This window comes from Anastrepha obliqua, chromosome 2 (genome assembly GCF_027943255.1).
Source record: "Anastrepha obliqua isolate idAnaObli1 chromosome 2, idAnaObli1_1.0, whole genome shotgun sequence".
In the NCBI taxonomy this organism is placed as follows: Eukaryota; Metazoa; Arthropoda; class Insecta; order Diptera; family Tephritidae; genus Anastrepha; species Anastrepha obliqua.
The window spans coordinates 130,407,122-130,695,479 of NC_072893.1; the positions used below are offsets into that span (position 1 = coordinate 130,407,122).

At 37.4% G+C, this 288,358-nt stretch overlaps 13 protein-coding genes and 1 pseudogene across 19 annotated transcripts in view; 5 read left to right on the top strand and 9 right to left on the bottom strand.

The window, feature by feature from the left end:
* Window positions 1–217: 217 nt before the first annotated feature.
* Window positions 218–1,641, bottom strand: LOC129239336 (2-methoxy-6-polyprenyl-1,4-benzoquinol methylase, mitochondrial). The gene is made up of 3 exons (XM_054874773.1): window positions 1,324–1,641; window positions 843–1,261; window positions 218–740 (listed from the first exon to the last, which is right to left on the bottom strand). The coding sequence occupies exons 1-3, from the start codon at window positions 1,568–1,570 to the stop codon at window positions 435–437; spliced, it is 972 nt and encodes a 323-aa protein (XP_054730748.1). The 5' UTR covers window positions 1,571–1,641; the 3' UTR covers window positions 218–434.
* A 7,403-nt stretch (window positions 1,642–9,044) lies between these two features.
* Window positions 9,045–56,142, bottom strand: LOC129237290 (protein strawberry notch). 2 transcript variants are annotated; one of them, XM_054871940.1, is made up of 16 exons: window positions 55,992–56,142; window positions 44,391–44,499; window positions 20,682–20,918; window positions 17,193–17,606; window positions 15,164–15,402; window positions 14,986–15,088; window positions 14,713–14,922; window positions 14,464–14,639; window positions 13,981–14,387; window positions 13,773–13,926; window positions 13,416–13,696; window positions 12,778–13,346; window positions 11,681–12,709; window positions 11,468–11,606; window positions 10,970–11,330; window positions 9,045–10,247 (listed from the first exon to the last, which is right to left on the bottom strand). In XM_054871940.1, the coding sequence occupies exons 1-16, from the start codon at window positions 55,992–55,994 to the stop codon at window positions 10,014–10,016; spliced, it is 4,665 nt and encodes a 1,554-aa protein (XP_054727915.1). In that variant the 5' UTR covers window positions 55,995–56,142; the 3' UTR covers window positions 9,045–10,013. The 2 variants fall into 2 exon arrangements, with proteins under 2 accessions (XP_054727915.1, XP_054727917.1); XM_054871942.1 differs by lacking the exon at window positions 17,193–17,606.
* Window positions 56,143–60,421: 4,279 nt separating this feature from the next.
* Window positions 60,422–112,451, bottom strand: LOC129236877 (ceramide synthase). Of its 3 annotated transcripts, XM_054871150.1 has the most exons (7): window positions 112,266–112,451; window positions 111,211–111,820; window positions 109,138–109,557; window positions 63,522–63,996; window positions 63,211–63,438; window positions 62,932–63,030; window positions 60,422–61,709 (listed from the first exon to the last, which is right to left on the bottom strand). In XM_054871150.1, exons 3-7 carry the CDS (start codon window positions 109,425–109,427, stop codon window positions 61,548–61,550), a joined length of 1,254 nt encoding a protein of 417 aa, XP_054727125.1. In that variant the 5' UTR covers window positions 109,428–109,557; window positions 111,211–111,820; window positions 112,266–112,451; the 3' UTR covers window positions 60,422–61,547. The 3 variants fall into 3 exon arrangements, with proteins under 3 accessions (XP_054727125.1, XP_054727124.1, XP_054727126.1); XM_054871149.1 differs by lacking the exon at window positions 111,211–111,820; XM_054871151.1 differs by lacking the exons at window positions 109,138–109,557; window positions 111,211–111,820; window positions 112,266–112,451 and adding an exon at window positions 102,548–102,730.
* On the top strand, window positions 75,888–77,752 carry LOC129236876 (uncharacterized). The gene has a single exon (XM_054871148.1). The coding sequence runs from the start codon at window positions 76,018–76,020 to the stop codon at window positions 77,611–77,613; it is 1,596 nt and encodes a 531-aa protein (XP_054727123.1). The 5' UTR covers window positions 75,888–76,017; the 3' UTR covers window positions 77,614–77,752.
* On the top strand, window positions 77,847–83,770 carry LOC129236874 (titin homolog). Its single transcript, XM_054871146.1, has one exon. The coding sequence runs from the start codon at window positions 78,131–78,133 to the stop codon at window positions 83,558–83,560; it is 5,430 nt and encodes a 1,809-aa protein (XP_054727121.1). The 5' UTR covers window positions 77,847–78,130; the 3' UTR covers window positions 83,561–83,770.
* Window positions 87,284–92,722, top strand: LOC129236875 (uncharacterized). The gene has a single exon (XM_054871147.1). It carries the CDS (start codon window positions 87,456–87,458, stop codon window positions 92,466–92,468), a length of 5,013 nt encoding a protein of 1,670 aa, XP_054727122.1. The 5' UTR covers window positions 87,284–87,455; the 3' UTR covers window positions 92,469–92,722.
* A 2,075-nt stretch (window positions 112,452–114,526) lies between the features above and the next one.
* On the bottom strand, window positions 114,527–125,484 carry LOC129236879 (alkaline phosphatase). The gene is made up of 5 exons (XM_054871152.1): window positions 125,129–125,484; window positions 116,385–116,908; window positions 115,497–116,317; window positions 115,029–115,330; window positions 114,527–114,961 (listed from the first exon to the last, which is right to left on the bottom strand). Exons 2-5 carry the CDS (start codon window positions 116,853–116,855, stop codon window positions 114,828–114,830), a joined length of 1,728 nt encoding a protein of 575 aa, XP_054727127.1. The 5' UTR covers window positions 116,856–116,908; window positions 125,129–125,484; the 3' UTR covers window positions 114,527–114,827.
* Window positions 125,485–127,710: 2,226 nt separating this feature from the next.
* On the bottom strand, window positions 127,711–154,657 carry LOC129238703 (eukaryotic translation initiation factor 5). Of its 4 annotated transcripts, XM_054873822.1 has the most exons (7): window positions 154,525–154,657; window positions 153,676–153,864; window positions 153,342–153,583; window positions 136,587–136,683; window positions 131,059–132,714; window positions 129,560–130,033; window positions 127,711–129,465 (listed from the first exon to the last, which is right to left on the bottom strand). In XM_054873822.1, the coding sequence occupies exons 5-7, from the start codon at window positions 131,269–131,271 to the stop codon at window positions 128,764–128,766; spliced, it is 1,389 nt and encodes a 462-aa protein (XP_054729797.1). In that variant the 5' UTR covers window positions 131,272–132,714; window positions 136,587–136,683; window positions 153,342–153,583; window positions 153,676–153,864; window positions 154,525–154,657; the 3' UTR covers window positions 127,711–128,763. The 4 variants fall into 4 exon arrangements, with proteins under 4 accessions (XP_054729797.1, XP_054729796.1, XP_054729798.1 ...); XM_054873821.1 differs by having other exon boundaries at window positions 153,342–153,864; XM_054873823.1 differs by lacking the exon at window positions 154,525–154,657 and adding an exon at window positions 154,049–154,181 and having other exon boundaries at window positions 153,342–153,864.
* A 5,686-nt stretch (window positions 154,658–160,343) lies between these two features.
* Window positions 160,344–160,529, top strand: LOC129239891 (U2 spliceosomal RNA; annotated as a pseudogene).
* A 27,830-nt stretch (window positions 160,530–188,359) lies between these two features.
* Window positions 188,360–192,379, bottom strand: LOC129238704 (uncharacterized). Its single transcript, XM_054873826.1, has 2 exons — window positions 191,411–192,379; window positions 188,360–188,447 (listed from the first exon to the last, which is right to left on the bottom strand). The coding sequence occupies exon 1, from the start codon at window positions 192,340–192,342 to the stop codon at window positions 191,569–191,571; it is 774 nt and encodes a 257-aa protein (XP_054729801.1). The 5' UTR covers window positions 192,343–192,379; the 3' UTR covers window positions 188,360–188,447; window positions 191,411–191,568.
* Window positions 192,380–201,686: 9,307 nt separating this feature from the next.
* On the top strand, window positions 201,687–203,785 carry LOC129238430 (E3 SUMO-protein ligase ZBED1-like). Its single transcript, XM_054873455.1, has 3 exons — window positions 201,687–201,863; window positions 201,943–202,996; window positions 203,775–203,785. Exons 1-3 carry the CDS (start codon window positions 201,687–201,689, stop codon window positions 203,783–203,785), a joined length of 1,242 nt encoding a protein of 413 aa, XP_054729430.1.
* A 13,636-nt stretch (window positions 203,786–217,421) lies between these two features.
* LOC129239650 (ecdysone-induced protein 74EF-like) lies at window positions 217,422–220,347 on the bottom strand. Its single transcript, XM_054875315.1, has one exon. It carries the CDS (start codon window positions 220,345–220,347, stop codon window positions 219,031–219,033), a length of 1,317 nt encoding a protein of 438 aa, XP_054731290.1. The 3' UTR covers window positions 217,422–219,030.
* Window positions 220,348–220,350: 3 nt separating this feature from the next.
* Window positions 220,351–237,126, bottom strand: LOC129239649 (uncharacterized). Its single transcript, XM_054875314.1, has 5 exons — window positions 234,419–237,126; window positions 234,188–234,247; window positions 224,740–224,933; window positions 220,645–222,315; window positions 220,351–220,504 (listed from the first exon to the last, which is right to left on the bottom strand). The coding sequence occupies exons 1-5, from the start codon at window positions 235,805–235,807 to the stop codon at window positions 220,351–220,353; spliced, it is 3,468 nt and encodes a 1,155-aa protein (XP_054731289.1). The 5' UTR covers window positions 235,808–237,126.
* Window positions 237,127–287,300: 50,174 nt separating this feature from the next.
* LOC129239508 (uncharacterized) overlaps window positions 287,301–288,358 on the bottom strand; it is a 1,190-nt gene continuing 132 nt past the window's right edge. The window contains exons 1-6 of the mRNA XM_054875028.1: window positions 288,250–288,358; window positions 288,125–288,187; window positions 288,029–288,061; window positions 287,795–287,964; window positions 287,575–287,725; window positions 287,301–287,410 (exon numbers count right to left, since the gene is read on the bottom strand). The exon at window positions 288,250–288,358 is cut by the window's right edge and continues 132 nt beyond it. Of these exons, the coding sequence (XP_054731003.1) occupies window positions 287,301–287,410; window positions 287,575–287,725; window positions 287,795–287,964; window positions 288,029–288,061; window positions 288,125–288,187; window positions 288,250–288,295 (573 nt within the window). The 5' untranslated portion in view covers window positions 288,296–288,358. The remainder of the gene's footprint in view (window positions 287,411–287,574; window positions 287,726–287,794; window positions 287,965–288,028; window positions 288,062–288,124; window positions 288,188–288,249) is intronic.

Sequence of the window (288,358 nt, forward strand, 5' to 3'; positions counted from 1 at the left end):
GTCTAAACAATTAGCAGACGTGCTCTGATTTAAAATCATAATTACTTGTTGCAAACCTGTCATACATAAATTTGTATTTACCATTGGATTTAATAAAAATGTTTGACGCTTAGAAATTGCAAAATATACACTCGCTCAACACAATAACTATCTGCCTTTACCATTTTTTGCTCGGTTTTGCATACTCTGACAGTTTAAAATTCAAACGATGATTACATTCAGTTTCAAAGGCATGTTATTATTAAATACAGGCATGGGAAAGTTTCGGCGTAGAGATCGCTCGATTTTTTTGACATTATTAAAATATATTTATTTGGCCAAACATCATTTGATTCGTAAATTTGCTGTTTTTATTCACTACTAATGCAATGTTTTTTCCTTTTTTTTTGACTTATTTATGTATTATGTGTGAAAATTAAATCTATGAATAAATACTATCGCAACTTTATGCCCGAGTGTATGCTCACCACGCCAAAAGTTAGATTCGTATAATATACCATATCAAAGCCGGCCTCTTCGATCAGTCGCTTAAACTCTTCTTGCCTCGGAAACTGCCTAATACTCTCCACCAGGTACTGATAGGGTTTCCATTGTCCCGCCAAAATTTGTCCCATTGGCGGTATTACTTGAAAGGAATATAGATCGTACAGCCGCTGCATTACATCATTCGTTAGATGGCTGAATTCCAAGCACATAAAACGGCCACCAGGCTGCAAGACACGATATGCCTCACTCAATACCTACAGGGGGAAAAGAAAGTTAATTACTCAATCTAACACTCTAGTCAGTTCAAATACTGTATTGCAGCTTGCACTGCAAATAGCATTCCTCCCCCTACCTACCTTGTCAATGTGCGTGCAATTGCGTATGCCAAAGGCGATTGTGTAGGCCGTGTAGCTGTTATCGGCAAATGGTAGCTGCTCTGCATCAGCTTGTTGCCAATCCATCGTAAAGTTTGGCAGATTCTTTATGCTGGGCAAATAAAGTTTGGCCCGCTCCTTACCTACGTCCAACATGTGCTGATTTATGTCCGCGATTGTTATATGGCTTGAGCGATTACCTATATTTTTTAGCTTGAGTAGTTGGTTGACATAACGAAAAGCAATGTCTCCTGTGCCGCCTGCCATGTCCAAAAGGCGTGTGCCGTGCAATGGAAACATATGATGCATAAATGTATCCTTCCAAATGCGGTGTATGCCAAAGGACATGGCATCATTCATAATATCATAAGAGCTCGCTACATCTTCGAAAACTTTGTGCACTACAACAAGAATACGATTTTTTCCTGTAGTTTTAACAACAAAATCTTTGTAGAGCCCTTACCTTTTTGTTCCTTCTCACTTTCTTTCACCTTTTGGTATCCGAAATGTGTGGTGCGTTCTTCGTTGCTGGTCTGCGTAGAATCAGGTCGGATATTCTTATCCCCGCTAAAATTTGTCGTTGGGCCAGCCGCTGCCTCTGTACTTTTTTGACGCAGTTGCGTTAAGAATTTCTGGCAGTTTGCATTAATTGCTCCATATTTTATGGAATTGCATATAAAATTTAATTGAAAGTTCCGCATAATACTCATATTTGTGTTACGTCCACTTTATATAAAAAAAAAACAAAATAATGTTTACGTGAGCCTACGTGCATTGAACAGCTGAGCACAGGCGCACACATACAAAAAAAATGTATGACTTATAAATGCGCACAGGGTGTTTTCTGTTATCGGTGTCACAAAATTAAGCTAGTGGTAGCACGGTAAGCACGGAAGCTTTTTGGTAGTTTTCCGTTCAATTGCAGGGAAATCTTCAAATTAGACAACTTAGCTTATGGCATTAACAATTATTAAATATTATGAGTTTTAGGTGATTTATAACATTACTGAGAAATAAGTGCACTCGGGATTAGAAAATTTAACAAATTAGGGAATAGCGAATATGCTTGTTGTTCGAATTAATTGTGAAATGCGAAAAAGGTGTCGCTAAAGGAAAAGCAAAGATGATTGGCCGGCTTCATTTCAGCTGGTGTTTTTGGTTTACTTTTTCAGTATTTTCATTTCCAAAAACTAGTAGTAAATAGTTCAGTAGTTGACGCAATGACTCCAACGAACCAACATGCGCGTATTCTGTGTTAATTTTTTTCCATATCATCACCTCTATGGAGTGAAGCCAGAAACAAGAACCTGGTGCTCGGATGCGATGCCAACGCGAGGCATGTGTTGTGGGGAAGCTCCGAGACAAACGACCGAGGTGAGTCTTTATATAATTTTATTATTAATACTAACTTATCGGTATGTAACAGGGGTAAAACTCCCACATTCACCTTTCCTAGTACGGAGTACTTCAGAGATTGGGAGGAAGTGATTGATGTTACTCTTCTTCTTCTTAATTGGCGCGATAACCGCTTACGCGATTTTGGCCGAGATTAACAAAGCGCGCCAGTTGTTTCTTTCTCGTGCTAACCGGCGCCAATTGGACACACCAAGTGAAGCCAAGTCCTTCTCCACCTGATCTTTCCAACGCAGAGGAGGCCTTCCTCTTCCTCTGCTACCACCAGCTGGTACCGCATCGAATACTTTCAGAGCCGGAGCGTTTGTTTCCATTCGCACGACATGACCCAGCCAACGTAGCCGCTGGATCTTTATTCGCTGCGCTATGCCTATGTCGTCGTAAAGCTCATACAGCTCATCGTTCCATCGTCTGCGATATTCGCCGTTGCCAACGTGCAAAGGTCCAAAAATCTTACACAGAATCTTTCTCTCGAACACTCCAAGCGTCGCTTCATCGGATGTTGTCATCGTCCAAGCTTCTGCACCATACGTTAGGACGGGCATGATGAGAGTCGTGTAGAGTGTTAATTTTGTTCGTCGAGAGAGGACTTTACTGCTCAATTGCCTACTTAGTCCAAAGTAGCACTTGTTGGCAAGAGAGATTCTACGTTGGATTTCAAGGCTGACATTGTTATCGGTGTTAATGCTGGTTCCTAAATACACGAAGTCTTTTACAACCTCAAAATTATAACTGTCAACAGTGACGTGGGTGCCGATACGCGAGTGCGCCGACTGTTTGTTTGAAGATAGGAGGTACTTCGTTTTGTCCTCGTTCACCACCAAACCCATTCGCTTTGCCTCTTTATCCAGTTTGGAGAAGGCAGAACTAACAGCGCGGTTGTTAAGGCCAATGATGTGAATATCATCGGCATACGCCAGCAATTGTACGCTCTTATAAAAAATTGTGCCTGAGCGATTAAGTTCTGCGGCTCGTACGATGCTCTCCAACATCAGGTTAAAGAAGTCACACGACAGCGAGTCACCCTGTCTGAAACCTCGTTTGGTATCAAACGGCTCGGAGAGGTCCTTCCCAATTCTGACGGCGCTGCTGGTGTTGAGCAACGTCATCTTACATAGCCGTATTAGTTTTGCGGGGATACCAAATTCAGACATCGCGGCATACAGGTAACTCCTTTCCGTACTGTGGAATGCAACTTTGAAGTCGACGAAAAATGGTGTGTGTCGATTCTCCTTTCGTGGCTCTTTTCCAAGATTTGGCGTATTGTGAATAGTTGGTCGATGGTAGACTTTCCAGGTCTGAAGCCATACTGATAAGGTCCAATCAGTTGGTTGACGGTGGGCTTCAGCCTTTTACACAATACGCTCGCTAGAACCTTATAGGCGATATTTAGAAGACTAATCCCGCGGTAATTGGCACAAATTGCAGGATCGCCCTTCTTATGGATTGGGCAGAGCACACTTAAATTCCAATCGGCAGGCATGCTTTCATCCGACCATATTTTGCTTAGAAGCTGATGCATGCACCTTACCAGCTCCTCGCCGCCATGTTTGAATAGCTCTTCACATTCTCTTTGACATGCGCAGCTGTCACCGTTTAACAGGTTCGAGAAGTGTTCCCTCCATAATTTAAGATTGCTCTGTACGTCAGTCACCAGATCGCCGTCTTTGTTCTTACAGGACAACGCCCCGGTCTTAAAACCTTCTGTAAGCCGCCGAACTTTCTGGTAAAATTTTCGGGCGTTGTTCCTATTGGCCAGCATCTCAAGCTCCTCGCACTCACGTATTTCGGCCTCTCGTTTCTTCTGTCGGATAATACGTCTCTCTTCCTTTTTTAGCTCTCTGTAGCGATCCCACATGGCTCGCGTTGCGCCCGATCGCAGCGTGGCTCTATAGGCGGCATCTTTTCTTTCGGCGGCAGCATGACATTCCTCGTCGTACCAATTGTTTTTTCGGGCTCGCCGGAATCCGATTTCTTCTTCGGCGGCGGTACGTAGAGAACGAGAAATGTTGCTCCATTGCTCGCGCATGCCGGTGTGTTGGGCAGTGCTCTCCGAGAGCAGGAGTGAGAGTCGAGTGGCGAATCTTCTGGCTGTCTGTTGCGATTGCAGCTTTTCGATGTCGAACATTCTTTGCGTAGGTAGATGTACGTTTTTTGCTGCACAGAGGCGTGTGCGCAGTTTGGCTGCAACAAGGTAATGATCCGAGTCGATGTTGGGTCCTCGGATCGTACGTACATCTAATACACTAGAAGCGTGTCTTCCATCTATCACAACATGATCGATCTGGTTTCGCGTTTTTCGATCTGGAGACAGCCAGGTAGCTTGGTGAATCTTCTTATGCTGGAATCTGATGCTACAGACTACCATGTTTCGGGCCCCGGCGAAGTCGATCAGCCTCTGTCCGTTACCGGATGTTTCGTTGTGCAAGCTGAATTTTCCGACTGTGGGACCAAAAATTCCCTCCTTGCCCGCCCTGGCGTTGAAGTCGCCAAGCACGATTTTTATGTCGTGGCGGGGGCAGCGCTCATAGGAACGTTCCAAGCGCTCATAGAAAGAATCCTTGGTCGCATCGTCCTTCTCTTCCGTCGGGGCGTGGGCGCAAATTAGCGATATGTTAAAAAAACGGGCTTTGATGCGGATTGTTGCGAGACGCTCGTCCACCGGAGTGAACGACAGTACTTGGCGACGAAGTCTCTCTCCCACAACAAATCCGACACCGAATTTGCGCTCCTTTACATGGCAGCTGTAGTAGACGTCGCAAGGTCCTATGTTTTTCTTACCTTGCCCCGTCCATCGCATCTCTTGGATGGCAGTGATGTCAGCCTTTACTCTCACGAGGGCATCAACCAGCCGGGCAGAGGCACCTTCCCCATTAAGGGACCGGACATTCCAGGTGCATGCCCTCAAATCGTATTCCTTATTTCGTTTGCAGGGGTCGTCATCAGTGTTGGAAGTTCTCATCCGAGGCTTTGTTGCTGTTTTCATTGGGGGGGGCTTTTTAAGTGGCGGGTCCCAAACCCAGCGCACTACCAGCTATGCTGGGATGCTTCGCCTTCTCACTTTAGCTCACTCCCGAACGGGTGTTCGGAAGCTAACCAGAGGATACGTGGGCTAATCCCGGACGTTGTGAGCTGCTTGAACCATATGTAGAAGAATCGTCCTGGCCACTCCCAAGTGAATGGCGATCAGTAACTTTCCCCACTTGCGTGGACTTCTACACATGGAGCCATCCTCCATTGGTTACTCTACTGTCTGAAAATAGCTCAGTAAGGGTAGATAATTGGAGGGTATCCAATAAAAGGTCCTTTTCTGATCATAGTTGGATCCTGTACGATTTGGATCTTAAGGTAGATCAATCCCTACCGTATTAAAATCCTTTACGAACCAACGGGAAGAGGTTCAAAAATGTAGTAAACAAGAGGATAGGACAGACTCCTATCCCTCAAATCAACTCTCACGGAAAACCTTGAGAGTAGGGTCATAACACTGGAAAAGGCATTTAGTACAGCCTACAAAACGTCCTACCCCATAAAATTTAGCAAAAAAAACTCACCTTTCTTTCCAAAGACCACTCAATGGCTTCTTGGGTCAAGAAACCTGATGGAGCTTGGACTGCTACAGCAGAAGAATCGCTAGAGCTTCTGCTAAACACGCATTTTCCGGGATGCAGTGCTTACGAAAGTGAGAGGGGAAACATTAGGCGGAGCCAATATAATCCACAGCATCTTGCAAATGAAATTATTACCAAAGAAAAAGTTGCATGGGCAATCAAATCTTTCTCACCCTTTAAATCTCCGGGGCCAGATGGGATCATTCCAAAGATGTTACAGGAAACCTTGGACTGTATCCTACCATGGCTAGAGGAAATTTTTAAAGCGTGTTTAAACTTAGGCCATATTCCAGATAGCTGGAAACTAGTCAAGGTCGTCTTCATACCAAAAGTAGGTAGAAGAGGACATGAATCAGCGAAGGACTTCAGGCCAATCAGTCTTTTGTCTTTTCTGTTAAACACTTTTGAAAGACTTTTGGATACGCACCGCAGAAGCTCTTTGGAGAGCTCTGGTATATCAACTGCACAACACGCATACCTTAAAGGCAAATCTACGGAGACAGCGCTTCACGAGGTAATCGGAACAATAGAGGGCTCTCTAGAGAGCAAACAAATGGCGGCATTCTTGGATATCGAAGGCGCCTTTAACAATGTTAGCACAGATGCCATCCAACGGGCGTTGATAGACCTGGAGGTGGACAGTTGCATCAGTAACTGGGTCATCTCCATGCTAGAAACCAGGATCATCAAAGCTAATATGGGTAATATCAACATAACCAAGAAGGTCCACGGGGGCACTCCACAAGGGGGAGTATTATGATGATGTGGTGGTTATGGTGTCAGGACTGTGTCCAAATACGATCAGTGGGATCATCCAAAGGGCGTTAGGCGAGCTTAACTTTTGGGCCACAGGATGTGGGCTAAGTTTAAACCCGCGTAAAACAGAACTTATGCTCTTTACCACCAGATACAAGGTACCAACTTTTACCCTACCAAATATCAACGGACAAACTCTGTCTTTATCAACCAGTGCAAAGTACTTAGGGGTAATTTTGGACTCCAAACTTAGCTGGAAGTTAAACGTCAAAGAACGGGTAAGGAAAGCAGAAATTGTACGCTTGGAAGAAGATGGGGTCTTCAACCTAAGCACACATTATGGCTGTATAAGGCGGTTATACGACCCATTGTATCGTATGGTTCGGTAGTTTGGTGGAAAGCTCTAGGGAGAGAGTACAATACCAAATTACTCGGCAGAATACAAAGATCAGCCTGTGCAATAACGGTCGGTGCAATTAGATCATGTCCTAGAGAGGCTCTCAATGCACTGACACACGTTATTCCAATAGATCTACATATAAAGAAGACGGCAACCATGAGTGCATTTAGGTTAAATGAAGCGGGTCGCTGAAAAGGAAAAACTTATGGTCACGCTAGTCTGTTATCGCGACAAACTCAGTTAACCTCGGTGAGGACTGACTACATCGTCCCGATGGTAACGTTCAATAGGAATTTTGCCACACTCTTTCCATCTAAAAAAGAATGGAATAGGGGATTCTCTCTAAACAACTTCGATACCACAGTCTATACAGATGGCAGTAAAATGGATTGTGGTGTTGGAGCTGGTATATATTCTCATAGACTTGGAATTGAAAAATTTGTGCGTCTCCCTAATACCAGCAGCGTCTTCCAAGCGGAAGTACTAGCAATTGGGGAAGCCTGTAGGTTACTAATCGCAGATTTCTCTTTTAAGGGCAATATCGCTATTCTTTCGGATAGCCAAGCCGCAATCCAGGCGCTGGACGCGACTATAACAACCTCTAAAGTGGTGGAGCAAAGTGGGAATAGTCTCACCAACTTGAGTGAAAACCATAGAGTAACCTTAATTTGGGTTCCGGGACACCGGAACATAGAAGGTAACGAAAAAGCTGATGAACTGGCAAGAGGGGGATCTGCCATGAATAGCGCTCTTGCAGTACCAGTATTCACTCCACTAGGTGCGGTCAAGAATGCAATTTCCCTAAAATACCTTCGAATTGCAGATTGTAGATGGAGAGACCAGACGAAATGCAAAATCAGCAGAACGTTATGGCCCACCTACAACTTCAAGCAATCGTCGACATTAATAAACATGAAACGACGGGACACCTGTAGACTTACGGCAGTCATAACTGGCTTCTGGTCTATCGGAGAACAAGCCGCCAAAATGGGCATCCCTCACAACATATACTGTCATAGTTGTAAACAACCGGAGAAAAAAGAAACAATCTTCCATTTCCTCTGTGAATGCCCTGCCCTATGGAAGGACAGAATGTTAACCCTGGACAAACTGCTGTTCGAGAGTCTCAAGCAACTGTCTGGCGTAGACGTCAACAACCTAATAAGGTTCCTAAACCGCACAGACTGGATATAGTCCTGCTGCAAATAACTGTTAAACAATTTGGTAACGAGGATGTGGCAACAAAATGGTGCGGAAGCTCCAGTTGGATTCTGGATGAATCACCACTCTAACCAACCCACCAACCAACTCTATGGACGTGGCAGCCGGAGTTACTCGCACAATTTCGTTTTTCACCAAAGCTGAAGGCCAAATTTGTTAAAAATTAAGAAAAAAAGCAATTTTATGTCGGAAAATTATACCAAATAAATGTTAATTAACAATATATAATATTTTGTTTGAATGCTTCCAACTTTGATTGTACCTAAAAGTATTTACTAAAAAAAACTTTGTTTAATCTTACACTTCATCCAACGCTGTTATAGTTGCTCGATCCCTTCCGAATAATAAGATTTGTTCAAGTTTAAAAAATAGCCATTCGTTTGAAATTCTCAAACGACCCTCATAGCTTAAGAGCCAGCAAAATTTTATTAATTCCGTTCTGCAAGTGCGTTAACGAACTTTTATACAACACTTTCATAATTTACGCATTTAATGCATTGTTTAACTGTAGCTAAGCCTTAGCAGGATTTATGGCTCGATGAAAATAAGTTATAATGAAAACAGGTAGACGGCAACGAGCTTTTGAAAGAGTAGATCATTCTAAAGCAGCCCAACAGCGAAAACTGAAAAGAGTTGGCGTTAATTCCCAAGCATTTAACGAGCTTGTACGCGTTGTTAGGCTTTCTATATGAAATTAGAGGTGAACTCATTGGCCCTAAAAACTCTACTTCAAATGCATCACAACTTTGCATTGGTTCTCATATTAATATTATATTTGCATTTATTTGTTTATAGTTTGTTTTATTATTGTTTATAAGCAATAATTTCTGATATATGTAGGTATGTATTATATATTAAATTGTAGTTTGTAATTGTAATGTTTATAGTTTAAAATTAAATACATAATATATTACAACAAAAAAAGTCCATTGATAAGCGTTTTCATTTGTATGAATGATAGAATCATTTTTCTTTGCAAAAAACTTGGCTTTTGCAAATTCACTGCTTCCACGAAGTGAATTTGCGTTAAACATAAGGAGTTTTTATAATAATAATAGTAATAATAAAAGTTACGTTAGGCATCTATTTAAATACGATACTAAAGGCTAAGTAGATGCGCCTGCATACCCTTCGCAAGGGCCACGGCGCACGCGGAAATACACATTTACATATACTCGCACTATTTTATATATAATAATAAGTATGCATTGCAAACAGGACCGTACAGACGAACATTTTTGCACGCACATGGCTGGATATGCACTGGATGCAGCTGGTTTTATCCGATTTGCAATTTTTCTTTACTTATTTTTCGTTTGTTTTCTATTTGCTTTGCATACATTTGTATGTAGGCATGTTTTTCTTTAATTTATAATAACATTTACAATGTAGAAGTAATGCCATGTCACGCCCATCACAAGATTGTGATGTAAATATGCAATTACTTGGACGTAGGTTGTTGTTGTTAAATAACTAAGTGGTTTTGCTGCAGTTGCGCTGACGCCGCATTATAACTAAAAATTACATTCTATTCACTACGCACTAAATGGCTCAGGAAACATAAATAGAAAACATAAATGGAAAAAAGGTTATTATTTCCTTTTTTATACTTTGATAAATGACTTAAGCCTTTTGCGCTTCATTGGATTGGCCGTGTTTGTGGGTTTTCTCTTCTTTTCCACTTCTTTTTCTGATATCTTTATGATTTTGCCTCCACGTATATGTCTTTGTTAATATTTCGTTCACTACAACTTAGAATTTGATTTCCTCAATTCGCTCTGCATCGGATTTGAGATCTTGCAGCAGCAGCTCGTGACACGATTTCGGTATAAGCGTACCGACAATTTTCTCACCTTCGGTGGTTTTCATTCGTATTACTTGCATTTTGTTGTTGGCATTGCGCATGGCTAACACCTGCTCAACGCGCGTCCAAACGGAAAGCACCGACCCGGCTAGCACATAATACAGACGCTGACGCAGACCAACCTGGAAAATGAGAAAGGAGTTTTAAAATTGATTTTGGCACGATTTGATCTTTTTTATTTGGAAATATTTTTCTTTTCGCATGTAAATAAACACAATTAAGGGATGCGACCAAACTCTTCCATTGGGTGGTTGAAATACGCCTTCGTTCGCACGATATTCGTAAGACCGAAAGTTATTTTTTTTAATTATTTGTACACTTGCATAGGCGACGAAGGCCTTCGGCTGAAAATTTAGTTTAAAATGCCATAATAGAACGAAAAATATTTTTAAATTCATAAACGGCAGGAGTAAATTGAAAAGAAATTATAAAAAAAAAATGCAAACCCAAAAAATGCAATTGAGACAGACCGTTATCTGGCTCTCAGCGAATTTGACAAAATCGGCTGAGGAAATAGGGGTCACGAACCGGTTTGTTTACGAAAAAACTAAGATTGTGTTAGTGATATACAAAAAAAAAAACACTCAACTCAATATCACTTCGTGGACGTCTGAACAACGCCTGGTTGGATGAGTGTGTGAAATGATCGTACAGAATTCGCCAGCTGAATCCCTCGTGATGTGGCAGCCGAAGTTACCCTCACAATTTTCTTTTTCACCGCAGTTATTGGCCAAACCTTGCCAGTCTATCACCCTCGATACAAATCACCGTTAAAAAAATGCCTGAAAACCTAACCGCTTTCCTACGCTTCCGCTAACTATTAGTTGACTGTTTCACCACTCACCTCACACTCATTGCCTAAGTTGACGTTGCGACAATTGCCATTCCAGTAGGCGTGCGAACATGTGTTCACCGATGCATCGTATTGCTGCGTCCAGTGCGGTTCTGCCTCCTCGCTGGGCACCTTCTTGTACTTCTTCTCCAGCTCCGTCAACGATTCGTGGCGCACTTGCAGCCCAGTGTTGGGACGATATATCTGGAACATCATATCTTTCTTGCTCATCCCCTTCTCCTTTTTCTTGCTGTTGGATTGCTGTTGCGTTTGTGGCGCTTCAATTTCAACAGCCAAAATAGCAGTGCGTTTACCGTTGCGCACCTGATGCGACACATAGAAGCCCTCATACTCGCTGATCAAATCAGCATATCTGCAAATTGAAAATAGCAATTAAAAAATGTACAAAATTTGAGGATATAAAAAATTTCAGTTTTTCGAATTGCATTGTATCCTTTGCAGTGGAGTCCGTGGACGCTGCGTTGGCCGGTATACGTTACTACTACTCACTTGTCAATTGCTTCTTGCCAGATCATGCCGCGTTCAACCCGCACCGTATGCAGCTCGGCTGGTGCTTTGCCGGTGGCGTGTTTACGTATGAAGCGGACAAGTTTAATGCGCGTTACATTCTCACCAGCAGCGCCCAAATCTATGCGAATGTGCAGAAAAAGAATATCAAATAGAAAATATTTACACTACAAAACGAGTTGCACTTCAAATCACCTAAGATGCCCAAATCAAAGCGACCACCGCGTTTCGCCTGATTTATTATGGCCGTCAGCGTGTCGGTGAAGTACTTAAATAATCTGTTCTGCAGCTCCACTGGCATGCCGAGTATGCGATTCAAGAATTTCGAAATATTGTTGTACTCCTTGTCTAAACTCAAAACGCCCGGATTTGTTTCACTATTCACTATAATGCCCACGCCCACTAGCGCGCCAGCGATGTCCTTGAAGAAATCGCCCTTGTAGTCGACGGGTGGTGGCACCAGAGGCGATTCATAACCCATAATCGTTTTCATTACGGTCTCTAGGGCCGTGCGTCCGTATTTGTTATCGATATTGAATTGTGATAAGTCGCGGGTCTCGGTGGCCCTACGATCGCCATGTGTTAGCGCGCCAAGCGATTCCAAACGCTTCGCCACAGTCGAGGCGAAACGACGCTCACCTGCCAAATCGGAAATGAGGAATATGTACTCGGGTGCATTCACTTGATTGGAGCGATGCGTGCGTCCGAACTGCTGTATAGCGCGATCGGCGGACCAGGGTAGTTCCAGCGTGATGTGTACGCGTCGTCGTTGATTGCGTACGCGGCGATCGCTCTGCAGAGAAATACCGCTGGACGCCGCTTCCGATATGATGGCGACATCTTTCTCACCGGCCATAAAGCGCTGCTTTTCGGTGATGTTGAGTGTCTCCAGCGGTACATCTTGTTCGGAGCGCGACTCATACTGTATGGAACCATCGTCTGACTGCACTACTCTCCCCTTGCGGCCTGTCATCTCTGCGACGTTATCGGGGCCGCCTAGCTCATCGATCAGCTGGTCGAGTGTGTTCGGTGGGAGGCGATCGCCAAGGCGTTCAATTTTACGCAACAACTCCTCCTTCATGCTGCAAGCGCGCTCAATAGCGTCTTTGGGCGGTGGACCATAGTTGAGCTTAATGCCATTGACACCGACTTGCGTAACGGTGCCTTTCAATTCTTGCTTCTTCTGCAGCAAATTTTGAATGCGGTCCTGTGTGCTTACCGGACCTAAAGCAAAGTTACAAAAAATACGAATTAAATTCGCACAAATCTCTGCAAACCGCATTTCATCAAACCTTTGCGTTTAGGCGCTACCACATTGGCAGTCGTAATAGCACCATTGCCTGCTGCATTGACGGCGCCAGCTACACCTGTGTTTACACTGTTGTTGCAGGCAGTTGACTCTTTCGGTTTTACCTTCTTCTTGGCCTTTTTCTTCGATCGCGCCACCCAGGGGTCATTATCACTATCCGAACCGCTAAAGAATGGATTGAAGTCGGAGGATTCGCAGCTGTCTGAATGTGCGGCTGCATCCGATTCTTCAGACTCGGAGTTGGACCTTTTGTAATCACTGTCTTCTGATTCATTCTGGGAATCATCGTCTGAATCGTTCCAGGAATTTTTGCGCGATTTCTTTGTACGTGACTCTTGGCGCGATAGCTTACGCTTACTGCCCGCTGTGCTGGATGATGAGGAGCAGGGTTCGTCTTTGATGCTGGCCTCGCGTTTGGCAGTTACCTCTTCAAGTATGCTTTGCAGTGGTGACTTTTTTCTTTCGGAATAACTACCTAGACCGAGTATGCGATTGATTCGATTACGATCGGGTGCGGGAAAGTGCTTCTCCACCAATGATTGAAAAACGCCCCTGGAGGAAAACAAGAACAGTTGCAATACATACTGAGTTCATTTGTTTTTAATTTTTTTGATTTCTCACTTTGCCGTAGACACGAAATCAGTCAGTTCTCCATCATCTCTCTCCAGTTGCTCGAGCGTACGCGCTTCGCCCGTCGATTGCAGACCAATGACAACGCATTTGCCATATTTAATGGCTTCGCGCGCCACTTGCACCGCATGATTCACCTTCGCCGCGATGCAGAGATATTTGAAGAAACGTTGATGTGAAGACCAAAACTGGCCCCACATCGTCTTCTTCATGCGGCTCTCAGCGTCAATCAGTTCGGCGGCTTCGGTGAATTTCTGCATGGCTTCGACCCACTGTGAATTGGAATAAAAAAAAAATATATTATTACTGTAAATTTCGCACACAACAAACGCACGCATGCGCACTTACCAACTCAACCGATTGATCGTAGACCTTGCGGAACTCTTTGGACAATGCCACCTCCTCAATTTTGAATGTCACACCGTGGAAACTAAGTTGGCGGGCTATGTACATGCCTCGCAGCTTCATATCCATAGCAACAATTTCCATAGCACCAACGCCCCTGCAAATAAAAAGTAATGTTTCAGCTGTTTGAGGGAAAAAGTCACTCACTTACCGCTTCTCAACCGCCATAATGAAATCATTAAAGTTCGGGAATGCCGTGCCCTGACCCCACAAGCCCAAGCGCACCATATACGCCATATTCTTGGGCTCCGAAGCTCCTGTAGCCGAAGCATAGACGACGCGCGCCTTTGGCAATTTATTTTGTAGCTCCAAAACCGTTTGGCCAGTTTTGGTGGGTTTGCCCGAACCAACGGGACACAAATTCTTAGCCTTGTGGCACTCATCAAAAATTATAAGTCCATCAAAGTCTTCGCCACACCATTGCAGCAGCTGCTTTAAGCGTGATTTATATTTGCCAGTCTTATTGTTAGATTCACCAATGAGCGCGGAATAAGTGCTAAAGATAACGCCACGCTTGCAGTTATTATTCACATCCGACGAGATCTTGGCATACTTGAACTGATTGCGGCGAGACAAGAATAGGAGTAAACGATTAATGGTAGGCAGTTGCAATAAAATTTCAAGACTTGCTTACTTTATTCAGCGCGTGCACTTCGATTTTGCTCGCGCCGATATCCGACAAATCCCGTTCAGCATCATATTTTAAGTCATTGGATACGGAAATCCAGAGCGCCTTCTTGCGACCCTTCAAATAGTTCTCGTAGATTATACCAGCAATGGTACGACCTTTGCCAACACCAGCGCCATCGCCTGCAGGCAGAGCCAAAAAAATAAGGTACTATATGTAAGTATTGCCGAGCAAAGTAAATAAGTGCGAGCTCACCAATTAGAAAGCCTGCGCGTGTGCCATCTTGCAACATATGATCGTGCGCCTGCGAAGCGTATGTAATGGATTCCAGCTGCAAAGCGCTCAAATAGCCGTTGTTAATGGTCTCTGGTGGAATGGAGAGTTTAAAATAAACATCACAGGGCTCGACGGAAGATAGTGAGGCAGTTTCCACCACTGGATCGGGATGCTTTTTACCAAATTTTACTAAAATTGGGAATAAAAATATTTAAAATGTGAATTCAGTCAATTTTGCCACGCGCAACTCACATTTGGCTGGCCAATATTCGGCATAAGTCTCGGCTACGCCCATTTCCTCATAATCGACTTCCTCTTCCTCAGGTGGCGCGGCGGTGACGGTCGCCGGCGCCATCTGTAAAGCAAGTTAAGGAAAAAATTATAATTTTTAAAAGCCTGATTTTTAATTAATTTCATTTCTTAGTATTACCTTCATTGGCTGCATGAAGAGCTGCGACAGCAGATGATTTGGTATGCCGCTGGTGAGAAAGGAAGGATTTGCCGCGACCAAAGCTTGGATCTTTTGCATGATCAGTGCATTCGTTTTTGCTGGTGGCGTCGCCGCTGCGCCTGGTGCACTGCCGCCACCAGCAACGGCGCCACTCATAGCGTTGGATGCCATACTGGTTGCGGTGGACGGCGCTGAATCGAAGCCAAGGCCCATGCTCACTAGAGAAAGGGGAAATAATGGAGATACGAAAATGGGTGAAAGATGGTGTGCGGACAGGGTGAATAATTAATTTTAGTAGCTAAATAACAGCTTCCTGAAATGTAGGTACTTATATAAAAATTGTGAGATAGTAAAAGGCAAATTATATATAAACTTTCGAAAAAAAATAGTCTAGGGCTTGTTCGAGGTGCAATCACAAGCGCAAAGTAACGGGTTCAATGTAGAATCCTGGCAACTTTGGCAAAAGTATGGTGTTTTAAACTGCAATTACTGGTGCCGTACCTTAGCCATAACCGTAACCATAGCCATCAGCTGTTCTGATCCGCGATATGGGCCTCTCTGTAAACGATTATGGGTGCAGCACCATAACGCCGTAACCATGACCGTAGCCGTATGTATCTATTGAATTTTGGGTTTTCCCTCGTAACCAAGCAGCTGTGAAATACTTTACATTTGTTTTGATATTTGCGATAAAAATTTGAGTATTAGGAATGAACGACGAAATTTAATTGACTTGGTGAAAAATTATTCGTATTTTCATGACGAAATGCAAATATTGTCATAAATTCTACTTCAATATCAGCTGTTTATGGTTACGACATGACTAATCGACAAATGCTGTAATGTTGCGGCTACTGTTATAGTTACGGTACCACTAATTGCAGTTTAAACTGTCAAAAATTCGGTCATTGTTGAATGAATAAATTGTTTTCATGACTGCTTCATTTTCTGCTTTTTCATTTCCAATAGTTAATTGCCGTCAATATCAAAATTATCAAGAAAAATATTTATGTACATTACTTTTTTTACGTAGTCACCTTCCCACGTCTATACAAAGCAAGCGCCGAACATCATGAAGTATCAGGTTAACTTTTGCAACAGGGTTGCCAACTTCTATAAGTGCTGCAATTCTGTCGATTTTATTACGTGCCTCGAACAAGCCCATAATTTGGAAATTAAAACAGAATGGGCTGACGTAGGTTTCAAAAGAATTATTGTTGTTTTTTGTTATTAGTAGTGTTAATGGTGAGTTATATTTAGTTGTAAAATGTAATGCTGGGTAGATTTGAAAATGTTTCATTGTCATTTATTTTAATTTTTTTTTTTTTCTTAAATTCGCTAATCATCAAAAGAGCACTTTAGTGTAAAAAATAATTGAAAAATATGGAAATTAACCAGAAAATACTACAGGTAGGTTTTAGTGGTGTTATTATAGTTTTTTATTGTTAGCAGTGTAAATGGGTTTAAAATTTTTTTTAGATTTTGTTTGTTAAACTATTATTTTTTCTTTTTAATTTGCTAATTATTAAAACAGCGATTTGGTATAAAAAAGATTAAAAAATCTGAAATTTAACCAGAAAATACAGTTGGTAGGTTTCAGTGGTATTGTTGTTTTTTATTGTTAGCAGTGTAAGTGGTGAGTAATACGAGTAGTTAGTAAGGTGTGGTGGGAGGAGTGGGTTTTAAACATTTTTAATTTTTATTTATATTTATTGTTTGCTATTCATTAAAAAAAGAGCATCTTGGCATTGTGTTACTTTTGTCTGCAAATGAAAATATGCAAAATGTTTATTGCCAATCCGAGCAAAATTCAATTTTTCCAAACAAATTTTATTTTTCAAAAAGCACATAAAAATACTTTTACGCTACTCATATGGTTCATATTTTTCAAAAAAAATAGTTTTATCTTCTTTCTATGCATATCTACATATGTATGTATGTGGTAGTACATCTTAACTAGCAGTTGAGGTAGAAAAACGTTGTTTGTTACCAACATTACTCGACTTACTCTGCGCCAATAAAGACGCTGCCATATTCAGATTCGAATTTGTTTGATAGTAATTGCCTCCACCGCCCAATACACCTGCACCACCGGCTGCAGCTGCCAAGGCAGCTGTGTTGGTGGTGAGCGTGGCGCTGGGCAGAGTGGTGAGGCCAGCCCCACCGAGGCCAGCACCAGCCGCCAACAGAGCGCTCAAGCCACCGACGCTCCCAAGACCGCCGGGGCCAACGCCGATGCTACTACCACCTCCACCACCGCCGCCATTGGCGCCAGCGCCGCCGGCCACAGCAAAACCGGCCATATTCATAAGCTGACTGGCGCTGAATGGCAGTGAGGGCAATCCTGGGTAGCCTGCGGCCGCTGCGGCTGCGGCTGCAGCAGCGGCAGCAGAACTGCTTGGATAGGTGGACATTCCGATAGCTTGATATTAGTGAAAATTCGTTCGACAAGTTGATTGATGGATTATTTGATTGAACGTTTGCAAGTTTAGTTGATGATTAGATTAATTGTGATTATAGTTAATTAGTTTGTTAGTTGTTCGGTCGATTGATTAATTAATTGATTGCAGGCGTGTAAGAGAAACAAAAAAACGAAAAAATCCATTATACACTAGTTACACAGAAGAGGTTAGCATAGTTTGAGGGTGTATATTTACAATAATGTAAATTTACAATTATATTGTGAAATTACAATATTGCAAAATTACAATATTTAAAAAATTACAAATAGTAAAATTACTTAATGGTAAAATTGTCGCATTGTAAAATATTTATACTATAAAATCATACGCGATGGAGCCAATCACAACTATTGGTACAATTTTTCTATGGTAAAATTACTGCATACATATATAAGTAATGTAGTAAAATTACTATATAATGCAAATGCAGAATTATAGAAAAATGTACTGCAAAACTACTATATTGTAAAATTACAATCGTGAAAAAATATGAAAAATTAAATAAAGTGTAGTATTACTAAATATACAGTCAACGCCAAAAGAAAGCGTACACCACATGTTGATAAGTTTTGACTATTTATTTATTTATATTTTAATTTCAAGGTTTTTTTTTTTAAATATAGTTCAGCAAAAACCATATAAAGTTCGATACTCGAACTTTGTATAAAATTAAAACAAAACGGCATAATTTCAAACTTTTTACGCAGATTTTTAAGAAAATTTTCTGATAAACAGTTTTATAGATCATTGGATTTTGGTATAATAAAGTGCAAGTTGCAAGTACATCAAAAAACACACTGCTTTTTGAGAATTTTTTGTCGCGGTCTTGTGATCTTCCCCCATTCAACGTCTGATCCACATTTTTTATATGGAAGAAAATACGCAACAATTTTTGAACCACTTAAAACTTTCACTCGCATAATTCAATGATCTATAAAACTGCATACCCGAAATTTGTCTAAAAATTTTGAATTAAAAGTTGCTTTATATGGATTTTGTTGTAGCATCAACTACAGTGAAATTCCCCATTACGGACAGTCCTTATAACCGGACAGCTCCAATAACCGGACAAATTTTGGGCACACAGGTTTTGCATTCATTTTTTCATACAAATATCATCCTAATAAACGGACTCTCTAATAACCGGACGCGGACAAAGTATTTCAAACCATTTTCATAAAAAAATTTCTCATAAACGGACAAAATTCAAAAATATCACAAACAAGCTTTGTTGTTCATTATAAAAATGAAATAGGTGATTCCCCTTTTAACATGTATGCACACATTCAAGCCCTGTGTTTTAAATTAAGAGTAGTTTTCCATTCAGTTCAAAGTTCGTAATAATATGGCGCCGAAAAAGAAGGTACTTTCTATTAAAGAAAAAAATTGAAATTATTAATGTTTTCGAAAAAGATAAATTATCAGTACGTGGAATTGACAAAAGGTAAAGTATAATGAGCCCAAAAATTTAATGGTAGGTACACGTTTCTTTTGCTTTGAAAGGTTCAATATTGGCAAAACACAAGCTGCTGAAATCAATAAAAATAAAGAAAAAATTCGTTCTAAATGGGAGTCTGGAGTTAATGTTCATCAAAAGCGAAGCTTTCTTAAAGAAGGCGGCTCTGAAATAGACAAGATGTGTTTTAATTGGTTCGCTAAGGCTAGAAGTCAAAACATTCCGATTTCTGGTCGCATTTTGAAAGCAAAGGCAATGGAAATTACAGGCAAACTGGGAGTACCTAATTTTAATGCTTCAGATGGATGGTTAAACAAATGGCGAATAAGGAATAATGTTGCTTTCAAATGCGTATCTGGTGAAGCTGCAGATTTAAACCAGGATGGAGTCGAACAGTTTAGGACAAAACTGCCATCTCTGTTGACCGGTTACAAGCCTCAAGACATTTACAACGCAGACGAAAGTGGGCTTTTTTTCGTGTCTTACCTGACAAAACCCTCGCTCTTTAATCGGAAAAATGCGTGAGCAGTTAATACTAAAGTATGCAAATATTCTTTACTTCCAAAAATTTCTTTGTGTGGTATATATTTTGTGACTTCATCCCTTATAAGCGGACATCTCCCATAGCCGGACAAAAACACTGCGACGGTGAGTGTCCGGTTATAAGGAATTTCACTGTATACTCTTATAAAAAATAATTTAAATTAAAATATAAATGAATAAGTATATAGTCAAATCTTATCAATATATGGTGTATACTTTCCTTTGCAGTTGACTGTATGTTAAAATTACAAAATAGTAAAATAGTCATTGATGTTTTCAAATTCCGATGATGTAAAATTGCGATATTGCAAAATAACTTGATTGTAAAATTACTTTATAGCGAAATTACAATATTGCAAAACTACAATACCATGAAAGTACTAATTGTAGTAAGTTTACAATGAGCAAAAATTGCTATATAGTAAGATAGTAATTATACAATAGCAAAATTTCTGCGCGGTAAAATCGTAGCATTGTAGGATTGTTACATTGTGGAATTACTTCGATCGGAACTGGTGATAAAATTAATGTGTGGTGGAATTACTAGTGTAATTACTACGTGATACAATTATTGTAATCTCGCACACTTATAAAATTTAGTAGTTGTAGTTTACGTTTAATTTTCAATTTCGCATTTTACAATAGTGTAACTTTACTATGGTGTAAAACTACTATGGCGAAATCAATCAAAGGTGGAGTAATTCCACATTTACATAATTCGAATAGTGTAAAATTATTATGTGGCAAAATTACAATATTGCAAAACTACTATGCGTCGGAAGTACTGCTAGTAAATATACCACCCAAATAGCACAATAATATTACTAAATCAGCAAACTGCGATATTGTAAAATTGCTGTAATACAAATTTCCTCTGTTTTAAAGTAAATACACCACCAAACTGTAACTGTAAACACGCGCAATAAGTGTTAACTGCATTTTTTGTTGTTGTTGATTTACATGATTTTTCTCAAATTACTCTACTAAAAATTCATATTCCTCATAACAGCAACAAATCACTTGCACGATGTCTTACCTGCCGGTGCTGCAGCACTCTTCTTCGGCATATTGTTGTTGTTTAACACTGAAATGCCGCCCGTTGTTGTTTTTGTTGTTGCTGTAGTGGTAATGCGGTTTGTACGCGTTTGATTAGATGTTAATAATGAATTATTATTATTGCTAATATTATTGTTGTTGTTGCTGCCGATACTGTTTCCTTTGTGTACGCTGTTTTTAGCGTAAATAACTGCCGTTTGTAGATCACGACCACCGCCTGAAAAAGAAAACGAAACAATTCAAATGCAAATTATCGAATATGATTTTCTTGGAAGTTTGTGCTACAAATTAACAAATGAATACATTTTATAAAGAAAGTGTAAAAATGGAGGAGTTACGACATCGAAGGTAGACGCATCTTTTATATACATATATTTTTAACCCTAGAAGGGTACGGTTAAATTGTAGGCGCTTATAGGTACCGATGAGTAAATTTTACTCACTTCAGAACTTTTACGTTATTATCTGATTTATTTTGTAAAATAGTAGTTTTAAATGAAAAAAATTTAAAGCCAACATATAATATAAGTGTAATTTTTTATTATAATATGTAAAATAAGCAAAAATAATACTTTATTATTGATTTTTAACAATTATGAATACATAAAAGTTGTTTTTCAAGCACATTCAGGGCACTTTTTTGTGCATGTTCACCGCAAATAGCTAATCCACAATAGCAATAAGTGGTGGGGTACCTACGTTTGGCATAAGTACAAAAATTACAGTACTTTCTTGGCCCCTTTTGGTATTCTCCGGCACTATGGGCCTCTTGGCTTGCGCCTACAATATTCTGAATGGATTTTTCCAACGCCATCTTTTACTTTGAAATCTTTCCGTTAACTCCTTGGCTTTTGCCCACGGCTACACATGTTGTGCGCGTAAATGATGTATGCGTTTATTGCAGTTATGTTCATCATATTTTGGAAAAATGCTAGAGGCCACCTTCTGGTTTTCCTGCCATGGTTAATGTTTTGGCACATCTGGTCAAAACTGTCAACTCTTCCTTTTGTTGAGTTGTACACATGCACTATTTCTGGTTTTCCAGTGGTGTCATGAATACTACCCAATATTTTTTGAGGGAGTTTTTTGACCTAGCGCAGCAACAGGTTCCTTACTCCAAATAAAATTTCCATCTTTTCCGATCAGATGTGCCAACATTCTGTAATAATTGTAATTACCTCTTCTGTTTCACGAATTTCTTGGGCAGCTGATCTTTTTTCTTTCTTCTCCCCTCAATAAGTTTCTGTTTTTTACGTTTGCTGCTTCCAGGTGTTTCCTCCCTTTCTTACTTTTCAGCTTCTTCTGCATTTATGATTCCATGTATCAAATTTTCTTCGACATCAATTAATTCTTCCGGTTCTCGTTGATATTCCGGATCTGCAACACTGTCCCAAGAATCCTCATCAAAGTTACAAAGCACCAACTCCAAATTGTCTTCTTCCTCAGATTCTAGTTCAAGTATTGCATCCAAAATATTTTGTCCTGAAAGCCTGCGACCTGCCATTTGTATGCTCTGTAGTTTTCTTTACGGTAACATAATACAAAACATAAACATAATTGTCATAATTCAGCACAAAATATATTTTTTAGACACGTAGTAAGTTACTGATAAATAAATTTGACTCACACAATTTAGTACGTAAAGGGTACCGATGAGTAAATTTTACTCACTAACTTTTTTTAAATTGTCCATGAGTGCGATAAATCAAACAACACCATTCAATGCTTGCGGCAGCCGACTAATGACAGAGTGGGCCAAGCACTGCTAGTGGCTTGACTTTCAGCGTGGCCAACCTGCAGATTTACGAACAAATCTATTCCTTATGTGAGTAAATTTTACTCACAGTACCCTTCTAGGGTTAAAGCAATTTGTTGCATAATTCTGTTAACGAGACTCAAATCAAAATGTTAAATTATATAGAAAAAACTATTGGCCATATAAGCTGAAAACTCATTGATCTAAGCCATGAATAGAAAGAGTTAGCAAAATAAAGACCAAACTAGCATTCGTGAGTATCTGTGAATGATTCTCCCTGCCAATACTCAACTCAGACTTCTCTGGACCAACACATAAACTTTTCTGAATACTCAAATACCAAAACAACCGATAAATTCCTGAATCGGTGACCTCTTAGCCTACTTCAAGAGTTTTACTTCTTACTGAGGTATTTATTTAAATACATCAACAGATGTGTGAAATCCTTTCGTGTGTACATACTTGAAACCCCCCACTTATGCTCAAGGCATATTTGAAAGACCTGGTCCCAAACTAAAAGAACTCTGGGTGAGAAATTAGTGTACCAATGTTGCATATAAAATAAGAGATGGCAGTGATCGGAAAGTCATTCTGGTGGATGCTCAGAAGAGTAACCAGAATATGGCGAAGAGACTTCAGAGGAGTGGGCCGGGTCATAATAGTGATTTTTTTACGAAAAAACTGAGACTGTGCTGGAGATAAATGAAAAAAATTAACACAATCTGCGCTCATGTTGCTTCGTAGCCATCTGAACGACTGATTGGACAAGTGAAATGAGCGGGTCCCCAGTGACGTTACTCGCTCAATTGCGTTTTTCATCATAGCTGAAGACCAAACCTGGTAATCTATCATCCTTGATACCAGAATGATTTTTTTTTAGGAGGACAGAAGCTTTCAGGAGTGCCTAAAGAATTTTTAGTACAAATAATTGGTATGTCACTGGAAAGAACTCGCTGAGGATTACGAGCGAGCTCGATTACAGAATAGCCTCATAGTTATGGAGAATATTATTGAATGTCTGAACCACTGCATAGCATCATTACAAGTAAGATATCTTCTCCATGCCATTCTGGCGGATTTGCATTATCAAATTTTTAACGGATTGAATTAACCCTCCGTTGGGCACCCAGGTGTGGCCAGACTGGTTTTTTTGACGTTGGACGTGAATCCAACATATTTCTATTATAGCTAACGATTTTAGCTGCCAGATAATTTTTTACAAAGGATCCTCGAACAGGACGAAAGAACGGAATGTTTAATGATACGCAGGATGCAGTTTGTCATGAGAATTAATGGAATGTAAAGCTTTTGACAAAGTGAATACAGCAAAAATGGCTAAAATCTTTTTTGTACTTAATTTCGTTACTTAATTTAATTGTTTTATTTTATTAATAATATTAATATTTATTTTGTTATTTGCTTTCAAAAGTTTTCTTGATTGCATATTGCATGCGGTTTTATGTATTTTAAATCAGATGAACGCAGCTGCAGGAAATTTTGACAATCAGCTGTTAGATATCTTATAGATTCGTCTTAACTTTTTCTGGACTTCTTAAAAAAACCATTCCACTCTTTGTTTCGCTACTCGTCAAGTAAAAGCAAACAAAAAATCAAAACGCCAACAACACTTATTTTTACATTCTCTTTTTTCTAGTTTACTCGCTCCCATCAAATCATATGATTGCCCCCATGAGCTACTTTGTGGTGGCGCACTTATTTACATTTTCATGCCGTCTATTTAGCTTTTTTCTTTCATTCAGCAAACAAACCAAAACCAACACAATCAAATACCGGCATTTTTAGTTGCGTTGGCTCGCATTTGCGCTCTCATTCGTGTCTTTTTTGTTTGTTTTTCTATTTCAGCTTATTTTTTCTATTCGTTGTTTCGCTACTAATAAGGCAACGTTTTGTTGGCTGGTCAGTGTTGTTGGCAGCCGCGTGCGCGCCATAAACGAAGTAGAAGTAGAAATACAAACAAAACTACAGATAGCAAAAAGAGGCGGTAATAATGAGCGAGAAATAAAACTTTGACTTTTTTGCGAGTACTTTCCGTGCGTTGACTGCTCTTTTTTAAGTGGGTTGCTTTTCTTTTGTGAGTGCATGGGTGTGTGTGTTGCATATCTAAGCAACAAGTTTCAAATACAAAAATCAAAAGAAAATCAGAAATTAAAAAATGTGCTAGTTGATTGTGAAGCAAATGAAAATGTATAAAATTCTTTGTTGTGAGGGTTGGCCGCGTTCTCTTACTAATTTTTTTTGTTCGCTCTAAAAGTTTTATAGGAACACGTTGCTTTGGTATGTAGCTGGTAGGAAATTGGTTGTAAATGCAATTTTGTATACATACATACACACATACACATGAAAATGGGAATTTTTTAATGTTTTAGGTACAGAAACTCTTATCGCCTTTTCCGATAACTTCTTTGTCCACAATTATTTTTTTTAATTTTTTTTATTTCTTCATTTAAGCTATTAAGTGAAAAAAAAATACTTTTGAAGTTTCGAAATCTGCTGGCGTAAAGTTAACAAATTAATTATTGAGCTATTTTAATTTTTTATTTTGTATAACCCAAAATTAAATTTAAATTGATATTGCATCGACAGAACCACATCGACCCGGATTTATATCCGTCCGAGATTGTCATTTCAGCAGCGAACCCCCCAAAAAATGTTGATGCTGTTACAACACCGCTGGAATATTTGATAACATGGAAAACAGAGCACTCAGTCGACGATTGATTTCGTTTTTTAAGTCGCGTTAGCCTAGTGTGAACTGTAGGTTGGGTGTCAATTTCAAGGCTACTCATAGTGACTTTGCTATCGCAGAAACCATTCTATTTTTTGAGAATGGTAACACAAATGACATGTCAAATGGGTTCATAATTTACTTAAAGATTTGACATTTACGAAATGGGACGCTATACGCTTGAACAAAATTTGGAAATATTGAAAACCTATTTCCAAAGTGGAGAGTCTTCTTCTTCTTTTCTGATGAAACTCATTTTCAAATCGGTGGCTACGTCAATAAGCAAAATTGTCGGATTTGGGGCTCAGAAAATCCACGCGTTACTGTAGAGAAGCAAATGCATCCACAACGAGTCACTGGTTGGTGCGGTTTTTGGTCTGGCGGCATCATCGGACCATTTTTTTTTTAAATGAGCGAGGAGCCGCGGTTACAGTAAATGGCGAGCGTTACCGTGACATACTCAACGAGTTGTTTCCAAAAATTGAAGAGGATGACATGGACGACATTTGGTTTCAACAGGACGGTGCAACTTGTCACATTGCCAAAGTTACACTCGAACTTTCGGCTACCGTTTTTGAAAACCGAATAATCATCCGAAATTCCGATATCAATTGGCCGCCTCGGAGCTGTGATTTAAGCCCGTTGGACTATTTTTTGTGGGGAGTCGTTAAGGACAAATACTATGCAAACCATCCAGAGGCGATTGATGCTTTAAAACACGAAATCAAAATTGCCATTCATGAAATTGGAGCCCAAACAATCGAAAATGTGCTTAAAAATTGGGTTGATCGAATGGCCTACTGTAAAGCCAGTCGTGGCAGTCATTTGAACGATATTATTTTTCATTCATAAATGACAATGTTCAATCTTCAAAATAAAAAAAAAAGTTTGAAAAAATATTGATCAGTTTTTTTTATAACCGATTCAAAAAGCAAATTTTACACGGCCCACCCTATACTTGGTGAAGATGACGAGTCTTTGCTCAGTTCTCCTTCTGACTCAATTCTGGCACACTATTTTTACAACTATACTATTTTATACGCTCCATTGGATTTTGTAGCAATTTCTATGCACGTTACTGTAGCTGTAAGAACGTGTGAGTACACACTGAACGTCCCTGGCCCGACCCACGGCACAAATTCTTTGTTTGCTTCGATAATTCTTAAGAAAAGCGCTATAAAGAGTTAATAAGCAACTCAAAGAAAAGCAAAATAATATAAATAACTTGAAACAAAAAATAATAATAATAACATGCTTGGACGAAAGTCATGCTGTGACATAATTCTCAGCAGCTCTCACTACGCAGACGATACCGCGTGTATCCGCTCTAGTCGATTCCCAAGGAAACCAATTCAATGTTTTTTAAGTTGACATAGAAATGGCGCCATCAACATGATTTCTGTTGATGTTATTTCTACACAGAGTTTGTTTGTTAAATGAGTGGTGGGCAGTGTTGCCAGATGTTGAAAAAAAGAAAATTAAAAAAAAGGAAATTTCAAAAAAAACTAAAAGGAAATTTTCAAAAAGAAAACAGTATTTTTGACAAAACAAAATTATAAACTCCGAAATACAGAGATTTTTTTAGAAAGCTGGGATATTTTAATCTTGTTAAACATAAAAAAACATAATTTATTTAAAACATTAAATACAACATAAACAGTTTCAATTATACTTAATTTTCTAAAGGGGGATTTATAAATGAGATCAAATTTTGTTTTAATCAAATTCAGTTTAATAAATTTTCGTAAATTTTTGATAACTTTTTAATACCTCAAATTCAGTAGAACGCGAAGCATTTTTTTGAAGAAATTTTTTGTTCTTAAATACCAGAGAATGCTGGAACTTCTAATTTATATTTTATTCCAATTAATAATACATTTTTATTGTAATTAAAAAATAATATTAATAATTTAATTAAATTTATTCTGAAATTCCGAAAAAAACACTGTAATTTGGACTATGAGGTAATTTAACAAACTGCGAGCTCCTCATAAAAAACCATTTGCCTTTCAGAGTCGGTTTAAAACTGTAGGTCCCTCCATTTTTGAAACAACATCAAGACGCACACCACAAATGGGAGGAGGATCCTGGCCAAACATCCAATAAAGGGTGTAAGAGCCCTTAATTAATAATTTAAATATATATAAATAAACTTGTGCAAAAAATATAATTCACAGTTAAAACTATGAATCTGGCAACTTTGGTGGTGAGTCAAGTTATAGCACGTGGTCAACCAACAGGTTTTTTGCACATTTTTATTTTGATTTCGCTTCCTCTTCTTTGCGCGCTTAAGCTACTCCTTCTATGCCACAAAATTTCATTTTAATTTGCGAAGACGAAAAACACAAAAACTAATAACTAACAAAAAAAAAAACAGACTGGCATTCACATGTGCGCCACTTGACTGTTAAGAAAAAGAACAAAAACCCTATAAAATTTTGCAAATCAAAATTCACACAAGTTTCGGCGTCAATAGTATGACGCTCTATTCGTGTTTGTGTTAGAGTGTGCGTTTGCGTGCGTAATGTTAAAAAGCACTGCAGGAAACAGTTGAACAAATTTGAGATTTCTCACTCAGCACAAGTACGATTATGCCAATTGGGTGCAGTGACAGCGTAAGAGATCATGAGGGGGAGAAATTGCCCCTTCGCACAGCCACTATTCTCAGTGAGTGATAAAACACACTTCCGAGCGTAATCAAAAAACGAAAAAAACAACAAAAACAAAAGCAAACAATTACGACAGCATTAGTGAGGTAATGCACGTGGTTCTCAAAAATAAACACTGGCGATTTGCCACCAAAAAGATACTTTCGGCTACATAGAGCCAGAGTGGGCATACAGCAAATTACTATTGGATGATGATAAGTAAAGTAAATAATAAGTAAAAGACCAAGGGAAAGGAATCGAAATAGGTTTAGTAAATTTTCTACAAAAAATTGATTTTTTATACAAAAACACGTGAAAGCGGAAACTTGCTTTCAAAAGTAAAGCACTAAATTTTCTATTCACCCAACGCGGGCAAAGCTAATCTGTTACCAAGTGAAATCCACTTCAAAACTTGCCCAAACAGCGGCAGAGACTATCATTAAGACAAAATGAGGAACACATAAAAAAAAAATAATGTAAAGTATGCATTTTTGGGAGGTAAAGGATTAAAAAATTTAATAAAAAAACGCAAGTGACAGAAAAATAGATTATTTTTAATCGGTAGATAGATTTAGTATTAATAATAGAAAATTATATGGTCACGACACCATGGGAGCTTTAATGATTGTAAATATGTCGCACTAGAACACCAATTATAGACTACTTTTTCAAGATGCTGAGAGTGCATTTGAAGCGCTTGGTTTTCGTAAAGCAAACTTCAAATTCCACAAAAAATAGGTAATCAAGTAACCTAGAAACCAGGTTTGCAGATTTTATTTCGTTAGATAACTTTATCACTGAACGTTAATCGCAATAAATAGTCGGTTTCCCAGGTAGCATGGCATTTAGCACCAACCTGCTGAGATTCAATGTTTTCGATGACATTTTCTGGCAATTTTGTGCATACAAAATTATTTTAAATTGTTCCACACCCTTTGCCGCACATGGTGACAATTTGATACTGTAGCAATACTGAATAAACAGGGCAAGGCATGCCAGCTCAACTGTCGTCACACTAAAATTTCGCTACCTTGAAAATAGCTCTTAAAAAACACACTGGGAAATAAAAGCCTTGAAAAAAGATTAACATCTTAAATGAAACATTTCTTTCCATTATAGCTCTTCTGGCCACATTTATAAACACTTATAAAAAGAAACAGGAAAATTAGTTGAGCAAATACAAATTTTTTTGAAAATTACGTCACAAAGCACTGAGTAACAAAAGTTGAAAGAACTATGCGCGTTGAACGAGTTCAGAGTCGGCGAAAGACTCATTAGATTTGTGGGTTAACGCACCATGACCTTTTTGCTTTTATCAAGCTGAAAATAACAACTGTTAATTGAAAAACAGAAAACAAAAAATACAGTTAAACGACCGTTCAACGCAGTAATTACCTCGCCACAATGCGTGATAGGCAATTAGAAGAACTCGAAACGAGTGCCCAGCTTGCAGCGAATGACCCAAAACAGACATAAATTGTTTTAAACTGTTTGTTTTAGTTTAGATAAGAAATCAAAAAGATCCAAGAAAAAAGCTTCATTATTCTGCTTTTCGTTGCCGCTCAACTATACCGAACATTTGACCAATACAGCCAATCATTAGGATCCAATGAGGCCTATACTGTTCAGAAAGTTGTGAGTTAGCTACAACAGTACAACAAATACATTCTTAGTTTTCCTGCAAGAGAGCAATGGACAACTCGGTAAAAACTTTCTGTAGCGACGACTCCAAGACTGTAAACGCCACTGATACTGGAACAACTTAACTGATTTGGTTTTTATGATAACGATTTCTGAATCGAAAATATTTGTAATACAAAGTTGGCGTGCACACAAGATCAGGGTCTGCACACCTTTTTCAAAAATAGTCCAGTAAAGTAAATTGAGGGTGAATTTCGGTGCAAGGTGGAATGAGCTTGATCTTGTGTGGATGCCGCGATACTGTGTTGCGATTCTTTCGAGCGTCCAATGGAGTCGAAGCCAATTTTAGGGGCAAGCATAGCGGAAATAGGCGGGTAAATCAAATTTATCATTAACAAAGCTCATGAGAGCCATTGGCGCGGTACTGACACCTAGGAAACAACCAAGTGTTTCTCGAAAAAAAAAAATATTAACCAATATTTACTTTATTTTTTATTATCAGAAGTTACGGAAGTTAGTAAAAACGTAAGTGTAAATATTTGTATAGAAAGAGCCGTGATGACCGGTTGGCTATCTGAAAATATAACCCAATTCTAGGCTAAGATTTACAAAGGCGCAAGTGAATACTGTCAGTACAAATATCCGGTTTCCCAATTTACTCTTTATGAAGAAGATACTCAAATCAAGAATAGGGATATGTCAGATACATACAGGACATTTTTGACCCACCTGCGTACCTTTGCACCAAATTTGATTATTTAAAGCCAAACTGAACGTCTAGAATAATTTCTTGAACCTTTTGGACTTGGATTTGAACCAGGAGCTTTTTAGTAAAGTTGTTTTTTAATTAAACTAAGTAAATTCTTTCAGGACTTTCTCCAGAACGTTGACGTGGTAAATCAATGCTAATGCAGCGCCTTCAGGGATTTTACTTGCTTGTGGGTTTATTCAGACATTTCGAAAGGAAATTCGCCGAGCTTTGACACAAACTTTCACACAAGAATTTTGAACTTATTTGAACCCAGTGGTGTTGAGACAAGTATAGAATTTAGGTACTTATTATTTTCCGGAGTAAGTGTAAGTTGTAAGATTTTAAACTAAAACACGACAAGAAGACAAAAACATACACAAAAGAAAGTAGTGAGCAAATGAACTGAGTCATAAAAAAGAGAACAAAAGGATAAATGAATGCAACTCAATTATACAAACAAGCATTTCTATTCACTAGTTCGAAACATTTATTGAGAGGAATGATGAAAATGCAATAAGAAACAAACAACAATAGTGAACACACAATAAACTGAGAAAAATGATAAACAAAGCGCAGCTGAATTGCATTACTTCACGCTAATGGGCATAACTGTGCTGATTGTAGAATATACACATGGGCCTACGTTCAATTAACACCCTTGGAATATTCGGAATTTATAACTTTGACAAGGTTCACTGAATTAAATTCGGGTATAACTGATACCGAAGGGACTTGGTGTTGTTTTTTTTGCTGGTGAGGAGAAATGGATTTATGCCTACGACATTTTTTTTTGAGTCCTTGGAGCACCGCATTCTCCCTCAAATGGCTCTGCCTCACCTTGTAAACAAAATTGAAATTCCCTCCTTCAAAAATTGAAGTTTCTTAAGTAAGTGCTGCAAGGAAGGTTTTTAGAAACCTTTAAGTATCGTATTTTCCAAGTATGATAGATTACCTGGTTTGGCCAATATACTATGGGGGAAAACAAAATTGACGAGCAACAACTAGGCTACCGCAACTTCTGGCCGCTCATTTCCAACGTACTCACACACTCGTCTAATCAGTCGCTTTTCAGACGCTAACGAAGCAACATGGGCGAAGGTTGTGTTGATTTTTTTATATATCACCAGCACAAGCTCAGTTTTTTCGTAAGCAAACCGCTGGCATGACTACGGTGACATCTGATTTTGGCCACACCTTCTGAAGTCTTTTCCTCAAATGTCTTGTGCACTATTGCGTACACCTTTGTCAGCTACTTGCCGGACTTCTCTTCCAATTTGTGACGGGCATCTTGACGTTCTTCCCCGAGTGAAAAGACCGACAGCTTTACACCGCCTCCGAACGGCAGATATTTTTACGAGGAGTTTTTTCACGGCAGAAATACACTTAGAGGCTTGCTATAACCTGCAGAGAGGTGTCCGCTATTAGAAAAAACCTTTGGCCTCATTTGGTGTTTCATACACATACTCGGTTTAGAACCCAGACCCTACCGAATAGTAGTCACGCTCCAGCTCATTCGGCTACGGCGAACTTTTCTAGTTACCAAAATTCAAATTCCCTCTTTTCGCTAAAGAAATTGATGGACATACCTCAAGTAACTAATTTCAAATGTATAGAGGATTAAGTCAACTGCAGCCGCTGTTTCATGCATGTACTATACACGTATTTGTATGGTATTATTTGAGAAGGTTTACTGTGAGGGCAACAAAATTATATTTTGTTAAATAATTTTCTTCATATTTTATTAATCAATTTCGGAGACCGCCATTTGACAACTTGGAGTAATATTCTTTAGGTGTGTAATCTAGAATTCTCTCGATTGAATGGAACGGCGATTTCAATTAGTGTATTACAGGCCGCGCACATATACACACGCACACATGCATAAAAACATACATACATAAGTGTTGCTTGTTAATTATGTACAATTAAATGTATGTATGCAGCCTAGCCTGTCTATTCATGCGTCATACGTACCATAATTCAACTTTGACCCAAGCAATTGGGGATTAAAGTTGCATATCTTGTAAGGCGCAAATAAGTAGACAAATATTCAGCGAATGTTACTCGCCACACAACTACGTACATATGTACTCGCATATGTGCATGCACACAAAACTGCATTCTATATAGATATATATGTATGTGTATGTATATGTATATGTTATATTGATATTTGAAATGCATATGCTGCTTGGCCGAAGCGAATGTTAGCGTAGATGGGTTGCCTTTGAAATGTAAATAATTAGCAAATGTTTATCCCGTCACTGTATATCAAAGCAATGCGTATACGAATAACCAGTCATGCACATACGCACCTACCTACACACTTGCCATATGTGCAATAATTTCGATAATAATTCAAATACAGCGACTTGTTTATCTTGATTATTAATTAGAAGACGAATAGTCGGTGTGGACCGTGGCGCGGCGAGCGTGTGGGTTTGGGCGAAGACAAACTTCATTTGCTTCTAGGATAATTATGTGCACATACATGCACGCACACTAACCCAAGGAAATTCAAGGATAAACAGACAAAGACTGGCCAAGCAAACCGCACGGTTGTCAGGCATAAGCAGCGGATCTCACTAAGAAGGCCATGGGGGGCAGCAGGTGCAGGCAGCATAACACCGCAGTCAGTGTGAAAGCGAGGGGGATCTATTATATGTCCGTATTTACATAGTCCCAGCTACTTGTTTTCCTACACAACATACACTGCCGCACAACATAAACAAGCGAAAGCCCGCAAACCCGTGAGCTTTACGGGCACCAACCAAGAGGTATTTGTTGTTAGGCGGTTGTAGGGCAGTGGCGGTTGGCCAGCGTCTAATGTAAATATTTTTGCTTGCTAAGATGCATAGAAATGCCCTGTAGCGACTACTGCAGTACACAAGTGTTTTAAACGGGCCACTACCGAGCGACTGACTACAACATTTGATAGATCAATGCGGAAGAAATTAATAAGTTCAAAAAGCTCAGGATATCCGTTTCGAAAAGTTAGTTTTTTTGTGTACTTGTCAAGAAACCTCGCAAAATAAAGACGCTCTGTACAGTTGGCAAAGTGTTAATCGAGCTGGTGAGCTCTGCCGCACTTACCACAAAGGACGCCCCTCATAGATGAAAGTTACTGCGAATGGCCACCAGAGTTCAACTCAGTTAAAATTCATGCATTTCAAAATAATTTTTTACGAAGGGTATTCCGGAAAGCGCCAAACGATGGAAACGCTGTCTTCTTAACTTCGGAAGTGCAGTAAAATGTGCTAGGGTGTTGATTTCCTTAAGAACAATTTTAAGAAATAATGATAGTCCACCGAAGATGGGATAACATATTAAAACGGGCGTCAGGTAGTCAAAACTTATGACCAATAAAAAAGTCGAAATGGAACACCCACCTTCCCCAACCTGTCCTTATAGCCTAAACGCATGTCGAAGAAAGTTCAATAGCTTGAAAGCTTTGCTGCTTGTTCAATAATCCACAAAGTAATAATGATTTAAAGTCAATCCTCTAACTTTTTCTAACAAACTAAGACCATGCACGGGAAATGTCGACGGGTTTCTGTATCAGGTTTTGCAGCTCCTTCAATCTCCTACAAAGGAATACTAATTTGAGGTCAAGCCTCTAAAGTTTCTTTCCAACCTAACCCTATTTAGAAGAAAGTTCAATAGTTTCCGGTATCACGAGGGCAATATTTTTAGGAGGTAAAAGTAGTAGAGCCCCCAGAAGAGCGATGTTTTTGACGGTGAGCTCGAACAGTCACTTGTGCAGGTGTCGACGCATTCTCGAGCTAGCACACCATCAAGCGTCTAAAATTAAAATGGTGTAAGACTTGTCTCCAAAGCTAAACAGTTTCTCTAGCGGAGTATTGACTGCAGCATTTCCCGCATTGGCCACAAAACTGCTCGCACGGCAGTACTGTCACTCAAATGTCAAACCCATTCCTCCGTCAAGTATGGTCTGTCCAAATTTAAGCGCAAGTTACAAGACACCGTCGAACTCAGAAATGGGCACATACCCAAAACTGCGGCAGGAAGAAGGAAAACGGGTTTGACGCATCTTAGCAATTGCATTTTGCATATTGCCATCTTATTGTGCAAATTTGACGCTTTTAGCCTTGGGATTACAACATATTGATAAACAAGCAAATATCTGGTTATCGAGCGGGCATTCATGAACAGGGGAAACAAGCCACGCCCATCCATACCACCACCGCCATTTTGCCAGTGCAATCACATAAGCAAATAACAGTTGCCTACCACTGCTCGCTCAAGATGTTGCAGCGAATTACAAGCACAAGTGCTACATGAAATTTAAAACACCTCACCCCCCACCCTCACTTCTACAAAACTATCAGTGCATCGCCAACGCTCCTGCACTCAGCCGCGCTCAGCACCTACAAACTTGCACGCCGGTTGTTTCGTCTTCGAAGTAATTGCATTAGGCTTTTGTTATGCAATTAGCATAAGCAGAAGTATAAGCGTGTGTCGACGTACTTATGTGCGTATGAGTTGTTGTAGTTAAGTACACTTATACGAGCGGAAACTTACCAGCGGCCTGCATGCAAGCCACATTCAACCAAAGCACCCACAAACAGAAACGACAATGTCTGAAATTTCACCATCTCACCCAACTCTCCTACTTCGTTTGTGCCTCGCTTACTGTTCTTGCCCTTTCCTTCTCTCCTTGCCATGGTAATATCTGCGGCTGACGCCAATGCATTTGCTGCTGAAGACATTATAAACATAATTATAATTATTTGATATAGCTCACTCTGCCCCCTACCGATGCACACAAAACGTTCAGCCATCAGCCGTTGGGGCAAGCAAATGTAAGTGGTTTCTGTGCAATGCTACATTCTGAATTCCATATTTGAATAGTTGGTTGTCATGCTGAAACTATGCAAGCGATGAATTATTGACGATTTTTAGTTCCCAATTATTGCCAAATAAGGCAATGATTGCAACTGGAGAGGTGGAGAGAGAGAGAGAGAGAGTATGAGTTTGCAGTGCTGTTGGCGAACGGCGATAAGCTGTGGTCAGTGGGTGGAAGAGTTAAATGCAATGCACACTAATAAGCATACCTCATAATCGGAAAGAAAACCAACTTACAATTCGCAAAGCTTTATAATTATCTTTAAGTACTTTTCAGTTCCTCAGCCGAGGAAGATAGTAACTGCCAAAAAGCTTAAGTTAGAACTCCACATTAAATTTCCGCGGCGGTTTATACAGCAGGCAAATCTTACAGCTGAATAAAGCGCTGAACGTCATAGCGTGTGGCACGCTTGGTATGGAGTGTTAGCTTCAGGAATTTGAGAAACAACCAATTTGTTGGGGTGCTACGGACTTCCAAAATTGGTGAAACTCCCAACAAACCGGACAAGTCCTCAAGGTCGACTTTACGTCCAGTTAACCAATTGTGGACTAGCGCATAAATGGCTCGAGTATTATTTTTACCAATCAACTGAAACCTTGCTGTGAGCCCTTTTTCCACAACCAAGACCAAAGCTACCTGGAGCTTAATTTGCTGAGATTTTTCTGACATTTGAATTTAGTGATTCTAATTTGAAGGTGGAAGCAAACATAACCTTTGCAATGAATGAATGAAATTGAGGTTTGCACTGCGCTCTCATGGTCTTTTGTGCCCTCTACTCATCACAGTACTCCATTGAAACCCAGTTCCTTAATATACCTAAGATAGAGCTGAGTTGGGTTGAATGTACTATATAGGCCTTTCTTCTGACTGTCAACCGAAATGTGTTAACCTTCTCCATATTCAAGAAAAAGGTGTGTGGAAGCATCCGGGGACTGGTCGCAGATATCCTGTACAGATGACTACGCCATGAACCCAGCTCTTCGCGTCTCAATTTCTCCTTGATGGTGTGTTGTACCATAACAGTGCTCGGGTCATATTATTAACGAGGCCGAGGCCTATCTAGCAAATGCATCCGCTATTTCGTTCCCAGTTGTACAAGTTTTACCACTTCTAATAGAACATCCAGACTCAGTTCAAGGGAACTTTGGACTTTCCCAGTTATACTTCGAAGAGTCACATTAATTAAGTTTAGAGCCTAAGATTGCGGGCATACCCCAGCATGTGAAAAGTGATCGCGTTTGTTACGCCTTTTTTCGTTAGCCCTATTTTCACACCCACCTATTTCAAGACGGATTTTGGACACAGCTGTCCTTTTTTTGTCTCAGGAAGACTCACAGTCAAGAAAAGATAATTGAGCAACTAATTTTAGGACGTTAAGTACCTCTGTAACAGCCACGAGATCTTTTGGGGCCTAATATGAAAAAACTTGGCTGAAGAAACGCTTTGGACCTTAAAGCACACTGTTTTGGTTAGAGGATAACGTACACATAGTCATAGGGAAGATGGTTAAGCTTCCAATGCAGCATTTTGTACTCTGAAAAATTAACTGCAGAGACGCTTTGGACCCAAATATACGCTTTCTTGGACACATAAGACGGCTCACAGTTAAGAAAAGATTATTATATAACCTGTTTTGAGGGATTCGCGCCTCTACCATAACAACAACAAGAGTTTTTTTTCGTATATTAGAAAGCGAGCTTTATAAAATCAGTGCAGACTACAGCTGAAATGACTTACAGACTTCGAAGCACCTCTCCTGTAATTCGATCAGATATAGGCAATTTTGCTTGCGAGTGAAAGGGGGAAATGTCTTTTTTCGCTTAAAAGAGAACAAACCACATATGTAGGCATCTCCAATTCAACACAGCTCAATCCCAATGACACAAATGTAAATTTGATTAACAAATCATTAGAAATACAAATGTTGAACACACATCCTTTCGCAAAGAAAGAGCTTAAGTCAAATTCAAGTCACACAAATAAACTAAAGCCTTAAAAAGATTACAAACTAAAATTTGCTCAATTCTCACAATGAATATATATACAAAGATATGTGATGTGAGCTTGGAATGCCTAGCACAAGATATCAACTGTCTTGTCACCTGTTCTAAAATAATGAAATACTGAAATACCGAAATACTTAAACGATACGCAAATTGGTAAACAGGATATTACACGCAATACAACAACGATTACCAAAGCAAAACAATGGGCAATCCGGTGGCAAACAAGTGTAGCAAATTAAGATAAATTGGAAAACATTTCAAATAAGTGCTTGTACTGTCCACATAAGTACAAATGAGTGTGTCCATACATGGATATTAACATACAGGCTGAAGGAGCAGCAAAATACTTACGAAAGGACGAGAGTAATGCAACAAATTGCAAGGATTACAAGTGCAAGTCTATTAAGTAAGCAAGGAGTAGGTCATGCTCGTTGCCCAGCTTGCGGAAGAATGCAAGAATGCAGCCGGCAAGGATATGTCGTAAGGAGATGCAAGCAGCCACAAGACAAGCCGACATAGGCTGCAGCCAGGGTGCATACGAATCGACTGACAGTTTAAGAAATTGGTAAAATTTTCTATTCAGACAGACAGCAGTCACTTAGGTCAGCTTAAGTGCTCCAGTAATGCATGGCGCATACATACGTACATATGTGTGCATGTGTACTACATACAAATATTTTTTGTGGCCTAGAATTTGCATTTAAAATGCCTGCAAGTGTTTTATATTTACATTTCTTACAGTTGAGTGGCTTAAGTACATTTTGTGGCCAATTTGGGTAAGGTGTTGGCAGAGTGTTTATGTGTGTGCGTGTGTGAGAAGAAAAGACAGTTAAAGGCTAGCTGATGGAGTAGGTAGTTAATTGCTTTAGGAAAATCCTTCAATGAAAGCGAAAATGAAAGTGTTTTTTGCTTGAGCGTGTGTTTGTTGTATTTCTACACATTTCGTGACAAGAGTGTGTGATGTGGACTGGCACAGTGATTGTGGAATGAAAGGAAAAGTGTCGTTGAGTGCGGTTGATATGGTAATTATTTTCGTTAAAGGTATAAAGGAATTAGTTAGTGGTTGGAGAGATTTTAAATTGATGTTTATTTTAACACTTAATTTACTAAGAATATCTGCCGGAGAGCAATTGAAGGAGAGTTTGAATATGTGACGGATAGTGTTTTTACGAATTACTACAGTAAATTGTGGAATAAAAGTTTAAGGACTCAAAGGATATTTAAATAAATCTATGGAAGCTGATCATCAAGGGCCAAATAGCTGAACAAATCACGTTCAGAATTTCTGCTTCTCTCCATCTTATAAAATAAAGTCCTGAAATATGTATGTGTGCTAAAACCTATGCACAAAATGTTACGATTCGCACAGAGGTTTTTGTATTTTGAAGCTAGTCTCTCCCGGAAGGACATAAAATGGATAAATTTACAAAAGAGGAATGTCTTTAAGACAAAATATATTTAAAAGCCACAACTTATTTGCAAACTGTAACAAATCAAAAGTGGCGCAACCGATTACAGTACTTTTTTTTTGCTATAAAGTTTTGAAATGTTTACTATCAAACTGCGTTCATCAAACTTATTTATTATTTCCTAATATAGACGCAACGCGAATTGTTAGAGCATACCAGCGCTAGTCATGCTGAACAGGCGTGTAATAATTTCCTAAAACTAACATACAGATACTGGTTTCCACTCCAATTATGAACCCTACAGTGTTACTGTGAATCTTGTACCTGTGTATCTTTAAGAACTAATAAGCTTCTGCATGCCCACTCCTCACTTAAGAGGAGTCCATCTAAAAAAGGGGATGTCGCTTATTTTTACACAGACCTGAACAGTTTGAGATGAAGTGAGAGAAATCGTTTATTCCTCCTCAGTGTTTTTACAGCTTTTGCGAGATCTTTGAAAGGAGCTCTGGTCATTCTTTGGATCGTCTGTCATCAAGCTATGCCGTGTTAGAATTTTGTTGACATTGGATAATAAACGCAACGGTTACCCTCTTCCAAGGAACGAATCCCGCATGACGCACGAATCATTTTTGTTTTGGCGCTGAGCCGTGAAAAGCAATAGTTTGTTAAGCACCGAGATCTTTAACTGTTCAGCTACAAAAAAAATGTATCAACTGAATCAAAATTTAGAGATAATATCACTCTGTGTTCTTAACAGAAAAATGTGTCCAATTGAAAGCTCAAATCTTGTTTTTCAGTTATATTTTCTATATTCAGAATATTATTCTGAATATTATCGGAAATGAGATTTCATTTTGCCCAAATAACACTTAAAATCGGATTATTGTATTGTGGTCCCAGCTTATCTAAGTAGTACTCGGCAAGTGGCGGACCTCATAGGCATGTTTTCTCAGCAATAGCCTACTTAGTGTTGAACTCAATTGAGCTGGAGTCTGTTCTGTTGAGTCGTCTCTTATAAAGATCGAAAACAGTCCTGCGAAAGTTTAGATGCGCACCTCAAATCAGTCGAGAGTTCTTACTGCAGATTAACATCCCTCAAAGCTCTCCGCAAAGCTTCATCCACTAACTATCGTGAAAACTAATACTTCAGCTGGGATGTTTCTTTTTTCAACGTAGATAGACTTCTGTGCAGAGTGTAATTCTGAAGGGAATGTGAGTTTTGGGAATCCGCGCTCAATGTAATTTTTACTGACATATAACAAGGCTTTTTGTAAGACTTTTAAAAGCAGAATTTACTATCCGCATATCCGAAAGTGATGCCTAATATATTGCAAAAGACAAAATATTCTAGACGAGTACAACTTTAAAACTGGTTAGCTTTTCCGGTTAAGCGTAGTTTGTGCTAGCGCTAATCTTCAATAATGCATCTCTAGAAGATTTGTACAGCAGTTGGATTCACTGGCCTAGCCCACAACCTGTCATACATTTCACCTTGATGCACTTCTCTCAACCTTAAAGCAATTATATTTTGAATTCGACAAATTTATTAATCTCAACTTGCTCAAATCAGCCACAAAATCGGAAACTACTTTTGAGGAGCCACCACCGAGTGCACTACAACTAAGTAGCAAAGCTCGCCCCACACTCTTAACACACACACACACACCTATGAATTCATACAACGCTACCCCCCTCTCCCAGCATACCAACAATCACTGAGCAATCAAGATTAAACGCCAAACAAGTGGGAAGGGGTGTTGAGTGTTGAGTGAAGACAAACAAGGACGCTTAAAACGAACTAATATGCTAAACTTCCTGGACGAAGGCTGAAGGTTGGCAAAGCGCGAGTCAATGGGTGAGCTATGCACCTTAATTATAATGCAAACGGGGGAACTGGAACGGTAGCAATAACAAACTAGCTGCAGGTGTGCAAATGTTCCAAATGACAAGCCTACTCAGTCACTTGCAGCGATGCACTTGTGTGTGTCCTTGCATTATGTAATCACAGGTAGAACGTCGAAATTCCACTAATTTCCAATAGCAAATGCAATCAAACAAATATATGCACGCAAACACACGCCTATACATCCACACGTATGCATATATGTGTATATACATAGGCAATCGACTCCATATGAACAGGCTGCTCGGCAGGCTGTGCGTGCGCGTATTGCGGAATTGTGATGAAGAGGAGCAGCGAGGAAGGCGTTCTCCCATTGGTGGAATGAGCAATGCCTTGACCAATAACGATGGCTATAGCAACAGCAACAAAGTTAGTTAGCCCGGGATAGCAGTTCGATGGACATCTGCGTTAATGCAAAACAATACATGCCCACATACGAGTATGTATGTGTGTGTACGCATGCACACAACCATGTAGACACCACCTACAGAAGTGCACCGAATTTGGGTACGAATTGCAAGTGGAAGGCAAAAATATTGATAGCCGAAAGAGTGAGCGAGAGGGGTTAGTTGAGAGCTGGGTGCGTCAAAGGTAGGCAATTGCAATGAACTGAGTATCAGAAGTGCTCGTAAATGCATTTGCAGACCAAGTAATAAATGGAAACTCAGTGACAAAAAACTACAATATAATCCAGAAAGTTGGTGGCTTTGTATATTTTATGAGTGTTACATGCGTCCATCCATCTTGCGAGCAAACTACATTTTAATTAACTTTAGTTAGCTGAAGCTCAAAGACACTTAAGCTTAAGTTCAATAGTAATTGGCAGGCATGTCGATCAGTTTCAAGTGTTGGAATACACAAAAATTTTCCAAAAGTGAAGGACTCTCCACATTCTCTTGATTGGATAGTCAAAGTACAGAGCGTTTAAAGCTTCCGGCCTTAGCGAGCCTAGTCACAGCTCTCATCCTACAGGACCGCATACGCTGATGTGTCTTGTTAGGATATTCGCATAACCCTAATACCTGGGATAGAATAAGTATCTCATGGTTACCCAAACAGCTGCACGATGGTTTGCAATGCCGAGTTAGTTTTCAGGTGGATATAGGACGGGCAAGAGACTGTAAAGCAGTTTGACTGTTTTTTCTGTTTATTTATCCACAGGAACTCTAAGGCGTAGACTTTGATTTTAAGAAATGCGTATATTTTGACTTGGAAGAGTAAGACAAAATTGTGAAGAGTAAACTAAAGCAAATCACCAGCAGCTACGACACAGGTCACGACAGTCGGTTTTACCCTAACGACATTTTTCCGAATATTTTTCTTCTCCATAAATTTTTAGTTGGTCCGATCCATAGAAGCCCTCTAGTATTGCTGTGTATTCGCGTAGAGGTATCCCCTTTTTTCTCTCACCCTTTCTTCCTTTTTCCTCACACTGGACCACCTTCTGGGTTAGCCTTACCTCTAAACGTAAAGATCTCTTCGATATTTCACCTCACTGTCAGCTTTACTATTTTTAAACCTTTCTAGGTACTCCGGAGTTTTACTCAGCTCCACCTCTTATTTTGCCCCCCAATCTTCAGAGAAAGAGAGAGAGAAGCAAATGATAGATAAAACCCCAGTTCAATCTTTTAGAATGGCAGATGGCAGAAGAAAGTGGTAGTAGTCTATGGCGAAAATAATTCTGTAATAAAGTTAACCAATAGCGCCACAAAATAAGCCACACATTTTTGAAATAAACACATTTAAAATGAATACCCAGCATCCCCGATTAACAGCCGCGTACAATGCGAACCTATTGTATATGGGTAACCAATCGCTCGGCCAGGAATGCAAAATGTCAAACTAACACAAAACCTTACCGAAAGGCTGAGCAATTGATGCAAATAAGAGCTGCAACATCAGGCTAACACCCACTGATAATAGAGTGCATGTGGTTGTGTGGACAGGACACAATGGAGGCAACTATTCCGGGCACACAATTTTGACGACACGAAAATATAATACGTATACCTATACAAACGCAGTCAACAGCACGAGCAAAGCGAAAGAATTTCGAGAACGCCACAGCAAGGCACTATGGCTTAAGTATGGAAGAGACAAGTCCTACAGCGGTGCGTAATGACAACCAAATGTGGAAAGGGGCATACGAAAACTTTCGACTTTGAAAGTTTTTGTATTTGCCAGAAAGTTGAGCGCTGTTGCCCCGAAACTAACCATTAAAGTAACCGTTCAACCAACCAGCTGGCATACACAACTTGCTTCCCAACAAATTGAACCACTACCCACAGAATGGTTATAACCTCCCTTATATATGCCAACAACAACAGCAACTACAACCATATCCTCATACTGCATTCATTGCGTTTTAGTGCCCATCTTCGCTTCAATGAAACTGCTATGTGCTATTCATAGCACACTTTTTTGGGAAATACCCTGGAAGTGGGTGTGGGAAATTCATCCTGCCCTGCATTGTTCTCGTTGTTGTTTTCATAGTGATAGGGTTGTTGATGGTGTTGGTGATTAAATTCGTGAATGTAGTTTGCATGAAAATTTTAAATAAAGCTGCTGTGGCTACTGACTACTGGGGCTGCTTTCAATGGGTGGTTGGCGGTTGGTTGCTTGTTGGCATAAATAAGTTAACTGCTTGGGTTTTACAGATAAATATTTGGGTTGATATGTGTGTAGTTGAATTTCTATGTGTGTGTGTGTGTGAGTGTGAATTTGTATATGTGTGCCTGCCCGTGGCAAATGGGTATCCTTGGCGAATTTAAAGAATTTAATTTGGAAATGAAGTGCAGATGAAGGTGGAGAGTCACTTTGGCAGCAATGAAAAGTAAAGTTCTCGCTCGAAATTGTTTCTAACGGGTAGGCTAAGTGGAGGGAAAAGTAACCGACGGCGAGATTTTGCAACTTTTGAAAATAGAAGAAAATTCAGGCGAGACACATTTTCTAGTGTTTAATGTGGAAGTTGTTCGACGTAAACGACTATGTTGCGGGCAGACAGCAGCTCGATAATAGGAGGTCTCAGGGATTCAACTCAGACTGCGTGCATTGTAGATAACTTTGATAGCAGACGCGATAATAAGACCATGAAAACTAAAAACGATCACAAAGATCATGAAAGCTAGCGAGACTCACCAGCTGTCTACCCAGAGTCGTCTTCTTCAGGGAAAGGAAGCAAAGGCATCTTACTTATATGTGTCTCAATCCAGAAACATACCTCTCTGGCAAGTTGAGCAAATATATTGGAAAGCCCCTGCATATCTGTTCAGTCAAATATTATCGGAGGGAATACTTGTAGAAACGAGCAAAATGTATGTAGAGTCTGAGATGCAAAGTAGCTACCCAGCAGTCTATTGTCAGTAAACCTGAACTATTAGGGAGCACATGCGCTGGCAAAAGAAGTGGGTGTGCAGAAGCAGATGGTGATTATCGAATTTTTCATAAATCAGTTGAGAATAGCAGGAGTGCGCTTTAAAAATTTAGGTTAATTGCTTGACCAAATTAAGTTGGGTTCGGTAAAATCTATGTGGATAGAAGATAGAAGACTTATACTCCTCCTTTCAAACATAATTGAACATTATGGATAAGGCATTGAAAACTCCAGGAGCAGGCATATCACTCTAATTGGGATTCTTCTAAAACCAAAGAAGCCGAACACACCAACTGCCTGACTAGTGAAGAAGCATTTCTAATTCGGAGCGACTGCAGGCTCGTACATCGAATTAGAAAGTAGTAATGTGCTTCCACCATATAAAAAACCTATCTATCTAAGTGTTTGGAGAATACTGCTAGACTGACAGTCCTTAGCGGGATACAAATCCGGGTCGTTCCAGTAACGTACAACGACTGTCATAGAAGCGCTATTGCTTGTAGCTTCAAGCTCATAATTCCTCCAGCATTATGCCAGAACTAAAACCAAGTATTCAAAACTCTTGCTGATTAATTTTGTAGCTACTCACCTGGTACTTCTATTTTATCTGGATCTTCATCGTCATCAAAATCGGAGCAAGAATCATCATCATCTAAATCGACGTCGTCGTTAAAGTCGATGGACTTTTTCAAAGAAGCCTGTAAGTAAAAATAATAGTAAAACAGTTACTTATAAAATATACAGCATTGCTACAACAACAACATGACAAATTTGTCGCATTAACCGGTTATCGCCTTAAAGTCTAATAAAAGAGGTTGTAAACTCAAAAGTACTGCTTTGCGCTCGATGAAGTGAGGTGGGAGAAACTTTTTGGTTACTTGTTTAGCAGAAAAGGCAGATGATGCAATTAAGGGGGTCGGACAAAGATTATTCACTGGTTACAAGTCGCTCCCACCCTGACTTGATAGATCGCTTTGGCATAGAATGCATTAATTGCTTTGAGAGCTATGAGAGAGTTTGAGCACATTTTTTCACTCTTTTTCAGACTGGGAATGAATCAGTTACGAAAAAAATTGCATCCTCGGCCTTCAGGAATTTGGGTAGAAAGGACCTCTTAGGATTTAGAAGGTTTATTTAGTATGTGGAATAGTAATACTTAGAAGTACTTCATCAGAACACAAAAGATTTCTGTAGACCCTATTGTTCCACGTTTCCTCTAGATCTGTATTGCAACTATTCAACTACATACTGAGGCTACTGGCAGGTAAAATAGAAGCAATAAGTTCAAGAAGAGCTTCTACGAGACTTTTTTTATTTTGCTTTTTCGCAGGAGGACTGCAGTTGTCTTGTCCTGCTTTGTCTGCTAAAGAACTATGGTTATACGGAGACAATTTCTTCTCAGTTTTTTAATATTCAATTTACAAATTGGGTTGGAAATCGACGAATTTTGGATTGCCAGCCCATATACCATAGATAAACACACTCAACTAAGCCGGCTTGCGCTGGAAAAGTGGCAATGGTAGTGTAAAATCTTGCTATGTATTTCTTATCATTTCCAGAATTCCTTGCTTTACGCATTCTGAGCCTTAGTGTTGCCTGATTTCAAACTAAAACCTGCTTCAAACACTTAATACAGAACCATGTCACAAAAAACGCTGCTTAACTTTAAATCTCCAACCCCTTGACCACTTCACAAAGATGTCCCCAAAGGATACTACATTCTTTGCATGCATGTAAGTGCGTGTGTGTATTTTCCAGCAAACGTTACCACCTCAAAAATCGATAGTAAAGTGCCACACACGCTAATACGCGCTCGGAGCAAGGCAGCATATTGAGGCGCGGATCGAAATTTTCAAAAATAATTTATAAACTTTCAAGTAGTAGATACACTTCAAATGAAGACACAAAAACTCACAGGATAACTGCTTTTCAGCACACCTCTTATTGACCACAATGAACTGCTTCTACACTGAGTCAAGCTCTAAGGAGTTTAACTGGCACTTCAGATTTTTGGGAGCACAAAAGTAACGTCTACACTGTACCTAACGTACTCATCAACTGGCACTTGGAATATGTACGACCGGGTCACATACTCTCGACAAGTTTAACAAAATTTCATTTCGAAGCGTACAAAACCCATAAACGATATTTGTTGTAATTGCTGTGGCACAGGAACAAAACGCTTGCAACAAAACAACACAGAAAATCGCATACAGTAGCGGCACAGCGCAAAAGCGAGCGAGGAACGAGTCGAACGAGCGTAGCAACCCTTTCGTCATGATATGTATGTACATATATATGTATGTGTATATGTACTCCGACAACAACAAACGTAGCAGGTGGCTAACGCACAAGACAAAAACAAAACCGATGTTGGAGCTTATATGTAGCACAGCATAATAGAGGATGCCATGAGCCGGCAAGGATACGAGGTAATTGGTATGTATGCATGTGTGCAAGTAAGTACAAGTGTGTGTTCTGGCTTTCAAAGTGGGTAGGAAGCGGATGGGTAGAGAGCGTTGGATTTATGGTGGCAAACAAATGAACGGACGGTAGGCATATGAATAGTTGAAAATAGTTGCAAAACAGCGAGACAACTGACTGGGGCACATACTTCAATTAGCGGGCAATATCCGATGGTACATATGTAACGGATGTTTTTATTGGAGGCATAAAACCTTGTATTTTAAACTAGCGAGTGTCTGCGTCTTCGAATGCGCGATATTTTTCTTATGAGAAGAAAATGCGCACCACCTCGGTCAAAAAATGGTCAAAAATCAACGCGAATTTCGAGCTGCCACTTTGTGGCTAAAAAGTTTGAAATTTCAAGGTTTTCTTTAATATTTTTTATAAATTTGATACAAAGTTTAAGGCTTTGAATAAAATGGTTTTTGATATAAAACTAATATATTATAAACTTATAAGCTTCTTAAAAGTCTGACTTATTTGCTTGCAATTTCTATGACATTTAGGTCCCTTTCCCACGCTTCCTACTATATAATATTTCCGGTTCCTTAAACACATTTTGTTGCTCCGACTGCCCGTGTAACCTTTCACATTTCTCACCACAAAAACAGGTAATGGGCAAGTTTAGATTTCTTCATTGCCGACATTTCAGTGTTATTAGTTTAGATGAAACTGCATTGGAACTCGTCCTAAGCCTCTCTGCTTTTTGTGCACCATTTTATTTTTTAATACGAAATCAAACAGAATCGCACATTTTTGGGCAATTTTACAACAGCTAATTTTGCCACATAAACTTATCAATATATCAATGCATCTAAAAAAGGCACCCATTACTTACTTGCTACCATCAACAACGCCAACACAAATACACATGCGAACACCAGCAAACACTAGCAAAACTACACAACTTTAACGAAGAGGGCAATGGCTACTAGCCGCAATGGCAACAATCGTTAGAGTCGTGTAGAATTTGCCGAGCAGAACGCGCTACAGAGAGTTGGAAGCGAAACAGAAGATGTGCATAGCAAGCAGAAACATGCACGAGACGAGGAGTCGAGTGCGCTGGGCACCTGTAATCAGAACACTACCAGCCTCACTACAGCATTTCGTAGGCACAAAAACTATGACAGCGGACGCAACGCAGTCCACGGTTGAAGCATGAAATACACTGCATACAGCTTATAAATGTGTTTCCACTAGTGCCACTCACACTGCCAAGAGCACACTCTCATACCTTCGAAGCACCCAACCAACACTTGCTCACGTTGGTGGACTATTTTTGTTTGTTTGCCTTTTTCGGGAGTACCTACGCATGGTAGCCTCCCTAAATGTTTGATAAATAAACGGATAAATATGTGAATATGTTTGCTTGAATATAAATTTGTATAAAAAGTTGTGTATAAGTGTACCGACGTATTTGAAGCGTTTCGAGGCTCATAATCTCATTCGGGGCGCACATACAAAAATCCAGTCGAGAACTGAGGCCTTCCGTAACCCATTCCAAGCTTAGCTCCAGTCTCTGATAAGCGGACGCATATATGGTTGTAACTGCATTTGAATATGGCGTCAAAACCCTGCTGTAGGATTCTTTTCTACTCAGTTCAAATACTCTTGTTTTGAGTGTGTAAAGTTTGACAGAATTGGATTTTATTATAACAGAACACGAACTGAGATTTTGTTGCTTATTGTTCTTAAGGCCCAAACGAATGAAGAAGAAATGGATAGCGAAAATAGGATAAATGGTTGTTAGTTTGACATACTTTTCGACTGACTTTCCAGACCCCTTACTTATAAATGAAGGTATACACTTCGACCTTAGGATCTATTGTGCCCTCCACCCTCCACAATACCTCCACAAGACCCAGTTCGCTCAATAATCCTAAGATAGTACGAGCTGTGCTGAGCGAATTTTCCTCTTTTCCGGTCGTTTAAGACCCTCTAATACACTCTGAAAATATTTTGAGGGTCATATATCTTTTTCAACTTGCGAAACCCGGATAGGTACAGGTGCAGGCACAAGTACTCTCTGTATTTTAAACAACTCTGAAAATTTTCATATTCAATTATTTACTCTTTCCAGTTAATTGTTCAAGTTTTAAAATTTTTAAATTCGGGTTTTTCGACTTTGTAATTAAGTGAAAATTAATTAGATTTTTACGATTTTTCTAGTTACAGTACAATCGGGGTTGAATGAACTCCGACCTAAATTTTTCGGTACTGGGTAGAGTGAACGAACATTAAGAACTGAGTGAAATGCATGTAAACGGCGTCAGAAGCTGCTACAGCCTGGCAAAGCTATCTAGTGCAAAAATTGTAAAACTTGTTAATTCAATGTTTTACTTTTTGTCGTTACGTGTTAATTAAATTTTTTTTAAATTTCTAAATTCAATTTTTACACATAACTGCAGTTCATTAAAATTTTGTTCCTCTTTCTAGCTATCAATTGTCGATTAAAAAACTAAAAAAAAATTAAATTCGACAAGCATATTAACTTTTCAAATTCGAGTTTCTAGTCTTTCTAATCATGTAATTGTAAATTTAAAAATTTTAAAGTTTTCAATTCCAGATGTTATCCGCTCTAAATTTGCTATTAGTTGCGATCAAATTTCTCCTTTCCGTCTTTAAAAATGTATGTCCATTTCACGCCCTTCAAAAAAAAATTCACAAACAAAAGAAATAGAAAAAAAGTATCATCTAGCCACAGATGCTCTCCACTCTAAGCAATACGCATCAAAGCCTAACTCCACTAATGCCATAAAAACCACTTTCACTCATGAAAAAAAGGAAAAAGAGAAAACAACCATTACACACTGCTCCTGCTGTTTAAGGGCCATAACTAAACAAACCCAAATAAAGCCAAAAACGAACGACCTTGCAATAAGAAGGCAGCAATCAAAACAATATATACAATATACCAAAAACACAAAAAACCACAAAAAATGGTGCGAAAAAACACAAAAGCATCGCTATTTCTCCACCAAGTGTCCTGCGCCCTACATTTAAATGCTCTAATACGTGCCTATGCACTGCTGTGTGTGTGTGCAAGGGAAAAATTACCAGGACACGCAGTTATTCCCAATTTTACTTGCTTCTGTATAGATTACGAACAGAAAAATAAAAACAAAAAATGCGTTGAAGAAGAAGACCGAACACAAATTTACATGGAGGAGCAGAGGGAGGAAAAAAACAATATAAAAAAAAAATGCTACAAAACAAGGCGAAAAATGTAGCACATGCCATGGAAAAAATGCGAGCAAAACAAAAACGGTAAAAATCAACACATGTTCACAGCTACAAATTGTACACTGCAAAAAAAATGCGCCAAATAAGAAATGCAAGTGAAAAAAAGTCAACAAACTTGGGTATACATACGCATTTCGTGCACGAAAAAATTCACTGTACATGCACTTGTATTTTCTGCTCATTTTACATATCCCTTTGTGTATACATTCGCAGGAAACAGGGCCGGGTCGTTGGCATGATGAGGGTGGTGCGCATGCGCATGCGCCGCAAAAACCATGTTGTTTTCTTACGTAAGTATGTACATATGAATATAGTTATAGCCGTGCGTCGGAGGAAAAGCGGGAACAGGCTAAAAGTTCAGGCAGCAGATATATGGTAGGTAAGCAATTTTAGCAGGGGCGGGTGGCACTTTCTCACGGTTTCATAATTACCTACATACTTGCATTATGCATGCGTACTCGTATGTGTACAATAAGAAGCAAATATGTCCATGCATGTGTAGCGCGAGCAGTGAAGCTCTCTGAAGCAGGGCATTGGCTATAAATCCCATGTTACTATCACGAATTTGTTTATAAATTGAAATTTAGCAAAAAAAAATTATGAAAATTCTAAACTTTAAATACCCACAGATGCACATATAGGCATGCACAACGAAGAAGACGATAATAATAACATTCTGAGAAATAAAAATATCATGGAAATTAAATGCGCATTAGCGAAAAGCCCAGTTACAAATATAACTCCTATATAAACCAGGCCTGAAACCGTTCAATGTTTTCGCATGAGAAACAAATTTTTAAAGCAGGTATACATTTCTGGATTTAAACTGATGGAGAAATATAAAATTTAGCTTCAGCCACCACGTGTTATTTTTCGTTATTTTACGTAATAGACTAAGAGCCCGCGACGCCCAGACCTTCGTTAAATTATAAAAGTTGGAAATTTTTCTATATACGTCTCCTATACAGGTATAAGCAAACCCAGATTATTAAACCAGGGTCGCGGTGGCTTTGGCAGGTAACAGGTAGTAAAGGTGAGTAAAATTGAGTCTCAAATTTGTAATAGTATAAAGCTTAGTTTTTATACATTTCAACTTACAATCATATCAGAAACTGCCTCGTCCATTGGCGGACACTTAGGGCGGTAACAACCCCTCCCCAGACACCCTAACATTCTAATTATTTATAAATCTACTTTCGTCATAGTATAAAATCTAATTTTTATATATGTTATTCAGAGATCTATAAAAATAATGTTTTCACAATCCCCAGACAGTTTCGATGGTTCCCCTATCTTCCCAGACATAATGAAGTCCACTCCAGGCGTGAGCGCGATGAATATATATGTACGTTGGCGCGAGTGAAATAGTGCGATCTGTTCTCTAAATTTATCAAGAAAATTCATTATATACATTTATTATATTTTATTTATATTATATACATTATAACAGCAGAAAAATTTTCATATTAACAAATTATTAAATCAACAATACAATAATGCAATTTTTATTGAGTCAAGTGGAGATCTACGAAAGTTGTAAATATCAATCGAAAATTTTTTCTAGTATTGTGCAGAAAAAAATACGAAAAATCGACAGCTGATGGTAAAATTCTAGAAGTTTAAAGTTAAGAAGATAAATTTGTATGCATGTTAGTTTTACTGTAAGGAGAGAGAATAATTTAGATCGTAATTGAACCAATCGAAAAATATTTCAATTATATTTATAATTATAGCCATTACAATACAAAGTAAAAATATAATGTGTCAAACATTATTATTAAATCAAAAAAAATATTTAATCAACTTCATCGTCCTCGTCGGTATCTCGATTATCTTCATCATCGCTACTCCATTCTGCGGATTTGTCCTCATGAATGTCATCGTCTTCATCAGCTTCTGTAATAATTAAAGCAAGTTAGAATAATTATGAATGGTTGATAATTTCTTCACAAACAGTGAACATTATAACATACCTGACAAAGTTTGTAGAGAATCACTGACATAAGTAGGTAGCTGATCTCCTTCAAACCATTTAAAATGGTATTGATCATTTTCCAGTACCCAGCCATTATTTTCAGGTTTATGTGAAGTAGGTTTTCTTAAGTGAGCATTGTTCCAAATCGTACAAATATAATTAGCTCGTAAAAAATGCTGTAGTAGCTCATTTTCACAAGGTGGTAAACTGCTAGCATCAAAGTTTCTCAATTTTTTTCGATTGAAAGCCTCATTAATGTCGGAAACTTTGTATGAGTCTATAAACATCTGAACTCGAGCAGAATTGACATCAATTGCATTCCGAACATTATATACACTGCATATATATTTCTGAATACTATTGAAAATGTTCTTCTGTTCACTGCTGTCCTCTATTATCTTATTTTCGCCGAACTTTATAAAAGCTTTTTGGAATTCATCGTTTTTTTTTAATAGTTTGTAAGGTCTTAGTTTTCCCTTTCTAAATAATGCCGGATTGTAATCGCACCCTCTTATTGCGTGGAAACCAGGCAAGCTTCGGCAAATGGATTCTCCTAACTGGGCGTGTATCTTTGTTAGATTCACGTACCTCACATTGTTTCCAGTACCCGTCAGCATCCAAATGGTCGAATCATTTTTCAAGCGATGTAAATGAGCAAGCATTATAGCGGCAATATCAGTGTCAACAGTTCGAATTACTATATTTGCTTCAAAGTTGTAATTACAGATATGAAATATAATTTTGGTATCAGCTTCCTCATGTTCCGGGCATGACAATTCTTCATTAATACCTGATAAAACTTTCCGGGAATCATTAACAATGAAAGAATGACATTTTCTAAAGTTTATGTGAATTAAAGTGTTACCAATAAATGGTGCCATTTCATCAGTAGCCCAATGTAAAATAAAAAAGTTTACAAGAGCTTCTTTAAAGTTGGAATTTTTTAACTCCTTTGTAAAATTACTTGGTACTTTTTGGTCAGGTGAAGTTATAATGTAGTCTAATTGTGCTGATTCAGACCGTGGAGAATGCTCATAATCTTTGATTGAGGGTGTAAAGTATTGGTCAAAAATTACATCAACTCTCAACGCCTTTAATTGTGTAACCATTTTCAACAGTTGCGTTGAAATTCCTCCAAATAGTTTCGGGACATTTTTCATTGTATGCAATAGAAAGAAACCATCAATAATTAAAACATCAATATGACGTGGAGAATCATGTTGTACCTCCTTCTCCAAGCACTTCATCAGAGCGGCTTTATCCGTTTTACAAATTGCGCCATCTAAGTGGCACATTGACAATGACCGACGTAATTGGGTAGGATAAAATCTTAGATATATCAACATTGTAATCCATAGATATACCCAGCATTCGCCCAAATAAATCTCGTTGGATTTTCGCTTCTTGAATTTTACCACCTACTTGAATTTTCTTTTTTTTCTCATAATCCTTGGTAAAATTATTGATAGGCACTTTTTTTATAGCACTCTCAAATCTTTTGATATCCAATTGACACTCAGAAATAAATGTTTGGAGATTTTGTTGCGAGTTCGGTAGTGAACTCAGGTACTATCGGTGTATCTGGAGATAAATTGTCTACACTAATCGACTCTTTGTTTACTCTTTTTTTCTTTTTTAAATCTGCAGGCTCCGAATTGTAGTACTGTTTATTAACGCCTGTGAATGTTTTATGGCATTCCCGGTGATAACCTCCATCTGTATATTCATCAGGCAAAATAACATTCGCATATTTAAGGTTGTGTTTTTTTCTGACTTTCAAAACAGTGCGGCACTTCTTTAATGTCTCTTCAGAAAGCAATATTAATTTCCCCTCACTTTTCTTACAAATAAAACAACTTAATTTGTTTTTTTCCGGTTCCTCCGTTTCCATGACAACACTTTATCACAACTAGACCACTTATTTTATAATAAATTTTGCAAATAAATTATTAAACGCTTGCTGTACGTATAACAGTTCACACTACATAATATACAATACGGAGTATTATACAGAGTATAAGACAGCTGATGCGCAGAAAAAGATCGCCGTAGACCAATCGCGCTATTTCACTCGCACCAACGTACATATATATTCATCGCGCTCACGCCTGGAGTGGACTTCATTATGTCTGGGAAGATTGGGGAACCATCGAAACTGTCTGGGGATTGTGAAAACATTATTTTTATAGATCTCTGAATAACATATATAAAAATTAGATTTTATACTATGACGAAAGTAGATTTATAAATAATTAGAATGTTAGGGTGTCTGGGGAGGGGTTGTTACCGCCCTAAGTGTCCGCCAATGGACGAGGCAGTTTCTGATATGATTGTAAGTTGAAATGTATAAAAACTAAGCTTTATACTATTACAAATTTGAGACTCAATTTTACTCACCTTTACTACCTGTTACCTGCCAAAGCCACCGCGACCCAGGTTTAATAATCTGGGTTTGCTTATACCTGTATAGGAGACGTATATAGAAAAATTTCCAACTTTTATAATTTAACGAAGGTCTGGGCGTCGCGGGCTCTCACTCTATAAGTAAAAAGTGGTCTTTCTTTTATATGTACCTGTCACATCTTATTTTTTACATGTAAATTTAATTACTTCTTCGTCGAATCAATGACAACATATTTGATTTTAAACCGAGATTGGAACAACTATATAAAAAAAATGTTGGGTCCTTTTTGGGTCCTGCTTTAAAATTTGTAATTTAAATTGTAAAAATGTGAATAATAATAAACCTTCAAATGTAGAAAGAGGGTAGCGTTCTGGCATCAAAATAAGCCAAGCGTAATTTACGTGAAGCCGTTTACGGACACCATTAACATAAGTGCCTATTGTGTGTGACAGTTTACAATTGCTTTCGCTTACACTTCTTCGTATTTTTGTTTATATATTTTCTGACGTCACGACCCCTTGGGAAAGAACCATTTCTTATTGTAGAATTCTCAATGTTGTTGTAGTTGTTGCTGCAGCATAAACATTTCCCATACATGGACCGAGAATGCCCCTGGAGTGACTGTCCGTAGCCAGATATAAATACGGGTCGTTCCGGTAACGTAGAACCGACTGTCATGGGAACTTGCGCTTTGGCTATCGTTATTTTTCCAACTACCCTTTCTGCAGCATTCTCCGATAATGTATTGTTGCAAGAACAGCAAAGACAAAATAATACTGTAAATTCTCATCAATTTTGTACTACGGGTTTCCAAACACAATATAATAAGCGAGAAATTTGAACAAAGATTCGCCGATTCTTTGTTGTGGAAAAGTCAATTCACTGTTGAAAGGTCAAAACTTATTCTGATAACGAATTTTTCTAAATAATAGTAGAACAGAACTTTCTAATTTCAGAATATAATAACTCATTCTCGAAGATTTTTGAAAAGCAATGACACTAAACTATCTTTTAAACTTCTTAGTCTATTTACCTTTCCAAAGTTAAGTGTCAAATAAAAAGACCATTAAAGATATTTAAAGTTTCTTTTATAAAATAGGAATGTATATTTATAATCAACGAATTGTTTTCTGTACAAAGAATTCTTTAGGGACCTCCCAAAATAAAATACTGAGCCACGAGATACTACAATTAAAAGATAGTCCACTATTCGACTCCACTAAGAAAAAATTTGGCACTTTGCGCTTCTGGGCAACGCTCTTGCAAATAATAATATAAGAAAATTTTGTAGCAAATACTAATAACAGATATTTTTTAACATAATCTACAGAAAATGTAGATGTGCCGTAATCAACTCAATTCCCACAAAATTTCAATTCAAACAAACACAACCCTGTGTTACGACACTGGCCACCATACTAATCAGCTGGCCAGCATTTTGCGTGCAGACACGTGCCAAAAAGAGATGACTACACCAACAATGAGAAGCACGAGATGAATCGTGCAAAGAATTACAAATAGAACACAATAGATGAAAACAACGAAGACAAGCGATTTGATGAAACGACGACATGACAACGTGCAAAGGGAAAAAACAAAAACGAATGTCTTCACAACGAAAATGCAAATAATCATTGTAAGTAATAGTTGATTTTCAGCTTACAGATTTCATGCAATCGCACACTATGACCACGCTAAAAGCATATTAGAACATTTTGGTTATGCACACAATACAACAATACGAAATTGTGCAAAAAACGCGCACGCATAAAATACTTGAACGCGTTCTCAACATTTCACATAATTACGACATAAGTTAGCAGGCGCTGTGACAACAGGCAGTCAAATCTGCCAAGCAATAAGTTCCATGATGTGCCAAAATCTTTTCCAGCAAATCAACACAATATACAAAATACGCTGTAAGTTTAGAGGCGCTCGACACACAAAACTAAAACTACATAAACCACATTGAGGCGTAATAACGCGATTACTTGGAGTGCCTGGGCAGCGCAGCACCCGCTATATAATAGAACAGCGTGTGCTTTGTGATAAATATTTTTCATACACGTCAACCACACAACACTTCTTTTCTTTTTACTCACCATTTCTGTTAATAAGCGACTTTAACGGACACGAAATTGCACTCAGCTTTTATAATTATTTTATTTTTTCACAACACTACCCGGAAATTATACTCGTAAGCGAGGTATCGCGCTACTCACACAGTTCGCACAAATTTATCCGTACTTTACGAGATTCCGAATTCAACTGAATTGCAGAGTTGCCGTGCACAGCACGTTGCGCTTCCATTTGCAGTCGTGTTGCCACTTCCAAGAATAAATTATTATAATGTTCCACAAAGTGGTTATCGGTGTGCGACTTCGGAATGAAATGCAAATACAATCCATTTTTGTGGAACCCAATTTATTTACTTTTCACTAACATCTCGCTCACGTTTGCAAACGGAAAAGGAAATGTCGAGTTGCAATTTATTGAAGAGCTTCAGGATAATTAAATTGTATGTTTTAAAGAAAGGAGTTAATGCAGGCTAGCTTCGATAAATTTTGAAGGCAAATAAAGCTCAAATAAAGAAGCTACAATCCGGAGGACTTAATTTCCTTCCGCACAGACGAGGATGTAATGGAATAGAAGTATTCGCGTTGAAAGCTAAGCAGTTGGTAAAGTGGTTAATGAATTTTCAATAGTCCTTCCTATTGAGATAACGAGTGGAGGCCTATTTACGATCTCAATATGAACTGGCTATCTTTGGTTGGCTTCAACTAAACCTTGTCAAGGGTGCTGGGGTACAAGAAGTCGGTTTTGGATGCACCGATTAAACAGAAAACTATAAAAGAACTTTTTTAAAGCCGACAGTCGGGTCTACGTTACCGGGACGAAACGGATACAAAATGTCAGAATTCAAAAATGCATTCCTCACTGAAAACATCACCTAATGGTTTTAATTTAGTTAATATGCCCGTTACAATTTATGGATTGTAATTACAGCGATATAAAGAACTGACTTTCTTACCTGGTACCAAGGCGCATTCATTAAAGGTGTGGCACTAGACCAACAACATTGTTCTGTACGTTTGATTGTCAAACCAAAGTATTGAGAAACTAAAGAACAAATAATGAATTTCCCTTGTTTCATTCTGGGCTGAGAACCACATGGCGAAAGAAAAAAAAATAACTCAGCTGGTTTACCAACACCAGTTTTAATAGATTCGCCTTGCCTGGTACTACTTAACTTAAATGGTTTTACAAGAAGCGCATTTTCACTTACCTTACCTTAGTTTCGGAACTAACAAATTCATCTCTGTCAAGCAGTTGAGAAAACAAAAGAGTTAAAGAGCACCTTAAAGATAGGCATAGTCGATGAGGTGAAGTGCCTTTATTGGTTAGGTGAGAAAATGGCCGCACTAAGTTTATAATTTCATTTATTTTTATTTTTTACTTTAATTTTACTATTTGCAAAACATATATGTAAATACGTGTTAAACATGTGTTGAATTTTACTGTTGCGTTTTTGTTTTCGAACATCTTATCACAACTTTGGTGCCCGATTTCATACCTAACTACCAGAGGCCGTTCCATATGGGATAAATTGAATACGAAAGAATTGTGACTTGATGTCGGATGGCGCGCATCTACAGCTTTTATAACCATTTTATAGTACGTATCAGCAAATGTGGCAATCACTCCAGGGATCTCGAATTTGTTATAAAAATGTAAATAAGACCGCCGATATTCACATTGCGTCCTTCCAAACAGGATCCACTTTGGACACTGTGTCTTTGAGTTAATTAGCATTTCTTTTAAAATTTAAGATACCGTTTTATTCTTTTAATTCTGACTTTGTATATGCAAAGAATTGGTGTGGTCTCATGGAAGACGTTGCTCTACTTTCTCATGACTTTTCAAGTTGTTTTTAAAATGTAAAACGCTCAGTTAACTCAAAGCTTCAATACAAATTTAATTGCAAATTTCTGTTTTATGACAATCTGCTGTTTCGAATTAAACTTCGAACCTCATTGAAATCACACAAGGCAAATCTATTAAAGATGGTATTGGTAAATCAGCTAATTTTTGTTTTCTTTTCTTTCGCCGTATCCATGTGGCTGTCGGTTCAGAATGAAACAAGGCGAATTCATTATTTGTGTTCCAGTTTCCCAATGCTTTGCCAATCAAACGTACAGAACATTGTTGTTGGTCTACTGCAACCACCTTTAATGAATGCGCCTTGAAATCGCTTGAAGTTTATCACATCTCAAACTAATCTGTGCGATTTGCAATTTCGATTTCGGCATAAAATTACGAGATTTTTTCGCAAATGCCCGATGGATAGATGTTGATATGGAAAATTTGATATTATTGGCTAATTTTTTGGTTTCTATAATATTTCATTTGTAACAAAACTTGGTGTTATACCTAGAAACCAACCTTTCATTCCTCCTATACTGGCAATGTAAAAACAAAATACTCGCACAGTACATATATTACACTGTGCGACAGTGATTTTATGTATACTTTTATGGAGACCTAGTACAACTTGTAGGTATAGTAAAACTAAGAAAAATGGTATAGGAGAAATTTCCAATACACCCCCAAAATCTCGTTTTATGGCCATAAAACCGATTTTCAATAGTTTGATGTGAAGAATCACTCCTAACTTCGCCAATTTCCATCCGATTCCGAATTTGTTTTTTTAGTTCGAAAGAACAAAAACAAGCCTTTTTGACAGTGTGTTGACAATTTTTCTGAAATGACAACTGACGAGATTGTAGGCGGAAGTATTTGGAATTTTTTGATTTTTTCTCTATTTTTTCAACTTTGACATAATTTTTACGATATTATCCGATATTGAGGATTTTTTTTAGTACACTACTGTTATAGTAAATTTAATTTTGCGTCGAATGAGCTATATTTGACTGTAATTGAATCAAAACTAATAGAGTTGTGTGAGTTTTAAGATTTTATTTTATTTTTTTACTAATTTGGTATGTAGGCATCGAAGCATGAAAATGATAACAAGTGTCATTATAAACATATAATATTTATTGGAGTATTGTGCAGTGCAGCACTGTACGGTATGGTACGGTGCGGTACGGTGCAGTACACAACGAAACTGGTTCCAAACTTAAAAATGCATTGGAAACGACCCTTTGGAGTTTAGTATGGTTCGGTACATTTGTCATTCTCTTCATCAGTTTTGAATACTTCTCTGTAAAAAATTCGATCATCATCATTCATCTGAAGTCGTCATCAACTAAATTCCATTGTTTAAATCGAGAAGCGAGCGTTTCAGATTGTCTTCCCGATGGAAGTAAATCACGAGAAAGATCCTGAAAATCTGAATTTGATACAATGTGTCGTTTTGAAGACTTATAACCAGACGGAAAGTACTCTTCATCATCAGGTTTATTGTTATCAGTTTGATCATCATCATCAATGAGTTGAACTTCCTTCAGTTCCTGCAGTTGAGTCAATCATATCGTCCAAGACCACGGGGTTCTTAACAGTTGCAACATCAGCATACTTTATGTGCTTTCGAGCTTTATAATGATGACCGTTTACGTCCGTTTTATAAAAATAACAATCATCTGGTTTATGATAAGGCTGATGATGCCACATCATCGGAGAATAATGAGAAATTCGACTTTTCTGGCAACGTTTTGATTTATATCTCTTGAATTTCAATGAAACAAACAATAAAACTTTAACGTTTTAATAAGGTTAAATTATAATAACAAACTTCTTTTGTTAATCAATGTACAGTGTGAACTTTGCTACACTTGGGAGCTTTTTCATATTATATTTCTATTGAAAAAAAGTGTGTGATAATATGTCAGATATTTCCGTAAGTTTTAACCAGTTCTGTTGTATGTAGTACAGTACATATATACTCCAATAAACATGACGTATCTATAATAACGCATCAAAACCCTTCCTTATTCCCATTTAGCGTAAGTTATACCTACATACCAAATTAGTAAAAAAAAAATAAAATCTTAAAACTCTCACAACTCTATTAATTTTAATTCAATTACAGTCAAATATAGCTCATTCGACGCAAAGTTGAATTTACTATAACAGTAGTCTACTAAAAAAAATCCTCAATATCGGATAATATCGTAAAAATTATGTCAAAGTTGAAAAAATAGAGAAAAAATCAAAAAATTCCAAATACTTCCGCCTACAGTCTCGTCAGTTGTCATTTCAGAAAAATTGTCAACACACTGTCAAAAAGGCTTGTTTTTGTTCTTTCGAACTAAAAAAACAAATTCGGAATTGGATGGAAATTGGCGAAGTTAGGAGTGATTCTTCACATCAACCTACTGAAAATCGGTTTTATGGCCATAAAATGAGATTTTGGGGGTGTATTGGAAATTTCTCCTATACCATTTTGTTTAGTTTTTCATAGCCACAAGTTGTGCTAGGTCTCCATAAAAGTATATTTAATTTTTTTTTGTCACACAGTGTTATTTTATTTTCCTCTGCATTTCTGCACAAAAACGTAAAACACATATAATTGGGTATCTGCTTTCTGGCTGGCGTACATTTATGTTTATTTGTATATTTTTCACAACACTAAAACGTTTTATACAGCTAAAATGCATCACTATAAAGTACAGCAAAATGCGAGACATTGAATGTTTTATCTCATATCAATTATTTTCGTTTAGCCTTTTGTGTTTTTCTACATGTTTTGCTCAAGCTCGTTAAATGCTAATAAACTGCACTTATATTTTTGTTTCTGTTTCTGTTTTTTTAATACACATCTATTATATGTACATACATATGTTTTCTATGTGGGCAAGTCATACATACAAATTTAATTATATATAATCAATACTTATAATTTCTAATTTTTTTATAAGTAAAGGAACTCAAGAAGAAAATTATTTACCATAGAAAAATTAGTTGTACTGCATTCACTAAAATTTTACAAGTTAGCTGACTTAATTAAAGTATTATTAGATAATAATAGCTATTTGTTCGTTTTTTATACATTTATAAATATATATGTATGCTGCACTGCAGTAGCTATTCCTTGGATAACATTTATCGATTTAAAGTAACATTTATATTAAAAAATGATTATGTATGTAATGCTAAAATAATTAGCTTTTGTATATGCACAGCTACACAAATACACCTATACATATACAGCAATAAGTAAATAGAAATGCGTCAAGAAGACAATCAACTTCAACAATCAAATTAAATATTAAATATTCAATGTTGAAAAGTCACAGTTCATAGTTCATTAATTTGACGGTGTTTAAATCAATTAATATATAATATTAACCTCACTTATAATGTTAGTTTGTGGCTTTTAGAGCAGAGTTAGAAGACCATTGAAATGCATAAGTTAATTCAAAGTAATTTGTTACTTACAACTCAGTTTTATCAAAAAATTGTGCCGTACATTGTATGTATGTATAAGTATAAGTTAATTAATCACAAATTAAAATTGTACAAACTTAATTTAATAACAACAAAGCAGCTTATTGGTAAACATACAGACGAATAAGGAATGTTCTTCGCCAATTTACTGCAGTAGCCTCGAGAGGACTAACTGCCGTTTGCTGCCAATAAAATTCTGCCGTTTGCATATCTATCTAATTTTTATCATTTCTATGAAATGTCAGTAATTAGTCTCGGGTTGACGGCATGTCGGCTGCGCTGTGGACCTCGGCATTGCAAATTTGGCTAAAATCGTGTTCAGCGTTTGGTGTTACTGGTGACAAATTGTTGTTTTTCGACTGCCTGAGTTTTTTAGTGGCTGGTGCCTTTTGTTTAGGCGGTAATAAAACCTGAAATATTAAATATATACGAATATACAAAGAATAGAAAAAATAAAATTTTAATATAGGCCTCTTCTATTCGCCATTTCCCCGCTCGCTATCTCTATGCTCGATTAACTTGACGAAAAAATTGCATGCGAAAGCAACAACAAAGTTATCGAGTAAGATTCGCCGCTAGCGAATATGGCTATAGCTCACTTCGCCGCACTGCCTTACCAACACATGTAACTTAAGGCAGCTCTCTTCTTGCCTTGCCGACATATTTATGCGCCACTTGCTAAGTCTAGGCCTCTTGCCTTATATTATATAAATATGAGTCATACCGTTATCGCAAACCTATTTGACTACTTATAGATGGTTGGTAATTATAATTTTTTCCCCCCATTTGGTACAATAATTACCACAAAGAAGGAAATATGTCTGTTGAAAATTTTGGAAAAACGAGACGTCTGTGAGGATTATTTTATGCAGTTACAACATTTGATTTTCGTCCTTGCCTCCCGCAATATATGGGTTAACCCGAGCAAAAACACAAACAAACATGAATTTCTTAATCAATTTGGGATCGAGGTAATTTTCAATAGATTTTTACTCATAAAAGAAAATTGCAGACTTCTACTAATTCAAATATCTTAAAGAAACTGGCTACTACATTTTAGCCTTGGTGTGAGGTCCCTATTACTATTTTATTTATTTAGAGCAAGGCGAATTCATTCAGGCGGGTAGCACTAGAGCAGCTGATTTTTAAATTTTGTGCCTTGATTGTCAGACTTGCCACTTTGACCTAACTGTACGAAACTGAGTGGAATGTCTGTGTGTCTTTGCATCTTCTGTTAAAAAACGGTCCTTCCGCCCATTATCTCAAAGATTTAAGACGAATACACATTTTCACAATTAGACTATTTTTATAATTATAATTTTTTTTCTACTTTTTTTATATAAGCAGGGCATTAAAAATCATGTCGCCATAGGTTAAAAATACGATTGGCAGCGGCCGCTCTTAGCATTCTGTACAACTAAAAACTTAAGTGTGGCAACCACACACTATAATTACGAAATCGCTGTGTTGCTTCCGAAGCAAATTCATAGAAGGTGACTTCGGTAGAGCAGCAACAGCATTAAATGTAGCTTATTGGTTTGAATTGAAAAAATACCAATGATAATGATAATAAACAATGCTCGCAAGCAACGCCCGGCTCATTTAGAATTAAAAGCACCGACTTTCACTTACCTTCAATGCACCTTTGACCATCAAGAAGAACCAATAAAGCTGTGGCAGGAAGAGTATCATAATACTGATAATACAGCCGGTTGGCAAAGTGGTCAGCGCCTGCGAAAAGCAAAGGAAAATTTTATATACTCAAGTACATTTCGAGATATGGTAATGAGCTTCTGCGTCTTTTTTGAGCGCGCAATAGTTACATTTGTCTCAAAAAGAAATCGATTAGCTCAAGTCTTATAAGTGCTTTAAAGGCACTTTGTTGTTAAACATATATTAAACAATTTTTACCTGCCACAAGCTCGCATTTATAGCCACGCTGTAACGGTACATAACATATGGCCACATAAAGACGCGAAACACGAAAAATGTGCCCAACATTAACAGTCCGTTGATGATGTAAGCGCGCGAATCTTTCAAACGCATGGTGCTCAATATGCTGCGCATGGAAACAAATGGCGTCGAAAATTCCATCATGAACATGTAACTATAGATGCAGTGGCCACCACCGCGTATGTACTGTGCCAAAAATAAATAAAAATCAAAAAATGTCGAATTAACATACGCACTTATACAGAAAATACTTCACATCACACACTCACCGTCACAACCAGCAAACCAAAGGTGCCAATGAAAACATGATGGATCATCATGACCGGATGCGTTATCACATATTTGATGAAATCCCATTTGCCATCCTTCGGTATTTGCACACATTCGCCATCATAGTCATAGATATCATCATTTTCGCGTTGCTGAGGAGCCACACGTACCGGTGAATCATCACCACTGTCACCACAGCCACCAGATGCAATGCCATTGCCAACATTGACGCCATTCGATGAAGTCGCACCTGTGGTGGCCGCATTCAACCGCATCAGTTTCAATTTATCTGCGATTTTCTGTGTATGCACCTTGTACATGGACCAAATGTCGTACATAAAGTAAGCGGTGCCAAACCAGCCATATGCTTCCATCAAGAAATGTGAGGCATACACGAACGACTTGCTGCACGTCGATTTGCATACAATGAAGCCGACAAGAAATGAAAATGTTGCCTGTACGGCGGAAACGATTCTGCAATGGGAAAGCAAAATAACAACAAATTTGGAAAGTCATTTATACAAATTACAGTTACATAGAAAAATTGTATTTTTTATTGTTATTCTTGTAGCGCAGAGGCACAATAAGAAAAATTATTGAATAATTAGGGCATAATTAAACGGGCAGATCTTAGAAAAAGTTTTGGTTCTGACAGCTGGCCACTGACAGTTTTAGCTGCCAGTTACAGATCTGTTATGTTTAGTGTATTTTTTGCCATTTCGGGATGCCATTTCCATCACAAAATGAAAAAATGTTTATCATGTTCGGACGTGTTAACACCTCGCTCTCGAGTGCAACCTCCTTAAAGTGGTAAATCTTTAATTTAAAAAATCTTTAGTTCGCGAAATAGACGCTTTAAGGTGCTAAACACAACTTAGTATTGTTATTAAAAACAGAAACACAACAACATAAGTGAAATAAACAATATAAAAAATATATAAAAACAACGATATAAACAAAATTAGAATGCCAGTAGAGCGCACTCCACCCCGTGAACGGAGTATACCGCTATCTACCGCGCAAACAACAAATTCAAGTCAGTGCTCAATTTACTCTGATAAAACAGAAATAGAAATAAGAGAAACTATGGCTAAAATAAGAGAATCAACAATTCCGCTATCGTGGAGTGATCAATGTAAAACACCAATAGCGTTAACGGCTAATCACCATCACGTGGAGAATCCGGTAATAAAGACTACCTTGGCGCCCTACAACTATCCGCAAGAGACAGCAGTAACATCATGCACGACAGCAACAGGTACTCACTACTCCATTATAACTACAACAGCAACAGCTCTAAGCTCAACAACAACAACAACTTCATCCACTTCTGCTAAACCAACCCACGCACCTTCAACTCCCATTCAAACCGCAACACGCAGTGCTGAATGTAGCGCACCAACTACACTGATCGCATCGTCATCAACAGCAACGCACAATACAAGAATGCAAATGCAAAATGAAAAAAAAGACTTTGTGCAATCACAGTTAAAAAGAAACCGAGATAAACAATCACCAAACAAACTCGAACCCTCAAACAATAACAAAAAAAAAAGAACAAAATGCAAACCTCTACACAAACAACTCTACAAGAGTATTGGTTAGGCAACCCAGCCTCATCAAATAGGTTCGATATCTTGGATGTAGATAACGGACCAAATATCAATGAGCCAGAAAGCAACCCAGCAGAAAAAGACCCAGGTACGCAGCGTGCACAAAAACCACCACCAATATATGTACAACATGTAGAAAATGTGTGTACCCTAACAAATGCATTGAATTCCCTGCCAAATAATAAATTTGAAATAAAAGTTCTTAGCCGAAACGAAATTAAAATCCAACCGAAAGAAACAACACATTACACAAAAATAATAGACTTACTAAAACAAAAAAAAACAAAATTTTATACATTTAGACCAAAAGAGCAACAAGGGTTTAGAGTATTTTTACGACAGATGCATCACTCGACTCCTATCGAAGACATAAAAAATGAACTTTTTGCACTAGGTCATGAAACAACAAATATTCACAACGTACAAATTAAAAACGCTTCGGGTATAAAACAACCTCTGTCACTATTTTCAATTGAACTAAAATTAAATGAAAACAATAAAGACATATACAGTATAACTCATCTACTCCACTGTAAAATTAGTTTTGAGCCACCACGTCAAAAAAGAACAATTCCTCAATGTACAAACTGTCAGAGATACGGACATACAAAAAACTACTGTATGGTAGATCCAGTCTGCGTTAAATGTGCTGGTAAACACAAGACAAATATGTGTAAAATTAAGAACAAAGCGGAAACAGACCAAATTAAATGTGCTCATTGTGGCGAAAACCATACAGCTAATTATAGAGGCTGCGAAATCTACAAAAAACTCCAAGTACAAAGATATCCGACACTACGCAAAAAAGAAATTCACGCCGCACAAGAACAAGGCAATAATGAACATCACCAGGAAAATCTCGGCACTAATATAAATCAAACCCTTATACCAGGCGTTCTTATGCACAAGCAGCATCAACGAAAACATTAACAACATTTAACAACTCTAATAGTACCACATCAAGTATAGATGATTTAACTGAACTTAAAACTATGATGAAACAATTGATAACACAAATGGCCACCATGATGAACATTGTAACCATACTGGTATCGAAGCTAGATGGTCGCACTAAGTAAAATAAAAATAGCAATTTGGAACGCAAACGGACTTACGCGCCACGAACTAGAACTCAAGACTTTTATTCTAGACAAAGCAATTGATATTATGCTAATATCCGAGACTCATGCAACTCATAAAACTTTCGTAAATATACCCAATTACAACATACACTACACAAATCACCCAGATAACAAGGCTCACGGAGGAACTGCAATAATCATCAAAAAAACAATTAAATACCACGAACTTGATGGTTATAGAAAAAATAACATACAAGCAACGACAGTTTCAATAAATAGCTCAAATGGACCAATAACAATATCAGCAGTATACTGTCCGCCAAAATTCAATAACACAAAAGATCAATACCTGGAATATTTAAACGGACTAGGAAGTCGATATATCGCTGGAGGTGACTACAATGCAAAAAACTCTATTTGGGGATCAAGGTTAACAACTTCGAAAGGCCGAAAATTACTAGACGCTATAAGAGAAAATAATGCACACTTCATAAGCACCGGAGAGCCGACGTACTGGCCTACAGATATCAGAAAACAACCAGATTTAATTGATTTATGTATTGTTAAAAATATTCCACAATCCCATATCACCATTAAGTCATGTTTGGAGCTATCATCGGATCATTCCCCACTTCTAATGACAATTCTTGGATCTCTACACCAACAAACTTTTAGAGGACTATATAATAATAAAACAGACTGGAATTATTTCCGACAAAGTGTGGAAGCACAATTGACTATAAATATTTCATTGAAAACGGAAAACGAGATTGACTCAGCAATAGCTTTTTTCAACGATTCCATCATCAAAGCCCTCACCCTTTCGACACCAAATATAAAAATTCAACAAAAAGAGTCTATTCCAATACATATCAAACAAAAAATTCAACAAAAAAGGAAACTCCGTAAAAAGTGGCAAATTACTAAACATCCCGAAGATAAGGCAAAACTTAACAAATCAACAACCGAATTAAAAACATTATTAAAACAACACCAGGATAAAAAGCTTGAGAATTACATACAAAACTTGGGGGCCACGGCAGTTAACAATTATTCCCTATGGAAAGCAACTAAAAACTTAGTCAAAGCAGTTCCACATAAACCTCCCATCAAAACACATCACGGAACTTGGGCAAAGACCAATAAAGAGAAGGCAAACACACTAGCTGAACACTTTAAAACAATATTCTCAAACGAAAAAGACAACCAGCACATTGAACAAAATGTAAATACGAGTAACCCAGAAAAGAGAATGAAAATGACAACCTCAGCAGAAATCAGATATCATTTGAAAAATCTGAACAGTAAAAAAGCACCGGGCTTCGATCTAATAAATGGTAAAATACTAAAAGAATTACCTGATGTAGCAATTACATATATACGACAAATTTTCAACAGCATATTAAGGACACAATGCTTCCCACGCCTCTGGAAAGTTGCACAAATAACGGCAATCCCCAAACCAGGTAAAAGTGCATCAGAAATGACATCATATCGCCCTATCAGTCTCTTGCCCATTCTTTCAAAAGTGTTTGAAAAAATACTCTTTGCCAGATTAGACAAAATTCTGATAGAAAAAAATATAATACCAAGCCATCAATTTGGATTTAGACGACAGCATTCAACTGTGCAACAAGTCCACAGAGTTATAAACAAAATATTAAATGATATGGAAAATAAAAGGTTTTGCATAGCTGTCTACCTGGATATTGCAAAAGCTTTTGACAGGGTTTGGCATAAAGGACTACTACATAAGCTCAGCCAAATATTACCACGGAATCACTTCACCATTCTCAAAAGTTATCTGGAAAACCGACATTTCTTTATAAAGTTCGAAGACGAATGCTCAAGCATGATGCAAATGACAGCAGGTGTACCCCAAGGTAGTGTCCTAGGGCCTCTATTGTACCTGATATTTACAGCAGATATACCGATACCAACCACAAAAAATTGCATGATAGCCACATTCGCGGATGACACGGTTTTAATGGCATCGGATAAGATAGAAAAAAACGCGACTGACATTCTTCAACAAACAATAAATAACACCGTATCATGGTTCGATAATTGGGGAATAGAAGTCAACAAAGATAAAACGGTACAAGTAATATATACAAACAGAAAGCCTAAGAAACATAAATTAACAATAAAAAACAATGAAATAAAAATCCTTCCTAGTGCAAAGTACCTTGGCATAACTATAGATGAAAAACTAAATTGGAAACGACATATACAAAACAAACGAAATGAAATCAAAAACAAGTTCAGACAATTATATTGGCTGTTGGCTAAAAATTCAAAACTAAGCCTTAACAACAAAGTAGTGATATATAAATCTATAATCTCACCCATTTGGAAATATGGTATTGAAATCTGGGGCACAGCAAAAAAAAACCAATATCAAAATAATTCAAAGGACGCAATCTAAAATACTTCGAACAATAACAAAAGCAGGCTGGTATATACCAAACGACGTGATCCACAGCGACCTCAATATCGACACAATAGATGACACAATTAGAAAATATAGCATCAAGCATATAAAACGACTAACAATTCATCAAAATGAACAAATGCGCAAACTACCACAATCGGAGAAAGCGGGAAAACGAAGATTAAAACGATTAACTCCAACAGAACTCACAATTTAACAAAACAACAAAGAAAAACAAAAATAATAATAATAAATTATAATAATAAATAATAGTAATAATTAATAATAATAATAACTATAACACAGAAAATAATATAATGTAGCATAATCTGAAGCAAAATTGAATGTTTATCTAGCATTGGTTAGAGAACAAAGAATTCCAATACTACTTTAAAAATAATTACTTATTGTTAAAATTTAACAGATTGTAATTTAAAAAGGGAAATAATAAAAAAAAAAAAAAAAAAAAAAAAATTTCAAAGAATGCCTAAGCAGACAGACTAACCCACAGACTATTTCGCTACCTATATTCACCACGCAAACAAAAAACTGGTTCAAAAAGGAAGCAAATTTGAAAATGTTGGCTCTTTACCTGTTGATGTCAACTACGTGAGTTTAGGTAGCGAAAGAGTTGGTGCTCTATTTGCTCAGTCTAAGACGTGCTCCGGCACTAATAAAGTACCTGTGCAGATAAGAACCTGCAATCTTGATATATTTCGCTGATAAAACCCGGGGCAGGAAATTTCACCACTTAAGGAAAAATAGTATATTTTTGGTACACTTTTCTGGAAAACTTTTTCCGTAATGCGATTTGCTCCTCATTTATTCGATTATAAATATAAAGAATTATAATATTTAATCAAAGAGTTACAGGGTATGCACCTATACACACATTTTCCTGTTTTTTAGTCTTTTTATTTCTGATTTTAGCACTGAAGGCCTTCGTAACCAGTGTACTAATTAATGCTAATTAAGTTAGGGTTATATTGTATGTATCCCCTATAAATAATAATTTTTGATTTTCCTACTTTTATATTCATGAGGAACCTTTAAAAAACGTAGCAGTTTGTCTGATATTTTGAACAATTAAATAAGTAAAGGCTATGTCAGTATGGCAACCCTTGATTCAATGAGCAATCTTGTAGTGTGGAGACTTTAAATCTTCCATCAATTTTCAAAGAGTTCATTTTCAGACATTTTTGGCCTTTGCTCATTTCGGGCTTCTCACATGTTCACCTCAAAATTTGTCACTTTCATATGAAAATTTGTGTAAATTACACGTTTCGCATTGCGTTTTAATTCGGAAAACTATTAAAAAAATTAAAAAAATTGAGAAAATCGCCACCACTAAGTGTACCAAAATTAAATGTTTCGGTCTTCAACGTGCGAATATTAATTGATTATTATGAGTTTCGGCAATTTCGGTAATACCAACTGCTATCGTTATTTGACGTCGCAAATTTTAGCAGCTTCACGTTGTGGTAACTACTATGGCCCTGATCTCTTCACGAACAAAAACCAGCCCACTTACAATAAATACCAAGCTCAACAGCAGCGTTTACAACTGCAACAACAACAAGCCGAGCAAGATTATTTATGTCCCTCAAGCTATGCCGCCTTTCTGAACAGTATCAGCGCCAATGGCTTACCAGATGCTGTCAACCAGTCCATGCGTTTGAACCAACAAATGGGACTGCAGCAGCAGCTGGGCCCCAACAACACGCACTGTCGCACCGATTGTAATAAGATCACTGACCGTATCTGGACCGCCGCGAAGAAGTCAAGTATCTATGTGCCGGATACTGCTACTTCGTGGTATGAGTGCCAGCGTGAACAGAATAGTAATGGTGCGAATTTAGCGGAGAAATGTAAAATGTTTGGCATCTCGTCGCGGGAACCGTCCGACCCAAATCAATTTTTGCGGTTGGCGCGGCCCATACGAGAATCTCAGCAACGCCGCTTGAATCCTAAACGCTTTAAACGAATCTCGCCTGAATTCCTGAGCTTGCTGGAAGAGCACGAGAATGCCATATTGGCGCGCAATCGTTTGTACGGGGTAGATTTGAGGGCACACCGGCAATCATTTCATCCGGTTCAACAGAATGATAAAATATACTCTAATATGACGGCGGTGGATAAAAAGACACCGAGGCCAAAAAAAAACAGGCCGACGAAAACAACTGCGACGGAACGACGAGGACTTATTCAAACAATAAGTGACTCATGCTTTGCAAGCCCCTCGAAAGATAAGGATAAACACAATAGGAAATTTAATGATGAGTATGAAGACGGTGAGGTCTATCGATCAGCCGGTGGGCAAGACTTGGCGCCAGACAAAAAAAAAACTCCAGTGAAACGTCACGCATAATAATTCGGACAAGGCATAAAGCCGATGCAAGAGTTGCTGTAATATTTGTACCGAAAAAATACTATCAATGGGCAGGTGTTCAAGGAATAAATAGCAGGGCGGAAGCCAAACATCAAAACAAAGTTCAAGAAAAAGAAAGTACTAAAACGAAGTTGAAAATTCATCACACAAGTCGATCAGTTTTTAAAGAACTCTTCGGTGAAAATAGCGACCAGAAAGAGCTGACATCCATTTGGGAGAAGAAGGACAAAACACGCATGGCAGATTCAGAAGTTTTTCCACAAACGGAAAACATGAAGGCATATGCCGAAATCGAACCTCGCCTTGAAAAGCACAAGAAGAAGCAGCTGGATTATGATGGAACTTCGCAGCCCCAAAAAATCGCTAACCAACGAAACCAAACTCAATTTTCGGACGCACATCCGCGTGTACAAGCAAATAAAGGCATTTTTGAGCGCACATCAGTTGATATACAAAAAATGCAAGAAGAAAAAGCACCATCATTGGTATCATTAAAAAAACTCTATAAGAACTATCGAAAGACACAACCAAGAATATATGCCGTAAACCGACGAAGCTCAAAGGACACTTCGAAGAAAGAGGTAACGGAATGGTTTCCAATAATGGCGCCATGCAGCATAGCATTTCGAGGTTGTGACAAGGAAAAAGCTATAGAAGAGAGGAAAAAGAAACAGCACGAAGAAGAGGAACAGAACGTATTAGCTGAGGCAATACAAAAACGCAAATATGATGAGGAAGAACTCAGAGCAGTCGGAAAGCTAAAGCGCGAAGAACAGAAGCTGCGTAAACGAAGACAAGAAAAGAATAAAAAAATGCAGAATCAACTGAAAAAGAAACGCGAAAGATCCGTTAAGCAGCGCGAAAAAGAAGGATTAAAGCGAGTAATATTGGTGAAAAAGGGGCAAAAGCAGACACAAAAAGCGATTAAAAAATGCCAAGAACTGGAGCATAAAGAGCAACTGAAGCATGCACGAGATGTCTATATAAAAGAACAAGAGGAGGAAGAGGGACAAGAGGAAAGTAAATCTCTTCGGCGACACATTTGTAAACCACTTTTCAACTTTATCGACACAGAAACAACAAACGCAAAAGAAAACAATAGCTTCATATCCTATAGCAGCTCGTTCGCACGTATCATTAAAGCGTCAATTAAGAAACCCAAATACAAGTACGGTAAACTCGAAAATGTGCCACCATGTCGTAAGTTATGCTGTGAAGATTCCACCACTTGGCTGGGCGTAAACGGTACTTATCCACCAGAAGGGACTAAAAACTTAATTTCAAAACGAATACAACCGCTCTATCTCCACCATTTCAAAAAATTTTATGAAGAATCATCAAAACCAAACAAACCCACAAAACCTGAATCGACAACGAGTAAAGTCTCGCTACGAAATAAAGAACAGCCCGCTTCAGCAACTGAGCCAACTGGAAATGAAACACCAAAAACAAACCAAACTTTAATAGCGAGCAACGGTAGATCCATCGCAACTGCAGCTCAGAAGCGGTCTGATAAGCAAAACAAGCTTGTTTTGGGATTAGCTTACAACCTGCGTAAGCAAAAGAAACAACTCAAGTCGGTCAACAAACGCGCACAACTAACAGCTGAAGGGCGGATAAAGCAAAATTATAAAAATTGTGAGCATGACACATTCACAATTCTAAGATGCTTTGGATCACCCGGACAAGAACGGCTGTCTGATATTCCTGAAGAGGAGCGAGTCGACTTAATAACCTCGAAGGCTACAAGCACGAGGTCAGAATCCGCGAAGCAACTAACACCTTCCCCAATACCCCGTCACTCGGCCTATGAATTGTCAAAAGAGCCGAGCACATCTGCACTGGAGGAAATCTTAGTTCACATCAAAAAAGAATTGAAGCGGCGCAGGTCAAGCAAATACGAACTTCCCGACATTACCAATAGCCAAGAGAAGATTACAAAAAGTACAAAGAGCTACAACTAAAACTAGCCCCACAAGGCAAGTGCCACGAAATGCGCCTAAGATAGCGAAAAGTTGCATAGAAATGATTAGAACGCCCGAATTTATACTTGGCCAACAGAATCGTAGGATCACCTTTGTATATACCACGAGCGCCAGCAAGCTTGAACTATATGAAACATCGACAGATGAGACATCGCCACTTAGGACACATTTTCCTGCCTAGACAAAATGCAAGAAACAGAGAAACGCCACCTAGGACACATTTTCCTGGCTATACAAAATGCAAGAAACAGAGAAACGCCGCCATAAAAGCTTTGCGTAGTCGATGAGCCAAGGTTGAATTTTTTAACGAAATAAAATTCTGCAGACATACAACTTGTATAGTAGTAATGCAAGTGTGTGTGTGCAGAAATATTTTTATGTTAAGCAAGCGTGTGTGAGTGGAGTCTTGCGAGAATTTTCCATCTACGTGTTCATATAATTGATTTAGCTCATTTCTGTGTGTCCGCTAATGTGTAGTTATTTTGTACCAATAAATAATCACTGAAACTGAAAAATGTAGTGTAATTCCAAGTAATTTTAGCCAAGCGAAATGACTTTTTGCATATTAAAGGATTGCTCAAAAGGTTTGGGATTTAGTATCTACGAATTGATATTGGATTAACTGAGCCAGTGCCAGATCCCTCTGACGATGAGACCAGTGCCAGATCCCTCTGATCAGGAGGGCAAGTCAACTGTCCAGCCGAACTAGGCATAAATGGAAATCCGCTGCAAAGCGACGGAAAGGGTGAGGCTGACATATCAGTTGCTGGATTTTAGTTAATAGACACCAATAAACATTGAATTGCCCTGCCCAAATCAGAAACGCCACTATAGGATACTCAGATCAACTTATGCGCTCAGTCGCAAAACGACGAAGAAGGCTATCATCACCTCCGTAGCGTGTTGCGATGTTGATCAAATTCAAAGCAATGATGTTGAGCTGCTTTACTGGATTCCGGAAAGCCAAACTATTAAGGGGTTATATACATACCTTGTGTTTTTCAAAAAAATCAAAATAAATTTTATTTCTTTATCGTAAAGTACAATCCCTTGAGAACATTTTCCAAAAATTTCATAGAGATCTGAGCAATAGATCGAAAGTTACAGCGTTTTAAATTGTGCGTCGTCACAACGTAACGTAACTAAACTTGAAACTTTAAACGCGATTATCTCAAAAACGTGTTTTTCCAAAAATGCTTTTGCGGTGGACGCGATTGCAAAAAAAGTATTCAACCGATTTTTATAATTTTTTTTTTAAATTGTTCGTAATTGATGTCGCCTCTTAGTGAACGATCAACTTTTTATGTATAAATTTTTATTTTGCAGATATGAATTTTTTAATGCCAATTTTAGGACTGTAGAAGTGGAGTTTTTTAAAAACATGTTCCTATTTTCACAAAAATCAAAATATTTAATATATTGATCATTCACTAAGAAGATATAACCCTATACTAATGAAATCTTTTCGATTTTTTGATTTCAGTTGACTTGGTGGACTTGAATCGCGTCCACCGCAAGCCTCTTCCAAAAAAAGGGTCTTGGGGGAAAACGCCATAACTCCGCCATTTTTAAATATTTTTACACAAACAAAGCCTTTTTTTTCTTTAAACATTGTAATATCCAATAATAAAAACTTTTATACAATAAAATTATTGCTACATATCTTTAAAAAAAACCCAACTTTCGCTAATTTCACCGGACCACAAGGTATATAACCCCTTAAGCAGAAATTGAGCGTTCTTACGGAGCTCCGTGAAAGAATAAGGAAAAACGACCCGAATTAAGAATGGACAAGTAATAGGTTCTCCACCACCACATTCTGCTTTGTCTGTCAGGAGTATTAGATCTCCCACTATATAATCTGGATCTGGCGCTGTACGATATTATATTACATGTTTTCTAAGCTGAATGAATCTCAATTTTAAGGGATAGAATTGAGCCCATTGAAGCTGTTAAAAAGAAAGTGGCACGAGTCTTGAAGGAACCTGAACATTGTCATATTGAAAAAGTCTTCTATTTTTTTCTAATCAGCTGGGAAACAGTGACTGGATTAAAAAAAAATTACTTTTTATGCCTAGGTACCAGATTATCTCCAACTAACAGCAATTTTATTGAGGCGTAAGAAGATCTGTTTATCGGTTTTAACCTGAACCTACATTACAGCCAGACGCAGACACTAATGATGGTCCATTCGCATGACCTTCACCCGCAAATGTGTAAAACATGTTAAGTGCCTGTACAATCTTTTGGAGAGGCTAAGAGATCTTCTGTGAAGAATTCCAAAGTATTGCCGAGATTGTTCTCGAAATCCTTTCTCTCGGGTCCCACTAATTTCATAGGTTTTCTGCATTTGCAAAATGGATGGTGGACTATAACTGGAAGGGACACACTTGTTCTGCTTCTTGAGCTCCACAGAATTCACAAACATTTTCAAATCTCTCTAATTTAGCTGGAGCCGAAGCGATATGACCCTCTAAACCTGTAACATCTGGCTGGTGCGCTTATCAGTTGCCTTTCACCGAGTTCCCAAAAGTGTTACGAAGTAAGGAATACTGTCTGATACACATTTCGCTAGATAGTCTTTATTACTCTCAGGCGACGGTTCAGTCCAGTCGTACTATTCACTACCAAAATCCACAAAACATTGAGGGAGTCATCAAGGAGCTTTCGTCATCATGTAAATAGTTTTGAAAGTTTTCTACCACAAATGCTGTGAACAAATATTTTTAAGTATACTTTTCCGGAATAGCTTAGCTATATTGTGATCCGAGTCTAATAGTACACCAAAAACTTATTCAAGTCGATACTAGATTCATAACTCATTGAACGCACGCAATCTAGAACGTGATATATTTTTATCACATGATTTTTGGTAAATCTATTACATTGTCAAAAATTTTGAAATTGAGATTTTTTTACTAATTAAATCGAAAAAAAACGAATAAATGATATTAGAAGAAAAATTTCGGTAAGACCAATATACCACACAACAATGGAAGATGGTGTTATTCCGAACGTGCAACCGCAACCAGAACAAGCAGATAACGCTCCAATTCCGCTTAGAATATGCAACAAACAGGTTTGCAAACGTCAATTTGCACCTGCTTCGAAGGCATACAGAAAGAAACCTATAAATAGACCAAGCCAAGAAAGAAAACTATCGGCACTAAACAGGAAGAGCCGAAATAAAACACAAATCAGAGATGTGCCATCTTACATACGAACAGAAATGGAGATTTTGAAACATCTGAGACATGTAAACTACAACTTGAAGGTACTACTCAAACCAAAATGCCACTGTAACCAAATCCCACGAGATCGCACGAGAATTGTGGCTAAACCCAACTATGAGACGAAGCGGCTAAGCAGAAACAGAATCCTGGTTAAGCAACAAAAGAATGGCGCAGCATCGAAGAGCGACACCGCCTCCAAGCGCAATGCATTCAATACTGACATCACGAATAGTGGCTCAGCAAATAAGGAACAACACCCTCAACCTAATGCAAAATTTAAGATAAGTCATAAATGTAGTTGTAATAAAAAGTGTGACGTATCCGCGCCGCAAACACCAACCGATGCACCAACAAAGTGTCAGCGCACGCTTCATCGTTTCATATTGCATTTTAAGCCCAAACGTGAATGTGACAAGTGCAAGGCTGCAGATGGCATCACCAAAGCACACAACGAGAGCAAACTAAGTAAAGAAGGCGATGCAAAAACTGAACATCAAAAATGTGGGCCTCATAGATCTAAAAAACATTTGCCAACGCTAATGAGACGAGATACAACGAGCAGAGTTGGACAGCAAAAACAAGACAAGAAGCCGGTGCAAAATGAACGAACGCTAAAACAAAAGATGCTAGGACCCTGCTTGAAATGCGCTGGAAAAAAGAGCGAGCCAATGCGAAAGGTAGAAGAGAAAAACATGCCGAAGAAAGAAGCAAAAACTACTGAAAATCACGCGAAAGCAGAGAAGTCAAACAAAGAAACCGTCGACGTTTCAACCATTGAAAGAACTCAGGAAGTAGAATTGACAAAAACGCAACAGCCAACGAAGGCGAGTGAAAGAAAGGTACCTGTGGCTGAGAAATGGCAAAAATATTTGAATTTGTTTAATCCGCGTAAGAAACAACCACAACAAGAAGAAGAAGTGGAGCGGAAAAGAGATCAAAGTGAGGAATTTAGGTTGAAAAGAGCTAAGGAAGAAAAAAGCAACTATGAAGCACGGCACGGTATACTTAGCACCTTGAACTTGTTTCCAAAACCTACTCATAGAGACATAAAGTACCTAGAAAACCTCAAGGCATATAAGAAAAACGAACCGAAACCGGAGCGCAGAACAGTGTACGCTGAGACTAAACCGTGCAATATAAAAAACCCAACCGATACACCAAGCACATCCTCACTTGAAGAGTTTTTTCGGAGGGTTTCAGAACGGATGGTGCGCGAACAAAAAGAAGCCGACACCCGCAGACCACCGCGTAGAAAAAAACACATTACAAGTAATACTTTGTATCGTAGAAGAGGTCAACATCTAAGAGGACAACAGGTTCAGTACCAGCCACGGAGTATAAGCGGCAAAAGTTGAGATTGGGAGATGGCGCATTTTAAAGTTAATACTTTACTATAGAATAATCTACCTATACTAATATACTGGTGATCTACTACTAAACTCAATTTAATGATTATGATTAAAAATTGCTAAATGCTTAGAGACTCGATCTAAATCGAAAAGTGGAGAGTTCGACCAATGAAAAACAAATTGAATTCCACACTATGGCATTTATTTATCGAAATTTTATTTATCAAGCAATATCTTGTCACTTTTTCAAATTTTCTTCACTTTTCAACACAGCAAAAATGTTTATTTAATAATTTTCATTCATATATATTCCAAATTTCAAAGTTTTGGTGATTGTAAGCACATTGCAAAAACAGAAGCAGCAATCGCTACCCAAAATTGGAATGACCAGCAATGTCTATGTAATTGAAAAATAAAACAACAAAAAAAGCGGAATAAAAATTTAACTGATTTGTGGGAAACCAGTGGCCAAGCACTTTGAGGAATTCCTCAAGCCAATTTCTTATATGCGTGTTCACATAAAATGGCCGCAAAGTCAAAGCCAGAGCCAAATCGCAAGCCGAATCTGAAGCGCGATGGTACGCATGGCAAGCGAAAGGAAAAGGAGGTGCGCGAACTATGGATCAATCCGAATGCGATCGAAATGGGTGAATCGCAGATGGACATATGCGCTTTTGACTGTGAATGCCAATTGCCGCGTAATCAAAATGTGCAACAGGAACTCCAGCGACTAGCGAGAGTTTACTCCCAAATAGAAACAGCACCGGAAGACGAAGATGAAGACAGTGACGAGGAGCCAAAAAGTCAGGGCTTTTTGTGTTTTAAGCCAAAAAAATCTCAATCTAAATTATCAAAAAGTCAGCAAAAAGAGAAGGCGGAAAAAGAACAACACAAACGTGAAAAGTCGAGCTATGACAGATCAAAAGAGAAAGAAGAGGCAGCGAAGAAAGATAGTGAAAGGAAAAGCCGCAGTCGACAGCCCGTACAAATTTGCAAATTCCAAACGCGTGAAGAAGTCAAGCGTTTTAAAGAGCTTAAATCAATTTATTCCACAAAACCAAAGCGTAGGTCCTCAACTACTGACAATCAGCAAAAGAAACTGAAAAAACCGGACAAACGCATGGACCATGAACCAAGCAAACGCCCCCGCAGCTCTAGTGATGATTCCGTACATAACCCTAAGCATAAGCAACACACTTCACGCAAGGAAAGAGCTCGGAGGGTCCAACAAACGCAATCATGCGCCAGCAATAACAGTGACTATCCGCAGAGGCGTTCTTATTCCCGTTTGAGTGAGGAAGAAAAGCAAAGACACAAGAAAAAATCGGAAAAATCTGGTGTGGGGTGTTGCGGTTCACGCAAAAAATCCCACGTTGACAAACAACGTCGGGAATATGAAGCTTACAAGCCCACCAACCAGCAGACCTCCAACCACCAGGCTGCCAGTGCGAGAACGTCAACGTTGCCTATTTGTCCACTTACGCGCGACGAAATTGAATTGCTTGAAACATTGAAAGCAACATATGCTCGTGAGGTAAATAAACGCGAAACAGAAAACAGAGCAGATCCACTAACAACGGAGGATACCGGTTGTTGTTCAAAATCTAAAAAAAAACGCCAATCAGACGATGACTCATATTATTCATTACATAGCCAATATCCTATAGATCCAAACGGGCCATATGGCTGCAGATGTCCAAAAAACTATTCCCTAACCTTTGAGCAAAAGTATCCAACTAGAGAGTATCCGTCTACAATTTTTTCACATGATCAGGAATGTAGTGAAAGAGAAGAGAAATACAGAATGTATACACCCAGGAAAATGAAATCAGCTGAAGAAAATGTAATACGCAAAACGGAGCCAAAAAATGGAAAAGGTAAATCGGAAAGTTCTATATGCACATGTGACAGAAATAGAAAATATAGTAAGGAACCAAAACATGAAACCTTGCCAGAAGATTCTGATTCAGAAAAACCCGCGATATGCTCATGCTTTAATACCCCAAAGAGAAAATCTAAGAGAGATAAAAGACCTAGCCAAGTAGAAGAGAAAAGCCAAACGAGAAAACCTACACCTTTAATGGGAGATGCTGAAACAAGTAAAAGGAAAAACTCTGATAAGTCAAAGAAAGGTGATGAGTCTAAGAAACCAGATAAGAAAGCCCATAAGCAATCTTCCACTACTTCATGTTGTCCGATAAGCAAACAGAATAAATCAAAGAAGGAAGGTGATATGAAAGAGAAATCCACAAAGACCGAAAAAGATGAAAAAATTCATAAGAAATCATCCGATACATCTTGTTGCTCGAGAAGTAAAAAGGATAAACGAAAGAAAGAAGCTGATATCAAAGAGAAACCCACAAAGACCGAAAAAAGGGAAAAAATCAATAAGAAATCATCCGATACGTCATGTTGCCCGAGAAGCAAAAAGGATAAGCCAAAGAAAGAAGATGGTATGAAAGAGAAGCCCAGAAAGAGCAAAAGTGAAGAAAAAGTGCAAAAGAAATTATCTGATACGTCATGTTGCCCAAGAAGTAAAAAGGAGAAACCAAGGAAAGAAGCTGATACGAAAGAGAAGCCCAGAAAGAGCAAAAGTGAAGAAAAAGTGCATAAGAAATCATCCGATACGTCATGTTGCCCGAGAAGTAAAAAGGAGAAACCAAGGAAAGAAGCTGATAGGAAAGAGAAGCCCAGAAAGAGCAAAAGTGAAGAAAAAGTGCAAAAGAAATCATCTGATACGTCTTGTTGCCCGAGAAGTAAAAAGGAGAAACCAAAGAAAGAAGCTGATATCAAAGAGAAACCCACACAGACCGAAAAAAGGGAAAAAATCAATAAGAAATCATCCGATACGTCGTGTTGCCCGAGAAGTAAAAAGGATAAGCCAAAGAAAGAAGATGGTATGAAAGAGAAACCCAGAAAGAGCAAAAGTGAAGAAAAAGTGCAAAAGAAATTATCTGATACGTCATGTTGCCCAAGAAGTAAAAAGGAGAAACCAAGGAAAGAAGCTGATACGAAAGAGAAGCCCAGAAAGAGCAAAAGTGAAGAAAAAGTGCATAAGAAATCATCCGATACGTCATGTTGCCCGAGAAATAAAAACGATAAGCCAAAGAAAGAAGATGGTATGAAAGAGAAGCCCAGAAAGAGCATAAATGAAGAAACAGTGCAAAAGAAATCATCCGATACGTCTTGTTGCCCGAGAAGTAAAAAGGAGAAACCAAAGAAAGAAGCTGATATCAAAGAGAAACCCACACAGACCGAAAAAAGGGAAAAAATCAATAAGAAATCATCCGATACGTCGTGTTGCCCGAGAAGTAAAAAGGATAAGCCAAAGAAAGAAGATGGTATGAAAGAGAAACCCAGAAAGAGCAAAAGTGAAGAAAAAGTGCAAAAGAAATTATCTGATACGTCATGTTGCCCAAGAAGTAAAAAGGAGAAACCAAGGAAAGAAGCTGATACGAAAGAGAAGCCCAGAAAGAGCAAAAGTGAAGAAAAAGTGCATAAGAAATCATCCGATACGTCATGTTGCCCGAGAAATAAAAACGATAAGCCAAAGAAAGAAGATGGTATGAAAGAGAAGCCCAGAAAGAGCATAAATGAAGAAACAGTGCAAAAGAAATCATCCGATACGTCTTGTTGCTCGAGAAGTAAAAAGGAGAAACCAACGAAAGAAGCTGATATCAAAGAGAAACCCACAAAGACCGAAAAAAGGGAAAAAATCAATAAGAAATCATCCGATACGTCGTGTTGCCCGAGAAATAAAAACGGTAAGCCAAAGAAAGAAGATGGTACGAAAGAAAAGCCCAGAAAGAGCAAAAGTGAAGAAAAAGTGCATAAGAAATCATCCGATACGTCATGTTGCTCGAGAAGTAAAAAGGAGACGCCAAAGAAAGAAGCTGATATTAAAGAGAAACCCACAAAGACCGAAAAAGAGGAAAAAATTCATAAGAAATCATCCGATACGTCTTGTTGCCCAAGAAGTAAAAAGGAGAAACCAAAGAAAGAAGTTGGTATGAAAGAGAAGCCCAGAAAGAGCAAAAGTAAAGAAAAAGTGCAAAAGAAATCATCCGATACGTCTTGTTGCCCGAGAAGTAAAAAGGAGACGCCAAAGAAAGAAGCTGATATTAAAGAGAAACCCACAAAGACCGAAAAAGAGGAAAAAATTCATAAGAAATCATCCGATACGTCTTGTTGCCCAAGAAGTAAAAAGGAGAAACCAAAGAAAGAAGTTGGTATGAAAGAGAAGCCCAGAAAGAGCAAAAGTGAAGAAAAAGTGCAAAAGAAATCATCCGATACGTCTTGTTGCCCGAGAAGTAAAAAGGAGAAACCCACGAAAGAAGATGGCATGAAAGAGAAGCCCAGAAAGAGCAAAGGTGAAGAAAAAGTGCAAAAGAAATCATCCGATACGTCTTGTTTCTTGAGAAGTAAAAAGGATAAACCAAAGAAGGAAGCTGATATGAAAGAGAAATCCACAAAGACCGAAAAAGATGAAAAAATTCATAAGAAATCATCCGATACGCCTTGTTGCTCGAGAAGTAAAACGGAGAAACCAAAGAAAGAAGCTGATATTAAAGAGAAACCCACAAAGACCGAAAAAGAGGAAAAAATTCATAAGAAATCATCCGATACGTCTTGTTGCCCGAGAAGTAAAAAGGATAAACCAAAAAAAGAAGATGGTATGAAAGAGAAGCCCCCAATGAACAGAAGTCAAGAAAAGGTGAAACCACAGGAAAAAGATGATTCTAAAACGAAACGCTCGAAGATTAAAAGCGAAGATCCACAAAGGAAGTCATCTCAGACAACTTATTTTGGAAGTAGTAAAAAGGACCAATCAAAAAAATTGGATGGTTCTGAAAGAAAAATATCTAAATCTAAAAGCAGAGAAAAGGCTGAAAAGACCTCACCCAAAACAACTTGCACGTGTTGCGGAGGAGGAGAAAAAGAGAAACCAAACATTGATACCAGTGACAAGAAGACACCAAAATCAACCACCCCAACTAAGGGACGACCAATAAATCGTGAGCAAAAGATGCAAACGAACCCGAAACCGACACGAGTTGCTTCAAAAAAAAGCTCTCAAACGTATTTTTGTCCGTGTTGTGAATTATCTGACGAAAGAGTTAAATCGCCAACCAGAGCTCATGACAAGAGGGCAAAACCAAATATGCCAGCTTCTAAAAAGAAACATTCTGACTCATCTTTTTGTTCGTGTTGTACGAGCGCTGATACACGACAAAAATCTAAAGATAAGCAAATTGAACTATCGCAACAAAAAGAGAAGGATAATAGGAGGGGAAAAGAATGGCAGCAAGCAGAGTGTGGTCAAGATATGAAACCGCCCAATTTTTCATACTGCGACGCGCTCTATAATGAACTGGAAAATTTAGTTATGCAAAAAGAACAATGCCCGAAACAAAAGCCACCAAGTAGCACGAGCAAGGAATCGGAAAAAAGGGATAACGGCTATTGTCGTGATTGCTGTGGAGGAAACAGTTCGAAAAACAAAGAGACAAAATCCAAGTCAAGTGCAAAATCGAAGAGTAAAGAGAAGCATCAAATCCACAGCAATACTAAGGAAGCTGAACCAAGGTGCAGCGAAGCAAAAAACAGATACCAGAATTGGCAAAGGAAAGCGCAGGAGGTCTACAGGTATATGTCTAAAGACAATGCACACCACAAAGGCAAGACGAAAACACAAAATGGCACAACTACTCTTAGTGAACCTCCACCCCTTGCACCATGCTATGCCACCAGTGACTCAAAAATCCAAAAATCATATGTGGCTGAATATGTCCTGGGCAAGAAATACCAACGAAGCCGGTCCCTAGCGCAAGTCAGAAGAGTAAAGTACGATGTCATCTTGGGAAGCAGCGCAAAGAAGAAATGTTACAAAAATCCTGACCAAGCGCCGAATTCGAGTTATTTTTATGGGTATGGTGTAGATTGCAAAAATTAACAAATTTAAATGCATTTTATATGTGACTACAATGGCATGCAAATGCGGGCAGTTGCACGTAAAATGCGTTTTTATTGTTAAATTTACCAATTATTACTAGTAATCCATGCAAGTAACATTTAAGTGTAAGTAGGAAGTTCACATAGAAAACAAATTTGTTTGTGCAATTTTTTAATGTGGCTGCAGTTTTTAATATATTGAACACATTTTCTTATAAATCAGTTTTTTTTTTTACTGTTATGTATAACGCAAAATAAAGATATAAACACAACACTCCAAGGTGGTGCTCATACTTATTGTTGAAAGCGAGGGCTCTACCAGCGGGTTAAAGGGATTGTCTAAAAAATTACCTTTCATGCGCTGCGTGTGGGTTAAAAGTCTACAATTCTGTTTATTTGGCACACAATTCTAAAAAAATTTATAAAAAGTGATTTCCAAACTAAACAGGACTTTGTAAAAATAGAAAGAGTTACTGCCGTACAAAACGTAATTGTGGAAATATCATTTGAAATGAAATTTGATCATAAGTTTGTAATGAAAGCGAAATAAAGCCCGCACGAGGCCCGAAAGTAGTTCAGGAAAATCTACTTCTAAACAAGAAGCATTTTAGAACTATTTCTAGGAAAAATCATGTGGAAAACAGGCATGATTTCATGCTGCCAAGTGCAACTGGATTATTATTCAAGTGCTTTGTGGCAAAAACATGAATTCGCCTTGACACCAGATGGCGAGATAGAAGTCGCTAGAAGCAGAGATGCACGCGCAATAAAGTGATTCAATAAAGCTGCCATTAAATTGTTGCCAATTAAAGCAATCCAAACTTTTATTCAGCAATCCAGTGATCGAACTCAGAGGAATCATTGTTACACATTTCGTTTGGATGAGGGGCCTTCAATTTTAAGCGGACTTTTTCATGGCAGAAATAAAATCGGAGATTTGTCTTTGCCTGCCTAAGGGCGTCCACCATTAGAAAAAACTGTTTCTATTATTTAGTGTCGCATGCACGGATTGTGGTAGACAATACTTTTTGTTTCCGTCTTCAGCAAAAGCAAATAATTGTTTGGTTGCCCGATTCCTGAGCATGTAATGTATTGAATGCGGCGTGGATTAATGCTCCGCTAGAGTACAATTGACACACCGACTTTGAGAGGCAATATCTGCCGTGGCACACCAGGAAGATTATGAATCGTTAGTTCAAGTACAGAGCCAACTATCCACCCAAAGTGCAAATATAAAGCTTAGCAAATTTCATCGTAGTCAGATGGACGCTATGGCAGCGTATAAGGTATGAACAAAGAAGAAAAGACTTCCTTCGACTTAAAACCACAGCAATTTGCACGACTTAAGAGCTTGTCGGAAAGTATTTTAGAACTTCGCTCGGAATATCTACATCGATGTCGGGCCAAGCCCATAGAAAAAACCTAAAATTTTTTTATTTCCCGAAAAGAGCATTAGCCCAGCCATCCACAGAAACACGCCGCATAGCCCGACAATGAGAGTCTGTAATGAATGACGGTCTTTTACTCTTACTTTGGAATGTACCTTGTAAAACGACTGTCATACATTAAAAGAATTGATGAAAAAAGAAAACAAAAATACACATATTTAAACGCAAAATTACAAATGTGAATTATGGAAAGAAAGCTCTCGTCTGAGTCTCATAATAAAGGACAGGTACAAGCCGATGTGGAGGGCAAGCGAAAGCGCCATAAGGGTGGCACGCAACCGACATCAGATCATTCCAATAAAGATGCAGATATTAGCATGGAAACAGCCATTTATAAATTAGATAGTAAAAATAAGATCGTTTTGGAACCAGCCGATAACAAGAATACGGATGCAGAGTTCCTCAAGTACGTCCGAAATCGCGTTGAACAAAATGCAGAAAGCATTAATGCAAATAAAGGCGATCGAACGAAATACGACGCGCCCATGCAATACAGTAGCGATGCAAAATATGACCTTAAAAAAAATACGCAAAATGAAACTTTGTCTGCGAAGGAACAAACTATGCCAAATGAGGGCGTCGCCGTCGCATATGATGAAGATCAAATGTTGAAAAGTCTACAAATCATTTTCCAAAAGCTATGTGCGTTGAGTAACAACGGTGAGGCTAGAGTGGAAATCGCTGTGCAACAAATGGACAGTAAGCGAAATTCAGTATACAGTAATGCCACTGCACCAATTTCGTATCAATACCCAATGAGCGCAGCACCGCAAGGCAACTACAACTACATGCAGCGCACTGTACCAGAAACAGCGACACCTAGAATTTCCTATCAATATGCAGCACAACAACAAAGCACAACACCCCGTGCTTCTATACCAGTTGCTTCTACATCACGTGCTTCTGCGCAGATCTACCACAGATTTACCGATCCTAAAGCTCAGCTTTACCAAGCTATGCCAAATGAGCAAGTTATATTCGGCGATGAAGAGCAAATGTTGAAAAGTCTACAAATCATTTTCCAAAAGCTATACGAGATGAGTAACAACGGTGAGGCCAGAGTGGAAATCGCTGTGCAACAAAGTGACGGTTATCGAAATTCAACATACAGCAACGCATCTACATCTAAAACTTCCTATCGATATTCAGCACAGTCATCTGCCTCACAACAACAAAGTACAACACTCCAGGATTCTACACCACGTGCTTCTTTGCAGATCTACTACAGAATTACCGATTCTAGACGTCCCACGTTAGATTTCTCGGGACCGTTTGAAACACGTGTACTGGGAAAACAATTTGATGTCGCTACGGAAGAGCGACCACCAAGCGCCAATGAAGACCTTATAAGGCAGTGGGTTGGCGCCGAACAGAACTTTGAAGCCATGGAACAGCGACCATCAAGCGCCAATGAAGACATTATAAGGCAGTCAGTTGGCGCCGAACAGAACTTTGAAGCTATGGAACAACGACCATCAAGCGCCAATGATGACGTTATAATGCAGTCCGTTGACGCCGAACAGAACTTTGAAGCTATGGAACAGCGATCATCAAGCGCCAATTATGACGTAATAATGCAGTCCGCTGACGCCGAACAGAACTTTGAAGCTATGGAACAACGACCATCAAACTTCAATGAAGATATTGTAAGAGAGTCGGTTGGCGCCGAACACGAGTTGGAAGCTATAGAAATGCAACAGAGTCAGCAATATGAGTACACTAATCAGGTAACTCAAGAACAAGCACAGGAGCAGTGCTATTACGATGACCAACAACATTTGCATGCAAATGAACTCAACAATTTAGCGTATAAAGAGCATTATCCCACAGGATTCAACAGACAGCGTGCACTACTCCTTCCACCATCACAAGCGCCAGGTTATGTGCAGTGTGTCGCAGTACAGCCAAATGCCATGGCACAGCACGAAGATGCAAACTTATGCGAGCAGCAATGCAATCAAAGCCATCAAATATGTCAATTACCACCAATGGCGTTTAGAGTAGTGCCATGTGCAGGTAGAGGCGCGCCAGAACCTAAACCGAGTCCGTCATATCCCTTATATCCGTATGGGGCTAAGAATGGTCTACAAGACATATCACCCGAAAACGTTCGGAATGAAAATGGCCGTTGTTGTTGTAGGACGCCGGCAGCCACGCTATCGAACAACGAAAGCTACGAGTATATCTTGATGTGCGTCAAAAAGAATAACCAACATTGTCCAACTTGAGCAGTAAGCGGAATTACTAGAAAACTATTTAAGCGAGAATAATTTAAAACTACCTTCCGGCACATAAAATATCGTCACCTTGTCCGTTGAAAATTGCTTCCGTTCCGCCCACAAGATTCAGCATAGTCAAAAGTCAGAAAATTATTTTGAAATAAAGTCAAAATAAAATTAAATAAAGAGAAAATTACATATTTCAAACGTAAAATTATAAAAGTGACCAATGGCGACCAGACGCGTGCCGGCGGACGAGAGTAGAGGCAATCAAAATACGCGCGCACGCACATCGCTTTATACTGACGGTTTTGTTGAAGCCAACGAGCAGAGTTATGAAAGCGCCGATTCGGCACGTGGTGAGCATACGCAACGTGCGGCGGAAAGATATAAAAATAATAAGAGCAAAACAAGAGGAAAATATTATGAGGATGATGCTGGTGCAAGTGAAGGGGAGGATTTTTCAAGAGTGCAAAACAAGAAGCAAGCAAGCAGAAGCCACGAAAAGGGCAAGCATTGTGTTAGGACTGAACGAAGCTGTGAACCGGGATATGCCAAAGGTAGTAACAGTGCTACAGAAACTGAAATGGGAACCGATGCAGCAGCTATTACGACGTGCAGCTATAAAAGTAGGCAGCGACGAAAATTTAACCTAGAGAGATTACTTGATGATGTGGTGTGCAATTCAGACTACGTAAGCGATCCGAAATACAACCGCAATGCGGTGGGCGGAAACAGATATGTGACCGTCTCAGATGACTACAAGCCACTACTTCTCACCGATTCAGAAGAATGTAAACATAAACGAAGTACCGCAAGACGAACGCGATCAGCGTCACCACCGCCAACCCCTCAAACGCTAGAGAAAGTGCGGCCTATGCATACACGGCTACCCCTTGCCTCAGCGACTCAAGAATATGTACCGAAGCAAGTCGTGCAAATTGGCGTATATGCGCCACTTCCAACACTACTGGCGCCGGCCACATATTCCACGTTAAATTCATTCGTGCCGTACAATAGGCAAGGACCATATGCAGCCCAACCAGCACGTCAAATCATATTACCTACTATACAAGCGTTGGGATACGTGGAACAAAATAATGTACAGGATTATGCGCTTCCCGAACCACCACCACAAGTGGATAACGTCATAACAAACGACAACCTCGTTAGTGTAACTTATACAGCTCCACAGCCAACCCATTTGAACCAGGAAAACGGCGAGCTCAAAAGCTCTCAAAACTCGAACGAACGGCCAATGCTGAATACGAACGTATTAACGGATTCCAGTACGAGACCCATTGGGAATAATCGGGCTGTCGATCTAGAGGAAGATATTAGTATACGAGCACATATACAAAATTTTAATTATACAATCAACAGTGGGCGAGCCAACGAGAGGATTTCGAACGGCAGAGATAAAACGGACGACGAAGATAAAGCAAATGGGTATGAAAACACAAACGATAAAGACAAAAATTATGGAGAGGCTGACATTAATTGGGAAAATAAACCGCGGAAAGTTGAAAGACCGAGCATGAGAACAACGCACGGGGAAGAAGAAAGGAATAGGCATGAAAAGACGTACGAAACCAAAGAGCTACATAGCGAAAATGAGAGCAATAGAAAGAAGTTTGCTTCAAGAAAAGACGACAGCCAGCCAGATACGTTAGATGAGAGCCAAAGTGGAGGAGAGACGAGTAGATGCTCTATACGCGAATGTAAACGAAAAAAACGAAAAAGGAAGAATAATAAATGTTCTGAAAAACATCGCTCCCTTAGCAAAAAAAGAAGGCATTATCGAAAGGAGTCCAAAAGAGAGAGCTCACAATCTCCGAATCATCCCAGATATAGTGAAATGGGCAAGCGATACAAATATTATGAACACCACACAACTACGGGGAGCGAGAGTGACGACGAATTGGATTGCAGTTTTAGTAGAACATCATGTAAAGCGATTAAGAAGTGTTGTAGTCGTAGGCTGGCGATTTGTCGAACAGCAAGGGCTGCAGCAGGCACACAAAGGGACCAGTGTTGCGATTACGAGCAAAAGACGCCCGTTGCAAAAGTCAACCAATTGGATAATGATATTCAAAAAAGTATAATTGAGTGTTTAGCAAATGCCGACCAAAAGGCTGTACGTAAAATTATAGAATTGAATAGGGATAAGAAGCGGTGCAAAGTTTGTACCTGCGGCATAGTTGGAGATAACGGCACACCGGTAATGAAAAACGATATGATAATACTTAAATTTGAAGAAGACGATTCATTGGCAGCACAGCAGAGGCTGTACACCCGACCTAGAAGTTTAGACAAGGCGACGAATTGCAAATGCGAGGTTACAGATGCCGAGTCAGAAATCGTTAGAGAGCTGATCACAAAGAAACAGCTGCATGAGAAAACACGGAGGTACTTGGCTCAGTACACCAATAGCTCAAGTGATTGTTTGACGAACTACGTATGTGAGGATGAGCAAGAAGTTGAGCCCGAATTTATGCAGGATTTACTAAGAAAGCAGCGCAGAGAAAGAAATGCACAAAACAATAGTGAAGATTACGTACGTGAACACCTAGCAAATGTGAAATGCCTAAAAGATACTTTCCCAGCTACGCAAGAACCAGAAATAGTTCACATGGATTCAATCGAAACAGTAGCCAAATTAAGAAATAAAAGTTATGTAGAGAGTGAGAGCAGGTGTGCCTGCACGCCAAAGAAAGATTTGGAAATAACTCAAATGAGACTGCTACCAATAAAAAGAAACACCGGAATAAGCGAGAAATCTGAGACGCGCTCGGGCCATTACACCCACACGAGCTCTGAGAGAATGTTTAGCTGTAAGCCGAGCAAAGAGGAGTTGGAGGCACAAGGAGCTACGTATGTGAATAGTAAGAGAATTAAGGATCGAGAAATGAGAGCAAGCTACGAGGAGAGTATTGTAAATTACACTTGTCAGCCCAGCAAAAATGCATTCGGTGTACGAAGAACAAAGCCAGTGACGAGCAAGAGAGCTACTCTGTCGCCTAGAGACAGTTCCGATGATATTATTTCCAGCGGATCACGAGTAGACAAACAAAATGAAGTGGCAGAACGAAATAACTCTAACAGAAATGAGATCGAAGCACCACAAGCGAATTCCGCGAAGAGCAAGTGGGCTATGGATAGAGAAGTAAACGGCAGCTACGTGGAGGAACTAAGCAGAAACGTACGTGGAGATAAAACACACGAACATCAAAAAATTACACCCAAATCCTATCTAGGCAGTGCGCCACAACAGCCTCTTTTCACCGACTTTAAACCCAGAGCTTGTAGGGCAAACTGCGCTTGTATCGAAACGAGTAGATCCACATCCGAATTTTGCATGGAGAATGTAGCGAATTACATAAGGGATTACAAAACGAAAGCAACAAGAATTATTCCAAAAAAAGCAAATACCGAAAGGATACCACACACAACCCGCCATACTAATGAAGGAATCCAAAGATGTAATACAGATTGCGTATGTAAGGAAATAGATGAATCGGACTCGGATGAAAATCTAGTCAGATATGCTAGTGATTGCGACGAAAACATTATGGAGCGGCGAACGTCGACTGGCGACAATACAAAAGCTACTAAGAAATCAACGGCTAACTGCACACTAAGCACTAATCCCGAATCAAATAAAAACTCAGAAAGGAAAATGCATAATAGCATACCCAAAGCAAAATTAAGTTCAAATTCAAGCGTGGAGCAACGAAGAGCCGCACTGTGTGCTGAACTCACACTGAACGAGCTACTACCAGAGCACTCATTGAGAACACTACTCACCAAACTCTCCAGCCCAAATGGCAAACTTTTCTACATAGACGATCGACATTCAGTACCTGCAGAGAACATGCGAATATTTGCGCTGGATGAGAGTAAGTTGTTGAATTTAAAAGAAGTTGGCAATGGAAAAGTGAGTCCCACAATGTTTATGTCGCAATCAATAAGAATGGCTGGCAAAGAAGTAGACGGGACACCGAATATCGGCTTTCAGCCGCTGTTGGTTCACAAAAAGAGGCGGCTAAAGGTATGGAATAGCGCACCGTCCTTGACCACAAGCCAAGTGCAAATAGCCACAGGAAACAGTAAAACCAATTTTCAACGCCCGCACAACACTGAGCATCTAACAAATATAAATGACAGCGCTTTACACACCATCACAAGATCTACCATGCAAGTAGCTAAGGAAGCACGTCTGCCACTCCCCGACACAAGTCACTCTTCGGGTTGTTCGGACCAACCGAAACCAATGTCAAAGAGTGAAAGTTCTGAGGTGCGCTCAAATACACGACCTATCATAAGTCAAGTGAGTGACTCGAACCACCGAATCACGCGACTTTGGCCCGAACAGTCTGCTGTGCAACAAACAAATCGCGAGAAGGAGCTTGCCGAAAACAAATCAACGTATGGCGACACTGATAGGCGACAGCTAAAGAAAGCGAAACATGTAAGGCAACAGCTAGCAATGGAAACGAATGTGAAATCACAGTCCCATGTTGAATTTGGCATAGCAAATAACGACAAATTTGGTCATAAAACTGCGCGCTCTCCGCCGGAAAGCAGCACATACATGGCGTTTAAAGACGACGCGAGCGTGGCAAACACTGGGCACAAGAAGAAACGCAGCAGTTTGCCCATACAGAATGCGCCTTTAGATAAAGTCAATATACTTGCACCAGCAAATCGTCGTCGCCGCGCAAAAGAGTCGAGTGCGTCAAACGAAAGTGATGCCTCTCAGCAACAAAGTAAACAGAGAAATTCGCTAAGAAGAGTGAAAACTAGAAAGACCAGCACCGAAAAACGTTTAAAAACGCCCTCAGAGCACAGCATAAAGTACGTCAAACGTCTACATAGTCCAACAACGAGTCTGTCAGAAATATTCAATAAGAATAAGCAACGCGTTACGCGTTCTAGCATTTCGGATGATGAACAGATGGATTCAGATATGGATTATATATCAGTGCAATATGAGAGCAGTGACAGCGATCTTCAATATCGGGTTGATTTGGAAAGAAAGAAGGAATTATGGAGAAAAGGCACAGTACGAGAAGCGATTGAGGTTGAAGAGGAGACTGAACGCGCAAGAAACCTGCAACGCACAACGCTTACAGGCGAATGCTTGGAACGCGCTATTCACTATCCGACAGGCGTGTGGAATGAAGAGCGCAGGCAGCTTAATTTGAAGCGAAATAGCGCTGGAATATTTGGGCCTTTTTGATGTATATCTATTTTTTCTTTTCGAATAATATTGTCGTTCTGCATAAGCTAGATGATTGTTATTGTTATGTGAGAAATGTAGTACGAGGAAGTTGAAATTTGGAAGTAGAACCAAACCAAAATTAATTTGTGTGAAGAAAATTGAAATTTGTTGTACTTGCCCACATAACAATAAAAATGGCTAGCCGATTAACCATTCCACATATTTGTAATTATGCGTTTGAAAATGTACAATAAAAATTTTTTTTACTCGTACCCAGTGTGCTTTACATCACCTGACCGATTGCATTCTTAAATTGCGCGGTCCATATTAGGTGACGCTGATGTTTCCACCTTTCCACCTGGAAGAACAGCTACTAGCCACGCAGAGGAACCTTCCCCATTAAGGAACCGGACATTCCTGGTACATTTTCACAAATCTTAGGTCTAGTAACGATTGCCCTGCGTGCTATTAAAAGTGGGTACCTCACCCAAGGTTCTGCGTTATTTTTCTTTGGTAGTTGTTTTTTTTTTTGGGCGAAACCCTTCTGCTTGGTGTGGACATCCTCAAAAGGGAGTGTTACTGTTTATGGAAGTTTTTTAGGGATCGCATAACCAGATCCTGAGGTAAGGTTGTGTCTTCATCATTAGAACTGTAAAACAAAGGAAAACGTTAGTTCACAGAATTTAAAACTGATAATGCAACCGAACGACCTGGGTTTCTACCCAGCGAATTCACTTAAGGGGTAACACCACTGTAGAAATTTCAAAAAATTGATTTTTTTTTATAAGCTTCAAAAATTCTTTGAACCTTTTAAAATACAGAACAAAAAGTTTTATACGTTACCGAAGTTTATTTCATAAATATTTTAAGCTTTTAACCAAGCGTTAGTGACTGCTACCTAACGACTTCTCCAAATTTCCAAACTTTAAACGCGTTTTTCTCAAAACACGTTTTCTGAAATTGGCACGCAGCATAACTCAAACAATTTTAAATATTTTTAATCAGGTTTTTCACTACGTCTGTATAATAACCTTCTTAAGAGAAGAGCGTAGGGGATTTTCGATAGATTAATTTAAACGATTGTTACAATTATTTAAGTGCCGTTTTTTTAGTCCAAAATAGAGTTTTTTCCTTCAAATGCTTGCTAATTCCACAAAAATAAATATTTTTTAAATCCCCTACATGTTTCTCTAGCTATTCTTATCTAAATTAAGAAAAAAAATGTTTCTTTGTTCCAGATTAAAATTTGCACCCTCTGTGCTGCGTGCCGCGGAGCTCCTTCAAGAGAAACCACATTACAAAAATGTCTCCAATGCCGCCATTTTGTAAAATTTTTCGATCAAACTTTGTAGTTTTGTATTTTAGTATATAAGTAATAACTTCCCAAATCAGAGTGATTGTTTTCCCTTTCCTTCTATACAAAAAAATTCTTTAAAAATCGTGTTTATTTTACGCGTGTACAGTGGTGTTACCCCTTAAGGCGAGGTGTATGCGACCGCCAGATACAGCGCTTGCCTTTTGGAAGTTTTTCACACATAGAAAACTAGTCAAGCTGTGATATTCGCCTATAAAATAATTTTTTGAAATCGTATCCTGCTTGGACTTTATGACTAGGCTCTTGCACAGCAGCTATCAGCAGCAAAGTCTGCCCTATATCGACCATTCCCATAAAAGTTATGCAACTCAGAGTTGACTTGGTATGAGCCAACAAGCCATTTGGGTTCATCTCTGACCTCTGCCTGGAAGTCCATTTGACTTACAGCCTCCCTATCAACAAAAATTCACTCGAGCTTCTTCTTCTTCTTAATTGTTCTTAATTGGCGCGATAACCGCTTACGCGATTTTGGCCGAGTTCAACAAAGCGCGCCAGTCGTTTCTTTCTCGGGCTAACCGGCGCCAATTGGACACACCAAGTGAAGCCAAGTCCTTCTCCACCTGATCTTTCCAACGCAGAGGAGGCCTTCCTCTTCCTCTACTACCACCAGCTGGTACCGTATGGAATACTTTCAGAGCCGGAGCGTTTGTATCTATTCGGACGACATGACCCAGCCAACGTAGCCGCTGGATCTTTCTTTATTCGCTGCGCTATGTCTATGCCATCGTAAAGCTCATACAGCTCATCGTTCCATCGCCTGCGATATTCGCCGTTGCCAACGTACAAAGGTCCAAAAATCTTACGCAGAATCTTTCTCTCAAACACTCCAAGCGTCGCTTCATCGGATGTTGTCATCGTCCAAGCTTCTGCGCCATACGTTAGGACGGGCATGATGAGAGTCTTGTAGAGTGTTAGTTTTGTTCGTCGAGAGAGGACTTTACTGCTCAGTTGCCTACTTAGTCCAAAGTAGCACTTGTTGGCAAAAGAGATTTTACGTTGGATTTTAAGGCCGACATTGTTATCGGTGTTAATGCTGGTTCCTAAATAAACGAAGTCTGTTACAAACTAGAATTATAACTGTCTACAGTGACGTGGGTGCCGATACTCGAGTGCGCCGACTGTTTGTTTGATGACAGGAGGTACTTCGTTTTGTCCTCGTTCACCACCAGACTCATTCGCTTTACCTCTTTATCCAGTTTGGAGAAGGCAGAACTAACAGCGTGGTTGTTAAGGCCGATGATGTCGATATCATCGGCATACGCCAACAATTGTACGCTCTTATAAAAAATTGTGCCTGAGCGATTAAGTTCTGCGGCTCGTACGATCCTCTCCAACATCAGGTTAAAGAAGTCACACGACAGGGAGTCACCCTGTCTGAAACCTCGTTTGGTATCAAATGGCTCGGAGAGGTCCTTCCCAATTCTGACGGCGCTGCTGGTGTTGAGCAACGTCATCTTGCATAGCCGTATTAGTTTTGCGGGGATACCAAATTCAGACATCGCGGCATACAGGAAACCTATTTTCATACTATCGAATGCAACTTTGAAGTCGACGAAAAGATGGTGTGTGTCGATTCTTTTCCAAGATTTGGCGTATTGTGAATGTCGATGGTAGACTTTCCAGGTCGGTGAGCTTCAACTTTTCACACAATACGCTTGCTAGAACCTTATAGGCGATATTTAGAAGACTTATCCCGCGGTAATTGGCACAGATTGCAAGATCGCTCTTCTTATGGATTGGGCAGAGCACACTTAAATTCGAATCGGCAGGCATGCTTTCATCCGACCATATTTTGCTTAGAAGCTGATGCATGCACCTTACCAGCTCATCGCCGCCATGTTTGAATAGCTCAGCCGGCAGTCCGTCGGCGCCCGCGGCTTTGTTGTTCTTTAGACGCGTTATCACTATTCTCACCTCGTCATGGTCGGGTAACGGAACGACAATTCCGTGTGTACCGGACTTGAAGAAAATGTGATTAAAATATTTAAAAGAAGGCATAATTGATTAGTGGACTGGATTTTGATTACTTAGGAAGTCCAAGTTCGATTACTTACACTCAGGCCTTAATTTATCGCTTTGCAGAAACTTAATCCTTACGCATACACTGTTAAAACTGCTTTAACGGCACTAACTTTTGAAAAAACTTACAAAAAAAAACTTGCTATTTTCATTTTATTAACGCATTTTGTTCTCATAAAAAAATTTGTAATCGAAATCGTTGTGGGCAATTCCTTTCCGAAAATGGAGTACATGCCTGTTTTCGGTGGAGCTTATCGCAACCGGTGCAATCAAAAAGGATCTGAACTCAATCCTATTAATGGGAGTGCGTCTTGGCGTGACAGCAATAAGCTGCAGAAGGCGCCGTCTATACTCGAACTGGAATCATACCGTAACGCCAGCACTGCCATTTATTTGCCACAAAATCTGAGCTCTGGAAATATGTTTATACGTGAACAAACAACCAAGGTCTTGCCAGTATTCATGCTACCACACTCGAGTCTAGCGAAGAAGAAAACTCAACCCCGCCGAAAAACGAGACTTTTCGTTTAAACAGTTGAAAATTGGAAAACCAACGGATGGTAGCCACACAGTAAAGCGGTCAAATTAGCAGTATAACTTTGAGGTTGTAGTATAACCCTTAACTTTTTGGTTGAAAATTAATATAAATTTGCTAAAACCGCTTTGAAAAACAAGCACTGGTGAGATGACTGTGTTATGAGAGCCTAATAAAAAGCAAATACATAATGTAACTTAGTTCTTAGTTCTTCCTTAAATCTTAAAATACTGAAGGAGCTAATAGCTAACACAAAAATGGTTTTCAGGAGGATCTGCAGCCCTTCGAATAGCATAGCGTTTAGCCTGTGAACAAAAAAGATCTCGCTCCGTGGATGTCAACTCCAACTCTGCGGCTTCTATAAAAGGATCAAATTTGCAAACTTACTATTAAAATACTAAATTATAGCTTTGAATTTCTTTGTCGAAGAAACCTTAATCGTCTAGCTGCCAAACCCGGACATTTACAGAGAAAGTACTCAACAGTCTCCTTCTCTGAAAAGTTCCCACAGCTTCTGTAATGGGGATTAAATGGTAAACCTGGCTTTCCTGCGTGTGTGGTGATGTTCCAACGATCGGTAAACACAACTACGAGTTTGGAAATTGGATGGCCAGGAGTCCCCAGAACTATTCGCGTCCTGCGTCTATTGTACTGGGACCAAAAGCTTTTCGAAACAGCACACGAAAAAATTGATCTCCATCTATCCTGCGCTTTTCTGAGAAATAAGTTGTGCAATTTCTCTTTAACAACAGTCAAGGGGATGCCAATGCCTGTGTAGGAGATCTCTAGGACTAAGCTCATCAGCAAATTATTTCCCTCTATGTTCATATGTCCTGGAACCCAGATCAGAGAAATGTTACCTGCACACCCAAAAGATTTGATATCCTCCTTAAAGGAGTTGGCCAGTTTGGATCTGCACCATGGCGTCGTCAGTGCCTTGAACGCAGCTGGACTATCAGAAAAGATATTAATATCTCTCTCGTTCCCACGTTCCCTAAGCATTCTTCATGCCTGCAGGATCACAAAGACTGGTGGCTGAAAGTAATAGCAGTATGCAAAGAGTATAAAATTTCCCACAAATTTTTGACGAAAGCTGCTGGACAGCGTAAAATCAACTATCCTGGAACGGCGGATCATTGCATGTGATTTAGTATCAGCAGATAGTGATCGCGATTCCTTTTTCGTAGCATTTCTCGAAAATATGGCAAAGATCGGCACAGAATCCCAGTTTTTTCTCTCTCTCTCCCAGAGTCTCGCATAGAAATATTAGGAAACTAATAGGGCATTTTTCGCAGGTCAGAAGAATTCGTATGCGTTCGCGATTTGTATTTTAAACAAGAAATAAATATTTACAAATTCATAAAAAATTATATTCTCGCGAGTTTTATTTGAGTGACATCAGAATTTTCCATCTAATTTAAAAAATTTTGGATTCAAAGCTGTTGAAATAAAAGAGGCTCATAATTATATATAAAGTTGTCAAAAAAGTCTTGCGGTATTTTTATTGAATTTTCAATTTTTCATAAAATTGGTTATAATAATGCGATTTAAGTCGTTTTCTTCGATGACGAGTTCCCAACGAGATGCCAACTTCATAATGCCCCTCTTATAGAAGCTCGCTTCCCTATTGTCAAAAAACTCGGAGAACCAATTTTCACAGGACTCTCTTGAGGACAACTTCCGACTACCAAGCTCGTTCGCCATGGACAGAAATAGGTGGTAATCACTTGGTGCGAGATCCGGACTATACGGTGGATGCAAAAAAACCTCCCATCCGAGCTCCCGGAGCTTCTGGCGCGTCACCAAAGATGTGTGTGGCCTGGCGTTGTCCTGATGGAAGACAATTCGGCCTCTGTTGATCAAAGATGGCCTCTTCTGCATGAGTGCTGCATTCAAGCGGTCCAGTTGTTGGCAGTATAGGTCCGAATTGAGCGTTTGGCCATAGAGGAGCAGCTCATAGTGGATGATTCCCTGCCAATCCCACCAAACACACAGAAGAACCTTCCTGGCCGTCAATCCAGGCTTGGCCACCGTCTGGGCAGCTTCACCGCTTTTCGACCACGACCGTTTGCGCTTCACGTTGTCGTAAGTGACCCACTTTTCATCGCCAGTCACCATCGGCTTCAAAAATGGGTCGATTTTGTTGCGATTCAGAAGCGATTCGCATGCATCCATACGGGCAAAAATGTTTTCTTGCGTCAAGTCGTGTGGCACCCATACATCGAGCTTCTTTTTGAATCCAAGCTTCTTCAGATGGTTTATAACGGTTTGATGACTCATGCCCAGCTCTTGGCCGATGCTACGGCTGCTACTATGCCGGTCTCTTTCGATCAATACAGCGATTTTATCGCAATTTTGGCGACAGGCTTTCCGGACCGTGGCGCATCTTCGATCACCTCTGCACCAGAACGAAAACGTTGAAACCATCGTTGTCCGGTGGAAATGGAAACTGTATCGGGTCCATAAACTGCACAAATTTTATTGGCAGCAGGAGATGCATTTTTGCCTTTATCGTAGTAGTACTGTAAAATATGCCGTATTTTCTCTTTATTTTGCTCCATGTTTGCGACGCTACAACTCACGAACGACTAAAAGCAAACAACAATTAATCAAACACGTGTTAGCACGTGAAAATAGCTTTTCAAAAAGCTCTAGCGTGAACCGATGCGACGAATACAACTAGAACTACGCGCTTGCAAAGACAAGCTTGCGGAAATACCGCAAGACTTTTTTGCCAACCTTATATATATAATTGGCGCGTACACCCTTTTTGGGTGTTTGGCCGAGCTCCTCCTCTTATTTGTGGCGTGCGTTTTGATGTTGTTCCACAAATGGAGGGACCTACAGTTTCAAGCCGACTCCGAACGGCAGATATATTTTATGAGGAGCTTTTTCATGACAGAAATACACTCGGAGCTTTGCCATTGCCTGCCGAGGGGCGACCGCTATTAGAAAAATGTTTTTCTTAATTTGGTGTTTCACCGAGAGTCGAACCAACGTTCTCTCTGTGAATTCCGAATGGTAATCACGCACCAACCCATTCGGCTACGGCGGCCGCATAATTAGCATTGCCACAAATAGCGATCGAAGGACCAAAACCCCAGAATCTAGATACATGCTTTCCTACATTTTTTGCTACCAAAAAAAAGTATTACGAGTAGCCAAATATTTTTTTTCTTTGAGTCAATCGGTTTCAACGTTTACAGAATAATGACTTCTCTATTCCGGCACATAATTTACAAAATTTTACAATAAAAATAAATAAAATGCCAAATTCGCCTATTTATAGGGGCATACTACACGATAAAGATGAAATATCCCCCCACAATAAAATTGCAACACCTATCGAGCATGTTTGCAATGATAGCGAACCGGTAAGGCTCAAAGATGTTTGTCAAGTGCGTAAGCTCGGCGATCAGCAGCAACGTCCCGGTAGTGAATATGACAGCCACAACTACCTATGGTCGGTGAAGGTACAGAGCGACACCAACCCCTATGCGCGCGCCCAAGTTAAGAAGGAGCAAGCCGCCAACACATTACTAGGCTTACAAAAGACGGTATTCGAAAAGATGCGCAATGACTACCAAAAATATCGCTGCCAAGTGAACATGCCGACGAAGCGACCAAACAGCGGCCATATGCGTATGAAGTGGATACTGAAACCTCGGAAACTCGTAAATAATTCTTCACAAGAGAGTAATTTGGACAATTTAAAAGTTAGCAGCGGAAAGAAAGTTAGAAAAAGACGCAATTCCTGCTCAGCGACGCCATCTGGCATTCAAAAATCAGACCTACAGGATGGAACAACGGCGCGCAGACGCAGGCCCTCGATGTCATACCAATTACAAGAAACGTTGAAGAAAAACAAAAAGAATTTATTGAAAGTAAAACGACGCAAAGCTGCCGGTCGTACAAAAAGCGGTGCAGGGCAACCGAAAGTGAAAGCCAAGGCATTGCCTAAGACGGTTGTCGTTAAACAACAACTTACCGATACTTCAACAAAAGCTAAATATTTTCAAGGGTTGCCAATGGAGCAGGACGAATTGAGGGTGGCGAAGAAGCATACGCTGCAGGCTACAAAGTTCGTAGCTAGTTCGAGAGAACCTAACCACGTTCTGCAACCCAAATACCTGCCAACGGGGCTGGATCCCTTGCAACTTGTTTTGCCAATATCGCCACAGCGAGTCCCTCCAGCAGTCGCTACGTCAACCTGTTCTATGACAGATAAGAACAGCAGCAGCAGTCTTGCCAGCACGTCGCTCAGCACAGAATTTGGTAATGGTTTTAGTGGAGGTAGAGAAAAGGAAACACATAATCGACTTAAGCAATCATTCGCTAAACAAGCACGTCCGCTCACCTACCGCCATCAGCAAATTGCGAATCAAGCAAATACTTCGGTTGTGCTTGCGATTACGCCATTGGAAAAGATACCCACGGGTACTCCGAGAAAACCAGACAGATCCATCAGAGTACGAGTACAGCATGGAGGTAGGATTGGCAAAAGCAAATTGTATCGGCTCTACCGTATTTTGCGCGCTCGCGGCAAACGTAAGCGATTTCGAGATAAACCGTTGGTGAAAAAACGCAAGGGCTCCAAAATGATGAGCATACATAGCGCCGACAGCTCTTTACTACTCGAACCCAGCAAAGAAATAGAGACAACAACGATAAGTAACAAAAATGATAAAGACAGGTTGAAGCAATTTCTAAAAGAATATGAAATGACAAAATCAATGAATTTCGTAAAGAACAAATCAATACAAAAACCGCAAATACTGAAGCAAACAAAGAGCGAGAAATCATACGCGAATGATATGGGGAGTGAACAACCGGATTTCGTTGTATCTTTTCACATGCCAATTACGCTGCGTACACTAATACAGAGACGCCCACGCACAAAACGTCACGCCACACCGAAGTTAATCCACACCGGTCACTAAGGATAAGGAATCAGAAGGAATTAGTTTGCAAAAGATCAACGACGCGTCTTAAGTGCTTGGACGACAGCAGGCAGGTCTGTAGGAAAAAATTATGTACACCCCCTTTAGAAACTAAGTCGATTTCTTAGCTATTTATGATTTTAAAAAATTGTTGGTAAAGGATTTTAGGCTTATAATAAATAAAGTTCAATTGGCTATAAAACTTGCGGGTCTCATATGCTGCTAATTGCTCGCTTTCGTAGTTCAGCAATGATACCGAAAACCAGTGTTTGAACAGTCGATTCTAGGTTACTGGAACGCCTCAGATTTATATCCGGTCAAGGACTGTCACCCCAGTAGCAATCCCTGTAGATGGGGTTGTTTATGCCGCTATAACAACAACATTAACTAGTGTTCTAAGGTTTCCCATGTTTGCAGTGCAAGGAACCTTAAGACGCACAGTTCCACCCGCGCACCGATAATTTTGCTCGCGACATTGACCAAGGAGCTTGAGCTGAAGCTTGGTATTAGTGCTGTTGATAGATACATGGACAATTTAATCCACAAGTCATTAATGCCAAAATAATTTATTTTCTTTTTTTTATAATTATTTTTATTTTATTCTTTCTATTATGTTTTTTATTTTGCTTTTATTTAATTTTATGTTAATTTTTTCATTTTCTAATTTTGGTTGGAAAATACATTTTTTTTATTTATTGTAATTTTATTTTATTTAATTTTTATTATTAAATTAATTATTAATTTTATTTTATTGAATTATTTCAAAATATTGTATATTAATATATATATATAAATTTTACTATATTTTATTATATTTTTTAATTCCTTTTTATTTACTTTAAATTTTTTATTATATTTTTTTTTACAATTTGTTATTTTTTATTAATTTTACAATTTTTTTCGTTATTTATTTATCTCTTTATTTAATTTTTTTTTTTTCATTTTGTACTTCCTTGAACATTCATATTTTTCTAAGTTTTTACATTTCATTTAATTTTATTTACAATCTTGAATTTTATTTATTTTTTATATGTTCTTTTTATATATATTCTTTTATTTAATTAATTTTTCATTTCTCTTTTTCTTTTATGTTGTTCCATTTGATAGTTTTTGTTTCAAACTGTTTTAATTTTAATATTCACTGTAGGTATGCAAACAGATTTTCTAAATTTAAAACCGGAATAATTTCCAACTCTCATTCGTTTTTTCTAAATTACTACAGGCATACATTGGTTCGCTGGCTGGCGCTTGTTGGTCGAACACTTGACAGCGTTGAATTTGCAAGCCCCTTTTCACATTTGTAGTCTTTGGAAATATTTGCATTGATTAAAAGTGCACTTTTATTAAGTAGCGAAAACGCTAAAATCTGAAATACCCCAATAACTGCAGCTAAACAAATATGTAAGTAAATGCGCTTGGAATAAATCTATGGAAGACTGAGAAAACCAAATAACAAAAACACGACCGAACAATTAAACGAAGCGCATAAAACTCGTACAGCAAATAAAACTAAAAGAAAAGCAAAAACAAAAAAAATTATTGTACCTATAACAAATAGATGATCAGAAAAAAAGGTAAAGCAAAATATTGACCTCTCATGTAAATGAATTTCATTTGCACATATACACACACATATGAACGTAAATAAATACACAGACATACATACATACATATATGGCTAGTATGCACGCATATTCGTGCTTAGAAATAACGTTTCCACATTTAATGCGCAAATTTAAAACATAGCTTGCTATTCCTTCAACACTCCTTTAAATGAAAATCGATTTTCCTTATCGGGTGTGAATTTGACCCTCACAAGTCAAACGCAATGGGATTTCCACTCTCAGAAACGCGACCATAGTATTTCACAAAAACTGTCAGTGACTATTAACTGTAAAATATTGGAGAGCACGTACATGCATATATATATCAGTATACAGATGTATGTATGTATGCAGTACAGGGTGAAAAAGAATACAATCGTTAACTATTCCTGCCTCCGAATTCGCTAGAAGTGCATTAGCAAAACACTATACCATTTGATTTTCGAAAAGTATATTTGTAACTAAAAAGATAATAACTTCTATAACGCCTATTCCATCTATCTTCTGGAAAAATTCAATTATATTATCCATTTGTACATTTGTAAGTATCGGTTATTTTACAGCCACTCGCACTATCTATTACTAACAAGTTTGCTTGAGTATGTGCACACACATATGTACATATTTGTATATCTACGTATTTAATTATTATTTTGTGGTCTGATAATGAAATGAGTTATAAAAAAAAACCAAATAAATAATTATTCAATGAATGCGCCAACAACTTTAATAGCAACCAAACTAGCGGACACCTAGTAAACACATCGTATATTTAAACTTTTAATGGCTGTCTGTTGGTGACTCGATTTATATTAATATTAATAATAAATATATTGATAGCTCACAGTTAGTCGCGTTGGCGATCAACACATTTCACAGCAATTAAATTGTTAATCTTCCACATGTCAGAAATTTAGCTGCATAGCTTATGGCGAATAAACTAAAATTAAACAGTATTGGAGCAAATAATAAAAGCCACCTACATTATAATATTTATTTTTATTTTTTATTTATTTAATTTAATTAAAGATTTTAGCTTAAGATTTGATTTAATTTCAGACCTTATTTGTAGGATATTTGCCCCCGCCTATTAATAATTCTTAATTCTGACTATGTATATTAAAACATTTATTGGGAAGTTGAAATTCGAAATAGCCAATAAGGATCGGTTTTCCAGTCCTAGTTGAGCGCCAAAAAAAAATATTCAAAAATTCACCACAGCCAAAATTGCACTGCAAAACTCCTAAGAGAGAACTACTCCCTTCAGTATGTAGGAAAAAAAAAAATCTAAGACAAGCACCTATTTTTAGAGGTTATTTGGCTCCCAGAGTTTTAAGGAATCAACTGATTGGCTAACGTCACTTGAGGTGTGTTTATAAAAAAACTTAGATTGTGTTGGTGGTATAGGGAAAACATTAACCAATGACACTTCGTTGCTCATTGAACAACGACTGATTGGATGATGTGAGGTGATCATGCAGAATTCGGCTGCCCATTTCCCAAGTGACGTGGTAGCCAAAGTTCCCCTTGCAGTTTTCTTTTTCACCATAGTTAAAGAGCAAACCGTGTAAATCTATCATCCTTGAGTATAGGCATGACTTTTTTTAAGTTTGCCAACATTATAACGTCTTTCACATAAAATCGCTATTGTGCTCCAGTTGGCCTTTGTTCTTTTATCAATTTCTTAAGATGTTTTCTAACCGCTTCAAACTTTCCAAAACTTTTACCCCGCAAAATAAGTTTATACTTTTTTTATATTCATGGGCAACCGTTATATTCACAAACGACGACGAAAGGAATATATTAGTAATAGAAAACAGCAGTCGCGTCTATGCTAGTGGAAGATTGATAGATTTCAATTCGCCCAAGAATTACAACTCCGGCAAATTTTCCCAAAAGCTGGACGCACCTTAAGACCTTGTTTAGATCCCGGCATTCATTTACGAACATCCTAAGCAACCAAGTGCTCAGCACAGCCGTTCCACCGACAGTCAGTTAACGTTACCGGGACGACACGGATTTATATGCAGCCAAGGATTGTCACTTTAGCAGCATTCACTAAAATAAAAAGTTGTATACTGCTACAACAGCAAAAACACAAGCAACACAAACAATTGTTCGTCTTTTTTAAGGTTTCTTTATTACAGTTATGCAATATTTCAAATATTTTTATTACAATTTCTAGCGCATTGTTTGATTTGAGAAGTTCTGAAAGAGTCAATGGCCACTTATATAGTAAGTAATAAAACTACTTTTTAATACGGAAATATGACCGCGTCGAGTTCATCTTTGTATGTACAGCGTCTCAGTTTCATAGAAAAAATATCTGATTTGCTTTAGTATTAGCAAAAGATTGCAATAGGTAGATAGGGACCCCTAATCAGCCCACATCTGGTCGAAAATCAAAAGTAGAAATTTACTTATTGCCGAACCATCTCGATTTGGAAAAAGTCTGGGTGCCACGAAACTATAGTATTTACCTCTTCTTAAAATCTAACTGTTATGTTATAACTGAAAATGGTAGGTCACTTTAGTTGTACAATTTTTTATCGAAGAAGGATTTTATATATATATATAATTGTCGCGTACACCCTTTTTGGCTGTTTGGCCGAGCTGCTCCTCCTATTTGTGGCGTGCGTTTTGATGTTGTTCCACAAATGGAGGGACCTACAGTTTTAAGCCGACTCCGAACGGCAGATATTTTTATGAGGAGCTTTTTCATGGCAGAAATACACTCGGAGCTTTGCCATTGCCTGCCGAGGGGCAACCGCTATTAGAAAAATGTTTTTCTTAATTTGGTGTTTCACCGAGATTCGAACCTCCGTTTTTCTCTGTGAATTCCGAATGGTAGACACGCACCAACCCATTCGGCTACGGCGGCCGCCTAGGAAGTATTACACCATTCGTCTAAATTTATCAAGCCATTGAAAACAATTCGAAATGCTTCTTTTCCTACTTTCTTTAGCAAAAAACGGCAGGTATACATATATAGAATTTAACAAACTACTTAAAACATTTTTCTATCCGTGATAACGTCTTATAATTCGATTTAGCCGGCTGCACGCACGAAAAAATGTGTCATTATCTTGCTCAATCGCCGTTATCTTGCTCATTCGTCATTATCTTGCTCAATCGTCGTTACCTTGCTTGAACTACAAGCGAGAGCGCGGAACGAACGACAAAGAGCACAATCGGCCTCACGTTCGGCAACGTTCGACATCTGGCTCTCTCCTACTTGAGTGAGCATATATGTATATATGTATGTGTATGTATGTATATGCGCATTTGTATATAAATTCACATATTTGTATTTGCATATGCCTTCTTCCTGTGTGCATGGTAATGAACCATTTCTCTGTTGAGAAAAGTAGGAAATGAAAGGGAGTGATTCGAGTGTAAAGTGTCTTGAAAAAGGCAAATCGATGATGTTGCCTCTTAGTGTTGTTGACTTATTAACGTTTGATGCACAATCGAAATTGAACATATCTTTCATGAATTTGATAAATGTTTCGTCATTTTTCACGTTTGTATAAATGTAACTGGACCTATTCCATTGCGATTCCATTTACCTCCTCCTCTATATCCATACAAAATATTTATCAAACAAATAAAATTAAAATTTTGTTTTGAAAATTGCAACCATTACATCAGTATTTTCTTATGACGTTGTCACGTTAAACTATCGTCAGTAAACCGACTTTACAGACAACCTCTTTTTCAAAAATACTTGCATCAGTTAAGAAAATACGAAATTGGCTCCATTATTTTTCCCATCACTGTAACAACAAGCACTACACATGTTAATACATCTACAGTGGCTCAATAAAGAACTCGGACAAACCTTAGTTAAAACTTTGTATAAAAAACACTGCTAAAGTAAAAGCAATTTGAAACAATATATTTCGATTTCTAAATGCTTTATTTATATAATTTAAGAAATAACAAAAACATAAGTTAAGTCGTGTACACTTCTTTTACAATAACAAAAAACTTTCAAAATGAGGGGAATTCACGCCAAAAAAGAACTCGGACATCTGGCATCACTTCGTAATTTCTGACAGTTTAAATGGGGGAATCCCATTTTTTAAATTATATATAGTTAATTGAGGAACGATCGACAGTTTTGGAAGTAAATTGTGTCAAGAAAATTGTGTCAAGTACGCATTTTCTTTTTTGTAAAATGAGTCGACAACGTAGCCAAACTTCGGTGGAAGTGCGAAAAATAATTATTGAGCACCATAAAAATGGAAAAACCATGCGTGAAATCGGCAAACTTGTAAATCGAGCGATCAACTGTATGTGACACCATAAAACGCTTTAAAGAAACAAAATCTGTAGAAAACAAAGTGAAAACACGACGGCCAAAGCTTTTTACGGACGCTAACGAGCGGTGGATAGTAAACCAAATCAGAGCAAATCCTCATTTAAGTTCTCCAAAACTTACAACACAAGTTAAAGAACATCTTGAAATTGACTGCAATCCAGAAACTTTGCGATTAGTTCTAAGAAAAAACAACCTCAATGGCAGAGTCGCAAGAAAAAAAAAACCCCTACATTAGTAAGGAAAATAAAAACAAACAAATTAATTTTGCAAAAACCTATAAAATAAGGACATTGAATTCTGGAAAGATGTGATATTTTGCGACGAAAGCAAATACAACATATTCAGATCAGATGGGCAGTCGTATGTATGGAGGAAGCCAAATGAGGAGCTGAAAGAGAAAAACCTGCGTGCCACTGTTAAACACGGTGGCGGTTCAGTGATGGTTTGGGGATGTATGTCCGCCTCCGGACCCGGAAATCTTTGTTTTATTGATGGCATAATGGATCACAAGCAATATCTTTCAATTTTAAAAAGAAATTTAATTCAAAGTGCTGAAAAATTGGGTATAAAGGAACAATTTTATTTTTACCAAGACAATGACCCCAAGCATAAGGCGCTTGATGTTCGCTTGTGGTTGATGTATAACTGCCCGAAAGTGCTCGAAACTCCACCACAGTCCCCTGATATAAAAATTATTGAGCATTTATGGGCGCATTTGGAGAATAAACTCAAAAATCACAAAATTTCAAACAAAAAGGACCTCGAAGCTGCTCTTAAGGACGAATGGGCTAAAATTGATCCTTCCGTTTGCAGAAATTTGGTGGAGCCAATTGCGAAAAGACTAAATGCTGTTATTAAATCCAAAGGGTTTCCCACAAAACATTAATTTTTACTTTTATTGGCTTTTAAAGTAAAATTAATTTCCATGTCCGAGTTCTTTTTTGGCGTGAATTCTCCTCATTTTAAAAGTTTTTTGTTATTGTAAAAGAAGTGCACACGACTTATCTTATGTTTTTGCTATTTCTTAAATTATATAAATAAAGCATTTAGACATCGAAAAATATTGTTTCAAATTGCCTTTATTTTAGCAGTGTTTTTTATACAAAGTTTTAACTAAGGTTTGTCCGAGTTCTTTATTGAGCCACTGTATATATATATGTGGCAGAAATTCGCTGGTAATTATCGATTTGTAATCAAGATAACAAATTAGATTTGTACAAATCGAAATATCAATAAGTGAGGTTGTGCGGATTTATAGTTCGTTTTATTTTCATAATAAAAAGCCACTCTGAAAGCCATAAAAATTGGTAAATGAATATAATAGACATGGATACGTAGATACATGGATGATAAATAATGGTATCTCAGGTATTAAATAAGGCTTGTCAAGCAGTAAATTGAGTAAATATTATTGGAAAATTAAGAGAGTTAAATAAAACCTAAAAATAATTTTAGTGATTACTTAGGATTACAGCTCAGCCCAGCCAGCTCACCAAAACAAAAGTGAAAAGGCGGGAATACAAATTAATTGACTTTCTCCACTTTTATTACTTTAAACAGAACTCATTTAATTTTGAGGTTATTGCTGAGAAATGTGAGAAGAATGCACCCGTTCAACGGAATAAAATTTAAAATTTCAAAAGGTATGCAAGAAAACTGGATTTTAGTATTTCCCCCATTAACATTTAATTAGAATTCTATTGTATCAAATTCTTAACTATTCATATAATGAATAAAATTATTAATTTATACATTTCGGTAACATGGAATTCAGCAGCTCTAATAGTCGGATGCAATACTTATTGAATGGTGTATAATAATTATTAAGATTATTTTATAAAATCGCAGCACACTTAATTCAAATGTGATTTATATACAAAAAACACTCACTTGTTGGTAATTTCCATAACATCTGACATCATGAGGCGATATTTTTTACGAAACTGCAGGCCATGTTTCGTATTCAGCAGGTACTTGTGGCAGAAATCTGTCAACGACACGAAGTAGATGAAACCCAACGAGGTAAGGAAGAGGCCACGTTGCAGCGAAATTCGATCTGTAATGTTCGGTATCTGCAGCAGGCTGCCACAAGCCAAACTCATCGAGCCAATGGAGCAGGCCAAGGACATGTAACAACGGCTGCCACGTAGGCGCTGTTGCAGGACCGTACTAGCGCCCATATTTTGTGCTTGTTTTTGCTTTTGTGTTTGCTATGAAGTCTCGCTTGTGCGTTGTCGTCAAAGTTGGAAGTCCAGAGTGTTTTTTCTGAAGTGCTTTGGCTGTTTAACGACTAATACTGGGGTGGCGTAACTGAAAAGATGGAGGAAAATTATACATTTTGCAACTATAACGGTAGTTTTATATAGCAGTTGTTAAAGTTCATAATAGGTTTCTTTGATTTAAACCTGAAACAAGTTTTCGCAAAAAAAAATTTTTTGGCACAAAAAAAACAAAAAAAAAATACTAGCGTGGTTTGAGTTCTGCAGGATAACTTCAAAATCCCACTTTTCATATTATTTGTTGCACGCTTTCACTGCTGAGGCTATAGAAATCTACTCTTTTTTCTCCACACTTTTGCCTCTTCTACTTTGCTCTTATTTTGTTTATTTTTATTTGACAATTGAGCTAATAACAGTGAAATAATAATAAAAATAAAAGAAGAAGTCGCTTCAATGATAGAGCAACTGATAAGGCTTTTGAAATGCGCTGACGACGTGGAGCATTCCACTTCGTGAACGTGATTTCTTTCTTTCTAAAATATTCAATAAAAGAATAAAATTAACAAAGGGCAAAGGTCGAAACTAAAAAAAATCTTGATATATGCACATATTTACAGCTGTACAAAAGATATGACATTTCATTAACATTTCAAATGTGCTGGTAACTCATACAAGTGTATATGTACATACAAACGAATTGTAATTTGATGAGTTCAATTGTAATATGCAAATAAAAAGTGGTGATGTACAGTCAAAAAACATTTACATACATCTGATGCTGTTTTATTGCCCATAAAAATCTCGGTTTAAAGGCTTTTAAGCTAATAAGTTAAAAAAACTATCTATTCGCGTTTTCAGCAATAAGTAGACTAGTGCCTCTTGGCTTAGCTACGCCATGTCGCCCTTCAAACCCTCAGGCGCCACTTGCATATTCGCACACACACACGCATACACTTAATCGCCTATTTGCACTTGCATTTAGCAAAGAAATCTTCAAAAAGACGAAAGCATTTGAAATGTGCAGCAGAATGACGCCGTAGAGTAGAAATCGTAGGCATTCTGACACCAAGCTACTACACGCTGCCACTCATACATACGTTTGTGGCTTTAGCAAAAAGAGAGGCCAAAAATAAGTCAAACTAAAAACAGCACAGGCACGAGCGACTCGAAGTGGCAATGGCCTCCAACTATGTGGAATTGGGTCAGAAAATGGCAGTGTGCATTAATGCTTTTACAATAAATGAGAAAGTAAAGAGTCCTAATGGCATTTCTCCTAAATTCGTTTGATATTCCAGAGGCATACATATCCACAAATCATGATTTTTTAGTATGCGAGTATAATTTGCCAGAGCAGTGAACACTTTCTCAACTTCATAGTTTTACATTTAAAAAACTGCGTTAGCGGAGCCACTTATGACACAATTTTTGTGCTCAAATTAAAATCAATCTACAAACCAATTTTTGGTACACGCTTTATGGCGATGACTGCTCATGTGTGAGACATCACATACAACATACACAGGCTGCTTTACATAAACATACAAACATATTTCTATTTCCAACAACATGCATGGCATGATGTAAGAATCGCTTTATTTGCTTAAATTGCTTTCAATCGCTATTCCAGCCTCAAGCCAAAAGTGGTTTAGAACTGTTTGTGGAGCAGCGCATAAGCAGGCACTGGTCAGCACTTTAATTGGGTGTTTTGCTATGGTAATTTACAATTGACAATTGAAATTACTACCTTTTTTATTGCGCTTTTCTTCCACCTACGTGGGAGTGCCGCAGAGCTCTAATCAACGGTAACTCAATCCGAATCGCACATGAACTGCCTGAATTGTGTTACATTGCACTTTTTAACACTGCACTAGTGCAACTGATTGCGAACCAGACGGGCATGCCTACTTGATAGCTGTTTACATTTGGTCATATGATTGGTGGAGCAGATAATAGCTCGCAACGCGTATAAACAAAAAGCTGTTATTGCCGATTTTAACTTGTTTGCTTGTCTCGTATTTGATAAACTGCCGCGGCTAAGCAAACACGCGCTGTGACATTTGCACTTTTACTCACTTTTTTTTGTAAGAAATAGCACACAAAAGCGTGGGTGTTAAAACCTAAGTTGTTGGTTTTCAAAACAATGCGCGTGTGTCACATGTTATGCAAGAGCATCTGTTGTCTGTTGTACATTTTGGAGATATACATATGTACATATATATGGCGCAGTCACTCAAAAGGAACACTACTTCATTTACTGTGCAACGTTAACGTTTGTTTTCGCTATGTACATGTGATGATTGGATGTTAATTGTATGGTGTTGATAATGATAATGAACTTGATGACGCTGGCCAGCCTAGAAAAAGAAACAGCATTATTCACACTCTGCTATAAATTTTTGTAATATAAAGAGACAAATAAATACAAATGCCTTGTTGGCCAGTTGTAACGCCCAACACTTTTTATTTTTTTGTCTCTAAGCACTTGAATCTTTGCAGCTCTGCGCTAGTCACCACTCCAGTTTATTGTAGTTTACACTTGTAAATTCTATTACGTTACACCGGTGCCGCCTACTCTCCTCCCCGCTTGCTATTTGCTTATTACCAGAGCTGTAATGCATCATTGCACTACAATATGCAGCAACAAATTTAATTACCCATATGTTGGCGTATTTTAATTATTTATTATGCTTTTTTTGCGCAATTTATTTAATCCATACAAAAGGTGGCCTATTTTTCCAATTTAGGCTATTTATACTCGTTTAGTAAACCCAGCAGTTTCATGCAAATATTTGCAATCACCTCTATTATAGTTTCTCGTTCGTCTTGCTTCAGTGCCTCTTGCACCAGGTGGGAAAATTAATTTTCTATTAGTTATTATTTATTGAAAACCGCAAGAATTTTTCTATAAAACACTACCAGCCGAGAAATATTGTAACTAATCGCATGTTAAAAACCAATCGCACTGAGTTAAAATAAATAATCAACGGGCGAGCAAGCAGTGCGTTTAAGTATTGCCCATTTGCCAAATTGCGCTAATGAAATTAAAGATTAGATTTTTAATGTTCTGTAATGGCCATCGGGTGGGGCACAATTTCAAGCAATAGTATCTTGCTACCAGGAATTATTTAAATATATTTTCTTATATAATAAATTTAGTAAAGATAATAACGCAGTAAATAAATATCTTATTTATTCCCCCCGTTACAAAGGAGGGTAGGCAGCATTGTTTCGCCAACAGCTGATTGCAATTTTGGAATCGACAGTATTACCACTTCAACGTTATTTTAGTAGACTTTACTAATGGGCAGTGTTCATGGTCCATACCACTGTGCTTTGAATAAATTAAAAAAATTTTAATGTATGTAAATTCATGTATGCTTAAGGGGTTAGGCCACTCTAGGATTTTCAAAATATCGAAATTTTTTTTTTTTGCTTAAAAGATGCTTTAAACTCTTTAGAATATAAAACAAAAAGTCCTATGCGTGAAAAAAATGTTTATCTCTAATATTTCGCACTTTTGCGCGAGCGCCTCTGACGTCTCTGAACCGACTATTCAAATTTAAAACGTGTTTATCTCAAAACGTGATTTTTCAAAACGGCAAGCAGCATAACACAAACAATTTTTAATATTTTCACTTGTAATTGTACAAGGATCTTTAGAACATTATTCCGCACTGAAATACGTACGGATTTTTTTATTAATTAATTAGAAAAATTTTTATAAACAATTAACGGTTCCATTTTAGACGAAAAATTCTACTTTTGACTTCAAACATCTGCAAAATACACAAATTTCAATATTTCTAAAATCCCGTACGTATTTCTACAGCTATACTCACGTCGATTGAGAAGAATGTTTTTAATTTGGTTTAGGTGGACATTTACGTCAGTTGTACTGCTTGCCGTGAAGTGCCTTTTTCGCAGGGCGCGTTCAGAGATTCACTCCAAAGGCGCCATTTTGTAATATTTTTCAATAAAAATATTTGTAATTACACTTAAATACATGCTTAATAATATACTTAAAAAGTTTTTTCCTGGCACCTTTCTTTCAATGTAAAAAAAATCCTTAAAAAACTGCTTTTTTACAGTAGCTAGAGTGGCGTAACCCCTTAAGGCATTTTTTCTGCTTTCTTAGAAGTTACACCTGTAAATGTAGATATCTCCAATTTTAGAACCTAAAACACCCGCATGGGTCATATATTATCATAGATAATAGTTTAAACGTAATACAATGCGTTTGTGCGTGACACATCGTCAATTGGTTCTGAATTTATTCATGACCGACCATTGAAAAGAATTGATTTAATCAAAAGAAGCTATTACGACATGCAAGGCCTTTCTAAGCCGTAATCGGATTCACTAGGAACAATAGGCTCATACAATTGTTGCTGCAGCAGCTTGAGCACTCTGCTTACAGGTTTGGGAAGTGCTAGAGGAGTGACAGCCCTTGGCCGGATATAAATGCAGTTCGTTGCGGTAACTTAGAACCGACTGTCATAGGAAAAAAAGTTAGCTTACAGAGCTCAGCTAGATTAGAGATATTATAGACCAAGCACTTGGAAACAAAGGAACCAAACACCTCTTCGGTTATTCTACAATTCTATTCTATTCTATTCAGCAAAAGCAGATCTTGGGTTTTCTCGGACGTAAAGAGAACTCAGAACTTCTTGGAGAACTCAGCTCGTGATGATGTACACACATAAAGCGAATTTAACGGGGAAAGTACTATTTAAATAATAGACCATTTTGTTTATTCTTTGAATGAAACTTCCAAACCTAAACCAGAAGGGTCAAGAAGTTCTTTTAGTTTAAATTTCTTGTCAACACTCCACTCAGTAAGTTGTGTCGAGATGAAGTTGGAACCAAATAGCTTTAACTTTCTCGACCCTAATCGAGCCCACCATGCTGAACGAAACACTCAGTAATCTAATACTGCTATCTTCTCTTCGAAACTCTTCTTAGAACAAAATTTTACTTCAGAAAAAGAGCAACTACGTTTTTACATTTTTATTTTACCTTTCTAGGTATTTTTCTTTTTGGAAATTGTAATACTATTAATTTAACATAAAAATAACAGTGGCATATCACAATAAATAAATAACGGGTTATTAAACTAATTTACAAATCTACATACATATCTATATATTCATATATTCTCGCACACTTAGAGTAATTACTATTCAATTTGCGTTTAAAAATGTTAGTTACTCCGTGTCTAATCAATTACTAAAAATTTAAGTAGAATTACGGTTATACGAGTACGCATTGTTTATTTAAATTCATTAGCATTCGCTCGTTCGCATGTCCTTATCAGCTTGTATATGAGCATCAACCCAACAATTAAGCTAATTTTATCTTATACTATAACGGCATCAGATCCGCCAATGACTCAGCAATTGTGCTATCGCGGAAGCGCCCGATACGGAGGGCATACGAAATGACGTGCGCCACATAGCTGTTTTCGTGCACGCCGTGGAACAAATACGCCATGGCGCCTGAAAGAAAAACAACAAGATTTTCAAAATTTGGCGCTTTAACTTGGATTTTTGAATGCAATCCTACCCATGGCATGTATGGTGACATCGGAGCCGCCATGCAAATTTTCGTCGGTGTTTATGGCCGCCTGTTGCGTGTATTCCCACGCCGTAGTATCCTTGGCGGATGGATCTTCGCGCCGGCCATTCGCATCAGGTTGGAAACCCTTGTAGCTGGTGCCATAGGTCAGTGTTGTATAAGGTGTGCCCTCGGTCTTTGAGTTCGAGGCAATGCCCAATATGTCAGCACCCCTTTCCGGATGTCCATTTATAGTCAAACTATGAGAATGATCAGCGGTTACGATGATTAGGGTTTCGTCCATTTGGTGACTGTAAATGGAGAAAGGAATTCGGTTTAATGAGTGATCCAGAAATAAAAACGCTTGAGGTACTGAACGGGCATATGCTCGTTATTTCTTATGCTTTCGCGCGCTTTACTACCTTCAAGCGTAACGCCAAAACTTGTACCTATCTGCGTTCTAACGCTTACACCTACCCCATCTCTTGCACCGCTGCCTCGACGGCCTCATTCAATGCCAACGTCTCTGATAGCGCACGCCTGGCGGTGCCGCGATGATGCGCCTGATCAATCATGCCACCCTCAACGACTAGCAGAAAGCCCTTATCTTTACTCTTAAGCACTTCGAGCGCCTTTACGGTCATGTTGCGCAACGATGGCATGCCCGCGTCGCTGCGATCGCGCTCGTGATCATATTTTAAGTGACCGTTTGCGAAGACGCCCAGCACATAGTCGACCGAGTCACCGTTCAGCGAGTTGAGTTCGCCATTGTTTTGCACCACTGCATAGCGTTCACCGGCTTGTTGCTTGTGCGTTTTCCAGTCCCTGATTAAATTGCGTCCGTCTTTTGAAATACACGCCCAAGTGTCTATTGGATCTGCAGCGTTTTCCGTCACATTGGAGACCAGCATTTGGCGGCCGCCACCCATGATCACATTTATTTTTCGACCCGTTTCGTCCTCCACCAATTGTCTCGCTATATCCCTGCAGCCCTCTTGCTGCGCTTCCGCTGACATTGTCGCCTCGCATTCCCAACGCCGATCTGGGATATGCGCATACAAAGCGGCCGGTGTCGCGTGCGTTATGCGTGTCGTCGTCACTAAACCTGTTTTTATGCCATCCACCTGCGCCCATTTCAATATGGTCTGCACATGGTGTGTGGGGTCCAATGAAGCGCTGCAATTTTTTAGCGGGACGCTGGAGTCGACACCACCAGTTTCATAGTTGACCTTGACGCCACCAAAAAGAGCCGTCGCGGTTGAAAATGAATCCGGCACCTGTTTGTCGGCACAATACGTCTGTAAGGAGCATAAAAATGGTAGTGAAAATGTAAAACAGACACCAAAACTGCCAGCATTGTCTCACCTTTAGTAAGCCCATGTGGGGAAAGCGTTCCCAACTCAATAGGCCTTCCTCTTTGAAACCGTAAATACGCGTCGCTGTCACCGTATTCGGGCCCATGCCATCGCCCACAAAGAGTATAACATTTTTGGCACGTCGCCGATTAATCTCGCGACTCAACGCAATCTTCAACTCTTCAATGCCCTTCTCGTACCACACTTGCTGTTCTTGTGGCAGTTTTACATTCCAGAAGGGTATATCCTCGCCATCAGATACGTCGCTAGCCATTTCGTAATGCACCAAAAAGCCGATGCACATAATCGTGAAAAGTACGCTGGAAAAAGTTACGGTAACGATGAAAATTTTCGACTTGAACACATTGGGTTTGGGCGGATTGGGCTCCTCGAGCGAATTCGTGAAAGCATGACTCGAGTCTAGGCTGTCCATTTGTACCTCGATACCATCGTGTGAGTTGGGTAACTTAGTCACATCCATGCCGATGGCAGTTATTCTGTGGCGGAGATGGAAGATGGAGCTTTAGTTGACGTCTGCAAACCAAAAGAAGAAATGAAAAATTAGTTGAATAAATCTATAATCTGTAATGATTGTTGCGCAGTTTATTCAAACGCTAAGACTGTGGGCATTCAAAAGTCTGCTAAAACCCCTTAGCTAAATTTTTCTTCCTACAAACTTAATCAGCCACTACGATAGCTTCAAGTGTTTTTGCTTTGTGAAGCTGTAAATTTCTTATCAGTAAATACGTTTAAAATATTTACTTATTTATATATTACCTTTGAAGTTTTTAATCTTTATGATGCCGCGAGCTTAATTTTAGTACGGAAATTGAGACACAAAGATAATTTATTGATAACAAGTTTCGGACCATAAAATCCAGGTGAGCAATGCATAAGCCAGTTGTCTTTAACTCAGTTTGTTCTCAGATAATCTGTCTTCGGAAAAGATATTTATCGTCGGGACTTTTTCAAATCTACAACACTTAGATATGAACCACTTACTACATTAATTGGCTGAGCTGATGAACGTTCTTTGCTCTTGCTAAAACGAATGGAATTTTCATCGGAATGGCTTTTACAATTGTCGTCCTTTTATAAATATAGTTATAGCTATCGACTCTCAGATGGAGCTTTAGAAACAGTCAGGAAACATTTGTTGTTGTTTTAGTAGTTCACTAAATCCTGCCAGTGCAGCGTAGTCACCGATCATCTTCGTCTAACTAATCCAATAGTAGGCCCAGGAAACTTGTGGTTTCGATGGGATGTGTCTCAAGGGAGAGGTGTGTTATGTAAGTGATTTCAAAGAGGCATGTGAATAGATGGTTATTGTCGCATGGGACACCTCCAATTATCGGGTATATGTTGAGTGTGTCACGGTCAATTCTGGATAGGTAGGAGTTTAACCTACTGCAATATCCTGAACGCAATTGTACCAAGATAACGCGGGTCTCACGAGGCAGCTGAAGCTCTTCGTCTGCAATGGGTGGTTGTTGGACTCCGATAATGGCATTCGGGGGTCGGGAGTTTAAAAAGCTGGTGAGAGTCTGCCGCTGAATGTCGTTTAATTTCTGTCTATATACAGTCGGATCCAGTAGTTGCAGTCGTGTTTGGTCCTGGATCTCGTCGATATACTCGAAGAGATGCCTGCTGACTCGCCTGAGAGATGGCTCAGGTTTTAGCAAATATTCCTGCTGTAACACTCAAGTAGCAATTGCTTGCTCAGCATTTGAACGGGAGCATAGAAGCCTTATTTCGAAGGCGTAACGTGGCTGTCCGGATAGTAGTATTGTGACAGGTCTGGAGCTTTGTCCACTGCGAATTACTAGTACCGGGCGACCAGACGGGCGCAGCGTAATTTAGTACCGACCGGCCAATTCCTTTAAATGTCGCCAGCAACATTTCTTTGTCTTTGTCCCAAGTTCTGCCCCATGGCAGTCAGTTTTACATACCGGAATGGCTCGAGTTTTTCCCGGCCAAGGGCTGCCGCCCCAGTAAACTAGGACTATCTAGTGCGCCGAACCTCACCCCTCGTTTATTGTCACTCGAGTTACTCCTTGCAGCAAGACTGATCCCATTACTTCTCCTTAGCGCTGAGATTGAGCCTAACCTAAGACCTAAAGTGTATTTCTGCCGCGTTTGGCAAAGACGGCCCTACCCAAGCTGCCACCTTAAAACCTGCTCAGCCTTAAGACATACTGTGGCCAAACTGGCCCTCACAGCCTCTACCTCGCGTAATGCACTGGTGCAATCTTCTAGCACCACCACTACGGTTTCTCGGTTTCTCCCTCCCATCTACACCCCCCACTGCATACAGGTGCAATGAATGACTTTTAAATAAGCAATCAGGCAAAACTCGAAATGCGCCACATTTATCGATAGCGAATATTAGATAACCAACAGCAGCTGATCGAGATTTGTTAATTGATAAAAACCGGCAATTAGTTATCTGATTAAAGTAATGTGTGTTATATATATATATTTCTATATGTGCATACTTATTGGTTGATTAATAAATAAATAAATTTGCGATTATAATAGCCGCATGTCAACTGCTCTTAATTACTCACAACTACCCAATTGCCTTTAATAGGCGTTACTGTTTTTCAAGTTATCTGCACATCTACTAAAATTTATAAATTATCAATTGGTGTTTGGAACTTGTCTCACTATTGACTATAGAAACCTACTCGCCAAACAATAAAGAACCATTCAGCAATATTTATTTTATTGTATATTTACGCACGCTGCATACCGTCACCGTCGCCATCTCTACCATAACAGTGCGTTGACATTGTGAAGTGGAGCATATCGTTTTTTGCATAGCACGTGATTCTTTCAATTTTCCATCGAAGTAATAAAATTTGCTATATTTTAAGACTTCCGTCAAAATATTTCGGAAAATGTTAAGATTTAAGTCTACAAATCTCATTATTTATTCCATTGATTTTAGACATTTTTATGCAGGCCTTTTAAGCTCAAGCTCTTCTATCATCTGAGGTTATTCGCTTGGAAAAAATATTAAAAAAAAATTAGTTTTGCTTATAAAATGCTCGATTTTTGAAGGTGCTGTCAAATCGCTCCAGCTCACGCAAATCTTAATATTCTTTCGATATACATTATACTATTATGCATTTGTATGAGTGACAGAGAACGTTAATGTATAGAGAAGTCTCACGAGCTACGAATAGTGTGAATTGTCAAAAATGAAATCTGACCGCGAAAACTTTTTCACCTCGCTCAACTCGACAGCGGGGAACTTCTTAACAGAGTTGATTACAGGCAATTATGTACAAGCAGAGAATGTTAATGCAATGAGAAGGAGCAAATGTTAAAAGAGCTTTTTTCGAGTTCTAATTTATAGATTCATAATAAGGTCATTTCAAATTCAACTTTCCTGAAGAGGTCGGAATTGCAGATATTTACCACGCGAGTGATGCGAGTGGAGGGTTTCTATATTTACTTACCACGCTAGGCCAAGAATTCAGATATTTTCTGCGTTTACCATACTACTGAGGACGTTCATAAGATTTTTCGGCACACTACTAAGGAAATCGAAGCGAATAAATTTGCGATTAAGAAGGCCGCGCGGTAGTTAGTTTGTGGTGCAGAAGCTAAAGTCGGCGGAGTTATTCGTTTTGTGTTTTTGCACGTATTTAATTCAGGTTCAAGTCCTGAAGTCATATTTTTTTCTTGCACATTTTTTTTTTACAATTCAAACCAGGAAAGTTTGGTAAAATTTTTGAGTTTATTTTAATTAAAATTTCTTTAAAATACTGTTTTTTGTATTTTATAAATGGAAATTTCTTTTCGGTATAAAATAGTTCATACTGGATATGACCTGATTTTTATATAAATCAATCAAAACAGAAAATATGTACATATGTCTATAATCTATTTCATCAAATCCAAATTATATTGATGAGAAAATATCATTCTAATATCCGTCCAGAAAGCCAAACGCGCATACACAGATGCATATGCATATAATTACGCATACAAACTTTCAACTAACGCAGAATATGTACATATAAAACTGCGAATCGAATAAATGAGTGATTTAGAAAAGATCATTAATAATTGTAGATTAGCGCAATCGTGAAAGACGTGCATTAACATTCTCTGGTACAAGTATAGTACATAGGCTCTGCTCAGTGTGATTGATACTTCTCTATACATTAACGTTCTCTGCAAGTGAGTTTCAAATTATTCGCGCTGTAAATTCCAAAGTGATTTCCCTCTCAATAAACCAATTATTGTGTTCATTTATTAAATATATATTTTATTAAAATACTAGCTTGAACCCGCAGCCCCGCTTGCGTAGGAGTAGTTTTGAGGGATTTAGGATATGTATATAAAAGAATTACAAACAATAATTTCATAGAAAATAATTTTTTATTAATAACCATAATATTACAATACCCGGCATCCGTTGCTATGCCTTGAAAACAACCAATCAGAAAAATATCGAGCAAAATTATTAATTAATTTAATTTTCTATCTCAAACCGTTTTTGAACTTTGCATTTGGGTCATAGTTGGACAGCTTATGCGGATTATGAAGTCTAGAGTGTACTATAAATAGTGGGAAATAGGAAAAACTAAGAGTTTTTAGAATGAATTTTAGCAAATATTCGATTATTAGTGACGAATGAGAGTAGTGGCGCGGCCTGGGGACTGTGGGATGGGAGTTCCATCATAAAAACAGGCCTATAACCTTCATTGGGTGAAAATATAAATGTATACAAATTTTTACGTCATTTGGTGTTGTCGTTTCGTTTCACTTTTATAGTATAGATAATAAAAAAAAATTAATTCTTTTAAAATTTATTTAAAATTTACATAAAAAAAACTTTCTTTTAAAATTTATTTAATTTTTTTTTTAAATCTTAATTCTTTTAAAATTTTTTTTTTAAGTTTTTTAAATTAATTTTTTTTTTTTAATTTTTTCAAATTTTTTTTTTTTATATTCTGTTTTTAATTTTTTTCTCAATTTTTTTTTCTCAACTTTTCTTTGTAGTTCATTTTGGAACATATGTCTTATAAATCAAAGTTTCTTTGTACAAAATTTATAAAAGTTCGACAAATTTTGCTCGAAATTTCAAGCTATTAAATCAGAATTTTATAAAAAAATATGAGTCCAAAGATGCATAACCACTAAATTTTACTTTAATAAAGTGAAAGTTTCAAATGGCTCAAAATTCTCGTTGATAATTGTCGTTTGATAATTTTTTTCCTGACGATATTGCAAATTTTCTCCACATAAAAAATTTCGTGCATTCGTTATATGGAGAAAATATACTAATAAATGAAGTAGGCACGCCCAACTTTATTATTATTTTTATTTTCGTTATTATTGTAGCCTAATATTTTTAGTAATTTGTAGAGAACGACCGAACTTCGGCTTCAGATTCGTTTTCGGTTTCGGCTATTTTCGGTAACAAAATTTCAGTTCCGCTTCGGCCAAAGAAGAGCCGAGCGTTTCTGTAAGCTTTTTTTGATAAATTTTTTTTATCAAGTTTTAGGTTTTGTAAAATTTGTGGAATACTAGTAACAAAACCCACATTTTTTTAATTTATTAATTTCTTTGAAATTTCATTTGCTCATCGATCGGGTGAGCTGTAAGTTAGCTCTGTAACGGTCGAAACGTCGATAATCTAATGTTTTTACATTGCAATATCTAAGATGGATAAAGTTAATCATTCAATTTTGTTTTTGAATTACTTTTTTACCATTTTTTTTTGTTAAAAAAATAACTGATTATTTATTACTTCAGCCCTTTAAAATTTTCGGTTCGGTTCGTCCTTAAAATTCGATGTTCGGTCGTTCTCTAATAATTAGTAATATTTTTACGAGCCCAAAATTTGTTTATCATTGAAGTGTAACAATAGGCAAAGCGGTAGAAATAACACTACTGAAGCCTGATGAGGATACTTCATTACATCAAATTATTAGACTACTATCAGGCTTCAACTGTGGGAAAATCGCCACTTCTCCTCATTAGGCTTTATAGGTGTAGTGACATCCGCAGCAGCAACTTTAACAATTATTCTTCTTCTTTTTTCAACATAAATTAAATATTTATAACATTTTTATTTTCGTGATTGCATGATTGTTTGAGCAATTGCCTTTTGGTAGCCAAATGTAACAATTTTTTTATAATTTTTACCAAAGTGCGTTGTTATTTTGTCAACTTTACACATTGCTCGTTATTTATTATTTTTTTAATATCAAAACTCGACTAACCTTTGTGCGGGTTTAACAGATTTCAACTAAAATAAGCATACACACAAATTTGTGAAGAAATTTTTTGTTTAAATGTATGTGTCTATATGTATTACTGCTAATGAGATAATAACACTAGCCGCTTAATAGCCTCAACAATTATATACATATATATATATATAATTGGCGCGTACACCCTTTTTGGGTGTTTCGCCGAGCTCCTCCTCCTATTTGTGGTGTGCGTCTTGATGTTGTCCCACAAATGGAGGGACCTACAGTTTGAAGCCGACTCCGAACGGCAGATATTTTTATGAGGAGCTTTTTCATGGCAGAAATATACTCGGAGCTTTGCCATTGCCTGCCGAGGGGCGGCCGCTATTAGAAAAACGTTTTTATTAATTTTTGGTTTCACCGAGATTCGAACTAACGTTCTCTCTGTGAATTCCGAATGGTAATCACACACCAACCTATTCGGCTACGGCCGCCTCAACAATTGGTTATAGTAAAAAACAAATTTTTAGATTGGTTAAATTAATCTAGTTAAATTTATTTTTAAAAAGAAATCAAATCTGCCATTAAGAGTTTTTTTAGACTATTTTGTGCTTATTCAAATTAAGTTATAAAAGCCTCGATTGGTTGTGTATTTTAAAATAAATCATAAAAATGAATATTCATTTAGGTATGTGTTTAGGTTAGTTTATGGTTATTTAACTTAAATTGAAAAACTCCAATATACTGATTCTTAAAAATAAACGCAGCTGGCGCCATCTAAGTGTGAATTCCGGTTTGATAGAAATAAACGACCGACCCATGGTGGTGTTCCATTGACGATGGGCGAGAGTGAGGTGTAGCGCACTAGACAGTGCTATTGGGTCGGGAAAAACCCGAGTCATTTTGCTACATTCAACCGACCTTCAATCCTTAGGAACGTTACCAGAAAGACCCAGATTTATATCCTGCCAATATCGGTCACTTTAGCAGCAATTCAAAATTTTATGGGGAATTTTTCATGCCATTACTCGTACAAAAGCAATATCCGACTTATCACAGAGTCACAAAGTAGATTTATACAATTCATATTTGGAATGAAAATATTACACAAATTCGCAAAAGTGGAAAATGCGAAATGCGCGATGTACTCAAAATACCTTGCGTCGGCAACATTTTTAATGTTTGTTCTAATGAAAAAGAGTGCTGCAGGATTACCAAATCGATTTATTTCCTAAAACTTTAACAAACAAATAATTTATTGCGGCTTATTTCGTTCTCGGTAATAAGATAGAGTATTCGTTCGCGCGGACTATTCCGCTCTTGGTGAAAAGAGAATTTTGGTTCGCTTTGAAATTTGGGCCATGGAAATATTTATTCACCTATTAAGTATAATAATGTTATAATTAGTTTTTTAAAGTAAGTATTATTGTCAATGATCTTGTGTAGAATTTCACGAAGATAATTTTTGTGGGTCATTTTAATCCCCTAGCTACCCTCTCTACAGATCAATTTGATCTTTTTTTAAGAAAGACCCAAAAAGTCCTTCGAAATGGGTAAATTTAGCACAAGATGTTCTACGAAAATATTTATTAAAAAATGGATAGTTTTATTACTTGAAAATGTAAGCAAAGTTGAATTCTTTACTATCTGATAATATTTATATGATTTATAAACAATAATAAAAAAAGTGGCACATTTTCAGAAATAAATCCAAGCCTGTAAATAGTCAATCAGGTACATACTTATTTAGAACAATTAAGAAAGCAATTAAACAGCAAACACACATTATAGCAAGGAAGGGAAAATAAGAAATATGTAAGTAAAAATATACCTACACGCATATGTATGTGTGTGTATGTATGTAATTAGAGATAACTGAGCAGATTTAATGATAAAAATGTATTTGCAATAAATATTTATATTATGGAAGCAAAAACAAAACACAAAAACGTTAAAGTATGAAATTCGTTAAAGGCCTTTGGATGGCAGTGGATTTTATGCGGCGCTTTACAAATCCGGTGCGCTACCCACTTGTGGTTTTTTGCTGGGAACACATTTCTTGTTGCTGTTGTACCTGCATAAATATTCCCAATGCATGTGTGGGCACTGTTGCTGGAGCGGCAGTCCTTGGCCCGATATAAATCCGGATCGTGCCGGTAACGTAGAACCGACTGACGTGGACAGACTTTGAAAGGTTGCAAAAAATCGTCACTGTACGATTTCGAGTGACACTGGAGATATATAATATATACAAAAAGGTTGCTGTTCCACGCGAATCATAACCATACGAAGGGTGAGGTCCCTTAATATACATGCACGTACGTACATATGTATGTGGAAAGCTTAAAGCATTTGCTTTCAACTTTGACACACATATGAAAATTTACAGAAATAAAGAATAACCAAAGTAGTGAAGAAAGATGCACATTTTTACTTTGAATTACTTCCGTGTTTTAGCTCTTCCTATGCCAGCAAAATTTTGGTTAATTTTTCATACTTGACTATTCCTCCACCGGCAAATGCAGTATTTTTTAGATCTCACCTTGCTGCTGCTGCTATCGCCGGCCCGTTTGCTGAGTTGTTGGCAGCACGTTTTCAGCTAATTTACTTAAAAATTCTAGTTTTTTCTTCCGTATTTGGTACAAGTTTAAGATTTTGATTGCACTTCACCTAATTATTTCACTTCCTTTCGTCTGTACGTTTTTTTGTTTTCTGTTAAAACATTTTAATTTATTCCATACTTTCTGGTTCTTGTACACTCAGCACGACTCACAAATCAAACACCTTCTTGTTCACATGTGTTGGTATTTCGAATAATTTTGTTCTTTTCAATTTATTGAGTATTCTGCTCCACCAAATACCGAAGATAATAAAACGCACAAGCATACCGTCACATCGCCGCGCTCCAACTGAGCCGCTTAAATTCTCAGCATCTCATATAAAACAGCAAATGATTCTAATTAAAGCATAAAATCGAAACAATAAGCAAACTAGCTGGCACAACAACAACAAAGCAAAAGAAAACTTTACTGCTTCTCCACGTTTTGTTTTGTTGTATATGGTTTGATTGTTCTCTACACGCGCTCGTTCAGCATTTTAGAGCAGCTGGCGCAGGTCGTGATGGAGCTCATATAAAAATTGTTCTATCTTCTGCATAGTATTCGTGAGCGAACTAAAGCTTTCTCTCGCAAGAGCACAGCAGAGTTGGTGAAGCAGAAAAAACTGAGCGGTGGCGACGTGGTATTTCAAATTACTCACAATCAGTGCAGGATAAATTTTGTGGAGGTGTACGTTGAGAGCGAGTATTAAATGTTACTGCCTATCCCAAGGCGCAATTTCTACTGAAATCAGTGGGGCTCAGCTAGTTTTGTGAATTTCACAATGCAAAGGTTAAAATTTATAGGTTGGCACGCACGACTGTGTCTATATACATACATAGTTTTAATTGCAGATTTTTAAATAGTAAAATGAAATAGCAGCAGCTGCTTTCTCCAGCATTTTCCAACAGCATAGCGCTTCAATAAAGCATTTGCACCTGGTCCTGTTTTTCGCTAGCAATTTTAATTCGATAAGATCCATTGTATTGCGAGCGATAAGTGTTAATTAGCAGTGGTCGATGTGAGGTTAATATTTCGTTCAAGTTGAAACACATTCGGCAAAGTAGTTTTTAAGCCACTGAGAAGACCTGCTCTACCTGGACGAGTTAAATCATTTTTTGTTAAATATTTCAACCTGGCTGGCAGCCTAGATCAGTCTCTGAGAGCCCCCGCTCTACCTGAATGAGTTAAATACAATTTTTTTTTTAATATTTCGTTTTCAGCTTCACCTAGCAATCATCCTTGATCGCCACCTAAAATCGAAAGCCCCTTCAAGTAAAGGGACGTGGACAGATATAACTTTGTTTTGAGTCCCAAAAAAAAGTGTTTTTCTGAAACTTGCCATTTTGGAAGTGCGTACTGCGTTTTTTTTTTTTTTTGAAGATATACACAGTACTTTTTCAGATAATTCACCATATATATATTACAATAAAAGTTAGCAAACCCCGGTTACTACAAAAAATTGTACTTCTTCCCAGGAATACCTCGAGAAACATCTACTTTAACCAACGCGTATTTTTTTTTGTTTCAGCTAATTCTGTTGTGAGTTACGATGCGCTTCGCAAAACAACTTTTTTTTTAACGCGCCACCGGAGATCCACTATAACTCGTCCAATTTTTAATACTTCGCAGTAAAAATTTAGTAAATTATTGTTCAAATGTTGCACTATTCTATGAAGATTTACTGAATAAGCTAACCAAAAAAATTCTTTCAACTGCTTAAGTTTAAGTTTTCAAGTTTCCAATTGCTTTTCATAGTAAGGTCTCCGAAAGATCTGACTTTGTCCGAGTTATAGTCGCAGTTTTAGCTACACAAGAGACTGTTGTTGTTGGTGTAACAGCAGTTTTGGAGATAACTGCTGAGCTAACAGTCCTGGACCGGAGATATACATAACTGAGCGTCGTTTCGACCTACGTACGGCACTGAAGGTTCTGCTAATTTCTATTCGTAACTGCAAAAAAAGTTTCTTTTTATATTTTTGGAACAGCAGCTGACTATTTTCTTACTATATTATACTTTCGAACTATGATCTTCTCAACGATGAAACTATTTGATTAAACAAATTTCTTACTAAAATAAGCATTAAATTTTACATTTTTAAATATTCTTTTTATTAAGATTCGTTGACATTTTGTATGTTGCTTGGGATCAGTTTTTAAAAAATATTTTATTTGGATACGAATGCTTATATATATGTACATACATGCACACAATTGCAGTATAGCTACATATAACATACATAATAGTAGTACAAGAATTTTTACAATTAATTCTTAATTTTTACATGGTTCTTTTTCTTTGTTTGCATTAAGTGGCTTATCTGTGTGTACTGGAAAAGTAGGAAATAATAAAATTTAGAAAAAAAATGTAATTATGCGAGTTTGTCATTTGTTTTTATTTTTTATAAAACCATATTCCGCGCTGCACGTGTGCCACAAAAAATGCTTCTTTCGGTCAGTTTGCCCTCCGCCTATTTTAGCCTATGGCTACTCCAGCCTTTTCTTGTGTTCGAGTGAATACCATTCATTTATTTATTCATAGAATTTTTTTGTATTTTTATTTTCATAATTTTTTTTTTACATTTTTACTTGCATAATAAATTTTAAAATTTACGACAGTTCTTTGAAAAACGCAAAAGCCCTGCTACTGCACTCTTTTCCTTGTTAGGTTGAACAGTTTCGATTCCAAGTTGTTGTTGTTCTGCTGCTGTAGCAGTTCATCCAGCCCTGCTGGTACGGTTTAATCACCGGCCGTCAACGCATTCTAAGTATTTTTGTATGCTTTAACTACCTGCAACAGCTTATCTATTTCTGTCCGGATATTTTTCGGAAAAGTGAGCACTAAGCGTTCCTATCGCGTGGAAAGCGTAGAGACAGAACAATATTGGAAATTTGTGTGTTTAGAGTTGACATATTAACCTACTATTCAAAAATATTTTGGTTTACAGTTATTTATATAAATTTACTGAGCTTGTGAATGATTTTTTTTTTAATTTTTTGTTTCGTTTTGTTGGTTTGATTGTGTGTGTGCAAAATCGAAGCTATGTCGTTTTTCTGCCGTTACAAATAAGTATAAATGTTATAAACGCAAAAAAGCATAAATTAAAAAAAAAAAACAAATTCATAAATCAAAAAATAATAATCCAAGATCAATTAGAAAAATAAGCAAACGAAAATGTTTGCAGCAGTTAAGTGTTGTATTGTAATGAAAAGCAAGGGCCGCTTGAGCCACTTTCTAAACCTTGACTCCGCGAAAAAGCATTACGCCAGGTAATGGAATAAATAAGAGCAATTAAAAATGCAAGGTGGCGTATGAGTAGCAACGTGATAAGAACACACAAGACATACGCACGCACATACACTACACAAAACTTAGTAGCGGGAGCGCATGAAAGCTAAAAAATCTGAATTTCAAAAAACAAAAAAAATTCATGAAAAGACATTTTAAAAACTGCATTTGCGTTAACGAAAAACGAAGAAAGTTTTTTTTTCTGCTGCTGCGCCGCTACACTTCGAACTGCGCACAAATGTTGTTGTTGTTATTATTTTCTTGTTTGCTATTTCTTTCTTATCGCCCTTTTTAGATGTCATCAATGTCGATTTCTTCACCCTCATCATCGTCGTCGACAATCTTCTTGGCCGCAGTAGCTACAGCGGCAGCCTTCAAAGGCTCTACACGTGCACGATCATTATACTCAATCTCTACATCGGAATCATTCTCATCCTCCTCAGAGGATTCCTCTTCCTCGGCCTCCTTGAGCCATTGTATGAAGGGTTTGGCTTTTTCGTGTATCTCCGTGGCTACATCCTTCGAAACGTATTTCTTGCTAACCTTCTGCGACCACTCCAATATGGACTTCTCCTCAAGTATGTCCGAATCGTAAAATAGCTTGAAGATACCAGCTACCTTGGGCATCAATTTGGCCGAATGCAAAGCGATTATCTGTTCCAAACCGCCGATAAGATAACGTTGAGCTTTGGGATTATTGTGTGTGAAGCGCAGCAAGAGAATACGATTTTTGCGCACCTCTTGCGTTATGTTGTCGGAGAAGAGCAGTTCGGCTAGAACAAGCGTAGCCTTGTGCACTATATCCAAACGTTCCGCTTCGATCATCAACTCCTTGTGTACGGCTACCGAGTCGAGTTCACCAGCATCACGCTTCTTTTTCACCAGCTCATAAAAGATGTCAATGCGCTCCTTTTCGGTCTTGTCGTAATCATCAGAAATGGTCATACCCTTGGCTCCGTCGGTAAGGTCTTGCAAGCGAGCGCGAATGGCTTCCTGTGTAATAGACGAGAATGAAAAGTTATAGGCAAAAATAAAAGCATGAGTATTCCACATGAGCAACTTTCATGGTTTGCACAACCCCACTAACCTTCGACACATCAACACTCCAGTTAGCATCGTCATCATCATCATCACCATTTTTCTCCGGTATGGCAGCACTTATTTCGGCCTCAGTTTGACTGGCCTGGTTGCCGCTACCGCCATCCGATTCACCACCCGAATTGCTAGCACCCTTTTCACCACCTTCTACACCATTCTCGCCATTCTTCTTTTGGCCACGTTTCGAGCGCTTGCCCTCGGTCAGTGAAGAGCCTTGTGCGGCCGGATTCACTGTCGGCGGATTCTTCAAAATGAAAGTGTTCACCTTGTGGTTGACTTTTAAGAGTCCATGGAAGCCGCAAGCTTTGCATGCTTGCGAAATGGTTTGATTCTTAGCTGAAACGGTTAAATCGGTCTCAGGATTATCGCATTCTGGACACAAGACGAATTTGCGTATGAAGCCATCGAGTAAATCCTGCAATTTGCAGGCATCGTGCGATCCATTCACAATAAAACGTTCATTCTGCAAAATTATGGATGATTAGTGTTTGTAAGGATATAAAAACAGTGACAAGAAATAAGATTAAAAATTTAGTCATATTTATTTGAATCTATTTTGATTGACCTCATCTAATTGAACCAAAAACGTATATTTTTATAGGTTATCTAAACTAAGCGAATATAGTTTAATCTATTACAATCTGGCATAATCTAATATCATCAGTTCTCATCTTATAATACGTTCACATATGCATTAATCTCCTATAAATCTACTTGTTCACATATGGTAGATTACCTGCAAAATTGACAATCAGCTGTCAATACTGCTTTGAGAGGTTTTTCTTCATAGAAATTATTTTGGTGCAATATTTCGGTGTTTTGGTTTCTTTAATTATTATTAAAGATATGAAGAAAATATTATACAAGGAGAAGGAATATCTAATTTAATTGCGCAATTGGCTGCTAATAATAAACAGTTGGAGAAAATCCGTATGCGAAGTTTACTCAGATTGCAAAAAATTATGACAGCAATGCACATGGGATATTCTGTATTACATTTTATAATAAGTAATAAGAGGACAAAACGTTTATGGACACACGCTTTTTTCTGTAAAATGAATCCATAATTAATAATATTTAACACAAATTTTATTAGAATTATGTTTACAGACCTATTTTCTTTGCCGGCATCCATTTCATTTAGTTTTTATTTTGATATTTCTCCTTACATTCGTAATAATAATTATCGATAACACAGAAAACACAGGGTTCTATGTCCAAAAGTATGATTATTATCTACGATTATTTTATAATCTCAGATTTTGTATGGGAAATCGCGCTTTTTAATTACGGATTTTGAGTTAAGCGCGAAAAAGTAGATCATCTACTCATATGTGAACATATTATTATATAGTTTTGTTTTTCACTTCCATCTATACCAAATTCAACTAGTTGGCCGAATATTTTAGTCTAAATATAACTAAGTTTAAGATCATCTATTCTAAAAAGTGTAACCCAATTTCTACGTATATTTCCCAAAGCTCTCACCTTATAGTCGAATTGGGTTTGAGCGCCCAATTCGCAGCCAAAATACTTGGTCGGATAGGTGGCCGGGCGTCCAATGGCGCGTGCCACTTCAGCCATATTGACAATTACGGTCTTAATACCGTTACCTTTGCCCTCGACCTTAGCCTGCAAACGTGGCATTTTGTAGCGATAGAAAATGTCGGTGACATTACGATTCACATTGACGGAACCCATTTTTGCCTTTTTCTTTTACTATCCGTCTCCTTAAGTGTCAAAATGAGCTGTTTGTGGTTTTTATTATTAATGGTTTTTATGATTTAAAATTGATGATTGTTGTTGGTGGCCTTTGATTTGAGTTTTCTTGTTTTTGCGTATAGAAGAATTGTAAATGTTCAGAGTTGGTAATAATAAATCGCGCCACGTGTTGTGCGTAGATTTGGCAATATTCTTTTAAACTGGAACGTCGGCGAAAACGCTTAGCTTTTGCTTTCGACGCGGTGTTTTTGTTTTATTTTATTTTTATGGGATCTTTAATTTGCGGCTCACACTTTGCTGTCTTGTGTGACTTTTGTTTTTACTGCTGTTGCTGCTGCTGCTACCGATCTAGTTGTAGCTTTCATATAAAAATCAGAATGGATGAATCGACGCTACAGATTCAGCTGAGAAATTTTGCTTTTGATTTCTGCTTTAGCGATATTTCCGACAACACTCGCATACGATACGGCGGCACTTCGTTTAGCTGCTTTCGTTTTCGAGCCAACGTTGCTTGCTTTTACATTCAGCTTCAACCTCAACAAGGTGACCAATTGATAGCACTGAACATCAGTAAATTAGCTGCTGATCCTACGGCAGCTGTACCGACTCCTGCTGCTCCAATTATGGTAGTGGCTGCGGCGTACACTTGCTGTTCGTTGTATGCAGTCGCTTCGACGTCGTAGAACCGAAACGCCCTCCAAGACGATGCCGAAGACGTTAGGGGACTTAAATTTTTATTTTTTGATTTATTGTACTTCTTTATTGATAAATTCATGAAGTTCGTTTTTCTTATTACTTTAATTGGCGCTTTGTATTTGTTATTAATTATGACAGTAGCTTTGGTGCTTCCTCTTGGTGCTATTTTGCTGCTGCTACGGCGATTTTTACGATATCCGCTGCGGGTGCTTTGCTCCACTATTTATAGGTTTTTTATTATTGCTGTGATTTGTTGTTTAACGGCTGTTGTTTTTGTTGTTGTTTGTGTATGGACTCTACTTCAATTTTCAATCAAAACTCAATTCGCTATTACAAATAGCCCGATTATTTTACAGTACTTGACTGTTGATATTGATTTTTGATGTGGTTGTTTTTCTTATTCTGCTTAACGGTTCTCCAGCTTTTTTTTTAAATTTATGCAATTTTCACCCCACTTTTATGATTGAAAGTGAATTTTTGGGCTTTTTTTAATATATTTGTGGATTTTTTTGGGTATCTTATGAAAGATGTTTTTTTAAGTTTTTTTTTTTTACATTTATCAGTTTTAGTGCTATATGTTTGTTGCTGCTAGATATCTGGATTACAATTATAGTTTATAAATATTTGGAAAAATTGGAAAACGTGGTGCCTAATGATGTGCGATTGGCTCACGTTTCTCTAAAAGGTTGCAGTTTCCGATGTCTATTACTGGAAAATTTTGAAGTCCTGCAAAAGGGAGAAAGAAGAAGAGTGAGTGAAGGGTAAATGAGTGAGATGTAAGTTTTATAAAATGTAGCTTTGAAATTATAAACATGCATAATAAGAGGCCGAAATACGTGAGTGCGAAGAGCTTGAGATGCTGGCCAACAGGAACAACGCCCGAAAATTCTACCAGAAAGTTCGGCGGCTTACAGAAGGTTTTAAGACCGGGGCATTTTCCTGCAAGAACAAAGACGGCGAACTGGTGACTGACGTACAGAGCAATCTTAAATTATGGAGGGAACACTTCTCGAACCTGTTAAACAGTGACAGCTGCGCATGTCACAGAGAATGTGAAGATCCCGATACCCCAATCGTTGACGACGGAATTGTCGTTCCGCTACCCGACCATGACGAGGTGAGAATAGCAATATCACGGCTAAAGAACAACAAAGTCGCAGGCGCCGACAGACTGCCGGCTGAGCTATTCAAACATAGCGGCGAGGAGCTGGTAAGGTGCATGCATCAGCTTCTATGCAAAATATGGTCGGATGAAAGCATGCCTGCCGATTGGAATTTAAGTGTGCTGTGCCCAATCCATAAGAAGGGTGATCCAGCAATCTGTGCCAATTACCGCGGTATTAGTCTTCTAAATATCGCATATAAGGTTCTAGCGAGCGTATTGTGTGAAACCCCACCGTCAACCAACTGATTGGACTTTATCAGTGTGGCTTTAGACCTGGAAAGTCTACCATCGACATTCACAATACGCCAAATCTTGGAAAAGACCCACGAAAGGAGAATCGACACACACCATCTTTTCGTCGATTTCAAAGCTGCATTCGACAGTACGGAAAGGAGTTACTTGTATGCCGCGATGTCTGAATTTGGTATCCCCACAAAACTAATACGCCTATGCAAGATGACGTTGCTCAACACCAGCAGCGCCGTCAGAATTGGGAAGGACCTCTCCGTTTCCACGACAGTCGGTTCTACGTTACCGAAACGACCCGGATTTATATCCGGCCAAGGACTGTCACTCCAGCAGCATTCACCGTATATAAGTATGGGGAATGTTTATGCTGCTACAACAACAACAACCTCTCCGAGCCGTTTGATACCAAACGAGGTTTCAGACAGGGTGACTCCCTGTCGTGTGACTTCTTTAACCTGCTGTTGGAGAGCATCGTACGAGCCGCAGAACTTAATCGCTCAGGCACAATATTTTATAAGGCGTATAATTGTTGGCGTATGCCGATGATATCGATATCATCGGCCTTAACAACCACGCTGTTAGTTCTGCCTTCTCCAAACTGGATAAAGAGGCAAAGCGAATGGGTTTGGTGGTGAACGAGGACAAAACGAAGTACCTCCTGTCTTCAAACAAACAGTCGGCGCACTCGCGTATCGGCACCCACGTCACTGTAGACAGTTATAATTCTAGTTTGTAACAGACTTCGTTTATTTAGGAACCAGCATTAACACCGATAACAATGTCAGCCTTGAAATCCAACGTAGAATCTCTTTTGCCAACAAGTGCTACTTTGGACTAAGTAGGCAACTGAGCAGTAAAGTCCTCTCTCGACGAACAAAACTAAGACTTTACAAGACTCTCATCATGCCCGTCCTAACGTATGGCGCAGAAGCTTGGACAATGACAACATTCGATGAAGCGACGCTTGGAGTGTTTGAGAGAAAGATTCTGCGTAAGATTTTTGGACCTTTGCACGTTGGCAACGGCGAATATCGCAGACGATGGAACGATGAGCTGTATGAGCTTTACGACGACATAGACATAGCGCAGCGAATAAAGATCCAGCGGCTACGTTGGCTGGGTCATGTCGTCCGAATGGATACAAACGCTCCGGCTTTGAAAGTATTCGATGCGGTACCAACTGGTGTAGCAGAGGAAGGCCTCCTCTGCGTTGGAAAGATCAGGTGGAGAAGGACTTGGCTTCACTTGGTGTGTCTCATTGGCGCCGGCTAGCACGAGAAAGAAACGACTGGCGCGCTTTGTTAAACCCGGCCAAAAACGCGTAGGCGGTTATCGCGCCAATTAAGAAGAAGATAATAATTTCATAGTTCAACCTAACCTAACCGATATTAAGTTAAATAACATAAAACAAAATTAAAATGATTAGCTTCAGTTTAATAACATGGAAAATAAGTAAAATAAAATATCAAAATATTCAAATCAAATTAGTAAAACAAAATAAAATATTTAAATAGCATAAGAAAATGAAATAAAAATTAAGACTTAATTTTTTCCATCTTGTACCCAAAATTATAAAAATAATTACTAAAAAAAATTTGGTAAACAATTTAAAACAAATAAAGCCTAGTTTACAGAGAGACAAGAATTGCGGACGCTTTTAATGCGAAGTGGAGAGGTTGAGGGTAAGAGAAACAGCAATATTCTAGTAGAGTTGCCAAGAAATTAAAAAAAAATGTATGTAGCAGAAAGTAAAAAATATATACACAAATAAGGATTAGTTTACTGGAGTTAGGCGCTGCACGATTTACAAATTTGTTTTGCTTTCAACTCAAAGTGGGAAATCCAGAGTGGCAGAGACGGTAAAACCAGCTAAATGAAACCAAGTTTCAATAAACGATTCAGTTTCAATAGGAAATCAAGAGAAATCTGTAGTGGATTATTTAGTCCTCTCTGATTCACAGCTAACGTCAAAAGGTGGATGTCCACGGAAAAAATTAGTACAAAATAACTTTTACCAGCAGTCAGAGGATGGGTATCTAATAAATTTACCCTAAGCGATATCGTGGCGAAAGAAATCATAAATCAACTCTTTAGGTTGACTCTTTTAACCGTTTCTACGACAGTCGGTTCTACGTTACCGGAAAGAAACGGATTTATATCCGGCCAATAAATGCCACTCCTGCAGCATTCCTGTAACATTTATGGAGATTGTTTATGCTGTCACAACAACAACCATGAGTTTAGTAAAAAGAGCAAGCAGTGATAGAAAACAACTCCCTTTTCAGTCTCAGCAAGCAAATAAGCGATGTAAAAAATTACATAAAGGGCTAGAAGCACTATAACTTCAAAAGTATTCCACAAAATATGCCTTATGCTATTACAACACCATGTAAATTTAAAACTTCACATGAAATGTACTCGTATCTTTTAATTTCTTCTCATCTAAACCACAAGCAGTTGAGGAATTAAAATGAAATACTGCACAACATTTCCCAGTAGTGTGGGCTTGATGCATCTACATATTACTACAATATATTCAAGGCATGCAGGCCAATAGCGCAAACATCAAAGTGGAATACCTATATATTTACCAACATGTAGCTGTAAAGCCCTCTTTGATATGCGGACATAAATTAAAAATCTTCTGAAATGCATGCTACAGCACAGAAAACAGGCAGTTGATGTGGCGCACACCTAACGTGGAGGTCACCCACAGCTGGGGGCAAGAACACGCTGGACGAACGCGCAAGGAGACCTGCTGTTTTCGCACCAGCACCATGGCGCTGAGGATAATGGATTGTTGTGCTATTGATGACAGCAACCAACGAGTAAAGCATGCGCTCACACATAAAATGTGTGCAAAAACAATATATAGTATATAGTATGCCGATTAAACAGAAAATTTTTCGCATTTCATATTGATTATTTTCGCGTGCTTGATTTAGCCTGGATGTTGTCATACGAATTTCTGCGCGTGATAGAGCCGGTTGAAAGAGCAAAATGTGAGTATGGCGTATTGTGCGCGATTTCTATTTATATGACGCTAGTAGGGCTGGGTCATATGAAAATGATACAGAAAGGGGCGTAACTTTTGTGACCATTAAATTGCGCGCCGACGTGTATAAAATAGAAAAGTATGTAAATTTATGAATTACGGCTGGTGAAAAGCGTTCAAAAAACTTACCTATGACTTAAGTATCGCCTATGTGAATTCATGCACGAACTAACCGACTTGCTCCGTTGAGGTGGAGTTGGCGGCGCTCCTTTGAATACTGGTGTTTCTGTAAATAAGGGTTGAAATATATAAATCTCTTGCAAAATAGGTGAAATGCATGGAAAATTATTAGCTATGCATAATTTATTTAATAAACTCGTGTACTGCATTCATAGTCAACTAAAGCTGCTACTTTTGACACCCAAATTCAGTCAAATGGCAGGCAGTCCGCTGTCATTTACATAGGTAATTCTTTATTAGTAGGCTTTTCATTTAACTGTCGGTAGACCTTGTCAACTTTTCACGTCAGTAGGCAAAGCGAACAAGCTAATAGTATTTTTCTTGCACACATACACATATGTACATACATACAAACATGCATGTGTATTTATTAAATTCTAAACTTTTAAAATTTTATCCAGCCACGCCAAAACCTTGACCAAAAGTAAAAGTAAACACCGTTGAGCAACTTCTATTGACTTTTTTCACCTGTTACTAAAATTAAGCACAAAGAAAAAATTGTAGAAGTCAAGCACAAGGCTCGCTCATTGCTTATTCATCGTCTGGTAAGCGCGCTGTTAATGGTATATACATATGTGCCCGAATAAAATGCCCTCAACGTGTAAAAGCAGGCTGTAATGTCGGCACCTTAGTCACAGTTAGCTAGAAACGTATATGAAAGCTATCAACAGCATTTCCACTCAATGGCTGTCACAGCTCCCTGGCGATTTGTGCGCCAACTGTTTGACTTTGCACTCACACCAAGCACACGCTTCAATGCTTAAATTATTCACAAAATTCAAAGCCTACTGTTAGGCGCATAAGAAATAGTGTATATTTGCATAGCAGTAGACACTAATTTTTCTTTTTTGTAATTAAAAGGACGCGTGAAACAGGACATCAAATACTCTGCAAATGGAATTTGTAGAAATAAAATAGTGTGGAAAATAGTTGTGAAAAAAAAGTGTAGTTCTACACAGAAGTTTGTCTTGCGTCGAGACAAGGTAAATAAGTTCGTGCATAGAGTTAAAAAGGGGTAAAGAGACGCCATAACTTGTGTACAACAAGTGTTTAGGGGAGCGTTTTTGGCATGTTTTGCTTTGCCACGTGGCAGAATAGTGGATGGTTGGTGGAAGCCCGGCAGATTGGGCGATGGGTTGGTTGGTAGCAGCGGTCAAGGCCATTGCGGCAAACAGCAGCTCTAAAAAGAGAAGCATAAATACGAAATGGAAATAGAAAGGTAATTAAAATAAAAGAAATGCAAAGTATTCGAAGAAGGTGAGCGCAGGAAGCGGCAAGTCGGGTGGAGGGACTGAAAGAAAGTTTTCGCTTCGTGGAAAAATTGCAAATACAAAAATTTCATGCAGAATATAAATATATCTTAGTTTGAAAGAACAAGAATTCGTAATTGAAAATATGCATACATGCAAGCTGGCGTAAAATTAATCACACTATCGAAAGATTTATAATTTTTGCAAATGGCGTCGTGGTAAACAAACAGACAAACAATGGAGCTGTTTATGCAAAATCAAAATATTTTTGTTAGTAAAACATAATTGGATGATTAATTCTGCGCCATCTTGCATGTGGTTGGTGTAGGGTTAATTCCGCCAAAAACACCGTAAGTTAAGATATGACAATTAAATCCATAAACGAATTTTGTGTAGAAATTCTCGAAATATGATGCCATAAGATCACTAATTTTTTTCATCAGAAAACACAATGTTAGGAAATTCGCCACGTTCGTGCAGGCGCAACAACTCCTTTGCTCTTTCGCACCGAACTTTTTTTTGCTTGGGTGAAAGATCGTGTGCTTTTTGGACCTTGAGCTCATTTTTCAATATGCGTCGAAGCTGTCTTGCGATATTATCAGTTCTTTGGCCATTTTTCTTCCACTTCGACGTGGATTTCGTTCAAGTTGAGCCTTCACTTTCCGAACCATTTCTGGTGTTGTTGCGGTTTTTCTTGGTCCACCTCCATAGTGCTTTGCAATGCTATCAGTATCGTTTTATAGTGCGATACACAAACATTTTATTCACTTTGAGGTGACTGAGCTCACGAACATTGGCTGGTTGTGATTTTCTAGCCAAATATAACGCAATCACACTATTACGTTTGAATTCCATCACAGAAAAAAAATTTCAACAAAACTGAGACGCAAATGCTTTTGATGGCTTATAAACAATATATTGAACTGTCATTAGAACAATTTTGACGTTGATGTCATACGCTGTTTTACAGATACAAGCAGTGTGAAGTTGGTAACACTTCATATCGTTCACCCTGTATGAGTATATTTCGAATAATTTAATTCATATATTAGGTGCGCAATTAAGTTCTCGTTTTTGTTTTTTTATGAAAATTCAACTTTATTCTGAAAAAATGGTTACAAGTGAATCATTGTAGCCAGCCCATCGCTGGCTACTACTTCTTCCCATCTTTCTGGTAGATCTCATATACCGTCACGGATCAAGCCGTGGTCAGCTAGACCATGTGCCATCGATAGGAACAGGAGATGATCGGACGGCGCAATATCTGGAGAATATGTGGGGTGGGATTTCCCATTTCAGGTAGGTTTTAACGGGTTTGGCAACGTGAGGCCGAGCGTTGTCATGCTGTAGAATCACTTTTTCACGCCCTACGCATGACCGGGCAGTCCACATGATTTTATTTTCTTTGGATTGCTGTAATGAATTCCAATGTTTCCATTCTTCATCACCCGTCACGATGCGATGAAGAAAACCCTTCCTTTTTTGCCTTTGGATCAGTTGTTCATAGGCGAAAAAAAGACGTTCAACATCCCTTGGTTTTAACTTATAAGGAACCCAAGTCCCCTGTTTCTGAATCATTCCCAAAGCATGCAATCGCTTGAAAATGGATTGGCGGGTAACTCCTAATACTGAAGCAAGCTCTTCTTGCGTTTGGCACGGATCCTCATTAAGCAATGCCTCCAATTCAGCGTCTTCGAAGGTTTTTGGCCTTCCTTCACGCGGATGGTCGTCAACATTAAAATCACCGTCTTTGAAGCGACGGAATCGATCTCGGCTCGTTGTTTCACTCAAAGCAGCATCTCCATAAATTATTTTAGCTCTCGATGCGCTTCAGTCGCCGTATTTTTTCGAATGAAAGGGGACAATCAACACTTTCCGCAAATGATGATTATTCGGCACAAAATCAGACATTTTCACAAAACCAAATAATACCAAAGTAAAATCACTAAAGTGTCGAAGCAGTTTGTTTACCATATAAATAAGCTTGGTTTATGATGTTTAGGTTATGTTAGAATCGACTAGCACACACTGCTGGCGGCATCTATTGACAAACAGTGGCAACTTAGTTGCGCACCTAATATTTTAACTAGTTCCCCATATTTTCTACGCTTTTTGGTGGGGTTTTCAATGTTTCCAATTTTCAAATAGAAATTTTGAAATCAGAATCGTTTAAGCATCAATTGCGTGTTTGTAAGTGTTAGAATAATAATTTCGCAACCTACTGAGAATTTTCACGCACCTACAAAGCGAGTCTACGCAAGATGATATATTATCAATAGAACAGCTGATTTATACGCCTTGGTACACAAATGTCAAAAATGTGTTTTGTTCACATATCGTTCGCCTTATGAAATTTTCAAGTTTATTTCTCTCGTAAAATTAGAAGATGCAAGGAAGCCATGGTATTCTGAGTTTTGGTTAGTAAGGTCAAAATTAGCTGAAATTTGGAAAATTTGCGCATTCATGCTTCTGCCATGTAAATGTTTGAATAATAATTTTAAAACCGGCTATTTTCAACCACCTGCTGCTATATTTCTAATTCTAACTATATTCTGATAAATATATGTACATTTCAAGAGCGCAGAATTTCACCAATATATTTCAAAATTTCCGAGTCTCCAATTCTTTAAATAACAATTTATCAAATTGTTTCGAATTGCGATATATGAATTCCAAAATACATAATCTTCAACCATTTATTGTACATATTTTTAAACTTTCAAATCACTTTCGAAATTTCCTAAATTCGAAAATCTATTTCGAAAATTTCGAACATTTTTTACGAGATTTAAATAACGTTTTCGATATATACATTTTGAAATATTTTTATTAACGATATTAAAATTAATACATGAAAGATATTGTACTAAAAATTTATATTTTTTGGCTCAAATATTCGTAACTGATTATGAAATATATCGTTAGAGTACCGTTATTTAAATTTCTCATAATTTTTAATAAAAATTTAAATTTACTGCATATATGTGAATGTGTACCTGAACATTATATTACTTAGGAAACGTTAAATTCTATCTCAATTTATCGGAAAAACAAATAATCCAGCGCAGACCAATACCAACCCCGAATTCGCAGGACTGAGCGAGCAAAACCAACTGGAATAATCTCGAATGTGCAATTCAATGCGAAAGTACTTATTAAAAGCATATGCACGTACAGACATACCTCCACACGCACATGGATTAGTAGTGCGTGTAATGGCGCTGATGCCGGACGAGGGCCAAGCGAGGAGGCGAACGAGAAAACGCTCGGATACGACTCATGAAATGGAAACCCTGAGAATGCGAATGCAGCAAAGATAATGAAGCGATTCAACTGCAAGTTCAACAAAAACCAAAAACAAATGAAAAAATAAAAGGTAAAATTGCCAACTTTGCATGAAAATTTTAACAGCTAACAATAACAACAAAGCAAAATTAAGCAGCTGAGTCACGAAGAAGTCGACAATGCGGGTGAGGAATCCTTTCAAGTGAAGATATGTACATAAGCTAGTAAATTGATTGCAAATTAAAATTCGAGACGAACAAAAAAAAATTGCAAACAAATAAAGGAAAACAAAGCGCAGATGATTTAAAGATATTTTCGAAACAAAACGAAGAGTAAAACCCATGAAGGGAGACAGTGCATACGAGGTGGGTGCATCAGTCGCATTGAAACGTGTACAGGAGTGGCGCTTGAACCAAACACCAGCTACAACAAACAACAACAACGACATAGACAATGGCAGCAGCCAAGTACCAACGAAAAGTGCCAGCAAAGCAGAAAATTGTCAAGGGGTAAAGTGACTAAGGTGTGAATATGGCTGACGTGTTTAAGGCGGCAGGAGGGACGTTGAATGTGCTTGAACGAAAAATTATATAGCATTCGATAATCTACAATGCACTCAACGCATCGAACATCGTTTTGCACTATTCAATGGTTTACTTGTCCTGTTGGAAAAATTTAAGCTGGCGAGAGAGATTTCTAATTCACAACTAAACTTAGCTTCAAGTATTTTCAATTTCGAATAATAATGTAGATATCCGAAATTTCGAATTCTTCAATTTTCGAATATTAATTTCGAAATCTCGAAATTTCATATAAAACCTTTGATTTCTAAAACATAAATTTCAAATTTCTAGAAGCGGATCTAAATTGTACAAATTTTATGTGCTAAAATTTTCGAACATGAATTTTGAGTTTTTCTCATCTTGGAACACTTAATATTCGGAACTCGAAATCGTACGATTTTAATCGGGAGATTCGCAAAATATTTTTTAATATTTAATTTTTTTAAGTTTTTGAACTAAAAAACTCTTACAGACTACTATTTGTAATACAAGTAATACATTTTTTAATTGGAAACTGCTAGAAATACATCATTTACGTCAAAGCAATTTAGTGCCAAAGTTTAGTCTTTTTTTTAAATATCCGAAATAAATTTTCTTAAATCGCACTGAATTCAAATCGTACGATTTGCGTATTCTAGACCTTCCGAGTACGAAAGTGAGACTGCTCAAGCTAGGACCATTAAAAATAGTTCTTATGGTTTTTCCGGATTCCTCTAATATTAGGGTAAGTGGTATTTTGTGTGTCAGATTCGCGAATTGGATTACTTAAGCTTGAAATTTTGCCTTTTGTCAAATTAAGTTACAATCGAGATTTATGTAGTATATCTTGAATCAATCACTAGAAATCCCAAAACTCTTTCTAAATATTCCTTTAATTGATGCATTTATTGAAGAGCAAGATGGATATATTTTTTTAGCTTGTTTTCTACATTTTTTCGACTACTAAACTCTGAAATAAGTAGATATGTACTTTTAAAATTTAGACTCTTTACTCTGACTTACTGCTTTTATATGTGCAGAGGGCGTTAAAGGCCACTGATGACACCCACAAACCGCACACCATATGACGATGTTGCTCGCTGAACGGCTGACGCAGCGCACACGCAAACAACAACAATATATGTACAAGAATATACTACAATAAAAAATCACACGAAAATTATGCAGCCAATGGAGAAAATCGTAAAAATTGTATTTGTCACTTTTAATTACTTAATGTTTCAAAAATTTCAACGCTCTATTTTTCTGGCATTAAGGTCTGCTTTTAGGCGTACGAGTAGCCAGCAACTGTTTTCGGCTGTAGCACGCTTCTAGACGAGTGTGGAACGAAAATGAATGTATGCAGATCTTTTCGGGCGTGCAATAAAACAAGAAAACCCAAATCGTTCTGCCGCACGCGCAGTAATAAACTCACACACACACGCGCGACCACGAGATTTTTATATTTGCTTTTTGTTTTTTTTTTTTTTAATTTTTTATATTTTGCTACTTATACTATTCAATCGCTTGCTGCTTTGTTTCTATATAAATGTAGTTTGTTTGTTTGGCTTGGCTGCTGTATGCACACACACACATACACGCACACACCAACCACAAACTGAACGCTGGCCTGGCAGCGTAGCAAAAGTTGATGCTTCCAATTCGATTTCGTCTTTCCGGTTGCACTATTGACCTGCGTCCTTTTGCTGCCACCGCTACTGCTATTTTCCAAATACTACAGTTTACTATGTGTATATCACTTTTTGTAGTTGTTTAACGATACAAACCGACGACATTTACTTATGCATTAATTTAAAAAAATTTTTTTTCAAAACAAATTATATTCCAATTTCAATGAATATTTGATTTTGTATGAAATTTTCTTGTCGCTCTAGTGGCAAATCGAACTGGAGGAAAATTTTTTGGAATTTTTTGCTAGCGAGTAAATTAAGCGATTTTGTTGTAATTTAATTCTATTTAATTAGAGAAATTTCTTTCTATCAATTATTTTTAAGCTTTACGCTGATTCGCTTTTAGCTATTTGGTGGAAAATTTACATCCAGACAGCAAGACAATTAAAAAACGACTGAACACGAAGTTACAACTCGAAAGCGTCGACTCTTCCAGAGCCATAGTTGGTTAAATGCGAGAATTGGCTATGTATGAGTGTGAAATGTATGTGTGTGTTGAGCTGGTCTAGTCGTTCGGCATGTCTACCTCAAGTGCAATAATCCTGTACGTATGAGTGTTCTCAAATTACCGTAATATGGCTGGGCTCTAGTGAGCGAACAGCGGCTGGCAGCAATTTGTGTACACGCACATAGATCAATGCATCTGGGAGCGTGTGCAAGGGTGAAGTACAGAAACAAAAATTATACCGGACTGCAGCAAAATAACTTTCTAAATGTTAAAAAAAAAAACCAAGGAGAACACTTCAAAGTTCGGTGGACTAAAGAATACAACGTCTCGCAAAACGTAGCAGAATTTAGAAACAAACTTGAGAATAAATTTTATTAAAGAAACACTCTTTATAAAATTTTTGAGAATATATGTATGTACATACATACATAATTCATATTTATATACCATTTTTGCTAGTTAAAATAATTAAAATTAAAAAATTTGTTGCACCACAAGATATTGAGATTTACTTTGCAGTGTTGCTCAAACTGTCGAGTGCTAACAACACTCTTTTAAACAGCTTATTGTGAAATCTGAGCGCAGCGCAGACGCAATTCGCGGTTAGTAGGAAAAACAGCTGCAAGCATCGAGAAAATCCCTAAATATGCACACACACATGCAAGCACCCAGATACCCACAAAGCCATTGTATGGACCAATGTGAAAATGAATATAAAATCCAAGTTTAATAAGTAAAAAAAAAACAATTTTATTAAATTAAATAAATTGAATCGAATGGACTACAAAAACTAAAAAATATTATATATTATAATAAAAAATATTTATTCAATGAAAAATAAAAGCAAACGTACCATTTAAATTTTTTTTTCAAAATATACTACAATAAAGCTGATAGCCGCATGGACACGGCGAAAGAAAAAAAAACAAATCAGCTTATTGCTAAAAAAAACATATAGGTTACGTCTTCTACCCAAAGAGGCATCGCATTTATTCGAGAAGCAACTGCGACGATGTCTCTCACAAGACAGTCGGTTCTACATTACCGGAACGACACGGATTTATATCCGGCCAAGAAGAACTAAGGACATAACTCTAACTAAGGTCACTGTGGATTGCGCAGCCATCTGCGTCCAGTGACACCTGTTGTTTCTTCGACCAATCTTCGGTAACTCCAACGAATGTGATGTCATAGCAATAAGCATCTCAATCAATTACGGCCAGAACATACGCTCAGCCCAAACCATCTCCATATTAGGTTGAGAAAGAGAGAGTTGGATTTGAATGAAGAACTGTCGTCTTTGCATTTCTGATGACGTCCTTTTGCCTTTTCCAGATTTTTTTATGAATTTTTTATTCGTTTTCACAGCTTTTTTGCTCACAAATGTACAAATTAATCTCCCGTGGTGGCAGGTGTGTCGTGAGCAAACCCACAAAAACAACAAAGTAAAGCAAATAAGAAAAAATTATCTAATAAAAAAGGCATAATTGAAGGTGCATAATTTATTTTCCTTACATTAGGTTGAGGTTAATAAAGTTTCGTACAATAAATGCAAAACAAAAGCAAAAAAAAAAGAATTAAAAAGTGCCTCAGTATATTAAAAAGGGAAAGCAAACGACACAACAGAAGGACAACTCAAAGCAGCCTGAAACGGTGTTGAAGGAGTGTTGAGGACACTAACGCGACGCCTTATTGATTTAACAAGTGTGCGAAGCGCAATTATGACTTAACAAAACATAATTAGGTACGTGGAAAAACAACGAAAGACTACAAGGAAGCGCGAAAAGAAAATAAGTGTGGCAAGACAAATAAAACACTAAAGATAATAAAAGGATGAAGGGGCAGAAGTTCAAGTAATTAGTTTTACAAGTATCGGCGGTCTTCATCAGATCCGAATTTGGCTTGGAAAACAAAGAATGTGGAAAATTAGAAAAATAGAAAAAATATCAAAGTAAAATTAAGTTGTAATTAAGGCTATTTAGCAGGAAATTAGCAAGTGAGGTCGACTAGAAGGCAAATAAAATTGATGAAGTTTGTCAAGAACAAATACTGTAAAATGAAAAATTAGAAAAGTACCAATTAACGTAAACGGCTGCAGGAAAATGGTAGACTAAGTGACTAGGTAGATTTTCCAGACCATAGTGCTCCCGAGATGTCTCATTTTATCGAATGTTATACTTAAAAATGTGTATTAAGCTTTCTCTGGTTTTGGTGCGAGAAATCCCGAAGACATTCTGTCACATTTATTTATTAATGTTCATATTTGAGGTCCATGGTAGTACCGAACCACACTTCTATAAGGAAATGACATACAGAGAGTACCCCTGCTGCTTAATTCTCATTGTACAAATAACCTTGAATAGATTGTGAAATTTAATTCGGTAAAAAAAAAATGTCATGGCAAAACAATAAAAATTCCCAAGAAATGTCGACGGACACTCGATGCTTTCATCAAAATATATCATTGTTTGGAGTGTGCATACAAATTCTAAAAATAAAATAGACATGTTGCGGAATTATTTGGTTTTTTGCAACCTTGAACTAGCAAAGACAGTGCGATCAACTAAAGAAAAACTAAAAATTTTAAAAACTTCATACAATATAAAATAGAAAGATTAAAAATATGAACATACGTACTATAGTGTGTATGAACGTATCGATAGGTATACATACAGGGTGGCTGATGAAAGCCGCTACCAAAAAAAAATTGAATAACTTTTTTTCTTTTTAAGTTATCTGTTTCATTTTTGTTTTAATTTGCAGATTAATCTTTAGAATTTATTAAAATGGATAACTGGGACACGCAAACAAGAATTTGGATAGTCCGCCGCTATCACGCACTGGAGTCCGTAGTTTTGGTACAGAGAGTACAGGCGGATGTTTGGCGGCGATCCCCCGAGCAAATGGACCATAATGAGACTGGTGAATAATTTTGCTGAGCAAGGAACAGTCGCAAGAAGGCCTTATCATCGAAACCCACCAGTTCGGACGGAGGAAACGATCGCTGCTGTAGCTGCAGCTATACAAAGCAATCCAAGGGTTTCAACACGAAGCTTATCTGCTCAACTTGGTGTCAGCCGACAGTCTTTGCAAACAATAATGCACAAAGATTTAGACTTATTTCCCTACAAAATTCAAATGGTTAACAAACTGAATGCAGCAGACTTGCCGATTCGCTTGGAATTTTGCCAGAAGATCCTGCAAATGGTGGAAGACCAAAACATGTTAGACTGCCTTTTCATGTCTGATGAGGCCCATTTCGATTTAAACGGCAATGTGAACAAACAAAATTGTCGAATATGGAGTACTTCTAACCCACAGATACTCCACGAGACGGAATTGCATCCTCTTCGCGTGACAGTGTGGTGTGCGGTTTCTTCACGCTGTATTGTCGGGCCTTATTTTTTTGAAGAAAATGGTCACACCGTTACGGTTACTGGAGACCGTTATTTGAAAATGCTGAAAGAATTTTTCTATCCAGAACTACGCCGAAAGAGAATTCCTTTCAACTCTGTGTGGTTTCAACAAGATGGGGCAACGTCTCACATAGCCCAGACTGTTATGACAGAGTTGCGACGAAAATTTGCCAATAAACTGATTTCAAGAAGCTCCGAATTTCGTTGGCCCCCCAGGTCGCCTGACCTTACTGCACCTGACTTTTTCTTGTGGGGTTTATGTAAACAAGAAGTTTATAAAACAAAGCCAACAAATTTGGATGAACTAAAACAATCCATTCGGGCAACAATTGCGGCTATTCCTGTCGCAACTCTCAAAGCAGCAATGAACAACTTTTTACTAAGATGCCGCACTTGTGTCAACGAGCATGGGGGGCATTTAAATTCAATTATTTTTAAAACTAGTTAAGCTACATTTAATAAAATTTAATGACCTTCAACTTGAAAAAAAAAATAAATGAATTCCATACACTAAAAAAAAAGTTATTTGAGTTTCTTAATGTAGCGAAATTCATCAGCCACCCTGTATAAATAAAAGGCCTTTCAATAGTGACGTCTAGATGACAGTAAAGATTAATTCCTAGGCGGCACCTTTTTGTGTCATCTTTAACATTTGCCAGGTAGACAGATCGACAATTTTACACAATAGAACCACATGTTAAAGATATTGAAACTTATTGTGAAAATGGTCGATCTTTGGGAACAACATATCCCAAAATTTATGGAAAATTTTTGGTGAAAATAATCGTTCGAATGAGTCGGCAATTCAAAGGTTGATGAAAAAATTCCACGAAACTTGTTCTGTTGAATATAGAAAAAGGCAGGTAGACTGGCAGACCAAAAACTGGGCGTTCTGCTGAGAATTTTGCTGCTGTGACGCAATGTGTTACTGAACAAACTTCAACATTTTTCACATATAATTTCTAAGAACCGTATTTTGAATAAAAATAATGAGACCTGAAAGGCGCGTCTTTTAAAACAAAGAAAGAAAGTAAACAGCAAAAAGATGATGTTTTTAGTAAACCAAATTTGCACATTAAAATGTATTGAGACTGCAGATTGACTTATTTCAAGTCCCAAACAATATTTCGCTTGACCCATATCTTTGATCTCAAATTCCTGCAAGAGCTGCTTCTTTACGTATTCAATGCATTTCAAACTTTTCGCTGAAACTAATAAATCGTCGACGTACACCAATAACAAGCAAAACTCATCACAGATTATACCAGAAAACAAACAGGGTTCATTTTTCAATGGCTCCAATCCCATTTCAGATAGCTTTGTTCGAAGTTTAATATACCACTGGCGACCAGATTGCTTGAGGCCATATAAAGCCTTATTAAGCTTACACGCGTTACCACCATTATGTAAATTCGTGAGCATATTTCCAGCACATATACTAATAGGACAATTATCGCTCCGTTTTGACACAATACGCTTCAGTATCTCAGGTAACATGTCCGGAACCTTCATGAATACGTCTTCATCTAAAGGGCCATGGAGATAAGCTGTAACGACATCAAATTGCCAAATTTTAAAGTTAAAATGAATGGCCAATGCCAACATCAGTCGGACTGTCTCCAACCTCGCAACAGGAGCAAACGTCTCATTGTAATTCACACGGTATTTTTGACTATAACCCTTCGCTACAAGTCGTGCTTTACGCCGCTCAATTTTTCCTTCGTTTCCATACTTGTTAGTAAGCACAAATCGACAGCCAATAATGTTTTTGTTATCGCCGGTCTTCACGATCTTAAAGGTGTCATTTTTGAGAATACTAATAACTTCACTTTCAATAGCATCTTTCCATTCATCACGATCGGGACCTTTCAAAGCACTTCGAGTTTCAATTTCGGCTATTCCAGTAAATACGTCATCACTAAGTTCGTCAGCCTGAACATCTGGAGGATCGGAATCTTGTGAGGCTTCTTCTAAATTTCGAGAATGGAATAACTTTCGTGGACGCCCTCTATACCCGCGGAGGAGTCGTGGTCTTCCAGGTGCCCTATTTCCAACCTGTTTAATATCATTCACAGGGGTAACATTTTTCACAGAATCACCTTCAGTATTTGCTGAATTATCTCCCTGCATCTTCGGAGGAGAAAATTCAACGATCCCTCGCTCATAATTCAAGTTATTTCTTCTTTTGGAATCGCCTTTCCTCGGTTTTACTCAGTACGCGCAATTGAAATTATGTCAGCAGAATTATTTTGGGTAACTGGGCTCATAACCTATTGAGATTGCAGTTGATTTATTTGAATAATTTAATTTGGAAATTTATAAGTTGATATTGATGCGGTCACAGAAACAGGAAGAATAAAAAAATAGAAACAGAAAATGAATAATGATAGATGACACGCATAGTGTTGCCAGAAATAACTTGAACAAAATGTATTACAGCGGTGGTGAAATAATTTTCTAATTTCCCAAAAATTAAACTAGTATGGCAGTTAAATAACGGTTTACAGTTATTCGATTAACTTTGTGGAGAATTTTTTGGGAAGGGTGTTATCTGAAACTTAAATAGCAGAAATATTGAATATTAAATTACAAATAGAAATATCGATGAATGCTCTCTTGAAATATCCTTCTTAAGTCCGCATTCACTTCATTTACATACATATGTACATACATATATTACATCCCAGTACTATGTAGAACACGTGTCAATTAACTTCTGAGTAATTTAACTTATATAAACATTATTTTTGATTTAAACAAGCGCACATACAAATGCACACCACATTATACATATTTCGCGATTTTGTACCACTCTATTCAGTCATTAAATGCATTTACTCATGAGCGATTATGTAGTGCAAAAGAAAAGTGAGAGTGTAATTACAATAAAATATTGGGAGTAATAGAACAAAATATTAAAAAGCGCATGCAAACATTTTACTAATAGGAATAGGAAAAAATAGGAATTATTTGTGATTTTTATTTTTTTAAGGAAATAATAAAAAAAATTAAACATGAGAAAAAGAAGTTCGAACAACATTCTTTGGCGTACCCTAGGCAGGGCAAGTTTACTGGGGCGGCAGCCCTTGGTCGGAAAAAAAACCGAGCCATTCCGGTAACGTAGAACCGGCTACCATGGGAATGACATTCTGTCATGAAACTTACTTGCATTTAAAAAAAAAATCAGCACAAAAGCGTATCTGTTTAAAGTGAAACACAATTTTTGTTTGCCTAGTTTTTGCCAAATTTTATTTTAGCTCACATTAGCAACTTGATTCTGAAACATTCTTTGCTGATTATTCCAACGAAGGCACACGCATTTTAAAATTTTTTGCTTATCAGCTCTGATGTATTTATTCAGCAATATTTTTTTGTCTTTGCTCGCATTTTCCCTACCTAAGCAAATCGATCGAATTCCATTTTTTTTTTATTTTTTGTTTTGCGATACTAAGAGCAAATAAATAATAAATGAAAGTGCTGAAGAAAAAGGTGCATAAGTTTGCGTAATACAAACTTTGCTAAAGCATAAAAGAGTTTACAAGCACATCGCGCAGTCAAAAGCAGGCTGTCGGAGCTTTAAAGCAATACATATGTATATTTACTTTTACTTGCACCATCTCAAATGAATTTATGCGATTTTATTTTATAATTACCAGCTGATTGAATAAGCGATATCGAATAGCACTGGAATGTATATATTCTCAGCCGCATACATACATACAATGTGTATACAAAAAATTGTTGTGTATGAAAAATATGAAAAATTTCCATAAATAATTGAAGCAAGAAGAGTGTAAGGAGCAAAAATTTTAGTTTCGTTTCATATAAGGAAGTTGAATTGAACGACTTTAAATAAAAAATCCTTAATTATTTACAATATATAAATAACATTGACTGTTGAATTCTAAAGACACGCAACCACAAATCCCGACTATGTATTCGTGCAAATTGCATTTAAAATACTTTACATAGCCTTTTACGCATAATTACCTTTTCGACAAGACACTCAGCTTTAGGAAATACAGCCCTGAGCCCAAATGCAATGGCATAAAACTAATTCACTTTTTTAACGGCACGAACTGAATTTAAATCGTCTTAATTAGGCGTTTAAAGTGGACTAAAAGTGCAAAGATATCAACAACACAAAAAAATATGGTAAAAAAAAAATAAAAAACCAAAAGGGAAAAAAGTCTTTCGTACGTTCGAAGGCAGCCAAGCCAGTATTCACCAAAACCAACAAAAAAAAAAACAATCTAATGGTTAAAGGCATAGCCAAAAATACAGATAAACTGCAAAACAGTGAATATCTGCCGGCACTTTGCTGCCGAAGGTTAAGTTGTAGATGAAAAAAGTAACAAAAAATAAATAAATGTACGTTTCGAATTCACAAATAGTATAGCAAATTGTAATGCAACTGGCTCGACGATAGTGGAAACAAATACCTAATAATGTGTGTAGACAAAGGTAACATTAGAGCAAGGAACCCAATAGATAAAAAATTGGAACAAGTAGTAAACAGTTTTACTTGCTTTTTGTGACATTCGAAAAAGATGCAATGTTACCTCATTTTCGCAAAAAATTATTGAGTTGCTTTGCAGACAGGCGTTAAAATTAGCAAGTATTAAAATTTAAATGAGGTTTGGGTTGGTGGCGTACATGTGAAAAAGCACCAAACTGAAACTTCCAATCGCATAGAACTTAAATATTCTTTACAAATAAAATAAGCACAAAGTAAAATGCAAAATTGTATTATAAAATAATGAAAATGAAATACGTAGAAAAAAATAACAAATATGAACTAAAAACTTTTTTAATAATAAAAGACGCACTGCATGAACGCGCAGTTAACTGAACTGAACTGGTTTTCAATTCCTGCTCACATTATTTTTTGATTTCATTTCTTTATTTCTGCCTTCCGACTGCTCAATTTATCATAGCTTTTGTTGGTTTCTCCATTGTCGTTGGCATTATTTTTCCATTTACTCGTTGCAGAAAAAAAAAATTAACGTAAGTTGCTTAAAAATGTCTATTCATAAAGAAGTAAAGTTTTTTTTTTAAATTCTGACACATCGCAACCAGAAAATAAACTGAAGATTAATGAATTTTTAACAATAATTTTAAGTTAGCAGATATTTTTATGAGGAGCTTTTTCATGGCAGAAGTACACTCGGAGGTTTGCCATTGCCTGCCGAGGGGCGACCGCTTTTAGAAAAATCTTTTTCTTAATTTTGGTGTTTCACCGAGATTCGCACCGACGTTCTCTCTGTGAATTCCGAATGGTAGCCGAATGAAATTATAGCCAAGAGTAATATCTGGAAACGGTGTCTGTTTCAGATGAATGCGCTGTTTTGACAGTCTGCTAGCTAATTGTGCCGTGTTTCTAGAGGATCACGTTGCTGTTGAAAGGACAACTATTTAACAATGCACAACATAACAGGATTCGATTTATTGACAAACTGTCTGAAAAGCACTTGCATGGATCAGAAAAGAAAATCAGCTAACCACACACCGTAAACAATCACCGTTTCTCGATATACCGAAATTGAGTGTACTTATATATAATATGTATACTAAAGCAGTTTTAAACGATCTACGAAACAAATAGATGATGGTGAGGTCTGCCGATCATTTTGATAGCCATGGCAGAATTGCAATTTTTTTGCGCCCACCCTTTAATGAATTTCCTTGTAAAAAATTTAATATTTACCGACAGAGTACATACATGCATGTATGTACATATATATATTAATATGTATGATAAGCAATTTGTAAAAGTAGAATTGAGATAGTGAGCAGTTTATTTAGACTTTATAAAGCGAAATTTCAGAATGTTTGCATGAATGCGATTATGATCGTTTGTCATTAAGACTTATTAATTTCATTTTTTCATATTGAACTACTATATACATATATAGGTTCGGGATAAACGCGTTAAATAAGGATAATCTATATAGTTAATATATTTTGAAATAATTAAATGACCTGAAAATTTAATTTTATTGAAAGATATACAAATATGAACTTATATAATATTAATATACATTGTTTTTAAATACATATTCTAATACTCACCACTTAATCTTTCAAAAGTCATATAAAACAAGTAACTCCCCTCCGTGGGGTGCGCACCACAATTCACACGAAAATCAAAGATTAACTCCCGATAAATTATTATCCAATGTAAATTTAAAACTCAGCTTAAAATTGATTTTTCTTATGTAGCTGGCTTCTCACTGCTTTTTGTCGTTCTACACGATTACAATATGCTTTAAATTGTTATTTTTTCACCGCTTCAAACTTATATCAGTTTGAATCTGACGGTTGATTTCAAAACGAAAAGCAAGCAAACCAAAATAAAAGAAAATTTCAAAAAAGAATTTCACAAATTCGTACGAAATTTGATTACTCTGTCACTTTGCTGCTGTTTAGTCGAATAAGCTGAGTTGATATGCAAAATGTGGGTTGGTCTATTGGTGTAAATCTCTATATTCACTGTTTGCCACGTGCAGAGTTGCAAGCGCTCTGGGAACAGGCTTTGATTGCCAATGAATTGGTACGGCGAACAATTTATGCTTGAAAATAAAATCCGAATAAACTGTAAATAGAAAATAAAATGAATAAGTAAAAATGTATAATAAATATACATTTAACTACAAGTAGTGCACTGTTTGTATAAGTAGCAAAATTAGGAGTAGAGTAATACGCTCCGAGATAAGTATCTACAAGGTCTTAGGAGGCACTATCAGCAGGTTCCAAGTTATGCGGCGGTACACACTTACTCTGCGCTGGTGTATTACTCGAACGCCGACCAAGTTTAATTTCCCAATTTTCATGCTGTCTTGCTGTTCACAATTACTACTCTCCGACCAACACAGTAACAATTGCAATTGCAATTCTCACATTAACGCCGTATTTCACATATATCAATTTTTTTGCAAAGAAGTTATTTAAAATACAACGAATACGTGGCCTTTGTGACGTCACTTGCTAATTTTTCTTATTTAATATTGGATTTCATAGTAATAATTTGCCGTCAATTATTGCTAATATACACACTTATATACAGAAATATGTATGCGCATAAGCTCACATGGCCACATCCACCACGGTGTAAAAAGATGGACGACGTATGGCCGATTAGCAGCGAAGGCTGTGGTGGTGCTGGCGCATTCGGTGCACATTTCACAAGTCAAGCTAATCTTTTTAAAAACACCTAAACAAAGAAATTATGATATCTCGAAGTATTCCCATTTACCTGGCAATTTGTTTTCAACAAATTTAATATTCCGTTGCGTTTAATACACTGATAAATTTGATTCCGCTAGTTTTTAATATCTGACTTTTGTTGCTGCTATTGCTGCTGATATAATTTTCTGTGCTACAATTTCAATCGACAGTTACAATCATCAATCTGATTGGTGTAAAAGCAGTGTTGCATGTAAGGTACGTTCCATAGACCTTCGTTGTTATCGAAAAAAGGATCGATTGTTTTAAGATTAAACTAATTTTCCTTTATTTATTATTTTTATAGGTTACCGTGGAATACCTAGCTACTTGTGGATTCAAAAAATATTACTATCTTAACAATTACGAAAATTTAGTTTCTTTAAGCCTAGCGCTTATTTTTACAATACTGCAGGATACTACAAAATGTATCTACTCGTTCACATATGGCAGATTACCTGCAAAATTGACCATTAGTTGGCAATGCTGTTGTTTTGAAAGGTTTCTCTTTATAGGAACATTTTAGAGTTTTGGTTTGTTTATTTATTTTTTTATAAAGGTATGAAGAAAAGACAAGAAGAAGAAACAGCTTATTTAATTACGCAATTGGCTGCTAGTAATAAACAGTTGGATGAAATCCGTAAAGGACATTTACTGAGGTTTAAAAAAATTATGGCAGCAATACACATGCGAAATTCGATATTACATTTTATAATAAGTAATAAGAGGGCAAAGTGTTTAAGAACATACGCTTTTCTCTGTTATATGAACACATAATTAAAAATACCTAACAAACATTTTATTAGAATTACGTTTTCAAACCCGTTTTCTTTGCCGGCATCCATTATTTAGTTTTGACTTTGACGTTTCTCTTTACATTCGTAAAAATAATGACCTATAATAATTACAGAAAACACAGGGTTGAATATAAAAAAGTATGGATCTAGGATTATTTTATAGTCTCAGATTTTGGGAGAGAAATTTTGTATGCGAAATCTCGCTTTTTAATTATGAATTGGGAGTTAAGCACGAAAATGTATATCATCTACTTATATGTGAACGTATTATAACTTTGCTCCCATGAAGCAGTATTTGCATGAGGGGATTTTCTGAGTTATTCAAAATCGCTTTCAACAAAGACAGGTGCGCAAATTGTGTTCCAATTTTCTAGAAAGCAATGAAATCCATTGAACACAGGTAAATAGGTGATTTATTGCGTAATTAACTTTGTAAATTTTTGTTGCAAAGTTTGAAATGATTTTATAATTTTTCATACAAATAAATAAATATTGTTGATAATCTAGAAGCTACGCGAACCTACTGGTAGCAATAGCAATCGAATGACATACTAATTAAAAACAAAAAAACATGAATTAGCTGAAGGCGAATCTATTAAAGGTGGTGTTGGTAAATCAGCTGATTTGATTTTTTTCTTTCGCCATGTCCATGTGGCTGTCAGCTCAGAATGAAACAAGGCGAATTCCTTATTTGTTTTCTACTTTCCCAATACTTTGCTTTGACAATCAAACGTACGGAACATTGTTGTTGGTCTAGTGTCATCACCTTTAATGAATGCGCCTTGAATTAGTCTTGATGGCGACAGCAGATAGCGAAACGGGGCACGCTTTCTTGGTTTACCGTTAGGTGAGTTAGACGAAGACGACAGGTGACAGGTGCTACAACAACAACAACAGAACGAAGAGTTAAGCCAGAAGATACGAGTTAAGCCACTCACTATCATGAAAAGCCTTTCGCGAAAGCTGTTAACACTAGCGAAAAGCTTTCTAACTACAGGAGTAATTAGAGCGTTGTTAACAATTCAAAAATAGACCATTTTAAAATTCCGTGATGTTGGAATGTATTTCCTTTGTTAAATACAGCAAGAATTTAACAAATGTTCATTTAGAGAAAATAACGGCACATTCATAGTTCCATTTTGTGCTGGCAGCCACATGGACACAGCAAAAGAAAAACAACAAATGAGCTGATTTACCGATACCACCTTTAATAGATTCGCCTTGGAAAAAATTGTCTGGTCACATTATAAAATATTCCTGTACGAACTTTCATACAATAAACATCTTTCAAGTCTCATCAAAACTCTTATTTTACGTTGCTGGACCTTACTGGACCTCTAATAGAGGCATTAAATGGATTCTTGAGTCATCGCGCTGAATTTATTTTGGCTTATCGAAATTGTTTAACACGACATAATAAACGCTCGACTTCTTAAGAAACTGAGGACCATTTAGCTCTGCAAAATTGGTCGTTTCAACGCAGTTAAACTGGGGAAAAAGAATTTTGGTTATAATGAAAAACTGCCCTTTTCGCAACTTACCCTTTATCCAAATAATAGTTTTGGATATTATAACTCCATTAAGTCAAAGAGACATTTTTGTTTTAATTTCAACATATGTAGGTATTTATTTACAATGTGTTGCATTTTATTGTTGTTTAATATTTACTGATTAGGCAAATATGATATTGTGATTTATTTGTATGTTACACTTTATTGTTTCCCCTACTGCGCGTGATTATTCATATTAATTTCAATACTAAAGTTAACACCAGTAATGCTAGTCTTTGATTTTCATTTTTCTGTGTTTAGAAGAAACAAAAAAAAAAAAATGCAGTAATTTATTCCTTAAAAAGCACAAAAAAAATAAATTAAACAAAACTAAATTTAAGTTTACGATATATTGACATGTACGTATAATGCACAACTTTTTATTAATAATTAAAAGCAACACTGACAGATTACAGGGGCGACAAATACTTTCATGTGTAACTTGTAAGTATTTTTGACGTGATAACGTCTTATAATTCGATTTAGCCGGCTGCACGCACGAAAAAATGTGTCACTACCTTGCTCATTTATCGTTACCTTGTTCATTTGTCGTTACCTTGATAATTTGTCGTTACCTTGAATGAACTGCAAGCGAAAGCGCGGGACGAACGACAAAGCAAACAAAGCAAACGAACGGCAACGTTCGACATCTTGCTCTCTCCTACTTAAGTGAGCGTGTATGTGTATGTATATGCGCATATGTACATATATAAATTCACGTATTTGTATTTGCATATGCCTTCTTATTGATTATTATTAATTTGATTTACTTGAAGAATTTAAAATAAAACCAAGTTTGTTAATAATACCTGTTGTTTTAATGTTATTATTATTTTTTGACGTGATTATGTTATGTTATGATATGTTATGTTATGTTATGTTATGTTATGCTATGTTATGTTATGTTATGTTATTTTATGTTATGTTATGTTATGTTATGTTATGTTATGTTATGTTATGTTATGTTATGTTATGTTATGTTATGTTAATGTTAACTCATTCTCTATATCCATACAAAATATCTATCAAACAAATAAAATTAAAATTTTCTTTTGAAAAATGCAACCATTCAATTAGTATTTTCTTATGATCTTATCACGTTAAACTATCGTCAGTAAACCGACTTTACAGACAGCCTCTTTTTTTTATTATATATGATATATATATGTATATATATAAATATATATTTTTATATATTTACCATATAGCTTATAAGATATGTTGTATACTAATATATGTATATAAACATGCATATACATATACAATTTCGCGCAATTTTCAAAAAGAATAAATCTATATGTAAAGATGCATACAAGTCATATGGACATATCAAATATATGAATCTATTCCGTACGCAAGCAAATGTAAGCTAATGTGCTTGAACTACAAGCGAGAGCGCGGAACGAATGACAAAGAGCACAATCGGCCCCCGCGTTCGGCAACGTTCGACATCTGGCTCTGTCCTACTTGAGTGAGCATACATATGTATGTATATGCGCATTTGTATATAAATTCACATATTTGTATTTGCATATGCCTTCTTCCTGTGTGCATGGCAATGAACCATTTCTCTGTTGAGAATAGGACGATGATAGGAAAAGTAGGAAATGAAAGGGAGTGTTTCGAGTGTAAAGTGTCTTGAAAAAGGCAAATCGATGATGGTGCCTCTTAGTATTGTTGACTTATTAACGTCTGATGCACAATCGAAATTGAACATATCTTTCATGAATTTGATAAATGTTTCGTCATTTTTCACGTTTGTGTAAATGTAACTAGACCTATTCCATTGCAATTCCATTTATTCCCTCCCCTATATCCATACAAAATATCTATCAAACAAATAAAATTAAAATTTTGTTTTGAAAATTGCAACCCTTACATCAGTATTTTCTTATGACGTCGTCACGTTAAACTATCGTCAGTAAACCGACTTTACAGACAACCTCTTTTTAATAATTACTTTAATTATAATAAATTAACATATTGTAAACTTATATATTTAATCCATAAAACAGATTATGCACATTTCATTCAAGCGGCGATTTTTTTGTGGAGCAACTTTCGCTCGAACAACGTTTGACTTACGAGTATTTGGTAAAAATCTCTTTCTGTAGCCTTTTGGTCAAATCAACATTTTTAATGAAGGAAAACTTGTAAATTCACATAGAAAGTAATATCATAAAAAAATGTGTGCAAAATTTCAGGGAGGTCGGTCAATAACTTTTCGAGTTATCGTGTATGCCAATTCGAAAAATATACAATCTTGAGAAAAACGCGTCTAAAGTTTGAATACATGAAAATTCAATGATTTTTGTGACTTACCGATTAATCAGCAATTGCAGCGCCATGTAATTGTCCTTTTGAAGCCTCGCAGAACTCATTCTGTTCAATTAGTTGCTGTTGACGTGCTTTATGAGCTTCTTAAGTGGCTAAAGAGCTGAGGATGAAAAGAGATCCAGATTTTCGGCGTAAGATTTACATTGTCGACCAATTATTATATTTGAGGAGTTAATTGTTTCTAAAATCATTGTATATCCCTCTTTGAATAACCCAGCAGCAATGTATGAGACCATTTCAATAATTTTTGACCCCGAATGTAGGTGTTTTGCGTTTTGCGTGTGACCACCCAAACATCTTTCGAGCAATGCATCTGGTGATAAATCTAAAAATATTGGCTCTACGTACTGCTGGATATCTGTATGTAGTGGTGCAGGGCCTGTTCAGGTCTTAAGACTCACAGGGTGTGATCCACAAGGTATGTGGCCAAGTCTTGCTCCCACCATCAGACGGCCCCTGCCTCAACGGCGATACTGTCATCAGTGCGTGCACGTCAAACTGCGGCCACCAACCATACCCTAACGGTAAGAAGCCCTCAGGCGCAACACAACTCGCCCACTGACCCACAACCGTCCTGCTCCTATTCCAGTGCGGGGACAAACCAGCAGCTCTTGTCCCCCGCACAGTTTGTTCCGTATGTCAGACCAGAGATCCTCGGAACCTGGGGTGGCTCTCTGTAATTCGATATTGAGCAAAAACGATAGTCGAAGTATCGTGTTTGTTTTCTCTAACAAAAAATGTTGTAGCGTTATATCGAACGTTCGATAAATACAGCTCGACACCACTTTTGCTCTCGTTTTCATTTTCTCAGCTGTTTATTTCTTCAAAATGTAAGTTAAAAATTTAAATTTTTGAAGTGAAAACTTCTTTAGAATCGTTGGGAGTGATTTGAGGAAAAGTGAAACGAAAAAGCGACCTTCTTGGCTACGAAGCGTTATATTATATGTTGATATAAAAGTAGCGACGAACTAAATAAAAATAACTTTCATTTTTTCTTGTGATTCGAACCAAGGATTTTGGATCGGAAGCTCACATTGCTAGTCGCTCGGCTACCGCGCCATGTTGTCGTCGCTGGCCTAAAAGTTATTTAGTTACGAAGCGTTATATTATATGTTGATATAAATAATTTTTGTGAGCGTGTAATTCTCAAAAGTTTTATTAGGTTTATTATTTAAAATGTATTGACTAGGTAGTGTGGTTATCAGCTTAACATCTGATAGATCCTCCATCGGAGGACAACAAATGTTAAACTGATTTTTGGAAATGGGCGGAGTGTGTTAGGGCCTTGCTCTCCACCTCTGCCACGGGTTGGCCCGGTATTGCAGTACCGCCGGGATTTCAGCCTTGAATAAATACAAGAAGAAATATACTAATACATTTAGCTTTGGTGGGAAGAGACATAAATTTTTATATGAATACAAGTAGACGAAAATGGAAGAAATTTGTAAGTCTGTTTCTTCGGTCCGTTTGGGTATTTTTTTTGACAACATCGAAACCAAAGCATTTGTATCATATTTTATCTATCATAAGCCACTCGTATCATTTGTTGAAATTGAAAACATTGAGGATGAATAATGATAAAATGAAGAAAATAAAATATGAACTTTATAGCAATATTATAATGAACCTATAATTATCTTGCTCCTAATGCTGCTTTCGTCTTATTCTCTCTCAGTTTGTTTTACGGAAGGTTTCACTTCTATCAAGTCTAACCGTTAGACTGGTATTTTTTTTTTTAATTTTAAGTTTTATATAGTTGTTTACATAGCACTCAACAAACAAACGCTGCTCAACTAAAGATAATGGTGGAATATATGGAAAAGCACGATACATTAGCTAAAAATAGCTTACAGAGTGCAGCTAATGGCCGTTCGAAAAATAAAGAGTTATGGGATAAGCTAACGGAATTGTTAAACAGTAACGGACCTCCCATGAAGCCAACAAAAGCATGGCAAAAATTTTGTATTAACACTTACCATTACTTTTAAACATTTTCATTTGTGGTAATAAATTCTTGTAATACCCCTAGGTATGGACTGACTACAAATACAATGCAAAACGCAAGCTTACCCAGCGCATGAAAAGCATGACGAAAACGGGTGATGGTCCATTTGATGCGGTTTCATTGAACCATATGGAGGAACGGATAGTTGCCGCAGCCAAAATAAGTGAGCATTATCGGGAGTACCAGGCACAACTTCATATGGTTGCCATACAGACGGACCCAGCTGTTCTACTGCGGCTCCTCAGGCAGACGATACTTTCGTTTGCGAATATTTGAGCCAAATCTCGAGCGCCGATAATTCTTCGAGTGACGACGAAGGCAAAACATCAAGTAAGTCTGAGCCTCCAAAAATTAATATACGCCAGGAAGTGGAAATCGACGAGGTACAACCTGCTAAAACGAAAAGATATTCAGACCCCAAAATCAATATAATTGAAAAAGAGATTGAAAAGCAAGAAAAATTTCAAAGTGAAGTGTTGAGGCTTTTCGAAGAGAGCAAACTGCAATTAAAGGAGACACAAATTGCAACTGAAGTGCAATATAAAAAAAAATACCAGTCTAACCGTTAGACGCGATAGAAGTGAAACCTTCCGTAAAACAAACGGAGAGAGAATGAGACGAAAGCAGCATTAGGAGCGGGATAATTATAGGTTCATTATAATTTGCTATAAAGTTCATATTTTATTTTCTTCATTTTACTATTATTCATCCTCAATGTTTTCAATTTCAACAAATGATACGAGTGGCTTATGATAGCTAAAATATGATACAAATGCTTTGGTTTCGATGTTGTCATAGAAAATATTAAAGTACTTACGATGATCGTTTTCACTATTTTGCACAGTGGATGCATTGTTATGCACAATAGAAATACTAGGTTGTGCATTTCGTAATGTTTTTCGGCGTGCACGAAATTCACGTACACGTTCTGTTGAAGTCTTTGCGTTTTTTTTAGTTTTAGTTTTATTTTCTTTTTGTTTTTTTTTCTGTCGATATGCACGACACTTTTCTGCATTACTTTTCGGCATAATTCCGGTAAATATCTAAAAATGAAAATATTTACGAATATAAAAATACGGACGCAATACAGCACACGCGGTTGCTATTATGAGCGTCGTAACGCGTATATTACACAGACGTACTAACATACACACAAACATTCGTAGGACGCTTGGTTTGAATTTTTTATACATATGTATGTATGCTATACTATGGCCTAGCCTATGTACGTACATACATATTTGTGTTCTGAACTTCCAGCAAAACAATGCTTATTAATATACACATATGCATCTACATACAACCGCACACACAGGCCACTCACTTTATTCCTGTAAATGCGTATGTCGTCCAAAGCTAAAATTCTACGCCTAGCGACTACAAGAACAAAATGCATTAATAGGCGCAGGCGTAGCGGCCATCATCCTAGTTGCCATAGCGCTGAACAGTCGCGGCGGCGCCGAACAGTTTCAACTATTGTACTGTGCAACAAAAACTCATCATCAAAAAATTGATTTATAAATTCGAGCTCATAGTTCTAAGAGCAAGTACTTTCATTCATAAAACGAGCCGCCCATATGCTAATTTTCTCGACAATTCGAAAATAGTCAATATTGGAATATTTCGCGTAGAATTATTTGCCAATATTCAATTTTTGTCAAGTCGAGTGCCCGCGGCTCCGTAAATATGTTTGCACCCATATATGTATGTAAATATATGTTTCTAAATGCTCGACAACCGCAGCTGCCTGTTCAAGGTTACTGTACATTAGGCCGGGGAAAATCATATTCTAGGGATCAGAATAAGAAATTTTGCCGAAGGAACCATACCTCTAAAACGATTTTTGATGTCCCCCAATATGGGTCGAACTTTTTAGTTTCTTTTCTATAACTCACATTCATTCATTTACATATGTTCTGACTAAATAAATTTCTTAAGAGAAAAAATAGATAATATTATAAATAAATAAAAATAAAGAAAAAACATAGCCATTTAGCTGATTTTTTCATGTAAAGGCCAAAAATGGTGATATTTTAAAATTGGGGGACATCAGAATTCGTTTTAGAGGAATGGTTCCTTCGGCAAAGTTTCTTATTTTGATCCCTAGAATACGATTTTCATATAGCAATGAGCGATTTTTAAATCGACCCGCCCTACTGTACATGCAATGCTGTGCCTATGAATGCGCGCTGGATTTCTTGAGAAATTTTACCGTATGTTTTGCTGTGGCGAGGCACATATGTACATACACACAACATATATACATATATCCGCATATACATATATTGTACATACATATATAAATTCACAAATTTAAATTTGCTTATGCCATCCTTCTGTGTGCCTGGTAATGAAGCATTTTCTATACATACATATATATACGTATATCTTTTTTCTTCTTCTTTTTGGTGTCGCTTTTTCGTTTCATCGAGTCTCAAATCACTCCCAACGATTCTAAAGAAGTTTTCACTTCAAAAATGAAGATTCAAGTCTTAGAGCTAGACTTGGAAAAACTGAAATGTGAAATCGCATTGCTAAAACGAAAAATGAATTAATAATGAGTTACTTTATGTATGTGATAACTTTAAGCTTAGTTTTTTATCTTTTATAAAAAGAAAGACTTATACCTGAGAAATGAAGTACAATTTTTTGTTATACTTAAGAAATTTTATTTAATTACCAGCAATAAAATGAATTGCTGATTGGGAAAGATGGTCTTTTATTCTATTTCTTATCCTCTCTGATAATCGATTATTTATGTCCAATAGTGTACATTCTAACAGTCTTTCTTGTCTTTGAGTTAGAGTTTCGTTGCTGAATTGATATGAAATATTTCTATTGATGCATTAGTGGAGTGTCTGGAGCGTTAAAAACGTTAAAACCTAGGATGTCTCAGGGACTAGATGAAATTAAATTATCTTTGCGAAAATGTGTTGTGAATAACATAAATAATAATCTCTACCTATTTAAAAGTTGTGCATTTGATTTTTAAATAGCAAAAATTTATGATTGCAATAACTTATGTGCTATAATGCAAATAACGTTGTAGAATTTATTGTTTTTGTAACAGAAGTGGAAGCAAATGAAAAAATAAGTAGATTATCGATAATTAAATGTAAAAAAAAAAATATTATGTAAACTATTCGTTTATTTAAATAATTAGCATACAAAAAAAATAAAAAATTGTTTTCTGTTATTATAGCATAAAAGTAAAATCGAATTAATTATTAAAAACAAAAAAATTATGACTATTTAAAAGAAAAAAAAATAAATTAACAAAAAAATTTGTCTATTGAAAAATTTACATTTTTTCAAATATCATCTTCAATTTCACTGATGTTAATCATAGGCGCTACATTTAGACAGCTGTTGTCGTTGCACTGTAGGCATGCTACACTGCAGTATAATCCACTTTTTCGGCATCCGCATGCAGCTCCACATCCTTTTTTGCAATTGCAAAATAACATTTTTAATAAATTTTCCGGAGCAGGTAATTGATTCGTAAATATTGGATGATAGGTATTATTGGAATAGTTCCATCCCCAATTTTCGATGATTAAATCATTCCCTAACCACATCTGGATTTGTAGGTAAACCCGTTTAAAGTGTTCAAATGCTGCATCAGATGTGGGAGGTAACGAAGATAAAAGAACACTTGTGTCTTTGGCAGTTGCTTTGATGGAAGAATTGAACCTGAATGTATTCAAATCTGTAATTTTTGCCGAAGCACCATACAGTCCCAAAATACATGTAATACCAGCTTGAAATATATTATTTGCATCTTCATGTACATTTTTAAATACTACTGCTGAGTCATGTAGATCATTCCGCTTCTCAAAATTTTTGATAAACCTAATTTTTCCTTTATTGTAAAACGCAGAAGTAGTATCACAGCCCGTGAAAGCATGTAAAAATAGAACATGTTCTTTAGATGCTGGTAGAGATTTTTCTAAACTTTTCAACGAAAATATTTGTTGGTTAACTTTGCCTCGGGATGGTTTTAAAAAATATATTTCACGATCAGTAGGCGCCACTGACGTTAACACAGCCAAGACGTCAATGTCTTCAGAAATTACAACAATATTTTGAGATTCTAAACTAATTGCTGTATCAACATTTATTTTATCTGCATCGCTTTCCGCTTGGCATGTAAAAATATTGTTATCAGCTAATTTTATACTTAACATTTCGATTAGGCGAGATTTATGTTTTTTATTCGTTAGAAATTTATCTTGAGCGATTTTTAACGGCATATTTTCATCAAATTCAATATCTGTACTTATATTTTTTAGTGCGCGACGATTCCTTTCAGCAGATTTAATACCGTTCTTCTTATATCCATCAAATACCACGTATGCGTTATTATAATTATTCCTCAAATATCTTACGTAATGTTCGCATATCATTTTGAATGTTTCATTTAATTGCCATTTGCAACGATATAACAACATGCCTCCATCAATAACATAATGAACATTTTCTAAGCTTTTCAAATTAATCTGAATTTCTGGGAATAATTCGTAGAAAGTTGATTTTTTTGTTTTTCGCAGTTGGCCATCTTCAAACAGAGCAAGTGGATATGGTGCCAGTTCATAATTCATATAAGTTTTTAATTCATCATCTGTTTTTTTCAACACACAAATACATTGAAACAGCAACAATGGATCAACGGGAATAACATTGTCATGAATTTTTATTTTATTATTTTTAGCCAATAGATTATTTATTTTATCTTTCCTTAATAACTTCAATTCGCGTACATTTTTCCCTTCGATTTTCTTCATAACTTTTAAACCTTCGTCAAAAGCATTGTAACAATTTATACTTTTATCACCGGTAATTCCAGTGGCAATTGACATAATTGCATATGTATCAGGAAAAGGACTGTGTTCTTTGAAAAAGTCTACCAATCTTTTTACATCGATACCATCCCTTTCAATTCCAGCATCTGTAGAATCACTGCGTTGATGACTTTTATTGAAAGATATGTCACAAAAATTTTCTATGCTTTCAATAATATCTTTTCTATAAATAACTCCTCTGATCCTTTATAAACTACACTTTCAGTGGCACCTCGTTCAAAAGGACCCCCTTCGACGCTTATTCCTTTCATTAAAGTCTGATCACTTGCAATGCCAGAAAAAAAATATCTGATCGCCTAGATGTGAAATATCCTGTTGTATATTTTTCGAACTCTGCTGGATCCATTCTACACTGTAATTCCTTCATATCTTGCAGATAAATTTGTGCAGCCTTCGCATAGGGAAAATGTCCTGATGCGTCGAATAGTGGAATCATCAGCTCAGTACTATGTAGATGTAAATTCCAATCCCCCATAAGGTCGGCAGCAATGAAGTCTTTCAATATTGTTACCATTCGAAAATACGTAATCCATAGTTTTGATGTTTTATCTTTATTTTCAAGCTCAACTAACTTATCTTCAAAAATTCTACTCAGCATTTGAAATCCTTGATTTTCTGTAATTTCATTGTAATTGAACATTTCAAAAATCATCGATATTTATTCGTCATTCAATACATTTAAAAAATCCGCATTATTTTCCTTAAGATCTTCAAAAATTAATTGTGATAAAGCCTGCTGCAATAAGGTATGAGCACGTATTGCTCTAGCATAGGCACGTCCTGACGTTATGTGATCAATCGTATTTTCTGCATAAATGGTAGAAAAAACTTCTTTTATCCCACTTCCAGCCATAATATAACCAATAATATATAACGTTGGGAAGATGTTTTTCTTTATCTATTTAAGTAAAATTTAACGTAGAACTAAAAAAAAATTATTTGCAACTAAATATTATATTATGCTCCAATATATTAATTTTTCATATTTTTTTGTTTAAACAATGAAAAAATTAATTGCACAATATAATATTGGTAGAAGTTACAATTTAGAGCATACAAAAGAAAATCCTGATGGTTACATGGCAATTCATTCAGTCCCTCAGAGATCCGAGGTCAAAACCCCCGGGCACTCCACTACATACATTGTGAAGAGCGGCGCACACGTTTGCAATTTTCGCAACCAATGTTGGGTTGTACCTTGGCTTTCTATCGTCCGGTAATATTCGCCAGCGGCCTAAAGTGAACAATGCAATTAATGTTAGTATATTTACCTTTGATTCAATAAATACAGGAACCTTTGTATACGCCAATGCTTCTAGCCTTACTGTGAATGTCGTTGAAAATACATTTGCCTACGTCGGTCTCATTTTCGCGTAATCGATACGAGGCATAAGCCATGGCTCAAGAGAGTATCCAGAATCCCCTAAAAATATACATATTTATTCCCGTCACTTAATTTTTTCCTATTTAATTACTCACCTAATAGCCACGAACTTGTATCTCCATTATTATTATGGCGCCGCTCCATTACCTTCCTCTCATTTGAGGCTTTCCAAATAAAGGAATCGTGCGCAGCCCCTCCGTACTGTGGGCATATAGCTTTTATTCTTAATTTATGGTCACATATCTGCAATAAAAAATGTAGAGTACGATAACTCCAAGAAAAAAGGATTAAGTGCTGGTGTAAGTATATATTTACAATCATCGCGTTTATACTATACTTTCCTTTCCTGTTGAAGTATATATGTTCGTTCTCAATAGATCTCAATAGCACTAAATGAGTACCATCTACGACACCAACAACTGCAATGAATGAAAATAGTAAAAAATTTAAATTTCGTTAATATTGCACTTCCCGCAAAGTTATATTTTTCATGGAACCAACCGCTGGAAGTTTTTTTCGAAGATATCCATTGGTTGCATAGAGTTTTTCCAACGACGATAATGTGCTGCGAAATATCTTCGACAGAGTACTGTGCCCCATTGCTGCTGTGTGTGCGCGGCCAGTTTGCCACTGGTAACCGCCACCTTCTTATATCTCCAGCATTGCAGCTAGCCTCAAAATTGGAGGTATATATGTACTCCAAAGTCCTACTCTAAGGTTTATTTCCCAAAAAAGGACACAAAAACCTCCTTGGTCAGTCGGTATTTTGTTTGGAAGCTGTGAAAAAGAAATACTTTGATATTTTCCTAATGAAATTTGTATTAATCTTACTATAAATCGGGCAATTCCATTGGATTCGACGCATCGCGTATTCTCCTTCTATTTATTGAAGAGTTTCATTGGAATCTTCCAAAATTAAAAAATAACGCCAATTGTACATATTTACTCTTAATTTTTATTGCTTTCATGCACTTTTTGACAGCTATAAACCACTTTTCAAACACTTCCGAAAATATGAAAACGATAGTACAAATATCGAAATTATGGAAACAAAATGGGATCGTCGCGCATTCGATATTGAATTAAAGTGTCGAGCAATCGAGAGTTGACTATCGAATTACAGAAAGTCAACCCTGACAACAGTCCAGTGCAATTCTTGCAATGGCTGGTTGTCACTTTCGAAGGTGAGTGGACACGCGACTACGTTGTCCCCTGCTGCAGAGCTCTGCACCCGCAACGGCCCCCTGTGGTGCGGCCACGCGTCAACGTCAGGCCACAACTTTTGCGGAACGCACAGCAGGACCAACGCAGACAATACCACGCGTCCCTCACCCCCCGAGTTACGACCACACTGCCGAGGAGTTTCAGACTCTTACAATTGAACTGCAACGGACTTACGAGTAAGATTGACGAGATAGTGGACTTCATGAACCGACATGGTATCAAGATAGCTGCTGTCCAAGAGACAAAACTGCACGCTAGCTCCTCCCTGATCATCAGGGACGGCTGTTGTGCACAGAAAGGATTGCGAGCGAGACAACGGTGGTGACCTAGCGTTCATAGTCCACCATACAGTGCAGTATGGTCGTCTCATTTTAGCATTTTAGAATGTCAAGGGATAACTGTCCGGTCAGGCGATGCCGAGCTCGAAATTTATAACATCTACATATCCCCTGCCACCTGCTGCCCATCAGGATATCGCCCCGATATTGGCGCGCTCATCAGTGGTGAAAACCGATTGGTAGTAGGTGACTTCTATTCGCATCACGATCTTTGGCATTAAAGCCTGCCAAATGATCGTAGTGGACGGCTATTGGCAGAGCAGATAGACGATTCTACATTCAGCACTGTAAACGACGGCGCCCCCACTAGGGTAGTGGGCAATTGCAGCAGCCCGCCTGACATCACAATTGCTAGCGCAGGTCTGATAAATAGCATAACCTGGCGACCTATGCTATCGCTTGCGCACATTCCGCAAGGTGATCACAGCCGCCGCGGTTCGCTTTATACCCGCTGGAAGAATCCGGGACATACGTCCCAATTTCCCAGCTGAAGCAGCTGCTCTGACGAGGCCGATCCTGGGGATCCTCGGACAAAGGATCTCAATTCGGAGGTCCGGCAACTGGTGTAAGTAAGCTCTGGTCCACCGTAAGGTCCCTGGCGAACCCAACGAAGCACAGCGACAAGGTGGACATCACCTTCAACGGTCCTACTTCGTCGGATCCGAAGAGATGCGCAAGCTATTTTAGTCGGCGATTTATTCTGCATCCTCCGGCCGACATATCCAAACGTGGTGCTACCAGACGGCTGCACAAACTGACACACAACTGTGCGCCACTTGCTTTCTCCAGCGAAGAGGTTCAGGAGGCCATCAAACACATGAAACTATCTAAAGCCATTAACCCTGACGGACTAAACATGCTGATGCTGAAAAATTTCATTCATTCAAATCATTCCTAATAAGTGGAAATTAGTCAGAGTGGTCCCACTACTGAAGCCTGGGGGACGCGTCAACCAAGGGGAGTCTTATCGCTCAATAACTCTCCTTTCTCCTGTAGTGAAGACTCTTGAGGCTCTTCTACTCCCACTCTTTACGAAACACCTGAACCCAGCCTCACACCAGCATGGTTTCTGAAGAGTACATAGCACCACAACGGCACTCACCGTCATCAACACCCAGGTGAGCCGCAGTCTTAACTAAAACCGCCACTACGAGAGGACTGTCATAGTACCGTAGGACCTAATAAAGGCTTTCGATACAGTCAGCCACGCCACGCTACTAGATGACATTTTACGGTCAACACTCCCGCCAGGGCTGAAGAGGTGGACCGCGAACTAACTGAGTGGTCGTCATTCGTCGGTGATATTTCGAGACCAAACAGTCAAACAGAGGAAAATAAAGCAAGGAGTTCCGCAGGGTGGTGTCCTTTCACCCTGGCTTTTCAATTTCTATATCTCGAAACTTCCCTAGCCACCAGAGTGAATCTCCCTGGTCTCTTACGCCGACGACTACACGATAATGGCGTTGGGCAATGACATTGATGGCCTATGCTCTAAGGTAAACGACTACCTCACCTGCCTTTCTCGCTTCTTCACTGCGAGGAATTTACAACTTTCCCCCACTGAATCCACGGCGACCCTCTTCACCACCTGGACAAAGGAGGTCAAGCTGCAACTTAAGGTAAAAGTCGACGACACACCAATTACGACGGTTAACCACCCCAAAATATTGGGAGTTACCTTTGATAGCTTGCTCTCCTTCTCAGCGCATACAACCGCTATTGCAACTAAAGTACAGAATCGCAAGAAGGTCCTCAAGTCGCTTGCCGGCAGCACTTGGGGCAAAGACAAGGAAGTGTTGCTGTCGACTTTCAAGGCAATAGGCCGACCGGTTCTAAGCTATGCTGCGCCTGACTGGCCGCCTGGAACTGGTGATTCGCAGTGGATGAAGCTTCAGACCTGCCAAAACACACAATGAGGGCCGCGGCAGGATGTCTCATGATGTCCCCGATACAACACCTACACGACGAGGCCCACATGCTGCCTGTGAAGGAGCATCACAAACTGCTCAGCAAGCAGTTTCTGCTAGGGTGTTACCGCAGGCCTCACCCATGCACACACCTGATTGAGTCTGAGCCACCGCCTAGGCACGTCAGGAAGCATTTCCTCAATTACGCGGACGAGATCCAAGACAAAACAGACAGACAGCTACTGGATCGGACAGTGTACAGACAGACCATAAACGACATTCATCGAGAGACCATTACCACCTTATTAAGCTCCTGGCCCCTGAATGCCGTTATCGGAGTCCAACCACCACATATCGCAGACGAAGAGCTCCAACATCCTCGAGAATCCCGCGTAACATTGGCACAATCACGTTCTGGATACTGTAGCAGGTTAAACTCCTACTTATCCAGAATTGACCCCGACATACTAAACATATGTCCGGTATGTGAAGGCACCCCGCACGACACAAACCACCTTTTCACATGCCCCATCAAACCCACTCATTTAACACCCCTCTCCCTCTGAACCCAACCTGTCGAAACAGCTAGTTTCCTGGGCCTACCGTTAGATGAGCTAGACGAAGACGACCCGTGATTACACTACACTGACAGGACAAAGTTATTGCTACAACAACAACCAGGTGGACAGTACTCATGGCTTGGCTTGTCATCCGTGAAGCACAAATGATAATAGGTGGCCATTAAGCTTTTTTCATATTTTCGACGCTGTCAACATTTCTACGAATATCTAACTCATAATATACTGATAATTTGTTGATGAGAGCTTGAGTGAGTTTGCTTCTTCCTCCGAGTTTTTTATCTTTTGTGACTGTTCGAAGGCGGGTACCCATTTTCTTTTGTACGTGGCCAATATACTCACTTTTCACTATACCGGAAAATTGTCTCCATACGGATTTACATCGAGAATACCTTTAAGTGTTTTTGAATCTCCATTTCCTATATAATTACCGTATTTCACGCCATACAATTCTCTGATCTCAAAAACATTTCTTTGATTGATTTAACTTCCATTCCACCCGCAGATTCTCTTGGCACTCATCTATACTAATATTATAAAGAGGAAAACTTTGTTTGTTTGTTTGGTTGTAATGAATAGGCTCAAAAACTACTGGACCGATTTTAAAAATTCTTTCACCATTCGAAAGCTACATTATCCACGAGTAACATAGTGTTGCGGGGAGAATCCTGTATGCGGCTACAAATCTGTTGCGGGAAGAACCAATAATGTTGCGGGAAGGACCAATAATGTTGCAGGAAGAATCTTGAAGGCGGCTATAAACTCGTTGCAGGGAGAATCCTTAATTCTTAATGTTGCGGTAGGACCAAGTTGATTGAAGCGATGAAATATCCGGCTCGAAGGACCAAAAATGTTGCGGGGAGAATCCTGTAAAAATCCTTGAGAATAACACCAACAGCCCTAGCACAACCATTCGACGAATCTCTTGCCGTCTGTTGAAGTGATCGGACAGCTAGATGAGACGCAGCTGCCACTCCGTACGTCACGCGAACCATGCGAAAATCTTGGATAGGCAGGGATGGGTGGCTACGCCATACGATGCGTTGTAAATCGGCGTGTTTTAAAGATACGCAGATTTGACGATACATTTTGGCGACATCTGCTGTTACAGCATAGCGGTGTGTTCTAAAGCGAAGTAAGATGGAGTATAAATCTTCCTGCAATTGAGGTCCTATAAATAATGCGTCATTCAGCGAATTCCCGGAAGTCGATTTTGCGGACGCGTTAAATACAACCCTCAATTTGGTCGTGGTACTATTTTCCTTTAAAACAGGATGATGAGGCATATAATACGTTGGATTCATAGTCTCTGACGTGACCTGCATATGTTTCATGTCAATGAGTTCATTCATGAATTCATTGTAACGTAAACGAAGATCGGAGTCACAAGCGAGTCTTCTTTCAAGTCGTAACAAATTCCGGATAGCAAAGTTTCGCGACTCTCCCAGAGCTACATCGGGCTTCAGCGGCAATTCGACGACAAACCGTCCGTTAGGTTCCCTTCGATGCGTTGTTTCAAAATGGTCTTCACAGTAACGCTCCTCATGCGTAAGATACGTTTTTTGCGGAGCTTCCTCTAACTCCCATAACTTGTTCAATGCTCGATCCAAATGAACATCGCAATGTAACGACTGTAAGCGTGGCATATCAGGCTCAGATCCATTCACACTTCCAAACAGAGTCCACCCAAAGACCGTCAGTTGAGCCATAGGAGCTCCAAATGGACCCTTACGAAGTTCTGTACAGATCAGTTGATCCATAACGTCCATTCCAATCAATATATCGACCCGTCCAGGCTTCATAAAATGGGGATCGGCTAAAAACAAACCTCGGATATGTGGCCACGATGACGTAGCTATAGTCTGTGTTGGCAAGTCGCTTGTAATTTTAGACAGAATTAACGTTTTGACAGTGAAGCATTGATTTGTAGAGAAAGAAGAAAGAGAAAGTGATACTTCACCTCTAGCTCGTCCTCCTTGCGCTGACCCAATTCCAGTAACCTCCCATATGAGGTGCAGCCGGTGGATTAAATCGCCATTCGATATTCGAGTCCGCAAAGAAAGAGCGAAGTTTAATATCAGCCATGCACTGTTGAAATGCAATGCGCAACTCCTTCTCGGCTCCAACGAAATTTGTACCGTTATCTGATGCCATGACCTTACAAAATCCTCGACGATTTGTGAACCTTTTAAACGCATTTAGGAAAGCTGGTGTTGACAGGTCACCAACAAATTCGAGATGCATCGCACCAGTGCACATACAAATGAACGAACAAATGTAGCCTTGGTAGCCTTAGCTCCTCTTCCTTGGGTGAATTTGTAGAGGTAAGGTCCAGCGAAGTCAACAGCAGTGTGAGTAAAACAACGGGCGTAGGTTGTGCGAATGACAGGTAGATCACCCATGACTTGTGTGGTAAGATTGCGATTCAAATAAGTGCATTTCACGCACTTATGGTATATATTACGGATCAAGCTACGAGCGCCGATAACCCAATAACGACGTTGCAAGACAGTTTGCATAATGCGGGGCCCAGCGTGCAAAGTGACCTTGTGTATTTCGCAGATTATTAACTTAGCAAGCGGACAATTCTTAGGCAAAATAATGGGATGCCTAACATCTGGAGCGATTTCATTATTTTTTATTCTTCCTCCAACACGTAGAACACAAGTCCCATCCAGAAAGGGCTGCAGACGCAAAAGACTACTGCGAAGTGGGATTGGTCTTTTAGCGCTGCAAGAAGAAATTTCATTAGAAAAATAAAACTGTTGCGTATACCTTATTAGGCGAAGTTCAGCTTCAAATAACTCTTGGCAACTCGGTGTACCAAAACGCTTTATAACATTAAGCCGTCTGTTAGCCCGAATGTTAGTCAAAAAGCGTAAAACGTAGGAAATAACTCGACGCAGCTTAGAATACGATGAGTATTTTGTCATCACGGACCAATAATCTGTAGAATTAGTCACATGGGCACGAATACTATTTCGTACGCCCAGCTCTGTAGTGTGCTCTTTAGATTTTTTCTGCTTCCATAATTGTTCAGTGCTCTTCAGGAAAATAGGACCAGCCCACCACAATTGATGACGTAATAATTCGGAGGGAGTTATACCTCTTGAAGCACAATCTGCAGGATTCTGTTCAGAACGAACGTGGTTCCAACATTCGGGAGGCAAAACTTCTTGAATATCAGCTACGCGGTTGGCTATAAATGTCACCCATCTGCTGGGGTGAGCTTGTAACCATGCCAATGTTATAGTAGAATCAGTCCAAGCGAAAAGCGGATAACGGAGTTCAGACCAGCAGTGCAGCACGCTTCGCACTAGTTTAGCAGCAAGATGAGCGGCGCATAATTCAAGACGTGGCAGCGTTGTCGGCTTAAGCGGAGCTACCTTGGCTTTCGACGAAATTAATGACACAGTAATGCTACCGTCGCTTTGTGTTGTTCGTGCATACAAGACGGCGGCGTAAGCGCGCTCGGACGCGTCTGCGAATACGTGCAATTGCGTAAATGACCCAGCTACTTCAGTAGGCATCTTATCTCTAAAAATGTTATTAGTTGCTCAAAAGATGGAGGATCATCACTAACGAGCGATAACTCCCACTGCTTACGCGTTTCGAATGCCAACTTACTGACGACCTCATGTACCAACCAATCATCCCAAAAATCAATCGGACGACCCAACGCTTTAAGCTCGCGAATATGCTGTTGGAACGAATCAATTACACCTTTGATTGCGTCAGCATTGTCATGCGTAGCCCTTTTAATTTCAGCCAACGCGCGAAGATGAGATTCCACAATTACACGAATAACCTTATATCGCGATGTTAATAGACCCCAAGCTTCAACGTAATTTGCGTCACATATTTTAAAACCACTGATAATTTTCAACGCATCACCTTTCAAGCAGCTTCGGAGATAGTGCAACTTTTGTCCATCTGATAAAGTAGAGTTACTATCAACTAACGAAGAAAACGCGTCGAAAAAACCAATCCATTCTGTAGAGTCACCGGAGAATGTGGGCAACTCCATTTTCGGTAAACGTATAACCGTGGACACAGATGCCTTTGTGGAGCTATCTTGCGATTTAGTACGACAATTTTTCACGCGGCTAAAGTTAGCTGAAGCTGTAGAGTACCAAGTTTCGGCTTGGATACGCACATTTTCTTCAATTTCAATAACATCGGCACCACACGTAATTTCTACAGCGTCTTGAGCAACGTTAAAACGAACCCACTGTTCACTCAATAACTGAAGGTAGCTTGCAATATTCTCTGCATCCATAGTGAATGCCTCATCAATACTTTTTGCCATATACCGTTTAATGGCATTGAGAGCGGAATCGCGCGTTTTAGTAGAATTCGACATTTTTAATATGACAGAAAAGCAATCGACGGGTTTTTAGAATTTTCGCGATGTTAAATGCAGGAACGGCTGCACAAACGTACACACGATTTATTGCACAAAAATAATTTTCTTAATAATCGTTGCGCCTTTTGCTACGCGTATGTATGTACACAAGCGAATGCGTATATGCAAAAGGCAAGCGGTGTGACTATATCCGGCTCGAAGGACCAAAAATGTTGCGGGGAGAATCCTGTATGCGGCTACAAATCTGTTGCGGGAAGAACCAATAATGTTGCGGGAAGGACCAATAATATTGCAGGAAGAATCTTGAAGGCGGCTATAAATTCGTTGCAGGGAGAATCCTTAATTCTTAATGTTGCGGTAGGACCAAGTTGATTGAAGCGATGAAATATCCGGATCGAAGGACCTCACTAATGAAGAACACAAATTCCTGTTGGTTATTGCAGCGATGATATTGCGGCAAAAATTCCCAATTTAAAATATGTTGCTTCTGATTCAAAATTACAATTTTTTCTCTTCCTTTATTTTACAAAATGTTCCGTATTTATACACATTTCTTTACAAACAAAACCTACTTAATTCACAGAAAATTATAACAAATAACAAAAGTTGAAAAACATTAAAGTATTTTAACTAATATTAAATTGAACTCAACACATAGATTATATTTTATTTTGGAAAAAATAGGGTTCCGTAAGATATTTGGATTTTTCGGACACAAACTGAAAAAAATCTTATATCTTCTTTCTATATACAGTAGGTTCTGTTTTTATGCGGCTTTTTTTTATGCGGTTTTGAAATAGTGCGGTTTTTTTTTAAATTACAAAATGCATGTCGACCTATGGGGAATTGTACATATAAACAAGATTCTAAACCAGCTAAGCAAAAACTCATCACAGATTGCATCAGAAATGCTAACCCTACAAGTATGGAAGATATATAAAGATATAATTTTCAAAGATACAATATTTTGTTTATGCGATTTTATTTAATTATTTCAGATTCATGCGGTCTATGGAACGTATCTATAGTAATAATATGGGACTAGTGCCCTTTTTTATGCGATTATTTCAGATTTATGCGGTTTTAGCATTTGAAACGTATCTATAGTTTTACTATAGAACTGGTAGCTTTTTTTATGCTGTTTTTTCTTTATGCTGTTTCTTGCGGAACGTATCTACCGCATAAAAACAGAACCTACTGTATATATAAAATTCAAATTATGTATGTATTATATCTATAGATCGACTTGCGTCCTAAACGCATAAACCGATCGTAACCAAATTTGAAACACGAACTGGATACCTTACCGGGATGGTCATTGGCTAAAAAATATTTTGATATATATAGGGGGCGTGACACCTCCCATACAAATGGAATTTTTAATAGTTCGTATTTCTGGAAGTATTTACGTTAGACTACTGAAATTTGGTAAGGGGTTATATGACATTAATCCTTACCACATTCAGAAAAACTGCGTATAACGAAAAAGGGGGCGTGGCACCTCCCATACAACTGGAATTTTTTATATAGATCGACTTGCGTCCTAAACGCATAAACCGATCGTAACCAAATTTGAAACACGAACTGGATACCTTACCGGGATGGTCATGGGCTAAAAAATATTTTGATATATATAGGGGGCGTGGCACCTCCCATACAAATGGAATTTTTAATAGTTCGTATTTCTGGAAGTATTTACGTTAGACTACTGAAATTTGGTAAGGGGTTATATGACATTAATCCTTACCACATCCAGAAAAACTGCGTATAACGAAAAAGAGGGCGTGGCCCCTCCCATACAAAATAAAGAATGCAATTTTTCATTGTCCATATCTCCGGAAGTATTTGGGCTAGACAACTGAAATTTGGTAAGAGATTATAAGGTTAATACCTAACACCTGCATGAAAACTGGTGATAGCTAGAAATGGGGCGTGACACCTCCTATACAAATGGGATTTTTCATACTGCATATCACTGGACGCATTTATGGTAGAATACCAAAAATTGGTAAAAAGTTTAATGAAGTTAGTATTTAGTACTCCTACAAAAAATATGAGCTTAGAGACAAATGGGGGTTAGACCATTTGATATAGAAACGGATTTATATTATCGACGATAGAGGTATTGCTGAATTAAACGCATTCTCTTATTGGTAAAGCTTTATCCGTAAGTAAACAGTCCAGCAATCTAACGAACTCATGTTTTACCCATGGCCAATTATATGTAGCCTGCTCCAGAGTTGGCGCACCGAAAAACCTATTTATTTATACTCAAACTACTTTTAGATGAAGGTCACACAAGATTGAAAAAAAGAGACATCTTCAAGTCTGCAGTATCTTAATGATCTCATCCCACGCGAGAGTCCGTCCACAACTTCCTCCAACCACATCTATCACATTCGAAACAAAAACAAAAAAACAACATCATTTTCACAATCGACATGAGAGACAACGGAAGCTCTAAGGGAGACTGGAAACTAGGCCTTTCCGGCTCCCAGCTACGAAGAATCGGAGACTGGAAACCCGTCCTTTTCAGCTCCCAACTATGAAGAATTGGAGATTCACAACCGATTTAATCATATATGTAAATATATGTTCATTTGAGCAAATAATTCGTTTCTTAGCACTGGCAAGGAAACATATTACTCTAGTATATAAGATTTGTAAACTTATTGTTAGTTTCTTATAAAAGGAAGATTCAATAAATAAAGAAAAATGGAAAAAAATAAAAAATTATACTCAAAATAATATAACAAAAAATGTCGTATATCCGATCGTTTTAAATAATACCTAAACTGACTTAAAAAAGTTAAAGTTGTTTTATTTACTATGCATACTTTTTGATAGAAATGTGGGGTGAAACCCACGGGTATAAGCTAGTTATATATAAAATAAAGTCAACTTTTTGTGTGTGTTCGCTAACCGGGCTTGTCTTTGCACCGAATTAAACCAAACTTACACACATTCTTAAGAAGGTATTGAAGATGGTTTCCGTATAGTTTGGATACCTATTGGTGGATAGGGTTCGAGATATAGGTCAAAACGTGGACCCGGGTAACCTTCGGATGTGTATGTACAATATGGGTATCAAATGGAAGCTGTTGGTGAATGCTTTAGTTCAGAGTATTTCCATCCGCTCCGTGACTAGGGTCTCGAGATAGAGACCAAAACGTGGACCCTAGAATGTGTTTGTACAATATGGATATCAAATGAAAGCTGTGGATAAGTGCTTTAATACGGGTTAATTTTCATACCTATTGATGACTAGGGTCTCGAAATATATGCCAAAACGTGGACCCGCCGTGTCTTTCAACCGAATTAAACCAAACTTACACACATTGTTAAGTAGGTATTGAAGATGGTTTCCGTATAGTTTGGATACCTATTGGTAGATAGGGTCTCGAGATATAGGTCAAAACGTGGACCCGGGTAACCTTCGGACGTGTATGTACAATATGGGTATCAAATGGAAGCTGTTGGTGATTCTTTAGTTCAGAGTATTTTTCATGATTAATAAATGGCCCTGAGTTGATATCTCTACGACCGCAACGACACAATAAAACTATTTGGAAACCCAATCCACGATTGCCGGCCTCCTCGAATTTCCCTGCTTGTTTACACTCGCTACACACAACAAGTTCTGACAACGCAGTAAACACCGTAAAAAACTCAAAACTCAGAAACGCATTTTAATGCGCAACATACGTTTGCAGTATGAGCATAGCGTTTAAAAACGCAAATATGGCAGCACTGCAATGCAACGCGTTCTTAAATGTCATTTCTGCATAAAAACTCGCGCAATATTTGCAGGAAAAATTTTAAGACTGCCATTTAACGATGTCTGATGAAAAGTAAGTATAATAGTAATATTTTTAGCTTTTTATGAAAAAAATATATTGAAAACTCGATAGTTAAACTATATTTCATTATATTTTTCTTTGTTTTAGCGATTATTTTAGTACTTCCGAAGTGAAATTGCTGCTCAGAGTAAGACTGAGCATGGAAAGCGAGTTCTCCTCGGGAAGGAGGAAGAAGAGCGTCCTCTGGAATAAGGTTGTGGAAGAAATAAAAAAAAAGTTAATAAAGACATGAAGATCGACACGAACATCACCCAGCGAAATATAACAATGCATATTATTATAATGAATGTCGTCACTAATAGAACTGGATAATTTTCTCGCTCTTGCACTCGACTGGTCTTCATCATTTTCAAAACGTTTATGCGAGTGTGATGCCCGAGTTGATGTATTTTTATCTCCTTTAGGATAAGAATTAATTTTCATATTTTATATTTTGAAGTAGTGGTGTACTAAATGAGCTCCAAAACTAAACTGATGAAAACTAACAGCAACACCGGATCTTGCCTGCACAAACAAACTCTCTAGCAACTGTAATGCTGTATATTTACTTGAAATTTGTCAATAAAAATATTTTAAAACATCTGCTCATACAAATTTTCAATAATGGACAAGTAGAAAGGTGAAGAGATTCAAGAGACAGGTAAAAAGTCGGCAACATAACTATACCTCTCCCAGCGCTCGAACGCAAAGAATAGAGTCGTCACGGTTGAGGATCTATAATATAAGAAATACTTAAATTTAAGTTTTAAAATTTTTTTTGACATATTCTTAAAGGATTATATTAACATTTTAAGAAAAAAAATTTTTTTTTCGCCATATTTTCCTAGATTTTCATTCAAATTACACTAGTTTACACCAAAAAAAGTCCTCGACCAAAAAGCGTCGCTGAAACCAAAATGAGGTCGCTGAAACCAAAAATGATTTTTTTTTTTTTTCAAAGAACGGTTTCCGTGGATTCTTGGGAAACACCAGGAGCAACAACGACCGTCAATTGATTCATACAATGATGAAATACTTTAAAACTATTGGTTAGTATTGTAAAATGTGCATACTCCAAAACATATTTATCATATAAATTGATTGGAAAATTTACAATTAACTTTGTTTTTGTTAACAGGTGCTCGCATGTCGTTAAAAATGCACCTACTTCACAGTCATTTGGATTTATTTCCTCCGGATTTGGGGGCTGAAAGTGATGAACAAGGCGAGCGATTTCATCAAGATATTGCTACGATTGAAAAGCGTTATGAGGGCTTTTGGGATCAAGGAATGATGAGCAACTAATGCTGGATGCAACTTCGTGAAGATTCCGTGCGACATAAAAGAAGAAGTTTGAGAGTAAAAGCGTATTTTCGACCTCAAACATAGCCATGTCAAAAGCTGCAAAATCACACGTGTTGACTTTATGGGTCATAACTTCTACAATTTTTCGTCGATTCAGACAAACTTAGGCTTAAAATGTAGGTGACAAAATTGTCTTTCAGAAAACCTATCTTATGTCGATATAAAAAAATTTTTTGTTCCAGAAAAAAGTTAATAAACTTGGATAATTTAGTAAAAAACGTTAAAAATGCCTTTTTTTTAACTTTCAACAGCTATTTTGCGAAAACTACGACATCCATTGACACGAATTATATATTGCCTTGTAGGTTATATGTGTTCCTTTCGAAATTTATGCACTTCAAAGAAATGGCGCGCACTGTTTTCGAGATTGCAGGTAATAACTGCACTACAACACACACACAACAGGTTTTTTGGGAATATCGCGGAAACCGTTCTTTGAAAAAAAAATAATAGTTATTTTTGGTTTCAGCGACCTCAAATTAGTCTAAAAAACGCTTTTTGGTCGAGGACCATTTTTGAAAGTGAAAATTCGTAAACTAGTTATTTAAAATGAAGAAGTCTATATATATATTTTTCCAAATTATACAGGTATACATACAGTTTATACATTAAAATAATATTTATAAATTTTTTTTATTTTTATTTTAATCATTTAAAATGGCGGATTTATTTTTCTTTCGAAATTTTACATTTGCTTTCGTTTTGGAGCCAACGCACATAGGTAGATTTTGAAGATTTAGGCGGCCAATAATATTTGACTGCATATATCGTCTTAAAACTGTTTAATAACTAGAAATTTATAATAATTTGTTTTACTAATCGGTTAAATTAAAAAAGTATATGTATTATACTGTGTAACACTGAAAAATACCTTAGCAGTAAAGCTCCTTTTCTTGTAGTATGACAAGAACTGTCATCACTTGTTTTTATCTTATTGTGGGCTATTGACCTTTCCTAAAGTAAAAATAGAGCCCATATTTCACTAGTATTAACATAAAAGTTACCTTAATTGATTTTGAAAAAATTGTTTTATATATAATAGAAAAATATTCAGAGATATATTTGTTAAAAATACACCAAAAGCACAATAGATATGTATATACAGAAATTGATTAATTTATTAGTTTTCGCCTTCTGAATTAAGGTGTTCTGTCACATCTTTGTCCACATATTTAAAGGGTACGAGCAGCTTAATTGTGTCTGGGCTAAACGACTTTGATGCTTTTTTCTTTCTTCTGCGATGAACTGAAATACTGCTGAAAAAGGGGTCCGAGCTTAACAACAATCGGTGGTATATGTCGCGATTTCACTCTTCTCGAGAAAACTTCCGTGCACAATTTTCTCGATACATCCGGAAGTGCTTGTTGCGCGCCTCTTGAGCCTCCTCTGACAGTTGTCCTATTGTAATAATGAGTTTTCAATTATAGCAGCGCCATGGACTAGTATCTTGTGCATTGTGGGTGTCATCGGATGCCACGCGTAAAGCTTTATATTATATTATACTACTGTGGGCAAAAAGTAAGAAGAATTTATTTGTCAAACTTCGCGGGATTAACATTTCGCTCTAGTTATTTTTTTCATGAGTTGGCAGCACTGTTAATAACATCTGGGCCAACTTTCATGTGAATGTCATTATCAGTAATATATTTACGCTTGTGTTTACCAAACGACCAAGAGTGCATTTTTCGATTTTTACAATGTCTGATTTGATTGAGCAGAGAGGTGCCATCAAATTTTGTTTGCGGAATAAAATTTCGGCTGCGGAAACGTTTGGCATGCAGAAGGCATTTGGTGATTCGACCATGTCGTAGAAAAATGTTTATAAGTGGTACAAAGACTTCAAAGAGGGTCGAGAATATGTTGATGACTTGGATGGTCGTCCGAAACATCGACGCCAACAGATGACCAACACGTCAATAAAGTGAAGGAGTTAGTGCTCAAAAATCGTCGGTTGACTGTTAAAGACCTTACTGACATGATCGGAATATCAGAAGGATCTGTGAAAACCATTTTGAAAGACCATTTGGGCCTACGAAAAGTAAAATCTCGTTTGGTACCGAAAACTCTCAATTTCTTGGAAAAAAGTCGTCGCGTTGATGTGTGTGAAACAATGCTTTCAGACTATGAGGACAAGCTCAAATGCATCATTACGGGAGATGAGACTTGGATTTATGCTTACGACCCTGAAACTACCGACCAATCAAGCGAATATCGTGCTAAAGGCGAGGCCAGACCGAAAAGAGCACGTCAAAGTCGTTCAAAAATAAAGGTCATGATGACAGCTTTTTCGATTTTCGTGATGTGGTGCACTATAAATTCCTTCCACCTGGCCAAACTGTTAATAAAGAATATTATTTGAGCCTTATGCGTCGTTTACGTGAAGCAATTCGTCTAAAAAGACCAGAATTATGGGCCAACAACTCTTGGTTTTTGCATCACGATAATGCACCGTCTCACACTGCACTCGTTCTTCGTGACCATTTCGCCAAAAATTCCACGCATATCGTTCCGCAACCACCGTGTTCGCTTGCTATGGCTCCGTGTGACTTCTGGCTATTCCCAAAACTCAAGAGACCACTCCGGGGAACGCGTTTCGAGTCGATTGAGGAGATAAAAGCTGAATCGAAGAAGGTGCTGATGGCTATACCGGAAATGGACTATTTGGCATGTTTCGGGGATTGGAAAAATCGTTGGCATAAGTGTATTTCATCGAGAGGGGATTATTTTGAAGAGGATGAAATTGATTTACAAGAATAAATAAAGATTTTTCATTTTACAACCAAATTCACCTTACTTTTTGCCCACAGTAGTATATAATTTAGCGGTATCCAATGCATATTCATCATATTTAGCAGAATCAATTTCATAGCCACTAGATATGGCTTCCAGTATTATTTTAAGCCTGTAAATTAAATTATAATCAACACCTGTGATATCTGCAGCCAATTTTGGGTTTTCGAAAAATCGCCGGCTTGTATTGCCATCATTGGTGTTACCATAATTTGCTTTGGGCATGTCTATAAGTAAGCCTAACTCATCCCGAAATCTTTTTTGAATGGTTTCTTTTGTGGTTTTTTCCAACAGTTATTCCTCAGCTGTTCTCTTTGCTCTATACTTTTTCACTGGCAATTTGTAAGCCTAATGCAAAATACTTTCGAATAATCTTATTCTAGCGTGCAGAACGGATAGTCCAAAATCAAGGGAATCTAGGCTAACTTCATTCTTTTTGTCTAGATTGTTAAAGTCTTTCGATGTTGCTTTACACAAATAACAATGGCTAGTGGATCTGGTATCGGTGGCAGCATTGCAAACCTTACCATCAACCATCGTCATCTTAAAAATATGCCGGAAAACAAATTTATTTCCTTGCAGCTCTATGTCAGAAGCAACTAAGTTGTTTACTGAGGATTCAACAAAATTTATTTCTTCTTTCGTGACGTCTATACTTTCCTTGATACACCTAAATCTTATCGGTCTACAGAATCTAGGAGATGACGGAGAAGGGTTTTGCCAAACAATTTTTCTGTTTTCGTTTCCACAGGTGATTTGTAGTGGCACAAAAGAGCTAAGAAAAATGTTGGCATCCGAACCAGAAGTATCCTCAATTTTTTGCTTATATTTAGCTTGCTGGGAACCATCGCATCCCCACTTGCATATTATTGTAAGAGAATTTCTTTCGTCCTCGCTTAGAGTGAAGAGCACCTCCTCTAAATACATTGATAAGCGCATAATTGTCTTATCGATGAGGCTTTGCAAGTCAGTTTCTGCGTAAGAACTAGTTACCCGTATTTGCGTTTGGTAACATTCTTTTTTAGCTTCTAATAAGCGATCGTAACAGGGATAAAGATAAGGGTTTGTATTACGAATTATTTCATATTGCTCTCTTGTTAAGTCTGCTTCTACAAACATAGCTAAGGCTGCAAGTGGTGTCAATATATTACCTCTCCCCGGGTTTATTGATTCTTTGTATGCACTTTTGTATTTTGCTGCGCGTGATGGTGATTCTGCGATTTCTTTCAGAATTCGCGAGGCGTCCCTCTGCCCTTTTGCTATTAGAGTGGATTGCGCAGCATGTATAATAACTGTATCTTCTACCATGGAACGGACTTCTTCCGTTTTCCTACGTTTACTTCGCTCACTACACTTTTCGAATGATTTCAATGGACGGCCAGGGCGAAAATGTGACTTATTTGGAATTTCGATTGTTCCATTTAACCAAGACTGATTAGCTTTTAGAAAAGCGTCCTCCTTTCTTCTGGCTTTAGTCCACTTTTCTTTAAGCTGTGCTTTAAAATAAGAAAAGCTTTTCTTAAATGTTTGCACATATTCAGCTGAATATGCATGACAAGACACCAGGTTATCTTCTAAGAAATCTAATTTTTCTTCCAAAGATGTCAAATTCTGCCCTTGCATTTGATTGTAGAGATATTGACGAGTTACTTGTCTAGTGCCTGATGAGCTGGCAATACCTAAGATAAGCAAAATTGGCTTAGAAATCAAAACAAATGCAATAATTTTTATATTGACTTTAGATAAGCGTGTATCAAACCCTTTATATGACCCTCTATCTGCAAGTATCTGCAGCTAACTTTTATGAACGTGGCGAGCTAATTGCACCAGGTATCATGTTCAACACTAACTTTCGCTTGGACGGACTGGGAAATATACCAAACTGGGTTTTCAAAACCAAAAAACACAAAAAAAACAAAAATAAACTATACCCTAAATGAAATAGGCACCACTTATCCATTTATAACTATTAAAATCACAAACACTATTAACAAATAATAATATTCACCTGAAATATCATAATCCATCACGATTACTCAGCTCGGTAACTTAAATCCGTAAATATTCACGGTAAAACATACGATTTTACAGCGGTTCAACAAAAACGATAACGTGCGTTTCAGAAATAGCTATGTTTTGATTAACTGACAGCTAATGCAAAGTATGGGATTGACCGTAGGAGGTTGAATTATTGTTCCTCGGTCTATTTTCAAGTTGTGGGAGTGCTTTTTTTGTAGTTGTGACAACTCTCTGAAATCCAATTATGGCCGTAAGTAAATTAGTTGCTGATTCTACGGCAGCTGTACCGACTCCTGCTGCTCCATATAATTTAATGTTTGAAGATTATTTCATGCAAATGTTGACCGCTACTGCACTTCAAATGGTCCATCCGCTTAGTCCAATTTTGGCATACTCTTTCCAATGTTTCGGCCGGCATCTCACATATAAATGCTTTAATGTTGTCTTCCAATGCGTTAATTGAAGCAGACTTGTCTGAATAGACATGAGCTTTAACATAGCCCCACAAAAAATAATCTAAAGGCGTTATATCGCACAATCTGGGTGGCCAATATTTTCACCGAACTCGCCTCTGAACAAGTCCATTATTACGCGTGCTGTCTGGCATGTGGTACCGTCTTGCTGAAACCACATGTCAGGCAAGTCAAGCTCTTGCATTTTGGGCAAAAAAAAGTTGGATATCATTTTACGGTAGCGCTCACCATCCACAGTTACGTTACGATTCGCAGCATCTTTGAAGAAGTACGGTCCAATGATACCTCCAGCCCATAAACCGCACCAAACTGTGACCTTTTCTGGATACATTGGTAGCTCTTGCAATTCTTCTGGCTGATCTTCACTCCAAAATCGACAATTCTGCGTATTTACGTACCCATTGATCCAAAAATCAGCTTCGCCGCTGAACACAATTTTTCGATAAAAAAATGGATCTTCGGCCAACTTTCCAAGAGCCCATTCAACAAAAATTCTGCGTCGCGGTAGGTCGTTCGGCTTCAAATCTTGCACCAGCTGCAAAATTTTCCACGTTGTTGAGTAACAGAGGTCCAATTGCTGCGAACGGCGACGAATCGATAATTGGTGCTCATCATTAACACTGGCCGATACAGCTGCTATATGTTCTTCAGTTCGCACTCTACGTAAACGTGTTGATGGTTTGATGTCCAATAATGTAAATTCGGTTCTAAATTTAGTCACAATAGCTCGAATAGCCACTTCAGTGGGTCGATTAAACTGACCATAAAATGGAAGAAGCGCGCGATAAACTTTCTTAACAGAACACGCATTTTTATAATAAAATTCAATGATTTGCAAGCGTTGTTCGTTTGTAAGAGGATTCATGGTTATAGACCAAACTGAAGATGTTTGACAGAGAAACCAAACACGAAACGTGCGTCAGCTGTTTAAACCAACTGCTTAAAAAGATAATAGCTAAAAAATCACCCGTTCGTTTATAAATATTTGGAAAAATGGAAAACGTGGTGCCTAATGATGTGCGATTGGCTCACGTTTCTCTAAAAGGTTGCAGTTTCCGATGTCTAAAAGGTTTTTCAATAAGGGCGGGTAGATGTTGAAATGGAATAAAACAAGCTGTGCGTGAGTTATTGACAAAATTATTTTTTTATTTGAAAGGCGCATATATGCCATTAAGTGTGGAATATGACATCATTAAAATGCCCGCCTCGGATCCTTACGGTGGAACGGATCCGAGTGGTCCAATTTTCAACGATTCTTCCGCGTAGATCCGGCTGAATTTGAGCGATGGCCTGTGTTATGTTCACCTTTAGAGCATCGGTCGATTGTGGTTTATTTGCATAGACCTGAGACTTCAAGAAGCCCCACAGGAAAAAGTCTAGCGGGGTCAAACCGCATGACCTTGCTGGCCAATTCACATCACCCCTGCGCGAGATAACCTTACCCTCAAATACCTCCCATATGCGCCAATTTTGTTTGTTAACACAGCCATTCATCCAAAAATGCGCTTCGTCACTAAAGGTGATTTTTCGCCCAAAACTGGGGTTCTCTTCCAAACGATTCGAAGTCAGTCAGCGAACAAACGGCGTTGTCTATGGTCATCAACTTTGAGCTCCTGGGTAAGTTGGATCTTGTACGGGTGTACGCCCAAGTCCCTGCGCAAAATTCGCCAAGTTGAAGTCTGCGGAAGGCCAAGTTCTTGTGCACGGCGAGGAATAGACTGCCTCGGGTTCTGCTGTACACTTTCACGGACCGCGGCAATGTTCTCGGCTGATCCTGCGTTCCTTGAACGTACGGGTGTTGGCTGATTGTTTACTGACCCGGTCGTCTCAAATTTGGCCACCAACTGTTGAAGAGTCGACTTTGAAGGGCCACCACGTCTACCGAAAAATGGGCGCAATGCGCGCAACGTTTGCGTTAATGAACACTCATTTTGATAATCAAGTTTTATCATTTGAACGTGCTGTTCAATCGTGTAACTTGCCATGATGATTTGGCATAAACAACTGAATAATAAACAAAAGATTTCACAGACGTCACCAAAATAAAATGGCTGCCACAGGGCGCCAAAATCGACCCGCACCAATTGAAAAACCCTTAATTACTGGAAAATTTGGAAGTCCTGCAAAAGGGAGAAAGAAGAAGAGTGAGTGAAAAGTAAATGAGTGAGATGTAAGTTTTGGAATTATAAATATGCATAATAATTTCATAGTTCAACCTAACCTAACCGATATTAAGTTAAATAAAATAAAATGATTAGTTTCAATTGAATAACATGGAAAATAAATGAAATAAAGTATCAAAACAAACTGCAAAACAGTGAATATCTGCTGGTGGTTGAATTGTAGACGAAAAGAAGCAACAAAAAATAAATAAATGTACGTTTCAAATTCACAAATAGTATAGCAAATTGTAATGCAACTGGCTCGACGCATGAAGCAATAATTAAAGGTGATGTAAGTAGCCTAATTTTCACCCTGTGTTAGCCATCTTGAAGCTACTTAATAAATCCGTGTTATCCTCTTGGAAAAGCTACTTTTTATTTCAGAGCGAATTCTAAAGAAAAAGTACTCAAAAGCGTAGAAATTAAAATTTTTGCTGAAAAAGTTAGCAGGCAATATTGTTTTGCCTATTCCATTTTGCTTAGACTTTCGCATCTTTCAATTCTATTGAAAGTTTTGTGAAAATTACATTGATTAATAGCTGCTACATAGCCACATTTAGGTAAGTCTTTTGTTGCAGATTATCAATCTGATTTTTTGTTAATAACTGCTTAAAATTTATATTCGCAGGTGTGAAAAAATTTGTACACAACGCAAAATTAATACTTCGTTGCTCCACCTTTTTGCTTTTCAACAGCTTGTAGCCGGCTTGGCATCGATTCCACTAACTTTTTGCAAACATCAGGGCTTATTTTATTCCATTCTTCCTGCAGAGCAATTTTCAAGAGTTGAATTGATGTACACTGCCTTTCCTGCATCCGGCGACCTAATTCATCCCACAAATGCTCAATGGCATTGAGGTCGGGACTTTGTGCAGGGGTTTTTATTACCTTTGGACAGTTATATAACAACAAGCTCTTGACGTCATATGCGGAATGTTTGGGATCGTTGTCCTGGTAGAATTGAAAACTACTTTCGATGCCTAGTTTACTCACGCTTTCTTTCAAATTTTGTTTCAAAATTGTTAAATAAACGTGTTTATTCATTATTCCATCAATGAAATGCAATTTTCCAACTCCTGACGCCGCCATGCATCCCCAAACCATTACAGATCCACCACCGTGTTTAACCGTTTTTTCTTAAATTCTTGTCTTCCAGCTCCTTGTTCGGTTTGCGCCACACTTTACCCCTTCCATCGCATCCAAATAAATTAAATTTACTTTCGTCAGTAAATAATACCTAAAGAATGAATATTAAAATCATGAAATTGTTATTTTTTCCCCCACTTACAGTGCTCCAAAAATCGAAATCCTTAGCCATATATTGGCCAGCAAAAACAAGCCGGCCATTTTGGTTTTTCTTGCTTATTAGGGGCTTCTTCCGCGCAACTCGGCCGTGAAAATAATTTTTTCGAAGAAGTCTTCTTATTGTTTCGGGATTTACCTCCACCCCAGAAGCTTCTTTAACCATCGCAGTTAATTTTGGAGCAGAAATGAATGGATTTTTCTTCACTTCCCTTAGCACCATGCTCTCATCTTTGGAGGAAAGCTTCTTTGGACGGGTTCCACGATGCTTATTTGCAATGAAACCATTTTCATTGTATCTAGCAATAATATCGTGCACTGTTGACTTGCTTTTTTTTTATCAATTTCGATATTGCTCGCTCAGATTTTCTGTCTAAGTGCAGTTGAATTACTATTTTGCGTTCCTCCAATGTAGACTGTTTACCATTACGCGGCATTTTGCAAAATACTTTTATAAACTCACCCAATGATTGACAAGGCAACAATGAACAATAGCTTTTAATACAAGTATAGAAAATTTAGAAATAACGGTATGCATATTTGCAAAACATGGTTTGCCCGACTTTAAATGTGAGACAGAGAAGTGGCCTTTTTCAGTTTTTTATACATTAACATTTTATAAAGCAACTTGGAATATATTTTTTTTGTTGTTTTTAAATAAAACAATTTTTGTGAAAAAACAGAAAAAGGTAGAATGTGTTTTCTTTCATCAAAACATAGATATTATGTCTAGAAGTTTTCGTATGCATCTGCCTGACTTTGAATGTGAGTGACTGTATATAAATTTATCTTTTTTTAACACAGATTTTATACATCTAACTTTGCAAATCTCGTTAAAAAATCAAATGTATGATTAGCGGACGTGACGAAATAAAAGTGGGTTTTCCTCGTTAAGAGTTTCCACTATTCTCAAGTTATTTTATTTATTACTTCAGTGTAGGTTTACAAATGGCACATATAGATTTCAATCCGATGCATGGTCAAAATACATACATATATGACACAAATCCATGGGAATAGTTAAGTTAAAAATAGAAATAATTAAGTACCACCTATAAAATAACATACAATTATTCTATGGCTTACAACGACCTTTTTCAATTTTTTACTACATTTTCAGAAAGGGGATAAACTTATGCCCTTTTTTCCCTTGCTTCCAAATTGCATCAATGGATTAAGTAGCATCCGAAATCAGTTGTCAAACTTTACTTAACCTTGTATAATTGAATCATGGGCTCGACGATAGTGGAAACAAATACCTAATAATGTGTGTAGGCAAAGGTAACATTAGAGCAAGGAACCCAAATAGATAAAAAATTGGAACAAGTAGTAAATAGTTTTACTTGCTTTTTGTGACTTTCGAAAAAGATGCAATGTTACCTCATTTTTGCAAAAAATTATTCAGTTGCTTTGCAGGCAGCCGTTAATATTACCAAGTATTAAAATCTAAATGAGGTTTGGGTTGGTGGCGTACATGTGAAAAAAGTCAGTATATCTATATTAACTACACATTGTAATAATTAAATGACTTCAAAATACAATTTTATTGAAAGACATACAAATATAAACTTACATATATTAATATACATTGTTTTTTAAATACATATTCTAGTACTCACCACTTAATCTTTCAAAAGTAATACAAGGTGGCGCAAAAGTAACCTTGCGATCTTTTTTGGGTGTAATTTAAAAAAAAAATTTAAAACTTTGATTCTTCTTGTGGATTCTTTTTTTTTTGGTCTTTTAATTTTCTTTACATCAAGTCGAGAATATGATGTCATGTAAATGGCCGCCGCCACAGTTGATTGCCATTGGAGCTTTTTATGGCATTTTCCATCACTTTGGCCAAAACTTCCGGCGATAGGTCCTCACATTCTTGACGGATATTGTCTTTAAGAGCTGCAAGAGTCTGAGGCTTGTTAACATAGGCCCGCGACTTGAAAAAGCCCCACAAAAAGAAGTCTGGAGCGGGCAAATCAGGCGATCTTGCTGGCCAGTGCAAATCGCCAAAACGGGAGATTAGGCGCCCGGGAAATGCATCCTTCAGCATATCGGTTGTGGCACGTGCAGTGTGTGCCGTTGCATCGTCCTGTTGGAACCACATGTTTTCCAATCCCAATTCATCAGGTTGCGGCAAAAACAACTCGTTGATCATAGCTCTGTACTGCTCACCATTCACAGAAACCGTTTGGCCCGCGACGTCTTCGAAGAAAAAAGGTCCGATGACTCCTCCAGCGAAAACAGCACACCATACAGTGACTTTGAGCGGGTGTAATGGCTCTTCGTGGGTTACACGCGGATTTTCAGCGCCCCAGAAGCGTAAATTTTGCTTATTTACGTACCCGCTAAGATGGAAATGGGCCTCACCACTCATGATTATTTTTGATGAAAAATCATCTTCCTCTTGGTGGTGATTAAGGATGGCTTGAGCGTATGTTAGACGCGATTGGCGGTCAGCAGCTAACAGCTGATGCACCGTCTGGGCTTTGTACGGAAACATCTTCAAATCTTGTACCAAAATTCGCTGTAAAGACCGTCGAATGATACCCATTTACGTGGCACGTCGTCTGGTCGATGTCGACGGCGCTTCCATGACATCCTCGCCTACAGCAGCAATATTCTCTGCAGAACGGCTACTCCGGGGTCTGCCACGCCTGGCAGCATCTCGTGTTGTGCCAGTCTCTTCGAGGCGAGCGACTAAACGTCGCAGTGTTTCACCAGTAGGCGTTGGACCGCGAGGAAATCTGCGACGAAATTCACGTTGTGCCAAAGTCACCGACCGATTATTGGTCAAATAAAAAGTCAGCAATATTCCGCGTTCTGGAGCAGTGTAGCGTAACTTTGGTTGTAAACGTGTATTTCGCATGTGTTTACTACACAAATGTCAAAACAGAACTGACATAAGGGGCCAATCGCAAAATTTATAGCATTTTCTGATAGGAGGATTACTTTAGCGCCACCTGTTAGCTGGCTTCTCGCTGCTTTTTGCCGTTCTACACGATTACAAAATGCTTTAAATTCTTATTTTTTCACCGCTTCAATACTTATATCAGTTTGAATCTGAGGGTTGAATTCAAAACGAGAAGCAAGCAAACCAAAATAAAAGAAAATTTCAAAAAAGAATTTCACAAATTCGTACGAATTTTTTTTTTTTGTTTGTTTTTTGTGTGGTTTAGGTTGCTTCAGTATTTCTGAGGAAAGATTGAAGACTTATTTGGCCAGCTTAAGAGCTAAAACGCCAACTCCAAGTGTAAGTTTTCTTTTGTTTCCAGTTAAAGTTTGATTTGTGTCATCTGTTTTATAGGTTTACTTGAATGTCTTTCAGGAAGTTAGTGATGGTATTGTAATGGGTTATGTTGGTGTTTCGATAGAATCCGATTATTGATGAGTTATTATTGATAGGTGGGTACTTGTTTCTTGAATTAGAGTACTTGTTGCAGTGAAATATGATGTGGTTTGTGTTTTCTATCGTATTGCATGTTTCGCATTTATTATTGTTGTATATTTTCATTTATTTATTTATTTATTTATTTGTTTATATAAAATAGTACATAGTAAGACTAAGGTCTTTTAGTAGTACTTCAACAATATTATAAGCAACTGGAATAGTTTTAACGTACAAGTTTCTTAATCTAAAATTTCACACCAGTTCATTTACGAATTAATCCAATATATTAAACTAAACTATACTAATAAGAAGAAAAGAAGCAATAGGAAAAGAAAAAAAAAGGATTTAGAGAAGAAAGAACAAAAGTAGTAATTAGAGAATGTGGAGAGAAATTTAATGCCCTAATTTAATGCAATCAAACACTTTTAAAGTAATTATAGACTTGTGCCCTGAAGTTAAATCTGTTAAGTCCAGCCTTCACAGTGTCGGGTAATGAGTTCCACACTTTAATAGCGTTAATGAAAAATAATCTAGATGATGGTAGGTAATTAAATTTTGGAACGATGAATTTGTTGTGTCTGCGAGACCTTACTGGTATCAACTTCTCTGTCAGATAGGGCGGAGACTTGAATAGTGTAAGTTTGCATAAAAATATGCAATTTCTAGCAGACAAATAACTGTTAAGGCAACATCCCAGTAACCTTGATCGCCATGCAGAGATATGTTCATATCTGCCAATCCCATATACATACCGCGTGGCGTTATTAAATGCCACATTCAGTTTATGGCAAGATGAGTCGAGTTTGCTGTATACCACCTCAGAGTACGTAATGAGAGGCATAATTAGCTGGAGAACTAATTTTCGCCTCGTTTTCTCTGGCGTGAATGTTGCAGAGACTCTCAGCTTACGTAATGTAGCATAAATGTTCCCCACAACCCTATTTATATGGTCAGCACAGGTAAGTTTTGTGTTGAGAATGAACCCCAAATTTTTTACCTTGTCCATAAAGGTAAGGGAACTTGTACCTATCCACAATTTAGGGATATTGTCAACATGCACGACATTATTACATATAGGTAAGACATATGACTTTGACGCGTTCAGACATAAAGAGTTTTCATTAGCCCATACAGAAATAGCAGACAAATCACTGTTTATTTTGAAACATAAATCTTCAACGAGACCAATACGACTGGACAAGTACAATTGTATATCATCAGCATACGCATGGACATTCACATACTGACAAACGTTAAAAACATCATTGACAAAAAGACTGAATAAAAGCGGACCAAGGATAGACCCTTGCGGAACACCAGTGTGTACGCATCTTGACTGAGATGTTGATTTACTGGTCTTGACCTTCTGTGTTCTGCCACCAAGGTAGCTGGCCATGAGCTTCACCGCACTGTCTGTGAAGCCGAAATAGTGTTTAAGCTTCAAACATAACAATTTGTGATTCACTGAATCAAATGCTTTAGAAAAGTCAAGTAAGCAAAGTAGAGTCAAGTCTCCGTTGTCAAAACTAATTCTTATGTCGTCCAGTATTTTAACCATTGCAGTCGAGCAACTGTGACTTTGTTTGAAGCCAGATTGTAGTGGAGAGAGTAGACGATTGTTCTGTACAAATGATGAAATTTGCATGGCCATCAAGTTTTCGCAAACTTTAGAAAATGTGGGCAGTATGCTGATAGGTCTATAGTCACTAGCATAAGTAGCGTTTGCCTTTTTTGCGACTGGGAAAACTATAGCCTTTTTCCATATTGCTGGGAAACATGAACTAGTCAAGCAATGGTTTATTATATGGGTAAGGGGTCCTATTATATATTGGATGACTATACGGACGAATTTTAGCGAGATACCATCGTCGCCTATTGCATTAGACTTTATTTTGGATAAAGCTTTCAGGACATCTACCTCACAAACTGTCATAAATTGAAATTGTTCTTTTAGAGTAGCACAAGGTGAGGACTCTTTTAAAGTAGGAGCACAATTTGTTTTCTTACCAACACTAATGAAGTAGTCATTAAGTTCATCAAGGTCAATCTCACATTCGGGGCTTTCCTTGCCATGAATTTTAAATTTTTTTAGGTTGCGCCACAGTTCTCTTGTTGGAAGTGACGGATCAAGTTTTGAGTAACTGTATCAACGTTTCGCTTGTCGTATTATTGCAGTGGTTTCATTTCGGATTTTCTTGTATCGGCGCCAAGAAGTATCCGTCAAGTTTTTTCTCCACTTAGCATAATAATTGTTGCGCTTTCTAATGGCAGCTCGAACTTTCGAGTTGTACCAAGGACATGAACTATTTAAAACATTTACAGAACGAAGCGGAACATGCATGTTAAATAACGAGGATAGGTTACGGTTAAGGAAGTCAAGTTTATTATCAACAGAACTAAGAGACCAACATTCATTCCAATTTATAGAACCCATGTCTGAATACAAAGAATTAACATTCAACGTTTTAAAATCACGATACTCATAGGTGGCACCTAAATTTGGACGATTCATCACAACATCTAAGGTACAAAATATTAAGTCGTGGTCAGATATAAAGTCAGCTTGGTCGAATTTTAGAATATGTGACAAGTCACATGTTATAAAATAATCAAGAAGACTAGGTTGGGAGTTATTTGAATATCTCGTTGGTGTAATTCCGTTAACAACACAAAGTCCTGCTGTTGCCAACTGGTCGAATAGTTTACTACTACTAGGCTCATTTTTTAAAATGTTAACATTTAAATCACCACACAACAGGATACGTTCATAATTTAAGACAAAATCAGACAGGTCGACAAATAGTGTATCAAGAGCAATACTTTTGTTAGGATTGTAAACACATGCAATTAAAATTTTATTCATGCCATCAGATACTTCAGCAAATAAGTATTCATTTTCACAGTTATTTGACTTTGCTATTAGTTTAAATTTCAAACTTTTTTTGCAGTACACAGCAACTCCCCCCCCTTTTCTGTTAAGATTACGATCGTTTCTCAATAAATTGTATCCATTTAAAGAGATGTTAAAATCAGGGAGGTCATGATGAAACCAGGTCTCAGAAACGCAAATTACATCGACTGCAGAATCTTCGAATGTGCACCTAGTAAAATCAAGTTTTTCCTGACTTAGGCTACGCGCATTAAAATGTACTACATTAAAACCATCATTTTGTTTGCACATAATATCAATGAGAATTTTCTTATTTTCATTAACGCTGGACCTCACTTTACCGAACAGACCTAAGAATTTAAGTTATACTGAACAAAAACAGAAGCAACAAAGCACAAGCACGCAAGAGTATATGTATATTTGCAAAAATGTTTGGCATAAACAAAGATAGAAGAGCAATAAACAGAACAAAAGCAGTAGTTAGAAGAACAGAGAAAAATAAGAAGTAGCACAAGATGAGCGAGGGTAAGAGAAAAACTATAAAATAAAGGAAGAGAATAAAAAGAGTAAGTAGAGCTTAAACATAAACACATAGTAAATATTCTCAGCAGCTAATTAGAGGATTAGGTGGCTGCAGCAAGTGCATTTTGAATGCACTCAATATTAGTCACCCTAACTGCTTTGCATTTAGGGCGAACGCGTACATACACATATCCACGAATAGTGAAAGCAGCTGTTATTTTTTGCTCTCGCCTGAGCTGCATTGCAAAACGCATTAGTTCGCGATTGCCTTTAGTCAGACATTCGTGGATGTGTAATTTGCCTTCAGTTTTCAATCCAGCATCAGAGAGTAATAGTGGCCGCTTTTTGGCTTTGCAATAATTAGCCACTGTTCTGAGCAAACTTGAGCGATCAGCAGGAGATGTTAATTTGACTATAACAGCAGACGCTGTTGAGTTGCTCTGCTTACGCAGTCGAAAGGCGGAGGAAATTTGTGGCGCTGGCATATTGAGAGTATGGCACAGGCTACCAAAAATATTGTTTATGTTCTCACCCTCCATGTGCGGCAATCCGTTAATGATGAGATCTGTGGAGACGGCATGATTTTGGCACTCGTCCAGCTGAGTCTTCAGTACCGCGATTTCACCCTGAAGTTGCCTGTTCAGTTGAATTTGTGCTTCGGCTTTCCCCACACGTTCTTCCATTGTTTTTACAGCTTTCCGCAGGTTCGCCATTTCAGCCGCTATTTCGCCAAACCGCTGCATTACTCGCTCTTCAGATGTTTTCACTCGTTCCGAAATCTCTTCGATGATACTCCTTCTCTGCAACTCGAGTTGTTCCTCTATCCGCTCAAGCCAGAAAGGAGGTGGCGAGCTCCCTTTTTTCTCCACTTTCGTTAGAGTGCTCGCGCTGTTTTGCGGGGTGGATACCGTTTGGCGTGTCATTTTTGTTCTGGTGGTCATTTTTTAAATTGTTTTTAAATTTTCCAAAAATTTTCTGCTTTGGTTTGTTTTAGCGTACACTAAATTAGTTTCACGGCCACAGAGTTAGAAAGTGATCAAAGAGACGCGTATTCGCAAAAAACTATATAAAAAAGCTGGTCACAAACAAAAGTAAATAGGATATAACTGCAGCGCACAAAAAAACACGTCTACTCTGTTTGCATATTACTGAAATTCATTGAATAGTGTATCTTTGCAAAAGGTGTGGTTTGAAAGGATTCTATTGAACTGCTTTAGTTCTGTTGGTTGCATTTTATGGTCTTTTTTATGGAACCAGGGTTTTTTTAGTAGTCCTGGAAATAATTGGCCATACGCTTTGCCTTTATTTAAAATTTTTTGTTTGTATTCTTGTTCCCATTCTTCTTTTATTTTTTTATGTATCTCTTTTATAGCATCTTTGATTGTCCAGGGTATTCTGATTAGGCTTCCGCTTAGTGGTGCGTTCTTTGCTGCAGAGTCTACTTTGTCGTTCGGTTTAATGTTGCTGTGGGCGGGGATGTGATGTATTTCCAAATTTTCGATATCTGAAGCATGTATGGCTTCTATAATGTTTTGAGCGATGTAGTTATCGTTTTCCTGGTTTTTTAGTGTGCTAATGCTACTGAGGCTATCTGAGAGGATGGCTACTTTTGGGAATTTTTGTTGTATGGCGAATTCTATTGCTTTTTCTATTGCAATCCGTTCGGCTGTCATGGAAGCTACTGTTTTATTGCAGTAATATGTTTCCACTGTGTTCGATTTTTCATGTATGAATGCTATTCCTGTTTGGTTGTTTCTTATTGATCCATCTGTGAATATTATTTCGAATTGGTTGTTTTCGAGTTGTTGCTTTTTTTCCTGATATATCTGCTTTATAATGTCCTGGTTTGTTTCTTTTTTTGTTTTTACCTGTTTCTTTGAGGAATCTGTCGTTCAAATGTAGTTTTTGAGTATGCGCCGGTTTGTTGTTAATAGGTGCTATGTTATGAAAGATTAGGTTATATTTTTGGCATGTTGAATAGTAGCTGGATTTTTTATCAAGGTTGTTAGATAGTATCATTCTTTTTGCCGGTAGGTTGTATGCAATACATTTGATTATTTCTTTTGCTGTTGCCATCTCCAATCTGTATTTGGGTGGCATCTCTGCCGCCATATGGTAAATTGTGTGCGTTGGCGTCGATCTAATTAGTCCTAAACTTCGTCTCATGTTTGTATTGCAGCATTTCGTGAGTTTTTGTAAGGCGGCTTTGGAAATGTTAGCGAAGGTTGAAGCAGCGTAGTCCATTTTTGCTCGGGCGAAGATTTGTACAGTTGCAGGGCTCTTTGTGGATATATTCCGAAGATGCAACCGCCTAGTATATTTAGGAAGCGGCACGTTTGGTTGGTTTTATCCACTATTTGTTTAATATGTTGTGTACATGAGTTATTTACGCTTATGTATCTGCCCAGGTATTTAATTTGGTGAACTTGTTCCAGTCTATTGTTGTTTAAATGGATATTTATTTCCGAGCTTTTTTGGTTGAAGTATATGACTTTCGTTTTGGTGCAGTTAACTTTTAGGTTTATTTTATTACAGATGTCCGTGAATTCCTTTATCTTGTCATTGAGGATGGTCTGAGTTTGTTCTTTTTTACGATTGTAACAAACAATGAAGAAATCGTCGGCGAATTGGAACAGTTTGCAGTTTTCGTTGATTATTGCGTGGGTCTGTGTGATGTATAGATTGAAGAGTGTCAGGCTGAGTCCACTGCCTTGAGCTAGTCCATTGCTCGTGCTTACTTTCTCATGGCCTAGTATGAGATGTCGGCGTTTTAAGAAGGACGTTATCCATCTGGTTACTCTCTCATTTATCTGTGTTTTCTTTATGATGCTATTTAGAGTGTTTATGTCGACGGAGTCGTATGCTTTTTCCACATCTACACACGCTGCCATCACTTGTTGTTTTTCGCTTTTGTGTAGGGATATCGTGTTTATCAAGTCGTTGATACATTGAGCTGTCGAGTGGTGTTTACGAAATCCGTAGGATCGACTCGGGAGTAAGTTGTGGTCTTTAATTTTGTTATCTATGTGTAGTTTTAGAATACCTTCTAGAAGTTTTGCCAATACTGGGAGTAAGCATATCGGTCTGTAGTTGAATATGTTTGTTAAGTCGCCTGTTTTTTTGGGGATTGGAATTATTCTAATGTTCCGCCAATCTTCTGGTATTGCGCCTTCTTTCCAAACGTTTTCTATTAAGTTGAATAGTTTTATTTGTTCTTCGTCTTGCAGTTGTAGCAGCATACGGTATGAAATTTGGTCTGGCCCTTTTGCTGAGTTTTTGTTTCTAGTGTGTAGGAACTTTTGGAAGTTGGTTATATTCATTTCTACTAGAGTGTGGTCTGCGTTATTGATATTCGTGTTCGTAGGTGTGGAGTCTTGGTGTGTGTTTCTAGCTATAAATTCTAGATATTTTCTTTTATCTTGGTTATTCCAGGAGTTGTTTATTTGTTTTTCGCATTGGTATTTTTTAAGGTTTTTTATTTTCGCCCACATATCTTTAATATTTGTTGGTTCGGAAATTTCGTCTTTAATTTCTTTGAAGGCTTTATTATTTTGTTCTTTTATATGTTCTCTGAGATTATTTTCAGCGTTTGTTAGGAGGTTACAGTTTTCATTAGTTTTGTGCTGATTATATTTTTTCCGTGCGGCATTTCTTAGTCTGAATAATCTTTGGGATTCGTTGGTCCACCAATGTTTTGGTACATATTTTTTGTTATTGCTATTGATTGTGTTTTTCTCTATGGTTTTTCTTATGGCGCCGGTGAATTCTTCTAGGGTGTTTCCTATTTTCAGATTATTCATATCTTTGAGTACGTTGTTCATTAAAATTTTAGTTGTTGTTTGATGGGGTATGAATTTATCCTTTAGTGTTATGATTATTGGGTTATGGGAGTTGTTGGTTGAGAATGTAGTCGATCCATCGTTGAGACAGAAAAAATCATTATCTGTAATAGCATTCTCGAGTATAATTCCTCTTGCGTTTGAGGGGGTTGTGTTCCATGTTGGTGCTTTGGCGTTGAGATCACCTCCTATTAGTGTCATATTTTCCGCTTGCCTACTGTATGTTAATATTTTCTCAATGGCCGTTTTAAAGGTTTGTGCAGATAGGTTCGGTGGACAGTAAACGCTTATAATGTTGATGTTCTTCTTGAGGTTTATCGTTGCGATCCCAATGTTTTCTATTTCGCTTGCTATTTTAAAAATCGAGAATTTGATGTGTTTTTTTGAGATATATTCCTACACCTCCGTATCCGTCTTGTCTGTTGGCGTATGCGTAGTTGTAGTTGTTTAGGCTTGTGTCTATGTTGTTTGTTAGCCATGTTTCAGATAATATGGCTATGTCTATTTCATGGTTGTGTAGACAGATCTCAAGTAGCTCTTTGTTTCCTGGTTTTTTCAAACTTTGTATGTTACTTTGAAGAATCTTCATCATTGCTATTTTTACTGTTGAATATAAGATTGTTGTCTAGAAGAATGCTTATTTTGTTGAAAGCTGTGCGAATATTGTTCAATAGTTCTATTGTATTATAGTTTAGTCTTTCATTGACGTTGGATGATATGGGCTTTGTTATGGCTAGTTCAGTTCATTGAAGGTTTCTTGGGTTTCTTTGATTTGTTTGGATTCTATTGTGACCATGTTTGTTTTTACGGGGTTTGTGGCTTCTCTCCATTGTTGCATTGTCTTTAGGGCATTTTCTTCTTCTCTTTGTCTGTTTTTGTTTTTGGTTTTTGTTACTTTGGAGTAAGGTACTAGTTTGTGGATGTAGGAGGTGGTAGGGATGTTAAAAAATAATCGATTTTTGCTTTAATCGATTTTTTTTCTTCTTATTATCGATTTTTTGTAGTCGATTTTATGAAAGGCGAAAATCGATTTTTAATAAATCGATTATATGAATTACACATTTTAAATCGATTTTTGTAAATAGTGTCATCTGTGCGACGGATGATAAAATGGATAAGTAAGCTAACTAATGTGAACAAGTCGATAAAAATCAGTGCCATCTTTACGTACAAATATGTAATGAATTGTGATCCTGCCTTTATTTATTTCTTGGAAGCTTTGAAGTGTCGAAATAAATATTGGTTTAACCATAAAAATGTCTTCCGCTGCTAAAACACCCAGAAGCTGCTGGCGCAAGTATTTTACAATAAGGAAGGAAAATGCAACCGCAAAATGTAAATACTGCCCAAAAGAATTAAAAACATGCAATAACACTACAAACTTGAAACAGCACATGGAAAGAAAACATTCTGATGTCTTACAAGCTGACGAGGTAAAACTCATTATTTGATGTAATAGTTATTATTTAAAATATTTTAAATTATATTTTGTTTTTATTTTTATCACCGCAGAATTCACATGAAGTTGATGTCCAGGATACTACCAATTTGAGGCATAATGATTCATTGGTGCATTCGCCATTGACAGACACTGAGGCTTCGTCGTTAACTCCAAAACGGGCTAGATCAACTATCGGAGCGGCTTTTTCAAGAATTTCAGCATATGCCTCAGATGGAGAAAAAAATAAACAAATAACAAACAGCATCGCAGAAATGATATGCCGGGACAGTCTTCCGTACAATATGGTGGAAGGAACAGGATTCAAAAAGCTAATGAAAACTATCGTTCCTTTGTACAAGGTTCCATGTCGTAAAACTATCACAGATCTCATTGATACTAAATATGACGAAAAAAAGACCCTTATTAAACAAAAATTACGGTCTGTTAAAAACGTCTATCTTACAATAGATGAATGGAAGGATATGCAGTTAAGAAGTTTTTTAGGCGTGACTGTTCACTTTATAGAAAATTTTGAAATGAAATCGGTGAATATCGCATGTGAACCGCTTCATGACAATCATACAGGCGAATATTTATCGGAGATGGTTCTTAATGTTTGTGAAGATTGGGGTTTGTCGCATGACAAAATTGTGAGTGTTACTACAGACAATGGCGCTAACATGGTTAAAGCTATTGAGATTACTTTCGGCAGAGCAAAACATATTCGATGCCTAGCACATACGTTGAATCTAGTAGTTGAAAATTCTGGGAGTTCCTCTGATGTTAAACTTTTTTTGGATAAAGTACGAAAAATCGTAACTTGGTTCCACCAAAGTGGTGTAGGCGCTGAAGAATTGCGACAGATGCAAATGCAGGAAAGCTTTGTTGAAGGAAAATTGAAGCATTTGGTCGGAGATGTGTCTACAACATGGAACTCACAATTATTTATGATTGAACGTTTTGTGTTAATGAGCAGCACAATTGGATCTATTTTAATAAACCATCCGAATGCACCCCAAATGCTTCAAGCAAACGAAATCGTTGTGCTCAAAGAAATTGGAAAAGTTTTAAAGCCTTTTCACAATGTTACCGAAGAAATGAGCGCTGAAAAATATGTGACAGCTAGTAAAGCTATACCTATTATCAAGTGCTTGAGAACTTTGTTAGACGCTATACCGATAACCAGTGATTTGGCCAATCAATTCAAATATTCATTGCAAACAGAACTAAAAAAAAGATTTGAAAACATACAGAAAGTTCACCTTTTCTCAGTCGCAACGTTTTTGGATCCTAGATTCAAAAAAATTCATTTAGATGAGCCATTATCTTTGTCAAAAACAATTAATTATACCAACCGATGCCTAAGTTTAAATACTAGGAATGATGATACTATACTGGTGACCGATTTTGAATCATCTGTTTCATCACAAGTTGCCAGCGACGATCAAGATATATGGCAGGTACACCATAACAAAATAATGGCTGCTAATACGTCAATGACAAAAAATACAGAGATAGATTTATATATCGCAGCGCCATTATCAAATCTTAAAGTAGACCCTCTCGATGTATGGAGAAGTTCTGAGGGAACTTTTCCAAAATTAACAGACTTAGCTTTGAAACACCTCTCAGTGATGGCCACTTCTGCACCAGCTGAAAGATTATTTTCGAAGGCTGGGAATATTGTCAGAAAAACTCGAAACCGTATTTTAGGAAAGCGACTACCAAAACTATTATTTTTAAACTCTTTGACTGAAGATTTATGGCAATAATTTTTTAAGTTTCTGATAAATTTTGATTTGAGGTTTGGAGGAAGCTTCCTTTTCTTTTTTAATGTTCATACCCAACAATTCTCGTTATATTTAATACTTAAATTAATCGTTTAATTTTATTTTGATTCTAGTCGAATGTTAATTGATACAAAACATTTGTGGCAATTATTTAATTGAATTTTTTTATTACTTAAACTAAAAGCTTGAAGATAGCTTTCTTTTATTTTCTTAGTTTTGTTTGTTATATTGCTATATTTTGTACTCTTATAGTTTTGTATTATTTTTACTGCAATAAAATATTTAAGAGTACTAAAAAATGTATATATGTATCATTAATTTGAATATGTATTTATAATCTTAAAGTCGTCCTTTTAGATATTTTTTCATACTTATATATCAAATATGCATTTTTCGTATTAAAAAATCGAAATATCCACAAAAATCGATTATTCCCTCAAAAATCGATTTTTTATAAATCGATTTATCTTGAAACGAAAAAAATCGATTATTAAATGATCGATTTTTTCGACTCGAGGTCACATCCCTAGGAGGTGGAGCTGTTTTCTTTGTTATGTGTCGGATTTGTTGTTTCTTTCCGGAGGACAGGGAATTGTTGGTCGTAGTTGTCAAGTAACTCGAATCTATTTCCAAGAATATCGGTTACCTTTTTGTGCGCTTCTTTATGGGAGATGTTATCTATTGTCATGGTTCGTTTTATAGTAAAGGCCTTTACTCTTGCTGGACAGTCTTTGGCCGTTGGAGCATGTTCGAATTTGCAATTGCCGCAGGAAAGTTTTTGGCATTGTCCCTCTATCTCGTGGGCTTGATAGCATTTCCTGCATCTTTCCGTCTTTTCTTTGCAGTGTTGTGCAAAATGGTTGAACCTGAAGCATCTGTAGCATTGCGATAGTGTTATATATGTTTGGACTTTTATTTTGGCGTAGGCGTATGTCACTTCGTCTGGTATATTTTGTCCTTTGAAGAAAATTTTTACTCTGCTGGTAGGGATTCGTTTTTCTTTATCGTCTCTATCCCCTCGTTCCACTCTAACTAGTTTTAGTATCGGTACGGAAGACTTAATGTCTGCTTTGAGTTCTTCCATTGATATTTCTGTCGGTATGTCAAATATGATGCCTATCTTAGATATACAGTGTTGTAGAATTCTGGGTACGTATCGTCCCCTTAGTATAAGAATAGCCTATGTGCTCATAGACTATTATATTTTTATTGCATTTTTGGAGTCTCCATCGTCGATTTTATATGTGGTCAAAATTTTGTCAAATTCTAGTTCCACAAAGTGGGTCAAAACGTCAGTCAAAAAATAATAAATATTTACAGACATAGCGGGATTTGAGTGAGAGCTACTTTCGACAAAAAGTTTGAAATTCATTTTCTCAAAACATCAAAAAATGTATAGGCTATTTTAATACTAAGGGGACGGTATCCTCTTTCTACCAGGTTCTTGTTGCTGCAAATCCGCTCGCTTGCAAGTTACTTTGACTCTTCCGTATCCCACTTTGCTCACTTCTTTTAGTTCTACGATCTTTAGTTTTTTTAAAAGGTTGGACACTGCAATGACGTTTATAGGTTTTCTTGAAGAATATAAAAGGTTCCTGGTGGTCATTATCGTATCTAGGTTCTTCATTTTTGGAGTTATCTTTGGTCGTCGTTAGGGGTTTGATTATGATGTTGTTTTCTGAATGGACGATCTTGGTTCTTTTTTGTGCACTTGGAGATTGTTGTGCCTAGGAGCCCTTTGGCTCCTCAGCCTCCACGTCCATTTTGCGTTTGTTGTTCGCTATTTGGTTTAGTTAATTTTGATTTCTGTTTGTTGAAAGTAATAGAATTCCAAGAAACTGTTTTTTTCCCCCTCTTAAATTTTTTTCCCCCCTTTCCTGTCTATTATTTGTTTTATTTCACTTTTTATTAAAATCTCTTTTTTTTTCGCTATAATTTGGTTTCCCGCTGAATCAACCGTCGTCTTCAAGCGTTCGCCTCGGAATGTCGTACGAAATTTGATTACTCTGTCACTTTGCTGCTGTTTAGTAGAATAAGCTGAGTTGATATGCAAAATGTGGGTTGGTGTATTGGTGTAAATCTCTATATTCACTCTTTGCCACGTGCAGAGTTACAAGCGCTCTGGGAACAGGCTTTGATTGCCAATGAATTGGTACGGCGAACAATTTATGCTTGAAAATAAAATCCGAATAAACTGTAAATAGAAAATAAAATGAATAAGTAAAAATGTATAATAAATATACATTTAACTACAAGTAGTGCACTGTTTGTATAAGTAGCAAAATTAGGAGTAGAGTAATACGCTCCGAGATAAGTATCTACAAGGTCTTAGGAGGCACTATCAGCAGGTCCCAAGTTATGCGGCGGTACACACTTACTCTGCGCTGGTGTATTACTCGAACGCCGACCAAGTTTAATTTCCCAATTTTCATGCTGTCTTGCTGATCACAATTACTACTCTCCGACCAACACAATTGCAATTGCAATTCTCACATTAACGCCGTATTTCACATATGTATATCAACTTGTTTGCAAACAAGTTATTTCAAATGCAACGAATACAAATACAATATCTCGAAGTATTCCCATTTACCTGGCAATTTTTTCAACAATTTTAATATTCCGTTGCGTTTTAATATCTGACTTTTGTTGCTGCTATTGCTGCATTATCTATGATTGCTGCTGATATAATTTCTGTGCCAATCATAGATAATGTTTCAATCGCCAGTTACTAGCATCAATCTGATTGGTGTACAAGCAGTGTTGCATGTAGGGTATATTCCATAGACCTTCGTTGTTATCGAAAAAAGGATCGATTGTTTTAAGATTGAAATAATTTTTTCTTATTCTCATAGGTTACCATGGAATACCTAACTACTTGTGGATTCAAAAAATGTTACTATCTAAACAATTAAGAAAATTTAATTTGGCTGGAATTTAGAACAATGTATATTTTGGAATTTCTGGCAAACTATAATGTTTTTTTTAATGAAACTTGGTGGAGATGTTAGTGAGGTGTTAAGGAACACTCTTTATAACTTTAAATTATTCGGGAAATAATAATTTTTTAATTATTTACATTCAAAATGCCCTCGGGAACTTCACTATAATTTGCCACATTACACTCTATATTTTTTAACATTTCACTAAAATTCACCAAATATACACTCACACGCGTGTTTGTACCGATTTTTATGCTAATATTCTAATTATATCTATTAAAATTAAATGCAAATACATTTGCCTATGCAATCACATTCCAATTTTAAGCGCGAACAAGAAGAAGATTGGAATTACAACAGTATGGTGTTGCCGGATGCCTGCAAATGAAAACAAAAGTTAAGTACTTGAGTTTAGTGTTAATGATGGGAATGGGGGTTATTGTGCCTGCTTACTACATACACGCATATGACGTTTTAATTTTGGGTTCAATGGTTTTAATACGGAAAGGAGTTTTACGCAAAAATACTGTGCATTGTGTAGCCGGAGTTGGACTGATGAGGGTTATTTTTTTGAAGCGCGGCCGAAGGCCGCCCACGCGAAAAGGAGTTCTACGCAAAAATACTGTGGATTGCGTAGCCGGAGTTGGACTGATGAGGGTTAAGGAGTTCCACGCAAAAATACTGTGTTAATTAATTTAATTTAATTTTAACTACTTTATTATTTTTTGTGATACGCTTAATATCATTGTTTTTAAGTTTAAATGAGTTGTATGTTTTTATTTTCAAAATTATTTCTCAACTTTAAATTACAGCAAAAAATACTGCAGTTTTACAATGAACCTTCCACTGAACATCCCTGCGTGCGAACTTCGTTTTCATTTCAGGTGTATGGCAACACCAGCTTTTCGCTAAATTATAGAACTTTAACATTAAATTACTTAAAAACTATAAGCCTCCGGCAGGTTCTGTTTTCAGTTTTAAGATGGGGATGCACCCCTCTATCACCCCCTTTTTACCGTTTTTTCCAAAGCGATATACATTATACTAAATTTTAGCCTTTAATTTCTTTAAGCCTAGCGCTTATTTTTACAATACTGCAGGATACTACAAAATGTATCTACTCGTTCACATATGGCAGATTACCTGCAAAATTGACCATTAGTTGGCAGTGCTGTTGTTTTGAAAGGTTTTTCTTCATAGGAATTGCTTTCGTGGAACATTTTGGAGTTTTTGGTTTGTTTATTTATTTTTTTATAAAGGTACTAGCAAACCCGGCCCCCTTCGCTGGGCACACTAAAATAGAATAGATATGGTTTAGAACAGAAAATATATGGTTTTTATATTATTTATTTTTTTATTCTTTATTCAAGCGCTTTGGCATAAACAATATTTTTTTGTTTTTCTATTTGTTTTTGAGTAAATACAATATAAAATATAAATTGAAAATCAGGAAAAAAGAAGATTGTTTTTAAATTTCAAATCAACGCATATGAATAACTAAGAAGCAATCGTCTTTTTTCCTGATCATCCATGAATTTTTCGTTTCAATTTATATGTTTTATTAAGCATTGGAGCTTTTTTAACCATTATCCATTTATATTTTTCAAAAAAAAAAAAAAACGAAAAAAATTGTTTTTCCCACGAACACATAATTTCATTCGGATTTCACATTAAATTCTCAAATTTCGTAAGAAATTATTCACTGTTCCAAAATCCACTCCAAAAAAATTCACAAACAATTTTTACATGTTGCACTTACGTTTTTTCCTTATGGCATCCAAATCAGAAAGAAATATTGACACATTGTAACTCACACTGTCAATTTGACAGTTCAGTTCCGCCCCAAGCGTTAAAAAAGTAAGCGACATTATGGCTGGCTCAAAAGAACGCTGTACCCGTTGCCAGTGCTCCGAATTACAACCAAACTTTACGAAACCCATTTTCAATACTTACTTAACAATGTGCGTAAGTTTGGTTTAATTCGGTTCAAAGACACGGCGGGTCCACTTTGTGGCATATATTTCGAGACCCTAGTTATCAATAGGTATGAAAATTAGCCCGTATTAAAGCACTTATCCACAGCTTTCATTTGATACCCATATTGTACATACACAACCAAAGGTTACCCGGGTCCACGTTTTGACCTATATCTCGAGACCCCAGTCACGGAGCGGCATGAAAAATACTCTGTACTAAAGCATTCACCAACAGCTTTCATTTGATACCCATATTGTACATACACGTCCGAAGGTTACCCGGGTCCACGTTTTGACCTTTATCTCGAGACCCTATCTACCAATAGGTATGCAAACTATACGGAAATCATCTTCAATACCTACTTCACAATGTGTGTAAGTTTGGTTTAATTCGGTTGAAAGACACGGCGGGTCCACGTTTTGGCATATATTTCGAGACCCTAGTCATCAATAGGTATGAAAATTACCCCGTATTAAAGCACTTATCAACAGCTTTCATTTGATATCCATATGTATAAACACATTCTAGGGTCCACGTTTTGGTCTCTATCTCGAGACCCTAGTCACGAAGCGGATGGAAATACTCTGAACTAAAGCATTCACCAACAGCTTCCATTTGATACCCATATTGTACATACATATCCGAAGGTTACCCGGGTCCACGTTTTGACCTATATCTCGGGACCCTATCTACCAATAGGTATTCAAACTATACGGAAACCATCTTCAATACCTCTTTAACAATGTGTGTAAGTTTGGTTTAATTCGGTTTAAAGACACGGCGGGTCCACGTTTTGGCATATATTTCCAGACCCTAGTCATCAATAGGTATGAAAATTACCCCGTATTAAAGCACTTATCAACAGCTTCCATTTGATACCCATATTGTACATACACAACCAAAGGTTACCCGGGTCCACGTTTTGACCTATATCTCGAGACCCCAGTCACCGAGCGGCATGAAAAATACTCTGAACTAAAGCATTCACCAACAGCTTCCATTTGATACCCATATTGTACATACACATCCGAAGGTTACCCGGGTCCACGTTTTGACCTATATCTCGAGCCATATCCACCAATAGGTATCCAAACTATACGGAAACCATCTTCAATACCTTCTTAACAATGTGTGTAAGTTTGGTTTAATTCGGTGCAGACACGGCCGGTTAGCGAACACACACAAAAAGTTGACTTTATTTTATATATAAGATTTTTTTCAGTTTGTGTCCGAAAAATCCAAATATCTTACGGAACCCTATTTTTTTCCAAAATAAAATGTAATCCATGTTACTCGTGGATAATGTAGTTTTCGAATGGTGAAAGAATTTTTAAAATCGGTCCAGTAGTTTTTGAACCTATTCGTTACAAACAAACAAACAAAGTTTTCCTCATTATAATATTAGTATAGATGAAGAAAAGACAAGAAGAAGAAACAGCTTATTTAATTACGCAATTGGCTGCTAGTAATAAACAGTTGGATGAAATCCGTAAAGGACATTTACTGAGGTTTAAAAAAATTATGGCAGCAATACACATGCGAAATTCGATATTACATTTTATAATAAGTAATAAGAGGGCAAAGTGTTTAAGAACATACGCTTTTCTCTGTTATATGTATGAATACATAATTAAAAATACCTAACAAAAATTTTATTAGAATTAAGTTTGAAACCTGTTTTCTTTGCCGGAATCCATTATTTAGTTTTTACCTTGTCGTTTCTCTTTACATTCATAAAAATAATGACCTATAATAATTACAGAAAACACAGGGTTGAATATAAAAAAAGTATGGTTCTAGGATTGTTTTATAGTCTCAGATTTTGTGAGAGAAATTTTGTATGCGAAATCTCGCTTTTTAATTACGAATTGGGAGTTAAGCACGAAAAAGTATATCATCTACTTATATGTGAACGTATTATAACTTTGCTCCCATGAAGCAGTATTTGCATGAGGGGATTTTCTGAGTTATTCAAAATCGCTTTCAACAAAGTCAGGTGCGCAAATTGTGTTCCAATTTTCTAGAAAGCAATGAAATCCATTGAACACAGGTAAATAGGTGATTTATTGCGTAATTAACTTTGTAAATTTTTGTTGCAAAGTTTGAAATCTATATATATAAAAATGAAATGATGTTCGTTTGTACGCATTTTTTTGGGCCGATACGAGGCCAATTTTATTCGTTCTTTTTTCATATTATAGGGATCCACTAGGGGAAGGTTTTTAGCAAAAAAAAATTTCTTTTAAATATTTTCTTCATATAAAAAAAAGAAAAAATCAAAATATTGTACAAAACAAAACTTGCTCGATTCTTAGATTAAAGTAAGTTTCGAATTGACATTCATTTTATGTGTACAACTTTTTTTGAATTTTTCGTTATTGTATACAGAAATTTAAAATGATTCGAATGAAATTTTTTTTTTTTTTTTTTATTTCTTCCATAAAATATTACACCTGTCGTTAGACAATAAGTAATTTGATTTACAAAAAGATGGAATGAGAGTGATATTGAAGGGCCAATGCCCCCAAGCTCATTTAGAAGAAATATATACATATTATTTAAAAACAAGTGGTTAACAAACAATGACATATACGATTAGTTGACAATTGATTACAAGGATTTTGCAAGATCTGTTGGTGTTTGACGGTTAAGCCGACTTTGGGTAGATTTTTCTTTATTTGGTAGTCTTCTCATCATAGGATTTGTATGCGTTAATAGTCTATTTATGTGTCTTCTGCTAGCACTTTGTATTGTTTCATCAATAGTATCGATGTCAAGGTCGCGATGAATATCTGCGTTAGGTATGTACCAAGGTGCATTAATTAAGCTCCTAAGTATTTATGAAAATAATGTTTCAATTCAATTGAGCAATGCTTTGTTTGACCAATTCGGCTATGAACAAATGTTGGAATAGAATGAAAAAGGAAAGAAACGCGAAATGATAAAAAAAATTCTTGGAAAATTTAAAATGAATGGTGCTTCATTGGAAAAATTCTAAGGTAATAAGAACATATACAAGATAAAGTTAGAATTCGAATTTTTAGATTTATTTTGTTTATTTCTCATTTTTTCAGAAGTACACCACACAACAACTCATTCCAACTCTGATTTTGAAATCCTGTTGGAATTGGTGATCGATAATTTTGTCACTATAATGGTCAATGGAAGTTTACGTGTATCAGACCCTGCATATTATTTACCATATCAACTTTTTATGGAACATATGGACCAAATGAACACAAAAAAATAATTTAGTTTTGTTTTGATTTTTTGCAACATTTTGGTTTTGAGTTAATACAATAAAAACAATACTGTTTTTTCGTGAACACAAAATTCTAAATTTATTACGTTGTTTGTTTAGAATTTTTTTAGAAAAAAAGTAAATTTTTTGGTTTTGAGGAAATTTGTTTATTGTTGTTATTTGTGAAAGCGTAGATATTTGTAAGTATTTGACTATAATCCTAAAAGTTAATGGAATACCACTATGACACATAGAAAACATTTTTTCAAAGGGGTGTTTTTCGAAAATTATAAAAAAAATTGTTTTCAAAAATTTTGAAGAAATAAAGTAAAATAAAAGAATTTCGAAAGCATGAAATTTTTTCAAAACCAAATTTTCTCCAAAAAGATAAAAGAAATTTCTTCGAAGAGGTGTTTTTCTAAAATTACAAAAAAAAAAATTTCAAAAATTTTAAACAAATAAAATAAAACTTTTTCAAGGGCATGAAATTTTTTCAAAACAAAATTTTCTGAAAACCAAACAAAATTTAAAAAAAAATGGTGTTTTCAAAGCATTTCATATTCCACTATTAATAGAGAATACATTTTTTCGAGGGGGTGTTTTTCAAAGCGGAAAAAAATCTTTTTTAACAAATCAATTTAAACTTTTACAAAAGCATGAAATTTTTTCAAGAACAAAATTTTATCAAAAACGTTAAATTAAAAAAAAAAATAGTTTTTTCAAAATATTTCATTTTCAGCAATTAACTGAGAAGAAATTTATTAGAGCGAAGTGTTTTTCAAAACTTCAAAAAACACTTTTTAACCAAAAAAATAAACCTTTTTTCAAAAACAACAGGAATGATAACATTGCCTAACAATTTCTGCACTTTTGCACAGTCTAAAGAGGCATTGATACAGAGTGTATTTCCAAACATAGTTCAACATTATAAAAACCATGATTGGCTCAGCGAAAGAGCAATTTTAGCTGGGAAAAATAAGGACGTCAATGATATAAATTCAGCTATTTTAGATCAAATACCTGGTGACATAGTTGCGTATAAGTCAATGGACACTATTACTGATCAAGATGAGGTCGTAAATTATCCAACTGAATTCTTAAACTCACTCGATTTGCCAGGCTTACCACCTCATAATTTACGATTAAAAATTGGAGCACCGATTATTATGCTGCGCAATAGTAATGTGCCCCGACTTTGCAACGGTACCAGACTCGCTGTGAAGAAGCTAATGGGTAACGTTATCGAAGCAACAATTTTGAAAGGGAAGTACAAAGGAGAAGACATTTTGATACCCTGAATTCCACTGATTCCGGCGGATTTACCATTCGATTTCAAACGTTTGCAGTTCCCTATTCGCCTTGCCTTCGCTATGAGAATTAATAAGGCGCAAGGACAGTCTCTACAAATGTGCGGTATTAATTTAGAATACCCAATTTTTTCTCATGGACAATTGTATGTAGCTTGCTCACGAGTTGGCAAACCATCGTCATTATTCACGCGAAAGATGAAAAAACCAGAAACGTTGTCTACCAAAAAGTGTTACAATAAAGTTCGAATGAAATTGTATCAAAGAATTTGCTTTGTTTCGTATTAATTTTATTCTCTTTCAGCAAATCATTGAATTTATCGTCTAGCGAAGTGGGCGAGGGTACGCTAGTCTATATATATAAAAAGAAGTTACATTTCCTTGGTAATCTTATAACTCAAGAACGGGCTCACCTATCCAAACCAAATTTTTAGGCTTTGTTTGGACTATTCAGTAGATGGTTTGTGTTTTGAAATTTTAAGAATCGGATACCAGGGTCTCGAGAAATAGGCTAAAACGTGAACCCGGGTAACCCTAGGATGTGTTCGTACAATATGGGTAGCAAATGGAAGCTGTTGATGATTTCTATAGTATAGAGTATTTTTCATACCGTTCCGTGACTAGGGTCTCGAGATATAATCCAAAACGTGGACCCGGGTAACCCTGGGATGTGTTTGTACAATATGGGCAGCAATGGGAGCTGTTGATGATTTCTATAGTATAAAGTATTTTTAATGCCCCTCCGTAACTAGGGTCTCGAGATATAGACCAAAACGTGGACCTGGATAACCCTAGGATGTGTTTGAACCACATGAGTATCCATTTCGGCAAAAATGTAAAGCACTTGTGGATTTAATTGTGAAATTATATGCATTTGGGGAGGTGCGTTGCCATATGTACTCCATCGAATGGCAGAAACGGGGATTGCCGCACGCACTTATACTAATTTGGCTGGTACATAAAATAACTCCGGATCAAATCGATATCCTTATATCAGCTGAAATTCCTAACCACACTGCTGATCCTGAGTTATTTCAAGTTGTCGTTAAAAGCATGATACATGGACCGTGCGGTGAACTAAATGTGAATTCACCATGTATGATTGATGAAAAGTGTTCGAAACGATACCCAAGGCAATTTACTTCAGACACGTAGATCACCTAATGATAATGGCAAAACGGCAATCATTAGAATGCATAACCAGGAAGTTGAAGTTGATAATCGTTGGGTGTTTCCGTATTGTCCATTATTATCGAAAATATTCAACGCTCATATAAATGTGGAATATTGTAATTCTGTCAACTCCATTAAATATATTTTCAAGTATGTAAATAAAGGGAGCGATATGGCTATTTTCGGTGTTGGTGGTGATAATAGAAATGATGAAATTACTCAGTATCAAATGGGTCGCTATATTAGTAGCAATGAAGCTGTCTGGAGGATTATGTCGTTTCCAATGCACGAAAGACATCCTGCGGTTGTTCACTTGGCTGTGCATCTTGAGAATGGCCAACGTGTTTATTTTAATGTAGCAAATGTGTCTACGGATTGCAAATAAAACATTAGTACAATTGGGTATGACCGCACTAAATCGTGACATGCATGATCTGTTTGATCGTGAATTGCAACGTGAGCAGGAATTCAATTCTAATGATTTGCGTTTATTTGTACAATCGAATATAACCAAAATGAATATTCAGCAAAAACATTTATATGACACAATCATGCAAGCCATTTCCAATAATGCAGGTGGGCTATATTTCTTGGATGCACCTGTTGGTACAGGCAAAACGTTCGTTATATCACTGATTTTAGCCACTATTCGATTGGAACAGAAAATTGCATTGGCACTTGCATCTTCGGGAATTGCTGCTACATTATAAGAAGGTGGTCGGACAGCACACTCTGCATGAAAATTGGCATTGAATGTACAGGTGATTGAAACTCCAATTTGCAATATTTCAAGAAATTCTGCTATGGCAAAAGTTCTGCGATTAACGTCAATTATTTTATGGGATGAGTGTACAATGGCGAATAAAAAATTACCAGAAGCATTTAATCAAACAATGCAAGATTTACGTGGCTTTACAGCTTTTTGGTGGTGCTTTGATATTACTGTCAGGGGATTTTCGACAAACATTGCCTGTCATTCCTCGGTCAACTCCTGCTGATGAAATAAATGCATGTTTGAAGTCATCAGTTCTTTGGAGATATGTACAAAAATTGACACTGAACATTAATATGCGTATTCACCTACAAAATGATCCAGCTGCCCATGAGTTTTCAAAACAATTGTTACAAATTGGTGATGGCAAAATACAAATCGACAGAACCAACGGATTGATTACTGTACCGAACAATTTTTGTACAATTACGAAATCGATAGATGAATTGATTGAATGTGTTTTTCCAAATATTCTTCAGAATTACAGAAATCATGATTGGTTGAGAGAACGCGCCATTTTAGCACCGAAGAACATTCATATCAATGCCATTAATTTTCAAATTCAAGCAAAACTACTAGGTGTAGTCACGACATATAAATCAATTGACAGTGCTATGAATCAAGATGAGGCAATGAATTATCCAACTGAATTTTTAAATTCATTAGAACCGGCTGGTATGCCACCGCATTGCTTGAATCTGAAAGTGGGTTCTTTGATTATATTATTGCGAAATATTAATCCACTAAAATTGTGTAATGGCACCAGATTGGCAGTGAAAAATTTATTGTCAAATTTGATTGAAGCTACGATCTTAACTGGTAAATCAAAAGGAGAAGTTTGTTTAATACCGCCTATCCCTATGATTCCAACTGATATGCCATTGAATTCAAACGATTACAATATCCTGTGCGTTTATCATTTGCGATGCCCATCAACAAAGCTCAAGGGCAAACACTTAACGTTTGTGGTGTGAATTTGGAGGAATCATGTTTTTCATATGGCCAACTTTATGTTGCCTGTTCCAGAGTCGGGACCCCCAGCCATTTGTTTATTCATGCTCAAAATGGAAAAACAAAAAATATTGTTTATCCAAATGTTTTGGATTAAGTTTTAAAATAGCTAGCAAATAATTAAATATATATTTTTTTTATAAATGAGTTTGATTTAATATTTCACTTTATACGTAGCGAAGCACGTACTGGGCCGCTAGTGATTTTATAATTTTTCATACAAATAAATAAATATTGTTGATAATCTAGAAGCTACGCGAACCTACTGGCAGCAATAGCAATCGAATGACATACTAAAAACAAAAAAAAAAACATGAATTAGCTGAAGGCGAATCTATTAAAGGTGGTGTTGGTAAATCAGCTGATTTGATTTTTTTCTTTCGCCGTGTCCATGTGGCTGTCAGCTCAGAATGAAACAAGGCGAATTCATTATTTGTTTTCTACTTTCCCAATACTTTGCTTTGACAATCAAACGTACGGAACATTGTTGTTGGTCTAGTGCCACCACCTTTAATGAATGCGCCTTGAATTAGTCTTGATGGCGACAGCAGAGAGCGAAACAGAGCACGCTTTCTTGGTTTATCGTTGGGTGAGTTAGACGAAGACGACAGGTGACAGGTGCTACAACAACAACTTCAGAACTCGCCAGAAGATACGAGTTAAGCCACTCACTATCATGAAAAGCCTTTCGCGAAAGCTGTTAACACTAGCGAAAAGCTTTCTAACTACAGGAGTAATTAGAGCGTTGTTAACTATTCAAAAATAGACCATTTTAAAATTCCGTGATGTTGGAATGTATTTCCTTTGTTAAATACAGCAAGAATTTAACAAATGTTCATTTAGAGAAAATAACGGCACATTCATAGTTCCATTCTGTGCTGGCAGCCACATGGACACAGCAAAAGAAAAACAACAAATGAGCTGATTTACCGATACCACCTTTAATATATTCGCCTTGGAAAAAATTGTCTGGTCACATTATAAAATATTCCTGTACGAACTTTCATACAATAAACATTTTTCAAGTCTCATCAAAACTCTTATTTTACGTTGCTGGACCTTACTATACCTCTAATAGAGGCATTAAATGGATTCTTGAGTCATCGCGCTGAATTTATTTTGGCTTATCGAAATTGTTTAACACGACATAATAAACGCTCGACTTCTTAAGAAACTGAGGACCATTTAGCCATTTAGCTCTGCAAAATTGGTCGTTTCAACGCTGTTAAACTGGGGAAAAAGAATTTTGGTTAGAATGAAAAACTGCCCTTTTCGCAACTTACCCTTTATCCAAATAATAGTTTTGGATATTATAACTCCATTAAGTCAAAGAGACATTTTTGTTTTAATTTCAACATATGTAGGTATTTATTTACAATGTGTTGCATTTTATTGTTGTTTAATATTTACTGATTAGGCAAATATGATATTGTGATTTATTTGTATGTTACACTTTATTGTTTCCCCAACTGCGCGTGATTATTCATATTAATTTCAATACTAAAGTTAACACCAGTAATGCTAGTCTTTGATTTTCATTTTTCTATGTGTTTAGAAAAAAAAAAAAATGCAGTAATTTATTCCTTAAAAAGCACAAAAAAATAAATTAAACAAAACTAAATTTAAGTTTACGATATATTTACATGTACGTATAATGCACAACTTTTTATTAATAATTAAAAGCAACACTTACAGATTACAGGGGCGACAAATACTTTCAGGTGTAATTTGTAAGTATTTTTTAATAATTACTTTAATTATAACAAATTAACATACTGTAAACTTATATATTTAATCCATAAAACGGATTATGCACATTTCATTCAAGCGGCGATTTTTTTGTGGAGCAACTTTCGCTCGAACAACGTTTGACTTACGAGTATTTGGTAAAAATCTCTTTCTGTAGCCTTTAGGTCAAATCAGCATTTTCGAATATTAGGCAAACTTCAAGTTAAGCTAGTCCAAGAACTAAATATAATCATTTCGGAAAGTATGTTTTTGATTTTCTGCGATCTTCAGTCAATACGTACAAAGCCACTTAAAATACCATACTAGTTTTAAGTAACATTTTTAAGATTTTTTTGTGTGTATTTAGTTTTAAGTTTCCATTAAAAAGTAGTTTCAGTAGAGCAAAAGTGTACCTGACATGGCTAATATTTCCTCGTTTTCCTATGAATCTAACGAAATTTTATTTCTCACTTGATTTGGTGTAATATTCTAGTGTTTTTCTTATAATGCTTAAATACTAAAGAAACTTGACATCTAAGGTTGTAGCCTATATTTTCTATTTTATTGCTATACTCTACTTATACAGTCAAACTTACGCAGCTATTAGTATAACTTTAAGGATTTAAACAAATGTTGGAGTTTTCAACGCTTTTCTCAAAACCGTTAAGTGATTAATTTTTCAATTATCCATAAACACGTTTACAGTAGAGAAATAATTCGTAAGTACCTTGTGGATTATAAATACGTGAAATGTTTTTGTTTTTTTTTTACTAAATTTACATTCAGTTCTTTTGTTAATTTGTTCTTGACATTTTTTTCTTCCATTTTTATTTAGGGTTTTTGGGGAGATGTACACTCATTTTTTCTTTCCTAACTCAAACTTAAAGAGAAATAACTTAGCTCAGAAGTATAATTTTTTAATGCAGTCCAATTTAAATATCAAATAAAGAATTTTATAAAAAAATAAACAAAATTCTGGAATATCACTTTCAATATGAAGCGAATATATTCGATTGTTCTGCAATTAAAAATGTACAATACACAACATGATATACAACTTATGAAACAGCAATTAACATCAATTTTGAACAAGAAGAAATAAATTTAGCAGACCACAACGCTTCCACTTATAGTTTCTGCAATTTTACCTCGCTATTTCTTTTACCCCACACCTGCGTCACTATTTCTTGTGATTTATATCGCGCGTCCACGTCAACTTCAAAAAGTCTCACCACCCGCGTACCACGGATGTATCCAGGGCGTCGACGGTGGCGGCGTAGGCGGGTATATAGTTGGCGAGGGCAGTCCATGTGTACCTGCCGCTGCAGCGGCTGCAGCCGCTGCTACTGCAGCACTGGGCGGTTGCAAGTGATATGCATTGGCTGATGCGGCTGATGGTGGCGAGAATAATGATGAGGCATGTGCTACAGCCAAAGCAGCCGATGAGGCCGCTGCCGCTGTTGATGAAGTTGAACTTGTAACCGAACCTGCCGAAGTATTCGAGGAGCTGCGATGCGTGGTCGCATGTTCACCAGCTGCAGCCGCTGCTGCCGCGGCACTGAAGAGCGACATGAAATCATTAGCAGCTGCTGCAGCCGCTGCTGCTGCCGAAGAAGATGATGGCGTTGCAGCTGACGCACTGTTGTGTTGATGCTGCTGCTGATGTTGTTGTTGAGCCGCACGATTAAAACGACTAGCGTCAGCCGCGCGCGATTGCTTCTCTGCTGCAGCCGCTCGAGCTTGCTTATCCGCATGTGCAGTGACCGCTGTAGCACTGCTTGCGCCTAACCAATCAAAAGGGTTTGCGAATGGATTCACTGCGGTTAGTGTAGTGTTTGCACTTAGCGGTGGGCTAAGCATAGTGGCGGCGGCTGCGGCAGCCGCTGCTGCGGAGCCACACAAAAAGTTATAAGCGGCTGCGCTTTCGGCTGCAGCGGCAGCGGCTAACTGTTGTGCAGCAGTGGTGGTAGAGGCCGCAATATGACGTGACGCGCTGTTGCTAGTGTTGCCATTTGAAGCACTGCCGGTGCTGCTTTTGGATGACGACGAGCTGCTGCTAATGCTTTTTGAACTGAGACCGTGTCCGTGAGTACCAGTGCTGCTGTTGCTACTACTCGGATTGCCGGAGCTACTTTGTTGGTAATGCTGTTGCTGCTGCTGAGCGTGTTGGTGATAGTGGTGTATTTGTTGTTGTTGCTGTTGTTGGCGGTTCTGGGAGTACAACATATCAAGCGAATGCGGGTGTGTATGAGGGTGTGGTGGCGGTGGTGCTAAAGGTGCTGCATGCGTACCGAGAGGAGCATGCATAGCTGCCGCTGCTACTGCTGCGACCGCAGCTGCGTTTTGGTGATGATGTTGTTGTTTTTGCGGAAACTGTGCTGAAGAAGTGTTGGTGGACGACGAAGACGACTTCTGTTTCATTTGCTGCTGATGTTGATGAAGCTGTTGTTGAGCCTGCTGTTGATGTTGCAGCTGCTTTTGTTGTTGTTGTGTTTGTTGTTGTTGTTGTTGTATATGTTGTGCTCCCCAACCCATTTCCTAGCTTATACGTGTCCGCTTTGAAGGCGGCTGCTCCTGGTTTCGAGTCATAAACAACAGCTGCTTCATGTACTTCATGACATCGCGAACCTGCACCAACGGTATATTCTCATTGTGAGAGCGATCATTTTCCATAAGTACCTGGAGTTGGCGCCTGAATAATAAAAGAGCAAAACAAAAAAAAAGAAAAACTCCCGTTAGTTATATTCCAGATTCCCTCCACATACACATACACACAGGTATGTCTGTACATACGTATTTGGATGTCTGTACTTTATGTTTCGAAGTACTCACCTATTGCCCTTGTACAGCTCTACGCCTAGCGTCTCGATCAGTACCTTGCAGTTTTCCAGCGACTCATGGGGGAAGAAATTCTTCTGGAAATCGGTGAGCGTCATAAGCTGATCGGAGTCATTGTACGCCTTCATATTAATGCACGGCACCAGGCGGTTGTCGACATACACTTTCTGCACCTTGTACGGCTGGTTGCCCATGTTGTTGGCCGCACGCTCGTACTGCTGCATCTCCGGTATGATCGATAGCCGTTGCGCGTTATTCGCGGCAGCAGCTGCGGCCATTGCCGCATGCCGTTGTAAATGCATGCTTGCAGAGTTAGCGTTCGCTGAGGAGCCACCCGCAGTGCGACCATTTTGTTGCGCGTGGTGCTGAGCAGCGGCGGCTAAGCGTTGCTGTTGCTGTACAGCTGCGACTGCGGCTTGATGCGCTTCCTGCTGCTGTTGTAGATAGGCGGAGGCAGCTTGCACCGACCTTCGAGGGGAAGACAAATCGATTACTTCCATTGGTGGTGTATTCTGATGATGGGTTTGTTGGTGGTGGCTATGGTTTTGACTGTGGTGGTGGTGGGAAGAGTGGTGGTGTTGGTGACTAGTGTAATGTTGGGAGGAATAATGGCTGCCACTGTTGGCCGTACCAGAACCCGAGCCGCCGGATGAGCCGTGCGATCGTGTGGGCGATGGGGAAGGTGTTGACGTAGAATTTGAGGTTGAAGGTGAGGGAGGCACGTTCATCGCTGCACTGGTGGAGCAAATTACACTTTTCTGACGCCCACTACCGCTACCACCCGTAGATGTGTGTGACGAGTGGGAATATTGAGAGGGTATGTGCGGAGTTATAGTTACATTCGGATTCGGTACAATGGAGAGGGAGGGCGCCGGCGAAATTGGTGGCGACATAAAAGGAACAAAATTTTGTGACGAATTCGTCTGAATGAACGTAGATAAGTCGGGATTGGAAAGTACTTTCTGAACCACCGCCTTCATTTCATCTGTCATTTTGAACTTCTTTTCAAAATCTTCCAGCGATGCTGTTGAATTCAGCGGTACTGTAGCACACGTTGATGAAGCCAAAGAGGAGGTGGATGACGAGGAGGTACTCGCATGACGCTCTGTGCTAGCTCTTGTGCTAGCGATGTTGCGCTTGCTAGAAACATCCGCAGAGCTATTCACTGGAATTAATGGTGGCACTGATGGTTTCGTAAACTGTCCATTAGCCGAGCTAGCCGCGGACGCATTGTTCTTGCTGCCATGCTTATGCGGATTATAGTCCAGCATAGTTTTTAGATCAGTGTCCAATGGTAGCGAGGGAAATATAGGAAACCCTGGCGCTTTACTCGCGCCAATGCTGGCACTGCTATTCGAACGCTCTGCGCTTGAAGCAGCGGCAGTACCTACGACAGTACCATTACTTTTTATTTGTTGTGTAAGCAAAAGGCGTTGGGAGGGCGTTAAACGATTCCAAAAGGCCAAATCAGCGGCAGAGGAAGGAAAATTAAAATTGTATGGATTGGCAGCACTAGACGCGTCAGATGCAGCGTGAACATGAGAAAGAGGGTGGGACTGACTTTGGGAATGGTTTACTGACGCGTGAGGAGAAGCGGAGGAGGTGGAGGTGTGTCGTTGTTGCTGTTGTGTTTGTTGTTGCAGCATAGTTTGCTCGACATTTGACCTAGAAACATTATATATAGAATATTTTTGTAAGTTTCACGTTCGTTGAACGGTGCGCAATTTTTTTATTATTATTGTTATTTTTTTTCTTTTTTGTTAATTTTATTTACAAAATTGTATGTTTTCAAATTTAATTGCAAAAATTTTAATTAATGTCGTACTAACGCGTTCCGCAATTTTTCAATATTTCAGTTAATATTAAGCTTAATTTTCATCTTTATATTTCTGTATACATTTTTAAGATTCAAAAAAAGGTCTTAAAATTTCTTCAAATAATCGCATTTAAATGAAATTTCAAATCGGAACAATCTTCAAATTTACGTTTGTTCATTGCAGAGTATTTATTTTTTTAAATATTTTTTATCAAAAAATCGGTCATTTTTTATTGACGCTACTTTCGTTGTTTTTGTACACGCATTATATATAATGTATCTAGGGTAAAAAATATCTTTGAACATTATTGGTATGTTGTTAGATTCAATACAAAGAGCCAGAGGTAAAAGAGCGAGAGCGAGCTATTGTATGTCAGTGAATCAGAAAAATTGGGAAGGATGCAAAGTGGGTTGATTGTTTACAATTACAATGTTAAGATACAGGGACTTGTTTAATTAAATATTTGTTTTTAAAATTTATGTTTTTCAAATGTTGTAGTTCCTTTTTTGTTTTGAATTACTTCCTTTTATTTATTGCGTATAACGATAATGATTTAAGGCAAAACAAATGATAATTTTAAAATTATTTATCAACAAATGCTACAAACAAATCAAATTTACTACTACAGTACAAATACGTATTATGCCATTAAAAATAATTTTCATAAAAGTTGAAAATTCAAAAACTGTGCGTATAGAGGAATGCATAGCAAAAAAATCAAGCATGCAAAGAATATCTATGAAAAACGGATAAGCATTAAAAACATCTCATTGTTATCAAGCATAACGACTTATGTGTTTGTGTGTGTGTGTTGCAGACACAAGGAAAAGAGAACAAAGCTCTACACTGCAAAAATATTAGCTATTTAAAAGCATACAAAATATTCATCATCATCCGGCCATTTACATTACAAATTCTAATTGGCATTTATTGAAGCTCAAACTAATCGATTGAAAAAGAGGCTGATTTAAAATAACCACTTAAATAGTCTTATTCAATATCCGCATATTGCAGCACTGTGCACACAAGCTTGGCATCACTTATTACTTGTAATTTGCTTCTCTCAAGCATGGAGCCGATGGTTACTCACCAACGCTACAACAATAAAGCTTTAAGTGTCAATGCCATTGACATTACAAGCAGTGGACTTTGCAAAAATTTGTGAAATTTTAAGCGAAAATACTTTTTGTAATCTGACAGTTATTATATATTTCTTTACCAGTGGCTTCGGTGCATCGGGTTTCAGGCATCTTAGTGTGAGAAATTTTAAGATATTTTATATTGGAATTGAGCAAAAGTTACAACACCGGCAGAATGGCATCGTTATAAGTTGAAAAATCAAGTAGTGATTAAAATTGAATGTAAACGTCTTTTGGATGTACTTTCAAGTTAATTCAAAGTCAACTAAATCTTTCCAAGTGGTACAATAACCTAAATCGTATCCAAAATGTGTAAAATGTCTGCAGTCACTTAAGTCTCAAAGCACTTTTTTTATCAATAAAAGAATTATTCCGAAATATAGAATGGCACTCATCAAAACAATAAAAATGAAAGCTCAGAACCATAATTGCAAAACTAAAAATTATGCGAACGAAAAATGTACTACTAAAAGTGTACTATTTTAAATCTGTCAACCTAGAACATGGTGGAAATATGTATAAACGACTGCTGGCTTTCCAACTGATTGACTGACTTTCAAGATTTGATTATTAGCGCAAGTCCTTTAAACTTAAAAAAATGTATTTTCCTTGTCAAAAAGCTACAACAATAAGAAACCCAATATTCAAAAGAGGGAGGGGAGAAAATGAATTTCGATTTGTGAAAAAGTATTAAATTAAATGCGTGCACAACCACCGATTTTTGCAATAAAACAACTTCAAATATTCAAATTTAAAAGAATCTTTTAAAAGGAAACTTTTTTATGTGGACAAAAGCAAAAACATATACAATTTTGTTTGGTGCATACTTTTGTAAAAAAAAACATAATTGACAACAGACAGCATATGCACCAATAGAAATAAAATTATCTCTCGCTTTTATCATTTTAATTATAAAGTAATCGATAAACGAATTACAACTAAATTTGAAAAACACATTTTTTGTAAACAAATTTTTTTAAAACAGATAAACTTTTAGTCAAAATTCATGTTTGAATTTTTAATGAATGTTTTTATTTGGAAATAAGTTTGAAATAAATTTTCGAATTCAGTAAAAAGTTTAAGAGTTTGTATATTATGATTTGTATTTAAAAAAAATATCTATTCATACTCACATATGGTTGGCGCCTTGGCCCGCGCCAGAACGCACCAAAGGTGGCGGTGCATTCGCTTGATTGTGACTATTCACGGGCTGCATTGAAATCGCTGGATTATTATAGGCCGCATACGTCGGCCGACTGCCAAGCAGGATATTCTCCATTGGACTGCGTTGATATTGCGGGGCACGATTGGGATGAGATTGTTGCGCCTGAAAGTACACAAAGAAGAATCGTTTTTAATATGAGACAGCGAAAAACAAAAGTGGAACAAAATGTTTGCAACGGATGAGATTAGTTAAAAAAGTATAATTTTACAAAAAGCCCCTTCTCTGATCGCTATCGTTCTGCGCGACTAACTTGACGAAAAATTTGCATGTGAAAGCAACAACAAATCTATCGCCACCAGCGGATTATACCTCATTGAACTGGTATAACTCACTATCTTACAAACACATGTAATTTAAGCAGCTCTATTCCTGCGTTGCCAATACTTGTTCATTTATGCCAGTTGACCATTTCGCTTAAAATTTTGGTGCCTGTTGAGTGTAATATAAGGCCTTTTCTATTCGCCATTTCCCCGCTTGCTATCTTTATGCTCGATACCCTTGACGAAAAATTTGCATGCGAAGGGAACAACAAACATTAGGCCGCATTGCCTTACCAACACATGTAATTTAAGGCAGCTCTCTTCCCGCCTTGCCGACTTATGTTCAATTGCTTCACCTATTCTCGTCACTTGCGAAAACCATAGTAAATAGTTTATACCACATGTCAAATGCTTTGTGTTTTTTGACTAAGTTTAATTAAATAAATAAATGTGTTTTTGTTCAGTATGTATGTATGTATGTCATAAATAAATGGAAAATTTTGATGATCGGAAAAGAAGTAGGGGCTTAGGAAATCCTTGCCAAATTAATTAAGTAGGCATGCGCAAGTATTTATTTTTTTTTGACGTGGTAACGTCTTATAATTCGATTTAACAGGCTGCACGCACGAAAAAATGTGTCGTTACCTTGCTCATATGTAGTTACCTTGCTCATTGCCGTTACCTTGCTCATTTGTCGTTACCTTGCTCATTGCATTGAATGAGCTGCAAGCAAAAGCGCGGAACGAACGACAAAGCAAACAAAGCAAACGAACGGCAACGTTCGACATCTTGCTCTCTCCTACTTAAGTGAGCGTATATACTATGTATGTATATGCGCATATGTACATATATATATAAATTCACGTATTTGTATTTGCATATGCCTTCTTATTGATTATTATTAATTTGATTCACTTGAAGAATTTAAAATAAAACCAAGTTTGTTAATAATACCTGTTGTTTTAATGTTATTATTATTAATTTTTTTATTATATATGAAGGAAAAAATGTATGGTAATATTTACCATATACTTTATAAGATATGTTGTCTATACTAATATTATAAAGAGGAAAACTTTGTTTGTTTGTAATGAAGAGGCTCAAAACTACTGGACCGATTTTAAAAATTCTTTCACCATTCGAAAGCTACATCCTCCACGTGTAACATGGATTATATTTTATTTTGGAAATAGGGCTCGAGATATAGGTCAAAACGTGGACCCGAGTAACCTTCGGTTGTGTATGTACAATATGGGTATCAAATGAAAGCTGTTGATAAGTGCCTTAATACGGGGTAATTTGTTATGTTATGTTATGTAATGTTATGTTATGTTATGTTATGTTATGTAATGTTATGTTATGTAATGTTATGTTATGTTATGTTATGTTATGTTATTTTATGTTATGTTATATTATGTTATGTTATGTTATGTTATGTAAAAGTATATTATGTTATGTTAATGTTAACTCATTCTCTATATCCATACAAAATATCTATCAAACAAATAAAATTAAAATTTTCTTTTGAAAAATGCAACCATTCAATCAGTATTTTCTTATGACGTTATCATGTTAAACTATCGTCAGTAAACCGACTTTACAGACAACCTCTTTTTGTTACTAATTTGGTTGTATCTTTGGTTTTTGTGAATAAGTTGTTATCAAAAAGAAATTTTAATTGTGGTTTGGCGCACTGATAACTTTTCTCGACCAATTTGATATTATCACCACATACACAGAATAAAAGCTCAAAATGAAAAAGTGCATTGCGCACACATATGTATATACATATGTATGTAAGCTGTATACACGTAAGAAGGCAAAAATATATGAATAAATATAAAAACAAAAACGATAAGCAAAAGAGAGCTGAAAAAATCTCTATGCGAATTCTATTAGTGGTTTTGACACTGATGATTTCCAGCAAGCGAAAAATACTAATGCATATACAGACATATATACAGGGTGGGCCATATAGCGTTTGCTTTTTGAACCACCTATTTTTTTTTGAGAATGGTAACACAAATGACATGTCAAATGTGTTCATAATATACTTAAAGGTTTGGCATTTACGAAATGGGACGCTATACGCTTGAACAAAATTGGGAAATATTGAAAACCTATTTCCAAAGTGGTGAGACTTCTTCTTCTTCCGCGGTTACAGTAAATGGCGAGCGTTACCGTGACATGCTCAAGGAGTTTTTATTCCAAAAATTGAAGAGGATGACATGGACGACATTTGGTTTCAACAGGACGGTGCAACTTGTCACACTGCCAAAGTTACACTCGAACTTTTGGCTATCCTTTTTGAAAACCGAATAATCAGCCGAAATTCCGATATTAATTGGACGCCTCGGAGCTGTGATTTAAGCCCGTTGGACTATTTTTTGTGGGGAGCCGTTAAGGACAAATGCTATGCGAACCATCCAGAGACGATTGATGCTTTAAAACACGAAATCGAAATTGCCATTCATGAAATTGGAGCCCAACCAATCGAAAATGTGCTTAAAAATTGCGTTGATCGAACGGCCTACTGTAAAGCCAGTCGTGGCAGTCATTTGAACGATATTATTTTTCATTCATAAATGACAATGTTCAATCTTCAAAATAAAAAAAAGTTTGAAAAAATATTGATTAGTTTTTTTTTATAGTCGATTCAAAAAGCAAATTTTACATGGCCCACCCTATACATAAGTAAACACTAATTGTAAGTTCAGAGCCCGAACACGCAAACACAGTCCAACCAAATACCTACTATGTTCTAATAAGTAGTATATATGTACATACATACAGACATATGAATGTACATATGTATATACAAGAGCCGCGAGGCAAGCAGCATTTTCTATAGTTTGGCAACTTATGGCAGCGGAAAAGAGAAAAATTAAATTAAATAACAAAATAAAAACCGAAACAGTATAAAACCAAATGTAGGCCAACCATTGGCAAGCAGTCAAGCATTCCGGCAAGCAGGCAGGCATCAGATTAAAGCGAGTTTAATGTACTTTTCCCACTGACTTCATTTTTCGCTGAACTGTACGACCAACTAAATTTGTAGGTGGCGGGAATAGAGTGGGTACGGTTATTGTGCCCATTCAACAACTACCTACCTGGGAATATAGAATTGACGAGGTGTTGGCAGGAGAGAAAATTAATAGTGGGGCTAAAAAGCAACACTCAGGCTTAAGTTATCGGATCGCCCCAGTTTTATAACCAGAATGCGTTTGATGTACCTGCCCTCGTCTCTGTTTGATCTTTGCGAATTTTTATCTTTGCCTAATCTCAATCTTAATCTCATTCTGAAACAGCTGCAGATAATATTTTTTTAACTAGGTTTCAATATTAATGCATACATTTAGGAGCCATATATACATGCTTCGAAATGTGCATTGTATTTTTGATTTGAAATATGATACGTTGTCTTTCCTTCATCTTCAAAATACCGTTCGAATGACATTTAATTCCTTTTACCTCAGGTATGTATGTATATAGTTTAACTATCGAAGGGTAGTAAAGAAAACATGTTTGCCTATTTATGCATTTAAAATAAGAGTAAAAAACCTTCAGAATACATTTTTTGGGTAATGCGGCTGAAGTAGCAGTTCTTGCGCAGGTATAAATCCGGGCATTTCTGACAACGAAGAACCGACTGTCCGGGAACGTTTAAGCCAATCTAATGTGCCGCTGCTTAGCTACTAACGCTCGACCCCTGAGATGGATATGAAACATCAAATGATAGAAATTTGGTTTCTTTCTTGTAAAGAAAACAGGTTGACTTTCCATTACTACCACGAGAAGTTTGCTTATAATGTCTAAGTTCGTGGACCGAATTTAAAAATTATTATACACAAATGTAGTTACTATATACGCCTTCTGATTTATTGTACTCTTTATAAATTACCATTAAGAATTAATAGCAATATTTAACGTTAAAAGTGCTTCTTTTTTGCATAAGCTTGAAAAAGTGCCCTCAACATACGCTTATTTTACTTAAATACTAACACCGAAAGGAAATAATATTCACTTATAAACCCAGTCTTTATTAAGGGGTAACACCACTGTACACGCGTAAAATAAACACGATTTTTAAAGAATTTTTTTGTATAGAAGGAAAGGGAAAACAATCACTCTGATTTGGGAAGTTATTACTTATATACTAAAATACAAAACTACAAAGTTTGATCGAAAAATTTTACAAAATGGCGGCATAGGAGACATTTTTGTAATGTGGTTTCTCTTGAAAGAGCTCCGCGGCACGCAGCACAGAGGGTGCAAATTTTAATCTGGAACAAAGAAACATTTTTTTTCTTAATCTAGATAAGAATAGCTAGAGAAACACGTAGGGGATTTAAAAAATATTTATTTTTGTGGAATTAGCAAGCATTTGAAGGAAAAAACTCTATTTTGGACTAAAAAAACGGCACTTAAATAATTATAACAATCGTTTAAATTAATCTATCGAAAATCCCCTACGCTCCTCTCTTAAGAAGGTTATTATACAGACGTAGTGAAAAACCTGATTAAAAATATTTAAAATTGTTTGAGTTATGCTGCGTGCCAGTTTCAGAAAACGTGTTTTGAGAAAAACGCGTTTAAAGTTTGGAAATTTGGAGAAGTCGTTAGGTAGCAGTCACTAACGCTTGGTTAAAAGCTTAAAATATTTATGAAATAAACTTCGGTAACGTACAAAACTTTTTGTTCTCTATTTTAAAAGGTTCAAAGAATTTTTTAAGCTTATAAAAAAAAATCAATTTTTTGAAATTTCTACAGTGGTGTTACCCGAGCAAAATAAATGTGAGGGACGAACTGTCGAAGGAACTATAGTGAGAAAAGAATAAAACGAAACGAGAAAAACCCAGTCAACCAAAAGCGAACAATTTTTATATTATTTATTTAGAAAAAAAAAACACGTTAACAACACACACGGCACTTCATACTCGTAGCACTGCGGTTAGAGCAGGAATTGAGTTGATATTCTACACTTTCTCTGTAAATTAATATTTCCAGGTATAAGTAAAAAACACGCGCCGTTTCGCAAGAAAAAAACCAACAATGAGGGTCGATAGAACTTTTGTCGTTTTTATAAGAGTTAAATTGACCTTTGGCCTTCAATAATACAAATTTTTTATAAATAGTGAAAATTTGGACTAAAAAATAGCCTGCGGCGCTTAAAAATTTTACGATAAAACAACATTTCATAAATAGTTTGAATTATAATAGGACTATGAATAAGTTCGTGCGGTTTTTTTTCGAAATTTGAAACTTTATTGACGTAAAATGGTTACAAATTTAATATTCAAAGTATTGTCCATCGCTTACTACTACTTTTTCCCATCTTTCTGGCAATTCACGGATTCCCTTTGTGAAAAATTCGGTCGGTTTTGCCGCAATCCACGAATCGATCCATTTTTTGACTTCATCGTAATTACGGAAGTGCTGGTCAGCCAGGCCATGTTGCATCGATCGGAAGAGATAGTAATCGGATGGCGCAAGGTCTGGACTATACGGCGGGTGGGGTAGGACATCCCATTTGAGCGTTTCTAAGTATGTTTTGACCACTTGTGCAACATGTGGCCGAGCATTGTCATGTTGCAAAATAACTTTGTCGTGTCTATCGGCGTATTGCGGCCGTTTTTCTCGCAGTGCTCGGCTCAAACGCATCAATTGTCGTCGGTAGACATCCCCCGTAATCGTTTCATTCGGTTTCAGTAGCTCATAATACACAACACCCAGCTGGTCCCACCAGATACACAGCATAACCTTCAGGCCATGAATATTCTGCGCCGACGTCGATGTTGAAGCATGGCCAGGGTATCCATACGTTGCCCGACGTTTTGGATTGTCGTAATGGACCCACTTTTCATCGCCAGTCACAATTCGATGCAAAAAACCCTTTCTTTTGTGCCGTTGAAGCAGTTGTTCGCATGCCATAAAACGGCGTTCAACGTCTCTTGGCTTCAATTCATACGGCACCCAATGGCCTACCTTTCGGATCATTCCCATGGCTTTTAAACGTTTGGAAATGGTTGATTGATCAACTCCCAAAGTTTTTGCAACCTCTTCTTGCGTTTGAGCCGGATCTTGATCGAGCAATTCCTCCAATTCGGTATCCATGAACTTTGGCGGCGCACCCTCGCGTTCTTCGTCTTCCAAGCCAAAATCACCACTTTTAAAGCGTGCAAACCACTTCTGGCACGTTCGCTCAGCTAGAGCATGCTCACCATAAACTTCCACACAGATACGATGACTTTCGGCTGCTTTTTTCTTCATATTAAAATAATGAAGAAGAATTCCCCGCAAAAACACATTATTTGGCACGAAATTCGACATTTTCAAGTGTGGTAAAAATATTGTTGTTTACGCTTCAAATAAAAAACTTATACTGACGTTTGTGCCTTACGACAGTAGCTCTCCAATGAATGTTTGGAAATGTGGATCGATGGAATAATAATCAAGTTACGCCATCTGTTGTAAAACCGCACGAACTTATTCATAGTCCTAATAAAACCTTAGTTAAATGCTTGCAGGGTTAACAATTGCGTCATACATACATACTTTTCCTCTTCAGTGATTTTTCAGTACAATAAGCAAATACGGTCGTAAAAAACGTAAATTTTAAGCTTTTCCTGGTCGTTCTATAGTGACGCCAGGAGGTTTGTACTCTCATATTTATAATGATGGGAACTTGCTCTTTCTAACGGCCGTAAAAAAAAAAAAAAATACCAGTCTAACGGTTAGACGCGATAGAAGTGAAACCTTCCGTAAAACAAACGGAGAGAGAATGAGACGAAAGCAGCATTAGGAGCGGGATAATTATAGGTTCATTATAATTTGCTATAAAGTTCATATTTTATTTTCTTCATTTTACTATTATTCATCCTCAATGTTTTCAATTTCAACAAATGATACGAGTGGCTTATGATAGCTAAAATATGATACAAATGCTTTGGTTTCGATGTTGTCATAGAAAATATTAAAGTACTTACGATGATCGTTTTCACTATTTTGCACAGTGGATGCATTGTTATGCACAATAGAAATACTAGGTTGTGCATTTCGTAATGTTTTTCGGCGTGCACGAAATTCACGTACACGTTCTGTTGAAGTCTTTGCGTTTTTTTTAGTTTTAGTTTTATTTTCTTTTTGTTTTTTTTTCTGTCGATATGCACGACACTTTTCTGCATTACTTTTCGGCATAATTCCGGTAAATATCTAAAAATGAAAATATTTACGAATATAAAAATACGGACGCAATACAGCACACGCGGTTGCTATTATGAGCGTCGTAACGCGTATATTACACAGACGTACTAACATACACACAAACATTCGTAGGACGCTTGGTTTGAATTTTTTATACATATGTATGTATGCTATACTATGGCCTAGCCTATGTACGTACATACATATTTGTGTTCTGAACTTCCAGCAAAACAATGCTTATTAATATACACATATGCATCTACATACAACCGCACACACAGGCCACTCACTTTATTCCTGTAAATGCGTATGTCGTCCAAAGCTAAAATTCTATGCCTAGCGACTACAAGAACAAAATGCATTAATAGGCGCAGGCGTAGCGGCCATCATCCTAGTTGCCATAGCGCTGAACAGTCGCGGCGGCGCCGAACAGTTTCAACTATTGTACTGTGCAACAAAAACTCATCATCAAAAAATTGATTTATAAATTCGAGCTCATAGTTCTAAGAGCAAGTACTTTCATTCATAAAACGAGCCGCCCATATGCTAATTTTCTCGACAATTCGAAAATAGTCAATATTGGAATATTTCGCGTAGAATTATTTGCCAATATTCAATTTTTGTCAAGTCGAGTGCCCGCGGCTCCGTAAATATGTTTGCACCCATATATGTATGTAAATATATGTTTCTAAATGCTCGACAACCGCAGCTGCTTGTTCAAGGTTACTGTACATTAGGCCGGGGAAAATCATATTCTAGGGATCAGAATAAGAAATTTTGCCGAAGGAACCATACCTCTAAAACGATTTTTGATGTCCCCCAATATGGGTCGAACTTTTTAGTTTCTTTTCTATAACTCACATTCATTCATTTACATATGTTCTGACTAAATAAATTTCTTAAGAGAAAAAATAGATAATATTATAAATAAATAAAAATAAAGAAAAAACATAGCCATTTAGCTGATTTTTTCATGTAAAGGCCAAAAATGGTGATATTTTAAAATTGGGGGACATCAGAATTCGTTTTAGAGGAATGGTTCCTTCGGCAAAGTTTCTTATTTTGATCCCTAGAATACGATTTTCATATAGCAATGAGCGATTTTTAAATCGACCCGCCCTACTGTACATGCAATGCTGTGCCTATGAATGCGCGCTGGATTTCTTGAGAAATTTTACCGTATGTTTTGCTGTGGCGAGGCACATATCTACATACACACAACATATATACATATATCCGCATATACATATATTGTACATACATATATAAATTCACAAATTTAAATTTGCTTATGCCATCCTTCTGTGTGCCTGGTAATGAAGCATTTTCTATACATACATATATATACGTATATCTTTTTTCTTCTTCTTTTTGGTGTCGCTTTTTCGTTTCATCGAGTCTCAAATCACTCCCAACGATTCTAAAGAAGTTTTCACTTCAAAAATCCATTATTTTTGCACAAATGGTTTTAAATTGTTTTATAGTCGATCTATAACTCTTGGGCGATGCTACGACGACTAACATGCCTGTGAACTTCGATTATTTATTTGATTTTACCGACAATTTCTTTAACATTAAAAACTCCTGAACGAAATCGACGAAACTATTTCAACAATCTGTCATTCATTTTCGCCTTTATCCATGAAAAACTGTAAAATGACCGAATTTTTTCTTTGGTGACTTTCATTGTTTACACCCTGTAACTCACAACTGAACAGAACAAACAAAAAAAACAACAAAATAATTTGTTTAATTTTCGAATTGTTTGATCGTTACTTTATGAGATATAGATCACTATAGCCATTGCCCAAGAAAATAATGGATTTCCCCCCCCCCCAAACAGGTTATTGAACGTCTCACATGCAAAACATAAATTTTCTCAAAAATTCTCACCTGAGTAGCCAACATTTGTGCATGTATTAACGGCTGCTGCATCCAAGTATTTGTCAATGCCTAAGACCACGAAAGTTCACAAAACGAGGAGTTTTACATATATAGAGAATTTCATTTTTGTTAGTCGTTCCAAGAACAAGGTTATATGAAAGAGAAAATATACGAAGATTTCAATTGATTAGTTAGTTTGTAAAATGTCAGTTGTACGCAGTGTTTGTTTTCAAAGCGCACCTGCACTGTCGCTAACGCGGCATTTGATGGGTGTATCCGTGGATTGGGTTGCTGTTGTTGCATGGGTTGCAAAGCCGCTGCTGCAGCTGCAGCCGCCGCCGCCGCCGCTGCCGTGGAAGATTGTGTTGTGTAGGCGTTGGCGCCACGTTTCATCATATGTTGTTGTTGTGCCGCAACCGCTGCTGCGGCTGTTTGCTTTTGCAACATACTCGATTGTGACATCACTTTTGGCGGCGGTTGCGTTGGTTGTCGAGTCCAATTTACTGAATTATTTGAATTTGTACGATTGCCAATGAGCAAATTTGAATCAACCACTTTGCTGGGCCAATAGTCCTCAAACTCGGTGCCATTGGGGAAATAACTTTTGATATCTGTCAGTGAGATGACTGCAACATTTTCGCTGGAGAACAATTCGTTGCGTATACCCTGAACTTTGCAACAGAACTTCAAATAAGCCAAATCCCAACCGGAGAGATAGTCCGCTTTCTGTTTGAGATTCTCCGTTTCCCCTTCGAAATAGAAGAGCGGCACCACTTGCTCATTGTTGCGCACCGTATACGGCACTACCGATTCCTTATTAATACGTATAAAACCGCACTTCTCCGAAGGTGACTTGCTGCCCGAGATAAGTTTTCGGTAGCAAATGTCTAGGAACTGATAGAATTTGGTTGCGTCCGATAGGCGAACCACCAAATCTTTTTGTGTGAAGATGTCGCGTCCAAATTCACCATCACAGTGTTTTATATTAATTTCAATTAGAAGTCGAGCCTCTGCTTCCGTTATATAGTAACTCCGTACGCAAGTGCAGCTTGAATATATGTCCGGATGCAAGCAGTTGAGATATTTGCCCAATAGCTTCATTTCAATCATGCGTACCGAACAATATTTCTCCTGCTGTCGATAGATGTATGGAATGTAAGTTTTGCCAAATGTGGTCCAACCAAAGTGCCCCTTCTGCGATTCTTCATCGCATGGGGATTTCTTCTCACTCGTGACGTCACCATTACTACCATTGCCATTTTGTTGTGCCCCTGGTGCACAATTGCGTCCATTGCCATTGGTGGCTGTTGCATTAGTACCATTCGGCAGCTTCTGTTGGCGTGTTAAGTAGTTCAGTATGTTTGCCTGACCGTTGTTGTTGTTCGAAATTTGCATAACTCCAACCTGCTGCTGCTGCCGTGTAGCTAGCTGTGCAGCCTGTTGCTGTTGCTTAGCCAAAGCAGCTTTCTGTGTTTCCATCATCTTGGCCGCCAACTCCTGAATCTCAGCCTCATCGGCGCGCTCCTGCTTCACGGGCGCACTCCAATTCGAGCCGATGCTGTTCCCATGTATGGGAAGCGGTTGGCCGTTGGCGCCAATCACGCTGACTATCTGTATATCAGCAGACATGCTGGCAGCACTTTAGTTGATTGATGTAATTTTGGCAGAGAACAAAAATTCAGCTGCGGCTTAAATTAAATGCCAACTATAAGCGTTTGAATATTTGAATTAATTTTTGCACACTTAAGGGATTTCAAAGAGGAGAAGCCGTGCCCAACCGGCTGGCGCTCGCGCTCTCTCAAGTCAATCACAATAATAAAATCGCTCAAATGTCAAACATGGAAGTAGGATATTTTCCAATAGGAATCGGAAAAACAATTATGTTTTGTTATTGTAAGAATGCACGCTTGCTTTCTACTTTATTTAAATTATTGATAGTAGCACTGCTACTTTATTTTTATGCACTAGAATACGAGTTTCACAGTTGTTGTTGAATGCGGCTTGCAGGGTGCTACATTTGAATGGGGGTATTCACAAATTTTACATACACACATGTGTAAATTTGAACTAATCGGTTATTTTTTTCGTATTCCTCTCGCGTGAGCAACTGCCGCGTTGACAACTTTCTCCCTGATTTTGTGTTGTGATTCTGTCACTTTTTTGTTATTGTATTGGCTTTCTTTTTATTTTGCGCAAGGCGGTTACACGCTACTGTTTTTTATTGTGGTGTAAACACGGCACAGATAACACTACACACATACATACGACCGCTCTGCGTTGGTAGCATTGAAACATTAGCGGCAGAGCGTACATATATCCGACTGCTTACACGGCAGCAGCGGACCGCATATTGTAACGGAAGTTATACACATATTTTAAATTTTATTAATTTCAGTTTAATTTTTCAAAACTTTCGCACACGATCGATTGTTTTGTGTACAATAATTATATGCAGCTGCTGCCTTGAGACCTTTTCGAGTTCCACACCACATTCAGCCACACATTTATTTATTCCACCCTCTTTCCATATTTTCTTTATATGTTTTCATTCCTCAGACTTTTTCGGCGAATTAGTTTCGCTTTGCGCGACATAATTTTTTTTATTTTAGCTACACAAATTTTATCATCTCAACGCATCATTTGAAATAATTTTCTAATAGTATTTTTCTATGTGTGTATACTTTTCTCCCAAGTGTTTATTGTACGCGAAAATTCAAGCGCCGCGGCCTTCACTATGTCTTCACGTCTTCGCAATACATAAACGAGTGGAACTGTCGTTACGAAAATTATTTCCACGAACTGAAGTTGAAGCCCCCAATATACACAGAACGCACACAAACAAACGCTTGTGCATAATATATACGCCATCACCACACTACCCACCGCCGCCGTTGTCAGCGCCGTCGACAGCGTCGTCGTCATCATCACAGCCAGGCAGGCCAGACAACGAAAGCAATAACAACAACATCACAGCTGACAATAGTACTGATGACGATGCAGCAGCAGCGAGACGACTGCGCGACAACCGAAGGCGAACGGGCAATACAAATATGACAGCAAAGAAAAGGCAAAGCGAACAGTCCGGCAGGCCCTGCTTCAGCAATTCGGATGAATTTCGTTTACTGTCTCTGACTATATCGCTCGTTTGCACACTACGGCTACACTGAATGCGGCGCTAGCGTATACACACACATATTTATGTTTGCGATTGGGACGAAGCGCAGCTAACGAACGAGAGTAGACAGCAAACTGCGGGCAGCTCGAATTTCGTATGAAAACATATTCACATAAACACAAGAATACACTCGTTTGCAAGCTCACTCACTCATTCGTTCATTTGCTCGCTCGCACATTTCAGACGCCAAAAATAATAAAACAACAAAAATATGAGTGCTCGATTGCAAAAACAATAACTGTGCAAGTAGCGAACAACTGCAGAAACAACAGCAACCAGAAGCAAAAAATTAATTGACGGATTATTTCTTTTTTCTTGATTTTCTGAATGTTAGCAGTGCAGTGTTGTGGTGTGCGTGTGTGCGCGCCTGTTCGTTTTGTAGTTGTGTCGTAGTCGCTTTTGTCTACTTCTGCGTACTTTTTGTTGGTTTTTTCTATCTCCTATTTATTTGCGCTGCCGAAGTCGACGTCGCCGCTAGCTTCTTTGTATTTGTTGTTACCAGTATGTACTCTATTGGGTGTAGCTTTGTTGTATACGTTCTGTTACTCGTTGAAAAACCGACGTTATACGACAAACAAATACGAGCTGCGCGGGGGATTTATATAGTACATACATACTTACATACATGTGCATTTCATTTAAATTTCTTATTGGGCTAATTTTTTTCTTGGTTTTATGGAATTTTATATGAATTTTTTCCACGCTTTGCACATTATTGTAAATTTTGATTAGCTTCGTATATAAATATGTACATACATATGTATGTATGTACATAGCGCGAACGGTGGATAAACGAGTGAGGTGCGTGTACCTGGTTTTATTCGAAAGCCACCATTTTGTAAGCATTTTCTTTGCTGGCAAGGGCTTGGGTTTGAGAAAATGTATTCATACATCTACATACATATGTATGTACATAAATTGCGACGGCCGGTCGAATAAAGTACATATGTATGGACATATGTATGTATGTACATACATACTGGTTGGAGGGCCTGGTTTAAACCTCTATTACCGGCGTAAAAAATTAAATTAATAGAAACTTTCGGCTATGAAAAAGCTACTCATAAAAACCAGCTGCCGTTTGGAGTCGCTAGGGAAATGTACTCGTAGATCGCTCTCTCTGTGGAACAACATCAAGATACATACCACAAATTGGAGAAGGAGCCCGCTCAAACACTAAACAGGGATAAATGCATCAATTATATATGTATGTATGTATGTACATACATATACAATACGTATGTGCATATATGTATGAGTTCGAGAGAGAGCTGAGAGGAAAGTACCAGATTAGCGAAAATCTGTAAACAAATATTAAGGGCTAAATTACTTCAACTTTCCTATATCCGCGTAACTGTGAGACCAATTATTAACATTCCCGTTTGTTTTTTGTGATTCGAATAAGCCAATTTATTGGCATCACTGCCAGTTCTCTATTGTTGGTAAATTTCAACTTAGTGCGGAGGCAAACTTCGTTCTTACATACATATATAAAGACTTAACACCCACAACATAATATACATAAATTGATCTGTCAGATCGATGTGGCTTAAGATCTTACATTTTTGTGAAAGTAATACTTTCGAACTATTTTGTATTATTAGTTATTTTTATTGCGTAAATCCTTTCTGACTGAAAGGTATTTGAAAATTATTTGTATGCTATATTTTTACTTCAAAATGGATGACGAACGGTAAAATTGATTTTGGAGGGGGATGAGCGTATTTTCGATTATGAAGATGAAAAGGAGAGCCGGTTTGAAGATGTCATTGGGGTAGAGGAAGTACGTAAACAGCGATACAGAACAATAATATGAGTTTGACAGTGAAGCGGAGTTTCAAATCACGTTTAGTAGCTATTATATAGACAAAGATAACTCAACAAAATGGAATGGAATTATAGAAAATTCTTCTGATCAGAACACATTGTTCTTATATGCTCCGACTGTTATTGTAAGCAATCTGCGGCAGGTTACTCTGAATTTAAAAATTCAAAACATTGCCCGAATTCTGAAGTTTAATGAAAATTCAACTGTCATAAAAGTTATGAGATGAGATACATATATGTACATATTTTGTCTGTCGTCAAGATTTGTTGTCTGTTGTTCCAAGATTTATTTTTGCAATGCCTGATAACTAATATGTGCATACACACATACATTCATTTATAGGTCTGTAAGAATACATGTACACACATACATATGTATGTACGTACATAATGTTATATTTTTGTTCCAGTCCTCGTTTGTAGATCATAAGAGTATTTTTCTTTTATCCTTTGAAGTAATAAAAGACTGCTAGACATATGTACATATGTATGTAAATAAAATCAAATATACATATCTTATGAATCATTGGTTTGCTCAGTTTAATATATTAATTTCTGATAATAAATTATGTTTTAATGATATTTTATTAAATAATATTCACCAAGAAGGCTCCGCAAGCTTTGGTTCTACTGTGTTGTTTCTATGGTCCTTAGAGCCTGTATGGGAATGTTAAAAGCGCGTCGATAAGGCAAGAGCAGTAGAGCAAAAACAACAACGGGATGCATTTATTTGGTACTTGCGGAACACTCAAGACAACAACAAAGTAAAAGGCCTACAAAGTTCGATAAGTACATGCATACATACATACATCATACACACATACATACAAAAGTATTTATAAGAAATTTTATGATAGTCCAGCATCTAGCAATTATCTATAGCTCTAAATTAACGAATAAACAAATAAATTTATGTACATATGTATATATATGTACATACGAGTATATGCTCGTAAAGTAAAGTAAAGTACATTAATATATATACATATACATATATGTATGTACATACATCGTGCGCGCATCAGTTCAAATGATCATCACGTAGCATTTCGTGGAACGTGCAAAATACCAACTTACGGTTTAATTTAAGCTTTAAAGCGAAAAAATTCAATGTGGCCGAGCCCAATCAGCCCACAACTACAGTGATAGAAATATCTGAAACATTCCGATGTTTTAACGTGTACATATACATATGTATGTACATGTATGTATTGGTATAAGTATATATGTACATGTATGCCTGTATATGTGTAAATATAGATATTTAGAGTTCCTACAAATACATACATGCATATATACTTGCAAATGCAGGTAGGCACGTGATAATGAGCTATATATGTATGTGCACATGTCCATAAATATGCACTTGTATAGCTCAAGGTGCCAGCCCAACCCACTTTCTCTATTATTAAAACAGCAGAAAAAACCGAAAATAGATAAAACAAAATGGCCAAAAGTGTATGCGAAATATTTGAGAACCAGTTAAACAGGTCGAGCATTGTAGATATTTACATATGGACATACATACCTACATATGTATGTATGTACATGTGTATTGTATGCAGCTAAATACATTTGTTACACATAATTGTTTATAAATTTGTTCGTTATCTTTAAAAACAGAAAATAATTAAGCAGGTTTATATAGGCATCTATGCACATACTTATGTATGTATGTATGTATGTATGTATGTATGCACGGACTTATTATTTACATCCATGGATTTTTCTCAAAGCTTCAACGATTTTCCCTTTCTTGGAAATAAACTGCATAAGCAGATAAAAAGTGTCTTTCAAAAGACGTGGAAGTCGTAAAACGCAGTTGGGAAGTCATAGCAGGAAATAACCAGTAGGCAAAGGATAGTACCAGGGGCGACCCTCGTCTTAATTTTTTTCCTAACTTCATTTTACTTTCTCTCTCTTGTCTCTAGGTTACTATCAAATAATTCAGCTCGTGGTTAGAAAATATATTGTCTGTACGTGAATCCAGTTAAGGAATGATTTCATTCACAAATAATAAATAAAAATAGTTAAGTAAATTCTATATTAAGTATAATCATGCAGGGCTGAACAAATCCAAACATATTTTAAGAATACCAAAAGGTAAACATATTTTAAGAAAAAACTTGTTTTTCTTTTTACTTAACTATGTTTATTTATTACTAGCGGACCCGACAGACTTCGTTCTGTCAAATAGATTTTGAATGTGGCAGTTTATACATATTTCGACCTTAAGACGTTTTTACTCTGCTGACCCTCACACACCGCCCTATCATCATGGTGACGGTTCTGTTCAGGAGAATTAAAGAAAAGGGTCAGCTCGGGTGACCTAAGTATCTTCGCTAAAAACCCCGACTGGGATGTCTTCCAGAGGGCTTCAAACCAAGAGGGGAACTTAAGATTCAAACCTGATTGAAAAATAATATAAAGGGATAGCGGGAACCTAAAGGTGTCAAATATTTATAAAGTGGGTACTTCAATGACAAAACATAGAAATTATTAATTATTTATTATTATTATTATTACTAACATAGGGTTAATAACCGATATAATAAAGAATAATGAAATTAAACGTATGTAAGTATTTTCAGTAATCGCTTTATTGTAAATCAAGTGAATCATAATTATTAACAAAAATCTGTTTTATTTTTATTGTAGTGCTTTATGATATACAATGTTTTTTGTTTGATTACCTGGTGAATATACAAACAAATCGGATGGTTTTCCAACACGGGAACAGGCAACATACAATTGACCATGTGAGAAACATGGGTTTTCTAGATTAATTAATAATGTTTATCTTCTGTTCTTCTTAAAATATGTTTGTCTTTTGGTATTCTTAAAATATGTTTGGATTTGTTCAGCCCTTCGTGATTATTCTTAGAATTTACTTACCTATTTTTATTTATTATTTGTGAATGAAATCATTCTTTAACTCGTTCTGAAACTAAAACAAAAAAAAAAGAATATTGCGAGACCAATCAAATCTATAGCATTTACATTTTTTGACTTTTCAATTTGGTCGGGTTCACGATATTATCACTTTTGTGTGAACGCATTAGATCGTCCAACGCGAACACGCACACAGACACGAACGCACAATATTTGTATGGGAAAAAGAAAAGGGCTAGTTTAGGGGTTTCCCGCAAATTATTCGAATTTTTCTCGCCGTACAAACCATCCTTGGACTTCAAGGAACATTTTAAAAAAATAATTGTTAAGATTGATCCATGCGTTGTTGAGTTATGCGCTTACCAGCACATTTTGCGATTAATTTTTATATTATAGAAGATTTGTGAATGAAATCATTCATTAAATATCCTCGACTGAGGTGGACTAAAGCATACTCCGTTATATCGATAGTATATGTATGTATGTATTCATGCATCGTCAAATCTTTGATATACCGAAATGGACAAACTGCAATTTGTAGTTTATTTAATTTTTATTTCTTGCGCTAAAATTACAAACTTACGAAACTTATAAATTCATTCAGGAGCCAACGATTTCTTCGTTATATCTGTGGAGCATTTTCGGTATGAAAAACTTCACGAAAAAAGGTTTCTAAACCCGATAGGCCAAGAATTTTTTGCTATAGCGAGGTTCATTATATCGCGGGCTTATTGTAAGATTGTGTGACTTTTCTTATTAGTAATTTCAAAATGTGTTACTTTGCACTTATAAGGAAAAGTAATAACTACATTTTTGTTAGGTTTTTGACCGAGTTTCTGAAAAAAAATTGTTGTTCTATAAGTGAAGATACTTTGAAAACGGCAGATGGTGTTTTATGAGAAGCTTTTTCAGAAATACATTCGGAGGCTTGCCATTACCTGCTAAGGTGAATTTCGTGGTTCATACAAAATGAGTGCAAAATTAATTATTAAATTTTGTTTTTGAATAAGTTTTTACTAAAGAAAATAATAATTTTGAGTGATGGACAAGTGTCTAGTTCTCAAGTGTCAAATATTATTGATGTACGACGCCCTTTGCAAAATTATAAATCTTCCGATAGAGCGATTAATTTTGCGTCAACTTATAGATGGACCAAATAAAGCGTTAAGTGGGAAGACGCAAGCAGGGCACATTAGCACAAAATATACAATATCTGAATAGTTTTTATTATATGTTTGTACATATATAAAAAAAAGGTTCTAAGATTTAAAGTACATAGTTAAATATGTATGTATGTTTACTTTTAAAAACTCATTAAAAATCCTCTATTTTTAAGAAAAGGCGGAAACTGAGTACACCTGCTTAATAATATAACAGGTATGTATTTCTTTTTTTTTATCCGAAGGGGGAATCTTTCATAGATACCGTCAGCATAGACGGCATGCACGATTCATACTGATCGCTAAAGGTGCACCTCATTCGGGACCACGCACAGTCAGTATTACTACTAAACTGGACTTGCGAAACAGCACACCTACGTACTAAACCTTAACTCCGACCTCTGTAGCTTTAGTTTGCCCTGCGGTACGGCCGCAGGTATGTACAGCTGTTGTCAGCTAATTAGAAACGCTCCCTTTTGATAAACGCTTGATGAGCATAATATTATATTAAACTGTTTAAATTTACCGTTATTTTTTCTCTTAAAATCATTTGCATTGCTTTTGTTACTCTATTTACTACCCAATGCGCCTAGTTTTGTAGTTGTGAAATTAAAGTACCGTTAATATTATCCAACGCAGTGCATGGGTTACTTAGTTCAAGGTAAATAAACGGAGACGAGTAATTAGAAACAGTTGTTCAATGGAAGCATATTCGGCAAGTTGTGTTATTTTAATAGTAATATAATCGACTTTTTGGTATGTAATGGACTATGTTTAAGTTCGTGCGGTTTTTTTTTCGAAATTTGAAACTTTATTGACGTAAAATGGTTACAAATTTAATATTCAAAGTATTGTCCATCGCTTACTACTACTTTTTCCCATCTTTCTGGCAATTCACGGATTCCCTTTGTGAAAAATTCGGTCGGTTTTGCCGCAATCCACGAATCGATCCATTTTTTGACTTCATCGTAATTACGGAAGTGCTGGTCAGCCAGGCCATGTTGCATCGATCGGAAGAGATAGTAATCGGATGGCGCAAGGTCTGGACTATACGGCGGGTGGGGTAGGACATCCCATTTGAGCGTTTCTAAGTATGTTTTGACCACTTGTGCAACATGTGGCCGAGCATTGTCATGTTGAAAAATAACTTTGTCGTGTCTATCGGCGTATTGCGGCCGTTTTTCTCGCAGTGCTCGGCTCAAACGCATCAATTGTCGTCGGTAGACATCCCCCGTAATCGTTTCATTCGGTTTCAGTAGCTCATAATACACAACACCCAGCTGGTCCCACCAGATACACAGCATAACCTTCAGGCCATGAATATTCTGCGCCGACGTCGATGTTAAAGCATGGCCAGGGTATCCATACGTTGCCCGACGTTTTGGATTGTCGTAATGGACCCACTTTTCATCGCCAGTCACAATTCGATGCAAAAAACCCTTTCTTTTGTGCCGTTGAAGCAGTTGTTCGCATGCCATAAAACGGCGTTCAACGTCTCTTGGCTTCAATTCATACGGCACCCAATGGCCTACCTTTCGGATCATTCCCATGGCTTTTAAACGTTTGGAAATGGTTGATTGATCAACTCCCAAAGTTTTTGCAACCTCTTCTTGCGTTTGAGCCGGATCTTGATCGAGCAATTCCTCCAATTCGGTATCCATGAACTTTGGCGGCGCACCCTCGCGTTCTTCGTCTTCCAAGCCAAAATCACCACTTTTAAAGCGTGCAAACCACTTCTGGCACGTTCGCTCAGCTAGAGCATGCTCACCATAAACTTCCACCAAGATACGATGACTTTCGGCTGCTTTTTTCTTCATATTAAAAAATTCCCCGCAAAAACACATTATTTGGCACGAAATTCGACATTTTCAAGTGTGGTAAAAATATTGTTGTTTACGCTTCAAATAAAAAACTTATACTGACGTTTGTGCCTTACGACAGTAGCTCTCCAATGAATGTTTGGAAATGTGGATCGATGGAATAATAATCAAGTTACGCCATCTGTTGTAAAACCGCACGAACTTAAACATAGTCCTATTATATATTTGAAATTGGTTGTTTAAAAACAACTAAAATATTCGTCTTCAAGATGTGTAATGGGAAAAAGCAGCAGCTGTACACCTGCCCTGCGCAGCTCCATTTTTGACCTTTGTAAAGCTGGAAAGTCGTACAGTGAAATTTCTAAACAAGTCAAATGCTCAAAAAAAAAAAGGTTTTTAACGCCTTAAAGCATATCCAACTTTTTAAGACTGTTGACAATGTTCCACGTAAGAAAAGGCCCCGGAAAACTTCAGCAGAAATTGACCGCAAGATAGCAATCATCTCCAAAAGAGACCCAAAAACGACTTCCACTGACATCCAACGGGAAATTCAGGATCAATATAATTTTAAAATTCCAAGAGGACAATTGCTCGGAGTCTGGTCGAATCTGGACTGCATGGCAGAGAAGCACGCAAGAAGCCCCTTCTAACCAAGATACAAAGGAGACGGCGAGTAGTCTTTGCCAGATCACATTGGTCATGGACTCCAAATCAATGGAAATATATCGTTTGGAGCGATGAAACCAAGATAAATTGCATAGGCCCAGATGGTAGAAGGTATGTTCGACGGCCAATCAACCAAGAATTTAATCCTCGCTACGTTTCACGGGTAGTGAAACATTGTGGAGGATCAATCATGGTGTAGGGATGTTTCTGGTGGAATGGTGTTGGCCCAATCCATAGGATTGATGGAACTTTAAATAAGGAGAAATACGTCGATATACTAAAAAATGTAATGTTGCCGTGGGTTGAGGAAAATTTGGCTGTTATATGGAAGTTTCAACAGGATAATGATCCAAAGCACACGGCAAAGTTGACGAAACAGTTTTTCGACGAAAATTCCATGAATGTTTTGGAATGGCCATCATCCAGTCCGGACTTAAACCCAATAGAGCATCTCTGGAGTGACGTTAAAAAAGCCGTGAGTGCCAAAAATATCCCAAATATTGATGTCCTTTTTGCTGAAGTAAAAACGGCATGGCAAGCAAAACCTGTGGCGCGCTGTCAGAATCTCATTACATCAATGCGCAACCGATGTGAGGCAGTGTTGAAGCAAAAGGTTATGGAACCAAATACTAACATAATCTTTATGTTGATCTGATAATACATTACTGTTTCTAATTAGTTGCCCTATCAAATCGTGCATTTCACATGCTTTAAAAAAAATATATATATATTTAATAAAGAATTGCGATTAAATTGTTTTCCACTAGTTTTTAAGTTTATCATATATTTAAATAAAATTGGCAAAAAGTTATGAAAATACGTGTTTAAAAGGAAAATGGAAAATTTATTTTGAAATGAGTGTCGTTTCTAATTAGCTGTCAACAGCTGTATGTACGTGCATAGATGTGTGCAATCCGGCTTAGTAGCTTCTTAGTTAATTTTCGCGAGCTAACACATGCGCACCTACATATGCACTCATATATGTAATCTTAAGCGAGTTGTTAGTGTTATCGTTGCTTATCTGTCTCTTAACTGTTAATTTTTATCACCATGCACATAATGATGTATGTATGTATGCATGTGCATAGGCAAACATTCACAAAACGCATTAAGTAAACATGTTTTTTTACTTAATTATGCTTAAGGGCATATACACACAAACACACACAAGCATTTTTTTTCGTTGTACACACAAATCACAACACCGCCCGCATTGCATCCCAACATATCCAAAACATCAATGTAGCAGCACCTACCTACTGCGCCTGTAACCGTACACTGTTGCTCTCGTGCGCAGCCGAAGTTACTCCAATGCGCTCGTTTAGCCCGCTAACTGACCATCAACCGAGTCAGCTGCCTGCCCACCCACCCACTTGCCCATTAACTTGCTCACCTTAGCACAAGCAATGTCGATTTTCCAACAAAGCCAATATACTTCGCCAGCTGGTTGCACTGCATCCTGGTTAAGCACAACATCGGTACCGGCATCGGCTGCAGTCTCGTGAGATTTTATAGGCAGACAGTCTCGTCTCTCCCATCAGTCAGTTAACAGATGTACATATGTATGTATGTTCACATGTATAGCAGTATAATTTTATATAAGTACAAACATTATATGTACCTGGAGAAGTGTATGTGTGCACATTTGCTCGCTTGTTTTGCTTTCTTCTGCTGGGCCACCTCCACATTTCCTGTTATTTTAGCAGCCGTGTTTGTTGTTCTTCAACTTCCTCCCGATCTGGCGGCGCTTTCCTGTTGCTCTTTGTAGTCCGTTCCCTGCATTGCCGGTGGTGCTAACTTTTTTTTTTTAATATAAATTCAGGTTTAGTTTTACAATTTCTTTTCTTTTATATTTTACCAACCCACTAACTGCTTTTTGCCTTTCCGGCGTGCCAAACAATCCAGCTGTACGAAAAGAATACGCAGAAGGGGGTGAAACGAAAATGTTTGTATATCCTACTAGAATACTCATTTCAATTCACCAACGCTCTCTGAACTTAAGCATCGGTGTGTCCAACCTTTGCTCTGCTGCTTCTCATTAATGTTTTTGTCACATTCATATCAACGCTCTATAATTCCTTGCTGTGTTGCTCTGGCTCGTCTTCGCATACGCTCCAAAATTGGCCCTCTCCCAATCTTGGTGTGTTCAGCGTCATGTACCTCTAACACCAACAGCACTCCACTCGTTTACCTTGATTAGCATTGTTGCTGTTGTTTTTGCAGTCACAGAGTGCCGCTGCTGATTCTTATTTGTTTGTTGTTATGATAGTTTTGCAGTGTTTGTTGTTCTTTTTGCTTTTTCACACTTTTCGCATTCGCGCTCGTAAAGTGCTCCCTGCGCTCGTTGTTGCTGTTGTATTCGCATTTCCCCACTTAATACACTTCTGTACGTCATTCACCACCTAAAAATGTTATGTGCGATTTCATTCATTTTTGCAGTTGTTTTTTCAACAGTGAAAAGCAGCTCTTGAGATTCAATGATGGGGAACCACGATTTTCGGAGTGGTGTGGTGGGGACGCACGTGTGAATTGTATTAAGTAATATGGGACCTTTTGTGGCTAATATGATACTATGCGTTGTTATCGGTGGCGGATGTGGCTTTGCTTGTTGGGAATGTTGATTCTGGTGGGAATAAAATAAATATGCATGTATGTACATATGTACATACTTATGCACATTTGGATGTACATATATAATATATGGGTGCATGTAAATTATGTTTTTTACGAGCCTTAAAAAACCTTATTAGTAACTAGTATGAGCTGGTATATTTTTTGTCGTCGCTGATGAGATTCGAACACGACTCACAGCCCAACGGCATGAAGAGGGGTTGTGACGTAGACCATTTTAGCAGTACTAAGTACTAAATCACGTTCCTGCAAGCTGGAAGAAAACCAAGGTGGTCTTCATTCCTAAGGTAGGAAGGAGGACTTCAGAGCCATAAGTCTTACCTCCTTTATTCTCAAGGTGTTCGAAAGAGTGATTGACTTGGAAAGCAAACTTTATCCAGCCCAACACGCTTACCTGAAAGGGAAATCTACCGAGACAGCCTTACATGAGGTAGTAGGGACTGTAGAGAAATCTCTGGAGGGAAAACAATTTACTTTGGCGCCCTTTATAGACATAGGGTGCCTTTAATAATATTACGGCTGAGTCAATTGTCACTGCTCTAAATAAGCTGGGGGTAGAAAGGCCTATCTACCTCTGGATATCGTCCCTGCTTGGCGGTAGGGAAATAAATGCTGTGGCAGGAGGGGCTAGAATCACTAGGTTCGTACATAGAGGTACACCGCAGGGAGGCGTCCTCTCACCTCTCCTTTGGCTAGTAGCTATTGATGAAGCTTTAACTCGCTTAAACAGGGGAGGGGTACAGGTGGTAGCATATGCCGATGACTTGGTCCTAATGGTCTCAGGACCCTTCCCATCAGTAATGGCTGAAATTTTGGAAGGTGCACTGGAACTCCTGTAAGGAGGAACTGAAACGTCTCGAACGTGCAGGAAACATTCCCCTTATCTGGGTCCGCCTATCTGTACACGACCTCGGCTCCTGATATTTATTTACGTTTGGCCCGAGCCTGGCTCTTCATATTCATGTTTGGGCCAACATTTTCATCACGAATCAGGAGCGGCCCGACAATTTAAGAGATATTATTTTAAATCTACCTCTTTTTATAAAATTCCTTTTTTTAGAGCTGGAAGTTATTCTCATTGTATCTCATAGGATTCGCTTAGTTTCGTACTCATCGATCGTAAACGGTTATACCTTTTATAACATTCCTTTCACACAACTCTTGTTTCTTCCGATTTCTTGAAGGTACTGAACATTTCATAGAAATAACGTTAACGATTAGACGATTAAGAAAAAAAGTAATAAAAGGGTACATATACATAATTTTTAAATTTTGCGATTTTTCTTGTGTTTAAAACTGTGAATTATATGTATGTATGTATGCATGTTTAGTTGGTATAAATGTCTTTGAAGAAATATAAATTTATCTATTCTTAATTTAAAGAATGTTTTAGTTTTTATCTGCCATTGGGTACAGTTTGGCTTGATCACAGCGTCTCTGTCTGATTTTAAGAATGCGTATATGTATGTAGATATACATAAATACATACATATGTATGTACATATGTAGATGTAGATACACATTGTAAGTATGTGTGTCTTTATATTGTATTTTATATTGTATGTACAGTCTTGCCCGTAACAGTACGTGCACTTTATTTATATTCCCATTTCAGTTTTATCTTCTTACCTTTCCCCTTTTCTAAATTTTCTACCTAAAAAAAATGCTTCGTAATTTCAAGTCAGCTGTACTCTTGTATTGCTAATTTTTTCGTTTTTTTGTATTTTACTTTTTTTCTTTATTGTTGACCCCCATTTGAAATGCTTTCGTAATCAGCTAGCGATTCAGCGATGACTGTACTTGTCTGGCAACTTGAGACCCAATAATGCCCGAGCGCCGATTCCACTCTACCCAGCTGAAACCCGATGATGAAACGGATGCGAGCGACCGAATGTACCGGGCACTGATATATACAAAGTCATATATAAATACATGTATTTGTAACAAGTAAGGACGTCCTATATTCGGTCGGCACCTAATTTTATATCGCCACGCACATTTAAGAAAATTTTATTTTGGCTGGCTGTTAATTTTTGGAATCGAGTTGTAGCTTCATCGGACATTGGAACATCGGACGGACAGACGGAAATTTGTTCTTAACATATGTAAAGTGGGCGTGGTTTTATCCGATCTCATTAATCTCATGCCGCATCTAAATGAGGGCGGGAGCAATGCGAGCCCCTGTTTGGGTGAGTTCTACACCCATTAACAAATACATAGGTGTGGCTCCATCTATTCTACAAAGTTGTTTTTTCATCGTTCTTTGCTTAATTTTTAACAGAGATATCAGGTTTTTTCTCTTTTTTAAGAATTATGGTTATATGGCAGGTGGGCGTGGTTATTGACCGATTTTGTGCTTTTTGAACACAGACTCTCCTTGGACAAGTCTTACTGAAATATAATAATTTTTGCTCGAGTTATTGTGCGTACGGACAGACATTACTAAATCGGATCCGCTCATCGATCTCAACATTTTAGTGTACATACATACATACATACATACGGAGACATACAACCGTTAAGTGCCCAAAATTAGAATACCCCTGTGCACAAGTACGTGCGGGTATAAAAACAATTTACAATCGAATATCTAAGCACATATTTTTGTACGTACGTACACCCGTATGTATATGCGAATATGTATGTATGCTAGCGTGCATGAATGCTACGTAGCAAAGTTCGAGTGAATGACGCTCGCTTTGCCCGCGTAACCCCGTGCGACCCGAGTGCCGAGTGCCGCATCGACGACGACTATGGTATATTGCCTTGGCTGATTGTTGGTTGTTGGCTACGTTTGCCGATTCATTTATTTGTACTCGCGTTCGCTCGTTCATTTCTTTTTTGTACTTTGCGTTTTTGTGTATTTTATTTTTATTTTTTTATTTGCTTTTTGCTTGTGAATATTTGAGTTCGCGTTGCTGTTGCTGTTGCTGCTTCTGTTATCTCGAGATAGTCTCGTGCATGTTAGGCCCTGCTCGGCATATGCCGTTGTTGCTGAGGCTCACAAGCCAGTCAATCAGCCAGCCAGCCAGCGAGCCAAGTGGTAGGAATAATGGGCCAACAACAACAGCAAGTAAAACAATGTTGCTCCGATAATGATGATGGTGACGGTTGATGGTCGTTGTACAAATCATATATGTATGTATGGATGTACATAGACACATATGTACATCCATATATACATAAATATACATACATATGTTTACATGTGTGGATGTTCATATGTATGTACATACATACATATGTATTTTCAAATCGATGTTCGTACATACCCTAATTGTATTTGCGTCTATTTTTTTTGTTTAATTTTTTCCTTCATCTAGTTCTCGAGTGTTTAACGAACGAGACAACTTGATGTGATATGATGAATAACAACAATAACAAAAACAAAATACCAAATGAAATTGCAATGAAGCTTGTTGCTTGTAGCTGGCTTTTTTCTATGCGAGAATGTACGGAAATATGCGTACAGGCGGCGTTCCGTGGGTTGCGGCTCATCGCCTGTAACGGTGCATATCAGTGAAGTTGGAAAATTGTAAAAACACAAAAAAAAAAAAAAAAAAAAAAAAAACAATAGGAAGGTATACTTTCCTTATACATAAAGGATAAGGTATCGAATTTTAAATTGAAATGAAATCACGAAAATTTAAATTGATTGGCAAGTCTTTAATATTTTTGTGTAGAACCATTCATAATATTTCTTTTTTAAATTCCTTTCCAATGTTGGCCGCAACTGCGCTTGATCCGTAAACAATTTGAATGATTCGCCGCTGGAGGACTTCGGCCGGTATCTCGTGAATAACTTCAGGAACTCCCTTCTGCAGCCATCAAAGCCACGGTTAGGAAACTGGTTACTCTAGCCCCCAAGCGAGCTTGGCAAGCTGAGAGAGGTAGCAGATGGACAAAACTAATGTTACCTCTCATGTCTGACCGACTATCGCAGTTCCTCCTTTCACTAAGCAAAGGGGTCTGTAGGAGGCTGTTTGGACTGAAGACGGGCCGCTTTCCATGGGCAAAGCATATGGAAAAGGTGGGCATTTCAGACAGTGTACTATGCCCAGCATGTGGAGAGGAGAATGAGACGGCGGACCACTTTTTGCACATCTGCTCGGCCTTCGATCGAATCAGGCTTGAGGTCTTTGGCACTGATGTGTTGAGAAGCGACAACCTTGGCTCCTTGGCACCACAATATCTACTCAAATTCCTTCAGATTAAACAAAATTCTAATTTAAAGAAATTAAAAAGGGAATCCGAGTGCAGTACAATGGACTTAATTGTGTCTGAGTGCTGTACTTGCTAGTCTGTCCCGACAAAAAACAAAAAATAGGTATTGTACTCGTATAAAAAACATATAATACTTACAGCTGTTGTCAGCTAATTAGAAACGCTCCCTTTTGATAAACGCTTGATGAGCATAATATTAAACTGTTTAAATTTACCGTTATTTTTTCTCTTAAAATCATTTGCATTGCTTTTGTTACTCTATTTACTACCCAATGCGCCTAGTTTTGTAGTTGTGAAATTGAAGTACCGTTAATATTATCCAACGCAGTGCATGGGTTACTTAGTTCAAGGTAAATAAACGGAGACGAGTAATTAGAAACAGTTGTTCAATGGAAGCATATTCGGCAAGTTGTGTTATTTTAATAGTAATATAATCGACTTTTTGGTATGTATATATTTTAAATTGGTTATTTAAAAGCAACTAAAATATTCGTCTTCAAGATGTGTAATGATGTACACCTGCCCTGCGGAGCTCCATTTTTGACCTTTGTAAAGCTGGAAAGTCGTACAGTGAAATTTCTAAACAAGTCAAATGCTCAAAAAAAATGGTTTTTAATGCCTTAAAGTAGGGACGGGCAGCAGAGTGGCACGCTCGCAGCAGAGCGTGCTAGCAAAGTGCTAGATGGGGGGGCGACAAACTTACATCAGAAGGGTAAGCAATAGGCGTGTACGTATATTAATCACTTCTGAGCAACGCATATGTGTTTGTAAAAAAGAGAGTGAAGCTTTGCCAATAGCAAAGTTACCAGATAAGGGGACTTCATTCCATGTTAGGGGATTTCGAAGTGTTGATCGTTCATATTAAATAATAAAATGCTTTTGGTTTTTTTTTATTGGAAACGCTTCTTTGAATATTAACATCATCTTTGCAAATTTCTATTTTATTTACCTACTTTTATAATTTTTGTAATCAAGAAGCATAGGCGATTTTATAATCAAGAAGTTTGAACATTCGCATGTCAAAGTTTCATAGTTGCTAAACTATGTGGAGAAAAATTTGTACTGACAATCGGTGTATATTTTTCTGAATGAAAAAATTGTCTTCGTTTACATATAAGTATGTATGTATATCGTATGTTTTTATGTTAGTGCATTTTTTTTTAAAGAATGCTGGTCACAACAGCGAACAGTAATCTCAACCAGCCATGTTTTATTTAAACAATGGATGCTATACATTTTATTTTGTTAAAAAGGACAATTTATACATGTTTCCATTAAAAAAAATAGAGGATTTTTTCAAAAAACATTGAGGAAATTATCATAGCAGAGTGGGTATTCTTGGTGAGTACTTAGTTGCTCTCAAATTCAAATCACACGCATATGGCAATGCGCACAGTATGACAAAATACACAAAAATGATTAGAGAAATTTGTTTGCATCCGCTCATGGATTTCGCACCATCGGTGGCAACGCAAACCATTTTTCGCCATGATACACCCATGCGTTCAGTACATTCATTAACACATTGAAATATATCTTCACCTTTAGTCGTCCCTTTCATTGGAATAATGTCCAAAAGTTCTTCACATATATTTAGGTGGGCATCAACTCCTCGAATAAAAATCGCTAATTGGGCTATGTCGGATATATCTGTACTTTTGTCAATTGCCAATGAAATCGCTGTGAATGATTTTATACGCTCTTTTAACTGCGATTCTGTAATTTCCGCCATTTCATTTACTCGTCTGCTTATAGTTCTACGAGATAAGGGGACAAAATTCCTACTGCTTTTAATATACAAGACTTCACCATTTCGCCATCCGAAAATGCACGACTCTCACGAACAAGGTTTAACGCGATTTCATAAGTTGCACGCTTTGCATCTACAACGTAATCTTCGCTTTCCTAAGAAACTAAAAACAATTTTTAATAATTTGATTTTTTCCGACACTCTGTAATTTGGCACATGGCTTGCCGCTATCGAATCGGGCTCTTCGTTTAGACTTAAGGATTTGTATATACTTTTTCTTTCTTCTTCTACATATTCATCATATTCATTCCTATGCAGGTCATAATGTCTCTTTATGTTAAAAACCTTACACACCACACGTTTTTCACATACAAGGTATTGTGATTCTCCGTCTACATATTTGCATAAAAAAGTTACACTACACTTCGGATTCAAATTAAACAATGTTCTTTTATTTGAGGTCATGCTGAACCAAATGTTTTATATTTAATATTTTATTTAACTTTGCTTATCTAAATTAAAAGTTAAAACAGAATAATATATTACACATTAGAAATAAATTTATGTTTTTGTCGGCAGTTGAACACTGTGCACTTTGTTTTGACGTTCGCCGTTTCAAATTTTTAAATAGAATTTTCAGCACTTTCACTGCATCCACACCATACAAATACACTTAATATTAGTGGTTTTTTATGCGACAATAGTATGTAACTTACGGTCTCAAAAAATATCGTCGAAAAATGAAGAAATCACGAAAAAACTGATTTTATTTATGAAATGTCAAAACTTATGAGTAAGAGCTGCCGCAGTTGTTAAATGTGGGAATCAATTTTGGAAATTGTTGATTTTATTATTCATGATTTATATACATAAGTATTATATATACTCTTGGTTGTTTATTTTTATTTGCAGTTGTACATATCAGAGTGTATTGGATTTAGATGGGCGAAATTAGTTGTCAATCACGTCCACTTTTTATGAAAAATATAATAAAAGAAAAACTGGTATCATATAATAGGACTATGGTTAAGTTCGTGCGGTTTTTTTTCGAAATTTTAAACTTTATTGACGTAAAATGGTTACAAATTTAATATTCAAAGTATTGTCCATCGCTTGCTACTACTTTTTCCCATCTTTCTGGCAATTCACGGATTCCCTTTGTGAAAAATTCGGTCGGTTTTGCCGCAATCCACGAATCGATCCATTTTTTGACTTCATCGTAATTACGGAAGTGCTGGTCAGCCAGGCCATGTTGCATCGATCGGAAGAGATAGTAATCGGATGGCGCAAGGTCTGGACTATACGGCGGGTGGGGTAGGACATCCCATTTGAGCGTTTCTAAGTATGTTTTGACCACTTGTGCAACATGTGGCCGAGCATTGTCATGTTGCAAAATAACTTTGTCGTGTCTATCGGCGTATTGCGGCCGTTTTTCTCGCAGTGCTCGGCTCAAACGCATCAATTGTCGTCGGTAGACATCCCCCGTAATCGTTTCATTCGGTTTCAGTAGCTCATAATACACAACACCCAGCTGGTCCCACCAGATACACAGCATAACCTTCAGGCCATGAATATTCTGCGCCGACGTCGATGTTGAAGCATGCCCAGGGTATCCATACGTTGCCCGACGTTTTGGATTGTCGTAATGGACCCACTTTTCATCGCCAGTCACAATTCGATGCAAAAAACCCTTTCTTTTGTGCCGTTGAAGCAGTTGTTCGCATGCCATAAAACGGCGTTCAACGTCTCTTGGCTTCAATTCATACGGCACCCAATGGCCTACCTTTCGGATCATTCCCATGGCTTTTAAACGTTTGGAAATGGTTGATTGATCAACTCCCAAAGTTTTTGCAACCTCTTCTTGCGTTTGAGCCGGATCTTGATCGAGCAATTCCTCCAATTCGGTATCCATGAACTTTGGCGGCGCACCCTCGCGTTCTTCGTCTTCCAAGCCAAAATCACCACTTTTAAAGCGTGCAAACCACTTCTGGCACGTTCGCTCAGCTAGAGCATGCTCACCATAAACTTCCACCAAGATACGATGACTTTCGGCTGCTTTTTTCTTCATATTAAAAAATTCCCCGCAAAAACACATTATTTGGCACGAAATTCGACATTTTCAAGTGTGGTAAAAATATTGTTGTTTACGCTTCAAATAAAAAACTTATACTGACGTTTGTGCCTTACGACAGTAGCTCTCCAATGAATGTTTGGAAATGTGGATCGATGGAATAATAATCAAGTTACGCCATCTGTTGTAAAACCGCACGAACTTATTCATAGTCCTATTAGAAGCTAAAAATTCTGAAACATTTGACAAACTTCGGTAGCTGAAGAGAGTTTGCAATTTTATAAAGTAATTTGCTAAAAAATTTGATTTTCTGGATTTCTTAGCTCAATTTAAAAAACATCAATTTAAAAAAATATATCCGATCTCAAAAAATATTTAAGTAATCATTAAATAAGTGTGAATAATTTATAGATTCGTCAAAATATGCAGTGATCAATATTATTGAAGATTTAACTGTCATTGCTTTCCAATATGTAAGATTTTAATTTAATCTCAAATTGAATATTTTCAGAAGTCTTAATCTTCTTTACATCTAGCAATTAAAAAACAGTATTACGCGAACTTTTGAAATGTTTAATTGCTTGTTTATTGTTCTTCATTATCTTATTTCATTATTATAATAGAAAGTTTAATATGTATTAAATTTAGTTATTGAAGAAAAATCGACCAAAAAAAACTATTTTTTTAGAAATTTGTTGATATGAAGTTAAAAGTTGGCATCCCTGGTAAGAATTCATGAATAATTGCTCTCTCATTCAGGATACCAACACAGACACAACTCGCTCAATTTTTCCGTTTCTTCCCTGTGCTTTGTTATCCCCCTTCGCCTAGCACTTTTAAGCACGCAGAAGCACACGCTGCCGCACAGTGCAAATGTGCTGAGTTTGCCCATCACTACCTTAAAGCATACCCTACTTTTTAAGACTTTTGACAATGTTCCACGTAAGAAAAGGCCCCGGAAAACTTCAGCAGAAATTGACCGCAAGATAGCAATCATCTCCAAAAGAGACCCAAAAAAGACTTCCACTGACATCCAACGGGAAATTCAGGATCAATATAATTTTAAAATATCCAAGAGGACAATTGCTCGGCGTCTGGTCGAATCTGGACTGCATGGCAGAGCAGCACGCAAGAAGCCCCTTCTAACCAAGATACAAAGGAGACGGCGAGTAGTCTTTGCGAGATCTCATTGGTCATGGACTCCAAATCAATGGAAATATATCGTTTGGAGCGATGAAACCAAGATAAATCGCATAGGCCCAGATGGTAAAAGGTATGTTCGACGGCCAATCAACCAAGAATTCAATCCTCGCTACGTTTCACGGGTAGTGAAGCATTGTGGAGGATCAATCATGGTGTGGGGATGTTTCTGGTGGAATGGTGTTGGCCCAATCCATAGGATTGATGGAACTTTAAATAAAGAGAAATACGTCGATATACTAAAAAATGTAATGTTGCCGTGGGTTGAGGAAAATTTGGCTGTTATATGGAAGTTTCAACAGGATAATGATCCAAAGCACACGGCAAAGTTGACGAAACAGTTTTTCGACGAAAATTCCATGAATGTTTTGGAATGGCCATCATCCAGTCCGGACTTAAACCCAATAGAGCATCTCTGGAGTGACGTTAAGAAAGCCGTGAGTGCCAAAAATATCCCAAATATGGATGTCCTTTTTGCCGAAGTAAAAACGGCATGGCAAGCAATACCTGTGGCGTGCTGTCAGAATCTCATTACATCAATGCGCAACCGATGTGAGGCAGTGTTGAAAAAAAGGTTATGGAACCAAATACTAACATAATCTTTATGTTGATCTGATAATACATTACTGTTTCTAATTAGGGCAACTGCCCTATCCAAATCGTGCATTTCACATGCTTTAAAAAAAAATATATATATATTCAATAAAGAATTGCGATTAAATTGTTTTCCACTAGTTTTTAAGTTTATCATATGTTTAAATAAAATTGGCAAAAAGTTATGAAAATATGTGTTTAAAAGGAAAATGGAAAATTTATTTTGAAATGAGTGTCGTTTCTAATTAGCTGTCAACAATGTATGTATGGGCGTTAGTACGTTTTATAAGCTAATATTAGCTAAATATATGTATGGAAATGTGTATGCAAATTTTACGAACGTTTGTGTGCATGCAATTTTTTGGTTATTTTTTGTTTTTGGCTCTTGGCAGCTAAATCGTTTTCTTTTCTGTTGTACCATTTTTAAACTCTTAATTTTTAATATGCATGTAAATATGTGTGTGCGCATTTAGTTATCATAAACATAACTTAGTTTTGTTTTTTCTTTTTTTCTTTTATTTCAAAGTACCAATTGATCAACGCTCATACCTTTTTAATTTATTTCTTCCATCATTGATTGGGGTCAGTGCACTAATTTTCTGTGCGACAACTCATTTGGCTTCCTCACAGGCTGTTTTCAGTAAAAACCGGTCGAATTTGCATTTACAATAAACCGATTGTTCCGAAGTGAGAACATTATTTGCTTGATTTCTATTGAGTGCAAAAAATACTAAATTTAAAGGCATCGCTTAATTTTATTTTGTACAACTACTCATATCATTTAAGCTTAAAATTTGTTTTTGTATTCGAGTAAGCAGTTCACACGCACTAATGCATACATTTAAAAGTCGGCTTAAACGTCTATTTTACAAATTTCATCAATCCGAGGCACTTAAGCGGATTGCACATTTAACCGAATTCCTTTGAAGCCCTCCACGTTTTTATGTATGTATGTATGTATGTATGTACTTAAGGGGTTATATACAGTTAGAATATTCAAAAAATCGATCTTTTTGAAGTGAAACTTCTTATGCTGGAAACAGTCACCGACATACGTAGTCCCTAGAGAGCATGTAATTGAGCAAAACTCATCCCGTAGAGAACAACTGCGTTCATTTAGTTACATATTTACACAAAACATCGGTTTGTGTGCGTATGTGTTTAGTTGTATCTACACAATGTTGCCATTGATATTAATTATAATTATTAACATTATTCAGCAATGTTTTTAAGTTATTTTAACAAAAATTAAAGTTTTTCCAAGTTTATTTTGTAAATGATTTCGAAGTGTACTGTTTGGGAACACTGTGTGGTGAGAGAGGAATCCTGAGAGGATTTTCAAAAATCCTACGACAAAATCTACGATACTACGATACGGAAGAGGAGTAATTTTTCATTTACATGGCTCTCATTAGTTTGATCGTAACAGCTGACAGGGGTCTGCGTTTACGTCGGTAACTGTTTCCAGCATTGGGCGTCGATGGACGAGCAAGAATGGAAAGTAACATTTCAAGGCCATGCAATGTTTTGAGTATTTTCATTCCTTACCTTATACATATATACATATTTTATGATGAGTTCTTGTTGTACAGTACAATAGTTGAAACTGTTCGGCGCCGCCGCGACTAATTCAGACTGTTCAGCACTATGGAAACTAGAATGATGGCCGCTCGCTGCGCCTATTAATGCATTTTGTTCTTGTAGTCGCTGGCAGAGAAATTTAGCTTTGGACGTCATACGCATTTAGAGGAATGAAGTGAGTGCCCTGTGTGTGCGGTTATATGTACGTGCATATGTGTATATTACATTATTACATTGTTTTGCTGGAAGTTCAGATTACAAATCTATACGTACATAGGCTAGGGCATCAAGTGTGCATACGCACATACAAATATGTACATGCATATGCGAAATATAGTTATTTTAGCATTTCTTAGGCAGGAATTTGATCATTAGGATGTTTACTCCTTAATTATTGCATGAAATATGATAAGGCGATGCTCTTGAGGTAGGCCATGGTTGCTTCAGTGCATAAATAAGCGTGCAACACTATATTTAATAAAGATGCAAGTGAACTTAGTTGTCCCATATATGCAAATACGTTTCTTTGGAGTTCTCTTTTATTTATTTTAAATTTCAAAGTTTTATACTATCTAAAAAATGCATACATGCATATATATATTATTCCCTGTAGTAAAATGTAAATTGAAAAAGATTTAGGCCATGGTTGCTGCAATGCGTATGCACAGACTATGTAACACTATAAGAATTGAAGATGCCATTGAACTTTTGCACAAACATAACTAACATAATATACATATGTATGTATGTATATATTGAGCAACACTTACTGGTATGCTCTATGAATTCTCGTCTAAAATTATTTTTGTAAATTTTGTTTATTTGTATTCTCTGCAAATGTTGTGAATTTATTTAGATATATATTCTTTCTCTCTCTCTCTCATTCTCTCTCGGGTCTCTCCCTCTTTCTTTGTCTGCCTTGAAAGTTTCACTTCTGTTATGTGTACTACGCTACACGCACTTTTTTATTTTATTTTCTTATTGTACATACATATGTATGTATATTTAAGAATACACACAGAAAATTTAATATCGTTCCAGTGAAAATTTTCGAAGTTACACGCAAATTTAAAAAGGCGTTTCAGAGTGCTTGTAAAGTGATTTTCAAACTTTAAACGCGTTTTTTTCAAAATGTTGTTTTCAAAGTCGGTGACCAACATTACTCGAAAACGGCTTCATAAATATATTTTTTAGTAATTAATCGAAGATTTTTTCTCACCCATAAATATTTTTTATAAACAATTTCAGGCCGGAATTCAGGTCAAAAATCGATTTTGTTCTTTTGAGAAACCGCCATTTTGTCAAAAAAATGTATTTTGCTTATTCATTCGATTAATTACTAGTTGAGCATTAACGAACTCTGTTTATTATTTTAATTTCAGAGGATCCAGTTCAGAGATATAGTGATCACCGCAAAACGTCTTTTTTGAGAGGAGCTCCCGGAGATTATCTGTAGCTCTTTTCCAAGTAAATAGTTTTACTAATACTTAGACTTAAAATACAGTTAAAAGATAGCAGAATATGTGTACAAATTTTAAGATCAATAAACTTAAAAGGCTGCCGTAGCTGAACGGTTGGTGCGTGTCTACCATTCGAAATTCAGAGACAGAACGTCGGTTCGAATCTCGGTAAAACACCAAAATTAAGAAACATTTTTTTCTAATAGCGGTCGCCCCTCAGCAGGCAATGGCAAACCTCAGAGTGTATTTCTGCCGTGAAAAAGCTTCTCATAAAAATATCTGCCGTTCGAAGTCGGCTTGAAACTGTAGGTCCCTCTATTTGTGGAACAATATCAAGACGCACGCCACAAATAGGAGGAGGAGCTCGTCCAAACACCCAAAAAGGGTGTATGCGCCAATTATATATAAAGTTTTCACAGAAAAGATTCTGGAAAATTCGCTTTTTTCGGCCTTCTAACTGTATATCTGCCTATAACCCCTTAACGGATGAGTAGCAGGTAGTGCAAAACGCGGTAGCTTTACCCTAAGGTAAAGCATATCTTAAGGGTTTTCCAGTGTTTCGCTAGCTTGTATATCCAAGAGCTGCAATCCTTTGTTGTTGTCGCATTATCACTTGCCCACCTGCTGAGATTCGTGAAAATGAAAAATGTAGCGCTCCGGTTCTTTGCTACCACTTCAACTACAGAGAGCATTAAAATATTTTTTGACTGCTGGGACCTACTACCAGCAGTAGCGAAATGTAGCTTGGAGCGAAGCAAACCAGATCCCGCGTTTTGCGTTTCCACGACAGTCGGTTCTATGTAACCGGAACGACCCGGATGTGCATGGGGAATGTTTATGCTGCTTCAACAACAACATCCCGCGTTTTGTGCTACCTGCTTCAGTAGTCATCTGTTCAAGTTCAAGGCAGTAGCGAGAACTGAGTAAGGTTTTCGTTGATTTTGCAGCGGCGAAGTAGTTAATGCAAACAAACAAAAAAATTATGGTTGGTTAGGTTAGGATGCGTTAATGTTTGAGCTGCGATGAGAGCGAAGAGAGCAACGACTAGTACATAGCGACGACCCTACACTTTGATGTCACAAAAGGAAGTACTTGCACTGGGTAGATGAACAGTTTCTCTACAAAGTTTTAAGTTTTGAAGAAAATTTTCTTTTATAAAACTGCAGCGTTCGTGTTGACCAGAGCGAGAAGAGTGCACAATGTACAAATTGCAGATTGGCCACACAACATCTGAACGTTAAGCGTCTCTCAGCGATTTGGAAAGAATCAGCTGATTTGCTGACGTAATCAGGGTTATGACAGCAATTGGTTTACAAGAGAAAAAGTGATTGTGGAAACAGTTTACGTGCATCGTGCCTCGTTGCCATTTGAAAAACGACTGGTCGGACCATTGAATTCTGCTGCCGATTCCCCGATGACGTGGCAGCCAAAATTACTTTCTCATTTCTGCTTTAGATGACCGAATCATGTAATCTAACAACCTTAACTAGAGTGTAGAAAATTTGTTTCCAGCGCTGCTCCAACTGAAGACATATACGGGATACCCATTTAAGATTTTCCTTGCTATTATCGCACCGCCACGCGCATGTTCTCAAACCATCCAAAAAAGCAGTCAACCAAAAAATTGTTGGCGCCTTCTTCGAGGTGCGTGAGAGATTAGAGATTACACCACCACGATGAACAAAGATTAGTCCACCACGTTGAACGATGAGCTGTATGAGCTTTACGATGACATAGACATAGCGCAGCGAATAAAGATCCGACGGCTACGTTGGCTGGGTCATGTCGACGGAATGGATACAAACGCTCGGACTCTGAAAGTATTCGATGCGGTACCAGCTGGTGGTAGCAGAGGAAGAGGAAGGCCTCCGCTGCGTTGGAAAGATCAGGTGGCGAAGGACTTGACTTCACTTGGTGTGTGGAACTAGCGCCGGTTAGCACAAGAAAAAACCACTGGCGCGCTTTGTGAAACTCGGCCAAAGTCGCGTAAGCGATTATCGCGCCAATTAAGGAGAAGAAGAATTCCACCTGCTGCAAGTAGCTGCTCTAGCTGCTCTTCTTAGAGCGGCTTGTATGCTTTTGCTCAGTTCCGCAAGTCAAATACAAGCGCGTTCCTTCGGGCAATCGTCTTTTTCGATCTCACTAGTGATTATACATATTTACATATGTAGATATTCTCAGAAAAAATTAAACGACAGTTTTTTAAATTTAAAGAAATCAATATTGAATTTTTCATAGCAGTTATTTTAAGTCCAGTTTCACATGTTCATACACATATACCTGTACATACATATGTGTGTATATGAATTCAAAATAAATAAACCACACATACACACACACACATATCCATATGCATGTACATACATATATGATATCTTCGCCGCAGTGGAAGGCCTGCATAGCTTTTCTTTCTATAGCTGGCACTCGTATATAATAAAAGTAAAATTTTATATACACGCGCATACAAACATATGTATGTACCTAGTATGCTTGCATGTATGTACATACATATGTATGTGTAATGAACTTAATTGTGATTACTGCGCGCATTGAGCAACCAAACAAAACATAAAACAGCATTGCAACCCTGCCTGTATAGAATAAAAAGTATGCGCCGTCAGCGTTGCTCAACTCAGAGGGGTGGGCTTTAAAATGAACTCTTATACGTACGCACATCCATACACAGCGCATACGTAGGGCGATGAAAGTCAGAAATACATACATATTTGAATGAAATTAATTTTCATTACAATTCACAGTTGCGTTGGCTTTAAGGCCATTTTCTCAGCCACCTGTGTGCGTCCATGGCTGCTACGTAATCCTAGAGGGCAGAAGCGGCGGCAAAAATTGCAGTAAATGCAAGCACTTGGCTGCGCCTTCTGCCAACCAACCCATTTTCATAAGAGCTACAAGCCACCATCAACGCCCGCACTAAGCTGCGAAAGTCGATGTAACAGCAGCAGCAGTAGTAGCAACAACCAGAGTAGAAGTATGGCTAGCTGTAGTGCCACGCCCTACTATATCCGCCCACCCACATTACGCAGCAGCATTTTCCATAAATCCATAAAAGAAAATTGGTTTTTCTTACTTTATTGTTGTATTCAGCTCTGAGTTGCGTTGGAATGAGTGGAATTGAGCTGAGATCGGAGGCGCTCACAGTGCAGTTTATAAATCCATACATATGCATGTGCGTGTATACCCACAAACATATATACATATGTATATAATTGTATAAAGATAGACATTTATGTGCCTCATAAATAAAAGTAATGTGTCTGTATTTACCAACGAAGTGCTTTACACATGCACACGTGCATAAGTACATGTATGTATGTGTGTATGGACTCAACTATGCAGTTAGTTATTTATATGCGCATATTTAACCAAGTGCATTCATGTATATAAACGCTTGCGTATAAGCAGAATTGAGTATATATATATTTTCACATACACACATACATTTGTATACATGTATGAAAATGTGTGTACATGTGTATGTAGTAAAAGCGTGTAATATCGGTAAGAAAAGTATAGATTTATGCCGCTTCGAAGTAGCTGCGTGCTTGGCAGAATCGGAAACCTCACCCTCAGCCGTGTTTATACGCACACATACATACATATTTTCACTTACATACATGCCATGCAAGAAACTGAAAAAATGTTTAAAAGTCATTCAACTTGGTTTTTTGTTTTCCTTTTAATACATACACGCACACAACTGTACGTGATACACGTACATACATGCATACATATGTATATACTTATAAGCAGAGTACGAAAAGAAAAATACATGCTTTTTGAATTGGAAAACTAATCGACATACATATGTACATAGATAAAAATATTATTTGATTTGGGAAAAAGTTAGTGTGCGGTTTAGTTTTACAAGGAGTTTTATTCTGATAACTTCGAGTTTATTTATTCAAAATAGTTCACTCTGGCCTCGATACACTGTTTTGCGTGATCTAAAAGCTTTTCGACAGAGTGTTTCAGGTCATTGACCGGAATGTCCTTGAGGATGTCGGTACAAGCCTTTTGGATGCAAAATGTTTTATTTTCATGACCAAATGCAACTTTCCGAATAGGTAGAAGCCACAGGGAGCCATATCAGGCGAATGCGGTGAGTGATTGATGGTTAAAATGCGATTTATAGTCAAAAAATCAGTCATAAGAGTGGATCGATGAGATGGTGCATTATCATGCAGTAAGCGCCAGCTTCCTCTTTCGCGGTATTCAGAGCGAATTCGACGAATGCGATGCAACAAACGCTTCAAAACGCCAAGATAGAAGATTCGATTGATGGTTTGGCCCATTGGCACGACCTCCTTGTGGACAATTCCCTTGGAGTCGTTAAAACAGATAAGCATCGACTTGATTTTTGACTTTTCCGTGCGCGATTTTTTGGGTGGTGGCTCGTCTGTGGCCTTCCATTCGGCACTTTGACGCTTAGTTTCAGGTTCATATTGGAAACATCACGTTTTATCACCAGTTACAATGTCGTAAAGGAAGTTATCGTATTTTCTCGCCTCTTTAATGAGGTCTTTCGAATGTTGAATTCTGAGCAATTTTTGCTCCTCAGTTAACTGGAGCGGAATGAAACGTGCGCAGACCTTTCGTAAGCCCAAACGATCAGTTAAAATGCGATAAATCGATGTTTTGGAGATATTCAACTCCGATTCCATGAATTTCAACGATGATTTTGGTTCATTTTGGATAGATTTACGAACAATTGCGATGAAGTTTTCGTTGATTACTGATTTTAGGCGGCCCGTATGTTCATTGCCATTTATGTCCTCGCAACCATCTCTGAAACGTGTAAACCGCTCATGAACTTTGGCACGAGATAGACAACTACCGCCATAAACTTTTTCCTATATTCAAATGTTTCGGTAAACGTTTTACCGATTTTAAAACATTATTTGATATTAGTTCTTTGTTCGAAACTCATTTTTGTACCGATGACACAAACATGCTGAAAGTGTCAGACGCAATAACTTCGCTTCCACTAAACCGAATGTCACTGGAAGTCAGCTAGGGATGTAACTTCCAACGGACTAACTCATTAAAAAGATGGCGCCATTAAAAACATTTCGGTAGTAAAAACCTATCACTCAGCGATGCGGCTTTACAGAAACAGCTGTTCCTTGAAAGAGAGTTATGCGAACAAGCTTTGGCTTTATACATATGTGATAAAGGCGAATGTCGGAAGCATAACAATCAAGAATCTGAGTCTGTAATAACCACAGTAATGATCAGCAGACTGAGATGGGCTGGTCTCGTATTACGGGCTAAGACTGATTACCCACCTAAACACTCTTTGAAAAGTGCCACATACCTAGAAGAAGGGGCCGCCCGCGGCTCAGATGGATTGACGGTGTAGATGAAGACGCAGGTTTCTTGGTTTTTCGGGCATGGAGGACACAGGCACAAACCCGCTACAATTGGAGGCATATGCTGCTGCAAGCGAAACCCCGACCAGGGTTGTCCAGCCAACAATCAATATTATGCGGTTTTATGGCTGAATCAATTTTATTGTTGTAATAAAGTGCAAGTTTGAAGTTCCTAAAAAATCCTTTTACTTTTTTATAAATTTTTTTTCCTCCGCGTTTTCTCCATACATAATTTCCGAACAATTTCGTGCAATCGTTGGATGGAAAAAATATAAGGCACTACCTCGATGTAGTAAGAGGCAGTGTGCTAAATCTGTGAATATTTTGGCTCAGCGGAGATTCTGTGCGTTTAGCATTGCGAGTCGGCCACATTTGTCAGGCGGTTCTGCAGCATTCGGACTGCATAAATCGAAAAATGCATATAATACAAGGTTGAGCTAAATTAATCATCCTTCGAAGACTTTTTAAGTTTTGCAAATTGTGTAGTACGTTAATCACATTTTACACTTCTGAACTACACAATTTGAAGCAAAATTCAATCAAATTATTGCCTCAGTTGATTTTGGAGTTTACCCAAATTTTGCAGTACGGGCCCCACAATTTTGGTCCCTATGTGAAGGTTTTGAGTGCCTGAATCGTTTCTGGGTTGTCGACATGTGATTTTTGTATTTTTGGCATATTTAAAAGGCTCAACGCTTAAGTAATGCGGCAGTTATAGAACTTTCACTGAAAGAATTTAGGCAGGGCAACATGGTACCAGCGAGGTTACAACTAGTTGCAGACATATGGCCGCGCATCAAAATTAGAGAATGGGTGCTCTTGCACTCATGGCGCGGTGGACTCTGCGTCAACTCGGTGATCGCTGGATAAGTACACCTACATATGTACGTGCAAAATCGCGTCAATCGTATCGGCCACAGGCGAATCGAAGACATTCGAGGGCACGTCTAAGACCAAGTAAGTAGCAATTCTTGCATTTATTTCCGGATACGGCACATTACGTCACGTGACGTGGTCTTGCTTCGAGTCCTTTTTGCAGCAGCTGTCTGGAGAACGAGATGGAATTTTTTCAGCACATTTTCTCAGCAGATCTGTTCTCACTGGGCTGAGAGTCAGGCATCTCAGCTCTCACTTTCTTGCTGCATTTGCCATTAGTCATCGTTCGGTCTTCTTGAAAACCTTCCTGCACTATCGTATTTTTCCCTTTTTGAATGTTGCAATGGTGTCACGAGGGACGAGTTTGGATTTTTGGCGCATGAGGGCCCTCTCTTGGGGCCACGGAAAAAATAAAAAATTAAATTCATGAAAACGAGCTTTAACTTAAAATGACGTACATACATATGTACATACATACATATGCGCGTACATATTTTTTTATGTGCATTGGTTATTTGAAGCACGATTTATTCAGAACTCAGAAACTTCTATACATTACAATTTTTTGTTTCTTTCTTACGGTACTTTCGAACACTACTATAATCAATCTTCGTTGGAAAAAAATCAAGTTTGCCGCACCCAACGCTTTCGCTTTAAAAGCAGAAGCACGGCCGATGTAAGTGTGTATGTATGTATACCTGTATGTATGTTTGTATGTATGTTTGTATTTATATATGTATATTCATTGGTAATAGCTAATACGTTATTCAGAAAGGGACTTTTTCAGCCCATGATGAGTAATCAGTTTTATAAATAAAATATCAATGCATGTACATATGTATGTATGTATGTTTGTTAGTGCGTGGCCTAGGCTAAAACGATGATGCAATCTGTATTTCTATAGAAGCTTGCAAAAGTGGTGATGAACTCGGTGGAAATATTTATGAATATGTATGAAAACGTCATCATATATCATTTAGGTTCATTCAACGTACATACATACACACATAGAAGAATATATGTATGTTTGTATGTACATCATCTGCATATGTATGTGTAATATGTGAGCATGTAAGTACAATTCCGAATAGAATTCGAATAAATCTTCAAGGTCTGCTGATAAACTGACTGCCCGTAGTTGATAGCAAGTGAATGAATATTTATACGAACTTTCATGCAAACATATGAATATGTAAATACACACATACACACATATGCACAACCAAATGTAAACATACATACATACATACATACATATGTAAATATGTATATAGCCGTGTAGCGGTATAAGCTTGGTAGCAGCTTTGCAATTTTTAACTAAACGCATTTTCAATGTAATTCTCCGGTCCTTTGATAAAACAACTTATCTGGCCTTAGCTAGTTCTGCTTTTAGCTCGAAAAATGCTGATATTTTGATAGTAAAATCTAACTTTTTTTAACTTCCATTACAATGTATTGCTTAACTAAAGCTGTGAATGTTTTTTGGTTTTAAAATGCCAGCAAAATTCAGCGTTTCACTGCTGCACAGTTAGAAAGTGCTAAATCGACTTAGGTCGTTTTGCCAAAAGTGCGAATATTTTTTTATTTTAGCAAATTATCTCATGCCAAACGTTATTTATTTGCATTATTTATTTTTTACTTTTATTTTTACCTACTTTTTGTCAGTGTACTTACATATGTATCTACTTATACACGTACAACATACATACATACATATACATATATGTACATATGTACTGTATTATGAGTGCTTTGAACTGCTCTCTGAGTGATTCATTTCATTTGACAATGTTTCGGCGAACGATCAGATGATTAACGATCCCGCTTGTATTATTTCACTTTTCTTTGCTGTTTTTTAAATTTTTCGAAAAAATGAATCACTGCACGCACACAGTGCACGAAAAGGAGAGCGATGCAGAACGGAATCTGCATTGTTTATAGACAGGTATAGAGTGGAACATTGCTTCTGACGATTTTTTTTGGTTTTATTTTAAACCTGTCCCAAAAACAAAAAAAAACACTATTTTAAATAATAAAGTAAATAAAAATAAGTTGAGTAGGTAGAGGTAATAAACTTGGGACTTTCAAAAGTGACGACTGAGTAATTCCTAGACAGTACCTTTTTTTATGTCATCTTTGACTTTTGTCAAGTCGCGAGATGTACCATTGTACACGATAGAACAGCGCGTTAAAATTATTGAATCTTAATATGAAAATGGGCGATATTTAAGAACAACATATCGCAAAATTCTTGACTTTTTTGGCGTAAATAATCGTCAGAATGAGTCAACAATTCAAAGGTTGTTGAAAAAATTTCAAGAAACTTGTTCTGCTTCTGCATCTGGGCAAAAGAAAATCCTCGTGTAATCTCAAATCCATTTGTGGAAATCCCACAAAAAGTAGTAATATTATAGTTTATGTCACCATTACGTGAAATTGATCAAACGCGGCTCAGATCGCATAATGCAATTTTTTCCCATGTTTTGGGACTGGAGGCTCCACTCTGTTGAAAATAAACATCATCTATGCCTATTCCTTCAAGCTCAGGCCACAAAAAATCTTCAGTCAGTTGTATATTGCGATATCCATTGTCTATTAGGCTCTCTCATTTTCATCTTCATTTGAGCCAATTACTTCACCAGCCCAAAAACCAAACCAAACAGTAGATTTTAGTGGATGTAAGATTTTCTTGAGATTCAAAATAAAATAAATAATTGGCGCGTACATTTCTGTTAGTGTTTTGGTCGAGCTCCTCCTCCGATTTGTGGAGTGCGTCTTGATGTTTTTCATTAAATGGAGGAGTCTACAATTTTAAGCCGACTACAAACGGCAGATGGTTTATTTATGAGGAGCTTTTTCATGATAGAAATTCACTGTCTGCCGAGAAGTGAACTACTTTTTCTATTTTTTAGTGTTTCGTGCCCAAGGTTTCAAACTTGTGCATTTCCGAATGCTAGTCACGCAACATCCATTCGGCTACGGCGGCCCCTCCATTTAGAGTTCTTATATAATATGTAATTCGCACAAGAAAAAAAGAGCTCGGTCATGAAACAGAAAACAGAAACAAAATGTTAACGATAGCTGACCTAATCATATGACCAATCAATTAGCTGCCTCACATTATCTCTCAGTATATTCCATTTTGAATAGACCACAATCTCCAACGGTATATTCTAGGTATACATTACTCCTGTTGACTTGCCTTCACTGAACTTTTACTCTCCGCCATTTGCTTGACTTCCATTTTTGCCAACGCTGCAGATCAACTAGCATGGACTTTCGCTGAACTTAGTCTGGCCTGAACGAATTTATTGTGCTACCGTTGTACGGCCAACGAACGGCGGATGTGAGATCTACTATGCTGTATTCTTCACTCTCTTCTCCACCTCTATCGTTTCACTCCTAGTGCTGTAGCTTCGCTCACACAACCATTTATATGCCGGCTACGACGCCCACGCCGACTCCTCCCACGGCAGGGGAAGGCAACGGTAACGACGAAGCTTAAACCATCGCCATTGTCCCGGTCACAGACACATTCCGAGTCACATCGTCAGCAACAGGCACGAGTAAAGGCAAAGCCACTCACTGGTAGTGCATTATAATTGTTTGTTGTTGCGGTTGTTTGTATGGTTCTTTGTTGTACGTTGTTAATGTTGTAATTGTTGTAGTTGTGGTTTCTGCTTTTTCGTAGGCGTCGTGTAAGCGAAAAATATACAAATTTACTAATGCATGTGTGCATGTATGCGCGTGTTTATGTATGTATGTTTTTGAATGCAAGTGTATTGCTCTACTATAAGTATTGTATGCATATACATATACATATGAATACTTACTTGTATCTGCAAATAAGAACAGCAAGCTCATTCATATTGTACATATCCACATACATATGTATATAAGTATATATATATATATAGAAATACACAAGTGCATGTATGTATTTATGTATGCATGTGTGTGTGTGTTGGTGGTAACACCTACAACATTTGCCAATTTATAACCATAAATAATAGTGTTTTCACTGTTGATGACTTTTGGCTTTTGTCAATATGCACACATACATATGCGCTATTATCTACGTACATATATGTACATATATTACATAAACTACATGATCTACATATACTTACATACATATGTAGATAGATATGCATATACATATGAATACATTACACGGCATGCATGTACATATGTAGGACATTTACATAGAATATCAATAAAGGCATTGGTGTATTCGTACATATACACATACATGCATACATATTACATTCAAACACATTTTATACACACATACGTACATGTGTATATATATACTCCTACTGCCCCACTACATTGCATCGCTTCATTGTTGCTTTTCTCCATATATTCCCCTACTCTCCGGCTGCTACAACCACTTCATTGGCTACCACCACAGTCAACAACACCGACTTGTGCACTAACAATTTCACAAGTAATGTTACTGTTAGTGCCTACATTGCACACCAGCAGTCACGCTAACACCTTTGTTCTTCCTTTTGGGAACCAACCAACATCGGTAGGTAGTTTGGTTTGTTGTTGGTTTTAATACTATACATGCGATCTTCAAAGCAATACAAACACATATACATACATATGTAGGTACATCTGTACATAGACAGTAAATACAAGGTGCCGGTTGGTTTTTACAGCGAAGCGAACTCAGCCACTTGACTGGGATCAGCATACAAATTATGACTCTCTATGAGTCCCGAAATGCTCAGAATTTTTTAATAGTTCGTTTGTTTGCACGAGGTCACCGCTATCAACTCATGGCAAGAAGGACTTTGCAACCTTACAAGTGCTGGTATCAGCTTAGGGCTTGCTCAGTTGGTCTGAATCTTACCTATCCATGAAATTTCACTCTATAAGGGATAAGGGTGATATTTGAACGATAACGATTACGAGTTACAGCTGCGGATGAGAAAACCGCACAGAAGGCTATTGTAAAGCTTGATAGCCTATAATCGCTAATCAAATAGTGAGCGCCAAGAAGCCTGAAACTTATCCTCGCGAAAGGACACCCAAGATTTTTTAGGTCGAAGTGTCGGCCATTAGACACACCACAGATACTAAATTTACCCTCGCGAAAGTATTGCAGCTGAGAAGAGGGTGATGAAATGATGCCACGTTTGCATGCGTTTTACTCCACACAGTCACCGCATAAGGATCTAAGAGTTTAGTTAGCCTCTCTGCACACCCACTGGATACCCATCGGACAATAAACGGTTACAACAGCCACTATTATCGAGAGCTGTGGACTGTTTAGCCTTAGAAGCTTTCTTGAGCTTCTCCAATTCCCACTTTGTTGCAAGTACCTCTCTATCAGCGCTCGCTGAACTGACTCGATACCCAACTATCCAAATGCAGGTAGTCAAGGGCAGATTTGGTATATTACAGGGTAGTTATGGGAAGATTAGGTGGATTTAGAGATTTTTCTACTACTTTCGTACCATGAAAGAAATTATTTAGTTACGAGTCGCATATTGGCCCAAGGATGATATATTACCAGGTTTGTCCTGCAGCCGATCAGTTGATTCTTTGAAATTCGCTGAGAGCTGATTAACGGTTTGATTTGGTCTTTGGACTATCGTTAGAAGAAATAGGGGTGACCATGGCTTGGTTGTTTCCGTTCGTTAAGTAAAATTACAAAAAAAGCTTATTAAAAGAGCACACCGAAGTTCTATGGGATTTGACCGCTGTTAAGCTCTTCAATTCACTTTCTATGCGAAGACATTTTTTAAAGTTTGGCCAAAGCCGAAGCAGCGTCTCCACAGTCAAACTTTACTCGTGCTTTCAACGATTTGCCGCAGGTGGCAACACCATGCCATCGTCATCGCTGTGGTTGCAACAACACTTGAATTCTTGTTGCCATTTGTAGTATTTCTTTTGTTGTTGTTTTTGTTGCTTATGTTTGCCAACAATGCAAATAAACTGCAAGTGTTTGTTGCCAAACTGTTTGCTGTTGTTGGTGTTGTAATAATAGCTGCTTGTTGTTTCTCATTTGTTTTTGGTTTTTAACACTTTTTTGCACTTGCACACAACATAGTGTCTACATACATACAGATGTGCCTACATATGTATGGATGCCTCTGCTTGTGGTTGCGGCAAAAAAGTTAAACGCGCGCACGGAGTGTTTTTTGGCTGCATTTATTTGTTGTAATTCTTGTTTTCTTTTCGCAAAAAAACATATTGCTGCATTAATTATTGTGTTTATTATTGTTTTTGTTTTTGTTTTCATTGTTGCTGTATTTTTGTATTTTTCTTTTTGGTTTTTTTGCTCCTATTGCTTTACGTGCTTCTGCGCTGGTACCTTTTATCGTATGCATTTACTTACTGTAATTTATGCTGCTTACTTGGCAAAATCTTTGCAATACACACACACACAAACAAATACATACTCACACACGTGTATACGTAGATATTGAAGTTTTTTCTCGTTTCATTAGATTATTTTGTAAAATTTTGCCACTTGTAGTTTCTGCAGTTGCCGCATTTTGTAGTTTTGTCATTCCATTTGTTCATTTTTCAGCTGATTTGGCAAAAAGTTTAGAAAATCGTGCATTTTGATGAGTCATCGGTAATAAGTTTTAACGCCAGCCGCCCGCCGCCAACTACCACCGCCGCTCCACCCAAGCGCCGACCCAATTGTCCGAACTGCAATTCCCCAGCCGACAGCTGCAACAAAAACATCCATCCTCTGTCGGTATATAAAATTTACAAAAACAAAGCCACATTGCCAATATTGCCTTTCATCGTTATTTTCCAATTTAATAGCTTTTTGTTTTTGTAGTATTTTTTTTGCAACATTCTGTTGTTTTTGCTGTTATTGGAGTATTTCAGAGAAATACGAACGGAAATGATAAATGTACCTTTAGAGTTTCTCACTGTATTGGAGGGGAAGCTGAACGTCAACAGTGGTCAAGCACAAGTTTTAGAGACTCATACACGCAGGCATTTATAATTATTCGAGTATAAATTAATTTCACCTAAGGCAATATCTAGGTATGATCAAGTGTAATACGCTGGCCGTTAAATTCACCACCACCGGGTAACTGCCTAGCTGAACAATCGGCAAGCAAATGAACCACTCAGGCTGACATGAGTACTGCTCAAGCTCTGGCCTAGAACTAATTTAATTAATGCCAAATCTGGTCTAAAATTAAATAAATTTCAAATCTGGTTCAAATACAAAGTCCACTGAAAAATATCTACCCGCCCCAAGTGCTTGGAATCGTTACAGACATACAGCCCAATAGTTGTTGCCGTTACGTCGAAGAAGTCCAAATTTCGGAATACTATTTTTGCACAGCAGAGATCTCTAACGAGGGCAAGTAAGCTCTCCTTTTATGTTCATTTATTATCTTAAATTTGGTTCTCTAAAGGACCTCAGGGCATGTTTAAGGTTTGGTGTTGTACAGGGTATTTTGCTGCCGACTACAAAGCCTTTACGCCTAGTCGAAGTGCTACATTTTACACCCAGGTGTGTCAGGATTCATCTCTTCAGCTACACGGAATTAGCGAAAATTCGGCAAATATACATCTAAATTTCCAACTTTTTACTCAGAGTTTTCAGAAAAATTTCAGGTATGTTATTTTACAGATAATTGAATTTTGGTTTAATAAATTGCAACTTCAAGTAAGTCAGTGGTCGCCAACCTTTTCAATGTGTTGAGCTACTTTCAAGATTTTGAAATAAACAGCGAGCTACTTGCACAAGCCAACATAAATTAAATAATACACAGTTATATTCGACACACAATACATGTATTTATTTAACTAATATACGTTCTATATATAATAAACTTATGACTTATAGTGCTTATACTTATGCATAACTACATCCATGTTCACACCTATTTTTTCACACCTAAATTTTTTGCAGTCATAATTTCAAATCACAAGCGACTTAAAAAAACAACAAAACAGTAATAGTACATTATTATATAAATAAAATATGGGCAGATAAAAAGAGCATATTTAATGAGAAGGTTGACATTCTGACTCATCGATAATTTTTTTAATATTTGCAGTATAATTTGATACAGTCATTCGAATACAGTTATCCAAATGTATATCTGTAAGCCGATTGCGGTATTTATTTTTAATAAATTTCATATTGGAAAAAGAAGATTCACACAAATAAGTTGAACTGAATAACGCTTTCACTTTCAACGCAACACGACATAAAACTGAATACTTATCTTTACTTACTAAAGTCCATATACATTTTGTATTTGAACCTAAAGATTTTAAAGTCAAGTCACTTTGAAAAGATATCAGTTCCATTTCTGTCACAGCAATGTCTTCGCCAAAGTTGTTCATAACACAAGTTGCAAACTGTTGTATATCAATGTCCATGAAGGGTGAAACAACAAATTGCGTCACTAAAGCAATTTTGCTGAAATCCTTGAAACGATTTTTGAAGTTTTCCTTCAAGTTAGAAACTATTTCCATATGATATTTACTGTCATAGGGCTCTAATAGATTTTTGGATATCTTTTCGGAAAGAATAGGAAAATGCTTAGTATCGCGGTTTTTTAGGTTTTGTTCCCAAAATTCAAGTTTTGTAATAAATGCATTTATATCAGAAATCATTTCCGCTAATTCTTTATCCCTGCCTTGAAGCTGCAAATTAAACTCATTTAATTTCTCTGTAATGTCCACAAGAAAACCAAAATCTCTGAGCCAAGTCGAATTTTCCAGTTCAGGAATCGGTTCATCGCGTTCTTTGAAAAATTGGAGTATAGCAGGCAGGACATCATTGAAACGTTTGAGCACTCGTCCTCTGCTTAACCATGGCACTTCAGAGTGAAGAAGTAGCTCTCCGTATTGACAGGCAATTTCATCAGCCAAGGTTTTAAATAATCTTCTTTGTAACGCTTGAGCTCTAAACTTGTTCACAATTTTCACCACCAGTTTCATAACGTTGTTCAAGTTTAGAAAATTTCCACATAATGCTTGCTGATGTATAATACAGTGGTAACTAAGAAATTGTGGAAAACTTTCATCCTTATGACATAGCGCCACGAGCCCCTTATCACAACCCACCATAGCTGGAGCACCGTCAGTTGTCAGGCCTACCATTTTTATATTGGAATTTTCTCAGAACAGATGAGATTTTTTAAATGAGAAAACAGCTCTAGCCCAGTAGTATGTCCTTTGAGTGGAATAAACTTCAAAAGATCTTCTTTAATTGTAAAATCACTAAAAGCCATCCTGACAAATATGGCCATCTGTGAGGTGTCAACTACATCTGTTGATTCATCCAGTTGCAGTGAAAAATAAATACAGTTATCTAAGTCACTTCTTAACTGTAAAAAAATATCATTGCTCATTACTTCTACTCGCCTCATCACTGTATTAGCAGAAAGTTGCATAGATTTTATAGCAGACACTATTTCGTCTTTATTTCTAAAGTTGGCGAATAAAGAATCTGCAGCTCCAAAAATGCTTGTTTTATGATTTCCCCGTCTTCATAAGGTTTTTTCTTTTGTGCAATTATCTGGGTAACACGATAAGATGCTTCAGTTGCAGCCTTATTTTTGTCGATTGTTTTCAAAAATATTGACTGTTGTCCAATTAACTGGATTTTTAAATGTTTCAGTTTTTCTTTTCTGGTGGCAGAATTTAACGGGAATGACTTCTCAAAATTCGAATGTACAGTTTTATGATGCCTCTCAATATTTCCTTTTTTAGGAACTGACAAAGATGTATTACATAACAAACCAACACTTTTGCCTTTAACTTCTGTGAAGAAGTATTGTTTTTCCGAATGTTTCGAACTCTAACCCAATCGTGTTTGTCGGCGCGAAATCGCTTACCACAGTGTTGCCGCTGTTTATCTACATATTTATTATGAAAATTTCTGAAATTTGCTAATACTGGTATGATTTTCAGACTTTTGGATTTTTTGCAACGTGAGCAGCGCGAGCTACCAGAATTGCCTTTGCGAGCTACCGGTAGCTCGCGGTCGACGGGTTGGCGACCACTGAAGTAAGTCAAAAATCACATTAATTTTTGACAATTTTTTTCGGTCGCGGTCTTGTGCATTTTCTCCATTTAACACCTGATCCACATTTTTTTATATAGAAGAAAAAATCAACGCGTTTTATGAGCCACTCGAAACTTGTACTATATTTAACTTTATTAAACCACCTGCCTATTCTAAAAACATAAAAATTTCATGCAGTGTCCATGACAACAACTCCTTTCGCACGCTTTCATGCCACTGCACTAAGTTGTAGATGCACAAAAATGTGCAGCAGGGCACTCAAGAGTCAAGTGCAAATGACCTGACAACGTAGTACTTATATATACTGATACATATATACATATTGTGATAGAAAATGTGTGTATGTATATACATGCGTTCAAGGTGGCGCCAAATTAATCATCCCATTTTGTTTTTGAATAACTTTTTTACTGAATAAAAAAAAAATTATTTTGAGGGCTAAAAATCTTTACTTCGACCTTTACGCACTCCATTGCTTTTTATGCTGAAGCTGTCTAGTTCGCAAGTGTCAAATATGATTGACGTACGACGCCATTTGCAAAAATTATAAATATTCCGATAGGGTACATTTTGTTGTTGTGTTGGTATGATAATTTCCAAATGCCATGATGCTAGGTCATTTGCACTTAATTGTGAACTGCCCTATTGTATTTTTTAATTTCAAATGCATTACTGCATACATACATACATATTTCCACTCACATGCCGTAGGTATGTAAGTATGTGTATATGAATGCACATAAATCGACTTGTTTGATTGAATAAAAAACAATCTGCCACCAAAAAAAGTATGAATGCGAACCTCTCTTAATTACGCTGACCTTAAAACCATTAAAAATAAAAAAATCAAATTTTTTTCTCTTTTGTGTTATTTTTTAATTTAAAAGCACAAATACAAATATAATCACAAAACGACTAACACAGCCGCATAAGCGCATTGATATTCGTATTTTAAATGGATTTTCGGTTTAAATTTTGTTTAAGTTTTATTTTCACCGAAAGCCCTCCAAACTTAAAAGAACAAAAGATCTCGCGAATAAGTGGCGGAAGAAGCACTAAAAGGACGGCGGTAAATATGTAGTATATTAGTGTGGGTCAATTTGTATGGAACTAATTTTTTTCGACTTCGTTCCTAGCAGATTCGGTTTCTACACAAAATTATAAGAAAAAAGCCCTCTAGAGCATAGCTCCAAAGTCAAGGTATCGGAGGGGGTGAAAGAAAGTCTTTTCCACTATTTATGCGAGTGCCAGGTCTAGCGAGAGCAAGACTTCGCCCTTACGGTAAGCCTTTCTTACAGCAAATTAATGAAATTTCAGACGTAGAGATAAAAAGTTTGCTGCTATACTTGGATCTCACGAAATGGATTTGACTCAAACAAAAACAAAACAAACAGGACATCACACGAGAACAATGGTAGTAAAACTGCCCTAGTCGCTATTTAGGATTCTTTCAATAGAAATATTCTAACACTTCAACAGCAACAACAACTACAAGTTAAAGTTCAAAACTTTACACTAATTTCAGAAAAGTTGAAGAAATCTCAAAAAATTACCCGCAACATTTTTAATTTTTTAAACACAATTTTTAGAAAATTTCTGGATATGCAGTTTTATTGTTCACTAAATTTTAGCCCAATAAACTTCAAGTTTAAATTCACTAAACAATTTTTTTTACATACGATGTTGAGAATTTTCCTTCGTATAAAGCACGTTCTCGGAAGTCCTTAATACACAAAAAATAATAATTTTCTTTTTTATTTAAAGAAATTATATGCATATTCTAATAATACAATAAAATATAAAATAAAATATTTAATAATATTTTTTTATTTGTAAAGCGAGCTTCAAAAACAAAAAAACAAAAATTAAATTTAAATTCAAAAATTCGCAAGTAAAAGTTTTGACTAAATATAAAAAATAAATAAATAATTGGCGCGTACGCTTCTGTCAGGTGTTTGGCCGAGCTCCTCCTCCTATTTGTGGCGTGCGTCTTGATATTGTTCTACAAATGGAGAGACCTGTAGTTTTAAGCTGACTCCGAACAGCAAAGGTTTTTATGAGGAGGTTTTTCATGGCAGAAATACCATACACTCGGAGGTTTGCCATTGCATGCCGTGCAGTGACCGGTATTAGAAACAACTGTTTCAATTATTTTGCTGTTTCCTGCACGGAGATTCGAACCCATGCACTCCTGAATGGTAGCCACTAAAAATGTGGGGCGCTCGAAATTTAGCTTAGAGCTTTGCTTTAGAGGACTTTTTATCGTATAATTTTATGTAGAGCCCGAATCTGCTAAGAACGGTGACGTAAAAAATGGCCCGCCCTAAAGTATATATACTATGTATATAGCTGGTATGAAATATATGAGAACCATGCAGCTAAAGTGGGTGAAAGCAAATATATGGATATGTTGGTATGTATGTACATATGTTAATATGTATGCTTTGGGTAACCCGAAATAAAGGCACATTACGGAGGAGGAAAATATGATATTCCAAAGTTGCTGACTTGGTGCAGAATTTAATTTTCATAAATTTTCGTAATACACTCTTAAGTTTTGCTATAGAACTTTGTGGGCGATTTTAAATAATTTTTGTAAATTTGTTGGAACCACCAAAGGTAGCCTCCTGGGCGCTTTGCCATTTATGTGCATGTACGAGAATGTAAATATGTACATGCATGTGTATATATGTATGTACGTATATTTGTATATGTATTTAGGTGTAAATACATCTCACGGTACATATCACTTTTTTATTCACAGTTATGGTATCGATATCAGCAGCAACTGGAAAAGGGAGCGCCTGCAATCTTCCATTTCGAGATCACATGACCCAGTATGACCAAATAACAATGGCGGCTGTGCGGCGCAATGGCGAAGTTTTCGACCAAAGAATAAACGAAAATGTGTGGAAAGCAAAATGAAGACTTACACATATACTAAAACAAATTTTTGCAATACATATGCGTATGTACATATATGTATGGCTTTATGCATATATATGTATGTCTTCCATATACTCATACATACATACATACATACATATGTACATATGTATCATAGCACTACTGTGTTCGTAATTGGTAGTTGTGTTGGTTAATTTTCGTTTTGCTGGGCTTAAGCACAAATTAAATTGCTGCGATAAATCATGTCTTTGTTTACAGCGCCAACTGCCAGCGCTCCATGCCACAATACAACCCAGCAAGAAAAATAATTTACTTGCAAACTCATGCTCAAGAAGGCCTTTTTTTAACAAGAGAATCGGATGACTCTCGATTATCCCCTACGGTTTCAGTCTGAGATCCATTTTCGTCTAAGTTTTTGTTTATCGCAAAAACATTACTTTTGATGAAATTGGAGGAGAATAAAATGTAGAAAAGGTGCACATGAGCATTTGAAGAGTTTCATATTGAGTTCTGTGTATTTGTGCTTTTTATTATAAAGGAGTATGTAAAACAAAGTTATCTGAAGTCAACCGCAACAGCCAATAGAATAAATAAATAGCACATATAATTTTTTTTATTTATTATGTCTGTCGTTTCTGCGACCAGTTCCCGTAGACTCAACACTCCTTCTTTTTGAATGTGATGCTATAGCGCGGAGCAGGTTGAGACATCTCGGCCAGATGCAGCCAGAAGAAAGGCATACACACTCAGCCCAACTCAGCTCAATCTTAAGTTTAATAATGGAACTGGGTTTGGATGAGGTATTTTGATAAGTATGAATATGAATTTAAAAAACAACTACGTCAACAGTTTTTTCAGTTATTGTATACCTTCTGGGAAATGCTGCTGTATGTAGACTTAAGTCCTTCACTGTACCTATCTCGCTATCTTAAAAGTTATTTATCGTTAGAAAAATGCAAAGTCCTAGGTGCAATATTTTTCATATTTTATAAGATTTTTAATTATTTTATTTAATTTTAAAAATTTTTCAAAAAGCAATTTTGCCCTATCTCTTTTGTGGGAGTTCCAAAGTCATAATTTTTGTTATTAGCACTCGATTTATTTGTATGAAGTTTTATTTTTCTACAGACCAAGCGAAATTACAAAATAGTTGCTTAAAAAAAATGCAGGTTAGTGTCTCTGGAAAAGGTGCCGTTTAGTAATGATATGTAAATGATATTTTAGGTTTAACAGCGGTTATGACACCCTTTTTCTATTATATTGTCAGAGCAGAGATTTTAATTCCCGGAAAAGTTTTCGTTGTGAACATTTTTTGCTCCTAATTGAAAAATTTTCCTACAGAGTTAATTATATGAATAGACCCACACGCACACATACATGCGTATATACCTTTAGGTACTACTTTTATACCCTATTTTTCCATGTATGTCACGCTTTGATAATTATAGATTTTTTCTTCTCAAACTTAATGAATTTAATTCCAGTCAATTTACGGGTTTTTTGAGCTCTACTGATTTTCGTATTCGCGCTAATTGCCAAATGGCGACTACAAAGCAATAATAATCGATACTACAGTGTTGGTTGGATACATGCGTAGGAGTGTTTAGTGGAATAAGCATTTCCATACTTGTTGTAAATATGTACATAACATAAATAAATCTCGTTTGTCAGAAAAACTTTGTAATAAAAAAAAATCCAAAATTCGAGAAAACGGATTTAAAGTTTCAATTTGCTATTTCTCACTAAAAAAGTATTTTATTTTAATGGCGCAGCTTTAATAGGTACAGCTATGAATTTTTTGCACAACCCCGACGACAGTTCCTGCTTATTTAACTAAAAAAATATTTCTTGGGTTATGCCGTTCTTCCAGCAAACGAGCGATATATTAAGGAGTTATGTAAACGTCTCGTGCGCCCGTTATCCCTGTTGTCGACAGCGTGAATTTCTAAATAACGAAAAACTTTGTGTGTTTATTCCAGTAAGGGAGGAAAATATGAAGTAAAAACTAGTTGACTCATTCTGTAAAGTAAAAGAGGACCTTTCAATTACATATGTATATATAATTGGCGCGTACGCCCGTCTCTGGTATTTGGCCGAGCTCCTCCTCCTATTTGTGGCGTGCGTATTGATGTTGTTTCACAAATGGAGGGGCCTACAGTTTCAAGCCGACTCCGAATGGCAGATATTTTTTATGAGAAGTTTTTACATGGCAGAAATACACTCAAAGGTTTGCCATTGCCTGCCGAGGGGAACCGCTATTACAATAGAAAAAATGTTTTTATTAATTTTGATTTCACCGAGATTCGAACCAACGACCTCTCTGTGAATTCCGAATGGTAGTCACGCACCAACCCATTCGGCTACGGCGCCTTTCAGTTAGGTTAGTATATTTTATGACTTACACCAGAAAAGCAGAAGCGCGTTGAAAGTAACTCTAACGATTTTGGTTTTTTTTTTAAATAGTGCAGTATTTCCTAGTAAATAGCCGCAAGTTATAGACAAATTTAAACATAATTGAACTGCGTCAAGTTTTTGAAAGCTCTGATATTCTTAATAGAGTTCTCAGAACGACTCACGAATGACTCTGTGTTGAGCTAAAGTATCCGGGATTCGTATCAAGAAGATCTTATGGCGTAGAGGTAGTCACTAACAGGAAGAGCTTTCTGGCACACTATGCTAAGAGGAACATAGCTACATATTGGCCGAGAAGCGCGTAAGTATTCTAACTTATAGTGAATCGGGAGCCTCAGTTCGCAAAATAGCGAACTGGTCCGAAGCCTAAGATTGACGAAAGGTGTAAGAGAAAGATAAGACAGTTCGCTGTCAAAAAAGCAGCCGTCCTAACAAAATTAGATGTCGAGTTTCGCTTAATGTTACGAAGAGAAGAATACAGCAAATTTTGAGTCAAGATTCGGAATTTAAAATATCCAAATAGACTGGCTAAACCAAAACTTACAGACAGCCACAAAGCAGCTAGACTCGAATTCGCTGATAATCATAAGTTTTGGGATGATGAATGTCAATCCACAATTTTTAGCGATGAAAGAAAATGTATACTCGATGAGCCTGATGGTTGTCAGAAGTACTGGAGTGATATTCGCGAGCCATGACAAGCGCGTCACTCGGGAAATTTCCACGGGGGCTCACTTATGGCCTGGTCTGCTTTTACCTACCGTGTCAAAATCCCAATTTGTTTTTTTTTTCGCATAAGATGAACGCTGAAAATTAAATAGATGTCTTGGATAATGTTTTATTGAATTTCGTCGAAGAATTTCAGGGTGAGTCTTGGACGTATTAACAGGATGCAATGCTCCAATCAGCGCTAAGCATACAAAGTAGTTCTTCGCGTCTAAAAATATTCCTGTGCTGAAGTGGCCCGCAGTTAGGGCATACCTAAATCTTACGGAGAGCTTATGGAACATTTTTAGCAAGCACGCCAGCTTAATAGTCAAGTTTAATAGTCTATTGCCGCTTAAGGGGTAGTCTGTGGCCCAAAAAAATGATGATTTTCATGATTTTTGTTTGCTAGTCAATTGCTTTATTTAAAAAAAAAATAAAAAACATAGCATTAATGCATCAAGTTTCGACTTGACTTTAGCAAAATTTAAAAAAAAAATTAATAATTGTAAAAGTTATCGCTGTTTGTGTGGACCTCCAGAAGTCCTTTGCGGTGATTATCACAAGTCCCTAGAGATTCATCTTAAATCAATCGGATAAAAGAAATTAGTTTTATTAATAGATAATCTTGTGCCTGATCGAAGTGTTTTTTTTTTTCAAAATTAACAATATGGCGGCCTCAGGAAATATTTTTCAGATTTTCGAGAAGATAACCGACAATCTAAGTCTAAATTTTGAAAAAGAAATCCTTCGATCAGGCACGAGTTTTTTCTGTTTTTCAAAAGCAGTATAAATTGTTGAATAACTCGTAAATTCGTTGCCACGACGACTCGTATTACGACTACGAGACTAAGACTTGCCCGATGTATCTATTTCCTTTACGCCCTTAAAAATTATTAAATTTTTACAATAAAAGGCTGCAATAAATTATTTAATATGTTTTGCTTTTTACGTTTCTTTTCTGCCCTTATGCCGAAAGGTGAAAAATTTAACCTTTATTTTTATTTATTTTGATCAAACAAACTTTTTTGTTCAGTGTCCCGTAAGCTATTCCGCTTAGTGCAAATGCTTACTTTTAGGTTAAGTTCGATTAGCTTAACTTGGCTGATCAGCAATGATCTTCAATCGCTATTAAACGCTACTTCCAATTTTTTTGTTTTAGTTTTTCCTCATTTACAGTAAAAACCAGTTTAGGAAAAAATCTAACTTGCCAACATCCCCTCGCTTGCCTTGAGTCAATATATACTACAGAGGATGCAAGCACATATGTATGTCCATATGTACACATGTGTGTATGTGCCTGCGATAATTGGCAGCTGCGGCGTTTTCTTCTACAGTTTTCAGCTCTCCTCTTCTCATAGTATTCTCCGCTATGAACATTTCTCAGCTTTCCAAGTATTTTCTTTTCCAATTCATGCCACTGCTTTTATTAGTTCTCGTTTTATTTTTATTTTCTCGTTTTTGTTTTTATTTTTTCTTATTTCCATTTCACCGCGACCGCTCCCACAGCCTCCACCTAGTACTTTCAAATAAAAATTCCATTCAAGTCGAAACTCGCGTACTTCGAAAAACCGGTTCGAGTTTTTTGCCATTTCCTTTTTAATTTTATTATTTTTTTATTTTGTCTTAGTTGTTGTTTCGACTGCACGTTGTTTTTGTTGTTGTGTAAGCTAGGTACTCGTCGTGCTTATTTCAACTCTGTGCAAAATGAAAAGAAAATAAAATGCAAACAAAATGAAAAGAAAAAGCAAAAACAAAGAAGTATGGAAAGTGTTGTATATGGGTGTAAATACAGCCATATGTATGTGTGTGCGTTAGTATGTATTGTATGTAAAAATATGTACGTACATATTTAAATAATTTGTTTCTGCCTGGGTGCGTGTGCATGTAAGTTCGTGTGCTAAAAACTCGAAAATATCAACAAAATCAAAATAAAAACATAAAATTATATTTTAGAAGCAAAGAAACAATTAAACGAATATTTGAAATTACAAACGGGTTGAGAATAAAGATGTGTATGTATATATACATATGTATGTACATACATACATACATACACTTGTATATGACAAATTAAGGTGGACCGCATTTCTGCTGGGGCGATCGTATGGCAGAGGAAAATTAAACTGATCCTGCTGGGCATTAAGCAAGGCGCATTCAGTAAAGGTGATGGTACTAGACCACCAACAACAACGTTTTGTAATATTCGAAATTTATCGACAGACGGGAGATTTAAAAATGCAGGAGGATTTTTCAAAGTGTTGTGCACTTCATTCTCGACTAGCGTGAATTCTGTTATACCGCGGCAACTTGTTGTAAAATCATCACAAGATTGCTACTCGAGCATCTAATTCAAAACTTTCTCTTTCTCTCAAAACTCAATTAAAGTAAAAGACTTCTTGTACGGCAGCGGGCAGATATACCGTAGGTTTCACCCTTGCAGACACCTGCTTGAGCCAGAGCCGCCTCCCAGGGACGTCAGAAGACACCGGCGTAGTGTAGGCCGACGAGATCCAGGACAAAGCAAACAGAGACCTACTGAACCGGACAGTGTTTAGACAGACATTAAACGACATTCACCGGGGGACTGTTACCACCTTCATAAGCTCCCGTCCAGTGAATGCCGTAAGTCCGTCCAATGAATGCGGGAGTCCAACCACCACCCATTGCAGATGAAGAGCTCCAGCTTCCCCGTGAGACTCGCGTAACACTGACACAATTACGTTCTGGATATTGTAGCAGGTTAAACTCCTGCTTATCCAGAATTGACCCCGACATACCAAACTTATAGCGGGCATGTGAAGGCACCCCGAACGACACTAACCACCTTTTCACATGCCCTTTAAAACCCACTCATCCAACACCCCTCTCCCTCTGGACCCAACCTGTCGAAACAGCATGTTTCCTGGGCCTACCTTTAGATGAGCCTGGCGAAGACGACCGATGATATACTCTACGCTGACGGGCTTCTCTTACTGCTACAACAACAACAACACAACAGCAACAACCAGGAAATGGGGGGATAATCGAAAAACAATGCCATGATTTGAGGCACGAGATTACGGCACGCCTGTACTAGAGCTCGGGAGTCTCTGATCCACAATGCACCCTCTTTTATAGCTATTAACTGAGTTTGAAAGGCATAGCAGTAGTCAGTTAACCGTGGGCTCAGATTCAGCTGTGCGTCGTATATGTACATCCTTTGTACGATATTTGACCGAGCTCCTCCTCCGGTATATGGTGTGCGTCCTGTTGTTGTTCTACAAGTGGAGGCACCTACAGCTTTATGCCCATGGTGAAAAGATTTTTACAGGTGCGGCTAATATAAAACCGTCAGCTCAATCTCAGCGAATTTGATAGAATCAGCTGATGGGCTGAGGTAGCAGGAGTTAGCAACCGGTTTGTTTACTAAAAAACTGAGACAGTGTAACGAAAAAAGATCTACACAACGCTCCGTTGAACGCTTTGTTGCTGTCTGACCCACGACTGATTGGACGAGTGTGTGAATACGTGTGAAATGAGCGGGCAGAATTCGGCTGCCGAGTACTCCTGTGATGTGGCAGCCCAAGTTGCTTGCACAATTTCGTTTTCCACCATAGTTAATGGCCAAACCTTTTATATGGCAGATTTTTTTATAAGAAACTTTTTTATAGTAGAAAAATACTCAGCAATTTGCCAACGCACAATTCTATTGTACAAAAAAAACTTTTAATTAAATAAATTTAAATTTTGTTTATTTTTCTTTCCTATACTACTTGTTTTTGAAAGCAAGATTTCTAAAATGTCTTTTCTTTTGGAGTTTAATAGCTTCGCGTAGCTGCGATTCGGCAGATCCTAAGGTGTCTGAAACTTCAATAGATTCTGAAATAAAATATTTATGCCGGGTTAGTAAAATAAATACAGTTTGGTGCAGAACATAAGCAACACAAATCCAATTTTTTAAATAAGAAAATTTAAAAAGTTGCATTAATTTAAAATGCATTTTGTTGCTTATATTTTGCACAACACTATTTGCATTTGCATACCCAGCAAAGCTCCATAAAATTTGTTAAAACTCTTCAACGACTTTTTTCCTTGCACTCCATCCACATTGAACTCCATCGCTAGTTGGTCCGTTAGAATGCAGTTCATAGATTTAAGTACACCTGGCTGCAAAATTATTCTCATTGTTTTAATCTGTAATTCAAATAACAAATGAAAAATAATACGTGCAAAGGCACAAATACGTCTGAATTTACAACTCACATAGGAGTTCCTATTGTTGTCATTTATTTCCGCATTTAATTTGACTAACTCCTGCTCGGAATTAATAGGGAAATTAATGTGCAGTGGCAGCTCTTCTGCTTGCTGGCGCTGAATTTGGCGAATTACGACTTTCTGCTTATCGAGCGCCTGCTCTACAGCTATTAGCTGTGCTAAAATAAAAAAAAAATATTATTTGCACTTATGCATATGTTGTTGTAAAGCTGATGTTATCACCCCGCAAAATAGAATGTTCTTCTTGGAATGTTTCTGAAAGGACATTGATTATGAAAAGTCTGTATACTACGTACTGTTTTGATTCACAATACTCACTCGTCATCTCCTCAAATTTTTGAGCCGCAAACGAAAAAATTTCTTCTTTGTTGAGAGAGGCGTCTGGAGTAATACGATTTTAATTTGAGTAAAAGTTAATCAAATTTAAAAAACAAAACATCTACCTTTGAACGGCAGTCGCTGAATTTTTGGTGGATCTGGTGGTGGCATATTTTATTATATATTAATTACCAAAATATTTGCTCAAGTTACTGCTTCACTGTTTACCACAGA

Bases quoted from the DNA above. Each gene is read 5' to 3' on its own strand.
- LOC129239336 (XM_054874773.1), bottom strand. From the start codon at position 1,570: ATGAGTATTATGCGGAACTTTCAATTAAATTTTATATGCAATTCCATA. The intron at 1,262-1,323 runs GTAAGGGCTCTA...TTCTTGTTGTAG, and splicing joins AAGTGAGAAGGAACAAAAAG to TGCACAAAGTTTTCGAAGAT. The intron at 741-842 runs GTAGGTAGGGGG...TTCCCCCTGTAG, and splicing joins ATTGCACGCACATTGACAAG to GTATTGAGTGAGGCATATCG.
- LOC129237290 (XM_054871940.1), bottom strand. The intron at 11,607-11,680 runs GTGATTTGAAGT...ACATTCGCATAG, and splicing joins CTTTGATTTGGGCATCTTAG to ATTTGGGCGCTGCTGGTGAG. The intron at 11,331-11,467 runs GTGAGTAGTAGT...TTCAATTTGCAG, and splicing joins TGGCAAGAAGCAATTGACAA to ATATGCTGATTTGATCAGCG.
- LOC129236876 (XM_054871148.1), top strand. From the start codon at position 76,018: ATGGAAGATGGTGTTATTCCGAACGTGCAACCGCAACCAGAACAAGCA.
- LOC129236874 (XM_054871146.1), top strand. From the start codon at position 78,131: ATGGCCGCAAAGTCAAAGCCAGAGCCAAATCGCAAGCCGAATCTGAAG.
- LOC129236875 (XM_054871147.1), top strand. From the start codon at position 87,456: ATGGCGACCAGACGCGTGCCGGCGGACGAGAGTAGAGGCAATCAAAAT.
- LOC129236877 (XM_054871149.1), bottom strand. From the start codon at position 109,427: ATGGGCGCTAGTACGGTCCTGCAACAGCGCCTACGTGGCAGCCGTTGT. The intron at 63,997-109,137 runs GTGAGTGTTTTT...TTCCCATTGCAG, and splicing joins GTTATGGAAATTACCAACAA to AATCGTTTCCGCCGTACAGG. The intron at 61,710-62,931 runs GTAAGTGAAAGT...TTAATATTTCAG, and splicing joins TGGTCAAAGGTGCATTGAAG to GTTTTATTACCGCCTAAACA.
- LOC129236879 (XM_054871152.1), bottom strand. From the start codon at position 116,855: ATGGATGTGACTAAGTTACCCAACTCACACGATGGTATCGAGGTACAA. The intron at 115,331-115,496 runs GTAGGTGTAAGC...CTCCATTTACAG, and splicing joins GCAGCGGTGCAAGAGATGGG to TCACCAAATGGACGAAACCC. The intron at 114,962-115,028 runs GTAGGATTGCAT...TTTTTCTTTCAG, and splicing joins TGTCACCATACATGCCATGG to GCGCCATGGCGTATTTGTTC.
- LOC129238703 (XM_054873822.1), bottom strand. From the start codon at position 131,271: ATGGGTTCCGTCAATGTGAATCGTAATGTCACCGACATTTTCTATCGC. The intron at 130,034-131,058 runs GTGAGAGCTTTG...ATAATTTTGCAG, and splicing joins AAACCCAATTCGACTATAAG to AATGAACGTTTTATTGTGAA. The intron at 129,466-129,559 runs GTTAGTGGGGTT...TCTATTACACAG, and splicing joins GGAGTGTTGATGTGTCGAAG to GAAGCCATTCGCGCTCGCTT.
- LOC129238704 (XM_054873826.1), bottom strand. From the start codon at position 192,342: ATGGGTATCATTCGACGGTCTTTACAGCGAATTTTGGTACAAGATTTG.
- LOC129238430 (XM_054873455.1), top strand. From the start codon at position 201,687: ATGTCTTCCGCTGCTAAAACACCCAGAAGCTGCTGGCGCAAGTATTTT. The intron at 201,864-201,942 runs GTAAAACTCATT...TTATCACCGCAG, and splicing joins ATGTCTTACAAGCTGACGAG to AATTCACATGAAGTTGATGT.
- LOC129239650 (XM_054875315.1), bottom strand. From the start codon at position 220,347: ATGGGTTGGGGAGCACAACATATACAACAACAACAACAACAAACACAA.
- LOC129239649 (XM_054875314.1), bottom strand. From the start codon at position 235,807: ATGTCTGCTGATATACAGATAGTCAGCGTGATTGGCGCCAACGGCCAA. The intron at 224,934-234,187 runs GTGAGAATTTTT...GTGTACTTTCAG, and splicing joins CACAAATGTTGGCTACTCAG to GCGCAACAATCTCATCCCAA. The intron at 220,505-220,644 runs GTGAGTACTTCG...TTTATTATTCAG, and splicing joins GAGCTGTACAAGGGCAATAG to GCGCCAACTCCAGGTACTTA.